This window comes from Nilaparvata lugens, chromosome 10, assembly GCF_014356525.2.
Source record: "Nilaparvata lugens isolate BPH chromosome 10, ASM1435652v1, whole genome shotgun sequence".
Taxonomy (NCBI): Eukaryota; Metazoa; Arthropoda; class Insecta; order Hemiptera; family Delphacidae; genus Nilaparvata; species Nilaparvata lugens.
The window spans coordinates 35,844,394-36,132,070 of NC_052513.1; the positions used below are offsets into that span (position 1 = coordinate 35,844,394).

At 34.0% G+C, this 287,677-nt stretch overlaps 10 protein-coding genes and 1 non-coding gene across 41 annotated transcripts in view; 3 read left to right on the forward strand and 8 right to left on the reverse strand.

The window, feature by feature from the left end:
* Positions 1–7,223: 7,223 nt before the first annotated feature.
* Positions 7,224–9,229, reverse strand: LOC120353194. The gene is made up of 2 exons (XM_039436003.1): positions 9,049–9,229; positions 7,224–8,315 (listed from the first exon to the last, which is right to left on the reverse strand). The coding sequence occupies exon 2, from the start codon at positions 8,313–8,315 to the stop codon at positions 7,224–7,226; it is 1,092 nt and encodes a 363-aa protein (XP_039291937.1). The 5' UTR covers positions 9,049–9,229.
* A 55,731-nt stretch (positions 9,230–64,960) lies between these two features.
* On the reverse strand, positions 64,961–76,865 carry LOC111044840. 4 transcript variants are annotated; one of them, XM_039436746.1, is made up of 6 exons: positions 75,755–76,865; positions 74,807–75,004; positions 72,686–73,061; positions 70,128–70,558; positions 69,186–69,264; positions 68,735–69,149 (listed from the first exon to the last, which is right to left on the reverse strand). In XM_039436746.1, the coding sequence occupies exons 1-6, from the start codon at positions 76,052–76,054 to the stop codon at positions 68,974–68,976; spliced, it is 1,560 nt and encodes a 519-aa protein (XP_039292680.1). In that variant the 5' UTR covers positions 76,055–76,865; the 3' UTR covers positions 68,735–68,973. The 4 variants fall into 4 exon arrangements, with proteins under 4 accessions (XP_039292679.1, XP_039292680.1, XP_039292681.1 ...); XM_039436747.1 differs by having other exon boundaries at positions 68,735–69,167; positions 69,204–69,264; positions 75,755–76,864; XM_039436749.1 differs by having other exon boundaries at positions 69,192–69,264; positions 75,755–76,864.
* A 1,513-nt stretch (positions 76,866–78,378) lies between these two features.
* LOC120353195 (protein TsetseEP-like) lies at positions 78,379–80,259 on the reverse strand. Its single transcript, XM_039436004.1, has 2 exons — positions 79,921–80,259; positions 78,379–78,588 (listed from the first exon to the last, which is right to left on the reverse strand). The coding sequence occupies exons 1-2, from the start codon at positions 80,257–80,259 to the stop codon at positions 78,379–78,381; spliced, it is 549 nt and encodes a 182-aa protein (XP_039291938.1).
* Positions 80,260–90,295: 10,036 nt separating this feature from the next.
* Positions 90,296–175,307, reverse strand: LOC111064421 (carboxypeptidase D). Of its 5 annotated transcripts, none has more exons than XM_039436740.1 (12): positions 174,972–175,307; positions 115,158–115,537; positions 111,485–111,618; positions 109,702–109,800; positions 108,538–108,763; positions 106,421–106,450; positions 103,090–103,266; positions 101,886–102,004; positions 100,715–100,891; positions 100,090–100,182; positions 95,113–95,583; positions 90,296–91,727 (listed from the first exon to the last, which is right to left on the reverse strand). In XM_039436740.1, exons 2-11 carry the CDS (start codon positions 115,516–115,518, stop codon positions 95,119–95,121), a joined length of 1,881 nt encoding a protein of 626 aa, XP_039292674.1. In that variant the 5' UTR covers positions 115,519–115,537; positions 174,972–175,307; the 3' UTR covers positions 90,296–91,727; positions 95,113–95,118. The 5 variants fall into 5 exon arrangements, with proteins under 5 accessions (XP_039292674.1, XP_039292675.1, XP_039292676.1 ...); XM_039436741.1 differs by lacking the exon at positions 174,972–175,307 and adding an exon at positions 166,369–166,498; XM_039436742.1 differs by lacking the exon at positions 106,421–106,450 and having other exon boundaries at positions 174,972–175,231.
* On the forward strand, positions 129,768–131,432 carry LOC120353196 (golgin subfamily A member 6-like protein 22). Its single transcript, XM_039436005.1, has one exon. The coding sequence runs from the start codon at positions 129,768–129,770 to the stop codon at positions 131,430–131,432; it is 1,665 nt and encodes a 554-aa protein (XP_039291939.1).
* Positions 175,308–177,504: 2,197 nt separating the features above from the next.
* LOC111064420 (BTB/POZ domain-containing protein 3-like) lies at positions 177,505–180,706 on the forward strand. The gene is made up of 2 exons (XM_022352146.2): positions 177,505–178,312; positions 180,696–180,706. The coding sequence occupies exons 1-2, from the start codon at positions 177,505–177,507 to the stop codon at positions 180,704–180,706; spliced, it is 819 nt and encodes a 272-aa protein (XP_022207838.2).
* A 5,886-nt stretch (positions 180,707–186,592) lies between these two features.
* Positions 186,593–204,712, reverse strand: LOC111064408 (uncharacterized protein C1683.06c). 16 transcript variants are annotated; one of them, XM_039436762.1, is made up of 7 exons: positions 204,571–204,712; positions 202,626–202,945; positions 200,189–200,462; positions 198,982–199,153; positions 196,962–197,078; positions 195,106–195,266; positions 186,951–187,694 (listed from the first exon to the last, which is right to left on the reverse strand). In XM_039436762.1, exons 2-7 carry the CDS (start codon positions 202,685–202,687, stop codon positions 187,377–187,379), a joined length of 1,104 nt encoding a protein of 367 aa, XP_039292696.1. In that variant the 5' UTR covers positions 202,688–202,945; positions 204,571–204,712; the 3' UTR covers positions 186,951–187,376. The 16 variants fall into 16 exon arrangements, with proteins under 16 accessions (XP_039292691.1, XP_039292696.1, XP_039292704.1 ...); XM_039436770.1 differs by having other exon boundaries at positions 202,626–202,811; positions 204,119–204,695; XM_039436767.1 differs by having other exon boundaries at positions 202,626–202,740; positions 204,539–204,677.
* An 8,305-nt stretch (positions 204,713–213,017) lies between these two features.
* LOC111064415 (pyrimidine-specific ribonucleoside hydrolase RihA) lies at positions 213,018–224,976 on the reverse strand. The gene is made up of 8 exons (XM_039436006.1): positions 224,532–224,976; positions 223,256–223,306; positions 221,838–222,113; positions 220,570–220,831; positions 219,165–219,378; positions 217,624–217,740; positions 216,053–216,213; positions 213,018–214,067 (listed from the first exon to the last, which is right to left on the reverse strand). Exons 1-8 carry the CDS (start codon positions 224,561–224,563, stop codon positions 213,735–213,737), a joined length of 1,446 nt encoding a protein of 481 aa, XP_039291940.1. The 5' UTR covers positions 224,564–224,976; the 3' UTR covers positions 213,018–213,734.
* A 4,941-nt stretch (positions 224,977–229,917) lies between these two features.
* Positions 229,918–287,677, reverse strand: part of LOC111064406 (septin-4) — a 102,177-nt gene continuing 44,417 nt past the window's right edge. The window contains exons 1-9 of one of the 7 annotated variants that reach the window (XM_039436752.1): positions 265,703–265,898; positions 246,182–246,358; positions 242,438–242,530; positions 240,160–240,325; positions 238,449–238,599; positions 236,307–236,472; positions 234,119–234,275; positions 231,927–232,014; positions 229,918–230,598 (exon numbers count right to left, since the gene is read on the reverse strand). In XM_039436752.1, the coding sequence (XP_039292686.1) occupies positions 230,488–230,598; positions 231,927–232,014; positions 234,119–234,275; positions 236,307–236,472; positions 238,449–238,599; positions 240,160–240,325; positions 242,438–242,530; positions 246,182–246,358; positions 265,703–265,709 (1,116 nt within the window). In that variant the 5' untranslated portion in view covers positions 265,710–265,898 and the 3' untranslated portion in view covers positions 229,918–230,487. Of the gene's footprint in view, positions 230,599–231,926; positions 232,015–234,118; positions 234,276–236,306; positions 236,473–238,448; positions 238,600–240,159; positions 240,326–242,437; positions 242,531–246,181; positions 246,363–247,470; positions 247,985–251,720; positions 251,955–265,702; positions 265,899–287,677 lie in introns of those variants that run through there. The other 6 variants (XM_039436754.1, XM_039436750.1, XM_039436751.1 and 3 more) reach the window with 6 other exon arrangements.
* Positions 280,938–284,377, reverse strand: LOC111044462. The gene is made up of 2 exons (XR_005572312.1): positions 283,819–284,377; positions 280,938–281,221 (listed from the first exon to the last, which is right to left on the reverse strand). It is a non-coding gene; the product is annotated as an uncharacterized LOC111044462 (transcript).
* The window catches only part of LOC120353363, a 39,862-nt gene continuing 37,202 nt past the window's right edge, over positions 285,018–287,677 (forward strand). For all 3 annotated transcript variants that reach the window (XR_005572311.1, XR_005572307.1, XM_039436778.1), the window contains exon 1: positions 285,018–285,167. The gene's annotated coding sequence lies outside the window, so the exon portion shown is untranslated. The remainder of the gene's footprint in view (positions 285,168–287,677) is intronic.

The window sequence follows — 287,677 nt, forward strand, 5'->3', positions numbered from 1 at the left end:
ATTACTGATGTTTGTGCTCCTATTTTTACAAGCACATCCATTGCTGTAAAGGATGATTTTTTCCTTGTCTGTAGGTAGGGAGAGAAGAGAAAGAACAAAATTCGATATGATCTTATATATTACTGGATTGGAATTAAATTATCTTATCTTAATAAATTATGATCAGGCCCAAAGTATTCAAACACTGTGCTTGCACTTTATGGCTGAAGTTCCAAATTCAAATCCTCTACTGGCTCGTCTTCATCGACTTCAGCAAACAGCGACAGTTGTTTCTTCTTTTCTCCATGTATGTGAACAATAATTAAAACAACTGAATTTCAATTTCATCTTCACTGTATAACTTCATGTTTTGCATACCGATTAGTTTCTAAAACTATACTTTAAAGAAATAAATTGTAGGCATCAATTTGACTTACAGTTTCTTTTTGGCAAATTCTGTTTGATATGGCTTTGAATAATCTATACTCTACCATTCATAATAAGGACCTCAAGTAACAAGTCCAAGTCCTGTCGTATGTAAGCATTCTGCACCAAGGGGAAGAGATCTGTATTTATGCCTTGTTCATCTGCCATTGCTTTGAGAATTCTCTTCTGGACAGATTGATGGGGGTAGGTATTGAGATCTTGTTGGTACGCTGCAAGCTTTTCAACAAGACCTGGCGAGAGACCTGGATCCAACAAGATGTATTCTCTCCCTTTTAACCCGCCTGCGAATCGCTGGTCCAGTTTAGCTATTTTTTCCTTCAATTGATCCTTCGTCACAATTATAACTTGTTTTGGCATGGTGGGGTTCGCTTCTTTCCTCATTACCATAGAACTGGGCCTGGATGTCTCTGCTGCTGTGCTGGTCGAGGCTGAGGCGGTTTCATTCTTCGCAGATCTACAATTTCGGAAATTATCCCTCGATCTCTTAGGTCCCTTCATCAACCTCTCAAGCACACTACTATTAGATGTTGATGCTTTTGTCTGCTTAACAGGCAAGATGGTCTCGATCATCGCTGGTACACTCCTCACCTGTTTTGGAACAGACGGTTTCTCATGGGCCGATTGAGGTGGAGTGATGTACGTTGAACTCTTAGAGGATAATGATTAATTTCCACCCTTTAAGTCAGTCTTTATACTGTTGATTTCCTGACTTAATTCTTCTCTCACATTGTCGATCTGTACTTGTAGTTTCCAAACTCTTTTGTCGAGCAATCCCATCTGCTCAGTTGGGTTGGCATTTGATCCTTTAGACAGGACAACTTCTATTATTCTCCTGATTCCTGGATACCCGGCATCTAAAACACCTAAAGTCTCCTCTACTGTGTTACAATCTACAGTGTCGGAAATACTCTCTGTCACAGATATTACTGTAGCCAGAGATATTCTTTTCTTCTCTACAACTATACTCTTTACAGTTTGAACCCATGAATCAATTTCAAACGCTATATAATCATCAAATTGTGCCTCATGTTGCTTTTGCTTGTCATCCACAACACAATTCGGCATCTCATTAATCAGTTCTTCTTCTGTTGGTGGTGCATCAACATAGGTTGTGACAGTAGAGGTGTCAGAGAGAATGTGCACTGTAGTATCAACTGTATTCATCTGATTATATTCTGATGAGACTACCAATGGAAAAGCGGATTCCTGACATTGCGGCATAAGAGTATCTCCTCTCAAATCTGACCTTGAAGTAGCTGTTGGGTTGAACTCTGAACTAACGGCTCCAAACTGAGATAGATCAATTTCAGGCAGGGTTTTATTCAGTATCGGATTAGCCTCAGGTTCTTCATGCACGGGTACTATCAATGATTGGTTATGCCCATGATCAGCAGCATGAACATCCTCCATCAAAAACGTTCAGGTTACTTGAGGGATCATTTGATCTTTGGCTGTTGAACCTTTCTTGGGACACTCTGTATCATTATTATAATAATATTATTGGTTAATTCATAAATAATAATTTCATGTTGTCTCCTATTACAATGAATGGTGAGATCTGATTTGGTTTTCCATGTTAGCAACTGATGAGTGTCTCTATTGCCAGAAACATTGTTGTTAACTACATCATAATTATTATCAATATTAGGCCCATCAGTTTTTTAAAATATCATTTCGTTAATCTTCACTTTCACTTGGAACTATGTATTCAGAATCGTCAGAGTCTGATGCATGGACTTATCTGGTTCTTTCCCTGAATAGGGAAGCAGCTACTGACCATCGCTGCACTTATTCAATGGGTTGAAGATTTCCAACTAAGTTCGATATAAAATGAACTGGATAGTTGTCCATCCATTTGAATACGATTTGACTGAAACTCCTTTCATTTCTGTAATAAAAACTGCCTCATCCTTGCTGTGTAAATTCTTTGTCATTTTTTAAAGTACAATGTCGAAGGCGATTCTTCCTAATTGTTCCAGTTCAAAGAAACCCATCATTTTTCAATTTTGAAAACAGTTGCAAAGATGTAAATCAATTGTCACAATATAATTTGTAATTATGGTCTTTTGTAATGTGCTTTGCCAGTCTCATAAAAATATCACCACTCACTCCCAATCTCGATTCATTAGCACAAGTTTTTTTGCCTACATAAATTTAAAAATCGTAAATAAAACCACTATCACCTGCTCGTGCATGCAAATACTTTTATTCCCCACTTATGAGGCTTACTTTTTATGTATTGTTTCATAGTTGTGTGGGCTTTCAAAGCAATCATGAATTCATGCTCCTCTCGTTCAATTTTCAAGAAATACAATAGCAAAGAATCTGAGGGGCCTAATTTTGAATACATTTTCAAGGAACGGTGTTTACATTGTCAATATCAATAATCAATATCATACAGTAAATGGATCATATGGATTGGTAACTTATAGCCTATCATGCATTGTATCATCCCTGGGTAGCATATCATTTTGTTGAAATGTACATTCCCTCTTAGCTTTTTGAATCTGTCTCTCCACATTACATCTGCAATTTGTGGATATCTAGTCTTCTCTGCCCAAAACAAAGAGTAGCTGGGCATCGAAACAATTGAGGAGTGAAAATAGAAAATCGTATAAGTGCCAAAATGGAAATTTCTCATCAGAGCTAAAAAACACTAAACATAAACAGAAACAGAATATTGGATATGTTAATATATGATAATATATTATATAATATATGATAATATAATAATATGATAATATGTTAATATATGATATTAACTGAATATTGGCATATGTTTCAAAATTTGGGATCGATATTTTGGGGCCAGCATCACGGCAGTTGTATTGATTCACATTCAAGTCTTTAGAAAACGCACGTAAACAGCAGCTGACAGACGTCTGCAGAGGTCCACAGAAATATGGAAAGAGACTTCCTCGCCAGGTGTTTGAATTTTGAAATTCACACAGACGTCCATGGTTAAAGATTGTGGGGAGCAAAAGATGTAAAGTTAATACCAGAAAAAGCCTTAATTAATGTGTTTAATGGAACCATCGTGAAGGACCTTTGAATTGAAAGGACCTTAAATCACAATGATTCTCAAAAAATGGTTTGATGTATAACAACCATCTAGGGTGATTCCATTGTTAAGATAGGTTCATGGCATACAGTGTCCCTGCTTAGTGCATAACCTAAGCAGGCTATGCACTAATTAGTTTTTTTAAACACTAACAGAATATATTTTTTCACTAACAGGTATTCTTTTATTAAATTATACACTCTTACTGACTTATATAACATATTTATTTTTTACAATACAACAGAATTAACCTTAAAAAATATTTTATGAAGCAAGTTTTGACAATAATACAATGTCATGTTCATTTTCGTTGAAAACAATATAAGTCCAACTTTTGTAATATGGAAATGAACGGTGTCTATTCACACAAATCCTTATAAAATGGGTGATATTTCTCCTCCATAAACTCCAACATTGAAAGTAAGTCTTTTTTCTTTTCGCCACTCACCCTATTTGTCATAGTCAACCTCGGTAGGCTGCTTAAACTTGCAACATGGGAATTACTCCCATCATCAAAAATAATTCTAATGAACTGGATGATTTCCTTATAACTAGCAGAAAAGTAAAGGGCACGCCACACCAAGCTCGCTACCGCGGCGGTAGCGAAGTTTTAAAAATCGCTAGCCATGTATTCAGGTTGATCGCGCCACACCGAGCTCGCTACCGCGGCGGTAGTACGGCGCACTACCACCTACGACCGCCTGCTAGGCGATTCAACAAAACTTCGCTGAGAGGTAGTACGGCGGACAAAGCGAGCTCAGTGTGGCGCGCTCAACCTGAATACATGGCAGGCGATTCGAAGAGGTAGCGCATGCGCACATAGTGATGACTCATTTGGCGTTCCTCCTTGCAGCACAACGCAACTAGTACGTCTCACTCCCACACTGTAGTTGGACTCCCTCCCCCCACTACTAGACTCATTACTCGGAGACTACCGCTAGCGGACGTTTTTCGGTGTGGCGTGCTCAGCCGAGAAAACTACCACCAGCGGTACTACCTCGGCGGTACTGGCGAGCTTGGTGTGGCGAGTCCTTAATGGCCTAGTAGGTTTGTAATTAGCCTATACATTCCCAAGCAACAAAATAATCAGTTGAAAGTACTTTCAAAAGTAATTTTAAATCACTTTCAAATGATTGAATAAGTTCTTCAGAATCATTTAGAATCATCGATTTATGTACTTTTTTAACACTTTAAAGCATTTCAATATAGATTTAAATCAATTTTAAATGAATTTACAATGCTTTAAGTGGGCAAAATTGTGATTTTTAAACTACTTTAAATTACTTTAGAAATGATTGAGTAAGTTCTTCAGAATCATTCAAAATCATTGACTTATTTACTTTTTAAAGCTTTTCAAAGTAGAATAAAATTACTTTCAAATTATTTTTAAATTCCTTTTCAATGATTTACAGTAGTTCTCTAAGTAGGCAAAATTTTGATTTTTCAACCACTTGAAAATAATTTTGAATCAATTAAAAATTATTGAAAACGTTCTCAAGAATCTTTCAAAATGTACCTTTAAATCACTCTAAAGCATTCCATGCTATAATAAAATCACATTCGAATTCATTTCTAATAAATTACAATGCTTTGAGTGGGCAAAATTTAAACTAAAAACCAGTTGAAAACCATTTGAAAAGCACTGTCAATTTAAAGCAATTCAAAACATTATAAAATAACTCCCATATCAGTCTGATTAAGATCAATCTGTATTAATGCAGGATAAACCAATTTTATGATCACCCAAGTCATCAAAAGCTATGACAATCCACTTCAATTTTATGATTATAATCTACTTCCTAGGATAAATAGAATATTCAGCTGAATGTGAAAAAATTACATAATTTTTATGTTTATTACATAACATTAATGAATAAATGCTTTACTTGCATACTGGTCGCTAAGATTGTTGCACAAAGGACACCATAAATTGAGTTGGTGTGCGGGATTATGCTGGGAATCCTTCACACATACAAAGATGCAAACCCAGCAAACATATGTGTGTTGAAGGAAGGTTCAGGCAGATTACTCACGGCCGCCAAACCCGACCAACATTCACATTCTCTGGAGGGATGGAAATTTCCCTCGACCACGACCAGCTTAGCCGAGTCCCACTCTCCCTTTCCTCGTTTCTTGTCCACGGCCTCTTCTAACCCTCTGAGCACAGAGATCTTCTGGTGGAGCGGCAAGTGGCACTTCTTCCACAAATGCAATGCCTTGCCCCATAAACTCCTCCCAGTTTACAATGTCATCTGTAATAACACTGTCAATACTAAATTCATTCGAAATTTTATAGTGAACAGTTTATGTCTGAGAAGATCCAAAAGCATGAGAGAGCATTGATTTACAGACGTTTCTTAATCTCTCATAATTTAAAAATAAATGTTACTTGCCCTTTTGAATGCAACCTTCTCTACTAATGTTGATATTTTTACTTGATTATGTTCATATGAAAATGATTGTGATCCGCAAAAAACTTGAGGAACAAATTCGAAGAGTACTTTCTCGAGTGCTCGGAAGTGTATAAAGAAGTCATTATCCTTGGTAATGTCGTAAATTGTGTCCTTAATGGCCAAGAATACTGCCCGGATAGTGACCTTGCTTTGTTTGTTGTCAAAACTGATTGAGGGGAATCTTATACGTTGACTTATCATTCATAAGATCTGTATTGACCAGACCAATATGGAAAAGTGGAGTTTCATCTTGATGAGATTTTATCAGCTGCTCCATAGGCCTACTGTACATAAAAAATTTGCATTCATCACATTCCAAAAGCTCCAAGCTCTAGAAAAATTTACAATTTGATACTTTTTGATATGTGTTTCTAAATCTACATTACGATATAACAGAAAAATTGATATCCATGCAAAAGTAAGAAATGATCAATTTATTTGTGGACAATTATATTTCATGACTAGATCCATGGATTATTGAAAATAATTGTTAATGAAAAAAAAATTAATTGATAATCTCTTTTCATTTAAAATTTAAAATCTATTTTTTATATAAGATAATATTCAAGATAAGATAATAATTATTATAAATTTATTTGAACAGTTAGTAGCAATAAAACAACAATTTATTACTATTGTATAATTATTCAATCACTTGAAAAGCCTATCAAATTAATGTTTATGAATATCTTTAATATCACTATACATGATAATCAGACACATGATGAAATTTTGAAATTTCAAAAGTATAAAACTCAGTTTGAATAAAAAATATTTGACCTGAAAATTGAGTATGTAATTGAATAAAACTGTATTATTCCGAATAAAACTTTTATTATTAATTTTGTGCTACATCTTTCAATGGCAGTAGCTGATACCACTTTATTAATACAATATTAACTCTTTATTCTCATTTAAAAAAATAAATTATATTTCATTAAGCAAGAAATTATAATTTTCAAAAATTATATGATGAATTTTAATAATAATTATGGAAATTCATTATGAAATAACTGAAAAATATAATTTCTTGCTTAATAAAATATAATAATAATAATAATATATATACCCTATATAAATATATATAAGTTATATTTTAATGATAGTAAATTATATTATTTTCATAATAATTATGGATATTCATTATAAAATTATTGAGAAATATAATTTCTGGCTTGATAAAATACAATTGTTTATTTTAAACTACAAAAAAGAGTTAATATTGCATCAATTAACTAAATTATTGAGATTTATTATCATCTTATTGTAGTATCCCTGATTACCTAGTAACATAATATTGATGTTGATTCAATAGCCAAAGGTTGAAGCCGGTGAGAGCAATGAGGAGGAAAAGTCACTAACACCATGCCATTTTCCTTAGCATATACCACAGCATCAATTGAACAGTGGCTCTCATGATTGTCCATGACCACAATGATTTTGTTATCTTTAGAGCAATGTGTATGCTTTTTTATGTGTTTTAGTACTTCCAAAAATAGGGGACCAATCATCCATCCACTTTTAGGACTGTTAACCAAACCTAAACTTCCAGGTGGTGCACCAAACAACATTGAGTCATGAAATTTAGCTCTTGGGAAAACAAAAGCTGGTGGGACTGTATTTCCTACAGCATTAATAATCATACACATGGTAATCATGGAACCACGCTCGCCAGAAACCGCCTGGCCCACTTGGCGAGCTCCTAGCTTAGCAACAACATTTGGAGCTTGGACAACTGTTGATACACCGGTTTCGTCAACATTGTAAATTTTGTCAGCCGTAAATTCTCCAGACTTAAGGGCTCGCTCATAGTTATCAAAAAACTCAGTGACATTTGCTTTGTTAAACGCTGTGGCTCTGGCCAAACTAGTATTTTCAGGTTTTCTTAATGTAAGAGTTGGTTGACGTTTCATAAAACTCTTCAACCAGTCAATTCCAGAAGTTTTGTTTTCCTCCCAACTATTTGGTATTTTTGAGCCCAGGCGTTTCGCGTATTCATATGCAAGCTGTCGAACTTGTCTGTAGGTCAACCCATAATTCAGTTCTGAACATTTAATTATGTATTTCGTAAGCATGGTTTCTTGGTCTGCAGTGAACACTTGTTGAGTCGTGTATTTAGAGCCGTAGCACTTCGATGTGTTGGCTGTAGGCCTATTGGATTCATCATTGTTAGGATTGTCTATGCCATCGTTGTTAGGATTGTCTCTGCCTACCTTACCTTTTTTTAGCCTATAAAATAGTGCAGAATAGTGCATCCCAAATAGATCTGCTGCTACTCTCAATGATATTCCATCCTGGACTGCTTTCATTGCTTTGGCGATGTCTTCTTCACTCACTTCTGGCTTATTTTGCTTCTTCTTGTATGTTCGCACCATCTGAGGAAAAAATATAAAAATTATGGCTAAGCATCATAGCATATTGTAAAATACTATAGTACTACAATAATATTAGTAATAGTATAGTATTAGTAGACTAATATATTAATACTACAGTAGTAATATGATTAGTAAATAAACAATGATCGTCCATGAATAGAAATAGATCAATTAAACCCTTTAGTTTCCAGTGCACCAGTAAGTGGTATGCTCCCTAGGACTTACCCAATCGTCTGTAATCATGTTCTTACAGCCATCTGATACTAATGTCACATGATGGGAAAGCTAATTTTGAATCATGTGTTTCCTACAGTGTTAGCATTAAAGGCCAGTGCTCTTTCTCTTATTCAATTTCTTCTTTAGTTTTCATCCTTAGCCTACATGTAGGCCTACTGTTGATTATTATGATAATGATACTTTTTAACTTGCATTAACTTTCTTTTATTCCTTCTTATTCTTTTCTTCCATATCTTCAATTATCCTTAAAATGCAAACAAATTTCGAAAAACCCTAGCCTACATAGCAGAAAATGTCCCTACATAATTTGAAATATTGGTAGGGGTACCTTTCAACACTGTTGAAATGTACCCCCAAATGTCTGTTGAAATCTGCCCCACGTGCCACCATTTACTTTAAATTACTATAAGTTATCTTAGAAAAAGAGTTATGCCTTATTTATAATGTGATTGCATGCACAATGAAATAAGCTATTACAAGAATAAATCATACATACCTTATTCAAGAACTTCTGTTGGAAAATTAGGATCAAAATCAAAATGAGCTTTTCACTTTTGAGGTTATAGAACGTGTTTCTATCAAGAACTCAGGAACTACTGAAAGAAATGGTGGGGAAGCATACGCCATCTGGTGTACATCATGAAAGGGTATTGGCTCACCTATTGGTCAATCTTTGAACGGTACAAGAGGCGGGAAATTCAAAATGTTGAAAGGTACCCCCCTCTCCCCTAGTTATTGGTGCCGATACTTTCACCCAAGTCTATTGACGTGTCCAACCATGTATTCGCTTCGGGGACTTCTGCGGCATCTCGGCGGAGGCGGTGGTGGTGTCTTCAAGTGGCCACGCACTCGGCGGAGGCGGCGGCGCTTCCAAGTGTTTGCGTGCCCTCTGGCATCTCGGCGGAGGCGGCGGCGGTGTCTTCAAGTGGCCGTGCTCTCGGCGGCATCTCGGCGGCGGCGGCGCTTCCGAGTGGCCGCGCCGCCTTTAGGATCTTGGCAGAGGCGGTGGCGCTTTCATGCATAAGCACAATGGTGTCGTTGCTCGTGGTGGCGGTATTCTGATACTGCCAAAGTGGTGACGGCGTCCTTCTCATCTTGCCAAAATAGCTACGGCAGGATTTCCATCCTGCCGAAATAATGTGGCAACTTCCATGTTACTAAAGCCATAGCGGCGGAATTCACATCCTGCCGAAATTGAGTAAAGGTCTTCTACCTTATTGCTCCTGATATTTCATTTTCATTTCATTTCATTTTTTCATCCCACTGACCACCTATGAAAGGGGTATAAGGATTTGTCAATTATAATCTAAGTTGTCAATCTTTGCATTCTATAATGCAAAAAGAATTCCTCACTGGAATAAGGACAAACCTGCAATAACTCCTCCCTCACCTCAACTCTGAACTTTTCACCTGTAAGAGCTTTTATGCGTGTTGGCAATGAATTATAAAGCCGAATTCCTGCACTCTTTACCCCCCTATCATACATACCAGTTCGATGAATGTCGTCTCTGAGGTTTTGTCTATATCTGGTATTGTATGAGTGAAACAACTCTCCTGTATTGAACCTATCTTTATTCCTATCAATAAAACAAAGAGCCTCTAAAATATATACACATGGTAGTGGGAGAATCTTTAACTCTTTGAAATAATCTCTACAACTTGCTCTAATAGATTCACCCACCATCACTCTAACTGCCCACTTTTGAATCCTAAATATATGTATTGCATGAGTTGAATTGCCCCAAAATATAACACCGTATGAAAGAAGAGAATGGAACACAGCAAAATAAACACTTCTAAGCGTTCCTGCATCCAGCAATTTCTTCACGGTTCTAAGAACAAATACTGCTGAGTTTAGTTTGCTTTTTAGCTGGTCTAAATGAGGTCGCCAGGAGAGTTAAGAGTCCAGCACTACTCCAAGTACCTTTGCCTCGTTTGATGAACCTATGTTTCCATCTCTCGTATCCAATACTGCTTCCCAAGCCGTCCTGAATGGAATCTGCATAGTCTTATTGTAATTTAGTACCAACATATTTGAGGCCAGCCATTCTTCTAGTTTCTGAAGAGCTCTTCTACTCTCAGATTCCATATCATGCTGACTGTTACTTTTCAATAAAATACTTACATCATCAGCATATAAAACACAGTGTGCTGGCTCAAGGTGTGGTGGCAAGTCGTTAATATATAGAAGGAAAAGCAAAGGACCAAGGACTGATCCCTGAGGGACCCCACTCCTCGCCTTAAAATCCATTACCTTCATACACAGGTAACTGGTTCAGCAAACATCTGTTTCTACTGATCTTCTGAATCCGCTTACAATTTGCACTGTAAAGATGTAAATTTGCAAAGATTTGCAGGATTTTACAAGTACACTACTACTCGTTAAAATTAATTAACTGCGTTAATTAATACAACCCTCCCTCTAACTTGTCCTATAGAAGAAGAGTTAAACACTACCAACACTTTGCCTCAAATAAATCACACTCACAATTTGATTGAAGGCAAAACTTCAAGTAATATTAGCAAAAATTTCACTCTACTAATTACCCAGTTAACTCACTCGATTCTCGTCACCGACTGCCCTGACCGGCTCTCCAAAAAACAACTCTTATCTCAGTTGCAGCGAATAGGGAGGGTCGCAGGAGGGGTTGGCTGCAACGGCCGGCGGCTGACCTTGGAGTAGATCGACTAGGCAGGGAAATGATAAGCTATCGGCCGGTAGTGTTATTAATCTCGGAGTAAAATTTACTTTGTGACAATTTACTGATGGCAACCAGGCCATCAGCAATTGTACAATGTTGAGGCACATTGGGATCATTTGAAGCATTTTCGGTTGGTAAGTGCGCCAGTACCATCACCATTCTAATAACTTGCATTACTAAACGGTCATCACGGCAAAGCTGGGCTAGACCAGAAAGCTGTGCTATCTGAGGCACCATTCTCTACATTGGCTGTGAAATAGAATGCCCTGTGTGTTAAATATTTATTTTATATCATTGCACTTCATTGAAAGTATCATGAGATCCTAAAACTATTGAACAATACTTTAGAACAACTCAAATTTGTCCAAAAAATTGTAATTGACTGATGAATGTCTATGTTTTGACTGGATTCATGTCTAAATGTGTTAAGGGCAGTCCGTAATCGTATGTTACTCCATGTTAACATTTGTACCTTTTTCTCAGGATCTATTATAGATAGAGACCTGCATTTTTTTTTGTTTTAAAGCTTACTACCATTCTAATATTTTGTGTGTATAAAATCAATATAGAGGAAAAACTAGATTTTAAAATACAAAAACTCTAAAATTTTGAATTTGAAAACATGGCTGATTTTTTTTCCAATGATAATATCAGCTATTACATAGAAACATACACACAAAATAAACTTATTGGTCAGTATAATATGCCATAAAAATTTCAGCATCCTATCTCTAACAGAAGCTGAGAAAAAGGTACATGAAGTTGAAAAAATCACATTTTGAGAAAAATGCGAAAGAAAGCAAATACAAGGTGAATTATCATTACTCATGTTTTTTAGTAGTTACCAGCACTGTAGGATGGGTTTTCAGGGTCTTCTTCCTCTTCAAAAACCATCTCCAGTCGTTTCTTAGCAAGGCTTTGCTTCTGACGAACCATTTTCTGGTAATCTGCAACAGCTTTATCACCCTTACGTATCCGCTCCCTGTCCAGATTTCTCAAGGCAATGAGGGTATTTCTCCTCCTGGATTCACATTCATCTCCTCCAAAAGGTATATTTTTGCCATATGTCCATCATTATACCTGCTCACAGCTTCATAAACACCAAAATGTAGGGTGGAAACCTCAACAAAAGTCCTTTTAGGTAGAATGGTCCAAATTACATTGTTGAGACTCTCATTTGGGTTCTGGGTTTTCCCCTTTGTGCATTTTTCTAATAGCTCAGGTTTGGCCAAATCGTGAAAAATGGAGTGTATTTCAGACATTACAATCTGAGGCAAGTGGAAATGTTTATTGTGATCATATGGCTCACCAGTCTTAGCTGCCAGATTGTACTTACACCATGTTGTGTCAGAGTCAGGACATAGTTGGTGCTGAGGATTATCATTATTTGAAGATATATGGAAATATGTAGCCCAAATTGCTCTTATTCTGTCTGTATTCCTTCTGATGGCTAAACCATAGAAAAGTTGGATTTTATGGATAGCCTCATCTGTCAGTCTTTTTTTTCCTCCTAAACTTTTACCATTGGACAATTTACTACCTTCAGCCTTCAGTTTCCTCAATCTTGTTCCCATTCTTTTCTCAATATGTCCAATGCATTCTAGTTTTGTTACTGGAACATCAGGACCATATGGTAGAGCATTACTCACTGCTTGGAAAGCTTTTGTGTCTCCATCTCCTAAATATTCAGTATACCTCACATTGTACAAAATTTCTGACCTTTGGAACATTTCAACTGCACCAGCTACTCCCATGCCACCACTTACACCCAAATAGTTGGCTTTACAATTGTCCAAGTGAGCATTCTTCAACCTATTAGGGCATCTACAATATTTCGACTTTATTGATACATCCAAAACTTTTCCAGTATCCACTGAAGTCAGAGAAACAATACCATTCAGAGAAGTATGTCCCCTTTTTTGCCAGGAACTGTCTACTGCAATACAAAGATCTCTATTTTCAGTTACAGAAACAACTTCTTGCACTGCATTTGACATAGATATTTCACACACTTTCTTACTAACAGTCCCAATGTACGTTTCATGGTCATTGTACCTATTTGGTGGTGGTGCCAAATTCATTAGTCCACAAAATAATTTAGCAGCAGTTTCTCCCTTACCTATAGCTCTGAAACCTAATACTAACCCAATATTCACATCATAAAAAACTTTGTCCACTGTATTTTCATCATTGATTACAATTTTCTCACAATTTATTGTTTCTGTTTTCGTTTCACAGTTTGTACAAGATATTTTTATCCTACATGCAAGTCCTATCAGATGTTTTTTTTCAAAAGTCAAATTTTGATGGCAAGTACTACAGCTAGCAGTTTCTCCTAGAGTTTCGAAAAACGTATCTAAATTGATGATAATATACTCAAACGTATTGTCCTCAATTCTATTATCATATTCAAGAATCTTATCAGAGAGTTTTTCATTTGATCTTGATACCTTGGCACTTGATGATGATGGAGTTGGAGCAGCTGGAGTCAATGTCAGTTGTTTTGACAACGGTTTCCTTTTGAAGCCTGCTTTCATTTTCTTGAAAACTCTTTGACTTCGACCCATTTTATCACTTCAAAAATGTAAACTTCACTAACTATCCAACAGAAAATAATTATCTCAAATTCTCAAAGCAAGTTGATCATAATTTCATAACCTATTCATGACTTTGCCTAGAATTATATTAGTAAACAAACCACAGCTGTCTAGATACTAACCTGAAACAGCTGAACAACTAATAGAGGCAGTCATTTTGCCAATATAATGGAATAAATAATAATAATCAACATTGATAAGGAATTAGAAGAATTATAAAAATGACTGAGGAATCCAAGAAATTGGAATTTTTAGCATGGACATTCAATTTTTAAACATGGAATAGATATATTTCTAGTTGTCCATTTCCCGTTGTGGAGTAGAAGTTTTCTTCGCTTTCATCTTTTTCCAAAGTTCAGTATGTCCCAGAGCTTCTGTTCATATCTCATTGGAAAGCGCGAGATTCAAATATTAATATTCACACAAGAACCAAAAATGGATTTTTTTTAAATTTTTGACTACGGACTCCGTTAATATAACCTCATGAGGTTTTCCAAATACTCACTGACAAATCTCCTAATATTTGGATGCGAACCAAGATTGGCTAGCAGTCTTGAGTGGAAACCCTCCAAGTCATTATTGGCCCTTCTAGCCACACCAAAGTTGAAGATACTAGCAGCACCTATACTCTTCATAACCAATATCTCCAAACATATCTGATTACCTCCTGCAATCAGATATCGATTTGTGACCCTTAGATATTGTTACTGATTGCAACCAGGCCATCAGCAATTGTACAATTTTGAGGCACATCTTTTGTATGTTGTTATGCACCGCATTTATGTCTAAATGTGTTAATTTATTCTCATGAGGTTTTCCAATAAATTACTGATGAATCTTCAAATATTTGTATGTGAACCAAGATTGGCTTGTTGCAATCTTGAGTGGAAACCCACCAAGTCAATATTGGCCCTTCTTGTCATGCTAAAGTTGGAGATACTAGCAGCACCTACTCTTCCTAACCAATATCTCCAAACATATCTGATGACCTCCTGCAATCAGATATCGATTTGTGACCCTTAGATATTGTTACTGATTGCAACCAGGCCATCAGCAATTGTACAATTTTGAGCAATCTTAAGTGGAAACCCTCCAAGTCAATATTGGCCCTTCTTGTCATGCTAAAGTTGGAGATACTAGCAGCACCTACTCTTCCTAACCAATATCTCCAAACATATCTGATGACCTCCTGCAATCAGATATCGATTTGTGCCTCTTAGATATTGTTACTGATTGCAACCAGGCCATCAGCGATTGTACAATTTTGAGAGGCACATTGAGATCATTTGAAGCATTTTTGGTTGGTAAGTGTGCCAGTACCATCACCATTCTAATAACTTGCATTACTAAATGGTCATCACAGCAAAGCTGGGCTAGACCTGCTATCTGAGGCACCATTCTATACATTGCCTGTAAAATAAAATGCCCTGTGTATTGAATATTCATGACTCATCTTTTGTTTGTTGTTATGCACCGCATTTATGTCTAAATGTGTTAATTTATTCTCATGAGGTTTTCCAATTACTGATAAATCTCCAAATATTTGTATGTGAACCAAGATTGGCTTGCAATCTTGAGTGGAAACCCTCCAAGTCAATATTGGCCCTTCTTGTCATGCTAAAGTTGGAGATACTAGCAGCATCTACTCTTCCTAACCAATATCTCCAAACATATCTGATGACCTCCTGCAATCAGATATCGATTTGTGCCTCTTAGATATTGTTACTGATTGCAACCAGGCCTCAGCGATTGCACAATTTTGAGAGGCACATTGAGATCATTTGAAGCATTTTCGGTTGGTAAGTGTGCCAGTACCATCACCATTCTAATAACTTGCATTACTAAATGGTCATCACGGCAAAGCTGGGCTAGACCAGAAAGCTGTGCTATCTGAGGCAACATTCTCTACATTGGCTCTGAAATAGAATGCCCTGTGTGACAATATTGATAGATATCGAGTTTTACAATACTATGAAGTAGAAACTATGTTTTGATAGAAGGTAGTATCTTACCTGTTACTCAGATCAGTACACTTTTTTCATGTGTCTGTACTTATTTATGTAGCCTACTGTGTTTCTTTCGTAAATTGATGATAATAAGATGAACCAAGATTCGAATAAAGAGAAATAATAGTCTTCATCAATGTTATAAAACTCCATAATGAATGAATTAAATCATAATAATCATATCAATTGATTTTTACGTTTTGGGTATCAGAACAAATACTTATTAAACCAATTTTTATTGGAACAAATCGTAAAATACTTGTAAATAACACAGTTAGTTGTAATTCATTACAGAACAATATTTGTAAATACCGAATACAGATAGTAAAATATTGATTTTAGACTGCTATTTTAGACCGAATACAGACTGTTAAATATTCATTTTATATTATTGCACTTCATTGAAAGTAATCATGAGATATCCTAAAACTATTGAACAATACTTTAGAACAACTCAAATTTGTCCGAAAAAATGTAATTGACTGATGAATGTAAGTGATGTCGATGTTTTGACTGGATTCATGTCTAAATGTGTTAATATATCCTCATGAGGTTTTCCAACTACTCACTGACAAATCTCCAAATATTATAGCACAGGCTGTTGTCTGTGCTATTTCATTTATTCATACACAAAATATAATTCAAATTCATTTATTTGCCAATGTTTTCATAAATCAATAGATATAGAATTATAATAATTTTACAATTCTCTACATATATAACCATTTTTAAAATTGATGTAAAACAAATGAGCTAAGCAATTTGTGGAATGTTATCATACGATTTGTATTTTCATTCAATTTGGTGGCATTTGAAAATGTTGATGGCCACACTTTAGCTTCACTGAATGATACAATAGCCATATGACACAACATTGTGTAATGTTCATCAGTAAATGGTATTTCACAATCTACAGAATGATGAATGAACGACAATATATGTTTTTCCACTTTGGAGGTCAAATTAACCACGGGTGCATGCTACTAGAACACACACCAATCATTTCATAACACTGTAGCACATAGTATCTATACAAGCAGTGATAGATTTCACCAAATGTGTTGCCATCAATCAATGGATCTTCACACTCAATATTACATCGATACCATTTGCCTGTACTCGAGCTCGAGGTTGGGTGACAAGATACTTTAAATAAGTACGGTATATTTCTATACACAATTCTTAGATACCAAAATGTAAGCTCCTCAGTTTCTGTTGGAGGCAATAGTTTATCTGTAAAAACATAATCTAAACGACAATTGTCAAATTCATTTAGCCTGTAAACTATAGACGCTTTTGCATTGAGTTTGTGTTTGTTCCAATTTAGCTTTTGTCCAACAAATTTAGTTCTAATTGAAATTGGTATATGGTCTTCTCTTGAATTTTCTACATTGTAATTGTACTGTAAAGTTATGGGAACTGAAATGGAATGATAGTTATTCTACTCATTGTCTGACAAATCACAACCAATTGTATTTTCATCGAAATACAATTGCTTGTTCATTTTATAATATTTTATAAAAAAATATTTCATAGAACTGCTTGCAGTTGTCTAGATACTAACCTGAAACAGCTGAACAACTAATAGAGGCAGTCATTTTGCCAATATAATGGAATAAATAATAATAATATTCAACATTGATAAGGAATTAGAAGAATTATAAAAATGACTGAGGAATCCAAGAAATTGGAATTTTTAGCATGGACATTCAATTTTTAAACATGGAATAGATATATTTCTAGTTGTCCATTTCCCGTTCCGGAGTAGAAGATTTCTTCGCTTTCATCTTTTTCCAAAGTTCAGTATGTCCCAGAGCTTCTGTTCATATCTCATTGGAAAGCGCGAGATTCAAATATTAATATTCACACAAGAACCAAAAATTGATTTTTTTTTAAATTTTTGACTACGGACTCCGTTAATATATCCTCATGAGGTTTTCCAAATACTGATAAATCTCCTAATATTTGGATGCGAACCAAGATTGGCTAGCAATCTTGAGTGGAAACCCTCCAAGTCATTATTGGCCCTTCTAGCCACACCAAAGTTGAAGATACTAGCAGCACCTATACTCTTCCTAACCAATATCTCCAAACATATCTGATTACCTCCTGCAATCAGATATCGATTTGTGACCCTTAGATATTGTTACTGATTGCAACCAGGCCATCAGCGATTGTACAATTTTGAGAGGCACATTGAGATCATTTGAAGCATTTTTGGTTGGTAAGTGTGCCAGTACCATCACCATTCTAATAACTTGCATTACTAAATGGTCATCACGGCAAAGCTGGGCTAGACCTGCTATCTGAGGCACCATTCTCTACATTGCCTGTAAAATAAAATGCCCTGTGTATTGAATATTTATGACTCATCTTTTGTTTGTTGTTATGCACCGCATTTATGTCTAAATGTGTTAATTTATTCTCATGAGGTTTTCCAATAAATTACTGATGAATCTTCATATATTTGTATGTGAACCAAGATTGGCTTGTTGCAATCTTGAGTGGAAACCCTCCAAGTCAATATTGGCCCTTCTTGTCATGCTAAAGTTGGAGATACTAGCAGCACCTACTCTTCCTAACCAATATCTCCAAACATATCTGATGACCTCCTGCAATCAGATATCGATTTGTGCCTCTTAGATATTGTTACTGATTGCAATCAGGCCATCAGCCATTGTACAACTTTGAGAGGCACATTGAGATCATTTGAAGCATTTTCGGTTGGTAAGTGTGCCAGTACCATCACCATTCTAATAACTTGCATTACTAAATGGTCATCACAGCAAAGCTGGGCTAGACCTGCTATCTGAGGCACCATTCTCTACATTGCCTGTAAAATAAAATGCCCTGTGTATTGAATATTTATGACTCATCTTTTGTTTATTGTTATGCACCGCATTTATGTCTAAATGTGTTAATTTATTCTCATGAGGTTTTCCAATTACTGATAAATCTCCAAATATTTGTATGCGAACCAAGATTGGCTTGCAATCTTGAGTGGAAACCCTCCAAGTCAATATTGGCCCTTCTTGTCATGCTAAAGATGGAGATACTAGCAGCACCTACGCTTCCTAACCAATATCTCCAAACATATCTGATTAGCTCCTGCACTCCATTTGTGCCTCATTGATGTAGTTACTGATGGCAACCATGCCATTTACAATTGTACAATTTTGAAGCACATTGGGATCATTCAGAACATTTTTGGCTGGTAAGTGTGCCAGTGCCATCACCATTCTAAGTACTTGCATTACTAAACGGTCATCACGGCAAAGCTGGGCTAGACTAGAAAGCTGTGCTATCTGAGGCACCATTCTCTACATTGGCTGTGAAATAGAATGCCCTGTGTGTTAACATGTTAACTGCCATGTCAGTCACCGGTGCCTGACAAACTCACTCTCTGTTCAGGCCATGTCAGCTACTGGTGACTGACAAAAACATACAAATAGCAAACGATCTCTGTGCGCCAGCAGGCACTTTTACAGTGTTGTTCTCTATTAGAGGTGACTGACAAGGCTCCAACCAAGATATATTCTAAATGGCCTGCTAATTTTTTGCCTGTGACAAAATTTATTGAATTTTTTTTATGTTATGGAATGAAACACAATAAAACCACAATATTATCTATAAATGATCTCACTGTTTATTGAATTAATCATTTTATGTAGCCAATAAAAGGTTAAAACAACATTATTGAATGAGTAAAAGGTATTGAAAATTATTATTTATGTTGAAAATTGAAACATTTTATACAGAAATTGTTCATTTGAACACTGAAAGTCACAAATAGCTATAAATTGTAACATTATAATATTGAAAGAGACAAATAAATGGAAAATTATCAATAATTATTATGAAACACTTCTAACAAAAATACGAGTACACAATAAAATAACACAATAAAACCACAATATTATTTATAAATGGTCTCACTGTTTCTTGAATTAATCATATTATGTAGCCAATAAAAGGTTGAAACAACATTATTGAATGAGTAAAAGGTGTTGAAAATTATTATTTATGTTGAAAATTGAAACATTTTATACAGAAATTGTTCATTTGAACACTGAAAGTCACAAATAGCTATAAATTGTAACATTATAATATTGAAAGAGAAAAATAAATTGAAAATTATCAATAATTATTATGAAACACTTCTGACAAAAATGACTGTTTTTATTTGTGCTCAAAATTGAAACACTCCAGACAAAAATGAGGTTTTTTGGGCACTGTGGACAGTAGGTGACAACTTGCTTGGTCTTCTTTCTTGCATACTCTCTGTCAACTTTCTCAACATTCATTTTATAGCATCGAGAGCAGTATTTTCGCGCCTTTCTTACAGTTCCTTCTTTCTTTTGTAATAAGTGCTTCTGCCTTCTATTTCGTATCGCTGGTTCGCATACCTGAATTGTAGGTGTAGTGAGGTATTTGCACAATTGCTTCCTAAAATCAACTATCCCCATCTTGGACTTAGTCGTTTCTCGGTAGATTATGTACGAATTGAGCAAAGATGTGTTCAATAACAACTCTACTGCCAGTTTTCTATGCCATTTCACAGACTTCCTTAGTGGGCTGGAGTAGGCATTCATTTGATCTGATAGGTCTACAGATCCTTTGGCTTTGTTATAATCAATCACTATTTTAGGTTTTATGATCTCTTTTCCTCTTTTGACAGTTCTTGAAAATCCAATTGAGTGTTTCGTTGACAGTAAACAAACGTCTCTCTTATCCTTCCATTTCATGCAAGTCATACCATCCTCATTCTCTTTAGCTCGAAATTCTCCCTTGTTTAGGCTTCCATTTACAACATCCTTGGGTAAATGTTTTCGGTTTTTTCGTAATGTTCCCACTAAATGAGTTTCTTCTTCCAAGAGCTTTCTTCCTAAATCTACACTGGTATACCAGTTGTCAACGTAGAGGGTATGACCTTTATTGAGGTAGTTGGCCATTAGAGACATAACAACATTGGTGGGTGTTGTAAACTCAGTTTCGTTTTTTTTACCAGTGTAAACTTGTATCTTTTGAGTGTACCCTGGATTGGAACACAATTTAAACACCTTGATTCCGTACTTGTGTCTCTTCAATTTGATATATTGGCGAAAGATAATACGTCCTCGAAATGGTACTAAAGACTCATCGATGCACAGATTTTCCCGGGGGTAGTAATGATTTGAAAAGTTCCGATTCAAAGCATCAACAAGATTACGAATTTTGAACAAACGGTCTCCAGCAGGTTGCTCTTCATTGTTAGAGAAGTGGACCAAACGCAGCAAAATTTCAAACCGATTTCGAGCCATCACTGTTCGTGGAAATTGTTGACAAATTAAAGGATCAGTCGACCAATAATCGGCTAGTTTTGGTAATTTCACAATTCCCATATACAATATCAGGCCGAAGAATCTTTTTATCTCATTGAGATTTGTTTCGACCCAGTCAAGCAATCGCGAGTGTTTTTTTATTTTTTTCTTAGAAGTAAGGTTTGTAATTGTTTGTTGAGCAAACCGATTAGTTTCTACAACAATATATTCAAAAAGAGAATCTGGGACTAACAAAGCATAAAATGATTCAGGTTTTGAATGAGCCATCAAACTCCTCAACCTGTAAGGTCGTAAACCAGGGCATTCTGTGAATGGAATAATTCTCGTTTGGTTACGTGATGGTGGGGACCACAAATCAGATTTATTTTCTTTTGGAGTTACCTGATTGTTTGGAGTTTCATCTTCGTCTTCACTATCAATTCTACAATATCTCTTCTTCCTGTTGGCACATAACTTCGGAGTTTCATCTTCTTCAACACTTACATCATCACTATCACTTCTTACATCTGGTAATGGAAAATTACTTGTCAATGTTTTTTCTAATTCATCAATTTCTTTCCAGTCGAATGAGGAAAAATCGTCTATCATTTCAAAGTCATCCATATTTGTCAAAAATATCACCAAGAATTCTAATTATTGAAAACTTTACAACTCATTTTTGAAAGCCTATATGAGTAGTAAAACATAACCTCTAATGCATACGCCTAAGTAAATGAAAACATCTGTTCAGATGGAACAAGGCAAAGACAACAGCTGTGAAACAGCTGAGAGAGATATAGGTTATGTGCCTGACAAAATGACTGTGAAACAGCTGAGAGAGATGTTGGTTATGTGCCTGACAAACAGCTGAGAGAGATGTAGGTTATGTGCCTGACAAAATGACTGACATGGCTCAATGACTATAAATTCAACCATTCAAGCCGTGTCAGGTACAGGAGACTGACAGTTTTTTTTGTGTGTAATTTTCTCAAAAAAATGAAAAATAAAACCTTTTTTGTATCTAACTAGTTCATTTCAATGCATTTTGAATCGATTTGGAGAAATTTAGATTTGGAGGATTCAGGAAAAGTGTGTTGGCAGTTAACGTGTATATTCATTTTATATTATTGCACTTGATTGAAAGTTATCATGAGATATCCTAAAACTATTGAACAATACTTTAGAACAACTCAAATTTGTCCAAAAAATTATAATTGACTGATGAATGTAAGTGATGTCTATGTTTTGACTGGATTCATGTCAAAATGTGTTAATTTATTCTCATGAGGTTTCCCAATATTACTCACTGACAAATCTCCAAATATTTGGATGTGATCCAAGATTGGCAAGCAATCTTGTGTGGAAATCCTCCAAGTCATTATTGGTCCTTCTTGCCACACCAATGTTGGAGATAGTAGCCGCACCTAATCTTCCTAACCAATCTCTCAGAACATATTTGATTACCTCCTGCTATTGAATATTAATTTGTGTCTCATTGATGTAGTTACTGATGGCAATCATATATTCACAAAAACCCCACATTGACTGATTCATAAGTTTTTCAAACTCACTCACCAATACATTGGTAACTCTGGCTACTTCAATCTTTTGTACATCTGTATCTTTCAATTGTGCCAGGTGCATCAGAACTAATGTAGTATTATAATAGAATAGAGTAGAGTCTGAATCGCACAGTCTACCACTGAGTGCACTGTCATCTGTACATGTGAAAGATGAAATTTTACAAGATGTAATGCTACCATCTACATTGGTAAACATAAAACATCCATGTTGTTCGGCGGTGGCTTTCATTAACCAACCGCCTGCCATTGTAACTACACCTATAGTCAATGCTATGGTTGTACCTTGTTTGAAATATTTATATAAATTACTCTCAATAATTGTTTTATTTTTCTTATCAGTATCTGAAATAGTGTCTGCAGCTTCGGCTGACACATTCAGTTTGGGAAATTTGCTCTTATTTATATTTACACTTATATCTAGTTTATCTATGCTCGTTCTGGTGTTGAACCGACAATAGTTGCAAATGCTTCTCGATCAGTAGACGTGATTGGTATGTCTGTATGACCCAATACTCCCAAAACTCTATCAAGATTTGCCGATTTGAGTGCATGACGAAAATCACCTACAGTTGTATTGCCAACCAAAATGACACCACTGTTTGTCTTTGTAACAGATGCCAGTCATATGGCATCGTCCAAAGACTTTATACCATTATCAAAGCTATGCACCAACTTGGTGACTTCTTCAAGTGATTGAGTATTGGCACTAGCAAATAATCTCAAATCATCTGTAAATGTTCTAACTTTGGATACACCTTTGATGGCATCATCTAGAGCCTTTACTAGAGCTCTTGACATCGTAGATAATTATGATAAAAAAATCAGAATAATGACAAATAGTATAACTAGTAAAGACACAATCATAACCAATATTATACTGATTTGCTATACACAGATTTTCCTGGTATTCAAACACAATTTTTTCCAATCAATACTATTGTATTGTATGAAATAATGAATGTAGACATGAATACTGCTAGGCTGTTGTCTGTGCTATTTCATTTATTCATACACAAAATATAAATCAATAGATATAGAATTATAATAATTTTACAATTCTCTACATATATAACCATTTTTAAAATTGATCTAAAACAAATGAGCTAAGCAATTTGTGGAATGTTATCATATGATTTGTATTTTCATTCAATTTGGTGGCATTTGAAAATGTTGATGACCACACTTTAGCTTCACTGAATGATACAATAGCCATATGACACAACATTGTGTAATGTTTATCAGTAAATGGTATTTCACAATCCACAGAATGATGAATGAATGACGATATATATTTTTCCACTTTGGATGGAGGTCAAATTAACCACGGGTGCTACAAGCAGTGATAGATTTCACCAAATGTGTTGCCATCAATCAATGGATCTTCACACTCAATATTAAATCAATACCATTTGCCTGTACTCGAGCTCGAGGTTGGGTGAAAAGATACTTTAAACAAGTATGGTATATTTCTATACACTATTCTTAGATACCAAAATGTAAGCTCCTCAGTTTCTGTTGGAGGCAATAGTTTATCTGTAAAAACATCATTTAAATGACAATTGTCAAATCCATTTAGCCTGTAAACTATAGACACTTTTGTATTGAGTTCGTGTTTGTTCCAATTTAGCTTTTGTCCAACAATTTCAGTTCTAATTGAAATTGGTTTATTGTCTTCTCTTGAATTTTTTTCATTGTAATCATACTGTAAAGTTATGGGAACTGAAATGGAATGATAGTTATTCTGCTCATTGTCTGACAAATCACAACCAATTGTATTTTTATCAAAATACAATTGCTTGTTTATTTTATAATATTTTCTATAGCATTTATAAATGAAGTTGATGTCTTTCGTTGGCCCTATTGTGCTGGCTAACTGTTGGCGTCTAGTGAGGTCATCATGCTTGCTCAATACAATACACTTTGGCAGTTTTATATCCTTTAACATAAACGATGCTGAATACTTGGTCTCGTTTAAAAATTGTGAAAATAATTGATAGTCTTTTGGTTTTAATGTGTGTAGAAAGTCAATTGGTTTTGGTAGATAATCTAGTCTCAAGTGTGATCTCTAGGAAGGCTGTTCAATAAGTGTAGTACTCGGTAAAATTAACTGATGAGATGGGGGACGGAGTAAAAAAGCATGCTGGCTCACAAACATAGGTCTTCATAGCTCTACTCACTCTCAATCGATGCGCTCTCTCACACGTCAGTCTTCTCTTTCTAGAGAAAGAATTTCATTACTTCAGTAGCACCACTATCACAATTGACACGTGCACTGATCTGCTTTTGAGTAGCCTGGCTATAGATGGTATTTTATTGTTTCAACAGTGTTTTCAAAGAACAATTCATTTGAGTTATTCTTCTAAATTGACATACACGTTCATTAATATATGAGTGCACTGTATTATAATGTAATATACAAAAATATTATAAATCTATATTATAGATACAGTAAGTGCTGAAGGCTGTTAATAAAATGAAATGGTTCATGCATAGACAAATAAAAATCATGATTCTTCACTCTTGAGATTTGAATATATTTATTTTGATTCTAGATAGGAATTAATTTTTCTAGTAATAATATTGTTTGGAGTACAGGATCAAATATTTCAATGTATTTATGTATATTATCAGGAAAAATCACAAACAAAAAATGATTCCAATAATATAATAAATCAAATCAAAATGGTTTTTATCATCCATGATAACATGAAACAGCTGTTATGTAAGGTTATAGCTCTAGTAGTGGCCACAGTTAAGGAATTTTTTGTAGTATATTAAGAATCTCTTCTGAAACTGTGTAAACATGTAGCCCAAATCTTCCCTAATTGTCTCATTCCCTAAAATAGCGATGGTTTCAATTTTTTTTAATATTAAATTTTTTGTGAAACTCAATTTTCATTTAGTAGTGGCCACTGAAAAATCATAAAATTTCAGTAGTGGCCAGGTATATGATTCAGTAGTGGTCATATGATGTTTTATGCTTCGTGGTCATCACAGCAAAGCTGGGCTAGACTAGAAAGCTGTGCTATCTGAGGCACCATTCTCTACATTGGCTGTGAAATAGAATGCCCTGTGTGTTAAATATTCATTTTATATTATTGCACTTAATTGAAAGTTATCATGAGATATCCTAAAACTATTGAACAATACTTTAGAACAACTCAAATTTGTCCAAAAAATTGTAATTGACTGATTAATGTAAGTGATGTCTATGTTTTGACTGGATTCATGTCTAAATGTGTTAATTTATTCTCATGAGGTTTCCCAATATTACTCACTGACAAATCTCCAAATATTTGGATGTGATCCATGATTGGCAAGCAATCTTGAGTGGAAATCCTCCAAGTCATTATTGGTCCTTCTTGCCACACCAATGTTGGAGATAGTAGCCGCACCTAATCTTCCTAACAAATCTCTCAGAACATATTTGATTACCTCCTGCAATTGAATATTAATTTGTGTCTCATTGATGTAGTTACTGATGGCAATCATATATTCACAAAAACCCCACATTGACTGATTCATAAGTTTTTCAAACTCACTCACCAATACATTGGCAACTCTGGCTACTTCAATCTTTTGTACATCTGTATCTTTCAATTGTGCCAGGTGCATCAGAACTAATGTAGTATTATAATAGAATAGAGTAGAGTCTGAATCACACAGTCTACCACTGAGTGCCCTGTCATCTGTACATGTGAAAGATGAAATTCTACAAGATGTAATGCTACCATCTACATTGGTAAACATAAAACATCCATGTTGTTCAGCGGTGGCTTTCATTAAGGGGGTTGGAACAGTCCTATCTTGCCCATGTTAAATTGGCCACTTTCATGTTCCTTTTTCTCAGAAATTGTTAGGACTTCAAAGCTGAAACTTTGCAGGAGTCTTCTAGCATATCTCCTTTTGGATTAGATGATATAATCAGACTGTTTTCTCATTTTCCACTTTTAAATTAAAAAAAATTTTTTTTTTCTAATATCATGTTTTTTTATGGAAATTTATAATTTATAATTTTTTTCTCTTGAACTGAACTATATTTTTGAAAAATCTCTCGTCTAAAGTTGTATTTTAACTCAAGGAATATACACAAAAAAATTCAGCCCTCTATCTCTAGTAGTTTCTGAGAAAAAGGTACATGAAGTTGAGAAAGCAAAGTTTTGCGTACATCGCATTCAAAGTTGAACTAACCAAAACTAGTAGGCTCCAGAGGCATAGGATGGTCCTGCTTCTTCATCTGCTTCCTGGATGTTCTCTTCCAGCTTTCTTTTGGCTGCCTGAACCTTCTTCTGGGCTTTCTTGGTGATCTCTTCAAGGCCTTTGTCAGCATTCCTGATCCTTTCAGCATCAATCGCCATCATTGTTGTGATACAGTTCTCTCCCACGTCAAGTCCAAGTGCTTTCAGAATCCGGCACTTGGTGATTGCTCCTTCATTGAATGAAGCAACAGCCTCAGCAAAACCAAATCTCAATGTTTGGAGCCTAACATACACTGTTTTAGGAATTCTTGTCCACTCATTCACTGACTCATTAGGGTTCTGCGTTTTTCCATGAAGACACTTTTCCAATAAATTTGGATTGCTCAAATCTCTGAAGATGGGTTTCAACTCCAGCATAATAGCTTCAGGGAGGTGAAAGTGTTTTTGATGGGAATATGTCTTATTTTCCTCTTCAGCTTCCCTGTATTTGCACCAGCTGTTAGGTCCAATGGGGCATAAGCCATGTGATGGCTTTTCATCAGATGAGCCAACATGAAAATACAATGCCCAAACTGCCTTGCACATATCTGCTACAGTTGACTTCTCATTACTGTTCCATTTTATGGCCAGGCCATAATAAGTTGTGAGTGACTTTATGGCACTGTCAGTCAATCTTCCTTTTCCAGAAATGGATTTCCCATCAGCAAGTTTTTTCCTAGAGGATTTGGATTTCAAATTTCTCAATCAGGTCCCCATCCGCTTCTGGACATGACCAATGCACTCTAGTTTTGAGATGGTACACTCATCTCCATAAACTTTCATTCCAGCTACATTCATGAAAGCCTTTGAGTCTCCATCCCCTAAATATTGAGTGTACCTCACATTGTACCTTTCTTGCGATCTCTTATAGATTTCTGATACACCTTGTACTTCCATGCCCCCACTCACACCAAAGTAATTAGCTGAACAAGTGTCTGTATGCTCATTATTAAACCTGTTGGGACACCTACAATATTTTGACATCACTTCATAGTCCACTACCTTCCCATTGTCTATACGAGGGTTTAGAGTCAAAGAATTGTATCTACAAAAGTGGCATTTTTCAGGAATCGAGAAAGTTTGGATCTGACTCACGAAAACAAGTTATTACACAACTCTAATCAGTCATATTAAGCAAACAACTGCAAATATCTCTTTAATTATTTGTTAGGAAATGTCTATTCCAAATTCATTGTTGAAGTATTCATTTTTGACCATATTTTCCCCTTTTTAAATAGATGATTATGACATACAACTCTTTGTCTCTAACATACTGTCACTTCTATTCAAGGAACACTGACATAAGCAAACTACACAATGAACAAAACTTCTCTATGCTTGTTTTGTAATCATATTTTATTGAAATTATTAAATTATTTATAATCTATAGTAATCATCAAATTCAGTTTCAATTATTATAAAAATGTACATTGTAGAAGATATTCATAAAAAACATAGAAATAATTTTAATTTAAAAATATTTACATACATATTAATTACAATAACATCTATTTCATTACTGAAGATTTATTCTCATTCATCATCGGCATTTACAACTGAATCCCCAACAAGTGATCCATAGAAGCTGTGGTACTGCTCTCTTATCACTCCACTGGAACAAAGTTTCATTAAGTCACTCAGTTTGTTGTTCTCGATCGGCAAAGTACCACAGTATGCTGGTTTGAGAATCAATTTATCAATTGAGAACTTCCTTCTTTCTCTTCTTGAAATAGCAAATGCCTCAAATTCCTCACTTTGGTCATACTTGAAAAATACTAACATAGGGTCTGTCTTCCTGTATTGCAACCAAGTTATGTCCAGCCATCTAACAACATTCCCTTTCATATCAATCTTCCTATTTTTTATGAGATCTTTTTGTAATTCTTGGAAGTCATATACTTCAGATTGATTGACCTCATTCACCTCATATTTTTTCCCCCTAGATGCCAGTCTCACTGTTGTGTACCAGCCTGAAGGATCAAAAATTTCAATATCTCTACTGGCTTTTTCTATTTGTGCGTGGACAGAATCGCACTCCATCTGTGAATGCCCTGGTTCAAAAAAAAGTTGATCGATTAGAGATATATTTAATTTTTGAACCGCATAGAGGAACATTGTTGTGACATTCACATTGCGATTCTGTCCACCACATGTATCTGACATGAACACCCAGTGTGTACTTTCCTCATTCGACTTTTCTTTCATGTGGTTGAACAAGCATGAAGCTACTTCTTTCGAACCTCTACCTGCAGTAGCTTCATGCCACATATAATTTGTTGCATATTTTGTGGCAACATTGTATACCGTAAGGTTGTACACAGCTAATCTTCTTTTGTAGAATATTGCTTTTGCCTTCAATGATGGACAATATCTCACAGCCTCAAAATCAAATTCAGCAAAATTACACTCACCATTCAAAGCTTTTTCTTTAAATTCATCTCGGAGGTTCCTTGCCTTTACTTTCCTAGCCAAGTGACTGTCATGAGTTTCTTTCATTTTCTCTTTTTCCTCCACATCCATTCTTTCATATTTGTAGCATTAATCACATACATCTTTTCTGGGGCAGTGAAAAGCAATATTAAAATTAGTATGGAAGATGTTTCGGTAGAATGATATTTTCTCAGGTGTTACACTGTCTTCTGAACATTTCACTACATATAAATCATACATTTTTTGAAGATTGAGGTCCTGCGGTAAATAATCTTTCTTTGTGTCCTTTCTGCAATAATGAGAAGGAATCCTAGGAAAACTATTTATGTGATTTATGATATACTCTCTACTGCTTTCTGGTTTCTTCACTCCAGGAATGTGACAACCTCGTCGATCTTTTTCAATAACACCACTTTCAGCTCTTTTTCTCAACATATTCTTAATAACAGTATCTGTGATACTAAGGGTTGCAAGGAAAAATCGCTGGCACACCTGAATTCGATCACCAGCCTTGTTAAAATAATAGTTTCGTGTTTTCTGTCTCCTAGACACATCTGCAGCCGTTCTTGTGACTTTTTTTTCTACTTCTGATACCAGAGAGTTCAGGAATAACCTTTGTTTATCAACATCACCCAAATTCCAATAGTCCTGATTAATTTCGTTTCGCTTACTCTCAGAAAAGTTCTCATTACATTTTCTCACACATCTTGAACAGTCTTGGAACTTCACTAGTTTAGCTGCAATAACCCTTCCACTAGCACTCTTATGCTCCTCTCCTGTGCGAATTTTCCTTTTCACTGCATTCCGTGAACGGAAAGTCTTCGGTCCTTTAACACATTTCTCTACTTGATCTCCTATTTCTGATGTAGGTGAAACTGGATCAGCAGGTGTTACATCTTCGCATTCGGTTGTTGAAGAACATTCTGTTGCAGCATTTGGAAACTGGGAACAGAAAAGAACATGCAGGTCTATCAATTCTACAAAATACAATCGTTTCATTGAGGGCATTAACACAACAATTGAAATGATTGTTGCCATTCTTTTGCTAATAAAATAATATTTCTATTGTTTTCCAATTCAATTGAGACTCCATTTGCTTGCAACAGACGCCCATTTCTAAATAAGCTCATATCAAAGCTTTACACATCATACAATGTCTAAGTTTTAAGTACATCATCATACGAATAGGCCTACTGCCATCATGTCACTGTTAAATAAAGCTTATAGAGACTGTAGTGAATTTTTTTTCTTGGTACTGCTGTTGAGAAGAGTGCTTCAAAAACATAGGTTTTCAATAACAATGTCAATTTTGTAAAATTATTTGAGTTACTGTATCTACAACAAATTGGTCCAACTACATAATATTGTTTTCTTCGAAAATTAAATATGGTTTCAACAGTCAAGCAAAACTATAGACTTACTGTATACACTTTCTGGCAATTGAAACCCATTTAAAACTGTAGGTTCAATTCATCAATCATCATCCACCTTATCATGTACACACTCATGTGGGCATTGCTCTCAGAAAAAAAGTAAGTAGCATTGAACATTAACAAAAGCATAAGCATTTATTAGCTTACCATGACTTCACTGGGCACTGAATCTTCTGGAATGTAGTCTGGGTCCTTGTCATCATCATCAAATATTTCATTCTGGAAATAAGAGATAAGTTTGGAGTTAGAAATAATCTAAAGAAATATAATTACCCACTCTTACAACCTTGAATTAAAAGTAAAATAATTTTAAAACAAAATAATTATTCAAGAATCTTGTCATTTCAAATAAAATTATTTATTGTCAATATAACTTACACATACAGTGTCAAAACAATGTCACCAGGTCACGTTTTCAGGTAAGATTCAACCATGTTTAAGCGAAAGTAAAATTATATAATCATGAACCAATAAAACAAAAAGGTAGGCTTATACAAGCTTTTTTCACTTCTTGGTGGTTTGGATAACACATGAAAGTGTAAGTCCAACTCATTGGTGGACAGGTCTTCTATAAACTTCATACGTAGTTCTATGGTGATAGCCCAAGTCATATTGAGTGAATAGCCTAGTCACTTTTATTCATTGAATTTAATCATATAAACAATATACAAATAGAAAAAAGAGTGAAAAGGTTTAAAAAAGACAAACTTACCTCCAAATCATCATTTTCTATTTCTTCAAGCAATTCCTGAAGTTCAGGATCCAACTCAGGGCAAGGACTTTCTGATGGTGGGCCTACTTCACAATAACTGTGATCTGAATCATCATTCAAATCATTATTAGCAGGCTTGCCATTATTGGTATTAATATGAATGTCTAATAAATCCAATAATTTATCTCCCCTGCATGTAAACATGGTTTAACATTTACTAAAATAACTTATAAGTCAAGCCAGCTAGAAGCCTCTGAAAACGTGGTATTGTTGTGTTAGAAGATAGAGGTTATGATGGGCAAAGCAATCCAATCCCAATGCCACCTAGAACAACGTAAGTCGAATGTGAGGCAGCTGGACTTGGAGTCAGATGACCGTAACTTGACATACGGTTTTCTGACAGTATGTTTCCGTCTATCACGTTTAGTGTCAGAGTATCTCATATTGAAATACGTTTATTTGACTCTTAACCAAACGAAAAAAAATGACATACAGATTTTGCTATCTTCAGAACCACATTGATTAGACATACAATCTTTTGACACTTAATGAAACTTGATTTGCGCTACAAAATGGCACTCTCAACTCAAAATCGGCAAATTTGTAGATACGGTTCTTTGACACTTAACCCTCGTATAGATGTTGCAGTTACCACCCCATTGAGTGAAGTATGGCCTCTGTGGTGCCAGGAACCATCTAGAGCAATGCACAGGTCTCTACTACCGTCATTCAGTTCCACAGCTTCTTCAACAGCCCCCTTCATTGAATCCAAACACACACTTGTTGCTGCATTGACAAGCAAATCTACACAGCACTTCAAATTTGGGAGAGTTTGGAAGATTCATCAACCCACAAAACATTCTAGCAGCACTATCACCCTTCCCCATCACTCAAATTGCATACATGAATCTTAGGTTGACATCAAAAAGATATTTATTAGTTTGATGTGGAACTCTCACTGATGAATACTGTCCAGGAAATACATGAAAACATTTGTCATAATTGAAAGAAAGTTTGGAAGCTAGACCTACATTTTTATCACAATTCACATTCAGTTTACCACTACAATTTTTACAAACAGCAACATCCAGTAACATTGAATTCAGTTGTTTCAAATCTATGAGTAAATATTGGCATTCACTTGTCACTAGATCACTATAAGAATTCAAATTGTCTTTCAGTTTCTTAGCAGAAGAACTTTCAACTTTATTTTGAGTGTTCACATGTGGCTCCCTAGCTGGTGTTTCTGGTAGAGGGAAAGGCTTATGAACTTTCCTTTTTTTTGAATATTCTGGATGACATCTGCATTGTTAATTAAATAACTTGCACTCCACTTGAAATAACAATCTGTTTTATAACAAATCAAGTAAATATACGACTGCTACAATAATACTTTTCACAATACAACTTCTCAACTTCTGTAACTTTTTGGTTATGACTAATTTTGTTTGCAGCTCTTGACAACATAGACATAGAGCAATATTAGTCTAGAGAGCTCAATATTCAGCCGTGATTCAAGTGAATTATCACAGTAGTACCAACATAAAATAAAAAATAGCACTGCAGTGAGAACGAATGAGCAAGGAAATCAAGCTAGGATTAGCTTTGTGGAGCAAACGCAAATTCCAGAAAAAATTAAATTTTAGGCGTGTAATATATTTTTAAAAAATGTTTGAAAACATCTTCCCTTGATAGAATATTTATGTATCATACATCAAATTTTACAGAAAATAATGAAGAATAAGAAAAAACAATAGAAAAATTGTTTGGAAAAAATTATTTTTCAGCTGTTCCAAGTCCCTTAACCAACCGCCTGCCATTGTAACTACACCCATAGTCAATGCTATGGTTGTACCTTGTTTGAAATATTTATATAAATTACTCTCAATAATTGTTTTATTTTTCTTACCAGTATCTGAAATAGTGTCTGCAGCTTCGGCTGACACATTCAGTTTGGGAAATTTTCTCTTATTTATATTTACACTTATATCTAGTTTATCTAATGCTCGTTCTGGTGTTGAACCGACAATAGTTGCAAATGCTTCTCGATCAGTAGACGTGATTGGTATGTCTGTACGACCCAATACTCCCAAAACTCTATCAAGATTTGCTAATTTGAGTGCATGACGAAAATCACCTACAGTTGTATTGCCAACCAAAATGACACCACTGTTTGTCTTTGTAACAGATGCCAGTCATATGGCATCGTCCAAAGATTTTATACCATTATCAAAGCTATGCTTTAATCTCAAATCATCTGTAAATGTTCTAACTTTGGATACACCTTTGATGGCATCATCTAGAGCCTTTACTAGAGCTCTTGACATCGTAGATAATTATGATATAAAATCAGAATTATGACAAATAGTATAACTAGTAAAGACACAATCATAACCAATATTATACTGATTTGCTATACACAGATTTTCCTGGTATTCAAACACAATTTTTTTCAATCAATACTATTGTATTGTATGAAATAATGAATGTAGACATGAATACTGCTAGGCTGTTGTCTGTGCTATTTCATTTATTCATACACAAAATATAAATCAATAGATATAGAATTATAATAATTTTACAATTCTCTACATATATAACCATTTTTAAAATTGATCTAAAACAAATGAGCTAAGCAATTTGTGGAATGTTATCATACGATTTGTATTTTCATTCAATTTGGTGGCATTTGAAAATGTTGATCACCACACTTTAGCTTCACTGAATGATACAATAGTCATATGACACAACATTGTGTAATGTTTATCAGTAAATGGTATTTCACAATCCACAGAATGATGAATGAATGACAATATATATTTTTCCACTTTGGAGGTCAAATTAACCACGGGTGCAATGCTACTAGAACACACACCAATCATTTCATAACACTGTAGCACATAGTATCTATACAAGCAGTGATAGATTTCACCAAATGTGTTGCCATCAATCAATGGATCTTCACACTCAATATTACATCAATACCATTTGCCTGTACTCAAGCTCGAGGTTGGGTGAAAAGACACTTTAAACAAGTATGGTATATTTCTATACACAATTCTTAGATACCAAAATGTAAGCTCCTCAGTTTCTGTTGGAGGCAATAGTTTATCTGTAAAAACATCATTTAAACGATAATTGTCACATCCATTTAGCCAGTAAACTATAGACGCTTTTGTATTGAGTTCGTGTTTGTTCCAATTTAGCTTTTGTCCAACAATTTCAGTTCTAATTGAAATTGGTTTATGGTCTTCTCTTGAATTTTTTTCATTGTAATTGTACTGTAAAGTTATGGGAACTGAAATGGAATGATAGTTATTCTGCTCATTGTCTGACAAATCACAACCAATTGTATTTTCATCAAAATACAATTGCTTGTTTATTTTTTAATATTTTCTAATATTAGCATTTATAAATGAAGTTGGTGTCTTTCGTTGGCCCTATTGTGCTGGCTAACTGTTGGCGTCTAGTGAGGTCATCATGCTTGCTTGATACAATACACTTTGGCAGTTTTATATCCTTTAACATAAACGATGCTGAATACTTGGTCTCGTTTAAAAATTGTGAAAATAATTCATAGTCTTTTGGTTTCAATGTGTGTAGAAAGTCAATTGGTTTTGGTAGATAATCTAGTCTTAAGTGCGATCTCTAGGAAGGCTGTTCAATAAGTGTAGTACTCGGTAAAATTAACTGATGAGATGGGGGACGGAGTAAAAAAGCATGCTGGCTCACAAACATCGGTCTTCATAGCTCTACTCACTCTCAATCGATGCGCTCTCTCACACATCAGTCTTCTCTTTCTAGAGAAAGAAGTTCATTACTTCAGTAGCACCACTATCAAGATTGACACATGCACTCACTCACCGCCGCTGTTCTAACATGACTGATCTGCTTTTGAGTAGCCTGGCTATAGATGGTATTTTATTGTTTCAACAGTGTTATCAAAGAACAATTCATTTGAGTAATTCTTCTAAATTGACATACACGTTCATTAATATATGAGTGCACTATATTATAATATAATATACAAAAATATTATAAATCTATATTATAGATACAGTAAGTGCTGAAGGCTGTTAATAAAATGAAATGGTTCATGCATAGACAAATAAAAATCCTGATTCTTCACTCTTGAGATTTAAATATATTTATTTTGATTCTAGATAGGAATTAATTTTTCTAGTAATAATATTGTTTGGAGTACAGGATCAAATATTTCAATGTATTTATGTATATTATCAGGAAAAATCACAAACAAAAAATGATTCCAATAATATAATAAATCAAATCAAAATGGCTTTTATCATCCATGATAACATGAAACAGCTGTTATGTAAGGTAATAGCTCTAGTAGTGGCCACAGTTAGGAATTTTTGTAGTATATTAAGAACTGTGGGTTCATTTTATCAACGATCTCTTCTGAAACTGTGTGAGCATGTAGCCCAAATCTTCCCTAATTGTCTCATTCCCTAAAATAGTGATAGTTTCAATTTTTTTTAAATATTAAATTTTTTGTGAAACTCAATTTTCATTCAGTAGTGGCCACTGAAAAATCATAAAATTTCAGTAGTGGCCATAATTATAATGTTTTATGCTTTCTTACTACTCTTTACTTATACTTATTGACAATATTCTTTCATATGTAGCTGATTGTTAATCAACTAAGTAAGCTTATCTTAGTTTGGAATGAAAATTAATACTATTAATGCAAAATTCTATTTAATTATACAATTTTCATATCAAAGAATAAGTCAGTACAAGAATAATCAATTTATTCTTTGTAGCCAAAAGAAAAAAAATTATATTTTTGATAGTGGCGTCCTAGAAAATTTAAATCAACTTGTTTCTTGATTATTTATTTGAATTTCAATTTCAATTTAAACTTAAATTTTAATTTGATTAATTGATTCATCTCTTAAATTAAAATTTCATACCTGGAAATTTTTCTCTCTAGATCACCAAGGCACATCAATGCATTGAGGGAAATGATAGTGTACATTTTCAGCACTGCCAAATTCCAGTGGTTTTGGTAATTTGTATAGGACGTCATTATCACATATAATTTTTTCTTCTTGTCCATCAGCTACAAAAACATTTTGCATTCGATTGCAGGGCTTTAACAAAGTCACTATCTTGTTAACCTTCAGATCACTCATCACACCTTTAACAAAGCAAACACATCTGACTCTACAGTTTTTTTTAGTGATTTTTGCAAGCACAAAGTCTCCTGCATGAATGTTTGTCACCCGTTATCAGTTGGTCTTCATCATTTGGAACCGTCGCTGGCTTATCACTTTTATGTTCCTCCACGTTTTCAATACTCCTTATTGGGGTAGAACTTGCCGACTCTATAAATCTTTTTAAATCACTGTCAGATAAAGTCTTGGTTGGTGATCTCATTCCAGTTGTGAGTTCTAATTGATTTTCTTTATTGAAGTCTGAATACTCAATCCCAAGGCCATTTGAATCTAAGTAGCTTATTTGTACTCCATCAAGAAAGACAAGTGAAGCCTCATTTTTGTCTTGGACGTCAGTAAATAATTGTAGTTGAATGTTTGAATTACAATCAGGTATCGAAGGTATCTCATTATCTGTCCAATCTTCTCTCAATTCCGTTGCTGTGAACTCATTCTGATTTTGGTGAGATGAAGTACTTGATTTAGTCTTTCTTGCTTCCCTACATATTCCACTTTTGTTGAGAGAATTGGACTCTTCATTTTTCAATTCTTTCTCTTTACTATTGTCTTCACAGTTTTCTTCAGTCTTCACTGATTTCTCGACTTCAAAAATATCTTTTTCAATATCAGAGTCCAATTCTAAGCTTGCATCATCAGATGAATTACCAGAGGGTCTCCATGAGTTTTCCTCATCTGAAGAAAATTCTTGTACAATCTTCATTTTCTTCTTTCTTTGTCTGGTTTTCTTTGGTACTTTTACTTTAAGCTTCTTCTCCTCTTCTTTCTTTCTCTTCAATTCTTCACGATCTTCTTCTTTCTTCCTTTTCAATTCTTCACGTTCTTCTTTTTTCTTCAGTCTTAGTATTTTACGTTCTTCCTTCATTTTAGCCATTTCCATCTTCCTGTTTATTTTATTCTGTTCATTTTCACGCCATTTCTCTGAGGTTAAAATAGAACAAAAACCAGTGGAAGATTTTTTCTTTGATGTCACTTTTTGATGCTTCACAGGCCACTTCAATGATCTTTTGAATGGACTAGGAATATTAGGACTGGGAATGGACTGTGAAATATTATTGGGAGGAGTAACCTGGATGTTTTTTGCATCGATCACAGGAGTTGAAATGTTGTTTGAGCAGCTTTGATTCTTTTGGGGTTCAGCCTTGCAGCTTGTACCATTCTGTATTTGTGGTTGCATAGTCAAATCATTTTCACATTTATCTATTTCACATTCTTCAACTATTGAAAACAAATCTGGTGACTCATCTTCCACAGATATTTGGAGGCTATCCACTAAACTATCTTCTTGTCCCTGATCTTGCACAGCTGGTGGACAATCTTTTTTTTTTCGAAACATCATTTTTAATTTGACTCCATTGAATAAGTTTTTGTCTTCCATAGCACCAGTCCACTGAGGGCCACTATTGAATGCTGCAATCCTTTCTTCCCCTATATAACCTTCAATAACATTCAATGCAATTTTAAGATCACTATTGCTCACTGAATTTTTCCTTGAATCTGAAGATTCAATCAGTTTCCTTTCCAAAGATTCCAGTGGGGCTGATGGATTCCATGGCACCAACCCACTTTTTCTGAATCCATTTTTAATGATCAATGGAGTTATATTATCTTCAAGGACTTCTTTAAGTAATTGACAAAAATCTTTCTTTTTCAATTTTGGTTTGTCTGAAGTAAGCCTCCAACTATGTACTTTCTCTCTCCAGTGTGTCTTCATTGATTTAAAAACAGATACATCCATTGGTTGTATAAGATGTGTTGCATTGGGATACAATGCCACTAGTACAATCCCTTTTTCATTACAAAATTGACTTGTCTGTAGAGTCAAGTGAGACTGGTGGCCATCTACAAACCGAATTATCGGCAGTGGGACATCATTGCTGATCAACCAAGGGTAGAAGACACTGGTTATGTATTGGTAGAAGATTTCCCCATTCATCCAACCACTGTCCGATTTCCCTAGCCCCCATGTTGAAGGAACACTTTCAATGTTGTCTTTTGGAACTCTTTATTTAAATACTACCAATGGAGGCCCTAGGTCACCTGCTGCATTGCCACAAATGAGAGCTGTAACACATTCTTTCTCATTGGAGCTTACCTGTTGATACCGTAAACCGGGGTGAATAGGGACGCAGGGGTGAATAGGGACAAAATCCAGGAAATTTTTTAATTTATCAATAACTTTTCATTCATTAAATATACATTGCTCAACTCAATTTATTCTAATAGAGGGAACTTTTCTGTACATATTAACATATATGAAACATGTTCAACTTGATTTTTTATACTGTTGGTAGGCCTTGTTTTTGTTAATTGTTGTAAGCGCCATAAACTTAACCTCAAAAAGTGTTGTCTGCAGCTCTGTGCAGGTTCAAGTGATCATCCTGGAATATTTTTTTCTGTATTCCTCTGATTCTGGTGAGTAATAATACATAAAATATTCAAGCCTTGACTAACATTTAAAGTATGCTAAAAATATTTTCATAAATTTTGACCATTTTGATGTTGAAATGGGGTTAATTGGGACACTGTCTAAAACCACGGTTTGCCTGTTTTTATAACAGTTTTCAGAATTACTTTGCTCAACTACCACATTACTTATTACTACAATGAATAATCATAAATTTATTCTAGTAAGTATAGCTGTATTTCAGTTGGTGCATACCTTCCTAACCTAATTTTTTTTTCAGGTGCACGTTAAAATGGTACGGACCTACAAGAGGGATCCTCGCACCAAACACCATCTCCAAGTGGATGAAGGAGAAATCAAAAAGGCTCTGGATGCTGTGAAGAGAGGGATGAGCCTACGAAAAGCCGAGGAAAAATTTGGAATCAGTAAATCGGCCTTACAACGGTATATGAAAAAATCTGAACTTCAAGGTGAACCTGAAATAGTGAAGATAGGTGGTCAAACATCACTCAGCAAAGACATTGAACATATTTTGGTGAAATCTTTAAAAAAATGTGGTGAATGGGGTTACCCATTAAGCACGTTCGACCTACGTTGCTTTGTGAAATATTTCCTTGACAGAGAAGGCAAAACAATTAAAAGATTCAAGGACAACATGCCGGGAGCTGATTGGGGGGTTTCATTTTTAAAGAGGCACAAGGATGAACTTTCTCAACGAATGTGTCAAAATATAAAAAAAAATAGGGCTGGTGTTTCGCATCAATCAATAAATGAATATTTCAATGAACTTGAGAAAAACCTGGATGCCATCACTCCAGAAGCAATAATCAACTACGACGAGACGGCTCTTTCGGATGACCCTGGTCGTCGTAAGCTAATATTCAAAAGGGGCTGTAAGTACCCTGAGAGGGTGATGAACCAAAGTAAATCGAATGTGTCTGTAATGTTTGCAGCTACAGCTGCAGGAAAACTATTGCCTCCATATGTAATTTACAAATCCAAACATTTGTATGATTTGTGGTGTGAAGGTGGTCCTGCTGAAGCCCTATACAACAGGACCAAGTCGGGATGGATTGATGGAAACACCTTTCTAGATTGGTTCCAGAGAGTTATTGTTCCCTACTGCCGTCGCATCGATGGAAAAAAAGTGATTATAGGAGATAACTTGAGTTCCCACCTGTCTCCTGAAGTGATCAGGTTATGTGAGCTGAACAACATTGGATTTATTTTTTTACCGGCAAACTCCACTCACTTAACGCAACCGCTGGACATTGCTTTATTTGCACCAATGAAAAAGTGTTGGCGTAAAGTAATGGAACAGGCCAAATTGAAATCAAAGTCCAATGTTTTTGATAAGAGATTCTTTCCAGCACATCTTAAAGATGCAATCCATTTGATGGTGGGTACTCTTGACAAAGACATCAAAGCAGGATTTGATAAAGCTGGAATACAGCCTGTAAACCGAAATAGGGTCCTAGAAATGCTACCATCTGAGGAGGATCAACTGGATGAAGTGGATAATGAAGCATTGATAAACGACAGCTTAACAGCGTTCCTGAAGGAAATGAGATATCCTGAGCAGATAGAACCAGCAAAGAAGCGGAAGAAGAAGCTGAACATCCCCCCTGGTCGTAGTGTAACATCAAAGGATTTTGAGACAAGTGAAGAAAATTCAAGTGAAGAGGAGGATGAACCAGAAGGAATGAACAATGATTCTTCTGACAACTCCATGCCAAGTTTAGGAGTTGTTGAACCAGAAGAACACAATGTGGAGAATGAGGATGTGGATGATGAGGATGTGGATGATGAGGATGTGGGTGATGAGGATGTGGATGTGGAGGATGAAAAGCGAATTGAAGAAGGGAATTGGGTGCAAGTGAATTTTCAATATGATACAGGAGTGAAAACATTCATTGGTAAGGTCATAGAAAAATTGTCCAGTGATAGGTTCATGGGATCTTTCCTTCGAGAAAAACCATCAACAAAAATGAAAAATGTTCATGTTTTTCCAGATGTTCCGGACATTACTGAATTTAAAAAAGAACAGGTATCAAAATTTCTAAAAGAGCCTACAAGTAAGAGAGGAAGGTATTTTTTCACTGAAATGTAAAACCTATTTTCTATTTACTTTAAATTTTTCCTATTTTTTGACGGGTATTTTTCTAATACCCATATTTTTCCATATAAAAGTTCTTTTTTAGTTTATTTTAAATAAATATGTGCCTAAAATATGTAATTTTATTTTTTAAAAGCTCCTATGTGTCCCTATTCACCCCGGTTTACGGTACACATTCTTGTCACCTTTCATAGCCAGCACACGATTCTTGGATGGATTCAGAAAAAATGCACTCTCATCTGCATTGTATACATGATTGGGTTCTTGCAAAATGCTTTCCAACTTCTCACTCACTAAATAGTCTTGTACTCCATTAAACCAGTTGGTTAAATTTTCTTTTTTCACTGATGCTCGACTCACTGTTAAATTCTGAGCAATCCTGGAAGTTACCTGTGGATTCCTTTTTAAAAAGGATAGGAACCAGGTGCGTCCAGGACGATCATCCACAAAATCATTCTCCCTTTTCAGGTCTTTTAAAAGTCTCTGAACACTATCGAGTAGGTCGTTGCGTTTTACTGGAAATCCGGATTTCGATGATGCTGCTATCCAATCAGCCAACACGCCCTCTTCTTCCTTGGTCAGCACTGGAGCAGGCCCCATTCTTTTCAAGAATGGGCGTTTTGAAGAAATGTACCTCCTGACTGTGGTTCGAGGAACCCCATGCTTCTTTAAAGCAGCAGCCACTGGCATTCCTTGTGATACATCAGCCACAGCTTCCTCCAGCTTCCTTCGTGTCATTTGACCAAAACTTTGAATTTGTGGGAGGCATTTTTCATCTGCAACAGAAATTGATATATCAGAGTAACATCAATTTCATATGATGTGTGAGGTAACTTTTTTTTAGGAGGACAAAGCCCACATAGGTGTGAGAGCTATGTGTAGGTAATGAGGTGAATGATGAAAATTAGTTGAATGAGTAAGATGGAATGAGTTGAATGATGGAAACTCATTGATGATGGAATAAGTTCATGAGTTGTTGGTTTCAAGCCACCAGAAAAGTTAAGTTAAACCATAACAAAGAGACTTAAAAAGACTTTTAGAGTTTTTAAAAAGACTTTATTCAGGCCGAGCCTGTACACTACAACTACATAATACAGAATATTGCTTAAGACTACTTTACATTGATTCTAATACCGTATTTATATGAAACAGTTACTTTGATAACATTGGGGGAAGCTAGATTAGAAATCACACAATAAACAATAACAACTGATTAAACCGATTTAGTAATGGATTGCAAATAAGATATCAGTAATGGATTGGACTAAGTACATAGAAAGATAATATTAGGGAAAGTTAGATTAGACATTACACAATAAACAATAACAACTGATTAGACCAATTTAGTAATGGATTGCAGATAAGATATCAGTAATGGATTGGACTAAGTACATACAAAGTTTTAATCTAACTGGGGATCCAAATAATTCCGTAAGCAAACAGTGAAGATAGAACTTCTTCAACTTCTCCTCCATCTTACTCTTCCAAAATTCGTCATCCCTGATAATTTCTTCTATTACTATGCCTAGGGGTCACAAAGCAAATAAACATTTTCTTCTCTTTGTTATATGAAGCTGCCCCTGACTTGGTAGAAAAAGTTATGATTACTGTTGATCGTAACTTAGTTTTCAACCAAGCTCAAGAAGGGAAACTTTTTTGCCCTGATTGCATCTTCAGGAGTTAATCCTTTACATGATTCTGGGAACTTCACTTCAATTGAAAAATCTTCACCAATAAGCCCATCTGGAGTTGCTCCGAGGTATGGTACCTCACTGTCAATGAACAGACCACATTTTCGTATTTCTTCACCGAGGACCTCTTCCATTTTTATAATCACATTCAACTCGTTCTCTTTACCCTACCGTGTAGCAGAGCAATCCAAGTTGGTGTAGAGCAGAGTTTTGACTAGGCTCCAACAATTCGTCATTTCACATCTTTTACAAACCGCTCTGAAGTTGGAAGCGGTCAGCAATTTTCGCCTTTCCTCCTTCCATAAACCACTATCACTTTGCAAAACCGTTCTTCTCTCGATTGAAGCGAGTTCTTTGCAATTTCGGCTCAATAGCCCTAGAAATTCCTCCTTTTTTCTTTCAACTTCTTCTTTGGGGAGATCTGGTTTTTGAGCATGCACCCCATAACTTCTTGAGCTCTCTTTCCTTTCTTTTTCACTCATTTCCACCCTAGTTCTAGTAGAATTTTCTCTTCACTGCTTCTCTTTGAAATTTCAAAAAGTCGAAAATTGTGTTCCAAACATTCCCTCCAAATTTCATTGTCAACTGATCTATTGTTGCTGAACAGAAAATTTCTCTCTCAACACTAAAACTGCTGCAACAGTTGTAGGGAAATGCATAAAATAGCGAAAATATACATGAAATTGAAGATAATTTGATGCTCTATCAGCTCATAATCAGCAAGGATCTTTTTCATTAATTGTTCAAAAATTATAAGGCCGAAAAGATGAAAAAATTGGAGGCAGAAGTGTTTTTTCAAAAAATGTCTCACCTTCTAGAGCGGATATCTCAGAAACTATGAGAGATATGAGAAAATGTAGAAGATAACCTTGTTGGTACCTAATTTTGTAAGCTTCAATTTTGCACAAAATACAAATGTTCATAAGATGCATAGTTTCCGAGATATATGTGAAACTTGAAAAAATGGTACTTTTAAACCACCCCCACCCCTTTAGCACAGGGGGTAGGGGTGAGGAATTTTGATATGTTTAATCCTCTTACTATCCTTAAAAGAGCTGTGAAGTTGAAAATTGTGTTCCAAACTTTTCACTCTATACCTTTATTTGAGCATTTGTTGCCTGGACTATATGTACAATGGCCTGTACAACAACTAATCAATGGACAGTTGCTAACTGTCTATTTTTCTATTTTATGTTATGAATGAAATAGAATCTACCGCGCAGGCGCCTAAACCCAAAACAAGTTTATGATTCATAAGCATAGTTTTATTCAGAAGCAAAGTACTTGTGACTGTATTAGCACGATTCAGAAAACATTCCAAACAGAAAGATTGTTACTCGTTACAATATTGACCCTATTGGAAACCCCCCTCACTACAATGACAAGGACACAGTCTATGCACCCCCCCCTCCCCCGTTACCACTCCTGGACATTTGACAATAACAATGTACAGTGTCATACTGTACATTAGTTTTTGCATTTCACCTTTCTTCCAATTGAATACTTGCACCCTATTACCACTTCAAAGAAAGTAAATGTAAATGAAAAAAACAGTGAACAGAGAATTGGCTTATCTTGGAAATCTTGCAGTATACAAAAAGTATTTTTTTATTGCAGAAATTTTCGTTGAAGCATGAACTATTATTTATTTATATTATCCAATAACTTACTTTTTATCGAAAATTTACGAATGATTGGTGGTTTTCTAATTACAGTATAAGAAAAAAACGTGTAAAACTTGATATCTCCAAAACTAAATTTTCCCCAGGTGTTATCATGTAAAGTTATTGGGTTGAATTTGAATTGCCATGCATGACCAAACGTGGATTATAAAGAATTCGATGAGAGAAGATGAACCATGTCTCCCAAATCGCTGTACAAATAGAATAATAGTACAGATTTCATGTGATATTGAAATAAAATGGGAATAAATAATAATATGAATGTCAAACTGTATAAGCATATAGAATAATAGAGGAGCATATATCGATGGTGGAAAGTCAAATTGTTGTAAGAGACAGAACTCGGTTTTTTCAGGAGAGCTAAAATACTTCTAGAATCATCATTTCAACAACAATTATCTTCTTGTATGTGTATATGTGCTTCATGTCAACTGTTTTCTATGAAAATATTATTCAAATTTCATTTTTTTCTATTTTTAACCAATTTATGGCACTTACAACATTTTGCCTTTACAAAATTTGAGCTTAATGTCAGTTACAACAATCTGACTCAACATATTCCCGTGTTATTTAGATTTTGTCTCTTGCAACATTCTGCCTTACACTGAAATTTACTGTATGGAGGTTACAATTTTAATTTTTCTCTAAAATTAATCTAATGATTGAGAAAAAAGAGATTTTATTAGAATAGAATCAATTTATTCATCATTTATAATCATAGGCATTGTATAACTTATCATAAAGTTTCCTATAACTTAGTTTTGTGTATCATGGTCTTACTCCCCACATCCACAGTTCCATTCAATGCTCAGTTATTAGAGAAAATTGAATCAATTATCTTGTATAATTAAAAATTCAGCAAGTAGAAATAATTAAGATTAATAGAAAATTTAACAAGTAGGCAAAAATAAGAAAATACAGGGTGCGGCAGCTATGATTAAGCATTTTTTAGGAGTAATAAAAAGTGACTCAGGATATATAATGGAAACATGTTTTTATTTTCTGAAGCGGTTCAATATACCATTTTATATTACTTAGTTTTTGAAAATTATGTCCTGAAGATGGCGACCGTTAGCATCAATACATTGTTGAAGGCGATCTCTGAAGTTTTCAGCAGCTCTTGCACACATATCGCGGGGAATGGCATCCACTTCGTCAATAATCCGCTGTTTCAACATTGCTAGAGTGTGAGGGCGGCCTTTGAAAACCCTTTCCTTCAGATATCCCCAAAGAAAAAAGTCGCAAATGCTCAGATCTGGTGACCGCGCAGGCCACCCAACATCACCTCTCAAAGAGACTAGGCGTCCCGGAAACATCTCTCTCAAAACGTCTAGTGAAATTCGAGCTGTGTGAGCAGTAGCTCCATCTTGTTGGAACCACAAATCCGCCAGCCCGTGTTCTTCAACCATCTCTTCTAATTTGGGTTGCAGAAAGTTTCTCAACATCGAAACATAACGTTGGGAATTCACTGTCACGGTCACTTCTTCCTCCTCAAAAAAGTAGGGGCCAACCACGCCAAATTGTGATATGGCACACCACACCGTCACTTTAGGAGAATGTTGAGGTCTTTCATGAATAATTCGAGGGTTTTCTTCAGCCCAGTAGCGAAAATTTTGCTTATTCACGCACCCACTAAGATGAAAATGTGCCTCGTCACTACTAAAAAAAGCTGCATGTGGAGGGATTTGAGCAAGCATTTGCTCACACAAATTTTGTCGGTTGGCGTAGTCTACTGGGCGTAATTCTTGAGCAATCATTATTTTAAAAGGATGAAACTTTAAATCGAAATGTAAAATCCTTCTTAAACTGCGGTCTGAAATCCCCAATGCAAGAGAATGTCGTCGAGCAGAGCGTTCCGGTGATTGTTCGAATGCTGTTCTTACCCTCTGCACATTTTCTGGCGTTCTAATGGACTTGCGACGACAATGTGTATTTGTTTTCAGTGTATTACCAGTTTCCTCCATCTGCCGAATCCATGACCGAATTGTGTTTGCATTCGGAACGGCGTTGTTGCGTGGAATGTTGAACTGTCGTCGAAAAGCTCGTTGTGTAGCGATCACAGATTTATTGTTCTCATAATAAGCGCGAACGGCAAAACCACGATGAGCACCGGTCCAAATCATGTTGGCTACTGAAATGGGGTTAACTAAGAAACAAAAACAGACCATGTGGAAATTTGTAACTTTATCACAGCTGATGTGACAATGGAAACAAACTGCTTAATCGTTCCTGCCGCACCTTGTAGTAAATAATTTAAATATTTATAAAGTAGTAAATAATGCACTGAATAATGAAATATTTTTGTCCATAGTAGTAAGTAGTAACTATCAAATCTATCAACTACAAGTCTATCCTAATACCGTATTCATTTCCTAATAAATCACTAATATTATTATTGATTTTTATCTGTAATCTAATAGTTATTCTGATACTCTAAACTTCTACAGAGTCTTCTTCATCTGTCTCTGGTAGAACATCAGCTGTCTTTTTGTTATGAGGGATCTGGAAGTATTCAGTATGGAATCTTTCAGTGATGATTCCATTTTTACACAAATCTGTCAAGTTTTTATATTTTCTCTCATTTATTGGAAGCTTATCATTGTACAGTTGGGTTTTTGATGTTACTTCAGTCTTGCTCCTTCTACAAAGCATTGATATTTTCCTTGTTTCTTCATCTTCATCATAGCTATTTCTTAAATAGACATTTTCATCTCCTTTTTTAAACTGGCAAATTCGCACACTTGAAATGTTTAATTTCTCTCCCTTCTTCTCCAAATTATACCGTGCGGATGATGACTTGTGATCCAGGAAGTCAGTGTGTTTTAGAACTTCCACATTGTAAGGCTTTGGCTTCAACCTCGAATTGGAAATGAGAGTTGGCCACTCACTTGGTGCCCAAATGTGTCGTTTTTTTGTAAAATTTTCTATTGTTGCATGTATAGAATCCACAGTCATGTAAGTATGACCTGGCAACAAATATGTTATTGTTACTTCCCTTATATTCTGGCAACTTTGAACAAATAGATACAAGCTATCATCTGCTTGTTCTTGTTTTGTCCTGGACAACTGTCACAGAACAATGCAACTTCTTTGATGATTTCTCTTTTATCAACTACTTCAAGATATTTAGTAATGATTGAGCAGATCTCATTGGCTCCACGATGACCATCAGCTTCACCCCATATATAGCAGTAGCCCTCTTTAGTTATACTCTCATACACACTGAGATTATATACTGCATATTTTCTCGAGTAATTATATAGCAGCATACTTTCTCCTTTTGGAGTGTTCAACAATTTCTGAAGATCAAAACTCACACATAAGTAAGATCTATCAGCTAAGGCTCTTTTATGGGCTTCATCAAACTTACTCTTAGCAGCCTCTTTCAATTTCACGTGTGTTTCTTTCTCTTGCACCTCTTCTTCAGAAAGATTTTCAACACTTTTCAATTTGAATTTTTCACAAAGTGAGCATTTATCTTTTTTAGGTACATGGAATCTTAAATTAAATTCTTTATTGAATATATTTCGAAATACTCTTTCATTCACTAGCAAATCATTGCCCACACTAGATTTGTATATTCTATATACATTTGATAGATTCTGTAGCTCAGAGTCATGATATTTCTTTTTCGAATCTCGTCGACAATAGTGTGATGGTACAGCTGGCTATCGTTTAATAAAGTTCCTCACAGCACCACTTTTCTCATCTGATGTCTTATTAGCTGGACAATGCCTTCCTCGTTGGTCTGATTTGCATGTGTTCGTTTTTGATGAGTTCTCTTTGGTGTAAGAGATAGCTCTATGAGAGATATCTAGTGTTTTCAATAGAAACTGCAGGCAAACTTGTGTCTTTCTACCATCAAGTATTAAAGTATAACAACACGTTTTAGAACGACGACTTTCTCCAATAGTTCTTCTCCTTTTCACCACACCATTTTCTACACAAGAAAGAATCCAGTTTCTTTTTTCTTCATAGGAGTTCATATTCCAATAGTTCTTAAAAATTTCATGCCGCTTATCCTCCTGGATGAGAAAGCAGCCCAATTTACGTTTCCCTTCAACACATGGATTAGGTAGGCTTCATCCTTTTATTCTTACCATGCATGGTTTCCTCTTTTTTTTGCCTTCTAACTGACTTTACTCTGTTCTTCTTTAATCCTTCATCTCCAACAAGACGTTCAACTTCATCAATTATTTCCACTTGTTCATCAATTGTCTCTGCAGTGTCCAATAGTATAAAATCATTAATGTTGTTTATGTCTAGAAGTTCTGATGGAATAGAAATGTTGACATCTGAGGAGTTGAGCTCTACTATCCTTTCAGCATCTTCTGGATCTTCATTTTGTTGTAAGGTTTCCATTCCAATGTCTCCAAAATGAATTTCTTCTTCATCTAGTTGTCGAACTGGAACTGTCAGTGGTTCAGTAGAATTAATCCTTTCTTCATCTCCTAATTCTTCATTTTGATGTAAGGTTTCCATTCCAACGTCTCCAAAATTAATTTTTTCTTTACACAGTTGTGGAACTGGAACTGTTGGTTGATCTGTTGTTATTTGTTCAGTAGAATTGATATCCATATCCATATTTTCCCTCATTAGCAACCTGTGAAAAAGAACATAGTTCTCATCAATATTATAAGCAAGAATGAATTATGAAGTGAGTACATGATATATAACTGTTATATGAATATTGCTGCTAACTGGTTTCATTGTTTGATTCGAAATAATTTATTATCCACATTTAATTATTCACAATTGGAGTGATCCGTGGTCTAGTGGATAGAGTGCTTGCGTAGCAGCATAGAGATCCCGGGTTCGAACCCCTCTCATTACCAAAAGTTTTTTAACCAGATCACTCCCGTGTTATCGGATGGGCACGTTAAACTGTCGGTCCCGGCTGAAGTATGACAGTCGTAAGGCCCATTGACGGCTTAAATTATATATTCAGGCGGTGGAACATTCCCGAAAGGGAACTCCCCACCAACAAAAGCCATACGAATTTATTTTTTTTTTATTCACAATTAATCCATGTATCCATCCTGTACCCACCATAAACAAGTAATGTCCTACCTCTGTGTATTATATCCTAAAAAATAGACTATCCTACAATGTATAGACCACATCATTGTATATTTCTATGTTTCCTGTTTTCATTATTTGCGCATAAATTGATTGAATCTCCAATGAAAAAATAACCTGCATCAAATTCAGAAGTAGCCTATGCTATTTGAAACTGATTACAATTGAGTTGGTGATGCAGACAACTGAGAAATATAAAGCTTCAAAATAATATTTAAATTTAGGAAGAAATTTTTATTTATATCATGGTGGTTCACTTCTGAACCATTGTTGGCCAACTACTTACTAACAACAGTCACAAAACCGTATTTTAGGTTTATCATTACAAGCACTATTTGAAAGTTATCAATTGTCAGTTTCTGTATAGTTGTCTAATGATGGCCAACACACCATAAGTGCATTTTCATGAACATTCACTACAAAAGTATGCATCTCCATGTTTAATGTTGACAGTGCAAACAAGATAGGTCGTTATTGCCATATTATGTCAATGAAAGTATCATTTCTCATTACTTTTACTGTACTAATAATCTATTATCTCTATTCACTTACATGTTGGAATACTTTGGTTGTAGGCCTATTACGGTAGGATCTGTAGTACTGGTATTAGATTTCTTAGCCAATTCAACCAACATAGCAGCTCTACTAGTCATTTTTTCCAACCTGTGAAAAAACATTTCATCAATATTATACAATAACAAATTAATAATGACTTATTGGAAATTGATAGAGGAGTTGAGTGAAATAATCAATTTCCAATTTGTTTTAATAATTCAACTTTCAAATAGAAAGTTGGTTGGAACTACTGTACTTGTATACTTCGGCTGCTATGTTGCCATTGTGTATGGGGCAGCATTCTCCAATTTCCAGTTAGTATTCAAGCACTCATGTTGAACATAGGGAGTTTTCCTCTCTGCAATCACAGTCTCAACTGACTCTATTCGACAAATTGACAACTACACTTTCACCTTTGACTCAATCCATCACTGCAATTTTTCTGATCTCCCTCCATTTCTCTGCGCCACAAATTCCTCCAAGTCTGAAGAAGATTCCACTAGGGATGAGTATTGCTACATTGATGTTTCAACATCAAACATCAATGTTTACTGTTCAATTTTTTTCACTTATCGATGTTGAGGGGAAAAACATTGATATTTTGTCTTTCAATACCCATCCCTAGTTCCCCCCCCCCCCCCACACACACACACACACACCACACACACACACACACACACACACACACACACACACACACACACACACACATAATATACTAAAAATCTGGAGAAAGTTGTTGGGTAAAAGTCATACAAGAAAGGTGTTTCATATTTTTTTGGTTTGCTTTATTTAAACATGACATGTATACTACAAACAAAATATATAGATATAAAAGATAACATGAAAATGAATAAATGGAAAAAATCATAAATATGAAAATAGATTATTTATTATATTATATAAGAATATATAGACATAAATTGGTCACATTGCATGATTAATTCAAGCTCTTTATTCCCTATGCAGATTAGGTAACTCTAACTCAGGGCCAAGCCCCTCTACATCAGCTGTACCCTGATCCATGTACTTGATCAATTGGGGGTTGGGCAGATGATCGATGTCCCACTTCCTGACTGACTCTGTGAGAACAGTATTGGCGCCTCCGTACGCCCTTACGATTTCCAGCGCTTGCGTAACTATAGGGAGGTCCGCTGCCTCAATCGCTGTTCTAATGTTGTCAGTGGTCTTTTGGCCCTGAGCCTTGGCGATGGCGGTTGCTACTGTCTGCAGGGCGCCAAGTTTATCCGCCTTAAACTTGGTCGTCTCTTCCTCAGCCAGAATGATTTTGAGGTAGGGGCCCAAGCCATTGGGCATACTACCGTAGTACTTCGTGGCAGCTGCAATGTATGCCAGAAGGTATTTACCCAGCTCATTCCACCCAAAGAGAATTGGGTGGAGGTTCACAATATAATAGGTAATATACATAAAGCCGGTCATGCCTACTCCTCTGAGTAGGATCATGGTGACTTCCAACGATTTGGCGATCTTTGTTTGGCCCTTTCCCATAATTATTCTGAACATATAAAAGAGGTTCCATCTTAATGAGGCCTTCGTCGAAATGATGTTGTAGATTCTTGAGCAAGTAGAGTGTGAAGCGAAGCAGCGGCAACAAAGGGTCTTCCTTTGAAACATCGCATTTTATACAATAAGCATTTACACACTTGTCATGCCATGGGGCATAGTTCCTATCGGAGAGAGCGTTTCCAATGAAGTTGGAAATTATGCCTGCCACCCAGCACCTGTGGTTGGCATTGAAGTCATCATATTGCTGAACAGTCTCGTTTCCGAACAAGTTTATACATTCTTGCTTGAAAGCTTCCATGGTTACAGCTCTCACTTCTATCTCGCATTCGTTCAACCAGGGTCTCATCTGTTGAAATATTGATGTGTTATAGATTTAAAAAAGTTAAGATACAATTCCAACACACACATGATTTCGCATTTGTCTAGATTATGCCCTACGCATGTGAGTAACGCCTGCACAATTGTTGGATCCTGTGGATCCTTATCATTGAAGATAATTTCACGGATAGAATCTTTTTCGCGTGCAGCAGGAGTCACATCCATGTTAGGATTGCGAGTATGGTGTTCATTGTAGGGAGTCATGCGACATGCGTCATCGCGCACTTGATTTAATACATTTTTCACTCTGTTCTGGTTCTGAGCCCAGATAGCCGGAAATGAGTTCGACATGTTTCTTACACAAAAAATAAGGTAGTAAAGAATCTATTTAGATATAGACTAAGTAAACAAATATACCGCTTGAAGAGCTAGTAACATCAAAAAACAAAAATTCAATTATATACTCTTATCCAACACTTAATTACATATATATTTTCACTTCAACCAATCTAATATTCTAGTTATGTTATATATTTATGATAATTTTTGTTTATATCTTACTGAGATAAGACCATTTTTCTTAGATGCTCTATCTCCCATATAATTTCATTTTTGGTCTTCGGAATAATACATATACTTTGATGAAATGGTAGAGTGATATATATATATATTGTAAAGTGGTTTTTTCACGCCTCACATATGTAGAGTGAATCTTGCACTGAATCACCAGTGTCGAGGTTATAAATTTTGTAACTGCGTGCGTGAACGCTAAGTGTACACCAGACTGATTGGTTCACTACAAGATTCAATACAATTGTCGGAATCGCAGGAGGCCTAAACACTCGCTCACCCTTGATTCTTTTTATGACAGATTGTATGGTGATGAAATTTTTATAAGTAGTGTAGCAGTCACTAAACACTGAATATTGAAGTCTTAAAACTATTACCTGTGATGAAGGAGCATACAAAATCATACAGGTCGAGCAAAAATCCTGATGTAGATAATTTACGGGACTGCGTCTCTAATAAGTTCCGAAGATTAAGATAGGGTGCAAGTACCAGATATCGTTCAGAATATATTTCGAGAACAGAGTCTTGTCGGGTTTTAAGCTCTATTGTAGGAAATTATATGATCTCCGGCTGCGACTGTAGTACAGTTGATGTATTCGCTCCTAAGTCGAAGTTGGTAACAGATAAAAGCTGATATATGAGCAGGTAAGGACAGAGAATAAATACCTCGATCTGACCCCACACAATACATCTACTTAGACCTGTTCCAATATCCAGCTTAATTCAATTATTTCAATGATCGTATTCGATCGGTTCTTGATAGTATAGAACGTATCAGACACAATAATTGACAGGCTTAAGAAATAATCGAACTCAGAAGACGAATTAACAAAATTGAAATATATTATAATAAAATATATGGTCACACAGTGCAGATTCAGAATTTGATTTACAGATTGATAATAATATAGCATTAACAAAAGAGTTAAAAATTTTCTTGTGCTTGCATGACACCATGCATGATTCGACAGAATTTTACAATTGATGAAATTTAACAGTTTGTGAAAAAATGGTGAAAATAAATTATAAAATATTTTAAAAAATTTGCTCGAGGTCGTGGTTCTGGCAGCGGAGGATAGTTAATCAACTACAAGTTCTTATAAATTCTATATTGAATAAATTCTAGGCTCTTAATGACTAATAAGTGCTTGACAGCGTGGCCAATAATTTAACGGAGAAAAATTTATATTTCTGCACTGTAATATTTTTCGAAGCATAGATTGGGGCCCCTTTAAATTTTAAAACTCATGTGAAACTCCTTGGCGGTCGTGGTTTTCTTCTTTAGATCAAATTTGTTTGATTGGCGGCGGGTCCAAGCTTCGGTCTCAGCACGTGGGGAATTTTTAATTTAATATCTCCTTCACCAAATTAATTAAGGGATAATTTAATTTTAAACTTTTGATTTATCGATTGATGAAAATAATTTTACAAATAACAATTAGAATAGCCGAAAATATTGGCTCACAAATAAAACATATAAAATCAAACAAAATTTTTATAAATAGGTCTTGGTAACTTTAACGAGGTCTGAACGGTGAGGATTTCAAAAGGGAAGTGAAGTCTTTTTCTCAGCTTCTTGGCTAGAACTTTCTTTCTGAGAATCTCGGTGTAATAAATTTGCATGAAAATTTGCCATTGGTAGAATGATTGTGACGTAGACGTGACATCAGTGGCAAGCAATAGAATATAATTCCTTTAATTACGATAATAATTCAATTTGTATAATTCTTAAAACTGCTTAATCTCCTAGACATAGTTCCTCTTATACAATGTACATGTGCTAGCATATATGATAAGGCAGGTTTGTTGTCTGATAACAGATTAACATATGTTGTTTTCAAACGATCACCTTTTTGGTGCTATTTTTATGCACTATGATTGGCTTAGACTTGCCAAAGAGATTCAATCACCATGTGGTTCATTTAGAACAATAATTAATAATTGAATATTCTTATACAATTTTTATTATGTTTGAGACTGTTATAATTAATTTCTGCTGTTTTTATCAATAATATAATGTTCATGCTATGACCTAGTTAGTTACAATAATACTTGACATTATAATATGATTTTTTAAGTAATAAATAATTTCAACGATAATACATACATTTTATTTTTTATTCGAAATTCTTGGTCCTTTATTGATAGTTTTTTACTTTTCAGAAATAAGATTATAGCTTGCATGAATTTGGCATGACATTTTACAATATGTTGAATCAGTCAGCTGTGTTTGAGCTGCTTCAAAAACATCTGATCAATAGTAAACAAAGTGTAACCTCAAAATTCAATGAGTAGTTCATAAATGGTTCGTGCTTAATTTGCAGAATAATTATAATTTTATTAAATAATTCTTTAGAAAATATGCAGTACAGAATGGTACTCTTATCTAATATACAGTTACTGATAAGGAAGCTTTATCGCTCGGTCGCTAACTATTCCTTTAGCAAATTCTTTCATTTTAAAAGGGTAATCACAATTTTTCTCTCTTCTCATGAGATTTATTTAAAAAATTCATCACAATATATATATATATATATATTTTTTTTTTATAAGAGCAGAGTAATATTTCATATACTTTAATGAAAAAGTAGATTGTTAAACATTATCGGTACATTAAAAGTAAATGTATAAATTCACATTTTGTATTCTGATATTATTTTTGCACCAGATGCTCACACTTTGGCTTTCTGACAACACTGGGTATCCGTTCTCGTTGTTGTTTTTTCTTGTTCCTTGTCTCTTCTACTGGCCAAATAAGAGATTTCTTGAATGGACTAGGAAGTAAGATTGCCATTGTAACTATCTCATTTTGGGGTTCATTGTATCCAACTGAATCATCTAGTCCACTGATGGAAACACTTTCATCTGCAGGTTTTGTTTTGGAAACTGTCGGAAAATCTGTATTGAAGTCTGGTTGAACTGAAGAATCATTATTTGGTTCACTGATAGTTGCAGTGCTGTCATGAATGGTTTCCTCTTGCTCCATTACAGGTGTTTCAATTCCAGTATGATTCTTGACTATTTCAGTTGTCATACTCCTCCAAAAATTGAAGAGTGATGTATCCTCCGTTGGTCCACTCCAATTCTCCTCCTTTTTGAAAGATAAAAGTTTTTCTGCCCCAATATGCTTTTCAAGAACTGAAAGTGCAATTTCAGTATCCCTTAAATTTATTTGATGTTTTGTTGTTGAGGGATCTTGAATTTTATTTTCAAAATAGGTTACTGCATCAATGTTCCAGGGTACAAGCCCACACTTCCTGAATCCATTGCTTACCATGAGCACAGTGATATTTTCGTCCAAAACACGTTTCAAGAGAGGAGAGAAATGTTCTTTTTTGATGGTGGGCTTTTCAATATTTTTCACTCTCCAGTCATGAGTTTGAACCTTCCATGCTTCTTTCAACCCACGAAATACTGCAACATCCATTGGCTGCATGAAATGTGTAGTATTTGGAGGAAGAGCAATAAGAATGATCCCATTTTGCTCACAGAATTCACTTAACTGTAGGGTCAAATGAGACATATGTCCATCCACAAATAATATCACTGGCAAAGTGATTTGTTCTTTGATGAGCCATTGGTGGAAGATATTTGTGATGTATTAGAAGAACGTTGCTCTTGTCATCCACCCACTCTCAGTTTTCCCCAAACCCCAACCAGAAGGCACACTTTCAACAATAATATTTGGGACAAGTTCATATTTAAACACCACCATGGGAGGAGCCAGCAAACCAGATGCACTCACTGTTATAAGAACGGTCAGACATTCTTTGTCATCTGAATTGACTGTGAGATAAACCGATTTTGCTCCTTTTGGGGCAAGGACTCGATTTCCTTTGGGATTAAGGAAAAATGCTGACTCATCTCCATTGAACACATGATTTCAGTCATTCAATATTTCAAAATAGGATTTTTCTTTCAAGAAACTTTCCACTTCGTTGAACCATTTTGTAATGTACTGCTTTGTAACAGATGCTCTGCTCATGGTGAGATTCTCAGAGATTCTGTTAGTGATTGTAGGATGTCTCTGCATAAATAGCTTCAACCACTTCCTACCAGGCTTACCTTCTTTAAAAGGATTTTCCCTACCCAACTTTTTAATCAAATGCTGAACACTCTCTAAGAGCTGTGCTGTGGTGACAGGAAATCCTCTTGCAGCCATTGTCTTTATCCATAGTACCAGCACTCCTTCTTCTTCTTCTTCGTTGAGTGTACATTTAGGCCCCATTCTTCGAGTTAAGGGAGTCTTACCCTTCACTTTGTAGTCGAGTGTCTGATGAGGGACATTATGACGTTTTGCAGCTATAGGCATTCCTCTTCGAACATCTTCAACTGCAGCCAGCAATGCTTCCTGAGTGTATGCCCACATTTTCCCCTTTACAGGAGGCATGGTGTTAGATCTGTAAATAATAGAAATAATTGTTCAGTTATTATTTAGATGAATGTATGAATCTGAGAAGAAATTAACAAGGCCTATATTTACATAACACATGGTGATTACTTTTGTATTATCTTCTCTTGGATAGAGTGGATAGTTCCTTTCCTAATCACAGTATTTGTATCAACTTGAATAAATAAATAAATGAATAGATAGCCTAATATAGCACAGTACATAAGCTAAGATACTGTGAAAAGTTCATGTTCCAGTAGTAGGCAACATCAAGATCCAGAAGTAGTCACCCCTGCCTATTATTGGAACTGCTTATTTTCTGAATAAAATTCGATAACCAGTCTATTCCAAATTAAAAACTGATGAAAAATATGTGTTTAATACAGTAGTATACATTTTTCCATTAGTAGGCACTTGTGCCTACTACTAGAATATCTTACAATTTGATGGCCCTGTAGTAGGCATACAATATACTTAGCAATTTCAATATTAAAATGTTATCTATCATTAAAATAGTATGTAAGATATGCTATCGAGTTAAAAAAGTACAGAAAAAGTAACAAACTTAGGTATAAAAAATAAATAATTGGACTCACCTTCTTAGCAAATCAGTTAGTGACCATGTGTTTCCAGACAGGATACAGCTACAATGAACATAACCTAAGAACTGCTTACAAGATCATGGTGAAAATTTCTCAACATATGCTGAATATATTAGGGTGTTGAATGGCAGTAAATTCAAATCAATCAGCTGTTTGAATTTCTTGTTTTATAGACTTATTACTGGAGTGCCTACTACTGGGCGAGTGCCTACTACTGGTGCAGTCACCCTACTATTATCAGCAATACAGGTAGCTTCTGGTATGACATTATCAATGAATACGTAATTCTCATCTTGATTGACAACTTCAACAGCCTGAACATTAGGTTGAACTCCTTGATCTTTGATATAAGTTCCAATATTTTCAGTAGATAATATATGAAGATCCTCACCAACTTCTAAGTCATGAAGGATGTCTTGAAGTTCAGGAGGTAATGATGGAGCATCTGAACTATCCGAATTATAAAAATCATTTGCATGATGATTGAACAATTTGTCTTCTGGGTCATCTGAATTATTTCCATCCAGATCAGAACTCCCATCTTCTGGTGGTAGTAGCACTTTCGAGAGTATAAAATCTCCTCGGGAAGCATATGACAATAATTGCTGATTCTTCTGTAACAGAAAATAGAAACAAAATAATTAGTTATTTTTCAATTTTAGGACAACAGTTTAATATAGAGTATCCATTTGTTTGTAATCTTGCATTGTAGACTACTTGGCAATGTAATGTAGGATATACACACATGTAGCAGAATAGCTTCTTGACTAGATGGCAATGTGTGCTATAGGATACATACAGTTTACATAAGCTATAACTTTCAAAATGATCAAAGTTATAACTCATTTTAGTATATTTTATGAAAGCCTGATATTTTTTCTAATTGATAGTAACAAAAAATTATCAAGAAATGCATATTTAGAGCAGATAATGAGTAAATGAACTTACCTTTGATCCACCAACCAAACAATGTCTGGCAGCCATCTTGAATAAACAAGATTTTAGTTCAAAATACTGTACTGTACTGTACTGCATGTAGAAAATTCATCGCCAGTTTGGCTAGATGATAGCACACAAGTTGTGATATAATCACCAGACTGTTGTGGAAATTTGTTGGCAATTTTGCTTGCCTCATCAATCCTTTGAGACACATTGCAAACTCCAATGTGCTCATTTTTACTGTAAGCTGCTTTTCATAGACTGTATAATCAGGAAAAGATTTGATTTGAAATAGCGACATGAAAAAGCTGGCAAGTGTCATTGTGTGTGCTGCCTGCCTGAATTTTATCAAGAGATCATGTTTATAGATCAGAACATTTACTGGATAGTTGTTTCGCAAGGAATAGGCTACAGTCAACATTGTAAAAATCTTGCCTGTTCCAGGTCTGGCTTGAATCAGTGGTTGAGTTCAAAGCCACTGATCAATTCCATCGGGTTTTTTTTACATTCAGTAAAAAACCTGATCACAGATTAGTGATCACAGATGAACCACAGATTGGAAAGTCGGCTAGTATCTTGACGCCATAATCCACCATCTTGAAAGAAAGTGTAGCATTGTCATACAGCAGTAGTTTTAATTTCTAACAAGATGATGCAGTCATGTGTCATGGTCTTGGTGCACTCAAATCTTGGTTAGATTGATACCTTCCATTTTGTGTGTATTCTGTGGCTGAACAGTTGCTCATGAGTCATGACTGACAGATGTTTCCCTTGTTGATCATATTTTGTAAACAAAACTAGAACTTAACCTATTTCATTGTAATCAATTAAAATGGAAAACCATCAGGTGATTGGAGTAGTTTTAAATGCTTTGTAAAACATTTTAAATGTTATTGAATTTATGTAATCATGCATTCCTCTGCTCCCAAATACATTATAATGGAGTCCATCATTTGTAAACAACCTCATATTCAGCTGTGTATGTTTACGTTCAGCTACTCTATTTACGTTCTTTTCCATCAGTGGAAAAGTACGATTAACTGATCAGTGAACGAACCGGATATGATGTATTTTTTTCTTATCAGTTAGACCAAAGACCTTGAAGAGTTATAAACGCACAATACCTATGCCTTCCCAATGCTCTTACTTGAAGTTGAAGGTTCCATTGAGGTATTTTAGTGCGAGATATTATATAATATATATTTTTTGTAATATTATAGATCACAAAAATCTTCAAGATCTCTAGTATGTAATAATCTTCCAGGCTGTCCCCTTAATGGCCGATTTCAATTCCAAATAATCTAGCGCTGCATGTGAGTCTATGCATCATTCAATGACAAAACAGTACATCGTTCAGAGCCACGTTCACTCACCGATCTCATCGTTCACTCACCGATTAGTGGCTTTGAACTCAACCACTGTGAAATTCTGCAAATTATTAATCACTTAGTTGTGAACCACCTTTTGTTATGGATTCAGGTTTTGTGGCGCATAAAGATCACACTGTTTGTCCAATTCCAAATTGTGATGGATAATATTGTGCAGTTTATTTTGGCGTTTCTTCACTGCCAGATGTGCTCCTTCACATGTCAATGTGTATGGTATGTCTGTGAGTTCAATATTGTGGAAATTGTAGTTTATAAAATTAATTCCAACGCCATTGAGGTATCATAGCCTATCTTGTACCAAAACCACTATCTGTGATTGCCCCCAACTTGAACAAGTCGAAGCAATCAAATACTTGGGGTTAGTACTAGATAATAAAGTCACATGGAAAAAGCATCTAAACTATTTGAAACAGGAACTCATGATATACATAAGAGTATTCTATCTCTTAAGATCAGTGTGTAGCTTCATTCTATTAAAGTCTGTATACTATGCTTTGATAAATTCTAAACTCGAATATGGTCTGGCATTGTGGGGAGGAGCATACACTGTAACCCTGAGGCCAATAGTTGTTTTACAGAAATCTTTCATTCGCATTATCTCCTTCAAGGCAAAGTTGGAACACACAGCACCACTCTTTAGAAAATTAGCTATACTTCCATTGAAAAATTTATATGTCTACAAAGTGCTCAGGAACTTCTTTGATAGCAGCATTAATGGCAATGCGGTTTTTAGTTTGAAAAACAATAATTTGAGAAATAAATACGAAGCTTGCATACCTAAACCAAATAAAAGTCACTTCATGAAATTGTTTCTTATTTGGCTCCAAAGTTCTACAACCTGCTGCCCTTGGAGATAAGGCAGTGCAAGATACCATGAAGGCTTTTGAGAGATGTCAAGAGATATGTAATGGAATGTGAGAATATAGATACTTTTTTGTAGAATTCTCATGTAAACTTGTATATCATAATTTTGTACAATATGTGATGCGATCTGAGAAACCATGCCTTAAGTCGGATTTTGAGATTTTCGTTTTTTTTTTGCCTTTTTTGATAGAGCTAGAAATTTTGAATCTTTCAATGCCAGGTTCATGTCTCTATCTTAAAAAATGAAATTTTCATGATTTTTTGAAATTTATCTCTCAAATAACTAACTTGTGGGAAATTCGCTTGAAAGTTTTTGCACTAGAAAAATTCATAACCCTCACATGCTTAAAGATAAGTGTATCATATAGGTACTCAAAATGTTCAGTACATCATGTAGAATAATATTATGGTAACCAAAAAATTTTCAAAAGAAAATTCTGCTATGTGTAAAATAGTGAAAACCTTAAAAATGGAAAGCGCTTAATTTCAATGCTGACATGAGGAGGTTTTTTCAAATGAAAGTCAGAGTTGCAATCATGATTTTTTTCCAATGAATTCAGGATATTATTAAAACACAAAATCGAACTACACAATCTAAACTTGAATGTAATAATAAAAAAATAATAGTGATAATGAATTAGTTAGCATAGAACATTGTACAATTTAAAAGATTAATTACTGATAGAGAATAGATATTATTTTATCTCAATCAAACTAAAACCATTTCTACAACTGACAATAAAACATAGAAAACCCTAACATAATAATTACTGTTACTGTGACTATAATAACTACAGGGAATAAAGAATAAAAATGTATTATCATGAAAAAATAATAAAAATTACTAACCTAGCCTCAACTTGAATAGTAATTAATTTCAAATATATGACATTGAATTACTAATCTATTACCATCATTTCATCATACTCCCTAACAGAATTACTACTAAATAAAGTTACAGATGAAGGGGAATATTTTTACAAGTCAGTCATCTTCTTTAATAAACTACTAATCTATTTTCTTGGGTCGGCCACGCTTTTTTTTCTGAGGTGGTTCAGATGGACCAGATATAGGTTCATCTTCATCACCATACTCAGTCACTGTTTGTGTTGGTGATGGGCAAATTAGATCTGCAGATTCTGGGGTGCAATATTCCCTGATTTTTTCAAATAAATACTTCTTCCTGGCCTCAGTCAACCCCTCTGGATATACCTGATTTGGGTGTTGATTCTCTGAGGGAAGCAGCCCAATTGAAACTTTTGTGCCTTCACTGTCAATATCATTCAAGCACTGAATCATCCCCAAATCATCATTTTTAAACATGAAATGCGAGTATGAACTGATTTGAGGAATTGTCTTCCACCCAAGACTTGTGAAGTAGCTTTGCCAGTCAAAGAAAGGCACTATCACCTCCCCTTTTTCATTGCCGGTTTTCACAGCTTTATTTATCTTGGAGATAGGAGTACTATCTTCCACTATTTTCACAATATCATCCAAAGATGATGCTGCTGTGACTCTAAACTTTTTCTTAAATAGGCCAAATGCCCAATCACACGAGAATTTCGTGTGCCCTACTGGTAGGAAAGAAATTTGAATTGTCTTATTAAGTTTCTTTTGTACCCTCCAATTTAGATAGGACATGAGAATGTTGTTTTTATTTTGTGCCACACAGTTGTCAGCATGCAATAGCATGTCAGTTTCACCATTTCCAAAGTTTTCGAAATAATGATGGAGCATGCTGACAACAGCATTTGCTCCTTTAGAAACTACAACTGCCTCAGGAATGAGGTAGTTTTGTTGCTGTGCTTTAGTCTCACACATTATACCAAATATTCCTATTTTGTATGGTGCCAAGAAATATATGGGTCCAGGTTGAAGGGGATTTGAGGGAATGAAAATCTGTTGGGCCATATCAAATGAATAATGGCAGGATCCCTCAAAAGAACATGGACCTTGAAGGGGTTGGGTGAAATCATGCTCCTGTTTTTTTGTTTTTTCTATAGAATCATGGTAGAATTTTCTTTCCTCCATGACCTTATTCAAGTGATTGGACATATCTTGAACTATTTTCATTTTTGCAATTTCTGAGACAAATCCTAATTGTTTCAAAGTTGTATAGTTGCTCTGACATTTTCTACACAAATTGGATTTGGGGCTCTGAATTATAATATCAGGGCAAAACTGAATCCACAACCTTCTAAATGACTGGAGTGACACTTCTTTTTCATGTTTCAAATTGCAAATTTCCTTATACAAAGAGTAAATAGCTACTTTTGTATCGCTTGTTGGGAGCAGCTTTACTGTATAATTGTATTGATTGGCCTGTCGGCCAGGAAGATAGAGGGCATTTTGCTCTGCATAATTTTTTATGAATTGGACCACATCTTTTACTATGTCAAATGTTAGAGAGTGTTTGGGATGGTTTCCTGTATTTCCATGCATTTTTTCAACAACACCTTACTCATTGAAAACCTTTCTCAATCTTTTCAATCGTTCTCTAGAGAACGAATGACAAAATAAGAATGTTTTTTCACAAACTTCTAATCCATTCATCATAAACCTGGTTCTTAATCTCTTACGAGTGTTTGAAGCTTTCTTCAACCCTACAGTCTTTTCTGTCGTACAGCACAGTACACGTAATCTGCCCAATACAATTAAATCTAACTTGTTAACATGCCCTTCATAATAATCTAAATTACGATTTTCATTTCGAATGTCCTTATAGTCCTCAACTGAAAAAAAATCACTGCATTGTTTTCCCTGTGTCTGTTTACAACCACAACCTTTAGTTTTAAAGTCACCAATAACTGTCTCTTCCTTATCAAGAGTCTGTTCTGTGGATGGATTGATTTCATTATTGGAATTAGATTCTTCTATCAAATTTCCAGCTGCATCTTCCTCATCAATTGTAATGTTGCCATGAAGAGATGATACAATTTCTGTCAGGGAGACATCAATCACCATACCATCCACGATTTCATCCTGAAATCAGGATCAACTTATTAGAGTTTTGAAGACATTAGGTACTTGAGCTGTAGGGTGATTTTGTGAACTGTGCTGTATGCAGACTGTTTTAAAAATAAAAGTTACATGGAAAGAATACATTATGCTATGACTGAGATTGAATGGATGAATGAATACCATAGGCTACGATAGTAATAATTGACAATTATTTGTATGTTTACTTACAGTGATTGGAATGTCAAGTGATTCAATCAACAGCTCCTTTGAATTATTTTCACTTTTTTCTTCATCAGAATCAGACGAAACGTCTGAATCTGAATCACATTGTCGATCAAAATAATCAGTAAACACTCCATGAAGTTCTTCACTCAAATCCGAACCTAATGTGCAGGTATTTAAATAATCTAGAATTGCATTTTCACGTGTATCGCCTTCCATTTCTAACATCAAACTAAAAAATCAAATTAATCAAGAAATATATTTTTCATAATTTGATTCAATATTTGCTTTCATAATTATTGATATTAGATTTTTATTTTTTTTACAAACCTGAAATAGCGGCTAATTTAAAAAGCTGTGATGCAACAATCTAAATTTGAAAACAACAGAAATTAAGTCATTTGGTGGGTATTCTATTCCAATTTCTTTTAAAAATACTTGAAAAATATATATCCTATTCAAAATAAGTAATTTTAATGAAAATAATTCTGAAATAACCTTTTAATACTATTTTATACCGGTACGAGTAGATTTAACGTGTAGGCTAAATGAAGAGTGGATCAAGCTTAGCATGGCTAGCCATTTCAGGTATTTTAATTTGTGTTTCTCATACGATAATGTCTAAAAATTATTTCATTTTATTAAAAACACATTTCAAATTAATTATACGACTTGTGTACCCGAGTATTTTGATAGAATGAAGAAAAAAAGCGGCTGATAAAATGTTTGTTTACTTTTGTACAGTCACTGTCAAAAGTAAAAATAAAATATTCTGGCAAACAGACAACATTGCAAAGCTGGAGAGAGATAATGCTATCTGTTTTGTTGTATGATAGAAAAGGACAGCAACAGTATTGTCAATCATACACTGTCATTATAACATGGAGCTCACTTTACAGGATTTTGTAGGTTATTTGTTATTTGAGCGGTTAAATTGATATCGGTTTAGAATTTTACTTTAGCGGTAATACTTTCTAACTGATGAGTCTAAACAAAGAAATATATTTGTAACTGTGTTGAAATCAGGATACTTTGTCTTAAATTCTATATTTGTATACACGTTGCTCTTTGTAATTGAGAAGTATTTTATAAAGTTGTACAGTTAGGTTATTTAGAAATCATTCAAAGTTTAGTTGAAAGTTTCAAAAGTTGAGTGTTGTGTAATCGTGAACAATAGTAATTTAATCTTTATCAACTACAGGAATTTGAATAAATAATTTATCATATACATGATTACTTTTCTCCCTTACGGTAGTTTATTAAACAAGATGTTGAAAGCTGAATGTCACAATAATGTTACTGATCGTACTACAGAAGAAGAAAAGGTAAGATTAATCTTGTAGGGCTTTATTTATATTTATTCATTTATTGTACAATATGTTTCAAATTCATTTGGTTAACCTTATAACTATAAGTAGCCTTATAACTATAACCTTATAAATAGTATAAGATTGTTTGCACAATTAAAAATTTAACTAAACAAGAACCTATTTATAATAAATTAAACAAAGTTGAGTTAATTATTCCTATTTATTCACACCTTTGAATTAATGAGTTACTGTTAATCTACATGGTTTTAATTTTTTTTTAATTATAGTTACCTATTACATAAGAACAATAAGAGAATTTGCAAGGCTGTTTGCACAAAAGAAGCTCAAACTAATTTTGAGAATAAATTTGATAAATATAATTGTCTAAATATGAACCTAATTGACATAATCAACCTATTTATAACAAACTAAACTTGATATGTATATTTTCTAATTGAGTTGGAAATGAAATTTCGTTAAAAAACTCACGCAGTGTGCAAACGACCCTCAAAAGGAATAACATGATTTATAGTTGAACTACCTTGTTTCAATATTTAATAATTATTGTCATTACTAGTAAAAATAAGAGAATTTACAATAATCAAAGTCTAGACAATCACTTATCTCTTCCAAGCCTTAGAACTGCATGACCATTCAAGTAAAATGTTATTCTAAAATAAATCATCTCCAAACCTCTTAAATGCATTACCAGTAAAGTAGAATCTATGTATAAAATATAAACATTAAATATTATTAACAATGAATGCATAAAATAAATCATGTAATTGGAAATGAGAATAATCACATTCAGAATATTTCATTGAAAGACTGAAATGGAACAATATTGTTGACGATCCAGAATCAACCTTTAACATATTTAATATTTTTTTTGTAGAATAGCTGGAGGTCTTAGAGATGAGATAATGTTAGATATTCCTTCTCAACCTCAAAATAATAACACAAACTCCGAAATTTTTATGAAAACTTTAACAAGCAATAGCATTTTTTTCCACCCAACATCAGTCCAAGAGATTAGAAATATAGTAAATTCAGTCAGCAATCGAAAAGCTCCTGGGTCCTGTTTTATAAAACCCTTGTAATACAGGGCCTGTATTATAGGACTTATAAATTAAAATTTACAATCCTGTAAAATTATGTCTCATAAAAATAATGCTACACTTGTAAAATCACCTGTAATATTCGCCTATATTACAATTGCTTTATTTTGAATTAATGATTTCATTGGCCAGCGAGCCTAATATAATATTTGAACAAAGTGCTACCTACTTAAAACGTTTTGGTGGAAAATCCACATTATCAAATTTCTGACGATGGACAGATTGCATTCATGCTGGAAAATAACTTTGTTAATGATAAATAGTTGAGAAATTATAATAACTATTTAACTCACATAACTTATTATAACAGTTAGGCCTATGTGAGAAGTAATGTTTCAAAAAAGTTAAATCAAATGTCAATAATTAAATTAACGACATTAATTAAATTTGTTTAATAAAAAAAACATAAAACATTATGGACGTACATTTTCTGAATATTTCCAATAACGCTTTATTGATAAAAGCTCAATCTAAACCGCTCATTATATTCATAAGTTTCCTGCATGATATTGTAAGAAATTCTGTCCTTGAAAATTCTTGACCCACGAATAATAACATAGTCATCTTTACTAGAACTACTACCTTCATCCATTTTAACACAACTATGATAAAGTCCTGTATCATTTACTTGTAATACAAGCAAATGTCTTGTAAATTGTTTTACATGGTAAATTGTTTATGAAACACAAACTTCTAAGTTTACCTGTATTACAGGATTTTATCCTGTATTAAAGATATTTCAGTATACCTATTTAACCTGTTTCGCAGTTCTGGTTTGTTTCCCGAGATATTGAAAAAAAAACTATAATAAAACCTTTGTACAAGAAGTCTGACAAGAATGACCCCACAAATTATCGCCCAATCGCCCTTTTGTCTCTGTTTTCAAAAATCCTAGAGAAGGTTGTCAAGGCCCGCTTAGTTCACTTTTTGTCAAAACACAATTTTTTTAGTAATAACCAGTATGGTTTCAGAGAGGGATTAAATACTGGAAAAGCTTTGCTCGACTTCATGACTAAAGTATATGGGACACTCAATGATGGAGACATGTGTGCTGGAATATTAGTCGACATTATGAAAGCGTATGATACTGTCGATCATTCTCTTCTTTTATCAAGAATGGAGGAAGCGGGAGTTAGGGGTGTTGCACTCAGCTGGTTCCGTTCATACTTGTCCGGAAGAACACAACAGACTAAAGTCAATCAAAGTCTCAGTAATGTAGGAACAGTCGAATTCGGTATTCCTAAGGGATCCGTCTTATCGGGGCCATTGTTTCTCATCTACGTAAATGAACTATGCAATGGGTCATTCAAGGGGGAACTTACTGCCTTTGCAGATGACACGGTTCTTTTCTATCGGGCCAAAACATTAGAGAAATTACACACCGACATGCAGCATGATTTAATAGGGCTGAGATGGTGGTTTACAAACAATTTTATGATAATGAGTCCCAAAACAAAATTCATGATCTTCAGTATTTCAAGATATATCCGTTTTTCAACGCCATTGAGGTATCATAGCCTATCTTGTACCAAAACCACTATCTGTGATTGCCCCCAACTTGAACAAGTCGAAGCAATCAAATACTTGGGGTTAGTACTAGATAATAAAGTCACATGGAAAAAGCATCTCAACTATTTGAAACAGGAACTCATGAAATACATAAGAGTATTCTATCTCTTAAGATCAGTGTGTAGCTCCATTCTATTAAAGTCTGTATACTATGCTTTGATAAATTCTAAACTCGAATATGGTCTGGCGTTGTGGGGAGGAGAAATCTTTCATTCGCATTATCTCCTTCAAGGCAAAGTTGGAACACACAGCACCTCTCTTTAGAAAATTAGCTAAACTTCCATTGAAAAATTATATGTCTACAAAGTGCTCAGGAACTTCTTTGATAGCAGCGTTAATGGCAATGCGGTTTTTAATTTGAAAAACAATAATTTGAGAAATAAATACGAAGCTTGCATACCTAAACCAAATAAAAGTCACTTCATGAAATTGTTTCTTATTTGGCTCCAAAGTTCTAAAACCTGCTGCCCTTGGAGATAAGGCAGTGCAAGATACGATGAAGGTTTTTGAGAGATGTCAAGAGATATGTAATGGAATGTGAGAATATATAGATACTTTTTTGTAGAATTCTCATGTAGACTTGTATATCATAATTTTGTACAATATACTTCAAAGCTAAAATTGATAAATCATCGATACTGTTATGTAATATGTGTCACTTCATATGCGACTGTCGGCCTCAGTAACTACATTTTAGCGCTATAGTTTTGTAATCAATTTTATATCACCATCTCAAACAGGTTTAGTACCTCGAGATGCAAATACTCAATTGGCATTGCATTTTATTTTGTAATAGTATTTTCTCATGTTGTAAAACTTGTATTGCTTCTATTACCGTATGTATATCTAAGATGTAATTTTATATTATTGCCAATAAAACATTTACAAGTAAATTTCAGTCAATATTATTGACATGATTAAAAAATTCTCACAATATTCGTCATTAATGCCCGGCAAAGGGGGCAACGCATTGGCTCTATACGCAGCCGTTCATCAGCTGCACATTGCGGACACAAACATTTGTGCCCGCATGGAATAGCAGCATGTGATGGTCGCCGCACTAAACAAATAGAGCAAGTTCTTATTCCTCGGCCTTGCCCTTGCCCTCGCCCTCGGCCTTGCCCTCGCCCTCGGCCTTGCCCTCGCCCTCTTCCCGGAGCTTGAGCCGGAGGATTAGGTGCTGGTTGAGGCTGTGGTTGTATTTGTGCCTGAATACAAGAATAGAAGATCGTTATTTGCCATAAATTAAAACAAGTTTACAATAGGCATCGTCAGTTTAAAAATATTTTCATTTTCAAAATAATTGAGTCAACTTGTCTCATATATACACGGTGTTTCAGAAATAGTGTAGAACATAATTATTAGGACATTGTTCCTGGATGACAGGAGACTAAAAATGTCGTATTTGATGTGTCCAAAACTCAGCGGTAATCCTTATAGCTGCCATTTTGTTTTTTTTTTTCACTTGGGAATTTTTTGTCAAGAACGAAATGTTGTATTATAAATGTTTAACACTCTGTATAAAATCCTTATACATCAGTTGATATTATTATACTATTGTTGAATTAAATCCTCTAACCCAAGCCATCCGGCAATAGTTCTATTGAAAATGTTCAACGCTTCTTATACATTTTACATTGTAGATAACTGTGGCTTTAGTGTTTTGCTTAGTCTAACATTCGATGTTACCAAGTCATATCTATGTCTCGTATGAAATGTATTAACAGTATCATTGGAAATTAACTGATTTAAATTTTCCTTGACATAAATCAAGTTTTGAAAAATGAAGGAAGATACATGCCAAAGTCATTATTTTTATACTTGAAAAATAAGTTCTACAGAATACATAGTTTTCTATATCACAAATTGTTCTGATAGCTCGTTTTTGCCAAATGAAAGTTTTTTTGCAGCACTGGAATTACCCCACAAACGTACACCATAACATAAATGAACATGGAAAAGACCAAAATATGTAGTGACTAATACCTCATTATTCACGCAGTTACTTAATTTCCTTAAGATAAAAGTTACTCTTGAAAGCTTTTTACAAAGATTATCAATATCTGCGTACCTGTTGAGGCTCGGGTAGATTTTGTGCCGGTTGAGGCTGGGCTACATAAAGTGCGTGATCGTTTAGAAGTGGCTCTGCCGGCTGAGGTTCATGCTGGATTGGTGGACCCATCTCCACAACGACCTCAGCCCCAAGTTCAAAATTGAACTGCTCCTGGGGAGCAGCCAATTCTTCTTCCTCATCAGCCATCTGCTCATCTGGTCGCCTTTGCAAAGGGTGCGCAAGTACTTGCATCAAAGCATCTGCTCGATGCGACACCCTCCGCAAAAAGTCAATCACAGATAGCTCTCTGTTGATGAGGAGCCTCAGAGCTGTTCGAATGGCCGTTGTGTTGTTGTTGGCCCTACCAATCCGCATTCGGCGAACTGCTATGCCCTCAGCCGACCGCCTCAGATTGCCGTAATATTCGGCTTCTACTTCTTGAAGATGCCCTGGAAAATTGAAATTAAGCTTATTAACAAATTACATAAATCCAACCAAATGTTATTGACAAAAAAGATGTTCACAATACAACACAAGCTACACTAAAATCTTTTTAGAGTTTTGCAGTAGTATTCAGTTCCTTGTTTTATTTTTAAATAATACGAATGTCAAGTAATGTGTTCCTAATAATAAACGTTCTGAGATCTATATAATTAATATCAACCAATAACTCTATTCTGATTGATATTAACTCCTTCCAAATCATTGGTCAAACCCAAAATTCATTAAGTTAACGGAACCAAAGGATTTTTGGAGTTTATTGTAGATTAAGTCAATGGATATGATAGAATGAGTATGATACATAAGCAGGAGTTGAGTGAATTATCAATGTTATTTGTTTTATAATATCTTGAAAAAGTATCAATTTCAGTACAAATGGAATTGATTTATTATCTTCTTTGGCAAAATACAATATACAGAATGTTTCAGAAGTAGTGTCGAACATTTTAGGGTATTGTTCCTGGATGATAGGATACTACAAATGTCGTATTTGAAGTGTCCAAAACTCAGCGGTTATCCTTATAGCTGCCATTTCGTTTTTTCATTTACGAATTTTTATCTCAAGAATGAAATGTTGTATTGATCTGAAATTTGGCATGAATATTTATGCTATAAATACTCAACTTTAAAAAATAAACAATTTTCAATGTATATTTCAAAATTGGAAAATAATTTCTTCAAAAATTCAAAAGATTTCAAAGATAGAATGTAAATAAATTTGGAATTCCTCTTTCAATGCTGAACACCTAAATTCAAACCATGAATATACAAGCATTGAACATAACATGTCAATATTCGAATTGGGACATGATAGTGAAAAATTAAATGTGAAGGAGGAATTCCAAATTTATATTCAATATTGGGGGACCGAGCTTCGCTCTGGAGTACAAAAGCATACAAATTTCATTACGAAAGAGTAAATTATAATATATTTATAGTTTATAGAATGATATTCTATGTTTGCTACAAGTTTTTTAATTTACTATTTACTATTCTACACTAATAGAATCTAGTTACTGTTTTTCAATTTTAAGAGGAAAAATTCAGCCCAACATTCACAACACTATATTATGATGAGGTTTTCACTTGATAATTACTTCTAATTGTGCTACCCAAAAAAGGATTGTTATTCTCACACTATCAACACAAATGGCAATTGCTAATACTATGTCTCATCACTTTATAAACAAAATACTACACATGCAAAGGCCAAACAACAGCTGTGTGCATTTGTTTAAAAAAGTTGAAGTGTTGAAGAATTAAAAGGAATTCAACTATTTGATGAATTTGGAAACATCACGAAAATATGTTTATATTTTTAATATGATTATTATTTTTGATTAATTGCAATTAGTTTCAACTTTCATACTCTCAAGGTTTCTTCATCGTTTAGGTTGTGTTTATATTTTTCGGTTTGGCTATACGTCAACTTGTGAATTTCGGGGATGAGATATTTTGATTTTCCACAGCCGCACTCGCTCACTCATTTTTCATATCCAAAAACGAAAATCTCAGCTGTTTTTCCAAGGATGAATTATCCTTTAATATATATAAATTGAAACAGGATACACACGACACAGATAGATTAAAAACTTACATGATAAAAGAAAATTTTCGAGAGCTGGGCTCCCTTTGTCAAACAAACAAGAAGACCACTTTCGATTTTTATTTATATAGATTTATTCTCATAAACTGACAATGGTGTGTCACCGAAACTATATAGTAGTTATAATTACCGTATTTTCACTTTCCTTGCCCTATTACCATAGTAGGGAAAGTATTGCTTTCAAAAAAATTAAGGTTCCCTAATTTCAAGTTTTCTATAAGTTTCAAGGTCCCCTGAGTCCAAAATCATGATTTTTGTTACAAAAGTCATCGGAAAAAGAGTTAAAAGTACTGTCTGCCTTGGAAAACATGCTTTTTCCATCATATTTTATGTCAAACCTAACACTTATAATGTTTTATACTGACAAATGTTATAATGTTTTGTACAGTATTTTCAAGTTGAATGCTAGTTAATAACAATTATCCGATTCACAAATGAAAAAGTTGCTACTGAAATTAATGCTACTCACTGATGAACTGCCACATATTTGGGTGAGGCCCGAAGAAGGACAACAATTTTGAATGAAAACCCTCTAAGGAGTTGTTGGTTCTCCGGGGCCTTGCAAATGTGGTCAGTTGTCCTGCTGGAATCCTCCTCATCCAGAATTGAGTGATGTATTCGAGCACCATATGTAGCCGATCATCAACCCCCCCCTCGTTGATGAACGTTCGGACCGCCTCGACTCCATCTGCCATTGAAAATGGTGGCGTATCATTGCTGTTGGGGGCGCCCCGTTGAGGTGGGAGGTGCGGAATGGACATAATCATTCTTACCACACTCATGTTTGCCTGATCAGCCAGGCACGCCGCCCTCAACCCGATAGCCACCACTCTCCTCCAGATGGCCTGAAAATGTCACATTTATCAAATTACAAATCTTGTACCAAATTTTGGTTCTAAAAGTCAATCCGCACACAACAGTGACAGTAAAAGTGCAGTATAATGAAAAAAAAAATTTTACAAGTTCAAGAGCAACAATTCCCACCCATCCGATGCAGTGCCGTCACAGTGGTATTAGCACTGCCATGCTGACAAACTGAGGAAAGTCCTCTTTCAATATCTTTGTGATGATTACTACCGTACTTTCTAGAAAAATAAGTTTAGATTTTCTGTTCGGACCTTCGAGTTGTGTTAGATCAAAATGTCCCTTTAATGAGTAGGGCTGAACAGTGGTACTACAACATTGTCATTTTTTGAAATAATTGTATCACCAATGAAATTATTTACCATTCCATGAAATTATTTACCATTCCATTCAATTTTTCATTTAATCTAAAATATCACACGCCTTAGACGTTTTCAAGAGAAAATTATAAGTAGGCAACTGAACACTGAAATAAACTGAATGTGAAGTCAGTTTTCCTTTAAATTATTGTTTTTAATGATTGAAAATATTATTTTCAGGGAAATTGATTGATAATAAAAAGTCATGAAGTGAAAAATCAACCTACGCATTTATTGTAAAGTACACTTTACTTACAATGAATTGCAAAAATAAATTAAAATTTAATTGTTTCAATTGTAATGTTTGATAGTGAGTAGGCCTATGCCCATTATTTGGATTAATTTTATGACAATGCTTGTAGTCATTGTTGAATGTATAAAAGAAAGTACAATTTGGTACATTTTTCTGCAGTCTACACTTATGGCCCGCCACACAGAAAGCGTTCTGCGATTAGAATGTAAGGGCTGTGCAAAGGCTAAAAAGATACTTTCTACTGGTGATATTTTTCAAAGTTCTTCTATTTGAATATCATCAAGCTATCAAAATGATACCATTATTACTTTTTGAGATATTAGCGCCTAAAGTTTAATTTTTTGAGACAGAACATTTCAAATCCGATACGAGATTAATCAATGAGATTCAGAGGATAAATAATTCATGGTATTGTTGATTGAATAAAACAAAAACATTTCGAAGATATTAGTTTTTGAGAAAGTTATTCAATTTACCAAATATGACCAAAAAATAACTCAACTAAAAGTTATTTTCGGTCATTTTTAGTAAATTGAATAACTTTCTCAAAAATTGATGTTTTCGATTTTTTTTCATTCAATCAACAATACCATGAAGAATTTATCCTCCGAATCGCATTTATTAATCTCTTACCGAATTTGAAATCGTCTGTCCCAAAAACTTAAACTTTAAGCTCTCATATCTCAAAAAGTAATGATCGTGAAAAACTGTTCTCCTGAGAAACCTTTTTCATTTTGATAGCTTAATGCCATACAAATCGAAAAACTTTGAAAAATATCACCAGTAGAAAGTTTATTTTCAGCCTTTGCACAGCCTTAAGAGGTTGTTATATAGATTCCGATGAGATCGCAGATCACTCTCTGGTCACTACCTCCGTAAACAAAGCCGTAGTGCATTCGTGTGACGTCAGCATAGGTAGGACTCCTACACCAATAAAAATTCGTTGATTTCAGCTGATCTATATCAGCTAGTGTTTTTATTGGTGTAGGAGCCCTACCAGTGCTGACGTCACACGAACGCACTACGGCTTTGTTTACGGGGGTAGTGCTCTGGTCGGGCAACAAGTAGTGTAAAAAGTGACACAAAACAAAACTTTACATTGTGGAAAGCTTACCTGGCAGTAATGGAACCAACAGCCATGTGCTTCGGTTTGAGGGAATGCGTTCCGCACACCTTGTATTAGAGCCCTCTCGTAATCTGTTGTTACGTGTGCCACAGCCCATGTTACCACATTCAACTTCAAAAAATTTAAAATTGCCCTGTAGGTTTCGGCTGTGGCATTCGTGAGGAGAAAAAAGGCTACCGGGTACATCTGTAAAAGCAATTCTTGTTAATGACGGATTCTGGGCAATAAATACGTGAGGAGAATGAAGTTTTAAATAATTGGATTCAAAACTGCATTGATCACTAATTAAGTTGTCACTAGTTAAGTTATTTAAAATTTTCAAATACTGTAATATGTTATACGACTGGATTAGTGACAAAACAAAGAACATAGTTTCAAATTAATCAACGTTCCAAAAGCCGTAGTAAGAATTAATTCTATTTATTTTTTTTAGTTTCTTGCAGAATAATGACTTTTTCAATTACAGCACATTTAGATGAGTCGTGACTTAGGTACCTACCAAAAAAGTTTATTTTTCTGTTAAAATAGCCTACACTAACAATTAGCTTGAAAATCAGTTTTTAATTACATCTTGTTCAGGTTTGAGTAAAATTGGCGATGAAGGAATGGTTAGAAAAAGCATCACATCGATTTTTGAGTCAACATAGCCCATACAGTCAACTCTGCAATGGATTTTTTACCACTAACCTTGTGGTTTATGATATGATTACTATTGTTGATTTGTATGATAAAAGGTAGGCTACATAATAAAGTTTATTGTTTTTGGGTAACATTGCTTTCTTCAAAATCGCTTGAGTTGTCTTAACTTGTGATATTTTCAATTGTGTTTAATACCCTTATGGCGATGATTTATTTCAAATATCGATTGAGAAGGCTTCATTGTAATTTCGAGATTGCATAGATTTTTATTGTATCTTATAAAGTGTTTGTACTTACCACACTCATGAAAATAATATGTACTGACAATAATTGTCTTAATCCTCTTGGATTCCTCGGCACAATTTTGAATGTCCCATCGATAAACATGTCTTGTGCTTGAGCTGGATGTTGCGATAGAAACTCTGCTGTCCGGCGACTTACAAATGCTATGCTGCCTTCAGCTACCTCATCCACATAGAATTGATGAGCCCCATCCCTTGTTCTCTGGAGGCGTGGGTCGGCCCTTAAGACCTCCCTCACATCCTCCAAAGTGTGAGGGGTGGGTGGCAAATGTTGATGCCTTGCCCGCTGCATCATTCTCAATGCGTTCAATTTCGATACAACATATGATACCTCTGGAGATCTGAAAATTGAATATTACTCACTTAATATACAGTCCATGCAATGAATGAATGCTCAAAAAGGGCATAGAGGGCAAAGTTTGGGGGACTTCTAGACACCACAACACTATTTTGGTTAGAAATGAGGTAAACATATATCCTCTGTGCTGAAGGGGTGGGGCCGGTGTAAATGTACCATTTTTCTGTTATTGTTATTATTTTCGAAAACTAAACATCTTACGAACATGACTATTCGATACAAAATTGAAGCTCACAAGATTTTCAACCACATTCATCTGTCACATTTTTCAATATATTTTATAGTGGTCGAGATAAGTGCTCAAGATTTCAAGAAAAAAAAATTCTTTTTATTTTAACTTTACAACTTTTTAACGATTGATAAAAAAGTTATGCTGAGATCAACAGCTTATAACGCATTGTGTTGCTGCAACAGTCGTTGCGATTTGCGTATGATGTTGAAATTGTAAATCAATTTGAATAAAATAAAATGTTGTACGATTTCCAAGTACCTATGTATCTTCAATGGCTGTTGAGACAATGGGACGAATATGACAGAAAACTATATTTTCCAATTTTAATCCTTTTTGAATTAGGATAGTGATTGCTTAATGGATCTTTAGAAAGTGAAATTTAATTCTGAATAAAAAATGTTCAGTTACTCTTGTAATATGTTTAATTTTTTTAATTAAACTTGTCCGATATAAATCTTAAATTAGGGGCCTGTTTCATAAAACCCTTGTAATACAGGGCCTGTATTACAGGACTTATAAATTAAAATTTACAATCTTGTGCAATCTACTTACATTATAAGAATTATAAAACAAGTGCATGATAATGTTACCGAAATTTTTACATAGACAAACATAATAATTTTTCACAATATTTACAAATTTTTCACAACGTTAATAAATTTCGTTTGTTGAAATACTCATTATATAATAGACTATTATTTTTATAGTATTTATTAATAGTACACTTCATAGGTAAATAACTAATATATTGAATTGTTCTATGTAAAACAAATAATACGGTAAGGTGTCAGTGGAGTTGGCACGTTCTTCAGTCTGAAAAAGAAAATTGAAGATTTATAGTGAATAAAGCAATGAATAGATGATTATAGTTCTTAATTTAAAGTGAATAAACGCAAAAATAAATAATTTTTATTTATTCTTTAGGTTACCCAACGTACAAGTAGTAAATGTTTTTCGTTAATTGGTTTCCTTTGCTATTTATAGTTTTCAAAATGCCATTTATAGGTATATATTTAAGTATAATCAATTTTTCATTCAAAATGTTATACAGATTTAAAAATATGTTTCCAATCTGTAAAAAAGTGACAAGTTCGAAATTTCCAATGTAATAAGACAGAATTATTAGGTTTTTTGGAATGTTAATGACGAATTTATATCACTTGATGAAACTACCCAATTAAAAGCATAACAGTGAATGAACAAACTGTGTTGTTTAATAGCCTATATTGTTAAAACGAGCAATTTATGTTTATATGTTTATACAAGCAAGGCACCTGTGCTTCACTACGGAAATTAAAATACGATTATTTTTGTGAAATATTTATCATCTAAATCAATTCTTCTTGATAAATTAATGCATTTTAATTAGCTCTTCAATTTGGTGCTAATCTAATGAAGTGACACAACTCGAATCTTGTTCAGAAATCATCCTCAACTCAATGCCAACCTAACAAAATTATCAATTTAGTTGCCAAATTTAACCATAGGCCTAACAACTGTTTTGAAGAGGTACTCACAAGGTATCACAAGGTTGGTGTGTGACTGACACACAACCAACCTGCTTTAAAGTGAGACACTGTCAGCATTAGTTGAAGGTGATACATTGATGCTATTCACTAGCAATACTGACTGTTGAAAGTGAACTACCCCTTAGAGTACCTGGTCAGTCAGCATTGACTGAATGGGAAGCATCGATGTTATTAATAAGAAATGCTGACAGTTGAAAGTGAATCTTTTCACAGTAAGTGGCTAGCCTCTTCAAGACGTTTCACCAAGGCTACAAACATTTTCAGACCTCCAACAATAAATTAGTTATGGAAGCCTGCAACTCTCCTTCTCTCCCTCTGCGCTTTAAATACACGTTAGTTCATGTAGTTTCATAATAAATAAACTTATAGTGTATAAAAACGTAAATACGTGTTAGTTCATGTAGTTTCATAATATATAAACTTTATAGTGTATAAAAACGCATAGTAATAGATTTATTTACAAAAATCTATGTGTGTAAAAAAGTGTGTGTTTATACGGTTTATTCTTTGTGTTTTAAATCCTTGAAGCAAGTGGGATGGATACCACAGTCGCATCCAGGGCACCAATAAACACTCCGTGATCTTTTTGTTGAAGTAGAACAAACCGTACACACTCCCTGTTTTTTAGCTGGAAGACGTTCAAGTTCATGTCTGATCTCAGCATCTGGCATGGGTGGTGGTGGTGGTAGTTGTTGTTCATTCTGTGAATCCTGTACCAGTTTTTCACAACAATCGTTTCCATGAACTCATCACGCATAATCGGTTTATCTGTGTTTAGCCTATACAAAATATATGAATTGAAAATTGCCATGTCCAATAAATCTTCTTCCAGTATCTTCTGGTGGCCCTGCTGCATGTCACGTGATAAATTGATTTGTCCTTATTATCGACCCCACCCATATTGAAGTTGTATTTATTTATCAGTAGTGGTTTCATATTTACTCTTCCACTTCTACTGGTGATTCTTGAATCTTCCACATGGCATCCTGTTGTAATAAGATAGACCGGTTTTCTCGTTTTTTTTTCTTTGTAACCTACCATCAATATTTCATTTTTGCGAAAATACAATGAGCTTTGGGGAGAAATTTGGGTTGTTAAAATTGTTTTTGGAAGATCTTTTGATCTTTTGTTTACTGTTCCTGTGATGTAAGTTTTATGAGCTAAAAGTTGATTTGCTAGTGCGATTTTGGTGTAAAAGTTGTCCGTAAAAATATGATAATGTTTATTGAGTAAATTACAAGATCTGAGGAGAAACATTACAACAGTTTGGGTAAACGGGTCAGCACTGTCCTCTAAAAACTGTTTCCCACTATAAAGCTCTGTATGCAAGATGTAGCTGTGTTTATTTTCAACTACTTCAAATTTTTTAATCCCAAATCTTGAATGTCTTTTATTGGGCATGTAGACAATATGGGCGAAGCGATTTTTCATACCTATCATGGACTCATCGATTGATATGTTTTGATTAGGAATGAAATATTTTTTGAAGGACTGATTCATTAGGTCAAGAAAAGTTCTTATCTTATACCAAGGGTCGTGACCTGGCTGACCACGAGGTACATGCTCCTGCGAACTGGAATGGAATACAGAGCTGATCATTTGAAACCTTCTGAGAGACATGGTCTGAGGAAAAAATGGAGTTGATTGCGACTTTTTAGTGCTCCAGAATTTTTCTACATTGTTTTTCGGAATAAGGCCCATGTTTATGATAAGAGCGATGTATTTTTTATCTCTGAAACGGTCACATCCACCCAACCTTGTATTCTCGAGTGACGTTTCATGTTGCCTGCATCTCTCTTTTTCTGAATAAACTTTTCTGTATATTTATTTGTGTTTTGAACAAGTAAGTTCCAGACAGTTTGGGAGAAAAACAAGTAAAAATACATGAGGGGAGCACTATTTCGTGGTGGGCAGTTCCTGGGTCCTACATGTCTGTCATTGAACTCTTGTTCAATATCAATTTCTCCTTCGGGGGGGTAAACCCTGACCCAATTAGGGGCTGGTGGAGCAGGACCTATCACATTATTATCCCCATCACCTACCTCTGGTTCTTGTTCTTGCTCTGGTTCGTCAATGTCAATGTTTTCTTTTGTTGGTTCTGGTTCGTTCACTGGTTCTTGTTTGTTCACTGGTTCTGGTTCATACATTGGTTCTGGTTCGTCAATGTCAATGTTTTCGTTCATTGGTTCCGGTTTGTCAATGTCAATGTTTTCATTCGTTGGTTCTGGTTCATTCACTGGTTCTGGTTTGTCAATGTTAATCTCACTGTCACTAGAAAATCCATCATCATCATCATCCAATATAAAGTCACTATCCTCATCATCATTGTCAATATCAAATAAGCAATCACGAATGTCACTGCTGTTTGACAATTCACTCATTTTGGATAACACAGATAAAAAAACAATACAATACAATAGTTCAAATATTTTTTTCCAAATGAACAGCTTACACAGATAAAAAAAGGATGAAAACTTATAGTTCAATAGCCTACAATAATTCAAAGAATTTGTTCTAAAATGTTCTAATTTGTTACACAGATAAAAAGAAAACAGATCAAAAAAAAACAGATAAAAAATCACAGTTAAATACAATAGCCTACAAAGAATTTGTTCTGAACAAACAGCTTACAGTAGCTACCAAACCACCAAGTTATCTACCAAGTGTGGGTTACCACAAACAATCACCGCAAACAATCTCTGTTGAATTCTTAGATTAGTTCCAAACAATATAATTCATACAATATAATATGAAACAATTCACTATTTTGCATAAAGACTTCAACTGATAAACAAACAGCCAACCGTACCGCAAGCAATAATAGCGAACTGAATGCTTCGTTTCGTTCCAACTTCCACGTGACAAGCACAGTGGAAGTATCATAGAAGAAGCAAGAGAGATACTAGAGAGCTGTTATTTGTCCACTTTTACAGAGCAAGGCCTTCTGAATCGACTGGTATAGTTTACAAACGGCTAGGACATTGAACAGCTATGTTATAAGCAGATGAAATGAGGAGCCTATATATAGGCCGTGCCAGCTGACAAACTGCCGGCAGGCCTATATATAGGCCCGCTGCCAAATAAGAATCAGTATCCTGCCAGCTTTAGGGTTGAACGCGGCTTTTGATGGAACTGGTAAAATACCAATAATTTTATCAGACTTTTTTTTGAATCCTTGTATGATTCAAATAATTCTTGATTACTGAATGATTCATACAGTTCACAGCTTTATGTTTATTTATTTGTTTCTATTTCAATTATCTTTGTTTTTCTGTATTGAATATCCATTATTTTTTTACTTGTTGAATGTTAACACAAATGTTAACTTTGAAGTATAAATAGGTACCGTATTTTTAAAACTCATCTATATGGCTGAGTTCAATTCCCCCACCACAACCCTCAAATTTTGAGAGTCTACTGTTTGAACATAATTTAGTTTGATGATGCAGCACACAACGAAACGGTCGTCACTAACATGAGTTTTAAAAATATTTCTACTTTTAAGTTTACATGTGTGATAAATACTAATAAAATGTATTTGAATTGAAATTTCGATATATTATTGGATGAGGTTGCCCTAGTATTTACTGTACATCGTAAGCCTTATCTACACCAAGTGCGCAATGCAAAATTTTACTGTGAAAAGACATTATAAACAATCAAGTACAGCAGTACCTACGAAGGCTACTGTAGTCAATATGCAAGGTTTATTGCGATAGACTCTACATACCTTGGTCAATAAGAGTAATAGGGTTTTTGAAACTCAATTATTATTCTGAGTTTCTATTCAAATCCTCAGTAAATTCTATACATGAAGATAATATTAAAAGTTATTGAATGTCAAAATTTGAGGTTTGATTTTTATTTATATAGATTATGGGTAACTGTAAATAAAACAGCTCAGTTATTGAATAACTAAAATTTATTGCAAATGCTCTCTATAATAACATCAATAAACTTAATTTATATTCATTTAGAAATGAAACTCACTTTATCAATGATTACATTAGTAAGTATATCTTGTTTATTCAAAACCAAATATAAAAGCTCATTTTATTAAATGACATTATAACCCTTTCTTTGAAAAGTTTTTAACATAAAATAGGTACAAGATTAAAAACACAAACTACAACTACTAGTATCAATGTTTCACATAATCTTCATAAAGACATTCTTATATCGTTTACATATCTTTACTAATATAATACTGTAACATTCTGTTTTAGAGGGTTAATATTATCAACTATTTTAGATCTCTCGAGTTCATTAATGTATAAATTTGCAAAATATCCTGAAAGTGGTAATCCCATTGCCAAACCTACAATGGAAATGCAAGATAGAAAGGTAGATTTTTTTCGAATTCAATTTTGAAAGTTATTTGAGTAGATGTTTGTTTTTTGGAATTGAGAGTGCTAGACAATTGAGTTTAAAAATAAAATAGATTAAAATAATGTAAATGAAGTGTGATGTATGTATGTGTTTACATTTTTTTATATATATATATATATGTATATATATATATATATATATGTGTGTGTGTGTGTATGTGTATATATATTATATATGATGTGTTATTAGACTACTGTAAGTTTGAACTGACGTTGTTATGACACATTCATGTTTTTGACAAATAAATTATTTATTTATTTATGAATAATCATTAATCAGGCTTACCAGCTTAGTTAGATTTTCACTCCTGTAATTGAATTTGATATGGAACATGATATTTTCTAAGCAATCTTACTGAATTGAATTAATGAATTACTGCTCAGATAAAAAAAACTAGTATATCATAAAACATGTATTTTCTATTCAAATCCCATTCCACTTACCGTATGCATTGCAATAATGGAAACAACATTGTATGAGGTTTTGTCTCTCTGTATTAAAATCCACATAACAGTCTTGAAAGCTCTCTGATCCTATTAATTATTATTGGTTAACCATTTCCATCTTTATTAGAAAAGGGTAATGGATGTGATGAAGGTAGAGCTATTCAAATGTCAAATGCAAAGTTATTTTTATTCCTAAACCTTGACAAACGTCATTCCGAGGTGTAAAGGTAAATGATTCATTCATTTATTTATAGACAATAGATACAATACAGGTAAAAACAACAGACATTCGCCCAAAGCTGCTTTAAACCTTAATTTGGTTTAGAGGTTATGTAAATGATAACTCAATTCACACTCTATTTTGAGTCCTGTATGTATCACAATAATTTTGAATTTATCAGATTAATTAATTTCAAAATACAAATCCAAACAAAAAACTTACTTCACAATCACAAAAAATTTCACTCAAATCCACAAATTATACTCATGTCAAAATTCTAAACGTCATGATTATTTAAAAACAAATCATAATCATTTTCTGGGTGAACTGCTATTATTTTTCATTGTACATCTTCTATTTGATATATTTCCTAGAAGCTATTGTATTCCAAAGTAAATTTTTGTAATTATTAATACAGATCTATTGATGTAATTGGAAATTGTTTCATTGCCTTATGAATTTATTGATTGCTTGTATGGCGTTTATTGTATGCTGTTCGAGTAGCTCACATCCTAATAATTATACCTACATTCATTGTTTAGTCATTGAATACATTATACTTTTCTCAGAGTATATAAAATTCAATTATAGAAAATTATCAATATTTTCTGTGGACATTATGTATTCATATTTGTTTTTTTATTGTGAATCTAACTCTTATATGAGTATATCTAGGTGTTATTGTATTCCAATGTACATGGAATGTAATTAACTTATTTAAAGACTTTATTTTAAGCTTGAACATTACACACTCACTCACCATGGTCGTATCAATATTGTTTAGCATAATGATTCTTCTTTAATTTTATTTCATACCATTTGGTTTGGTGATATCACAATCTATCACATATTCTCCCAAAGATTCTGTAGTACAGTCTCCAGTGTCAGGAAAAATATACTATGTCCAAAATTTCTGTCTTAATTGATAACAAAATCATGTTTCAGCCGTTTGCAATGTCTAAACTCAACGTTTTTGATAAAGAGATTGATTTGGTGTTTATTTGAATCACTGAAGACTCATCTAACAAAAGGTATACTAGAAAAAAGTTTTTTTTCAATATCTGTTTTGAATTATTTTTAAACGTTGAACGTTGGTTCAACCAACTAATTAGACTAAACCAACTAAAACAATTAGACTAGGTACTAACAATAATGATCTAACAATTAATTTTCTACAATTTTGTAGTTCTGTGTCATTCATATTTATGTTCATGTAGTATTTCAGTTATTGATTCATGCATTAAGGGCCGTTTGCACAGTATAGATTGCTAAACTGGATTAAGTGAATCAGAAAGTTTAAACTGGTATCGGTTTTCTCAGTGCATTTACTAATCCAGTTTAAGTTAAACTAGTTTAGCATTAAGTTGGTAATAGAATGTCATCATTTATGATATCAGAAAGGCTGATTTTTACATGAAATTTGTTATTTGTTTACAAACCATTAGTAAATTGAGGTTATGTAGCTACTATTTCCTTGTTCAAAATCCACAGAGCTGTAAGCTGTACGGTAATAAAAGTGAAAAGCGATCAAGAAATTCTTCAATGATGAAATGCTATATTACTATTAGATACAAACTTATATTAAAGTGGGCACCAAAAAATATATTTTCAAATGTTTTTAAAAAAGCGATTTTGTTATGCTTAAATCTTCCTCGCTTATTAGAAATCTCTCTAAAGCAAAATATCCCAGTTATGTGTTATTGAAAATATGTTTACTAATCAAAGACCACTGTTAAAATTGTCTTATTTTCTATCAAGTGGTTTATTTAATCAAATACTGGATTGGCAGTTGCTTTACTCAAGAAAAAGCGTTAAGAAAATTCTCTATCATCCCAGAAATTTAGATCAATCGTTTTTGCCCAATTTTTCAGTTTTAAAATTTCTTCGCAGTCATCTTTATCAATTGCACTAAAAACTTCTATCAATTCCTCCATTATAATTATTTTTACATTCAAATAATGATTTACTAAGTAGTATAACTTAAATATTATTATCGTATACAGAAGCATTAAAAACAACCGTCGAAAAATAATTTACTATCAGCTGTTTCCCTATAAAATCTTTACAGATGTCAAGTTAATCCAAATTATTTGGTTAGTAGGTTTAAACTTTCCCAGAGTTTAAACTGATACTGTGCAAACGGAATTTCAGTTTGAACCAAAAAAATCCAGATTTGGTTTAAGTTTTAGCTTAAACTTACACTGTGCAAACGGCCCTAAGTAATTGATAATAGTTTACCAATTTGACCATGTATTACAGTAAATAATAATATCCCCATCTCAGTAAATCGGTATTTTTATCATTCTTTCATAATGTCATTAGATTTAAAAGCTTCAATCTTTTACTTGCAGTGATGTAATAAGAACATTGACCATATAAATTATTGGACATGAGAAGTTCTGGTATAGATGATTTTTACTAATATTTAATTTCTTCTATTTCTTGAACATAACAAACTATCGCACATCAGAAGTATAGTTGATTTTTATCAATATTTTCTTTCTTTTGGATGAATTGAAGTTTGTTATTGAAGCTCAGAAGCAATTGTTATTGTCATATTGATGCATAATAATTTATTGTTTAAAGTCAGCCTATCAGAGGCAGGTTGTACCCCCACCTCTCGAGATATAACTACGGCAATTGAAAGAAAAATACTTGATCAAAAAAGTTGGTGGAAAATATTTAAATCATTTCTGTTTCCTATACCTCATGCTCTGATGATCCTAATAAGGGTAGGCACACACCAGTTAGTCAAGACAAAACTAGTCACGATTAGTCACAATACTTCACATAGTTGCTTATGAAGCAACACACACCGATTAGTCATTGCAATTAGACATGTCTTCATAAGCAACTATGTGAAGTATTGTGACTGAACGTGTCTTGTCTAATCGTTATCTTGACTAACTGGTGTGTGCCTAGCCTAATTATTCACTATTGCCGATTAGTCCAATCGAACACTGCAAACAATCCATATTTATTGATTCACTGAAATGGGGTCCTTTATAATGGTACTTGGTATTGATGTGTATTTAGTTCCTCATTAATTATTATAGGCCTACAGTAATGTACTCAGGGAAAGTAGAATACATTGTCAAAAATTATAAAATATATTGTGTAATTTTTGTCAATTCATTCTGTTTTGTAGAAATGGTTTCATCTTTCTTTTGAATTTGTACTTATTATTGTAATATTTTTATGTATTGTTGTAAATATTGGAAAGACTGAATTTGTGATCCAATAGAATTTAATTCGGTTGATGACTTTACCTATTGTGAACCGACATTCCCAAATGAGTCTTGTGATATTTTATGTAGAGAATTATTTTTCATTGTCATTGTTTGATATTGTAGTGGTTTGTAAAAGTTTGATACAATATTATTGTACTGTAGAAATTCTATTTTTTGTAATAAATGTTTCATTTCAAATTTTGGTTATTCTTTATTTTCATTTAGCCTAATTTGGTTTTTGGTAGAGTTATACTAGAAATATGGTATTAGGTTTGAACGTACAGTCCTCAATACACCATCTTCGAGAAGAATTGAATTATCAGTTCATCAACAAAAATGCGCTACAGTATATTTCTTAATTTATACTTGTGGATTAATTCATTTATTCATAGACAATTTACACAATCCAGGTGAAAACTACAGGCATTCCCCCAAAACTGCTTCTAACCTCAATTTAAAATGAATAGTCCAGAGTTTATGAAGAGGTCATGATTTGATTTACAAACAATTTCAAGTCCAAAAAATTAATCATCTGGAAATTTGAATTTAGTTCCAAAATTATTCGATTTCATGAAAAATGTCAGATTCTAATATGATTCATGGACATTTTCAAGGCCCATAATGTAGGAAAAAATCTTTCTTACACTAATCCTGTGATACTTTCATATGTCCAGTGTTCGAGAGCCCTTTTTCTGTATTACAGAGTTGGGCAGGGAGCCCAAACGAAGCTAAACGAAGCTAAAAAATTATTTTTTTAGTGTGTACCTTTGATGTTGTCATTATAGAAATTGAAGAGGAAAAAATTAAAACATTGGTTATGTACGAAAAATAACATGTGTTGAATGCTGTCCGTGTTTTGTCCATACACTCCTGTAGACGTTGTGAGAAGTTGTCCATACTCTGGAGCATTGCACGTGGTATCGCTCGAATTTTCTGTGTTATTGTTCGACTCAGGACTTCAAGGATTTGATAATCTATACGCGTGCTTTCAGGTAGCCCCATAAAAAATAGTCACAAGGTGACAGGACCGGTGACCGAGGAGCCACTCCACATCTCCACGCAACGAAATGAGGCTTCCAGGGAAGTCTACCTTAGAAATGCCATAGCTGCTCTCGATGTATGGCATGTCGCCCCATCTTGTTGAAACCATACATTATTGACGTTGCTTTGTCGTCTTCTCAATTGTGGCAGAAAAATTCACGCAGCATAGTTAGGTAACGATCCGTTTTGACAGTGACGGTTCGACCGTTTTATCGTAAAAGTAAGGGCCAATAATTAGTTTTATGGGGCTACCTAAAATCACGTATATACAATCGCTAACCGCTGAAAGGAAACATGTCCAACATTTTCAAAAAACGTTTTTTCTTTTCAATAAATCAACTATTTAATGTAAGGTACATAGTTTACTGTAGAAAGGAAACATGTCCAACAGAAAGCATTGTAATGGCGACGTTTTGAATATATCGTTTACTGCAGGTTTAGGTTTGATCAAGTTTTTTGTCTCTCCTGTAAAATTATGAAAACTGGACATGTTGCCTTTCTGCGGTTAGCGATCATAAACAAACCACAAATCCTTGAATCCCTGAGTGGAACAATAACACTGAAAATTCGAGCGGTACCACATGCAATGCTTCAGAGGAGTATGGATAACTTCTCACAACGTCTACAGGAGTGTATGGACAAAAACGGACAGCATTTAACACATGTTATTTTTCATACATAATCAATGTTTTAATTTTCTTCCTCTTCAATGTTTATAATGGCAACATCAAAGGTACACATTGAAAAAATAAATTTTTAGTCTCGTTTAAAGATGCTGAGTGTGTAACTGTTATTTCAAATAACCCATACCTCCCTGCCCAACCCTGTACATAACTTTCAAGTTTTTGTGGAAGAACACCCCCTGGCATTCTTTATGAAACATGCATAAACACCTAGAAATAATAAGAAATAAATCTTCATTACCTGAAAGGCTCCAGACGCAAGCCTGACTTGAAATAGAAATAGAAATTCCATTTCTCTATTCTCATAGTAATAATAGTTGAAGGTATAGAGGACTTGTCAGTAAGTTGAAGTAGGTTTTTTTTAATCCAATTCAAGGTGGGTAGAGGTTGAAATTATTGTTTTAAAATATGTTTTGATATATTTGCAACTCACATTCTACCTAAAGCCCTGCCTTCCAATGAAGTTATGCCTTTGTGAGCTGAAAGAGAGTACCATTGATAGTTATGGGAGAGTTCACACATTTGAAGACTGAAAACTTGTGAACCAATAGTAAGAACTATATTACCCAATTACTGTAGTGAGAAATAATGGTACTGCCATAAGAACTAATTACTCTATAAAACTAATGGTACTTTGTCTGTAGCTGCTCACACTGAACCATAGAAAAAACAATCTATATGAATAAACAGAATGTTTACATATCTCATGTCAGATGTAGCAGTTGCCTCGCAGGATGGAGAAGCAACTACCAATGAAATACGATAGTATATAGTGAGGTCCACGTTATAATGGCAGTGGAGAAAGATAGAAGAATAACGTTGCCGATCTTCTGTCTTGTCTATTCCTTCTATAGACGGTAGCTGATACAGGTTTATTGATTTAATATTAACTGTTCATTGACGTTTAAAATAATCAATTATATTTTAAAATTATAAAAAAATTATATTTTTCAATAGGTTCATAACTAAGATGGAATATTTTTTTAAAGTACTCAGCTACTTTTTACCAGCAAAATGCATGCAAATTCATGAGAAATTCATTGATAAAGCTGGATGAACTTTTGAAGAAGAAAAAGTTGGAAAAGAATTGCTGCCCTTAGGAGTATGGTAAGTAGCAATATTTGATACTACCAAGTATTTTATAAATCAATCAAGACGTTTCTAGAATTATTTTTACTTTCCTAGTAAGGAAAGGTAAGGTAAGGAAAGTATTGCTTTCCGAAAAAAATTAAGGTACCCCAATTTCTAAATTTATATACGTTTCAAGGTCCCCTGAGTCCAAAAAAGTGGTTTTTGGGTATTGGTCTGTATGTGTGTGTGTATGAGTGTATGTGTCTGTGTAAACGATATGTTATCTCCCAATTAACGGAATGACTTGAAATTTGGAACTTAAGGTTCTTAAAATATAAGGATCCGACACGAACTATTTCGATCAAATGCAATTCAAAATGGCGAAAATGATGTCAAAAACAGGGTTTTTCGCGATTTTCTCGAAAACGGCTCCAAGGATTTTGATCAAATTTATACCTTAAATAATCATTGGAAAGTACTATCAACTGCCACAAGTCCCATATCTGTAAAAATTTCAGGAGCTCCGCCCCATCTATGCAAAGTTTAATTTTAGATTCCCAATTATCAGGCTTCAGATACAATTTAAACAAAAAATTCCAAGTGGAAAAGATTGAGCATGAGAATTTCTGCAATTAATGTTCAGTAACATTTTCACCTTAGATTTGAAATAAGCTCGCAATTCGAGAAAATGTGATTATTCAATCGCAAACTGTTGGCAACTGTAAATTCTATCAAATCATTCACTATGAAGAGATAGCAGACATCGTGTGTCTCCAGCGTTATTGTCCTGTCACCAGCTGGCTCAGATCTTTGAATAGTAGACTTGAGATGCGCGTGAACACTAGCGTCAGGTGATCAATTTTCATAACGGCAAGGAAAGTTGTGTGAGTGCGCCACACCAGATTTTTTTAATTGCTATGTAGCACCAACCAAGATCGACGGTCATACTGGAATTGGATATGATCTGTAGGATAATTAAAATTGATCCTACTTTTGATGACAGTTTGAAGTGAATCTCACTACTAATATTATTACAGATTATTATTTTCTTTCTGTAATCTTGGACTCATTATCCACATATTCGCGGAAAAGGTGTCATTTTTTTCTGTCAGAGTAAATGTTGTACGATAATACTTTTGTATCACAGAAATTTGTACGTGTATAAAACTTGACCACTGTGAAATCATATCATTGCATTGCTCATTGTTCTACCGACTTTGCTTGAGTTACATAATTTTACAGTGGTTTAAATCTTTAATGTGATTGACTTATGAACTAACTACTTAACTACCTCCTGTCAAGTGGAGTGTGTTGTGAAAAATAATACGAAACCGTAGTTGTACTTTCATAGTATTTATTTATAAAATAAAAACAAACTTAAATAAATTAAATTAGGTGCTCAATTAAACGATTGAGTAGCGCTGTAGTTTAAGAGACCAGAACATAAGGATTACAACACTAAAAGAGTGCTGTAGTAAAAAATACATTGATTTTGTGTATATATAAAAAGTTGAATGGATTGCATTTACAAAACAAAACGCAATTACACATATAATATGAAAGTTGAAACTATTTTAACTAATAATAATTTAATAAATTTATTTACAAGTAGCACAACTGAATTAAATCAGTTTAGGTGGTATAAATGGTGCTATTTACACATAGAATACTTTGTTAGTGTTTTGCACTGAATCCAGCTTTGAAGTTTCGCCAACGTTTACTCATTCTTTTCTCACTAAATAACACACTGGTATATTATAAAACTGTATTTTTTGGTTCCTAATCTATACTGTAGAAGTTTCATTCAACTTTTGAAACTAAGAACTAGTAATAATTATGATTTATTAGGTACTTGATGGTACCTATAGATATGTGATGTGTCAGTCCTCCCGTTAATTCATTATTTATTGATGGAACACTCAAATAAATAGGTACTTACATAAAGATTGTAATGGAGCTTAGAGAAGAGTCAATTACCAACAAATACGATTATATTTCTTTAGTATTTTGAGAAATGAGCACTATTTTTGACAGGAAATATCTCTATCTAGAGCACTCACTTGAGGCGCATATTTAGACTTAATATCAAACTGGATAAAATCAATTTGATTGCCCTACAGAAACATTATTTTTTTCCAGTTTTGGACTTCTAGTAAACATTTCTCTCTGTATTTTCGGCTATCAACTATCTATCCATTTTGGGCCATTTTCCCATCAATGTTTCTCTATTTATTTATGTTTTAGTTCAAGTGAGTTCTTAATGGACTTAATATTGACTTAATTCACATTCACGGGCTCTCTACTGACTCACCTCTCAATTTTCATCACAACTACCAATTCCTCTTCTCTACCAACTAAATATGCGCTAAAAATACCATCTCCTCTTTTTAGCGGCAACTCTCCAAAGGGGACCTTTCTGCTTTCCCGTTAGTCTAGTGTGACGTTTCTGGCATCTATCCGAAAATGTTGCCGACCAGATTGCTGAATCCGTATGTGCGCCAACTCTTTAAAGGTCCTTTCTGATTTCCCGTTAGTCGAGTGTGATGTTTCTGGAATCTATCCGAAAATGTTGCTGACCAGGTTGTTGAATCCGTTTGTGATGGAGGAGAGAATACCAGACTCCTGGTTGCTGGGTTTGAGGAGGGGCGGCGGTCCAGGTGAGAGAAGGTGGTGGGGGTGGTGGTAGAAATGCTGTGGGTTGCCGCCTCCGTTGTGGGGCAGCTGCTGTTGGGGGCGGTAGAAGGAGGCCGAAGTTCCAGGTTCTTGTCGCTGTACGGGGGCAGAGAATTAGGGGTTGCGGTTAGAATTTTTTTGAAATATTCGTGAAACAGGTTTACAATATTAATGTTAAACAAGTATTCAACACTTATAGAAAACTACTACCATCCTTTTCTATATTTTTCATAGGGCACTATAATTAATTAGTAGTAGGGTCCACATTATTTTATTTATCCAATCATATTATTTTATTTATACAACTACTACAAAAGTACCTCAGTCTAAAGCCCAAAACGGCTCCAATTCTAATTCATATTAAATGAAAAATACTAAGAAATTGTCAAAAATCCACAGATTTATTGATACTTAGAAAGACCGGTTTCGGTTATTACACCATTGTCAACTCCACTCTAGTTTATCAGAGATTGACAATTGTGTAATAACCAAAACCGGTCTTTCTAAGTATCAATAAATCTGTGGTTTTTTACAATTTCTTAGTCTTTTTCATTTAATATGAGTAATTAACACAAAATCAACTTCTCAACTACACAAAAAGTGAATTCTAATTCATACTACAATCTGAATGTTCAAGATTATATTTTACTTTGCTCCACATTTACTAATTACACTCTAATTTACAATCCAAGACAAACAAAAAACATATATTTCAAATCTTAAAATACTTCCAAATTGAATTTAATCAATTAAAAAAGCAAATAATTGAAGTAAATGATGGCAGTGGAGAAAGATAGAACAGCGTTGCTGATTCTCTGCCTTGCCACTGTCTTTCATAGAGGATACCCGATACCGGTATATTTATCTACTATTCATCGTTGTTTAAAATAATCAATCATATTTTATTCGTCAAGGAAATATATTTTTGATGATTGAATAATACATTATCATAATTGAGATTAAATTATATTTTGTCTATTGATCATATTTCTACATTCTTGCAATCTTATGAACATCATATTCTTTCCAATCATAGTAAACTATTATTGATTTCCTATGCCAGATTTTATATCACAAAACTAAATTTCCAAGAGAATTTGAATTTCGTGAGGAATTATTGGAGTAAACAAAGCAAAGAAATAGGTAGTGACAGAATAGATTTTCATTTACAAATTTGAAGTTATTTCCAACACCATTCAGAAAATATCAACAATAATAATTATTCCAATTAGATTTCATATTTACATTATAAAGAGAAGACTGTACAAAGTTTACTTCTATCACAAAGAAGTGAGAAGTGGCCACATATTTGATTATTCCAAATCATATATAAATTGTTGAAGATTTGTACAGATTTATAAATAGCAGTACCTATGACAAACTTTCAATAATCATAATTCAGAAAGTTATTCTGCTGGAATAAAAACATGTTATTATATAAATATTTAAAACATCATGTCATTTCGTCATTTCCATGTATTCTCCTTTCCATACGTGTGTATGAATAGGAAAACTTCTGATGGACCAGTAGAAATAGATTACTATAATTTATTGATCATTTCAATGATTCTGATCAATGGCAATCAATTATTACTTCCACAAACTTATTGCATTCTTACTTTTCATTTCATTTCAAATATTTTGCTAATCATTCTTTTAAGAAATACATCCATACATTAATGCAATATCACTATATAGCCAATTACATTATTAATAGGCTATGAAAATATACTCATGCAATATTTCTATAATATTCATGCCTATCCAAAAAATTGATACTGATACTTATCATTTCAATTTTATCTTTCTTCAATGAAAAATACCAAGCTTATACAAGCTTATATAATTCACTTTCATTTCAAATCAATAATACGCATGCTCTTAATTCATGCATGCTGTATAATTATGTGTGCGCATTACACACACACACACACACACACACACACACACACACACACACCACACACACACACACACACACACATACACACAAAGTGTTATCAACTTATTTCAAAGTTGATGAAGGCTGATGAAGCTCCTCTTTAGGAGTGAAATGCATTCCTCAATACTCCAACAAGAGTGAGTGTTTTTTTTTCAAATATTTACAAGTAACACAGTGTCTGAACTATAACAAAATTATTATTTATAGTGTTTCGTCATGGAAAGCAACATCAAAAGTATTTTTTTGAGTTTAGATTTTCAACTCAAAATGCTTTTCTGTAATTCATTCTAAACATCCTGAGCTTCAAGAATATTCAGCTCTCCAAGAAAATTCTTAGTACAGTCAATCACATTTAAAAAATGTCAATTATTATGAAGTGTAGACTAGTATGGAATGCAGTTCTTTGTATAAATATAATTAGAATTAGAAAAAAATAATTCTAAATGATAGCAGAAGCGGAATGATATGATTCCTCATGATGGTATTTTCAAATTGTCGGAATTAACAATCACAAATAAATCAGTTATTTGGTTTTATTATCGTTTATGTAGTTGGGAATCCAGCTACTTTCTAGCCTCCATCGTGCTTCCCATATCTCAATAGAAACAGGGTCCTGTTGAGTAGAAATTCAGAAGCTTTAAATTGATAAAAAAGAAAAACAACTATTCGAAAAAACAACTTGAAATTGTCACTTACATAAGAATTAATGGTAGTGACAAAGTCTACTACTATAGAGAAACAATAATTGTTCCTATAATTATTATAGGAGCAATAAGTCTCTTACACGTTAGACACATGAAATTGTTACATAGCTCGATGAACTATCCATGTCTAGTGTAACTTTAGAAGAGTAGGTCTACTCTGTAATATGGGAAAAATACTCCCACATACTTAAGTGATTCATAAGTCTCATGTGTATATAGTAGCCAGCCCTCTTCCCATCAATAAATTATTACAAGAGTCCTGAATTTTAATGAAATATTTTTTCTATATTCATATCATATGGCTAAACACAGATATGGAACACTGTTCCGGTACTTCTCCACATTAATAACTAATAATGATGAGATTTAGGGATGATTTGCATGTTCTGACCAGGTTTTATCATAAACGAGTTATATTTGTGGGTCTATCGTTATCTATTCACTGTTGAGTATGGACACGTTAAGCCGTCGGTCCCGGCTGCCTAAAAAGCAGTCGTTAGGTCATGTCAGAGGCCCTGGAATTGATCAGTTGCGACCTGAAAACTCTGACACCAGACCTGAGCCAGCCAGGTCACTCGATATTATTATTATATTACTGTTGAGTAACGTTTTCTCGGAATCTAAGATGCTTCTATGGGTATCTTTTCTCTATAGTTTCATGGGTTGGTCGTGGGTTGGCTCAGTGAGTACCCTAACCTATTATTTCTATGTCTTAATCTCAAACCTGATGGTGTTTCGGACTCCACCTAACCCGGATGATGATGATGATGATGATGATTGTGCAAAAGCAGATGAAACGATGGAGTAGCAATACATCACCTCAGACCTCACTTACTTGTTGCTAGTTGGTCGGGAAAATGATTGCATCCGAATACGGCTGGTGTAAACTTTTATGCACCCCGGATTGTGGCGTCAGAGGCTGCTCTAGCGAAAGTGGCGTCTGTTGCAGTGTCGGATAGTACAGTAGAACGCCACCAGGCTGCGCTAGAGTCGGACTCAAGAAATCTGAGGATTGTGAAGTCCCTTGAGGATTGAAATCCTGCAGATTTCCCTGTGGTTCCAAGGCTTGAGGAACATTCTGAGATGAACCTTGAGGTGGAACCCCACCAAGTTCACCTTGAGTTGCTGGGTCACTTGGTTTCCTGCTTTGATTGATGACTTTAGTTCCTTTTTGATTATTTTTTGTGTTAGGTACAATTATTGGTTTAAGGTTGTTACATGCTCTTTTGCTGTCTTCTGTTTGTTTGCAACTTGTTGTTGTGTCGTTGTTGCTGTTATCATCTTTTGGTCCACTGGTTGCCTGGTGCTGTACAGAATATACTCACAGATATTGCAAAATTATTAGAATTACATTCACTCGTTCTTCGTTCTTCCATTCATTCTCCAGACATTCATTTGATCTCATGCATTCATTTTGAAGTTGGTTTAGGTTAAGTAACCCTATACATTGTACTACCCCAACTTCATAATTCATGAATATATCTTCTTGACTTCGAATCTTATGATAATTTTATCTTAACATGTATTCTCAATATCCAACTTTCAATACAGAATGTGATTCCAATAAATTGTTTCTAAATTTCTACATTGTACTCAAGAAATATAAAAAATAATAGTTTTTGAATAGTAATTCAAAAGAGAGATATTTTCACGTGAAGTCCTATGGCAAGTGTCTTCTTTATAGATAACAGGGAAATATCAACAAAGTATGTACCGGTATTGTATTTATTAGACAAAAATTAGTTTGGGTTTTAATTATTTAAAAAAGGTCAAATTATCTAGTGATCTAAAATGAGTTACTGTTGAGTTTGGGTTTTAATTATTAAGAAAGAGAATGACAAATTATCCAGTAAACTGAAATGAGTTACTGTTGAGATTTGTGAACAAATATTTTATGTAGAAAACAGGAAAGCAAATAAAATTTAGAATTCAAGGTTGTCAGAATAATTGAATTAACTCATCCAGCTTTTGAATTAACTCACAATTAGCATTTTTGTTACAGTACCAGTTCCCTTTCAAATCAAAACGCAAAAGACTTTCAAATCATTTATTGTCATACACATCAATCATTTTTATTCCATTTCCATTTTATTTTCAAATTGCATTCCACGATACAAAACAGCAATAGAAAAACATTTAATCACATACTCTTTCAAAATATATTTGAATTTACATACAAGCTTTAATCCTTTTACATATTTAACATTGTCTTCATAACATCCATTTTAACGTTTTAGAGTATGTCTTTAATAATTATAATTTATTCTGAACTTTTTCAATGATATTTATGTGTTTGATTAACGGGGCTTATATTTTATCCGTTCAAGTTTAATAATTATATTTTGATCTAGATTTCTACTGCAAGATTCTTAAAATATTAACTTTACTTGTTGCTATGTGATTTGATATAGTCTATTATTCAAGAAAGAATTTTTGCGTATAAATTTCAACTAACTATGGATTATTAGATGAATAATCACAGTACTACTAATAATACTGAGTTTTTAAGTTTCATGTGATATCATCTCTTATAATTAAAGCTAATGGCAAGAAGATAATACTTTTCTTTTCTTTACAAATTTTTATTTACATTTTTCAAGCACTAGAGTGGCTTATCTTTTGTGAAGTACATTAGATAATGGTAACTTATGACTCTGATAAATATTCTAGTTTCATACTTAATTCCCTTGTAAATATATGGGACCCCAATGGCCTACTAATAAAATATGATTACAACTCATTTATTATATTCATCTAACTTATTTTGTTCGATAATTGGCCAAGCCATTTGAGAATCATTGTAGGTTCTCAAAAAATATGATAAATTCAATTATTTTATTATGGACCATTTCATGTAGGACTGTAAAGGGGTCCTACTCTACATTGCATTTTTGGGAACACTAGATTAATTAAAAAATAATATAAAATATGTATTTAATTTATTCATGAATCAAATAAATGCAGAGATTTTCAGTGATTGTATTGATTTAATGAGATGACGAGAGCTGCTTATTTTCAAAAAATTAATGCCACTTCACAGTTTTTAATTTGTTGGAAATTTTTCCTTTTAAAAATTCTAAACAATTTAGTTTTCAACCATCTCAATTTAAATAAAATCGTGAAGAACTATTGCAAAACCAAGTATTTTATCAAGAATGCCTATATGTGTTTCGAACTGTTGCAAAATAGTTTTAAAGAATAGTTTATTATTTTTCAAATTTAAAAGTTGGTGCAACTAAAGGAGAATTTAGTTTGTGAAAAATTAATATTATTATCAACAAAATTTTTCATTTTTACTGATTCAGTAATTCGAATTTAGTTTCAATCTTAACTTCACTCTCGGCATGAATTGTTCTAATAGATTCAAAATGATCTCTAATCTTTCAACATTACACACATACTATCAACTCATTCCACACATACAATAATCTATATTTGATCATAAATAATATGTAAATCTCATATAAATATTTCCAATCTTTCATAAATATTGGCTTCAAGGATACAATATTATTGCTCGGAAGTGATAAGTTGAAAAATACAGGTAGTGCAGTAGGTATGTTACTTGTATATGTTGCTGGTTAATATAATATTAAGAAACTAACTTATCCTATTTGTTAGTATCTACTTTTTACCTAAAACTAATTTTATGACGTATTACATGGACATCCACCAGCATAGCCAACATGATAGTTGAAATGATGCTATTTAAAGGCAGAGCTCATCAAAAATCTCTTCTGTATTTTAAAAAATAACATCAATTTATCTAATGAACAGGCACTTTCACAATAAAAAATTGTACTATATGATATAGGGCCTATATTATATGCTAGCCGCTAGCTAATCAATATTATATAGGTTTTGTTTAGGGTTGAACTTGGGGAATGGTAACTGATTATTTAACTAAACTGAGAGTGAATTTAGATCGAGACTGGTATATTAACAACTGATCTATAAAAATTATATTTAATATTCTGAGGGTATTGCTTGTCAGTTTAGAATAAATAATACTGTTTGGTTTAGTTTCATGCTCTTGCAAGTCTTTCAGGTGGATTCATTAAAATGTTGTTTTGTTCATGTTCTCGTTCATTTTTGATGAGCTACTAATAATGATTCCATGCAGCTTGAGACCGATATGAAATAAAATTCCCATACAATATAGAACAGAATTGATGAAGGTCTGATACAAATTCCATCACCTTAGAAATATACCTCTCAAAATTTTCTATCAGCTTCATAGACTTCACAAGTTTTTAACATTAGGGTAATTTACCATTTCCATACATTTGAAACCGTTAGTATAGTTCTCATTTCGATAGTATTTTGTTTGAAAATATTCACTAATATGGAGAGCAATTTGTTGTCAAACAATATAGGCTTCGACATGAATTATTATGTAAACAGGGATATGTTTTTGAATAGGCTGTAACATAAATGATGTAAACAGGAGTTTGGCTTGAAAGAATACGGTTCTGGTACCGTACACGTTTTAACAGAATTCCATCATTATTACCATGCACAAGCCTATAGTTCATGAGAGCATCATGCTTGGCAAAAAAAATCACTCGTGACTCATTACCTGTTCACATAGAACAAAAAAACGATTCAAAATAGGTACTTTATTCTATAGTGAGGTCCAGGTTATAATGGCAGTGTAGGAAGATAGGAGAAAAGGGTTGCCAGATCTCAGCATTGCCACCCAAACAGCTGATACTGGTATATCTGATCAATTTAACTGTTCATTATTGCTGAAAATAGATAATTATACTTTATTTGCCAAGAAAATATATTTTTCAAATAATGTAATAATAAATTTCATGATTGAGATTAAATATTTTGTCAATTATTTGAATTTCTACATTGTTGATAAACGATGTGGCAACATCGCAAAGCGTGAGAGAAATAGCGCAATCTGCTTTGTTGAATGATAAACAAGGATAGCAACACCATTACAAATCACACACTGCCATTATAACGTGGACCTCACTATAGTGTATTTTTAATATTGTTATTTCTTTTTCAAAATAAAATCCAATTCAATTTGATTCAACATATTTTTTGACTATTTCTATCAAAATTTGTGAACTAAATAGTTTGTCTTTAGGTATGTTGTTTCTTTTCCAATAATTCATATTGAGTTAAAAATGATATTGTATCTGTGAATGTATGAATAAATAAATAGGATAAACAGGCTAATAACCTCAGAGCTTACAACCCCTGTTTACAAAGTGCAGTATTCTAATTTTGCTTTTGAAATACGGTAACAATTTCTATCAAAATTTGGGAAATAAATAGTTCTGAGCTTTTAGCCGCCTGTTGTTTATTTTCCAAAAATGTATATTGAGTTGAGAATGATATTGTATTTGTGAATGTATGAATAAATAGGATAAACAGACTAATAACCTCAGAACTTGAAACCCCTGTTTACAAAGTGCAGTGCTCTAAGTTTGTTTTTGAAATTCGGTAACAATTAATTTAATCAATTGAAATGTATATAAATAGCCTGTAACCCTGTTTACATAACATGTCATAATCTCCACAGCCAGCCGGCACCAAGCCCCACCACCACAACACTATTACACCGCAAAAGGCTATCAGCGGCACTATAGCTATAGTTGTAATTGGCCGGCATATAGGCATAGGGCCGATCCCCCCTCTCGCCCCCGCTCAGTCCACCTTCACCATCACCTCCCCCTCCAACACCTCCCCTGACGCCCGGGTCGGCCAGCCAGGGCGGCTGCCAGGGGCGTCGGTTGCTGGGGGGCGTCGCGACGGCCGACTTGTTGGTTCCGCCACCAGAGAGAGTGCCTACCTTGGGCGGGTGAAGAGTCACGTTGAGTAGTGTCGGGTGGTCTTCGATCACCATGAAATCGACCTCGCGAGGCATGTAACCGTCGGCGAATACTGCACTGGTTAAAAGCAATCCATAAGATCCATTTTCAACGGCTAATCCAACAAGAGCTGGAACACACGAGGCGTTTTTTAGACGAGTCAGCACAGCAAGACTGGACAGGAAGGTCTCGGATTGGGTTGACGTATCGAGAATTAGCCAATCGGAGAGCTTCCTGTCCTGTCTTTTAGATGTGTCTGTAACACATTTTAGTGTGGACGCTCGACAGGACAAAAAGTTGTTCTCTAGACTGTCATGTTTTTAGACCGCTTCATAGACGATCTAGGGTCTATGATCTGTAGGCACAACAAGGTCTTATAGTTTGTACTAGGCTCTATGAAAGATGAATTCAGTTTCACGACCTACACTTTCAGTTTTCATTGAACCTTAACTCGAGAATGTATAAATAAATATAATTCAATTGCCATTCAACTGATCATAGTTACAGACAATGTCATATTCTAATATTGTTGTATATACCAGGCTCTATGGAAGATGAATATAGTTTCAAGAGCTACACTTTCAATTTTTTTTCGAAAATTCTCACCTCGAGAATGTATACTCCGGGCATGAGTATCCTCCAGAACTCTCCGTACTTGGTGGTCTGGAAACCAACGTTGCGGTTCTTGACCTTGAGCGAGGCCTTCTCGACCGGATTACCGTGCTCGTCCATCACGAATCCATGCACTCCACGGTGTGCCTCCGCCAGGAATTTCACTAGTGGCTGTCAACAATATTCAAAAACTGCATTATTCCTTGTACACATTACAAAACTGTTAGGCAATTCTGAAAGTTAAAACAAATAGGTAGGCTATTCAAAAAATTATTTCAATTGTTTTTCTGGCTCTAAATTTTTTTAAATCACGCAAACATTTTTCAATTAATGGTAATTTTAGTGTAATTTTTGTGGTTTTATCCAGTTTTTCAACCGTAAAAATTCAAGATTTTCAGTTTTTGTTATTTTCGAGTAAAAATGAACTAAATTTTAGAAGAGTGGAATCATAACCCTATATCGGACTTTAAAAAATGTTATGTAAATTTGGGAGAGGAATAGTACAAGGAGTATCCTTAGTTTTTTCTCCCGGTCAGTCATCTCTTGTAAAAATGATAAATAAATTCATTATGAACATTAATTCCAAACTCCAATCTCTGTTCACATGAACTCCTTATTTACTATACTTTGATGTATGTACCTGATCATAGGCGTCGACTAATGGGGGCTGGCTTGGCTTCAGCACCCCTCCCCCCATAGTTGTCGAAGCATAGGGGGGTCAGTCACCCCAATCTTCATTTTTACTGAATCATATTCAACTAAGATACTCAATTTCTCTCAAAAAAATAATACAAAAGGACAAAAAAGGAAGCTTACATAGAATTTAACATTGAATTCTAAGGAAATTATGTAATTAAAAAGCTAATTTGAGAACATATTTCCATTTTTTAACATGTCTGCGTGTTTCATTATAAGCAGGGAATCTATCTATCAAAAGTTGAACATGAAGTTGATTGGTTTACTGTTGATAACACTTTTTATGTTGTTATAAAAACAATAGTTTCTGTTGTTTCTGAGTGAAAAGGGACTAAATTTTAGAAAAGCGGAATCATAACCTCATTTCGGACTTCTAAAATATTATCTAAATTTGGGAAAGAAATAGTACAAGGAGTATCCTTAGTTTTTCTCTCTCACTCAGTGCTTTCTTGAGAAAATAAACACTCACCAATCTATTTTCCTCCCAGAATTTGGGCAGCTCTGATGAGTGTGGGAACTTGCAGCAGGACAATTCCAATGTGACTTCCATGCATCCGTACCAAACGTAGTTGAAGTCCTGCATTCCTCCTGTCAAATAAATTCAAAGTCAATGAATAAAATGATAAATTAAGTAATAATTATGATCATATAGAACAGTTTGTCTGAGGCTTCAAAGTGGTTCAGAGCCAATTGTTTTTCACTCAATGAGAATAAAACTCAGAAAATATTTTTAGCTTGAAGAGTTTACCTATGGAGAGCCGTTTGGGTAGTGTCAAGTTTTTAGGTATTTTCATTGACAGCAAACTTTCATGGGAGCCACACATCAAATATATTACTTCTAAATTATTCAGAGTGGTATACTTGCTGAGAAATTTGATAGGCTGTGTCCCCACGTCTTATGTGAGATCAGCTTACCTTGTTAATTTCTATTTCTACTGGTTCTAGGGATATTCGTAGTCTAACTCTGAGGCCCGGTCGCCCCAAAGCCTGTTGAATTTTAATCATTATTAAGTTCCACGAAAACCAATCAGGGAAGTTTTTTTGAAAATAAGGCTTCTCTGATTGGTTCTTGTGCCATTTAATCACGGTTAAAGTTAACAGGCTTTTCTGCAACCGGGTCTCAGTTGTTCTTTTGAACAAGAATGTTGAGTCGATTGCTAGGAACGTTTTTGTTCCAAAATACAAAAGTGAATGGTGAATGAGATAAAGCTGTTCAGGAATAATTGATTTTTTTTCAGAATATACAATAAATAAGTTCGTCAATGTCGAGTCAATTGCTATAGGAACGTTCTTGTTTTAAAGGGCAAAAATAGATGGTGAATGAGATATAGCTGTTCAGAAATAATTGAAGCTTATTTCAGAATTTTTTTTTTTTAATCTTTTTCATTCAATTATTTCAGAATAGTCAGTCTCAAAGGAAGTAGAGCGGCTGCATGACATGCATTGTGAAATAATTTTTTACTAATGACGACGTCACACCTTTGCCCGAATTTTTCCAAAATAGTCAGGTCTCAATGTCACTTATCCATCAGAATCTACTTCTTCAATTCACTTCTCTATTATTACAATTACTTCTATATGTACAGGTGGTACTTATCCATTAGAATCCACTTGTTCAACTCACTCTTCTATTGCTACAATGACTTCTATCTGGTGTTGGTGGTGGTACTTGCCTGTGAGAGGATACCATGCAGCTCCGTTTGTGATGCCTTGGTTGAACGAAGGCGTTCCCGACTTGCATGGTTTCCCCTGATGCATTGTGGGGTGATTTCGGGAGTATGTCAGCGCCAAATGTTTGAAAACGTCGTCATCGGGAGTCAAAGATGGCGTCGATGCGTAGCTCTGGAACACTGCACAACAGAAGATAAAGAATAGTGAAGAAGTGAAAAGTAAGAAATAAGGAACCTATTTAATCAACAGATAGAAGATGAAAATCCAATTGAACAGTTTACACTATGAACAATAGTACTTTGAATAGCCTAATGGCATCAAGTTAATGTTATATTTTGTATTATTTAAGTGAATAAACGAATACTTAACAACCCGAAACATTGTGGAATTTCTCCATATTATGGTAAAATAAAAACGATTTTGTCAGTTCCATATAATTTATTATGATGCCTTAGTACATTGAAACTTAAGTTTGGCTCAAATAAATTATGTGGAACTGACAATATCGTTTTTTATTTCATCTTAATTGAACAGTATTCAAATACAAGAAGTACACCATAATTATACACACATATTATGGTGCACTGCTGAAGATAGATGACGTTAAAAAAGAGAAATAGTTGTAAAACTGTTGCAATTTAGACACTTTGTTTCAAGTCAATATTTTTTATAAAAATACCTCAATTCTTGACAAAACGTAAGTGTTTTTCAAATATTTACTTGGAAATACAGCGTCTAAACTACAACAGAGATAAATTTTTGTTCTATTTATTCCTAATCTTCCAAATACGCTGGTACTTACTAGTTAATAATTCATTTTTGACGACACCACAGTCTAATTTTTTGAATAATAGTTATTTAAAACTAGTACTCACGTGTGAAGCGCTTTCGGATTTTTGAATCCATTTTAAATACATCAGTGAAAATGGGTGTTGAGAATAGTTTCAAAATGCGAAAGCGCTACACACGTATATTAGCATAGCCACCTCTAGTACAGGTGGTATTAGAGTTGGCTATGATATTAGTTTTTGATAACTGTTATTCAACAAATTTGACTGTAGTGTCGTCAAAAATAGTTCAAAAACGAATTATTAACTAGCAGTTTGTCATGGAAAGTGAGATAGATGAGTTGTATGAAATTCAGAATGAATAAAATACCAGCGTATTTGGAAAATTAGGAAAAAATACCACAAAAATGTATCTTTGTTTTAGTTTAGACACTGAGTTTCCAAGTTAATATTTGAAAAATACTCACACTGTATTTTGTCTAGAATTGAGGTATTTTTAAAAATATTTACTTAGAAACAAGTTGTCTAAATTACAAAAGAGTTAAAAAAGGGTTTTGTCACAGAAAACTTAATCAAAACTTTATCACCAGAAATATACTAATTTCAAATGCTTTCATTCCATTTCACCATTTACATCAGCGTTTGAATATATTGGGGAAAATTGGAAATTTCGATAAACTCGAATCTAGTTCACGAAATTGCTTATAATAGAGACAGACTCAGAAGATTTTAATCAGCCACACCATTTTATTCTCCTATTGGATCAGTGACTTTGAAAAAAATGCCTTGTATTTAAATTCCTCTATTTACAAAATTTCAATGTTTCTTGAATGTTCTATTACATTCATTACCATAGTTTTCATTCCATATGATGAACTCTTATCAATCAACCACTATACAATACAAACAATATCTATTATTATATTTTTCAAAAACCTTGCCTTTCAATATCCATCTATTTACAAATTTCCAATATTTCATAAACTTTTCATTCCAGTATACAAATTCATTCCACTGTGATAAACGAGGTTTGAGACGATTAAGGAATTTCCAAGCAATGAGATGATAAATGGATGAATTTCACAAAACGTTCCTGCTTTACTTACAATAGTTATCAATTTTTCATTCCTACAAAATCCAGTAATATCCGCCGTATCTCATTGAAACGAATATTCTGACACCCTTTTGTCTGCTAGTTTATCTGCTAATTTATGTTGTGTTGTCGCTTAATAAAGTTGTAATGAAACTTGAAAAAAATCAATTTTTTAAGGAGACAGTTCAAGTCAATGCTGGAGACAATCGAACTATGTTTTCTGGATCTATTGTATAAAAGTTTAGTCTTCTTTTTAATCAAAAATTATTTCAAAGAGTACTATCCCATCTAAGGTATGACACTTTAATCAACCAATTTCACTTTCGTCCAAAAAAAACCCATGCACAAATTTCGATATTGTGAGTATAGTGTGATTGTTTCAATGATTGTTTTCAGATTGTGTATTTTTGTTGATTTGGAACCCCTGGAAAGATGTGTGATTGTGTGAATCATTAATTTTGTAGTGGACAGAAATTTATAGATGTTTTTTGAACTCTGACGGACCGATCTCCCAAACACCCTTTCAATCATCCAAAACACCTTTCCTTCATTTTGTTTATCTCACCATCTCCCATTTTCTTGTTTCCGATAACTTTGCTGATGTGTGTTCCGACTGTGCCTCCTATTCGTTTTATCGAACCTATTACTGTAAATGAGAAAAGCGTGGAAAAAGTAGAATAATTGATGTTTAATTGATTACTAATAATGTGATGTTATATGAAAAATCACAAAATGATACAGAATAAATTCAAGGTAGTGTAGGTAGGCTGCATATGTTGAATCAAACTTTCGCGAAACAATATCCGAAAGCCAAATCAACTTCAACTGAGAGTGAAAGGTTCAAGCTGAATTCGCACATAAAAGCGACAGTGAGCTGTGAAGATATAATTCCTACGAGTTTTGATTGAACTATTTCCACTCAGCCCGGCTGAGTGATTATGAATAATAAATTTGAACATATATGTGATTTTTTCTAACCACATAGTTAGAACTTTTCTATTTACATGGTTAGAACAAAAGTTAGAAATTTTATATTTTCACTGTTTACTGTCACTCTTGTGTGCGAATCCAGATTGAATGATAGAATATTAGAAAATCACGGTCATAACTGGGTGTGTTGGTTCAAGTAATTGCTTATTTAAAAGATTAAAATAAGTTTTGGACTGTAGTCTGTTTCTTTGTCTTTAAGTTGATTGTAAATGATGAATAAATAAATATTCATATTATTTATAAATATTTATTGAAAATTGATAGATACAAATTGTGAGTTCTACGCTAAAATGGAACGTTTCGAGTCTTATCTATATGAGAATATAAAATCATTTTTTATGATTTTATAGTATAGTTTATAATTATTCATGGTAAGTTTGATAGTTTAGTATTTACTGTGAAAGGTTGAAGCCCAATACTGTCTTGTAATATTTATTGTGGGGTTGAAATTCTTAGGCTTACCTGCGCATAACGGTGAAGACCTGCATATTCCTTCCAGACCAGCAATTTTAAACATAGATTTATTATAAGTATGGCTCATCACGTATTTCATAATAGTATATAATATGAGTCAACGTATGAGATTTCTAATCTCAAGGAATTGTTCAAGTGGAAGTAGAAGCTGACACTAAAAATTGATACATTTATGGATGGATATGGTTGGGATTTGTAGGGCTAAGCATTCAAATGGGTTATAATTCCTTGAAATCTTTCGTACCCTACAAAATACTTCTACGTTCTTCCAAGGATGATGATGTTGATCATTTCTATATTAATTTGGAGTTTTAGCTGCCAACCAGAAACCATATAACAGGATATTATTTTTTCGTATATTAATTATTTATGTATTCATAGACATATGGATTAACATTATATTATTGTTTTTTCACAGATGTGAGAGATCGTTTCCCGTACATGAACATATTCTATTTATCATTGAGGAAGTGAGCCAGTAGTCTGGAGACCCTGCTTACATACAACTATATAGTCAAGCAATGGAATGTTGAGGAAGGTAAGATCACACATTTCTTCTGATATACACTTTGGTATTCTATTTCATACATTTTTGAAGCTCCGGAGACTGTGTCACACCGTACTCAGGTCCGCTTGCATATATATTTCTTCATAGTAAACAAACGATTTGGCAACATCACGGAGCTAGAAAAAATAAAAAAGATAGAACTATGGGCGTTGTCTAATGACAGACGATGATAGCAAACCAATGTTAATCAGGTGCTGATTTCATTACGGTACTGACTAAGTCAGTCTTTATACCGTGAATATTACAAGAGTAGCAGATACATTTAGTAGTACAATAGCTATGAACTAATCTTCACCACTACAAATAAAGTTGATCTCAAACTTAGTGCCGGTTGCACTAAAGCCGGTTAAATTTTTATCGTGGTTAATTTCACGAGAACCAATTAGAGAAGGCTTTTTTGAAAAGAAGGCTTCTCCATAGAGTTAAGATACTGTTTAACTTGTTTCAGTTGTCTCTGGCTTCTGTGATTGGTTCTCATGAAATTAACACGATTAAAATTTAACCGGTTTTTGTGCAACCGACACTAAGTTTGAGTTAAACTTGATTTGTAGTTGTGGAGATTAGTCCATAGCTATTGTAGTGCCAAATGTATTTGTTACTCTTGTAAGATTCAATTAATAAAGACTGACTTAAGCTATGCGCACACCAGCTAGTCAAGACAAGACAAGACATGATCAGACAAGTTTAGTCACAATACTTCACATTGTTGCTTATGACGCAACTCACACTGTTTAAGGCTAGTCACATACCGATTAGTCAGGAAAAGACTAGTCACGTTTAGTACAATACTTCACATAGTTGCTTATGGAGTCATGTCTAATTGCAATGACTAATCAGTGTGTGTTGCGTCATAAGCAGCAATGTGAAGTATTGTGACTAAAGGTGACTAGTCTTGTCTTGACTAATCGGTGTACGCCCAACCTAATTCTGCGCCGTTATAAAGCCAGCACCTGATTAACATAGGTTTGCTATCCTCGTTTGTCACTAGACTACGCACATATAGTGAGGTCCACGTTATAATGGCAGTGTGTGATTTGCAATGGTGCTGCTATCCTTGTCTATCGTTCAACAAAGCAGATGGCGCTATCTCTTTCACGCATTGCAATGTTGCCACATCGTTTATCAACAATGTAGAAATTCAATCAATTGACAAAATATTTTATCTGAATCATGAAAATTTATTATTCATCTTTAAAAAATATATTTTCTTGACAAATAAAATATGATTAACTATTTTCAACAATAATGAACAGTTGAATTCATCAGATAAACCAGTATCAGCTGTTTGGGTGGCAAGGCTGAGATCTGGCAACTCTTTTCTCCTATCTTCCTACACTGCCATTATAGCGTGGACCTCACTATAGCTCTATTTTTTTTATTTTTTCTAGATCCGTAATGTTGCCCGTTTGTTTACTATGAAGAAATATATTCAGGATAGCTATATAATGAGGAAATATAATTATTTTATTTCTTGTATTATTATTGAATATCATTATTGTTGGATGAGTTGGAAAAATCAATAGAAATAAGTACTGACGAGAGTTGGGTGTGTTGTCGAAGGGGTAGCTGGCGACGAGTGCACCCCCATGGAGGCCCCCCGACAGCACGAACTGTATCTTGCTGGTCCACTCCTTGACGGCGTCGGTCTCCGGCTGACCGCGTTTGTTGTTGTGCTTGAAGTAGTCCGGGAAGTTGCGGTTCAAGTCGAAGCCGCGCGCGTTGTAGCGACCCACGCCGCCGTCACACTGTCCTTCGCGCGCCACCTGATAAATAAATAAATAAATAAAAAATAAATAGATAAATAAATAAATATTCAATAAGAAGATGATCAATTACATCTTCAATACAACGAAATGATAGAAACCAAAAATGTCCAAGCTGCCCCCATAGAGTAAAGAATGCAGTGTTACATTTTGTCTATACTCTCTGTTTGCCGCGAAATTTGGCAGAGTTGAGCAGTTTCAAGACTGCCTCAAGCTGTCGAACATTATCACAAGCTGTTGATCATTATCACAACTTGTTCGTCAATTCAATTGAATTCAATTTGATGATATCCTCGACACATATTATATGTGAGGTATCATTTTAAAAAAAAAACTTTGAATAATGTTATATTATTGAAAATGTATAAAAATATCATGTGATGCTCTTGAATTAATAACATAAAAATAAATATGATTTTACTGCCGTTGAATTCTTAGAGCAATAGGCAAAGTCGAATATTGAATACAGTACGACAAAAGATAAAATCAAGTCTCAAAATTAATACAGTAAGTAAACTTTGAGTCAATTAGATTTTTCAAATACAGCAATACAATTTATTTATATTCATGAATAAACTCCTCTGGATGTGTTGTCCAACATCCAAAGATATTATTAATTATTTGGTCCTCCACACGACATTTTTCCTGATAATCGCACCAACTACGTGTCATTGAAATGATTGTTGAAGATTTATTAGAGCACAAAAGAGTTGTGTCATTTGCGTATATAAGACTGATTTATTTAGAACTGATTTAGGATGGTCATTAATGTGAAAAATAAATAGAAAGGGACCCAGGACAGAGCCCTGGGGAACCCCTTGTAAACAACTAGCTCTCATTTTACCAGCTTTAACTCCATGAAAAATGTGGAGACTACTTGAGAATTGAAGAAAAGTTCTTAAAATGTATGGTATTCACTTGAAATGTTTTCGTTTTACCTCGAAGCCGTCGGGATTCATAGAAGGCAGGATATGGATACGAGTATTGTCCAGTAGCCATTTTATGTAGGGGTCTGTTGTATAGCTGGTCACCAAGTACTGAAAATTTAAAAAATACGACTTACAAAATGTATCAAGATTAAATGCAAATAGTTTTCATTGAATCATGGAAATGACAATATTGCCTCCTGAAGAATACCTGTATTCACAAATTCAAAACTATAGTATTCTATTCATAGTTGTTTATTTAGTCTATGCTGTGTTATACAAAGAAGAGTTTTTTAAAGCATGTCTATACTTCAAGACGGTCTCTATGAATTGTATTGTATTTTAATGGAACAAAATTGCATAATCATCTGAACAATAATTGTTTCAACCTTGGGATTTTGTTTTGTAAAGTTGAAGAATTCTGCTCATTCATCTTAGATGAATACTATTATTTTAATTGGTTGATTCTAGCATTCCCATCGGCTGTACAGAAGTCAGACAAGCTTTTAATGCTTTTTCCATTGTGAGATTTGAAAGAACTTTTGCAATTATTAGGTTTTCCTGTTGAATGCATTTACTTTTCAAGCTGCTGTCTTCGATAATGTTCTCCTCCAATTTTCAATAATTATTTCCATCATTAAAGTATTGACTGATATAATAATCTGACATTCAAATAATACAGGCTATCATTACTAGGGAATTCCAATGGCTAGTTTCATCATTTCGTTCACATTCAAAATTTTCAGTAAAGTTTGATAATTAAGTTTGTAAAGTTGTTACTTTATCATATTTTTCTCAAATATACAATGAAAGCTATATAAATATAGAATCAAGGGCTTCTGCTACCGCTACTACCACTTAGTTTTATCTATATAGCTTTTTCATTGAATATTTTAGTAATTCTTCCAAACTAATAATATCCCAGCAGTTGTTAAACTGCAAAATCTATAAAATCTTCATCTTTGTAAATTTGAATGAATCTACTAGGTTTTACCAAGGTATCTAGAATACATTGAATGTAGTCTAGGTACATTGGGTTCTACTAAACGACAATAATCTCATATGAATAAGAAGACTAGATTCTGTCAAACCACAGATTAATTAAAAATCGAGATACTGGTTTTGGTTTTTACACCATTATTCATATTAATCTCTGGTAAACTAAAACTGAAGTAAAGAGCAGCTGTATTTATACTAACAGCCGAGCACTGTTATTGGTACATGCCTTGACCTATCAAAATAAACGTCTGCCATATTGGCCTAGACAAGACCCTCCCCAATTATCGGTTCATACAAACGTTTTAAAATAGTGATTCAAACAGCAGACACAGCAATGAAATATGGATAAATGGTTAACTCACATGTCACGAGATAAAATATAAGAAGTCAATAGAGAAATGTTACAAAAACATGGAAACACAATGGAATAAGAGAATACTGTAATAAATTACTAACAAATTCATGATAAAACTGCTTGACAAATTCTTAATATAATCCTTCCACTGGTTCTTCTGACCATATCCAACTATCTATGATATGAATGAATATTACTCTTATGAACTATAGCTATTACAAATAAATACTATGTTACTATGATATGAATTAATATTACTCTTGTGAATTACAGCTATTATAAATAAATACAAATCCTTTAAAAAAATACTTTATGGCATTACAAAGATTAGAACAATAGTAGATGGTTTTTATACTATTTTTGATGCAGATCTGATGGGTTAGAATGACTGTACTGTAGTCCATGTTTTATTTTGTAAAAAGCATACCGTAAATTTCTTACTTGTATGAGATGCAGCATCAACTCTCGTCCGACAGCTTCATTTCCATGCATGTTGGCAACATATTTCACGTCAGGTTTTCCAATCATGTGCTCATATGGTGAGGATGATACCACCATCACCCAGAGGTCTCTTCCTGTAAGAATTGGAAAAAAACTTCAAAATCAAATCAATTTAATTTATGGATTAAAATCAATTTAATCCATACATGTTCATCCTGTAAAATTATTGTGAGAAGACGTTTTGAACTCAAATCAATTCAATTATCAGTGAAATCATTGTAATAATAAGATGAACTTGAACATAATTACTTGGTCAATTGAGATTCGATCATAGAAACTGGAGCATAGGATAGCTATATAATTATCAATAATTTATCGTAGCTTGCGTGAGTTCTTTAGAGAGATTCACCTTAAACTTCTACCTGTCAGAATTCCTCATAAATAACGTTGATGCTTCCCATTCAAAATAATACTGACAGTTTGAATTGAATCTGGCTACAGTTGAAATGCTTCAGGATATTCTTGCGGCATCCCTTACCTCATATAATTTCACAATTACGAGTTTATATCACATGTGCTAGTAAATTATTCTACTTTAAATGTCCCACTGCTCACTCTTCGGAGATTTTTTGAAATTAACTTTACTTGAATCGTGAGATCAAGTTTTGAGCCTTGCAGGGAAGATCGACTATGATGATATTATGTACTGGTTTGGGCAAACAATCTTTAGAAGTATAGAAGTTTGCTCTGGTTTGAGTTGAAGCTGGTAGCATAATTATCATAACTAGACATGAAGTTTGATAACTGCTCCACTCCTGAGGGCTTTAACGGTTCTGAAGTAGAGTTGGAAACTATATAATCTTTAAAACTGGAACTTTATAAGGTACTATGCCTTTTTCTTCTGTTCTATTTTTCCAATTCAAGAATGAATTATGTTCTATTGAATTATACAATGTAAATATATTGATGATAACACATTCATTATATAAGTGCAATATTTCTCATTGCTTTTAATTAATTATTTTTCTCATTTAATTATTTATAATTAATTATCAATAAATTAATTTCTCATTGCTCATTAATTTTTTTTAATTAAGATTTTAATTTATTGTGATACATTCTGTAATCCATTTAGAGTATTACATAAACCTTCGAAATTCATAATTTTCAAGTCATTATTCTTGGACCGAAAATCAAGTGACGAAGCAATGTGTGATTACATAACCTAAACTTTTGGACAACATTAACATTTTATCAAAGTTTTTGGAGAGGAATAGTTCAGGCTCAGCCTATTTTTTCCTCCAATGTCATAATTGTATTATGATTATAGTGTTTTATACAATAAATGGATAACATAAATGAATATGAGTGGTTAAAAATAGTTTAGTTGCTGTAGGCTACTGGTTTATGGGTTTGATTCATTCTACTGTGACTTTTGGAAAAACAAATTCCGTGAACATTAAAAAATGGTTGAGTTTTGAGAAATACACATATTATATATTGTATCGTATGTATAGCCTATGTTAATCCTTATGTTTTAACAATTGCTTTCTTTCATGTATTTTTTACGATTTTCAAACTCTGTGTGATTCTATACAATGTTACGTTCTAAACTCTCTGGTCTCAAATGAACGGATTCCAAACCAATTATACGTTGAGTTTGACAATTATTTTCGCGCATTTCCTGCAACATTTTTCGTGAACTTTTACAATTCAACACACGCCGTGAAAGCAAACTGGATTTGACTTGAAGCTTACAGTACTCTTGAGGTCATTGCTACAAATGTAATTGTAGTTTGGTATCGTCATAACAGTTTTTTGTTTCCTGTGAGCATGTAGAGTTCGTTGACCCCGATATTTGTTAGTTGTTAATCTGGTAGAACCATTAGTTGACGTTACGTTTGATTGCTTATTTAGGTACTTACTCATTCTTGAAGGCAAAATAAGGGGACTTTAAGACGTGTCTTCTTCACGAATACAGCTAACTATTGAATTCAGTTCTTTAAGGAATAAAAAGATTATTAGAACAGTCCATCAATACTTTATAGATCCAGTTCATTACTTTACAGTACATTACCACCTAGCAGTACTGTCTTCAAATCACAATCTATGATTATTTCATTTATTTATTATTATTATATAAGAGTATAGTGTATAGGCCTACAGTACTATGATTGACTAATCATAGATGGAGGTACAGTATTCATACCCAAAGAAAATACATCACTTACCATACTGTAATAATACTATACTGGAATTTATATGAGTTTCTGCTTCTCCTGAATCCATAATAAATTCGTATACTGTATCTTCATTGACTGCGTAATATGGATGAACTGGAAACTTAATCAGTTTCTAAAATGTATTTCAGAAGTATACTGTATCTTCATTGACTGCGTAATATGGATGAACTGGAAACTTAATCAGTTTCTAAAATGTATTTCAGAAGTATACTGTATCTTCATTGACTGCGTAATATGGATGAACTGGAAACTTTATCAGTTTCTAAAATGCATTTCAGAAGTATACTGTATCTTCATTGACTGCGTAATATGGATGAACTGGAAACTCTATCAGTTTCTTAGTATCTTTCTCTTCAATTATCCAGAATTCAGTTTTCTAGTTGATACTATTTCTTAATTATTGTTCTTCGCCCACAAAATATTATTTCTTAAAAGGTTAAAATCTATTCTCTCCGTCATTCACATGTATCAAAAAAGTGGGAATATTTATCATCAGTTGACGTATTTTCGTATTAGAAAAACTTAACGAGAAACCTATTAGAAGCTATCATGTTATCATATATTGGTTTTATTTATAGATTATCATCATGTTTATTATGTCTGGATACGTCTTTCCTTATTTTGAAGCTGCAATTTATTATTGGAACTGGTTTCCACATCAGGGAAACCCCGCGATTTATTACTGGCTATTCATAATAAATTGGATACAGATGAAGTTGGCAACTCTAAGAATTAGTAGAGCGAGTACTTGATTCCTATCCTCGAGCCATCTCTCTCCTTCATTTGTTGAGATATTCTACAAAATTTCATGGATTTGTATCCTCTTAAATGTTTTAAGACATTGACATTGTCTCGAAACTGATCGGAAAACTTGAAACACTGTTGGTTCCCACCAACTCGAATCCACATTCACAGTAATAATAAGGAGTCATTATTTCTACTTGAAATTTTACCCTCGAACCAATGTCTGCAGCGCTCTTGAGTCCCTTGACATATAATTTTTCAACAACTCTGGCTAGTTAACAAAAAAATTATATAATAATATAGCTTCATTTACATTCTTAAAAGAACAGAAGCCTCTCTTATGAGGCATATATGGTTGGCTAGGAATACAATATTTCACATTAATTTTCACAAAAAAATTATCAGTGCCGAAAAGTTTCGGAAATAGTTATTTAATTTTCATAATTCAATAATTATTGGGAAATGAATATTCCAACAACAGAATCAATCCAAAACTCCCGTTGCTCCAATTCTCCCAAATTTAAATAGTAGAGGAGCCAGTTTAAATTATAATAATAGTTTGTATTATTTTTTAGGGGAAGTGGTTGATCCAATAGTTAGGCCTTCGACCTTTATTGGATCTCTGCCAATAAAATTCATAAGCATCAAAATTACTAAAATACAAAACAAATTCTTTGACAACTGACCTTGAACAGACTTTCCGATCGAGTAGAGTGCTGACAGGTGTGGGTACCTGGATGACGTCATCCTAAGGAACTTGGTCATCTGGTCGAAGTTGTGGTAGTTAAAGTTGAGAGGGTAGTCGTCGCTAGAGAGGGGTGCGCCCTCGGGGGCGGAGACCTCCAGACCCCTCACGTACTGCTCCAGGCTGTCAGCGGCCCCCGGGGGTGGTTGGGCCGTGTGTACGACAGCGGAAGATGCCATCTGCTGTTGGTCTCCCGCCTCCAGGGAGGAGTCATCGGGGGCTAGGCGGGCTGCCTCCGATAGTGAGGCGGAGGCGGCTAAAAGGAGGTATGCCGCCCCCAGCAGTGTTGGTGGGAACGTCATTGTGGACTTTGGCTATTATCTGCAACGAAATAAAGAGGTTCACGTTAGACTAAGTTGAATCTTTAAAAATAACCTTTTAACTATTATTTATAGAAAACTGTAGACTATTATTTATAGATATCTATAAAACTGTTAATATCCATAGAAAACGATATTATCTATAAAACTGTAGATATCTATAGAAAACTGTATTATTTATAGATATCTATTTGGAAAAAGATATTATATAAAGAGGGTAATAGCAATTTTCTATAATGATAGAACATTCAAGTAGCCCTTTTAAATTATTCCATTCAATATATTATATTTATTTTACTAATTAATCTATTATCTTTTATCAATGGATAAACTCCCTACACACAGGGACAATAGTGGCATCCACTTGCAAAGTTAGTTCACAGAAACACAAACTTATCGTTCGATTCTAAACTATAGATCAAACCTAAACCATAAATCGTGTTTGAGGAGAAATATTGTATTGTTTTTGATTTCTTATAATTCGACTTCTGAGTTTCTCATACTTCCAATAATAATTGGCTGGTTCCAGCAAACATTAATATAAAATAAATCGTACTCAATAATCTCCAAAAATTTCTCTTAACTTTTTTCAAGTAGGCCTACACCAACGGCATCCTATCTCATATTTATGCCCGGTGGCACAAAAGCCTGTTAAATTCTAATCATGATTAAATATCACAAGAACCAATTAGAAAAGGCTTTTTCGTAAGAAGGCTTCCCTGATTGGTTCAGGTAGAATCTAATCACTATGAAAACTCAACAGCCCCTTGTACAACTGGGCCAAAATGTTTGAATCACAACATTTGTAAGCTCAAACCTATCATGAATTTCACACTATTTTATCACAAACCTTCACATACAACGTTCTCATTGGAGGAGGATACAGCAGTTAGGCCACTATTCAAGGGAGGCGCAAGTGGTCCAATAAATTTCAAAGTGAAGCTCGTTGTTTCATGGTAATAGGTCGAGCATAAAGTGCCCCTGGGGGGCAATTTGGGCCAAGTGGGGTGGAGGGAGAGGGTTTGCCAAAGGTCTCCTCAACCATGGCAATTCAAAAGCGAGGCCCTTTGCTAACCTACTTGGCAAAGCCTTTTGAATTTCCTTACTCTAGTTTCCTCCCTTCGGCCTGTTTTCTTCCACAATCAAGTGTGGGGTCAAGCATAGTTTTGGCTCACACACAACAAGGCTCTGTTTTCCATTTTATTTAATTTTCATAACAGGTTTGACCCAATAATATAAAAAGAAGACGTTTGAAATAAGTCGAGCCAGATCTCTAATTTTATTGGAGAAGATTAAAACTGTTATGTATAGGAAGAACCCAATAATTCAAGTTTTCGATTCATCAACAAATGATTAGTTTTCAAGATGAATCATTATTAAAGAGGTCTTCAGGATAGTATGGCTTTTATTTGTGGGGAGTTCCTGACGGAAGTTCCACCTCGCCTGAATATATCATTTAAGTCGTCAATGAGCCTTACGACTGTTATACTTCAGCCGGGACCGCCAATTTAACGTGCACTTCCGATAACACTATGTTTTTAGGATGAGACATTTTTAAAGGCTTGACGGCTCGTTATCAGGATAAGATATTGTTTAAAGACTTGAAGCCATTTCCGTAATATGCCGTACAGCAAAAGATAATATAGTTGATCGGGCGCTGGTTATATAATAGCGTCCGAAACACGCTAGAACGAAGTGCCTGTTTCAGCACTTTTTCCGAATTATAACATTGCTCTTCTATTAAATTCAACAACTTCATCGTACTTTTATTAAATTCAACAACTTCATCGTACTTCCATTAAATTCAACTACCATAACATGATGTCATATTACTAAAGCATTCCTACGAGAATTAATGATCAAATCTGACAACAACACAAAGACGTCAGTGGTAAAATTAATTAAAGACAAAAAAGTGCAATATGAGAAGTTTCAAAGTAAAAGCAGATGAAAACTCAATAGTGTGTAGCCTCCTGTGACTCCTGTTCCAAAACCTTCATTTCTCAATGATATCATAGTTTTGAACAGCATTGAATCCTGAAGTTATTCGATGAAAGCATTAAGACAACTAAGACAATAGAAATTGTCTAGTTGAAAACTAGTGTTGATTTACTTCAAACATTAAAATAGGTTGTATGAGGAGTGTTAGTGATAAAAAATGCTGACATTATAAAGTGTATTTCTCCAGTATTATTCGTATTCAGTTGTCTCTGAAAATTAACAGCAACCAGCAATAGGCTACTCAAACTTTCATCACATGTTAACTGCTCTGTAAACTTTGTCCTTTAATCCTTACTACTAGTGAAACCCAGTCTAAACCTAGTTTTCTAATTCTTACTACTACTGATAGTTTCACTGGTCATATTAGCAGTTTTCTAATCCCTATCACATGAAGGGCAAAACTCAGTACCACACAAAAAAGAGCATGACTCACCGTTTTCTGTCGAGTAACGTTTCTCTTTCTGTTGTTGTTGTTTCTTATTTGGGTTACGAAGATGGTGGAGAGAGAGAAAGAGAGAGAGTGTGTGATTGTGAGAGGGGGGAGGGACAAGGATATGCTTTTAGCGGCACCTTGAAAGAGAAAAATAGATCGGATTTTCACTTTTCTTTTCTGATAACGAATCGATGTGGTGTACTATACAGTGGGTGAATCATTGCTCTTGTAACTGAGGTCATTACTTTACATTTACACTACACCCAGTTCACATTCTCTTGACGTTGTTCTTCTTGTTTTCTCTTCTTTTTCTTTCTTTATTTCCTCCTTGTTCTTCTAGTACTTTACTGACTAGCAAGCTCTACTTTTACCCTTTCTTTCATCCGACATCTAAATTCAATCTTCCTACGTATTCTTGATTAGTTCTTCATTTTTTCCTTATTCACACATTCACAGAACACTTATTCACATTCCTTCTTTCAGTTCTTCTTTTTTTATGAAATTTTCCCATCCTATATCGCAATTCATAGAATTTCTTCAGACTCGACATTTTCTTGTCCGTCTTCCATCTGTTTCTCTATTACCTCTCTTCCCTTCCACCACATTTCCACTCATTCATAGATTCATCTTGTTCTTCATCTTCTTGTCTCTGTTTTACTACACATTACAAATTCTTGCAGATCTCTATCAGTCTATATATTTTTTCATCTCTTAATTTTCTTCTTTTTTCAATGTTTAGTCCTTCTGTTTTTATTCCTCAATTTCAGCTTCCACCAAACATATTTTACTTTTATTTTTATACTCTCATTGATATTTTCTCCTACTGTGGTTCTTAGTTATCATTAACTTTAAATTATTGATACTCTTCCATCATCCCTATTTCTCACGTATCATTATTCCCTGTACTTTATAAGAATTGCTTAATCTATACTTATCTTCTTCACATTCTTGTAATGTTTTCTCTTCTCATTTTCTCTATTCCCTCTATGGTTCCTTCCATTCATATCAATCCTTCCCTTATTTGCACTCAATTTCTCTCATTTTCCAAATTCTTCTTCACATTCTCTTCTTTATATTATAATTTTTCCAATTCTTCTCTCCTTTGTCTTGGCTTCTTCTTCCGTGTTATCACTTGAATGTGACAAGCGAGACTAGAACCGAACTAGGTTAGATAAAAACCAGAGTAAGCGAACAAATCGTGAAGGCATTTGAAAAGCAATTACAACTCACAAGTTCATTCTACATTGTACATCATAGGTTAATAGTGTGTGGATATGTACCATGAATGAAAGGACAGACGTTATGCGTGAGTGGACAACTTTCTCCTGAGTAATAAAACTTTTTAATAGTTGAAATCTTTCCATAGAAGGTTTTCATTGAAGTTCAGTGACCTGGAGATATGAAAATCATTTCTTAAACCATCTTCTTCTCCTTCTTTTTTCCCTTCTTCTTCTTCTTCTTCTTCTTCTTCTTCTTAAGTAATAAAGAAAGATACTCAATGAAAGTTTTAATGATACAATAACGATAGTATGGGCCCATGTGTACAATGTTAGCACAATAATGGCGAACGAATTATAACGATGAAAGTATACAAAGTATTACAGTACATAATGTAGTGTATAAGATGTAACAAAACTAACAGATGGATATTGAACTTTCAAGTGTTAGGATTGCACGTTGGTTTGGAGTTTGAGCTAATATTAGTGAAAATGAATTCGATAATAGTCCCTCTCGAAAATCACTTCATAGTGCGCTTTTCAACTGATTTGATAAGTGAGAGTATAGTATTTGAATACGATCATATCTGTAATTATTTGTTTTATGGGGTATGGACTTGTTCAGAAGGGTGTTCATTTGTAATATTCTTGAATAACAATATCAAAAGTAAAGCAGCATGAATTACATCAAAATGTAGCACTGAATGAAACAGACTAAGAAATTGTCAAAAACCACAGATTTATTGATTCTGAAAACTCAGAGTTTATCAGAGATTGACAATAGTGTAATAACCAAAACCGGTCTTTCTAAGTATCAACAAATCTGTGGTTTTTGTCTGTTTCATTCAATATGAATAATTACCTCAATATCAACCACACAAAAAGTGAAAATGTAGCACCATTATATAAGATGATAACTGTTTACTGTTTTCCGAATAATATAAAAAACAAACTCTGCCCTTAATTAATATAGAATTAGCAGAGTAGCTAGTTGCAAAAGTGTCAAAAAATTACCATATCTCGACAAAATTGCCGTACATTTCCCGCCCAAATAAAATTCACGAACAATTCCCGGTTTTCCCGCCCCGTAGACACCCTGTTAAACAATTATTTGAAGAAATCTAAGTTCAATCGTAATGAAAACAACTTCCTTCAAAAAAATAATTTATTATAATACGTTTCGAGGGAAAAATTGAGAACAAAAAATTGGAAGAATCGGGTCGATCCGAGAAACATTTGCACCAAAGTCCAGTGTTATAAAGAGTGTTATAAACCACGGCTTCGCTCCAATATGAATGTCTTGTAACAACGTTATAACCTCCTTATAAACAAATACATTTTACAACAATGTAGGCCAGGGCTCCCAACCTACGGCCCGCGGGCCACATCCGGCCCGCGAATGGATTTATTCCGGCCCGCCGAGAGTTATTGCAACAGATTTTTCAAAATATATTTTTGACAACAACTGTGAGCTCAGTACTCATCCCTTACTAGCCACTCCATTTCTTAATAAGTGTAAAATTAGCTGTAAAGAAGCAGCGATCAACTATTGTGAGATATTAGCAAATGGTCTGCACGGACTGTACATGTCCCTGTTTGAACGCTACAAAGAAGGTAACCTACTTCCATTTTAATGTTCTCTCCCAGAAAAAGACTTAAAAAATATAAAAAACCATGCTCGAGCTATGTTTTCTCTTTTTGGATCTACCTACAAGTATGAACAGACATTTTCAAAAATGAAGTTTGTTGAATCCAAATACTTCCTTGTCAGATGAGCATTTGAAATCAATTTTAATGATCGGAACCACAAAGTTTGATCCTAAATGGGCGGACAATTCAAGTGGAAAACAAATTCTCACTAAAAATGAGTATTCTCTTTTAGCATGGTAACTTTTTATAAATTCATGCATTGTCAAGTTTTCTTATGAGATTTTTACACTAAATAAATTGGAATTTGTATTAAAATGAAATTAATTGGTTTGTTTCTTCCTAATTAAACATTACTTAAAACCTCTCATATTATATAATAATTGTACACCCCCCAAATCCCCCGTCGTGTGTGTCCCCACAAGTCAAATTCCACGTACATCCTTGTTATTGGCCCTCTAAGCCTCCCAAGAATTAACAATGTGGCCCTTGGATGAAAAAGGTTGGAGACCCCTGATGTAGGCTATGCTGTATAAAATTACATGTCCCATGTATGAAATTTGAACATTAATTCTGAAAAATCTAGAAGGAAAACTGAGATTCGGGCTTCGAGGTGCACGAGATTGATATTTTTAAAATCTAGTATGTCCAAAATTGGGAGATCTCAATCATTCCCGTTTTTCCGGTATGCAATCCACAAATTGACATGTGTTGATGCGAAAAAATGAACAAACACAACCCTACTCTCTCTTATTATATTGATTATTGATATTAGATGCGATGATTATATTTATTTTGTACAACTATGTAATAGATTCTGAAGAATGCAATGGATGCTTATTCTTCTCCTTATCCTTCTTCTTCCTTATCATCTATTTCATGTTCTTTTTGTACTTTTGCTCCCTCACATATTTCCTCCTTTTCAAAAATAGACTCAAGTGAGAAGCTCTATGCTCCTCACTGTATCCTCTTATAAGTAACGAGGCCATTTATTTACAACAGTGTACTGTATTTGAAAAAAGACGAAGAGCACACTCGAAAGATTTAGAGACTATAGTGAGCCGCCGGGCTGGAAAGTCAACTGGCAAGGGAAAAATAAACTGAACGAGGGAGAGGAACAGGGATAAAAGAGAGAAAACAGTGAAAGAGAAAGAGGGAATGATCAGGGAGGAGGCGAATAATAAAGGAGTGCTCTCAAAGGAATGACGTCAAACCGGAGACAATAAAGAATACTGGATTGCTCCCTATTCCCTTTCCACGCCTTGTTTCATTCCCTCTTCACCATTTCCTGACTCGTTCCACTTTTCTCTTGTCTTTCCTGTATTCTTTATAATCAGTTCCTTGTCTATTCTAATTCGTTGCCATTTTGCTTTGATATTTTTGTTTATGTTAGTTAGTATAGAACTTCTTTATAATTAATAGCTATTGTCATTTTATTTGTGTGCGTTTGATTTTGATCATTGGATCAATTTCAATTGAATTCATCATTTGATTTGGTGGAATATCTCAGGTTCTTGACATCGTTCCTCGTACTAATGATGATAGAATAGAGTTTGACTAATTATTGTATTCGATTAATAGATTAATGATAAAATACTCTCATCTACTACATTTCCATAGCATCAGAATTTATTATCACTAAGTTAACTATGGCATAGAAGAAGGAAACACCATAGTTCAAGGTCAAAGAAACAATATTTCTCTCACTTCACTCCGTGATTATGGTAAAGCAACAGAAACTATTCTCTCGATTTCCCAATAAATAATTGAAATATAATTCTCCATTCATATTTTTTCTGCTGCTCTATATTTTGAAAGTAAATTTACTCTATATTTCAGATTTCTGTTTATAAGAGGTTGCTAACGATGTAAGAACCAAATCAAGTTTTCAGATTTTTCCAGTATATAAATCGTTTCAAAATGTTTATCCAAGTTCTTATTTTACAATCTTGCAATAAGCTGAAGTCAATCCCAAGTAGTACGGTATTCCAAATAACAGTGACCCACAGGGAATCTGAATGAATATTCTTGTCCTGCAAATCTCATTCCACCGCCTTCTGAATCGCATCTTCCTGCTTTCGACTCCCTTAAATACTTGATAACATGTCCTTCGTCGCCAAATTGCGCAAGATCGGAATAATGTAGCGGCTCACCTCCTTTAACTATTGAAAGGATGTCGTTCCCTTGAATTGAATTTCACCTTGGAGAGTTGGGAAGTTTTGAATCTTGCATTCTCAATCGGAAGATACTCCCTTGACATGTTTGAGTCGGTAGACGGGGCTTGATCTTGCTATCATTATCAGTATCCTCATAAGATGCTTACGAGTGTGAATGTTGAATGTCCGGTGTGTGCTTGTCCTTTAAATTTCTATTATTTTTGCTTTGCAGTTTTCTTCCTTGTCTATAAAAAATTTTATTTTGCAAAACGTATTGCATTGCAATTCTGTATCTATTTCAATTCTCAAAAATATGTATTGCTTAGGTAAGTACATCTTATCCTCTTTCTTTTCAAAATTTTTCCTATTTAAAATCTTCTTATTTGCTATCTGAGTTTCCCCACTTTTCTTTATTCTCTTTCACACGTATTGAATAATGTTAGGCCTACACAGGTTCTTTTTCCTCATATCCATATCCACTATACATAAAATGAACAAATTCATCTTTGATTCCAATTCTTACTGTATTAATTCTCTTCAGTAGCTTGTCTATTATTTCGTTTTAATTTATTTTTGCTTTTTCTTTCAGCAGTGAAGTGATTGAGTTTATTGAAAAACACGTATTTTTTAAAGACTTTCATTATTCAATATTGATCTCTCATATTTATTACATTTCATTGTCAATTCTTGCTTCAATTGTTTTTGTTTTCTCTGCATATTTTGTATTGCTAACGACGTGGTTAAGTGGTAGATTGGACATTATTGTCCAAACTTCGCCACATCAACATAAATAAAAAGTCATTCTATTCTATCATTAATAGAAAGGATCTCTCTTAGGAAGAAACCCCCTCGAAAAGATACTTTTGATATTCAGAACTGTTATGGAATAGATGAAGATGTTCCTTAAGTTGGAATTAGTACCAACAGTTATAGAAACAGTATTTCTCAATATCCAGTTGAAGAGTATGATATCATTGTTAATGAATAGATGTATCTTCATTTCAGCATTTTTTTCTTCAACAGCACTTCATTAAAAATGTCATAAGAGTGTCTGAAAATTGAATCACTGTATCAACAACACATTGTACATTTGAACGATTTGTCCATCTTCCAAATTTCATGAATTTGTACATCTTCCTGTCTTCTTCAGTATAAAAGTACTGCAGAGATCAAATCACAAGAAGAATTAACTCATCCTTAAGACTTTGCTTTCAAATCCTAGAGATAATTTTCTCTCATCTTGAATAATTTATCCACTGATAAAATTATTTCGTTCTCCAATCTCTAGAATCTAGAAAGCACAGCACTTGAAGCTGAAATGAAAACTAAATCTTTCTAGATGCCTTTCCAAATGGTGCCTTTCTAGACTAGATTAATTTGATACAATCCACTGTTCCAATAGAACGGCTAAAGAAACTGAGGATTGATAACAATGGATACAGGCCAGCCGTAATGAGCCCCCATTTTCTGAAGCACTGAACCTATAAATCCAACTGATTATCTTGTTCCTAAACACTGAAAAATTGTTGGAGCAATTTATTTCGAACTTGAATTTATTTGTTTAAACAACGATCATTCAACGTGAGAGCCAAATGCAATTTGAAGGCATGTTTTGGTTCACAGTCTGAAGCTTCAAGTGAGCCATTTGTTTCATTTTCTGTTTTCTCAAAGATCTGAAACTGTCAAAAGTGGACTTTCCGATGTGTTAAACAACTGTAGTTGAAGAAGATTAGTATGGATTCTAGAGTAGAGACTTCTGGCATTCCTTCAAAATAAGATTGTATAGTATCACCAATTCTTAATTCAAAATATTATCTCCAATGTGTCTTGCTTTTCATTCCAATCCTATAAATTCCTTGAATTTGAGAATTCAAATTGCATTTGTTTGTCGTATTTTACATTTGAAATTGATATTTTTTCTCATGCGCTTGCAATTTTTCTAATGTTTTTATTAGTTATTTTTCGTTTCAATCTTTGCTGTTGTTTTTAATGACTCATGGCATGCTGTAAATTCTCCACCTACTGTGGGCGTGTCTTGTCTCAGCCAATGACAGCTTTCCACCTTGATTGGTCAACAGCATTCACGAATCTGTCAATGAAATAGCTCCATTCTGCATTTCAGTGTCTCCTATTTTAATTTACTAGGGATTAGCTACTAGCCACTCATATTCATTTATGATGGATAATTCTATAGTCTGATTTTTACTCTATGTTGGAGCCAGCTCTAGTTTTCATTTTTCGTTTTTGAATTGGACGCGCGCTCCTCGTTCAGTTCGTATTTCTTTCACTTGAGTGCATCGCGCTCACTAGCTGGTAGGCTGTTTCTTTCAGTTCAGTCTCACTTTGTAATAGCTTGCCTCGAGTCGGGAATTGATATTATTTGTCGATCATTCCCAGAAGAAAATCGTTCTTCAAATTATTATTTTTTCGTTAATGTTAAATCGTACACCATAAACCTACGTTTGGAAGAGTGTTTGCCAAACTCCCGTTAGTTGAAAGTTTTAAACTATTATTTTTCGATTGGAAAGTTCACCGATCTATAGTCTTTAAAGACATTGTAAATATCTCGTCAGAAATATATGTGCACCGTTATATGATGGAAGCCGAATTTACCAACAGTAGATGACAATTAAGCTTGCCTTTTCACCATCCTTGATTCATCTCCTACCTCGGGGACACCTGAATACCTTACCTGGGAGTTGTAAGCTCAATAATATAAATATTACATTAGGTACTCTGCAGATTTTCGGTGAGTTGTTCTTTTATATATTCATTGCATGTACTTGTTTCTGTAGAGATATCACTTGTTTCTTTTCTATTCAATACAGTCCACTTTACATCAAATTATGATTACCAATTTAAAATCAATATAAATTTCGTAAAGTTGAACCTTAGAGTTACATTGGTCATCCAGGCCGAATTTTATTGGCTAATTTTTATTCAAATATTTGGCAAGCACTTATCCAATTTTATTGTAAATCGTTTGTGCATGCTAGGGTTCAAACCTGTTTGTACATTATGAATTGAGCCGATCAAGTTGGTTCACTCTTATCTCTATTGTCCGATCGGAACCGTTACTTTGCAATGCTGATAACGTTATCACTTAGCTTGCTTCGTCTATTGAGCTTTCTCTGTTCAATTTGTACTAACATTATCATTTTGCTTGCTTGAATCATCAATGAAAATCGTTCATTGTTGCATTCGTAATTTTATTCGAAAATTAGTAAATGAAAATCATTAAGACCTTTCCAATATCCAATCATGAGTGAAAAGAAGTTAAAGCTCAAACGAGCTAAACTTGAGCAATATTTCTATCGTATTCAACATACTTTCGATTTGTCGAAAAAGGCTTTAAAAGAAGAAGCTAGTGCTAAACAATTTCTAATTCTCTATAGTTCCACTCTTAAAACTGTTCAGGATTATGAAGCTGTTGAAATGGAAATACAGGAGCTTGAAATGGAAAAAGACCCGGAATTTGTACCCAAATTTAGTAGTTCACATATGGAAATGTTCGAACATATGGAAGCAATTGCTAGTGAATTGAAAAAACGCAGTCAGGTTGTACCTAGTGTTTCTACCCCGGCTCAACCTGTATCTTCCAATAAGGATTCGTCTAATATTTTACCGAAAATTGAAATTCCTGTGTTCGATGGAGATCAATCAAAATGGGCGGTATTCTACGAAATGTTTAAATGCATGATTCATGACAACAAATCGATTCCAAATCAACAAAAGGTCCAATATCTGGTGTCCAAACTATCTGGAGAAGCGGCTAATATTTCACGTCATCTACCACCTATTGCTAATAATTATGAAATTATTTGGGATGCATTAATTAAGCGGTTCAATGACCCCCACTCACTCTCAAATGTGTACTTGAAACAAATTTTCGAATTCAATTGTCTAAAATCTGAGTCTCGTGCAGGTTTAGTTTCTAAAGTCGATCAGTTCTGTGGTTCAATTACTGCTTTAAAACGCCTACGAGGTGAAGATGTATCTGATGCAATATTTCTGTTCCAAGCGTTGAAAATTTTAGATCCTGTTTCTCGAAAGGCATTTGAAGCTTCAGTACATACTAAGGATGATCCCACATATACTGATTTTGTTTCATTCATCGAAAGGCAGATTAAATCGTTACCGCATGACGAATCGTCTAAACAATGCAAGCCAGTAGTGAAACCAATACCAAAATCCAAAGTGTTGGTTGTTCAATCGAATTCGCAAGTGACCAAATCACCGGTAAAAATATCAGAATGTCTGAAATGTTCGATGACAAATCATAAATTGATCAATTGTCGTCTTTTTCGTCAGTTATCACCTTGGGACCGTTTTCGTTTTGTTAAGGAGAAGGGTTTGAGCCACATATGGCAACCACGTGCTCTCCTAAAATTTAAAAATTGTAGATTTCTGTTATTTGTTGCAACACGTGCTCTGAACATATTGTATTTAAGAATATGAATGCTCGAAGAGCTAGAATAATAAAAATATTAATATTATTGAAGCAATTATTTGATGATCAATTATTTGAATGGTGATCACATAAAATGATAAACATGATATATGAGTAGATGTATTTATAAATTAGGTCATGAAGTAGATTAGGCTATATGTATAAAGTATTCAACAAATATAATGTTATATAATAAATTATAATTTAATAATTATTATAAGCTAATTAAGTTAGATGGATCCGGATTCATAGGCTAAGGACAAATTTGTAAATAGAATAAATTGGGTATATTTGATTGAAACAGGTTGACAATGAGTATAAGAAACCTGCTTAATTAATTAAGTAGTAATTGATTGGTATCTTATTAATTTGATTTATTCAACTCGATTGTAATGATTACTGTATGACATTGTATTTTGTTCATTTCATGTATTTATTATTGAAGTATTTGCTATATTAGATTTATAAGATTGATTAGCCTACTGTATTAATCAAATCAATGCATTCAATTGTCAGTATCCAAACTTCAGAGTTTAAATATTGATAAAATATATGATATCATTTGTTTTAATAATGAAGGGGAGCCATATTTTAAAATGATTTAACATAATAAACATTATAGTGAATTCAAATTGATATGTGAATCCAATTTTAAGCAGAATATTAGCTGAAGAGTTTGAGTGTAGGCGGAGCTAGAGGGCGAAGGGTGATGAGGGGTGGAAAATCGTGGTGCTAGTATATATGCAGGCAGACCATGCCTTGCAAGTTAGTGGCATTTGAGTGGCAGTTAGTGGTAGTTGAGTTGCAGTGAGTTGCTGTTAGTTGTAGGAGTGAGTTTTTGGTTTCAGACTTCAATTATCCTATAGGGAATTGACTGAGCCAGGTAAAGATTGTATTTAGAATTTTCAATTTTTCTCATTTAAAATCCACACCACCCCACCCTAAAAAGCCCAAATAAGTATATAAAATTTCATAGCATCATAGTAAAGAGCAAACTTAATTATTACTTCTCTTTAAATTCATATCTATAGATACAGTTCTAATTAACTTCTTGAAGCTTACAGTTGAAATTTTCTTCTAAGCACAAATAATAATTTTTTTTAAAGCAAGGCTCCCCTAATCATATTCATTCATTAAAATTTATCAATTCTCTTATTTTTGACTATAATCATATTTTTAACTAGAGTTGTTCAATATTTTGATTTAATTTCTTATTGTTCAAGTAACCTGATAAAAGTAATAAGAACTGTTTGTTAAATTTTGTTGTTTAAAATTAAACTTGAGCTGTTGTACTTTCAAAAACTTAATCATCTTGTATTTATATCTAATCATTACTATATTTTTGATCAATTTTTTATAAATTCATATAAATTTAAAGTTCAATAATAAATTCATAATTAACCTTTGTTTTGCCTTTCACTTTATACATTCCCTTACACACGACCCTGATCTATCTATCTTTATCTTTTTCTTCAATACTATTATTAGTTCAGTGAGTGAAATTATAGTAAAATAATTATTTTATCAATCCAAAGTGATTGATTGGCGCCGGGCAAAATACCGTATAGAGTGAGGGAGTTCGAAACCCACTCTAAACAAAGACCGAAGTGGGGAAGAGTTCAAAATGTCGCCGCAACTAGGGGCCAGATTCTGAGTTAATCTGCTGAAGTGTATCAAGTGAAAGTGCATAATAGTGAATTGGTATACATAATCATCTTCATTTGTGTGAAATTCTTATTGAGTGTGCTACAGAAGTGTGATAATTATTATTATTAGTATTGCCAGGTGGGAAAGTTATCCGTTTAAATTCTCCAAATTTTCAGTGTTCAACCTATTCACTTAATTACTTTTTCTATCAATTTTTGAGTTCGTATTTGGTGCACTCAACCATATGTAGATTTCTATATAGGTTATAAGAAAGTTGATATTATTTATTCTCATTCAATATTACTTTAGGGGTAGGTTTATTTTAAAAGTCTGTTATTTGGGTTTAATCAATCATTCAGTATGTTATTTTGGTGAATATAGTTTTGGGCTATATTAGTAGAATTGGATATAGAAGTAGAGAATTGGAAGCCCTGAGTATAGTATCATTTATATCTCTTTTATATTATTTTATCCAGTCAAGCACCATAGAAAGTTAAATTTTAATTATTTATTTGTGGGTGTAGTTCATTAAACAGTATTTCATTTTTGTGTGTGAACATTATTTGGGTCATGTATGAGCTTCGTGATAAGTAGGATTAGTAATAGGTTCGTAGTATAGGTTACCTATGTCAGGATATTTTCTTAGAAATAGGGTTGTAAACACACTTCAATCAGACACAATGGCAACAAATGAGAGCAGCACAACAAATTTCGAAAGCAGTGAGGGAAGCATAGACAACACCATCGAGACCAGTGAGAGTCAGGAGCAATATTCACCGGAGATGTTACCGAATTCTGACATGGTAAATCAACCTGGTGACTCTCATGACGACCAAGAGCAAAATCCGAGTGGAAAAAGGAGTGAAGCAGGACTATCAGGAAACGAAATGGACAAGATTTTCAACTTATTAACAAGTATGAGGGAAGATATGGGTGCCAGCTTCGAAGAAAACAGTAAGAAATTGGAAGAGAATAAGAAAGAAATGAACGAAAAGTTAGAAAAGTTAAGTAGCAATGTAGAACAGCTGGAGAGAAGATTTGAGAAGAAAATGGAGGAAAAAACTAAAGAGATTTGTGGTGAGATAGCAATAAAAATAACAGCAGTTGAGAAAAACGTCGAGAGAATAGATAAGAGACTTTCAACAGAGATCGCATCGGTGAGAAAGGAGCTATCAGAGAAATCAGGTGGAATGGATAATGCAGCCTTTAAAAGATTTGAGGAGCAGCTCGCGGAATTTTACAGAGAGAAGGAAAGGATGAGAACGGAATTCGAGAAGGCCAGGACACAACCGATTATCGTCAACACCAGCTGTAGGGGATCGGATGAAGTGCCAAAATTTGAGAAATATCTGGAGAATCCTATGCAATTTTTGATTAAGTTGAAAGAATATTTGCGGCGTAGTGGAAAAATTAACTGGAGTGAGCAATCAAGCATCATTGAAAAGTCATTCGATAGTCAACACTCAGCATGGTGGATGATTATTCAGGCTAGCATTGACTCTCTTGAACAATTTGAGGAGCGTTTCACTAATAAATTCTGGAGCCAACTCACTCAAGATTCAGTGCGAGAGAGATTGAGAACCGGAAAATTTATTAGAGGGAGGAAATTAAACGCAAGTGAGTACTTCATAAAGCAGATGCTCATAGCAAGGAATTTGACACCGGCACTCTCGGATGAAGAAATCATAATAAAACTAGTAAAACATTATGGAACTGGACTAGAAACAGCTAGATTCAATAGGAATGTTAAGACAGTGCCCGAGATGGAAAAACTATTGGAAGAATGGAGCTTGCAAAATATCGATGTTGAGAAGAATGAATTAAGGGAGAAGCGAGAACAAAAAGAGAAGAATGTATGGGTACAAAGAGAAGAGAGAAAGAGTCCGCAAATGAAAAGAAGAGAGCAGGAGATTGGTAACGGACAGCAGCGTCGGGACAACAATCTGACTTTCAACGGCCATAAGGAAAGAGAAGGATTCATTCGAGATGGAAAATGGAATAGCGACCAGAATGCTAATTGGCAGAACACCAATTCGTCACCAAATGTGAATTGGAGGAGGAGAGACGCGAATCAGCCACGCAGTCAGCAGAGTCCAGCAGGAGAGAAAGAAGAAAAACAATGCCAACGATTTGAAGAAAGGAATCCGCAAATAAAGAGAACAGGATATGGAGATGATAATTTCGGATCAAGGGGAGCAATCAATCATGATAACTACTCGCAGAGAAGTAATGCTGATGACAATGGAAACACCTTTCAACGGAATAAAAACTGGAAAAGAGGACAGAATGACTACCGAGAAAGAGGGTCGTTTTCAGATGATAACTGGAGAAGAGGTGAACAATGAGATGGAAAATATGGAACGTGACAATCCCCAGAACTGATTATAAAATGGAGCAATTTTCTAGTTGAGAAAGTATGTAAATAATATTATATAATAAGTCCATTAGTGTGAATAGATAGTATTAAAGAAATCATAATAATGAGGAAATGGACAGTAGCTTGTGAACAATTAATAAACAATGAAGGGAGGACAACAAATGACTCACAAGAAGGACAGAATGAAAGTGTAAGGGCTGGAGTAGAAAGAGAAAGTGGTAACACCTGCGAGATGAGCGAGAGACATGAGAAGGAGTGAGATGGAGAATGTATTGTTCACGGAGTAAACAAGCCAGTAAGCATTGTGCGGAATTCACACAAGGGGTGGATTGAGTAGCCTTATTGTGTGAAGGATGCACTATGCTGAAAAACTTAACTGTACTTAAAACTTAACTTAACTTCACACAAGGGGTGGATTGAGTAGCCTTATTGTGTGAAGGATGCACTATGCTGAAAAACTTAACTGTAAATGTGTAGCTGGTAGTATTAATTATTGTACAGTACAGTATGATGAGGAAAGATAGAAACGAAAGAAAAAAAATGGAGCAGCGGACGTGGTGGACATCATCAGCTTACGAGTCACTAGGGTAACGGCCAGTCAGAATTCAAAGTAACATGCAGCATCCAATGATCTGGTTGTACCGCGATGGAGAACTACAGTGATCTTCAAACTTCTAGACCGTCCATATGAACTCATGTTGTGGTGTCTGAAGTGTGAGAACATTAATTTCATCACGTAGTTTAATCTTAATAACCATCCTTTTAGTGTTAATATCGCAAAGACTAAACTCATGTTTCATTTAGTATTTGCTCTTGAGAGGGGGGTTTTGAGCCACATATGGCGACCACGTGCTCTCCTAAAATTTAAAAATTGTAGATTTCTGTTATTTGTTGCAACACGTGCTCTGAACATATTGTATTTAAGAATATGAACGCTCGAAGAGCTAGAATAATAAAAAGAACCGTTTCTCGAAACTATTGAGAATGCATTTGAATAGCTTACCTAGACAGACGCTGGGGCATTATTCTTTTGAAAATAGTTTGAGACAAAATCATTCTTTCCTAGAAATTTGCTAACAGCATTCCTAACGTCAGTCACAGACACGTTTACAATAGAAACCACATGGCCCACTGTGCTTTGTGTCAACCCTTGTATATATCTATAGCATAAGTTGATGGCAGGTGAATGAAAATTGTGAATAGCGATATAGATATATAGTTAGGAGAGAAGTAAATATAGATATGTGAGTTAGTTCACAATGTAACCACGTGGTTAGCATATGCTACAATTTTACCACGTGGTTAGCATATGATATTATTGAAGCAATTATTTGATGATCAATTATTTGAATGGTGATCACATAAAACGATAAACATGATATATGAGTAGATGTATTTATAAATTAGGTCATGAAGTAGATTAGGCTATATGTATAAAGTATTCAACAAATATAATGTTATATAATAAATTATAATTTAATAATTATTATAAGCTAATTAAGTTAGTTGAATCCGAATTCATAGGCTAAGGACAAATTTGTAAATAGAATAAATTGGGTATATTTGATTGAAACAGGTTGACAATGAGTATAAGAAACCTGCTTAATTAATTAAGTAGTAATTGATTGGTATCTTATTAATTTGATTTATTCAACTCGATTGTAATGATTACTGTATGACATTGTATTTTGTTCATTTCATGTATTTATTATTGAAGTATTTGCTATATTAGATTTATAAGATTGATTAGCCTACTGTATTAATCAAATCAATGCATTCAATTGTCAGTATCCAAACTTCAGAGTTTAAATATTGATAAAATATATGATATCATTTGTTTTAATAATGAAGGGGAGCCATATTTTAAAATGATTTAACATAATAAACATTATAGTGAATTCAAATTGATATGTGAATCCAATTTTAAGCAGAATATTAGCTGAAGAGTTTGAGTGTAGGCGGAGCTAGAGGGCGAAGGGTGATGAGGGGTGGAAAATCGTGGTGCTAGTATATATGCAGGCAGACCATGCCTTGCAAGTTAGTGGCATTTGAGTGGCAGTTAGTGGTAGTTGAGTTGCAGTGAGTTGCTGTTAGTTGTAGGAGTGAGTTTTTGGTTTCAGACTTCAATTATCCTATAGGGAATTGACTGAGCCAGGTAAAGATTGTATTTAGAATTTTCAATTTTTCTCATTTAAAATCCACACCACCCCACCCTAAAAAGCCCAAATAAGTATATAAAATTTCATAGCATCATAGTAAAGAGCAAACTTAATTATTACTTCTCTTTAAATTCATATCTATAGATACAGTTCTAATTAACTTCTTGAAGCTTACAGTTGAAATTTTCTTCTAAGCACAAATAATAATTTTTTTAAAGCAAGGCTCCCCTAATCATATTCATTCATTAAAATTTATCAATTCTCTTATTTTTGACTATAATCATATTTTTAACTAGAGTTGTTCAATATTTTGATTTAATTTCTTATTGTTCAAGTAACCTGATAAAAGTAATAAGAACTGTTTGTTAAATTTTGTTGTTTAAAATTAAACTTGAACTGTTGTACTTTCAAAACTTAATCATCTTGTATTTATATCTAATCATTACTATATTTTTGATCAATTTTTTATAAATTCATATAAATTTAAAGTTCAATAATAAATTCATAATTAACCTTTGTTTTGCCTTTCACTTTATACATTCCCTTACACACGACCCTGATCTATCTATCTTTATCTTTTTCTTCAATACTATTATTAGTTCAGTGAGTGAAATTATAGTAAAATAATTATTTTATCAATCCAAAGTGATTGATTGGCGCCGGGCAAAATACCGTATAGAGTGAGGGAGTTCGAAACCCACTCTAAACAAAGACCGAAGTGGGGAAGAGTTCAGGTTGCTGTTTGAAATGTTTCTCGCCAGCCCATCGTAGTAAAGATTGTACTTCTTCCAACTGCGAGGAATGTAGTCAGAAGCATAATTCGCTTTTACATTTCGGAAATGCTTCAAATTCGTCATCAAATTCGGATGCGAAAAAGGTAGAAAATAATACTATTACCTGTTGTTCTATCGATTCGAAGTCGGCACCGTATAGTGTTCTACTATCAACTGCTCAAGTTGAGGTACCTGATAAGAGAGGTAGATTGCACAAAATAAGAGTTTTAGTTGATTCAGCTAGTCAAAGTCATTTCATTACTCGTAAACTTTGTCGTAAATTGCAACTATCGATTTCTCCTTTCCAATTAATTGTGAATGGTTTTGGCGGAAATTCGCAATCAGTTTTTGGTCGTACTTTTGTCACGCTTCAATCTCGACTCGATTCTAGTGTTAAATTTTCCATTGAACCATTAGTTGTCGAAAAAATCATGGAACAGCTTCCCACTAGTAAAATTGATAATTCTAAATTATCAAATTTGTTTGGTCTTCGACTTGCTGATGAAAGTTATCACATTCCCAGCGAAATTGACGCTATTATAGGAGCTGAATTAGTGCCCCATATTTTCCGAAATGGTCGTGTGGAAATTGATTCGAATTATTTGATGGCCTTGGAAAGTGTTTTCGGTTATATTTTGATGGGTAGAGCCCCTATTTTAACTCAATCTTCAGAAAATTCAACGTGTTTGATGACTTGTCTAACATCACCGTTGGATAAGTTAGTTCGAAAATTTTGGGAAGTGGAAAGCGTTCCAGATGTAGGAAAACAACTCACTGCTGATGAGTTGGAATGCGAGAAGAATTTTGCATCGTCCGTTCGTCGTAAAAATTCGGGTAGATTCGTTGTCTCATTATCGTTTTCAAAATCCCCTGATTGTCTTGGTGATTCTTATGCTATGTCAGAACGTCGACTCATCAGTTTGGAGAAACGACTGGCACGTGATCCAAACATGCGTTTAGTGTATCACGATGTCCTCTTGGATTATCTCAAACAAGGACACATGGAATTGATAAAAAATCAGAGTGATAAAAGTGGTTATTTTATACCTCATCATGCTGTAATCAAAACTCAGAGTCAATCAACGCCTTTGCGTATTGTCTTTGACGCAGGCGCGAAAACTACTACTGGAGTATCATTGAATGATATACTTCATATCGGCCCCAAGTTGCAAACGGATATTTTCGTTCTGTTAGTCAATTTTCGGTTATTTTCTATCGCTGTAACTGCTGATATAAAGCAGATGTATAGACAGATTCTTGTCGATGAATCGTGTCGCAAATTTCAGCGTTTGTTATGGAGATTTTCGTCCAATGATCCCATACAAATTTTTGAATTAAAAACTGTCGTATTTGGTCTGAGTGAGTCACCGTTTCTAGCTCTCAGAACTGTCCATCAACTTGTTCAAGAAGAAGGTGAAAATTTCCCTGATGCTAAAGCTCGTATTCCGAGTGACATGTTTATGGATGATTTGGTGACAAGTGTGTCTTCTTTAGGTGAAGCAAATCGTCTTTGTAGTCAGGCTAAAGAATTGTTCGAGAGAGGCGGATTCGAACTTACTAATGGAGTTCCAATTCACCTGAATTGATGAATGATTTCTCGGAAGATGAAAAATCGGCCTTGTCTAAAGATTTCGAGATGGGAAATTTGTTGGCTGTCCTAGGTTTGAAATGGCAACCTGGTAGTGATTCGTTTTGTTTTTCAGTGAATCCTAATCAGTCTGTTCCTACCAAACGTCACATTTTATCGGTAGTAGCACGCATTTTCGATCCTTTGGGACTCTTGTCACCCCTAACTTTGTTTCTTAAATGTTTAATTAAACAATTATGGAATGCTGGTCTTGATTGGGACGATTCAGTACCTCCCTCTATTGCGCTTCAATGGGAGACATGTCAGAAGGAGTTCCCTTTATTGTCCAATCTCTTCATACCACGTCATTTAGGAGTGATGAATGATTCGAAAATTACTGTCATTGGTTTCTGTGATGCATCGACTTTAGGTTATGGTGGTGTGATCTACATAAAATCTCAATGGATATGCAACCTGCAACTATCACATTGTTGTGCGCTAAATCAAAAGTCGCGCCATCTAAGACTTTATCCATACCTAGGCTTGAATTATGCGCGGCGCTCTTGCTCGCTGAATTAATACAGGTTGTTGTCTCTGTTTTGAGCCTTCGTTGTCACGTGACTCGCGTTGTTGCATTATCGGATTCAACTGTTGTCTTACATTGGATCAGGGGCTGTCCATCTAGATGGCAATCTTTCGTCGCTAATCGAGTTACGAAAATTCAAGACTGTCCTATCAACGACTGGTTACACGTGGCAGGAAATTCAACCCAGCTGATCCCATTTCGAGAGGTTTATCCCCTTCTGAAATAATTAATCATGATTTGTGGTGGTCTGGCCCCTCTTGGCTAATGTTAGAAGAGAGTGATTGGCCCGTCAAGGTCGATCTGGAATCTATAGAGTGTCTACCTGAGGTCAAGGTTCACTCAATTGTCACTGTAGTACAGTCGGAAAATTCATCTATTAATTCGATTCATCTTTTAATTGCTCGTTGTTCCAACTACCAACGTCTATTGCGTATCATGGTGTTAATATTGAAAGTACTTCGTCTATTGCCTAAACCTCATGAATTAGATTTCGATTTGGCGGAAAAACATTTGTGTAAAGTCGTACAAAAATTCATTTTTCGAAAGAATTACTGGAATTGAAAGCTGGGAAGAATGTACTTCTCATCTTCAACAACTGTCACCCTTTCTTGATCATGATATTATTCGTGTGGGTAGACGTTTACAAAATTCTGAGTTGAATTATGACAGCTGTCATCCGATTATATTACCGAAAAATGATCCATTGGTCACGCTTTTGATTGATTATTTTCATGAAAAGCACTGTCACGCTGGACCTCATTTATTGGCGTCTATTTTGAGACAAAAATATCGGATTTTATCAGCCCGTGTCCTTATAAGGAGTCATGTACGAAAATGTAACAAGTGTTTTCACTATCGTCCCACTCTTACACCGCCGAAAATGGGCAATCTGCCAGCCTGTAGAACCTTGTCGGCTAAACCATTCGTCCAATGTGGAGTTGATTATGGTGGACCCATTCGAATCACCATGGCCAGGCGTCGGAATCCTTTCATATTTAAATCGTACATTTGTCTTTTTGTCTGTATGGCAACTAAAGCCGTTCACATTGAATTAGTTTCGGACTTATCGACCCAAATGTTCTTATCAGCTTTTCGCCGTTTCCTTGCTCGACGAGGTCCTTGTAAGGTCATGTATTCCGATAATGGTACCAACTTCGTCGGCGCCTATGATGAGCTAATAAAATTGTCACGGATGCTGAACTCCAAGGAATATCAAAACCTGCTCCAGAATGAACTTGCTGATCATAGCATTGAGTGGAATTTCATCCCGCCAGGTTCACCTCACTTCGGCGGTCTTTGGGAGGCGAATATAAAATCAGTAAAGTCACACCTGTTTCGAGTTATTGGTAACCAGTTGTTGACTTACGAAGAATTGAACACTGTCTTAGTTCAAATTGAGGCTGTACTTAACTCACGCCCGTTATGTCAAATGAGCGCGGATCCGAGTGAACCCCTCGCCCTCACACCGGCTCATTTTCTCACTTTGACACCTCTTAAGTACCTTCCTATGTTAAATGTGGAAGATCGTCCAATGAATCGATTGGATCGGTTTGAATTAGTCAATCAAATGGTTCAGTCTTTCTGGAGTCGTTGGCGCAAAGAATACTTACATGAATTACAAACCCGTGTGAAATGGTGTAAGGATTCCACCCCTCTCACGGTTGGTACAATCGTCCTAGTGGATCAACCAAATGTCGCACCGTTGAAATGGCCTCTGGGGGTGATTGAGGAAGTATTTCCCGGTGCTGACGGTGTCGTTCGAGTGGCTATGGTGCAGTGCGCCAATGGTCGCTTCAAAAGGCCGGCTACAAAGTTGTATCCGTTGCCTACTCAATAATTTTCCTTTTGCATTTTTTGTTTTATTCTCGTTTTGTTTTATTTTTATTTCTTTCGTCGTTTATTCATTGTTTTTTCGTTTCTTTGTTCTCTAGCCTTGTCTGAAAATAGCTTTTCAGCTGGGGGGGGGATGTTGGAGCCAGCTCTAGTTTTCATTTTTCGTTTTTGAATTGGACGCGCGCTCCTTGTTCAGTTCGTATTTCTTTCACTTGAGTGTGTCGCGCTCACTAGCCGGTAGGCTGTTTCTTTCAGTTCAGTCTTGCTTTGTAATAGCTTGCCTCGAGTCGGGAATTGATATTATTCGTCGATCATTCCCGGAAGAAAATCGTTCTTCAAATTATTATTTTTTCGTTAATGTTAAATCGTACACCATAACCTACGTTTGGAAGAGTGTTTGCCAAACTCCCGTTAGTTGAAAGTTTTAAACTATTATTTTTCGATTGGAAAGTTCACCGATCTATAGTCTTTAAAGACATTGTAAATATCTCGTCAGAAATATATGTGCAACGTTATATGATGGAAGCCGAATTTACCAACAGTAGATGACAATTAAGCTTGCCTTTTCACCATCCTTGATTCATCTCCTACCTCGGGGACACCTGAATACCTTACCTGGGAGTTGTAAGCTCAATAATATAAATATTACATTAGGTACTCTGCAGATTTTCGGTGAGTTGTTCTTTTATATATTCATTGCATGTACTTGTTTCTGTAGAGATATCACTTGTTTCTTTTCTATTCAATACAGTCCACTTTACATCAAAATTATTGATTACCAATTTAAAATCAATATAAATTTCGTAAAGTTGAACCTTAGAGTTTACACTCTAATATTGGCGTATGAAGGAGGCTCCTTTTTCCTTTTATATTATCCTTGAAATGCAAAATTTCAAAAAAAAAACTTGTATATACGTCGACGCGCAATTTAAAAAGGAACATACCTGTCAAATTTCATGAAAATATATTACCGCGTTTCGCCGTAAATGTATATACATATAAACATATAAACATTAAGAGACATGCCAAACCGTCGACTTGAATCTTAGACCTCACTTCGCTCGGTCAACTACAAAACTACTACTACCTACTACTACAAAACATGGGTTTAAAAGAAACTTGATCATCAAAATTTAGATTATGAATTGTTCAACTAGTAATTGTATAAATTTAGAAGTGGCTTTGACAACTTCAAGTCGTTGTATTAATTAACTCTTAATTATTCAATAAAATAATTGTTGAGGAGATTGAAGTGTTGATCAGCACATCATTGACATTTTATGAGTTTTTACATGGTGAAAGAACTTAATTCAAATACTTTAAATTCTCCATGCTTTCACATTAATGTAAGCAACCAATACCAGGAAATGGAACATGACCGTAATACAAACATTATAGAGAAGTAAATAACTGAAATGGTCGATTGGGCTAATAAGAACGAACGTGATTGTATATAGTTTGGATCTTTGGATGTGAAGAACATAATAGGTCAAAAAATATCAATGTTTAGAGGTAAGAACATAATAAGGCTTATTTTCAAGGCCCATTAAATACTGTGTCATAAATTTCTTGTTTTTTAAGGTAGACTCTAATTCTGTCCTATAAACTATCCTGAGCAATCAACAAAAAATCATCATGTTCCGACTTAAAATTGTTAACGATCGTTGAATATCACCGTCAATTTGGTTTTTATCGAGCTAAATTTCTTCCATTTCCAAACAGGTTCAGTTGACCGTTACTTTTGAGACGACCGCGTTTTTCGGGAATTTTGAACGGATAATTTACAATTTGAACTCACCGTTTGCTGCTCGGTTCATTAGAAGGAAATGAACGGTCAACTTTTGAAAATGTTCACAAAAAATTGTAAATTGGTGATTTTCGAAGAAGGTTTATGGTTGAGAGCTTTGAACTAGGAGGTAAATTTGTTATAATGAAGAGACTTCCGGAGGATGGAGCTGAGATGTTTAAGAGCAATTACAATTCATTAGAGGTTGAATAACTTGATTTTCACTTTTTCCATCGTATACTATTTTTGGTCCTATTTGGTTGCTATTTCCTATCCTCACAATTTCTGTAGACAGTAATCTGACAATTTCTATTCAATGTTATCTCGCTAGTTTAGTTCTCTTACAATTTAGTGAAATTAACAACATGCTCTTTATCCATTTTCATAAGTTTCCTTTCTCTCTCTCTCTTATTGGCCATCTCTTTTTTCTCTCCTTCTCCTTCTATCAGTTCTGATCAGTTAATATTTTTTATTTTGATCTGGTTGTTTTTCTGATTCCACCCACATTTCACAACTACTTCTTTCTTAAAAGCTTCGACTAATTATCTCATCTTCATATTTTCAATTCCTTATTCATTTTCTACTACTTGTTACACATTTTCTTTTTATTACTGTTCATCCTTTCTTCTTCTTCGTTTTCTTCCTCTTCTTCTTCTTCTTCTTCTTCTTCTCTTTTCCTTCTTCCGCTTCATCCTCATCCTTTTCTTCTTCTTCTTCTTCTTCTTCTTCTTCTTCTTCTCCTTCTTCTCCTTCTTCTTCTTCTTGTTCTCCTGTCTTCTTCTTGTTCTCCTGTCTTCTTCTTCTTCTACTACTTCTCCTGTCTTCTTCTCCTCCTTCTTCTCCACCTTCTTCTCCTCCTTCTTTTCCTCCTTCTTTTCCTCCGTGTACTACTTCTCACACTCATAGTAATATTTTATTTTTTACAGAGAAGCTTAGTAATCTATTCCTATGCTCTTACTTCTCCATCTTTCACTTCTCACTCCTCTTCTCCTGCCTTCATCTTCTACTCCCTTTTTCCTCCTTCCTTCATTTTTTCTTCCTCTTCTCCTGTCTTCATCTTCTTCTTCCTCTCCTGTTTTCTCCCTCCTCTCGTATTCCTTCAATCTACCTTTCCTTTCTGTCTTCTTCTACCTCTCATCCCACCTCTCCTTTTATCTTCTGATCAGACGACTCACTGACCAATTGCAGCTATACTATACAGTAATACTATCCACCGTATAGGCTACTATTTACAACTGCTACTGTACATCCATACTATACTGCTATTCTATTACAACTATTACTGTACATCATCTACTAGACTGTCACTGACACACATTCGAGTCAGGCGTATCGACGACATTGCCCTTGTCTTGTCATCTGTTACAATAACCGCATTCTCCGACAATAACTGTGTTCAAAAGTAGCAGTTCCACGCCGAGAAGTAACCGCGACACGTACAGCCGATTTGTGAAATTGATGCACGAGCGTTTGTGGAATCTTGCTTTCGATTATAAAAGTGTTTGAAGGTTTGAATAGTTTTTGAAGGTTTAGAGAATTAATCATTATTATTAAACGTAAATCCAAATTAAATGCTGTAAATCATTAGAATTTGAATAATTACAATATATCAGTAATTCCCATCTGTTTAGAGAATTATTGTTTATGGTGTTTTGAACATTAAGAGAATTGTGGGATTGATTATTTATGGTGTCTTGATAAATATTGAGTGGTTTGTCTGGAAAGAGTCCAGAGCAAGGCTTGTAAACACTCAAAAAACTGTTGGATTTGTCTAATTGTTTATGGTGTCTAAATTTATATTGAGTGGTCTGTCTGGAAAACGTCTCTAGAAAAATTCTTATGAGCTTGTAAGTTCGAGAGATTACTCCATTCATCCAACACGAGACAAATTCACACTATGATCTATGATTTTTTTTTGTTTATTAGCACACAAAATATTTGTTGAACGGACGTTAGCGAATTCTCACTTTTGACTCAAGGCCAAAATCGTTGTCCGCCTCAACGCTTTTATGTTCTACAATAACTTTCAAACTCTTTGATCAAGCAGCTACAACTTTTGAGCACATTCTTCGAAACTTTTTACATATCAGGTTCGTTGTACAAAAAAAATTATGGATTCCTTCGTGATTTTTCAGACAAAAAAGGATAGGCTCTCAATATACGAGAGCTCTCATAATTATTACGAGAAATTGTTTATGCTATAGATGGACTGAATAATCACGAGGAGGAAAGAATCATACAAAACTCATATGGAATATTAGTCCGTGTGCAAATGTACTTCTTGGTCATTTTTGGGTGACAATCGTGTAAGATGTCATCTTACAGTTAGAGTTATCTGCCCACACGGAGTGAACTATTAAGTTATATTGATTCACATGTCAAAAACAAAACCAATCACAAATTGCAGTACAAATTATATTAGTACAATGGTTTTTCATGAGCGAGTTCTTCAGCCCAGGAGGTTCAATAGTTTAATCACGGTCAAATAGCAATCGGAATTAAGATTCAGAGATGTTATGAGGTGAACAGGTACAACGCAGTAAGTGGTGCAACCTACATGCAGAATTGAGAACTACACCAGTAGGCGTTCCAATCCACCAATCAGAAGAGAGGATGGGGAGCTGGTAGGCGTGGCTTGCTGCCATTGGTCCGTTATTCTTACGATTACGATTCGCTATCATTCCTGCTCTCTTCTATTTCTTAACGCACTCTCTCTCACTCGCTCTCTCTCTCTCGCTTTTGGTAAAGGGTTAGTGGGAAGAATACTTCGAATATTCTTTCCAAAGAATGGACATTGATATGTCCAAAGCTCCGCCAATTTATGTAGATGCATAACAATATTATCTATTTTATCTACAGTTATTACAAATTCTTTTTTTCATATTATATACAGCTCAATAATTATTTTCTTAATTTATATTTTGTAAATTCATCCATAATTTTGCTGTATTGTAAGCTATTGTATATAAGTGTATAAGCCAGTATATATTGTAATCTACATAAATAAAGTACTCAATCGATCAATCTCTAAATTTCATTATCATCGACTTTTTTCATAGGCATAGTTTTGAATATCCATTCAAAATTCATTTTTGTAAAAATTCATTTTGTATTAGTTATCAATTTGAAGTTTAGATTTTCTGTTCATTTTTCTAAGTTATTATAATCTTGAATTTGTTATTATAGTATTCATTTGTATGAAATGTAAAGAGTTGTGTGGCAGAGAGGACCAGGAGTCCTAACTCCGCCCTAATAAAGGCAATCAATCAATCACTCTCTCTCTCTTCCATCAAAACATTTTATGATGTTGCAATAAATAAAAGAATACTTGATAAATATTCTATTGTGCTCCATCACCGTAGTTACTCAATGGAATAACTTTTTGTTCCGCAATTAACTCTTCAATTTCAATTCTATCTGATTCACATCCTTCCATTGAGATTTTGCAATGTTAACGTGTTTGTCGACAAAATAATCACAGTGTTCATCGAATCTAGAACCTTCACGAATAGGAAGAACTTTCACTAGTGAATGGGGATTTCAGACCACGATCAAAGTCACTAACATCATTGGTAAGATTCACTTTGAACTGTCAGCATTCCTCTAAGATAACACCATCGTTTCCTGTTCAACTAATACTGACAGTTCAACTTCACTTTTTTACTTCACTTAATAGTTTTACCTTACTTTCAACAGTCAGAATTCCTGGAAGATAACACCAAAGCTATCAATCTAAACAATGCTGAAAGTTTCAAGTGAATCTCATTATAGGTAACTGATAATTATACTGTAATCCGTCACGACTCATTTGTAGTAACTGGTGACGCAATAGACTTGATTCTTACTGAATTCATTTGAGTCGAATCCGTTTTACATTAGGAAAACATTGGTAGTCTGTGGACTCTAGTAGTGAGCGAGTCAAGTATGGAAGAGGCTTGAATCCCAGCCCTCACTAACTTTAGTGATATTCACTTTAGACTGTTAGTATTCCTGAGATATTCCATTGATGCTTCCCATTCAATCATGTTTTACAATTTGAAAGGAAGACAAGCAAAGTTCCCAGATCAAACAGTGACTGATTTTAATCGAAAAGTGACTCTAACTGAATTCACTGGAGTCGACTCAGTTTTACTATAGAATAAACAACAGTCTAGCTATTCTGTATCTAAATAAACTGTATATATGGAGCAATTCTGTATCTGAATAATCTGTAACAGCATTCTCTGGTATCAAAGTAATTATCTGGTAAATAGTTATTTGTATATCTAGAGTGAAAAGTGCTGTTTTTTCTCCCTGAGGGAAAAGTTTGAAGCCCGAGGCGATGCCGAGGGCAACAATTTTCCTGAGGGAGAAAAAACATTTTTCACTCGTGATATACACAACATTTTTCCTCCACCTACATTTTTATAAAAACTGCTAATAAAATAATTTTTAAAAACGTATGTGACCAAACAATGTGTTACAACATAATCTAAAAAAGTAAACAGAAACATCTGGCTTGTAATCACAGTTCTCCTCCGACAGCTCTATCTGTGGGCTAAAGTTGTAACAACAATGACAGCCAAAACTACAGCTATGATGAAGTTCTCGTTTCAAATTTGATTAGTTAATAAGTAATATTCGTTGGCTGATATTTTGAATAACATGGAATAAAAGAAAAAAATGTATACATTTTTTTTAGTATAGTGATATGAAGTTTGTAATAATAATTTCAGCATACAAACATAAATTTTATATATCGATCAAATGTCTGGTTGAGGTATTGAATTTAGTTGGTTTAATGACTACTCTATATGCTTCCTCATCTGGGCTTAGACCTTCTGACCTATTCCAAATGTACGTTTTTAAAATAGGGATGCTTCCCATGTTATTTAAATGGAGTCACTTTTACTCCCTAGGGAGTTTTTCTGTTTTTTAGTACCGAGAGCGAAAAAGTGACACTTTAGTATCATGTTTCAGGGAGTAAAGTAAGTACTTTTGACAGTAGGTGGAGGAAAATTGTATTTATTTTTTTGTGGAAATAAAAATTGATTTGAATGTATCGTCTTTGGACTCCAGTCACGTCTGTTAGATACTCGAGTCAACTTTCTGACTCTAGTTAGCAATCACAGTTGGCAGATTGAACGCACTTAATTCAGTGTTCTCCTTTCCAAGGCTATTATTGAAAAACGTAACCAGTTCAGTTGGCTTGTTGAAAGGTTCTCGGTTGCTTCGCTGAGCTGTTTTTAAACGTTCAAGTAACCTGGAGATGTTTCTCAACTTGGAGATTACATATGAATTAATGTAATCTAGTGCAGAGGTTTATTCAGTTGTTCTTAGGAGCTCTTAATAGTCAATGAGTAATATACTTGTAAAAGTACAAAAATATCTCGAGATCTCTGTTTCGGATGCATTGTTTTGAAGCTGTGTGAAGAGTTGTTATGTAGTCTATATTCTCAATAAATTAAGGACCTAGTAGGCTACAGATATTAATTCTCCGGGAACAATTTTACGTCTAAATTTATTTGGATAAAGTAAAAATGTCTTAATAATAGTTCCTGTTACAAATTGATGGAGCCTGAACTAATTTTAAAAAACTTGAAAATTACATTTGGTGCTTGAATCACTGTAACTTGTACCGGAACTTATTGTTTCTGGTTCTCCAGAAACAGAAAAGGTATTTGATACCATGGAAATAGAAAGACAATCCACCTTGTATTCGGTCGTTCATTCTAACAAAACAATTGAAGTCTTAACTTCAAAATGACTAAGTTACTGAGTTTTTGATAAGGAAACCAGACGTAAAATATTAAAAGGGGACTTAAAACTACAGTACTTGAGTTGAATTAAATGGTTTTCGAATCATCAGTTAACGAACAGGATTTTAATCTCTTATCTATGATCATTCCTTTGATATGTCACGTATAACGGAATAAAAAAACTCAGTTCTTTATTAGAATGGCTGTTTGTGAGATTTTATTGGTGTCCAATTTTTTTTATTACAATCATTGAAAATTGATTGATTGACAACTGGCTGTTAGACTTGAAAATCCAAATTCACTACTGATCAGAAATTGAACCGTGATCGGAGCTCAAACTCTAATCAGAGACTAAACTATGATCGAAGATTGAAGTCTGAACGTTAAACTCTAATCGGTAATGTACAATGATTGATTCTTAATAGTGTCCAAATATCTTTCAATTTCCATAATTAAAAATTTGTGACACTTTAACGGTGCCTGAAGATTTTCAATTTCTACCGAAAGAATATTGGACTTTCATAGTGTTTCATGATCTTTCTTAATGACTTTTATCGATGGAAAGTTGATGGACATCTATGAGCTGCCATTGGGATCAATAAAACACAAAGGCGTGTGGCAGTAAATCAGTTTGCCTGACATTTGCAGGCACTTGGCTACGATCTAATTATAAACTTTGCTATAATGAGATTCACTAGAAACTGTCAGTATCGCTCATAAATGACTTCAAGCCTTCTAATTTAACAAATGCTGACACTAAGAAGTGAATTTCGATATAGCTTCATGGTACACGGAACTTGCCTTGCTCAAGTTGAATGGTTACTTCGAAAAGTCAAGAAAAAAGAAAATGATTTGAAAAATAAGGATGAGGAGGAGGAGGAGGAAGAAGAGAAGAAGGGGAAGAAGAAGAAGAAGAAAAAGAAGAAGAGGGAGAAGAGGAAAGGAGAAGGCGAAGAAGAAGATTGAATGGAATAGAATAGAATGACTGCCTTTATTTTATACCTGGGAGGGCGAGGAGGAGAGGAGGAGGAGAAAAAAAAAGAAGAAGGAGGAGGAGGATTAGGATGAGGAGGAGGAGGAGGAGGAGAAGAAGGAGAAGAAGGAGAAGAAGGAGAAGAAGGAGAAGAAGGAGAAGAAGGAGAAGAAGGAGAAGAAGGAGAAGAAGCAGAAGAAGGAGAAGAAGAAGTAGCAAAGGTCAAGTAACAGTTTGTAAATTGTCAACACAGCTTGTATGTTTTTTTCCAGATTATTTATTATTTGAAGTTTGTGTGATATTAATTGAGAAGTCTTGTACTTCGAGAATAGCTGACAGTAGAATTTTCACATATTAATCAACTTAGTTGAATATGTAATAAATAATGTTAATAAAATAGGGTAAAATACGTAAATGTTAATAAATAGGGTTTGTCTTGTGTTTATATTATTTTGCTATTGTACAGTGCGCTGTCTCTGTTTTATATGACTTCTTAAATCTTATGAAACTTTATGATTGTTGATCTTGTTCAAGTTTAAGTGGAGGTAATTGAACCCAAAAGCTACGAAATCCATTTTCATAATGAACACATTACAACACGTCATTGGATACGCACAAGTCAGGCGGAATGTAAGCAGCAGCATCATGTAAAATAACATCCACTCACCAAGGTTATTTGAATTGAAATCCCAACGACTGGATTGAAATTTACCTGTAACAGAGGAAATTAAATTCTAATTAAGCACACAAGAAATCAAGCTATTATGATAGTGATAATGAAATACCCGCTTGATACTCCCATTGGAAGGGTGATTGCTTGAAACCAGCTCCACTAACTTGTTTCTTCTTTCTCTCTTAAAAAAACTGATTCAATAGAGTTGTCTCTTATCTATCTCTTATCAAACTCTTATCTAATTGGATATTCAAATTATATCCATATCTCTTATTGATATTCAATTAATTATTAAATTGGTGATGGAAGAGTTATTGACTGTTGTGACTATCCTGTACATTCACTAAGTCTTCGTACATTGGCCTATTATACATATTATAGTATTATATTATTATTATCGTACATTATATTATTACAGATTGTTGAGGCTATCTTCATACAGCAATACAACGCAAAATTGAGTTGCTCTCTCATAGCTTACTAAGTTGAATGTGTGGAGTAACGTGTCAACAACTACAGTTGCTCCAGTTACTGTTGCGTTGCTATCACCAGTTTCTCTCTGTATGTAAGCAGCCAAAAATACTACAAAATTCGTCATACGTTTCATTTTCACCGACATGATTCATAAACCCTGACACAATTTAGAGCAATATTTTCCAGGAATTCCGTTTCTAATTACATAGGAGAAAGTGAAATCATTCATAATTCACATTCATCTCACTTGCATAATCAGAGGGATATTGATGTAAATTTCGTCGCGTTATTTTGATGGCAAATTCAAACAATTTCCGTTCAGGAAACCGGAACTAACGCCATAAAAAGTGTGTCATCGTTCTCTAAATTCAGCGGAACATTGTTCCAGAGCGATAACATTATTAGGCCCAGTTTTTTTATTATTCATCAGCTGATTGTCGGATCCTCTGCACCTTCCGGCAACTGGCCAATCGGAGGACAGCTCTTCCGGATGCTGGCCAATCACAGAGCAGGATTCAAACACGCGCTACTAATCAAGGCGCGTCAATAGGTTATTATTGGCATGTACTACACATATATACTTCTATGTATAGTGTTGGGCTATATTGTCATACAACCACAACTATATCAATAAAGTACTACACATAGTTCTATAGTCATATTGTTGCTGAGTCTGTGAACCGTGGATAAAGTCATCGCTCTTGCATGTGTGATTATGTTCACTCTACAATGAGAAATCAGATTCATTTTAAACTGTCAGCACTCTATGGATGGGAAGCATTAATGCTATTTATAAATATTGCTGACAGCATGCAGTTAACTCACAACATTATAACACACACGCACACATACTAACCTGTTAGCAAACACGTCAAATAACTGTTCATTTGCTACAAACAATGAACAAGTTTCAGCTTTGACTACAATTTTACTGTTTTCTATTGTAGGATGACTCGCGAATATTGTGACTGTCAATGTACCGTAGTAATTATTCGTGAATTATGCATGAGTTTAGGGAATTTTTGGGTGGGTCGATGTAGTTTTTTGTTCATATGATGTACGGTGTAAAATTATTTGGGTTACAAATAAATTATTGATGAAATGACATCATATAGATTTAAAAAACGGGGAGGTATAATCACTAACATAATAATTATCATCATTATGTCATCAAGAAATCTTATAGCTTCTCTCATAAAGGAGCGTTGATGAGTTTGGTTGAACCATAGAGAGATGATAGCTTAAGTAGATATCCCATGGTATAGGGCGTTTATGTCGCAACTTTTACTGTTATCCCAAGCCGATAGTTCACGTAGTTCTTTCCTATGCAGCTGTGTGACGCTGGTAGTCTCTCAAATTGTGCCGTTCATACACTCTCACCCCAACAAAACAGTAAAAATCGACAGTAATCGGCTTGAGATAACAGTAAAAGTTGCGACATAAATTCCCAATACCATGGGATATCTACTTACGCTATTGTTTCACTATGGTTGAACTCTGTCTCAGTTAGCTCTAATTGGCTGTCGTCATTACTTCATTTTCATTGGTTAGCTTGTGATTGGTCGAGTTCTCTATTAGTCAACTCCCATTGGTCGGCTGTCGCCATTACGAGAAACTTCCTACTCTCTCATTTCTATTGTGATTGCTTGAAATTTATCAAGTTTAGCTCTCTTTTACTCAACTTTCGTTGACGGTTGGATGACAAGAGAATCTCTGCTCTCTCATTGGCTGAATTCTTTCTCTCAGTCAAGTTGACAAGTCTACGAAATTCATTTTCTCTCATTAGCTATCCTAGGGATATTCAAAATGTTTTTGATCAAATACTCAACTCCCATTTGTATGACGAGAAAAATATTATCTATCGTTGGTTGATGTCGTTTTTCAGGTACCTCTCTGTTGATGACTCTTAGACCATGAAATACTTACAAGCACAGAATCAAATCCTTGATTGGGAGAGATACAAACAGAAATGTTTCTCTTCCGAATTTCAATAGTTAATTAATAGGCCTTTAGTCTACAGTAGATGAGGCTATGATAGCCTATATAGACCCGGTTGCACAAAAGTCTGTTATCTTCCAATCCCGATTAATGTCACAAGAACCAATCAGAGAAGCCTTCTTCTCAGGAAAATCCCTCCCTGATTGGTTCTTGTGGAATTTAATCATGATTGAAATTTAACAGGCTTTAGTATAATTCTCACAAACATTTACAGTCCAAATAATATGAACACCGAAAATCAGACATCAAACTTGATCGACGTTGGTAGAACTTAAATAGAGTTCAACGTCCTCGATTATTCTTTACTCTATAAAAACCCTCTACAATCTATAGTTGAAATTCAATCACAAGTTAATGCATTGTCTTTTAATCGGAGATTAAACTCAATCAATCATCAAACTTAACGAATTCATCTCTCACATAAAATCAATCGAGAGTTACCTTCAATCTTTTGTTAATACATGGTCTGTTAACCGGAGATCAAACTGTGATCGAGGACTCCGGACTCTGAATATTCCCGTTCAGCGTTGATTCTCGATCACATTGTACCACTTTCGGTGAGGAATAAGTCGGTCAGCCAACCGTCGATCAGTTGATTGCTGGGATTTGATCCAGCTGTCATTGTGATACTTTGTGTGGTGTGGTCATTGTTATAGGCCAGCTCTAGTTCTGTGATATACTGTACTAGCAACTGGCCTATACACTTCTGATACACTCAATAGAAGATGTTGGTCCGCTATTGAAGAGTGAGTGAAACTTGATTTTACCGTACACAGAGATCAACTAGCATCATCATCTTCTTCGTCTTCTCCGTCTTCTTCTTCTACTTCTACTACTTCTTCATTTTCTGCTACACATCCTTTTCATCCATTTACTCTTCTCCTCTTCCCTTTAATTTGTTCCTCTCATCTTGTTTTTCCTTCTGGTATATAGATTTAATCATCGTAGCTCAATCTATCTCCACTACACAATAGAACAATAAAATATTCCAAAAAAGGAAATTTACTTCAAATATTATGATAACCCTCAAATATAATAATTCCTTCAGGCTGAAGAATTCGCCATCATCTAATTTTGGAATATTGATGTCTTATTTGAAGCTTAGTCAATCCTAAGAGAAGATAAATTGAAATGAAATGAAATGAAAAAATTCTTTATTAGGCGGAGTTGGGACTTTTAAGTCCTCTCTACCACTCAACCTCAACATAACAAAAGCAATTGAATAAATAATACAGTGTAACTAAATACTTAATAAATAATTATAATTAACAAATACCAAAGATGTTTTGAATACAAGTTCTACTTCAATATACTCAATATACTTTTTCCACTTCTGATATCAGGAATACAAAAAACTGCTGATAGTGTATCTTACTAGCAAGATTAATTTTTAACATGTCAATCAATGTATCTATTCCTCATTCCTTGGAACATGTGATTTGTCATTTTAGGCTTATTTGAATGCTTCGGATTTCTATCAGTACTAAATGTTTTCATGAACTTTCAATGTTATTCAGATGTATTCTCAGAAATGACGAATGAGGCGTCAATTTCGTTGGCAACAATCTTGATTTGAAGTTGAAAATTTGTGAACAATCTATGTCAAAAATCGATTGTCGATTGTTCAAAATCAATATCAATGGTCGACTGGTCAAAGTCTTTGTCAGTGAGAGTAAAACCATAGAGAAACAATAGCATAAGTAGATATCCCATGGTATAGGGCGTTTATGTCGCAACTTTTACTGTTATCTCAAGCCGAAAGTTCATGTAATTCTTTCCCATGAAGCTGTGTGACACTGGTAGTCTCTCATAGTGTACCGTTCATACACTCTTACCCCAACAAAACAGTAAAATTCGACAATAATCAACAGTAATCGGCTTGAGATAACAGTGAAAGTTGCGACATAAACGCCCTATACCATGGGATATCTACTTACGCTATTGTTTCTCTATGGTAAAACATACGACGAGGAATTACCTCTAAACTAGAACTCACTTCGTTCATTCAATTAATCCCCTAATTATTGTTAGATCTAGAACTATCGTTCACAATTATGATCACCTTTTCATTGACGAACTATCACTCAAATGAACTAAAGTGAAGAAACTATCACTCAATGTCCATCACTCAAGGACGAGTGATTTGCATATTTTTTCTCTTGTAGGCCATCTGAGTCTTTCTGGTATTTTTTGCTCAAGGACGTTGATGCTCAATCTTGGTTTCGCTAGATTTCCTGCTGATAAGATTCGTAACAAGGTAACCTTTGAAGGTATTAGCAAACTCCGAGCAGCTTTGTTATTCAATGCGGATGGATTAGTGTAATACATGATTTGCTCACATGAATCATCCTAGATCTGTATATCTGATGCACGTCCACAAACCATCATGTATTTCAATTATGTATAATTTATTGTGATTTTCGAACTATTCACTGCAATGAGATTAAATTGTCTTGTAAGTTAATTTAGACGATCTTCGAAATTTTTGTATCTAAATTAAATCCCAATTTTATTGCTTAGAGACTTGGGGCCAATCTATACGAAGAGTTTTTTCGGTCGTTTTTAGAGTCGTCGGGGCAGAAGGCTCTCCAATTGGCTGATCATCAACTGATAGAGTTGGCGTTCAGGAATCAGCCGATAATCAGCCAATCGGAGATCTTCCTGAGCTGTCGACTCTAAAAACGTCGTTTGAAAATGACTAAGAAAATGATTCTTATGGCTCGGTCCCTGAGTATCAATGCATATATATATCAATACAATACCATTCAACTTATTCACAACACAAAAAATGTAATGTGAAAAACAATATACAATGAAACAATAATTACAACAGTTCCACTGAATTCAACACAATAAACCAGGACAAATTTGCTAAAAAGATGTGGTGTGCTGAAAAATGAAGGATAAATTTATTGATCTAAATTCATAGCCTACATAAAATTCACGAATTTTCAGGCGAAACTTTCAGGAATAACTAAAAACTGTTTTAATATCCAATTAACATTAATTAACATTTTTTTGTGTTGTGAATAAGTTGAATGGATTGATATATATGCATTAAATGGATAGTCCAGGGTTATCTTGATTCAATGATTTGATTCTCACACAATTTTCTAGTCCACAAAAATTATTAAGTGAAATTTTGAGCTAATCAGATCAATAAACTTTCAAACGTGAAAACCATTTATTTAAAGCATCGTCCCATTGTCTATATATGTTCTTCACTAGTATGGAAGAATATCCCACCTACTTCTCAATACCTCAATTATTATTTAATTGATCAAAATATTGATAATCAACTACTTCAATATCCAATTAGCTCAACTTGAAATGATGTAAGCCCCATATGTTTGGCGACCATTCCGAACTTGAAAAGTCCGCCTGAACTTGGTACATTGTCAAGGAAATCAAGTTCGAATATTGTTTACAACGACGACAATATAAGTCAGAGTTGGCTTGATTTGCATATCAGACGGAGGAATGCTGTTCTGGGTAGAAATGTGTGATGACGTCACTCTTCTCAAAACTTCCTAGAATCAATGTGCTCTGATTTGTGTTGGCCACGCCTGAATAGACTTTTTTCAGATTATTAGTTTCCAACATTTCAGATTTGAAACTCAATAATACTTTTTTAGGTTACATCAAATGGTTTATCCTGATTGGTGCAAAACACCATTAAATGTAAATAATTTTTCAATTATTATTCATCAAATTCTAATTTTCGGTAATCACTATAATTAGTGCTGGTGTATACATTCCAGCTGGATTGTGTAGTATGCAATTTATAACAGAAGAAATTAATGGATAAATAAAATTGAACCTGAAACTTCTCTATGCATTGAAAAATGTTTTAATGGGATTTGATCTTGAAATTTAGACATTTTAGCATTGTCCAAAAATTTTGGCAATTCGGTATGAAATTACTGACGACCTTCACCTGTCATTGTATGACATTGACCTACTGTCATCAAGGTCAACCATTGACCTGTTAAATATACAAGTAACTTACTTCTAAAACCTCTTTAATAAAAGTCATGTATTTTCACGGAACAAGGTGAATCGCTCATGATTATGCGGGATGCTACTGACTTCAATCGTATTATTGTCGTCAATATCATGTTTCCAAATCAATGATTTACAAATATTTGATCTGCAATTAACTGTTCATTGAGTAATATTCATTACGATGTAATCACAATGTAATATGTTACTTACACATTAATCACTTTCATTGGTTTAACAGTGGTGTGAAATTTGCAGAAAATAGAGATGTCTATTTCTGATACATTTCACGTCTAATTACACAATATTATTTATATATTATTTTTGACGTGATATCTTAAGGTGCGTACAGATATACGCGCCGCGAACATGATCAATTCACTTTTAATCAGCTGACTATATCTGTATTTTTACAGAAACGGTAAGATACAGATATAAAAAGTTTGGCATCAGCTGATTAAAAGTGAATTGCTCATGTTCAGATTGCGGTGCGTACAGATTTACGCGCCGCGAACATGAGCAATTCACTTTTAATCAGCTGATGCCAAGCTTTTTATATCTGATCTTACCGTTTCTGTAAAAATACAGATATAGTCAGCTGATTAAAAGTGAATTGCTCATGTTCGCGGCGCGTAAATCTGTACGCACCTTTAGATGTTTGTCTAGTTTCTCCAATCCTAATTCATTTCCCATGAACTTTTTGATAATATCACAATAATTATCAACATTATTGGATTGTTGAAATAATTTTGACAAGTTCAAATAAGAATAAGAAAGGGAAAACGCTGTTTTCCTTATTTCCCAAGCTTTTTGGTAGAGTATTGATAGAAATAGTGGGATATCTTTCTATAATGAACAATCATTCGTTCAAACTTTGCTGTTTCTTGTAGATTAACACAATAAAATTATATCATAATACTGCGATTGAAATTGCATTTCATCTCCATATCGTTCAACAGTTCAATGCATACATTGTAGAATTCATTGGTTAGCTGATCCACCATTTTGATCCTCCATTTTTGATCCACCTCTGATCCACTGGTCCTCTGATCCACTGGTCCTCTGATTCGCTGATCCACCATTGATGAAAATCCTCCATTTCTGATCCACTTCTTACGCTCACAATTATTAGTTGAATGGGAAAATTTATCCTACTTCAAAATAGTTACCTTATATTGTCAGATATCATAAACTAGTATCTACATAAGAAACTGAATCTGATCCACCTCTTACGCTCACAATTAGTGGTTGAATGGAAAAATTTCTCCTAATTCAAAATACACTAGACATGTGTATGAATGACATGGGAAGATTATCATTTTCTGCCTTCATTCTTCTAATTTTCATGTTAGACACTAATTTCCTTCGTCCTTTCCCTTTTCTTTCACTTTCTTTCATTTCCTCCAGTGGAGTAATCCAGCCAGGAACAGGTCACATGTTATGAACAATGGATATGGAAAACAATGGAAACTACTAGAGAACTACAGTAAGATTCAAATTTAACTGTCAGTTTTTCCCATAAATAACATCAACGCTTCCCATTCAACCAACGCTGACAGTCTAAAGTTAATCTCACTGTAGAAAACTATAAAAAATTCAAATTATAGTCAGGTTTTGAAAGACGTGTGTTATTGCTTGTGAGAAGATGATATACGATTTTTCTCTATTTCTCAACAATTAGTTCGCAGTGAGAGAAGCGGACTTTATTCACTCACTTTCTTGAAAGTACCTGTCTAGCAGGATTTGTTAACAATTACCAGGAAATAAGTTCCATTAAGTACATTCATTCCAGCTCTTCTTCTTCTTCTTCTTCTTCTTCTTCTCTTCTTCTTCTTCTTCTTCTTCTTCTTCTTCTTCTTCTTCTTCTTCTTCTTCTTCTTCTTCTTCTCTTCTTCTTCTTCTTCTTCTTCTTCTTCTTCTTCTTCTCCTTCTTCTTCTTCTTCTTCTTCTTCTTCTTCTGCTTCTTGCCTTCCAGGATTAGGCATTGCAGGTTGAAAACCCTATTCTACTTCTCTGCTAAGAGGCTGTTTCTTACTTTCCTTTAGGATTTGACACATTCTCAGAGTTCAGCGTTAATGTCTTTTGAGTTTTGTTCCCGCCTATGGAGAAACCAATCATCATTAACCACAAGTTCAAGGTCAAAGAGTGTTTGTTTTTCACATGTCAATGACAAGGGCCGACGATTGTACATATTGGAGGCTTTGCTTGGAACTAGGGCTGTAAAAACTTAACCTATGGATTAATAATCAGGTTTATTTCAGATAGTACTGTACTTCACTTTAAATTCGCATTTATTTCAGAATTGTAATCTTCTTTTTCGTTATTTTATAATGCTATCTGTAATTACTAACCAACTTTTGAACTTCACTCTCATTGATGCACATTTCTCATCTGTCTTTCATTCTTACTTTTGGAATTAAATCTTGGAGGCTGTATCAATTTGTAATTGATAATTATCAAATTTATATTGGATTCTATTCTCCAGTTATTCTCGTTGATAACTGAATAATGTTTTCAGTCTTAGTTAGTAATTACAAATTAGTTAGTAATTACAAATTACATTATAAAATAACGAAAAAGTAGATTACAATTCTGAAACAGACGCGAATTTAAAGTGAAGTACAGTACTATCTGTAATTAACCTGATTATTAATCCATAGGTACAGTTTTTACTGCCCTAGCTCCCAGCAAAGCCTCCAATATGTACAATCGATTATGTCTCATGACTGTAGGCTGTTTGCTCCGCCCACTGTTTGCATGACTAGTCCCAGCCAATGGCAGGCTTCAACCTTGATAGATCAACTAGCAACCAATGGAGTCATAATCATTAACACTGAAAATTTACTGCTGTTCAATTTATTGGATATTGAAGTAATACCAAATTGTTTAGCAGCGGAATCTTAATATAATATTCCATAAATGAATATCATTTTAATGAATAAATGGTTGTGTCAGTTTGATGTCATTCTATTGGGACTGCAATCTTTCATTGTTATTTTTATCTTGTCACAATGGTTGGAATGTGGACTTATCCAAATCCTGTGCATAATCATGCAGGTTATTAGTATCACTTCTTAATCAACCAACCTTCTCATCATTCCTCCTTCATTAACACATGTTTCTAAGCCTGTAGGAAAATGGCGAATGAAGAATAATATATATGCATTTATTCTTTCATGAACATAGAAGAACTATTGACGAAGAAACGTTTTCGTCTATATATATACTAGGCTAGCCTAGTTATTTATATTCATATTATAATTTATTTACACTGTTCTAATGTATTTTTTTCTTACATCTGATGAATTAAGTATTTTTCTATTCTATTCTAACATAATAATCAATGGGCATACAAGAAAAATCCACTAAGTCTATAAAAGTAAATTGTCTAGGATATTGATTTCTAATCTCTATAATCAATCATACTGTCATACTGTCATAATAGTGATTTTACACAGAATAATTTCATACTGCAAGAAATTAAATACTCTTCATTTGTTTGACAATTAATTATTCAACATTCATAGTTTATACTTCATAGAATTAATTAAAAACTAATAAATAATCAAAGTTTGGAAAAAATGGACTTGATGCATTTTCCTTGTACGCCCTTATATTTTATTCTGAGTGTCCCTCAAGGAGTTCTGGCAAGCCTTACCTTTTTCCTACATCTCTGACGTCTTTCTTGTAAGAGTACTCCAATTTGCTTCTTCTTTTATCCAACAATATCACTCTACTTATTTTTCCTCATTTCTGTTCCAACTTTCCTTTTTCTCAAGTTCCATTTGTAAGCTTTCAATGATCGAGATTCAAGCAATCCTTTCAGCATTCCTCATGAAATAAAATCAATAAATCGTATTCAAATAATTCTGACAGATTGTAGTGAATCTCACTATAGAAGCCTTGAGTCTGATAACACGTAACTTGACACTTGAAGATTACACATTACACATTAGCTTGTAAGAAGCGGAGTGTTGTCAAAATCGTGTATCATTTCTTGGGCTTCCCCTACGATATTCTTCTTCGTCTTCTTCTTCTTCTTCTTCTTCTTCTTCTTCTTCTTCTTCTTCTTCTTCTTCTTCTTCTTCTTCTTCTTTCTTCTTCTTCTTCTTCTTCTTCTTATTCTACTCCTTCATCTTTTTATTTTTCTTCTTCTTCTTATTCTCCTTCTTCTACTACTTTATCTTCTTCCACTTTTCCTCCCTCTTTTTCTCCTACTTCTTTTGTTAATCTTCAATACACAGTGTTTTCCCCCTCATTATATCATGGCTTTTCTAATTCTGAGAGTAGGAGCATCTTTAGTGTTATTCGAGACTGTTACAGAATATTTTATTTCTGTTTGTGGGAAATAGCTCTGTTTTCATTCCAAGCTAATTCATGAACTATGTAAGCTATGTCATTATTAGATATGTCATTATTTAAATATTATTTAAAATATTTTGATATCGCATCTCAAGAGTATGATCTAGGCTTATGCGTGCTTAATGATAAGTGAATGAGATTACAGATGAATGCTGATACATTATTCTAGGTGGGTTTCGATTTGGCAGCATTATCTTATGAGTAGTGGGTTGTTTCCAATCTCTATATTATGATTACCATTACCATAATCATTACAATCAACTAATCAATTATTATCCGTCCTATCAGCAAACAAAATAATAAAGTGTAAATCATTCTTTCTATCAGCAAACACATACTCTTAAGATCACCAACTTGACTTAGACTTCATAATGTATGTGTTTTAAACTTTTGAAGTGATCTTATGCATCTATAGATGTTCATGGATCAAGAAAGATATCTATCCATCTATATATAATGGAAAATAGAGTATTTATTTATTTATTGTATAAAATACTATAATCATAATACAATTATGACATTGGAGGAAAAACTAGGCTGAGCCTGTACTATTTCTCTCCAAAAATTTTGATGAAATGTTGATGTTGTCCAAAAGATAAGGTTATATAGTCACACACTGCTTCGTCACTTGATTTTCGGTCCAGAAATGATAATTTAAAATTTTGAATTTTGAAGGTTAATTTTATACTCTAAATGATCACAGAATGTATCACAATAAATTAAAAACTTGAGAAATATTGCACTTTTTAAAAAAAATTGAATACAAAATCAAAAACAACTCACTATTTGTTATTCACAGCTGAAAATTGATATATATATATATATATATATATATATAGAAAATAAAATTGATATATATATATATATATTATATATATATATATAATATATATATATATATATATATATATAGAGAGAGAGAGAGAGAGAGAGAGAGAGAGAGATAGCTGAACGTAGTTACTAAATTTTAACGTCTAAATTCATTATTTAATTAACCGTCCTATCAGCGAACAGATACTCTTAACATCAGTAGACTTGAACTCTATTATGTATGTGTTATCAACTTTTGAAATTATCTCATGCATCCATAGATGTTCATGGATAAAAAACGATTTCTATCCATGTATATAATAGAATAGAGTATAGAGTATAATAGAAATAGCTGACCCTAGTTACTTTTGTTGAATTTGAACGTCTAAATTCAGTACTTCATTATTTTATTATGTTTTTCAAGCCACGATTTTATTTGATTCTATTTCCAATCCAATGCACATTTCATAGAACTAAACATTACATCAGTATACACATTATACAAGTGGTACACTCGTCGATATGTATATTCAACTTCCAGTCAACAACTTCAAGTTAAAATTGAATCAATGTGCCAGAAAAAGTGCCTTAATGAATTGGGTCAACTGACGTTTCCCCCTTCAAATTGTCACCATTAGTTAAATGGGTAACATTGAAGTAATCTATGAGGATTAATGACAGTCTGGAACGAATCCCATTACACCATTTTCTACTTCAAGTTGTCAGTGTTACTTGAATGGGAAGCTTGGATGTTACCTATGAGGGGTGATGACAGTTTGAAGTGAATATTACTGAAGATTCAGAATTTGGGTCAGTGTTATTGCCGACAATCACACTCAGACGAAACTTGTAGATAGTTGTCACAAAATTGTGTATAGTTGATATTCAGCTCAAGTACAAGTACACTATCATTAACTTAGCCATGAAAATTTGCCAAGTTTGCTTCAAGTAATAAGCTGACATCATTGCTTTGGCTAGACAATTTTTTGTAACTTAAAATTTGTTCCTATTTACTGGATAAATCAACTACTTCTCTTGTCTCGTTTATTACTTGTCTGTCTGTATTATTTCCTTCTCCGTCTTTTTTCTCTTAAAGTTTTTAATCTCTTCTCTTCTTCTCATCTAATTTGACCCATCTTTTTAGCTCTGTTCTATTGCATTTTGTATCTCTTGCATCTTGATTGTTCCACTTATGATCTTGATGGAAACCACTTGAGAAAAGTACTTCATGGAAACTATCATTCGTGTGGTTAGGGTGTTTGGATGTTTGAAGATCTATAGTTAGGTTCATGTTATAATGGCAGTGAAGAAAGATAGCAGAACAACGTTGCCGATCCTCTGTCTTGTCAATGCCTTCTATAGATTGTAGCTGATACAGGTTTATTGATGAAATATTAACAGTTCATTCTCGTTCAAAATAAACAATTATATTTTATTAAGCAAGAAATTTTATTTTTCATTCATTTCATAATGAATTTTCATGATTAAGAATAAATATTTTGTTAATTCATTGATAATTCTACATTGTTAAAAGACGATCTGGCAACAGAGCGAAGCGAGAAAGAGCTGTCCGCTTTGTTGAATGATAGACAAGGATAGCAATACCATTGCTAATTAAACACTGACATAACGTGGACCTAACTATAGAAGTACAGGAAGGGTTTTTTAAAATTAACGTCTGTAATAGTACAGTTCTTCAACAGTATAAGCACAGTACAGTTTTTAAGAAGCTTGCTTTTTCAGTGCTCAGTGAGCAACTAATTCTCATGGTTCATTTCATATGATAAACAGTATTAAATAATAGAATGATAAATGAGCACCCTTTATTTAATTATTTCATAAAAACAGTATACAAAGCAGGTCATTTTAGACATTTTCACCCCATAACAAAAATGGGGGAGTACTGGGAGGAGTAGGGGGTATTACTCCCCTGGGGGAATACTTCACTTTATATAATACTAGCCGTCAGGCTCGCTTCGCTCGCCATATACGTCTAGCCAGGGGGCTCCGCCCCCTGGACCCCCGACTGGATCGTCCGAGAATGAGATCAGCATTTTTCATTTGAGCATTTTTATCATATGTTAGGACAATCCAGTCAGGGGTTCAGACTAAACGGATATGGCGAGCGAAGCGAGCCTGACGGCTAGTAATATAATATTCCCAGGATTGAAGTAGCAGTGCCCAATCAATTATTTTTCCGCGATAAATGCATTTAAATCTTCAACTTGGTGCCAACCTAACAAAGTCAACTCAACTTAATGCCAACCTGACAAAATTATTAATTTAGTTGCCAGTTAACAACTGTTTCGAAGAGGTACTCTATCTAGATTATAGTTCTATAGTAACATATGATATGGAAATTTCAATTATAATTAAGAGATTGGGAGAAGAAGAATATACATGCTAAAAGACGAACTTTAAACCCTTAAAAACAAACCTTATAGTTGAAATATTGCCAAAAGATTTCTTAGTGCGCCTCTAAAGGGCCAACTGAACATACCTACCAAATTTGAACGTTTTTGGTCCGGTAGATTTTTAGTTATGCGAGTGAGTGAGTGAGTGAGTGAGTGAGTGAGTGAGTGAGTCAGTCAGTCAGTGAGTGAGTGCCATTTTGCTTTTATATATATAGATTAACCAAGTATAGTAGAGTGGACATTACTGAACAATATTTGGTAACCTCATTACCCAATAAAAAATAATTCAATTTATATCTTCTATATCTATATCTAATTCTATATCTTGTAATAGATTCTATTCTTTGTGAGAATCAATAGCTCACTAAATAATAGGAGAGTTACGTCATTTTGGTTGAGAGAATATGAGAACAACGTTTTTCGTGAAATGATAAGAGACTGTTGAAAACCTGATTGAGAGATTCTGTATCCTGTGTTTATTCACAAGTCTTTTTGATGAATATTCGAACACAAACCGACAATTTCTGACATTTGGATGAAGGTCATGGAGCTTAAAATAGAAGCTGAATCCGCCAACCAGGTTCAATGCACACACACATTTTAAGTGCCGCTTGTTTGGATCTTGAAAGTCATAAATTGGTCAAACAAATAAGTCATGATCATGATATAACAATTATTTTTATTTTTTCATCCCTTCCTTGTCCCCATGATTCATCATCATCATCATATTTTTCTGTTGTACAAAATACAATCATGATATAATTATGACATCGAAGGAAAAACTAGACTGAGCCTAGCACATCATCATCATCATCATTTTTTTCTATTTCTTCTTCTTCTTCTTCTTCTTCTTCTTCTTCTCTTCTTCTTCTTCTTCTTCTTCTTCTGCTCCTTTTGCTTCTTATTTTTCGTCTTCATCATCTTCCTAATCTTTTCCAGAATTTCATCTGTATTTGACTCTTTGCATTCTTTATTTTCTCCTTTCCCATTTTTAATCTGCTCTGCCTCTTTCCTATTTTTTGCATCTTCTCATTTTTATCAGAAACATAATCATTGTTCTCAGTTTCTTCTACAGTCATCAATAAATACCATTGAAACCATTGAAACCATTGATCTTTCAAAAACCAGATTTTGAAAGATCAAGGCTACCATGAATCACTCAACTTGAATAATTCTATAAGAGACTTAGTATTTTTTTTCATCCTGTTTCAGATGGAGACAGTAGAGTTACTCATAGAAGATGACTTCTCAGTTTTGAGACAATAATGACCAAATTTTCAACACTCCGAACAAGTAGAAATATATTCTACGTCGGAATATTTCAATGATTGTAAATAAATGTAGTTACTCGAACATGGACTCTGAGAACAGAGATGAAAATTACTGAGAGATATTGCAATTATTCAAATGCTTATGAATTAATAATTATTATTATTAAACGAAATTCCAAATTAAATGCTGTAATTCACCCCGAAGACTTCTACTACTGCAAATATTGACAACAGGGTAAACAGCTAGATGTAAATTACAGCATTTAATTTGGATTTTCGTTTAATAATAATTATTGACTCTAAGAACAATCAGGTATCACATCCTCCAATGTTGTTGAAGCTTTCACAGTGATATTCACTTCAAACTGTAAGCAATAATCGTATGGGAAGCATTGCTGGTGTTATTTATAAAGAATGTGTGCAGATTGAAGTGGATCCCACTACAGATGGTACAACTTCATTGATTGGTCTCTGTGACAACTTGACAGAATCTGTACCCAATAATATGACGTGGAACATGTACCAAAATAGCGATTCCATAGCTTTTTGTTCTTGTGTACCCGAGGGGGGGTCTGCTCACTAACACGAAAAATGCAGCAAAAACGGTGGAAGAAAGGAGACGGGGTCGCGCTACCTGTACACTGGGATATTGTTCCAAAAAGGTTCATCCTCTAACTCTCGACTTGTAGCATACTTTATTGTCCTCTGATATCGCTTCATTACCCTCATTAGTGGCCCCATGTGGTTTCCCCGTGTGGCCTAACGCGATTTCCATAACAGAACAAAAATTCGATTTCCATAACATTCGCGATTTCTATAACAGAATTCTAGCTTTTTTTGTTGAAGACCAAAACTGTCGCAAACAGATCGACCAACCGACCTAATCGACCAACAGATCGTTTTTGACACACTACCGTCTCTGTGACCAAATCGTCTGACTAGGGTAAAAATCGATTACACGAGCAAGGACGGAGACAGTAGACAGATGTGCTTTAACAACACTCAAATCTATTCTTCCTCTTCCTTCTGATGGCTTTTTGTGGTCGAAAAATGTTGGAAGTGTTCAAGAGATCTAGACAAAAAATGTTGGAAGGTTTATAGAAATGGAGACATGATTGACCGGGCTGGAGAATGACGGTTTTTTTTCGTGGAAGTCTGCAAACGAAAGATTGTGGGTTTCGCAGTCAATCTTGATTTTTTTGTAGTGTCTGTTGAAAAAAGGGACTTGAATTTATCAAATACTTCATTGCCAGAACATCTCTAGTGTCTCAATCATCAATTATTGTAGATTTTGGAGATCAATTCAATTTCTCCGGTTGACTTGATAGTTTGACACTGTGATTCGATTTCGAATGTAAAAAATTGGGGAAAACATGAATATTACTACAGGAGGATCTTTACTGTAGGACAATGAATGATTTCTATAGTGATAAATAATTTTCGGCTGTATCTGAAGTATTGGAACTGTATCACTAACTTATTATATATAGTAACAGTAATAAATGCAATAAAAGTAGCAGATATACTGATAACAGATGGAATCGCATAATTTATTGTTAGCTTTAATATTAATAGCTGCTATGTTAGCTGTTCTACAATCAATTCTTCAACCGAGTATGAGCATAATCTATGACAAAAGGTCACAAACAGATCATACCAGAATAGGTACTGAATGATTCAATCGTGAAAAGTAGGGAAAACCACGGACACAGAGAAATTATTATTATTATTATTATTATTATTATTATTATTATTATTATTATTATTATTATTATTATTATTATTATTATTATTATTATTAGTATTGGGGTATGGCTTTCAATGGTGGGAAGAAATTTAAATATATTCGGGTGAAAAAAAGTGGGTGAACCCTGAGCAACTTTTGGAATTGGTTGATTAAGTTGATAAACAAGGGGAACATTGGGAAATACCGTGATATTATTAGGAATATTTTCACAGTTCAATGATTCAATACTAATAACATGCGCACTGGAGTTCATTGTTCTTTCATAATATGATATGATAGCTTTTGATTTAAAAATTTTGTAATTGTTAAGGAAGCAATAAACGGATTATTTATTTATTTAGATATCAATGATGTGGATTTATTCACTACTACTACTTTTATTAGAGTTAATATTCATAGTTATGGCAACTTGGTAATTGGGGAAAGAAAACAAGGGGGGAAGTGTTACTTCTGGCAGTAGCATTATCTTATCTTAGCTCAACCTTAAAACAAAGAGCTTTCATGAATAATTGATTATTTTCAGCACTGAAATCGTGTCATGTTAGGCATGTTCCAGTTGATAGAGGAGTACAGGTATATATTATGTGGTCCCCAAATTCTCCGATGTATGGTGTTGCCCATATGAAACCTAGGTTTGCATGTGAGTAATGGAAAGGATGATGGGAGATAAGACTGATGAGATGAGATTTGTTGAGATCGACTCATTTTTGATGAACATTGATTGTGAAATGAATGAGGTGAACACTGATGAAAATCAAAAATCAAAACCTTCGTATGAAATGATGATTTGATGAAATGAACTCATTTAGATTGATGGTGGAATGGATAATTTGAAGACTAATATACTGATAAGAAATCAAATGATAACATTAGTACAGAGCACACTGTTGCATGATTTCCAGAGCACCACAATATACAGTACCACCGCACCACTTGTTATATATCCAACTTTATAGAGAGAGAGAAAAAAACGAGATTAATAGTCATGAATTCAAACCCTCAAGTGAAAAACGAAAATTGGGCTAAATAGTACACTATTGCATGGTTTTCAGAAATCAGAATATGCAGTATTACCGTACCAATATTGTTAACACTATCCAATTCCATTGAGAAAAAACGAGATGAATATCCATCATCCAAAACGCATGAGAGAAAAACGAAAATTGGGCTCAATAGCGCACTATTGCATGGTTTTCGGAACATCAGAATATGCAGTACTAACGTATATTGATATCCATCCAACTCCAATGAGAGAAAAAACGAGATGAATATCTATGATCCCAAACAATTTGAGAGAAAAACTAAAATTGGGTTCACATTTGTAAGTGTTAAATAGACTTCAAGTTAATAGATTATGAATGAGTTGAATAATAATCGTTACTCAACACAATATTGCATTGTTCTTCGGAACCAGAATATGGGTTATCGCTTGTTATCAAACAAATTCAATGAGTGGTGGGACGGAAAATAATATCAGGCTTGTACCTTTTAAGGAATGTGAAAAACTTCACCTACTCGTGTGCCCGAATTGAGACGATTCATCTGAGGAAAAACATACATGCTTAGAACAGAATATTGTTTTTCTAAACTCTAAATAGAACGAAATCAGTAAAGATTTACGAACCCGTTTAAAAAAACTGTGACAATGTGTTGTAGGCGAGATAGGTGTCGATAAATCCTGAAACGATTCATTAGTGGATAAAAATATATAACAACAATAAAAACGAACTCTACAAACCTGTGCACCAGAGCTGTGACAATTTATTATAGATGTTGTGGTCTCAAGAAGCCTCGAAACAATTCATTAGTTGGAATGATACGAAACAAACGATAAATACGAACTCTACAAACCTGCGCACCAGAACTGTGACAATTTATCGTGGATGTTGTGATGTCAGAAATCTTCACACAAACTTGACCGAAGCGCGCCGAATATTTTTAAATGGGACACCGCGACGCATGTGTGTGTGTGTGTTGGTATCAAACAGTCCGAATTACCGTTAAAAGTATCTGGGCGCTATTTTTCCGGAGCGCACCTACGCACAGTCGCGCGCGCGCGCAAAGCTAACGGATAACCGCGCGTCCGAACGTTCCGGTTTGGAATGTGGACGCTCTCAAGTATATATGTATCTTTGATAATATATAGTACGTATCATGTATATAGGGTATCTTGAGACACAGATATGAATACTGAGAACAGTGGATAAACACCTGGAGATGCATATAAAGTACCATGGAACATGTAGCTTCTACTCCCAAGTAATATATAGCTGGATATATATGGTACATGAAGTACACCATGATACATGCATATGAGGCTTCAAGCGTATATCTAACTAGAAATGTATAGGAACACCTGAAGATAAGGTATTGTAGCTAGAGATGAAGTTTCTGAGAAGATTATAGATAAGTATAGTCTTTCAAGGTTTGGGTAGGCTACCAAGAAGAATTCGTGTCGAGTAATTTATCAATTCCTCTTTCAACTTTTTACTTTACTCTTGCTTTGTTTTCTTGATGAAAATGTCGAATCTATTAAATTTATCGAAAAATTGTAAGATATTCCTTCGACCTTCTGCCGAGATGGAGTTACTGATATGAACCAATTTATTTTTTTTAAGATGTGTAAGATTCCACAAATTCAAGATAGTTCACGTATGGTTCCTCAAACTGTGTAATTGTATTTCATAATCAAATTGTGCCTGAGAAATGGATTCACTATACATGGAGGATACATAATTTCCACGATTTATAAAAAAATGATTAACTATACATGGAGGATACATCATTTCCACCGATGATGAAATTTAGAAGATAGGATTGATTCTTTTACTTATAAACATTATGATCTGATTAATACAGAAATCCATAATAATTGACAATATATTCAATTATTTATAGCCTACTGTAACGCTGGGCTCTCCCCAATCTTAGGCCAAGGATCATAGGTGACTATCGAAAGTATAGATTATCTTGTATAATGTCACATTGACGTTATAATGTTGATATTAACGTAACATTTTTACGAGAGTATACCGTTCGTGAAACACCAGGTTAGGGCGACCTGATAGGCTCTGTATGCTGTTACATACACTAATTCATAATAACTGATAATATAGCTAACTATTAGAGCTCACAAGATACGCGTAGGCTATATTGTCTTGAACGCTTAGTAATATTAACTGACAATATAGCTAGTGGATAATTTCGATAAAAATGTCAATGTAAGGAATGAAGGACTATTGAACAATATGAGGATGAAATGCAATTTGAATTACCATAGTATGTACATAAATCAGACAAGTTTCAACCGATAACCATCAATGCTTTTAAAAGGATATTGGAAATACAGTTTCGTCATCATAGCTAATGCAAGTCGAGTAGGAGGTGATCCGACCAATCACGACTAGCCAATGAGAGAGTAGCATGGCGACAGCCAACGGGAGTTGAGTATGAGGGAATTCGACCAATCTCTTGCTGACCAATGAGAGAGTAGCAACTTCGTGGCGATAGTCAATAGGAGTTGAGTGGGAGAGAATTCAACCAATCACAAGCTGTTCAATTTTATTATTATTAGCGTATGGCTCTGAATGGTGGGGAGACCCAAGGGTAGTTGCACCTCGCCGTATATAGTCCAAAGTTCCCTAATGGGAAACCGGACACTAAGGTTATAGTGAGCACAATATTTTAAATTTACACTTTTCACAAGCTGTTCAATGATAGAGTAGCAATCTCGGTTTTATAATGACTGTCGAATTAAAATATTTCACTTAGTAGTACTGTAATAGCCGTCACTACTATCTAATTGATAGGAATACCAAATATGATAAGGGTACTACTACTACCATATATCACACCATACTAATCTACTGTATATCAATGGTATTATTAATACTTATAAAATTTTGTGACCTGGCTGGCTCTAGTCTGGTATCTGGTCTCTGCATGTAGATGAATATTCATTTATTTGTTTATCAATTGAAAATAATTACAATAACGTAATAAAAAAACAGGGTCCACCCCAAAACATCTTCTTTTCCTAATTTTAGTCCAATTAAAGTAATGTGGTTGAACTTTCCTTTTCCTCAGAGTAGTGATCCATTTTATCAGTATTTTCCTTCGCCTTTATTCACAACATCATTAATTAAAATATGCACATTATTCTGCTCTACCTCTTCCGCCTTTGTAGTCCACTCTATAGTGAGGAATGGGGGTTTCCCCATTCTGTGAAGGGAATACCTAATTATTGACAATCCGCACTCCTGGGATTCCCGGGTCTACTTCTGTAGAAGAGAATTCCCATGATTCTATGAGTCTATATTCGGGATTGGGATGGGGTGAACTTGTGACAACCCATTAAAACTATGTACTCTTGATGAAACAAATGTCAGCTATTTTTGGACCAACAACAATCATTCAATTTAATATACTAGTTCAAAATACTATAGTTAGCCATTATTTGTAATTAGTGTATTCTAATAAATTTGAGTTACTTTGATTGATATTTGGGATATTCCATTCACTCAATATTATATACAGTCATACAATATCACTCATTACTAGGATTGTCTATAAAAAGCGAAAGATAAAGATAATCTAAAGATTTGAGGTAATAATCTATCTATTTCTAATACAATATTCTGGAATCTCTTTGATTCAATGAATGAGTGGTTGTCACAGCTTTTATTCATTTTCTTCCATTGAATACGAATCTATTTATTTGAATCTATTCCTTGATTCTATTTGTATTATTTTGTGGATTTATAAGTATTTATATTACGGCAATTCACATGATACATTATTGATTGATATAAGCACTTTTCAATTCCGTAAATAATAATAATAATAATAATAATAATAATAATAATATCGTGTGACCAGCTGGCTGAGGTCTGGTGTCACAGCTTTCAGGTCGCAACTAATCAATTTCAGAGCCTCTGACATGACCTAACGACTGCTTTTTAATTCCGTAAATGATTAGCTGAGATAAAGTTGAATATTTTCTATTCTGATTATTATTTCCAATCATTTGAATCATGGAGTCACAAATTGGTAGCTTAAAAATCTCTCTTTAATGCAAATATTGATTGCTTGTGACAACTTCAAGTGTCTTGTATTTAATACGAATATAATAAGATTAATTACTATTCCATATGAATCTTATGAAATGAATGAAACTATTGGCTACTCTTTGATCCTAGATATTTGATTTTACGACCCTCCCTCGTGAATCAGGTGTGTCACATTGTATTGTTCATGCTGCACCCTTCAAATTCCATTCATCATTATCTTGAGTCTCAAAAAACAACGGCAACACACTTTCAAATAAATCAATGTCTCACATGAAACCATAGGTACCATAGGTGTATCGATATAGTTCTATGGTGATACATACCAGTTTAGAAGAGTAATTAACAGTATCTTTACTAGACTCATAACAGTTATCTTGAGAACAACAGAGGTTGTCCATCAAACAATAATTATCAACTAAAAAAGAACTAAATGACGCCATTTGTTTTGTTTCAAAAAGCCGGAAGAATTTGGTTGACTACCAGAGTTTAGAATGATTGGGTGATTAGTGTTATCGAGAGAATTTAAGGGTGCTTCTAATGGATGTATTCATATTTTGAACTCCACATTCAGTTTATTTTTGAGTTTCGGTCGAATTCAGTTTTCCGTTCCACATTGTCGAACAGGAAACTACATTGTGGTTTGGCATTGTAGAACGGAAAACTACGATGAAAACTCCAATGTCGTAAGGATCAAGATAAATACATAATTTTATTGAGATTCGAGAGCTTGATGACATTCTCACTGAAAATTTAGAAAAAGTAGAAGAAGAAGTAGAAGAAGAAGAAGAAAAGAAGAAGAAGAAGAAGAAATTTGAAGAAGTAGTAGTAGAAGAAGAAAAGAAGAAGTAGTAGTAAAAGAAAAAAAGAAGAAAACCAGGAGGAGAAGAAGAAGTAGAAGAAGAAAACCAGGAGGAGATGAACGGTAGAGAATAAGTGACTAGATAAGACGTTGAGAATATAAGCAAAGATAAGACTGTGAGATACCATCCATCATGCTCTATCTTTGATACAGAGACGGGAGCATTTACTCGACAAAAAGCTTTCATTGAACTCGTGTCTGGTGAATGGTGTGCTGCCTGCAACGAATTTGTATGGCAGGGTGAAAAGCTCATAAAAGTCATGTATGGCCTGAAAATGTTGAATTGAAAAGGAAGAGGTGTGTAGTATTTTGTAGATACTGTAGTTCAATGCCAAGATAAAACTAATCAAACTTATTAAGCCAGTTATAACAAAATAATGATTGAACTGATAATTATATAGTAAGTTCACCAGAACCCTTTTAAGTATGAGAAACTTGACTCATGATAGTCGTGTATGAACTAGAAATGTTGACACCTATTTTCTATATTTTGCCAAGATTAGTATTCTGTAGAAATTATTTTGTAGAAAAATTAATCAAAAAGGTGGTATAACTGTTATACCGCCATGCTTTAAAGAGCTGCAGATTGTAGGGTATTTCGAAGTACTTCCTTGAGAATGTAATAGTCCCTTTATCTGTGATTTGATCAATACTGAAGTTGAACATAATATTTTAACTAAATCCAGACGTGACAATTGATATACATACATATTTGTATAATCGATAAACATACTTGACCAATCGATAAACGTACTTGATCATTTGATAAGCATACATTTTTACGTCATATAGCCTATATGAATTAGTTTTTGTTTTATTTCTGCTTCAAAATTTTTCTTAATAACCCAATATTTTCAAGTTTTGAGATTCTATTGAATGCAATCATTCTATTATATTCAGTTTTTAATCAAATCAAATTCAAAATTTATAGTTTATTTATTTCTGGACTGAAAAGTGGACTCAAATCAATTCAAGTGGATAGCATAACCTATCATTTTTATTCATATAAAAATATATAATATATGATATATTCATAAATAAAAATATCATAACTCTGCCTTTATTGTATTATCATTCATCCCATCATCATCACCTAGGCTTAAAATACTTCTAGTAAGTCGCCTTTGTAAAATAATAAATAAATGAATTACTAATTTATCAAGTACATCAGTTCAGTTAGTTCAGTATCTTTTGATAATACTTTCGGTTTTAAGCTGCGTTTACATCAAAGTTATTAACAAAATGTTTATTTTTCCGTCCTTGTAGATTCAATTAGATTGAACGGAACTTGACAAACACATATGTTCATCATGTGTATGATAAGTTATGTTCAATCTAAAGCAATCTATGAGGACGGAGGAATAAACATTTTGTTAATAACTTTGCTGTAAACGCTGCTGTCTCCTGAAAACGTATGGTAGCTTTCATAATTCATGGTATAGTTAAGATGAAAAGGAAGCAACTACAAATTATGCTGCATTAAATGAATTAGAGGTTATGAGAGGAAGTGATCTTGAACTTTTCCTAGGAAGTTGTTGATGATTTCTGACTCGAATCATTTTTACTGAACTTTCCTGATGCATTGAGCAGCTTCCGTTGCACGTATTATGCTACGCACACCTCAGGCGTAATGATTGATAACACTACTTGGTAATTGATTTCTCTCTATAGTGAGATTCACTCTAAACGGTCAGCATTCCTTATGAATAACATCAAGGCTTCCCATCAACCAATGCTGACAGTTTGGATCTCACTCTAGTATCAACCACATTATCATCCAGGAAAATGTCAAGCCCTACCCGAAGAAAGTGAAATGATTCTATTTTTTCTCATCGGACAACTTTCAATGAAAGTTATCATTATTACTTTATAATAGAAATTTATCAGGATGGAAGGTTGTGAAAATTTGAGAAACTTGGAAGTGATCGAGATAATGTATTCATTCAAACCCTCCTCATGAGGTAAAGTTTTGGGAGAATTCATAATACGCTATAATCATAGAGTAATAATAGAATAAGCTGGGCACCCTGATCTGATCGGGAATAATTAGATGGAATATAATGTTTTGAGAGATTTGATAGAGACTTCTCAATCTTTTCTCTTACTATGTTACAATTCAGTAACTTCTATGTTACTATTCAGTAACTTTATCCATGTTACAATTCAGTCTTGAGGAATTGAACTTTATTTTCGAGTTGATATGACAGTTCTATGTATGGCGTGCGGTGATTGGATATTTGGATCAGAAGGATACATGCTTCCATCCTCCATTTTTGTTTGTAAATGGATTATGAATGTGAAGAAGAAGGATGAGGAATAGTCGGCTTACACATGCTTTTGAAGCTGTGAAATGTGAACAAAGAAAATATTCAACTGAAGATATCTCATTCTGTAGTTAGTATGATTATTGTAAAATTTAGACGATTTGAAGTAGTCACGAACACTGATCTGATGTAGTATTTGAAATACAAGATAGGCGTACTATAGTTTTGGTTGTTAGGCCATTATCAATCTGTGCATACAAGTAATTGAAGATTAGCGTTAAACATAGATAAAATTAGACAGTCTAATATTGATGTTGATAAACATCAATGAGTAAAAAATTAAATACCTGAAACTAACAGAAAAAGTATAAATCCATTTATTCATTTTATTCATTTATGTACAATAAGTACATTATCAAAATGATAGTGAGAGGAAAAATAAGGTAACCTTGTGCTATTCCTCTCCCAAATCTAGATAACACATAGTCCGAAATAGGTTAAGTCTTGTAGTTCTTCAGGTCACAAAATTTTCAGTCCTCAAGTATTTTCACAAAGTAGATTTCCATATTTAGATGCTTCAAAGCTAAACATAGAAGAAATATTTCACATTATTTTCACTAAAATAGGAAATATTCACATATTACAAACTTTTCTATCAAGTAACTTCTAAAGTGAAGTTTGTATAACCTTTCTAGTTACTGTGCAACTAAGAATAATCACAGCTCCCAAGGGGACACATCAATTTCAATGGATTTCTTTTAATTTTATAGCGTTCGAATACAAACTCGCATTCAATTAGCGTTAAAACTTCCTCCTCATCTAGTCATACTCTATTACTTTTCTAATAACATACATATTCGACCGCTCAACTCAACCATTTTCCCACTTCATCAAAAAAGTCTATCAACTCAACTCTATTTTCATGAAAGGACTTCAAAATTGTTATTTGACAAGCGGTTATGCGTCTTTCACTCTACCTTTCACTGAGAATGTTTACTTTCTAGCTGAGAGCAAAAAGGTTTTATACAAAAAGTAATCACTGGTTTTTGTGATGTTTTAACAGAAGACATTCGGTGACCAGTCTTCGTTGAAAAGAAGACCTTAATCAGAAATTTTACAGTGAAAAGTGACCTTTAGACTTATTTGTATGAGAGTACTTATTAAGTCGCGAATTTTTACCGGCTGTTCAAATGTTGTGTTCTTGGAGTATTTTTGAGCTTTCGAAAATTATTAAAATGGGAATGAATACGGATCTTTTAAGTTTGAAGTCCCTGTAACATGGGATCAGCCAAGATGGTCACACATTGGAACTGCTTCAAGTTCTAAGTTATAATATACACAGTAGGTTTTACCAATTACCATAGAGAAACAATAGCGTAAGGTTAGGTGCTATTGTTATATGCTATTGTTTCTCTATGGTAATTGGTAAAACTTACTGTGTATATTATAACTTAGAACTTGAAGCAGTTCCAATGTGTGACCATCTTGGCTGATCCCATGTTACAGGGACTTCAAACTTAAAAGATCTGTATTCATTCCAATTTTAATAATTTTCGAAAGCTCAAAAATACTCCAAGAACATAACATTTGGACCCATACATTTGTAACCATAGAGAAACAATAGCACCTAACCTTACGCTATTGTTTCTCTATGGTTATACACAGTAGAACTGCTCTAATTTATAACATGGGGGAACTATTCAGTTCCAACTATGTTGTTGTAGAAAATGTAAAGTTCCTCTGTATGCTTTTCTGTATGCTTAATTTTGTTATACTATTATAGTGGCTGGAGTACTTATATCTCAATGATAATCCTATACTATCGTACGTCTGAATCTCAATGGAAAATTCAAAAGATGTTGTGTGTTGATATCTCAATGGGAGCTTTTCCTGTACTGCCGCACTTCTGAAATTCTTTGAAAAACTTTCAACTTGCAACCCTCTTTTCTAAGTTATCTATACTCGAAGAATTTCATGCAGTATTCACATATTGGCAGACTGGATAAGTGTGAACATTCATATGAAAGCTAATGGTATTTTTTCTGCTAAGCAGAGAACAAATTCATTGAAAAGCAGGACATATAAATACATTCAATGTAACTTATAACACATAAACATGCAAATTGAGGTGCTGATGAAATTATCTTACCTTGAATTATTCGACCTTGAATTTTCCGTTGACCTTGAGTTATCAGCAGCTGTTCTTGACACCTGATTGTCCTTTGCACTTTCATTAACTCATCACATAGTTTTTTGTCGAAGAATTGTCTGTTACTGTACATATTCCTTCACAATGAATTAACTCGGCAAAATGTTTTCTGTCGAAGAATTGTTTGTCATTAGCCTATACATACTCCACACATCACTTGAAGATCAACAGGTTAATTATCACTGTTATGTGATCCATGTTGGTGCAATCGAGTTCAACAGTCTATTGTGTTCGATCTCAATTTTATTACATTTTTGGAATCATGTTTAGTCCGGTAGACCTCAACAACCTATAGCGTTATTATTCCAAGTTTTATTCTATATAGGATTAGCAGGTAACCCGTGCTTTGCACTGGGGAAGATTTTGTGTTGTGATATGCAATCTCCTTATGTCGACGAAACATACAAAATATCTACAATAATTATAAAAAATAATTAATTGATAATTATTATTGAAAAATTCAAATACAGAAAGTAGTGCGTACTGCATACTTCAGAGCTTTGAAATTTCTAGTGAAAATATTAAGGTTACCAACTTTATTTTTGACAATATTAATCTATCAAAATTCGGTAGAAGAACAGTTTTGGGTTGAGCCTGATGTTCCCCCTCCCCCGTTCACTGAATATACTATAATTTTTGTAGCCTATTCATGAGATGAATGAACTGAAGAACTGTGAAAAAATGAATGAATGAATTGATTAAATGAAAGGAGAGTGCAAACTAATATCAAAAATGTACATTTCAGACTTAAAGATGAAAGACTGAGATTTAAAGATTTATTTGTTTATTTATTAGAACAGTCACAAACACGATATTTGGAAAGAGAAACAGGCAATTGCCCAAAACTTCTTCAATTCCTTGATTTTGGCACATAAATAGTCCAAAGTGAGGTTAAGTTTAAAATTTCTGTTTTCACCAAAGATTAACACTCAGAGAATACGTATTCGAGATATGACTGATGAATTTTGAATTTCGAAGGGTTGATAAGAGCCGGAAATAACACTAAACAATCCGAAAGTTTCAATAATATTGAAATAAACTTGAAAATTTTGAGCAGAAAAATTAAAACTACTATCACTGCAACTATCAGCTGAATGTGATAAAAACATTACAAAATTTACAATTGATAAAAACGTTGCAAAATATAATAAAAATTGAACCAGACAAGATCTTAGAGATTGAATTTCTATCGGGAATTGTACATTATTATATTGAGAATAATTGTATATTATATTGAATTGTATATTATTATATATTATATTGTACATTATATTAAGATGGAAGATTTGAAATAATTATTATACTGTAGTAATTGAGATTTTAACTCACAATGTATCAAATAATTAAAAAAGTGTTGGCCACCCGACGAAGAATATTAGTTAAGAATAATTATTCATTTATCAACATTTTGGAGAATCTACTTTTTAAACAAATGTGGGAAGAGTGAATTCATTATTTTCAGAGTCCTATAATCATTCAATGAAAATATCAATAGAAAAGCTGAAAATCAGTCCCTTATTAATTATCGCCCTGACATATTTTGTATTTATAACAAATATGATTGTATTGTTTTTGTATTCTGGTTTCTGTTGTTTGTTATTGTCTTGAATTGTATGAATTGCACTGAATATTTTTCTTTTTTGCTGAGGGTGATTGCCACCAGAGATGAGATATATTCCCTTTTTAGAGAAAAAGAGTTCTTCTCATCTCTCTTTTTCCACATAAGCTCTATAGTGAGGTCCACGTTATAATGTCAGTGGATAAAGATAGAAGAATAGCGATGCCGATTCTCTGCATTAATTAATCATATTTCTACACTGTCAAAAACATAACTGGCACCGTTGTGGACCTAGAAAAGGATAGTACCACCGGCTTTGTCGAATGATAGACAAGGATAGCAAAACCAAAGTTGATCAAATACTGTCATTATAACGTGGACCTCACTATAGGCTTGTGCGTGGGTGATGAGGCGGATGATAATGGTCACTATAGCATGAGCATCATTTCTGAAAGAGAACAACTATAAAGTCAACTAAAGTTTAATCTTATCTTTTATTCGTTGAAACTGTCCGATTAGGCTGAGGCTTCCAAAAGCAACTGTTTATCGATATCCTTTTCAATATATCTATATTACAACTCTTATAACTGTAATTTTAGTTAGAACGCTTCATTATCTCCTGGTTGCTTTCTACACTTTTCAAATACTAGCATTCAGTATTCGGCTTCAGCTTGTGTAGTTCAGTCAGTTACGACTAGAGTATCATTGTTATGTTAGATTGTTGAATTGTGTTCATTCTTACATTAGTTTGTTTACAAACTTCAACTTGTGTAGTTCAGTAGTTACGACTAGATTTATTATTGTGACGTTGCAGTGTTGAATTGTGATCGTCCTTACATTAGTTTGTAAGTGCCCCAAAGAAACCAACTTACTCTCAAATTACTGTTGATTTGATTACGGAATTGATTTTTGACAATGTGTCGCTCAGCTGACGAATTCAAAAACCGCTTCCTTCAAGCATCAGATTACGGTATCGGCTACGATTGCAAATTCATAGTCGGTCCTGAAAACAATGTCGTCGAAGGACACAAATTCTTGTTTTCGGTGGCGAGTGAAGTGTTCCAAGCCATGTTCTACGGTGATCTGAAGGAGGAAAGCACGGTCAAAATCGAGGATCTGGACGCCGAAGGATTCAAAGCCATGAAGCATTATATCTACACTGGTGAGGTGAATTTCACATCCGCTATCCATGCTCTCTCAGCTTACATTGCGGCTCGCAAATATCTCATCTCCCAACTAATGCGGGAGTGCATCAGCTACTGTCAAAAGCAGCTCAACCCCTCACAGGTACTGCAGTTCTACGAAACTTGTGTAACTCACAATATAACAGAATTCGATGAGCTGTGTTTGAACATCATCGAAGAAAAAACCGACCAAATAATTGAAAGTGACTATTTTCCGTTTGCCCAAGCTGAAACAATCCAATTAATTCTGAAGTCTCGTAGTCTCAGTTTGCAATCAGAAATCGAGGTGTTTGATTTGTTTGAAAAATGGGCTCTGGCTGAAGCAGATCGTACACGACTACGCGATGGTGATTTGGCATCTAGTTTTAATCATCTGAAAAAGTATGTACGATTTCTTACAATCAGTTCGGAAGAGTTCACCGAACGCATTGAGCAGTCTTTGCTGCTTACACCAACTGAGAAAAATGCTATAGAGAGCAATCTGTCACAATTTAATCCGAAACCCATGCCCTTAGATCTCTCGATGATTCGACAGCAACGTAACTTTCTGACCAAGTCTATCGCTTTGGAAAAATTTGATTTCTCCCAAACCTTTATTTTTCCACTAGAAAGGTATTGTGACAAGTGTAATAATCCTTCTAGCGACATAATGTTTAAAAACAATGATCATTCGTTTGAATTCTCGTTAACTAAGCACCGTGAACACATTTGTTGCTTCATCAAACCGAATAAGTATGGTAAATGTAGCTATAATAAAATTTTTATAATGCGAACAAAAGTTTCAGTATTAGCGGTTGCAGATGGATGTGATGACCTAATCTTCAGAGATCACTGTAAAGTATTTTTCAACCAAGATATTGAATCAAATGCTGAACAACCAAAGGTGTTATTGGCTGAGATTCCTATTGATAAAATAAGTGACAAATTTTACTTGTATAAAATAAGTGAAATTAATGCAGTAGGACCAAGAGATCTTGTAAAAGTTCTCGTGCAATGCCATGTTGAGAATATATTTGATAGATGTGTTTATATAGCTCAAGTCCTTAATTCCGTAAATGTTATTCTGTTTTGATTCCCTAACATCACAAATCGAACTTGCATAATAGACCATTTAAGTATGATAAAATGCATGATACAAGCTAAAGAGTAGCAAAATATGTTTTGTTTGCACGAGATTTCCAATGATTTCATTATTAATAATTGATGAGCAATCTATCAAAATTCTCATTAGAGCTACCCTATTATTATCTAAAATTTAATAACGGTTGAAATAAAAGATAAACTCATTGTTACTCAAAAAATGTCGTGGAACTTATTCAATCAATAATAGTAGATATATTTCAAAAACAAACAGAACATGAATTAACAAAGCAAATAAATAAAAAAGGGGTTACAAAAATTAACAATCAACATAAATGAGCATGATTAGAGTAAAAAAAAAACCAGCTGGTGTCGGAAATAAGCACACAGATTGATAATAGATTGTGTACTTTTATATTTATACTTAACTTATACTTAACTTATACTTAACTTATACTTAACTTATACTCAACTTATACTTAACTTATACTTAACTTTATATTATATTTAACTGTTATTTTTTCGTCATATTTCATTGAATGTCAAGTCAGTTGCTTTGAAGTAGTTATCTTTTTTTCTAATAAGTATTGTTTCTCAGATATAAGTTAACAGTTATAGTTAGATGAAAGTTTTCGGAGTTCATTCTACTATTCTCGTAGAAATCTGTTAGGAGGTCATTTTTTTTAATAACAAATACAGTATATTAGAGGAAAAGGTTGATGGGAATATAGTACCAAATAAAGGCCTACTTAGTTACAGAGATTAACTTTCATAAATACTGAAAAATTGGCGGAAGTTTGATTTTTTTTCCATATTGATAATATTATAACTTTGAGAAGCTTAATGATGACTGAAGTTATCATTTTCTATAATTATTTGCTGATGAACATTTTCTATGTAAGATTTGATGAGGAATCCAATAGGAACCAATTATAATTATGTATCTTCTTGGATCTATAATAATTGTTTATTGAAATATTTAGGAAAATATGATGTGAATGTGATTTTTCAAATCGAATAAAGCTACTTGAAATTCTAGCAACTACTTATTTATTGAAACATCTTCGAGAAATTAGTTTAAGCTGTTGTAGTTACTCCTTCATAAACATCTTATCACCATAGTAAACATTTACATGCATAGTGAGGTCCACGTTATCATGGCAGTAAATAAAGATAGAAGAGCAGCGTTGCCTGTTCTCTGCCTCAATTAATTATATTTCCACACTGTCAAAAACATATTTGGCATCGTTATGCAGCTAAAAAAGGATAGTACCACCTATTTTGTGGAATGATAGACAAGGATAGCAATATCAAAGTTAATCAAATACTGCCATTATAACGTGGACCGCACTATAGTCTATGACCCGACAAAGCAAATAGCGCTATCTTTTCTCTACCTCTGCAACATTTCTAGATCGTTTTTTAACAAAGTAGAAATGTAATTGATATGTAACAAAATAGTTAACCTCAGTTATGAAAATGTGCTATTCAATCATTGAAAAATGTATTTTCTTGACGAAAGAAACAATATAATTAATTATTTTAAACTGGGATAAACAGTTGATATTACATGAGGTAATCAGTTATCCTAGAGATCCATAGAGTAAAGATACTGTTTACTTATAGTTAAAGATAAGTGATACTTGTATCAGTTGTCTCTGATAGAACGTAGTGGCAAGGCAGATAATCGACATCTTTCTCCACTGCCATTATAACATGGACCTCATTATTAAAAGCTCAGTTCATATCCTGCACATCACCTTCGCAAGATGATGTTTAACTTCAAAGATATAACTATAATATTCAAATGATGATTGATTAATTGATATCTTTTATCCATAGAACTTCTGTAAAGGTCCAAGAATTACTAAAGCGCTGTATTAACTGCTATATTTGACATATATAGACTACAATGATATAGTTTTTCTTTCGATCTGTGCTTCATTGTAAAAAAGAATAACTAATATATAGAGTAATATAATATAACCGTTAATACAGTCATTGCTTATTAGGAATTGGATCTTTAGATTAAGATCTTCAGATAAAATATTTTCAATCATATCACTATCACTTCAACTTCGGAAATCAAGATTATATTTTAAATCATATCGTTCTCTGGAACTTCAACCTCAGAAATCAAGATTAGAATAAGTAAAAATATAGCAAATAGAAACAAAAGATGGCACATATGATAATCAATGTGTTTTAATCAATGAAATACCAGTAGCTGGAAAATTCCATATTAAGCTTTTAAATTCAAAATTGAAAATGAATGTAGTGTTTTGTTTCAATGTGGAAACTAGTGTAGAATTGAAAAGTCTCACATAACCTTTATTTGGACAATTTATTTTATGAAATTGGGATAAAAAAGTTTTGAACTGTAGTATGTTTCTCTGTCCTTGAGTTGATTGTGACTGATGATGAAGAATAAATAACTGAGCTTTCTAGTTTCCACGAGTTTATTGATAATGTCTCAATAATTTATGATATCAGTGAAATCTTACATCGCCGACAACACTGAATCCTTGCTTTGCATTGCTGAACAGCGAGCGAATTTCATTGAATCCTATGGGACTTTCACAATATTGCAGTGTGCCAATGTGTGAACACTCCCATAAGAAGCAATGGTATTCTCTTCCTTCTCAGCAAAGTGGGGATACAATGGGAAGCAAGGCTTTATTGAATCACAATGTAAAATAATAATATCGTGTGACCTGGCTGGCTCAGGTCTGGTGTCAGAGTTTTCAGGTCGCAACTGATCAATTTCAGGGCCTCTGACATGACCTAACGACTGCTTTTTAGGCAGCCGGGGCCGACGGCTTATCCGAAACATTATATTTAATGTAAAAAGATATCGTGTTTGAGGTAACTTACTTCCATTCTTCCGTTACTTCCATTCCAATCAAACTTACTTTACTGAATTGCATTGTATAATTATCGTATTTGAGCTATCTTACTTCCATACTTTCATTACTTCCATACCATTCAAACTTACTTTTATATTTTACTTCACTGAATCACATTGTATAATTATCGGTAAATTGCAATCCAGATTGAGCTTGGTAATCAATGTGAATGATGTGAGGGTGGGGTACTGTATCACAGCAACTAGCTCTGATTAATGGTTGTATTCATGACCATTTTGTGATCTATGATTAATGGTTGCAGCAGCTACGCTGTATGTGAGATACAATCAATGTACAAGATGAGTTATGTGGTATTATTGGGGCATTGCTGTAGTCACTGTCTCTACTCCTGTGATATTTACACACAACTCAAAGTTACAAGTTGTGTGTGGCATCTCTCAAAAAATCTAGACTGAATTCCATCGGAATCTCCATTCAGCGCTGTAATTTGTGTGTAGATTCTTGTGTAAAATTAGAAATTCTCCATAGATTTCGACTTGATACAGCTTAAAGCCGGATTTACATATATCAGTATCAGAGTAGGTGTCATCTACAGTATAGAATAATATTTTTCCTATGAGTTCTAATGGGTCCCACTCAGATCAAACGAGCGATTATGAATAATCCCCATTAGAACTCTCAAATAATATTTCTACTGTATTAGGCACCTACATTAATACTAATATATGTGTGAATCCAGCTTAAAACGTTCACACAAAATTCAAAAATAAGTGAGGAATCTCATGTGGAAATGGATGATAATACAAATTCCAGACTTGATTATGTTTTAATACTCTATGGCCCGGTTGCACAAAAGCTGGTTAAATTTAAACCGTGATTAACTTCACGAGAACCATTCAGAGAAGGCGTTTTTGAAAGATGGGTTTACTTTTAGTAGGGTCTTAGTTTTGACTAGAGGCTCAATAAATTTCTCTATGTTTGTGGGTGATTTGGGTATTTTGACTTTTTTGAAAAGACGGCTTCTCTGATTGGTTCTCGTGGAATTAAGCACGTTTAAAATTTAACCGGCTTTTGCGCGACCAGCACGATGAATTACTTATAGCTCCTCTAGAGTTATCTATCTCTACCCTTATCATGTTCACTCTATTGATAATGGCTACTTGTATTTACATGAATATCAAAAATCAAAGTACTTTTTTAACACAGTTTTTATGTTTCACAGATCATGATTCGACTTTCAAAGGTGAATTCAAATGAATGAATAAAATAAACAATGTTGGATGGATACTACCCTTCTCAATCTAATTCGAATCACTTGATAACTTATTCAACAATATTTCACATAGTAGCTTCACTAATTTCAGACAGACTATGTAATGTCCCCTGAAATAAATATTCTCTTGCAAATCTCAACCCCACATGAGTGAAAGTGACTCACATGATGTGTGGACATGATCTACAATGTTTCAAAGCCTTTTTAAGCATATTTTGGCTGAATTTCATGATATAGAGTTGATCTTAATTGGAGTTAACTGAAATTGGGTATAGATTGTAACAGATTATTACTCAGATAAATTGGGTAACTGAACACTATTTCTCATAATAGTTATTATTGTTTAATCCCCAGACCAAGTATAATATTGTAGGCTACAGAAATCGACGTTTTTACAAAACGCTTGGATATTTTTCTGAATTTCCTGATAGGACATTAATTTACTCTCATGACAATAATTTACGTGTGTATTCTTTCTCACAACTGTGCTATAATCATGATTTAATTATAACAAGTGGTGCGTATAATCATAGAGAAACAATAGCGTAAGTAGATATCCCATGATATAGGGAATTTATGTTGCAACTTCTACTGTTATCTCAAGCCGATTACTGTCGATTATTGTCAATTTTTACTGTTTTGTTGGGGTGATAGTGTATGAACGGCACAATTTGAGAGACTACCAGCATCACACAGCTGCATAGGAAAGAACTATGTGAACTATCAGCTTGGGATAACAGTAAAAGTTGCGACATAAACGCCCTATACCATGGGATATCTATGCTATCGTTTCTCTATGGTATAATATAGTATGAAACTCTATGGTTTAACTGGATATTGAATGGAATCTAGTGAAATTAGGCATATTCACACCCCCTATTATATTATTGTCCGTTGACAATTTTTTTCACAACATCATTACATTTGACGTTTATCAACTCCAGTTACTGGTAAGTACTGTGTATTGTTCACGATTTTTGAGTAGATTACGAATGAATCCAGTATGATTTATGTTACCAACCCAACATGATAGGCTAAGGGCCGTTTGCACAGTGACAGTTTAAACTTAATTTCATTTTAAACTGGATTAAATCCGTATCAAGTCTCGTTTGTTATTATTTGTTCCATTTTGAGTTTATGCCATTAGCTGATAAAATTTAGTTTAAGATTTGACTGTGCAAACAGCCCTAAGATAGATAACAAACCTCTTATCATGCATACAAGATTATATTATAACTGACCAGCATTAATCCAGTAGGTACTGTGTACTGAGTACTGTGTATAATAACTTTATTATTCCATGATTCTTGAAATGATTCTGACTGGAATCAGTAATATTTCAGTTAACTATCACACATTGTAACATAAATAACCAGTGATTATCTGACAAGATAACTGCTTAGTATCAACTCAAGTATCTCAAGAGTACTGTCTATTCCACGATGATATCTGACGGGATTCTGTCACAGTATTGTTAGCACCTGGACATTGCATCACGAATGACCAGTTTTTAGTGCACGACACACGACACAATCACTGTTATCGCACGTGTACACGAATGTGATCACTTATGGCACGGATGTGATGAGATGAAACATGCCGACAAAGCATCGCTGGAGATTTTGAGGGTTACGGCGCATGCGCAGTGCCGTCTTATTGTATTTTAGGCTCCGGGGTTCGGTGAGCGGCGAAATGTGGAACTATTGTCAGATTCACTTAAAACTGTCAGCAGAGGTTAAATGGAAAGCATTGCTGTAATATGCTGACAGATTCGGGAGCGAATCTCGTTGTAGGAGGAGGTTGAATGGGAGGGGGTCGGAAAAGCGAGGCGGGAAACCCTGGGAAAGCGCCGGCGACGCGAGAGGGGTTTTTCACATCTCGTGGAAAACTGAGCGCGTCATTGACCGAGCTGTGACGTCATCATTGATGGTAATGAGGAGGTCAACTGTTGCTATGGCGGAATTCACTACAAGCTGTCAGTGTTGAATGAATGTAAAGCATTGATTTTATTCGCGTGACGGATGCTAATGGTGTGGTGTGAATTTTATTTCAGTTGATGAGTAGGAGTTGTGGGTGGTGGTGGAGGAAGAGGAGGAGGAGGAGGAGGAGGAGGAGGAGGAGGAGAGGAGGAGGAGGAGGAGGGGAGGAGGAGGAGGAGTAGGAGGAGGAGGAGGAAGAGTAGGAGGTGGTGGAGGATGAGGTGGATGTCGTGGGGAAGGACAATGAGGAGGAGGAGGAGGAGAAGAAGATTCATTTGGGATGCAGTTTTGGTGGGAGAAAAGGCTTAGGAATGAGGGAATCAATTATTGTCTTGGGAGATTTGAGTTTCTAGAATTTTTGTATTAATTATTTTTTTTTTTTATTATAAATTCAGACATAGTTGAGAGTAACTAAAATTTGCATACACTGGACTAGTGAAGCACGTAATACAAGTAGATCTAGCAAGGTTTTGAAAAGGAAAAAAACCGTTTTAAATTGGAGATGCCAAAATTACGAGTATAATCGACTCTCAGTTGGACTTGAACACTCCAAATGAAATTATCAATGAAACAAGCCCCAGTTTTCAATTACCAAGCTTAATTCCCCTCCATTCACTTAATCCATTCCATAATTTACGTATCTTTCTTTATTTTACACTATGTTATTTCCAATCTCTTGAATTCTTAACATAAAATTGTGCAAACCATTCCAATTCCAATTCTGAATGATTAATGTGTGTCAAAATTATTTTCCCATACTTGCTTATTATTTATCTTCTTAGTTCACTTAGGCCCAGTTGCACAGAAGTCGGTTGAATTTTAATCGTTATTAATTCCACGAGAACCAATCAGAGAAGATCTTTTCGATAAGACGGCTTCTCTGATTGGTTCTCGTGGAATTAATCACGGTTAAAATTCAACTGGCCTTCGTGCAACCGGCACTCACCCATTAACATTTTCATTAGTTAATCTTTAATATCCTATATCCTATTTTTCAACCATTCATTCATATTTTTCTTTCTGCTTATTATTATCAAATTGTACTACAATTTCATTTTTATTGGCTTGTTGAACCCAATGCACCCTATTCATTTTCATTTTATTCCTCGAATGAGAATAAACGAATAAATTATTGAATGGCATAAGTCGAATTAAAATAATTGAGCTACTCAGAATATGTGAACTCAAGCTCTGATATTGCTTATCAAAATAATTATTGCTTAACGAAGGTGTAGGTAATGACATCTAGCGGTAAATTTTGAAGCTATTTCAAGTCCGCTTTTCACCGCTAGATCGCATCTGGAGTGTAATCTGGTCTCAAGGATAGTATATAGCTATATATACTATTCTTGATCTATTCTATATACTATTCTTGATCTGCACTTGTAACAGCATTTATAATTGATTAATATTGTTGTACACTATTGTTGAATGAAATGTCGTCAGCTATTTCTATTCGAAACTCTGTATTTTTGAACAGAGTAGTTCCAGATTAGACTACTGTTGAAAACGGTTATATCAATATTACTGGAATGAGAAATGCATATTTGAGCAAACAAGAATGCATTCTAAGAAATATCCTCTTAATAAAGCTCTAATGGTTTTCAATGAAACTCCAAATTTGTAATGAATACTAAAACGTTTATTCACATCATAAATGTAATCACTTGTATGCAGATGAAAAATTATAATATGTTTCAAGAATACATACCACAGAGATACTAAAATACAGATATACAAAGGTAAAAATACCATCAAATACAAAGATACCTTACATGAAATACATCATAGTCTAATCATAGTCACATAACTTATCACATAACACATCATAGTCTTAACTTATCATAAATAGACTTGTAGTTGCATCAAACAATAGTTGTTGATTTGACTGAATTTAAATTACTATCTTAGTTACACACTGGCCACTTCATATAATGGTCAGTTGCTTTCCAAAATGTTTGTGATATATTGGTTTTTGTGTTAGAAATAAAATTCATCACCCATTTGTAATAGAACACAAATCCAATGATTCAGATGTATGCTGCAGTTATAAGCTGATTCCAGAGCAAGCACGTTCATAGAGTTGCCAATTTATGGTATATGGCATTTATTAAAAGTGGCTGTGATTTTAGTCTGTGTTGATAGGATATAATTTTTGGGATTATGCATTCTCCATCAACCTTTAATAACAAGAAACAACTTCTAGAATTCCAATATAACACCATTATTAAACTATCAAATAATTCATAATTCGAAATATCGACACAAGTCGAAAAATGTTGTGAGAAATAGAATAAAGTTAGAAAAGGTATACTTTGATTTTATCAAGTCTTACTTATTCAACATATATTTTTACACATAGTTTTACATAATAAATTGTCTTCTCTTTGCTTGAAAACGGTGATCAATGGTGAAGATTGTTCATCAGTATTTTCTTGACGCTGTCGCGGTGCAAACCTGTGACCAACCTCACGTTAGCCGGCTGACCTCCGACGCCGTATTCATCGACGACTACCCGACCGCGGGTGAGCTGTCCCTGCACCTCCACAGCGACGTGCACCTCCCGGTAGCCGGCGACGGTATCTGGTGCCCGCATAAGCACGGCGGCGGTGTAAAGGTCGAAGGTCGTCCAGAGGTCATCGACCAGGTAAACGGCCTCGATGCGGTTCAGGAAGTCGACGAACGAGCTGCCTAGGGTGCCTAGCACGCTTTTCCGCCAGCTCTGTTCACAAAACGTTGGTAGATTACTAGTAATAGTTTTAGAAGGTTTGAAGTTTAGATGGTTTGAAGTATGGAAGGTTTGAGGTTTGGAAGGTTTGAGGTTTGGAAGGTTTGTAGTTAGGAAGGTTTGGAGTTTGGAAGGTTTGAAGATAAGAAGGTTGAAGTTTAAGAAACTTTAAAGATTAGAACTCCCGTCATAAAAGTTTGTTTTATGAAGCAGAAAAATTATCTATACTCCCATGAATAGAAATAGAAATATTTATAAATCTGATTACCCTTTTTAACATTATTCAACATAACATGTTTCGGCTATAAATAATGCCATTATCAAGTGATTGGAAAATAAATAATAATATAATATTCTCAGGAATAGCTCTGATTGAAGTAGCAGTGCCCAATCAATTTTTCCGCGATAAATGCATTTTAATCTTCAACTTGGTGCCAACCTAATGAAATAACCTCAACTTAATGCAAACCTGACAAAATTATTAATTGGTCGCCAGTTATCAACTGTTTCGAATAGGTATTCTCTCTAGATTATGGTTCCATAGTAACATGTGATATGGACATTTCAATTATAATTTATTAAGAGATTGGGAGAAGAAGAATATACATGCTAAAAGACGAACTTTAAACCCTTAAAAACCACCCTTAGAGTTGAAATATCGCCAAAAGATTTCTTAGTGAGCACCTAGGACGTATAAGGAAGCTATATTCTAAGTTTTGTTGCAATCCATCCAGTAGTTTTCCAGAAATCGTGATCAGTGAGTCAGTGAGATAAGAATTTTATAAGTATAGATAAGAGTTAAAGCCGCTCCGCCAGCAATGGAGAGGTACCGGGTACGATTCCTGATCTGGGCACAGTTTTTGGACAATTTCATTTTCACATTTCATTCTACTATTCGATTCATTTCTCAATATTTTCAGTAGCAGAAGTCCTTAGTTCTATTTATAAAGTTTTTATTGGATATTTGAAATAATTATTATACAGTAATAAGTTCAAAAGGTTTGAAGTTTGTTATGTTTGGAAGGTTTGTAGTTTGGAAGGTTTGAAGATAAGAAGGTTTGAAGTTTAAGAAAGTTTAGAAGGTTTGAGGGTTTGGAAGGTTTGAGATTTGGAAGGTTTGAAGTTTAGAAGGTTTGAAGTTTGGAAGGTTTGAAGTTTAGAAGGTTTTGAGTTTAGAAAGTTTAAAGCTTAGAAGATTTGAAGTGTAAGAGGTTCGAAGTTTGGGAGATGGATGATTTTTAGAAATAGCAGTTAACAAACTGCTGAGATATTATCACTGTACTAGCAGGGTACCCGTGCTTCGCTACGGGAATTTAATGATCAGATTATTTAGTAAAATATTTATAACCTGAATTCTACCAAAGCCGTTATAATCGTTTTTGAGATCCATCATACAAACAAAAATATTGCTTGCTGAATATAACTTGAATAATAAATTAATATAGTCTCGTCACTGTCATTGAATTTTGTAAAGGCGCAAATAGATCCACTATCTGAAAATAAATCTTTCTCTAAACGCAGAGTAGTTATTGGCAAAATGTTGATAGCTTAATCCTTATGGATTCTTTCAGATTGAACGGAACTTGACTAACACATATGTTCATCAAATGTTCACATTTGTTAATAACTTTGGTGTAAACGCAGCTTTACTCTTCGTTTCACTTATCCAATCCACTGATTCTTTTTCCATGGAAGTCCATTTATATATAAGAGTCCATTCATAATAATTAGTCTAACATTTAATGTGGCTGATTTCTCATGTCCTAAACTTTACTACCATAAATATTAAAGTGGGAATTTTTAAGTGGTCATTTTAATGTTAATTTGAATAATTCTGAATAGAGTTTACTCAATCACTTTGATTATTGACTATACCATTATATGATTTCTTTCTTCAATCTTAGCTTGAAACCAAAAGCTTAGGGGTGAAAATTTGAATGTAAATTAACATGTAACTTAATTTAATTTATATCTAAATTAAGAACTTTAGTATTCACTTGTGATTCATTGATATGAATATCAATAGGTCTGTCTTGTGTCATGTAATGACATCAATATCGGGGACCGAGCTTAGCTCTGGAGTACAAAAGCATAAAAAATTTATTACGAAAGAAGAAATTATAATATCATTCATAGTTCATATAGAAAAAATGCTCTATCTAATCACAGTAAATTGAGATTAATTATTCCCAGAGGAATGCAAAAATTTCCCTCACAAAGGCCCGGTTGCACAAAAGCCGGTTGAATTTTAATCCTGATTAATTTCACGTGAACCAAATCAGAGAAGACCATTTCAAAAAGATGGATCTACTGGAATTTATCAGGATTGAAAATAATCCGGCTTTTTTGCAACCGGCACTAAGTACCTGATTGAATGATTACAAAAGTTTAACAGCTGAGTCATAATTTTGACACAGTCCCACACACATTAACTCGCTCACTCACTTCCATCATCAATAGACGACGAAATAATTATTATTAGCTGTTTTTCCAAGGATGAATAGTAATTATCCTTTCAATGTCCTTCAGCGAATTTTCCCAGGGATGAGACCTAGTGCAATCGAATTTTTATTTTATAATCCTACTATGCTCTGAATTTCGTGAGAATCGTTAGAGCCGTTTTCTGGATCCGGTGAAATACAAACATATAACATCAAAATATCTAAACATCCAAACATCTGAACATCTAAACATATAAACAGAAATTGCTCGTTTAATAGTATAGGATGAAAGGAAATAGGACCAGCTGATGGAATATTATGTTTTTTTTTCGATATAGTTTTTAGCTGATTTTGAAACATGAAAATATCAGGTCCAGTAGCTCAAAAGCCTGTTCAATTTCAATCATGATTAAATTCCATCAGAAATAATGAGAGCAGGGTTTTTTTTATAGAAGGCTTCTCTGATTGGTTCTCGTGGTATTTAGTCAGGGTTAGGAATCAGACAGGACAACTGGCTCTCTCAAGGCCATGGCTGCGTACAAACATGGAGCAACAGAGGAACCATACAACAGAAGCTGAAGAAATTAGTCGCATTTCTATCACCTCACAATAAACATCAATTCAACTACCATATGTTTGGAGAGATCGATTTTAAATTTATTTTGCTATCATCTGGTTACTTTCTGTACCTATTCTTCCAGATATTCCATGAATACTGCAATGTTTTAAAATAAGATCGCTAAATTTGGTAACTCAACTACAGCTATTATAAGCTATAATCTTTTTCACTTGCTCACACTTTCTTTCTCACGTTTTCAACAGAGTATGGAAACTTTTTTAATCAACTGCTACTTGAGGGACAAATAATCATTCCTGAAAGAGCTTCAGCGATTTTTCCCAGAGTTGAGACCTGTTCCAAAATAATTTTTTTATCGCAAACGTACTCTATTCCTGATTTAATAAAAAAATGTTAGAGGCGTTTTCGAGATCCGTCAGACATACATACTACATATCCGCAAACACACATATTTAAACAGAAATAGTTCGCTTAGTATAATGGACTTCTATGATTATGATTTCATTTAATGGGAGCTTATTTCACATAATAATAACAACGGGTATAAAAAGCGAAAATGTCAAACATAATTGAAATCGAAACCAATAACAGCTGGCATAAAAATCAAACATGGCAATCATAATTTTGAAATCGAAAGAGTAGCTATCATCTTATCTCCATCTGATCTAATGTAAACAAATTATAGTAAGATTCTCATCAATGTGTCAGCATTATTTGAATAGGGAGCATTGATGCTATTAATGAGGTATACTGACAGTTTCAAGTGAATATCAACGAACTGTTATGCATATTGTCCAATATTTTTATCGAAAGCAATCTTCTATTTTCTTTGGTAACACAACTAATATTTGGGAATAATTGATTCATGGGAAAAGCGCCTTACTTCTATGGAAGATATTTTTACATTAGGAAAAGCAACAACAGCTATTTGGCCGTTTTAATAAATAGCCCCTTTCTTTCGTCAAGTTAAATTCTGGCCGAATATCCTCATTCTTTGCACACAGATTCCACAACGGACACTTCTGAAGTTTTAAAAATACTCTCCATTCATCATACTGAATAATTAAAATTGCATGGAAACTGTTTAAGCTGTTCACGCGATCTGTCAGATATACAAACAAAATTAGTCTTGATAGAATAGGATCAATTGATAGAACTCCCGTCATAAAAGTTTGTTTTATGAAACATAAAAATTATCTATGCTCCCAGGAATAGAAATAAAAATATTTATTCTTATATTTATAAATCTGATTACCCTTTTTAAAATTATTCAACATAACATGTTTCGGCTATAAATAATGCCATTATCAAGTGATTGGAAAATAAATAATAATATAATATTCTCAGGAATAGCTCTGATTGAAGTAGCAGTGCCCAATCAATTTTTCCGCGATAAATGCATTTTAATCTTCAACTTGGTGCCAACCTAATGAAATAACCTCAACTTAATGCAAACCTGACAAAATTATTAATTGGTCGCCAGCTATCAACTGTTTCGAATAGGTATTCTCTCTAGATTATAGTTCTATAGTAACATGTGATATGAACATTTCAATTATCATTTATTAAGAGATTGGGAGAAGAAGAATATACATGCTAAAAGACGAACTTTAAACCCTTAAAAACCACCCTTAGAGTTGAAATATCGCCAAAAGATTTCTTAGTGAGCAACTAGGATGTATAAGGAAGCTATATACTAAGTTTTGTTGCAATCCATCCAGTAGTTTTCCAGAAATCGTGATCAGTGAATCAGTGAGTCAGTGATATAAGAATTTTATAAGTATAGATAAGGGTTAAAGCCGCTCCGCCAGCAACGGAGAGGTACCGGGTACGATTCCTGATCTGGGCACAGTTTTTGGACAGTTTCATTTTCACATTTCATTCTACTATTTGATTCATTTTTCAATATTTTCAGTAGCAGAAGTCCTTAGTTCTATTTATAAAGTTTTTATTGGATATTTGAAGTAATTATTATACAGTAATAAGTTCAAAAGGTTTGAAGTTTGTTATGTTTGGAAGGTTTGAAGTTTATAAGGTTGACTAGTTACTTAGCGAATTAGTTCCAAAATTCAAGTTCATTACAGTAATTTTCAAGATTCAAGAGGATTATAGTAAGTTTCAAGAATTATAATAGTTTACATCCTTGTTAAGGTAGGCGCACACAGATCTTTATCGGACGGACGGCACGCATCGGATGGATCGGATGATTAGATTTGATGCATTTTTTTCAATTGGAGTGCGCATACCTATCCGCATCGTATAGGTCCGTCCGATGCGTGCCGTCCGTCCGATGACGATCTGTGTGTGCTGCCTACCTTTAGACTCATAGAATGAGGTTTGAATAGAACTCATTCAGGTTGTCACCTTAGTTCGTAGCTGTTGTAACCTGTAGGATAGTTTGGGATCCTCAAACTCATCAGTGAATTAGTTGAACTAAAACTCGAATTTGAGAATTCTTGTATGAGAATTTTATTATTGTTTTTCGTTTTCCACATTCTTGATTTTTTTAAATTCCAATTCAAATATGTTAGTAAAATAGAATGTTCCCCATGAAATTCGAATTTCTTGGAAGATTCAGGAGTAATTTTATTTTGCGGGATGTGCATATTGCGGCTGTTACACTGACTGTACTTGTATTTTTATATGTCCTCCTTAACACTCATAACTTCAAATTCAATTGATATTAAAATTACCATCAATACTCCTGAAACTTTGACTCAAATTGATAAAATAATAGTGAAGGTACATCTACGTTTTAGTTCTTTATGATTTATTTATTCTTTATTATTGATTCATACAATAAGTACATCATCAAAATGATAGGGAGAGAAAAAAATAAAGTAACCTTGTGCTATTCCTCTCCGAAATTCAGACAAGGTTGCACATAGTCCGAAATAGGTTCAGTCTTGTAGTTGCTCACTTCAAAAAATTCTCAGTCCTTAATTATTTTCACAAAACTATTATTCTTCTTCAATGTTGTTTTCCATCACGAACTGCTTATTATTAAATCACTTTTTGCTTTTGGAAAAAACGACTAGCAGTCAAATAATTTACAATAAATGAATAAATCACTCACTGGGCAATGAGATCTTTCGGCAGTTCCGCCATCTTCTTGCACTATTATTCTATCAAAATTTGGGAAAGAAACAGCTTTAAACTGATGAGCCTACTGTGCCTACCTCAATCAATCATCTTTTATTGTTGTATATTCAACGTTTAAATAGACTTGAAATAGATAGACTTGATAGACTTAAATATATAGACTTGAGGCTCACCATCTCGAGAAATTGTCAACTATAGGCTCAGCTGGCAGCATTGTGAAGATTTGATGCATTTTTTTTCAATTGGAGTGCGCATACCTATCCGCATCGTATAGGTCCGTCCGATGCGTGCCGTCCGTCCGATGACGATCTGTGTGTGCTGCCTACCTTTAGACTCATAGAATGAGGTTTGAATAGAACTCATTCAGGTTGTCACCTTAGTTCGTAGCTGTTGTAACCTGTAGGATAGTTTGAGATCCTCAAACTCATCAGTGAATTAGTTGAACTAAAACTCGAATTTGAGAATTCTTGTATGAGAATTTTATTATTGTTTTTCGTTTTCCACATTCTTGATTTTTTAAATTCCAATTCAAATATGTTAGTAAAATAGAATGTTCCCCATGAAATTCGAATTTCTTGGAAGATTCAGGAGTAATTTTATTTTGCGGGATGTGCATATTGCGGCTGTTACACTGACTGTACTTGTATTTTTATATGTCCTCCTTAACACTCATAACTTCAAATTCAATTGATATTAAAATTACCATCAATACTCCTGAAACTTTGACTCAAATTGATAAAATAATAGTGAAGGTACATCTACGTTTTAGTTCTTTATGATTTATTTATTCTTTATTATTGATTCATACAATAAGTACATCATCAAAATGATAGGGAGAGAAAAAAATAAAGTAACCTTGTGCTATTCCTCTCCGAAATTCAGACAAGGTTGCACATAGTCCGAAATAGGTTTAGTCTTGTAGTTGTTCACTTCAAAAAATTCTCAGTCCTTAATTATTTTCACAAAACTATTATTCTTCTTCAATGTTGTTTTCCATCACGAACTGCTTATTATTAAATCACTTTTTGCTTTTGGAAAAAACGACTAGCAGTCAAATAATTTACAATAAATGAATAAATCACTCACTGGGCAATGAGATCTTTCGGCAGTTCCGCCATCTTCTTGCACTATTATTCTATCAAAATTTGGGAAAGAAACAGCTTTAAACTGATGAGCCTACTGTGCCTACATCAATCAATCATCTTTTATTGTTGTATATTCAACGTTTAAATAGACTTGAAATAGATAGACCTGATAGACTTAAATATATAGACTTGAGGCTCACCATTTCGAGAAAATTGTCAACTATAGGCTCAGCTGGCAGCATTGTGAAGAACTGAGGCTTTTTGTTGGCTTTTGACACTTCTTGCAAAACCACAGATGCGGCTTCCACGTCTTTGTAGATGTTGAACTCAACAGCTGGCTTCAGATCATATTTGGTTCCTCCTAAAACCAGTAAGAAAACATCAAAATTGGAAGGTATTGTCATAGACTAAGTAAACAGAGGTCTTTGATTAGATCTGTGATGTTATCAACTCAAAATGGAAAAATTTGCTATTCTCTATTCAACTTGAAAAACATATAAATACAAGATGCAGTGGTTATATCAATAATAGATCATTATTTCAAGTGTTTGTGTTTTATTTCAATGTGGAAATTATTAGTGAAGAATTGGAAAGTCGCACATAACCTTTATTTGGACAATTTATTTTATGAAAATGAGATGAAAAGAAGTTTTGGACTGTAGTCTGTTTCTTTGTCCTTAAGTTGATTGTAAATGATAAATAAATAAATTATCATAGGAATATAAATTTATTCATTTACAAAAACACATAACTAAGTCAATGATTCAGATTATCTTATTAATGTGCTCACAAACAAAATTCAACTCATGTTAGATAGCATTAAAAATAATTATTACCAGTAATACTAAAATATCATGATGACGACAGACTGAACAGTTTTACAATACTATTGAGCAAAGAAATCATTTCGTGAAATGAAAGGTAGTTCGTGAAAGAAAATGTTAATTTACCTCATGAAATTCAATTTTCTCGGAACATTCAGCAGTCAATTTCTATAGAAGAAATATGTTGAAATATACGAAAAGCTCTTTCATTTTTCTACGTATCTTATGATGATGCTCACATAAGCCATAGACTTATGATGACACTCACATAAACCACAGACTTGTGAGCTAAGTCAAGTTGGTATTAGATGATTTGATTAGATGGGAATGAAGTTCAATGGATTCCAGTCCTCTGGAAAGAGATTAGTGGTAATACCATACAATTGAAAATTAATTGTTTCAAGTGTTTGTGTTTTGTTTCAATGTGGAAGTTAGTGAAGAATTGAAAAGTTGCACATAACCTTTATTTGGACAATTTATTCTATGAAATTGGGATGAAAAGATTTTTTGGACTGTAGTCTGTTTCTTTGTCCTTAAGTTGATTGTAAATGATGAATAAATAAATAAATAAATTGGCATCAAAGAGTCAAGGAGGAACCCTTCCAACTGAAGAACCGGGAACACGGCACTTATCTAATCTCATTTGAATCACTTACTCGCACTTATTCAATGACACTAATCACTGGTCAAACCATTTTTCTCAATTTAGTTTCGTATTCAATTAGTAGTATTTGATTGTAACCGATAATGATGCAATGGTCAAATAATTATGCTGAGATAATCTCCTCAAGTTCATCTTTTTACGATGATAACTAATAATGGTTTAAGTAAACGACTTGAATTCGTCACAAACTTTTTTATTTTTAAAAATTGAGGAATTAAAAATCTCTAGTAGTTTACACGTGCGTATATCGCATTTGCATATTTATCGCATTTTGCATTTATATATTTCAAATACTATTAGAATAATTTGAATGATAATAATGATTAGTTCGTTGTTGGTTATCCATCTTGTTTTCACTATTATTATAACTATTAAATTTTGTAAAACTTTTAAGTGAAAAAACACTCGGCTTGAAAATGTGCAATACCAGCACGAAACGAACGTCGCCACATCAAAGAATGTGAGTGTTTTTCACTTGAAAGTTTTACAAAATTTAATAGTAATAATGATTAGTTTTTTTTAATGAGAAACAAAATTAATTATTTGCGAAATTTTCATAATTACTAACCTGCGATTGCTCCTGCTAGTGACACTATGCGCCCTATTTGAGTCATAAATTTTGGATTCAGTCTTACTGCCAAAGCAACATTTGTCATCGGTCCCATCATGAGAAGAGTTATAGAACCTAAAACAAATTTGGAAATATCATTACTTCACATCAATCTTCCTACATTAGCGATAAACACAACATTAATCAAATTTGGATTCACTACAAATTTTAATTTGCTTCAAATACTAAACTATAGGTATAGTTCCAACTATTAATCTATTACTTGTTTCTTTCTGAGTTGTAGTTTAGGTGATGTGATATACTTTTTATAATATATTTATTGAATGAACTGCATTGAAACTTTCAAAAACATCCCATTACATTTCAGAGAACCTAGTTTCAGTTGTTACACAATCACCGATCTGTGACAAACTTGGAGCAGAAAAATGTTGTGTAGTGTAGATGGTGCCATATGATTGGTAATTGGTGGATCTATCAAGGTGAACGGCTGTCATTGGTCGATACAAGACACGCCCACAGTGGGAGGAGCATCTGAACTACAGCTTTGTAATGCAATCAGAAGAAAGCGTAGATTGCAACACTCACTACAAACATGTAAATTGATGAAAGGATAATAACAACAAACGAGATAAAGTGCATGAGAAAGAATTTTATGTCAAGTATACAACAACCAAGTATGAAATAAGGAAAAACCCAGATAACAATAGCAATAATATCACAATTGAAATGAAAAGTTCATGAAGAAGTTTTGAATGTAAAATACAGAAACTACGATAAAACTCTAAAACTATTCACGAAAACTGCTGGAAATAACGCATCATTGGAAAATTAGTCTAAGAAATTTCACAGCGGGCGCAAAGAAAGTGAATTTTATAGTAGGCCTACTATAATAGCACTTCTTGAAGTTCCATGTTCATGCCAAGATCACTGCTTGATACTATTAGCATACGCGCATAAAAGTATGTTTAAAGATGTAGTAATTTAATTATACAGCATAATTATACAGCTGTGCTTCTAGAATTAAGTTTGTTTATTCGGTTATTTTCCAAAATTATTTCTTTAATATACGAATCTTCTCTATTCAAGTAATAATAATGTGAAATATCTGTTCTATTTTTTGTTTTGAAGCATCTAAATTTGAAAATTTACTTTGTGAACATATTAGTGGTCTGAAAATTTTGTGAAGTGAAGAGCTACAAGACTTAACCTATTTCGGACTATGTGTAACCATATCTAAATTGGGGAGAGGAATAGCACAAGGTTACCTTATGTTTCCTCTCCCTATCATTTATATGATGTATACTTATTATATCAATCAATAATGAATAAAGAATTAATTAATGTAGAAATTGTAGTAGTAGGCCTACTATAAAATTAACTTTCTTCACATTTTCAAACATTCTGTTATGCGCGTATGCTAATAGTGTCAAGCAGTGATCTTGGCATGAACATGGAACTTCAAGAGGTGCTATGTTTAGCTTCGAAAGATTATTAAACAACGTGAGAAATCATCCAACGCAAAATTTAATCTTTATAGAACTCCATAGAATCTAGTCAATTTTTAAATATACCATGAATGAAAGTGGATGAATCAAATTATTACACTGAGAATCAAATTATACAAGTACAATAATTATAATTGTTATTTGTGTTATTCATATTGAATGAAACACATTCTAGTATTGAAAATCGTCTAGATCCTATTGAGGTCTACAAAGATTAAATCTGGACGATTGCACACGTTGTTTTATAATCTTAGAGGCCAAACACTTACTTTGAGATTTAGACAACCACTTGAGCCTATCAAAACCTTTTTTTAGAATTGCTTAATGATCAAGCAAAGTTCCAAATTACATGTAAACCACCCCGAAAAATTCTAAAAATATTGCAATTACCCATTTATTACCGTCTGTTTTCCAGAGTTAAGTAATTCTTGACTTAGTTCACTTGAGTAGTTTGAAATATGGTATGTGGTTGAATGAGCTTGGAAATCTCATGGATGTTCCTATAGTCTAACCTGGGTTCTGTTTAACTGCATTAGCCAGGAACACCGCTGCATGCTCTTGTTGAAGTAAAGAGTCGGAGGGAGGTTCAGGGTAATTGACATCCCCCATACCGTCTTCACCGAAGAAGTTCGAAGTATTAGTTTCATGAACTAGTCCCTGCGATGCGCCACGGTATACTGGGATCTGTAAGATTTAATAATTAATTTCGAACCTTTGTAAATATGCCATAATTTTCTTAGAGCATTGATACAACTGTAAGAGGCTAACATACTGTAAGAGATTGAACAACTGTAAGAGAGAGATATATACTGTAAGGGATTATAACATTGTTTGAGAAGATGTGGGGAGAAAAGAGGTGAGGGTTTGAAGGAGCAATACAAGTGGAGAACTATGGAGAAGAGAAATGAGAATGGAAAGTTAAGGTGAGGCTGGTGGAGATAAAAACAGAAAAGGGGTAAGTTGATATAGATCAAGAAGAAGGAGAAGAAAGAATAAATAGATTAAACAATAAGAGAAAGGGAAACAGGAGGAGGAGGAAGAGGAGGTTGAAGAGAAGAAGGTGTACTTAAGATTGATGAGGGGGAGGAGGAGGAAGTGGAGGAGGAGGAGATGGAGGAGGAGGAGCAGAGGGAGGTTGTGGAGGAGCAGGGGCAGTGAAGGAGGAGGAGGAGTTATGATGAAGTAGGAGAAGGTTGTGGAGAATAATAGTAGAAAAACAAATAAGATAAAAGATAAAACGCATAAGAAGATAAAAACGATAAATAGGAGAAAGAGTTCTATTCCTTTAAATATAAGGATCCCATTTTCCTGAGACTCTAAACGTGAGTGATAATGTTTAGTTCTATAGAACAGAATAATTGTTTACGATTAGACAAAATTATTATCTATCTGTGAGATAAATTTCCATTTTTTGTTTCTTTGATTCGTGAATAGATACATTTATATGAATTCATAAAATTATAGTACTGCATTGTTCTACACTATTTTTCTTCAAGTGATATCGCTATAGTGACTTGGTAGAATATTTCAGGTTTTTCGAATTTTTATCTCTGTCAAAATTTATTGTTAATCTCTTTTAGAGCCCACTTTCTTTCAATCTTCAGTCTTATTTCAAGTGATTACTTGATCGTTTTTGACTCAAAATATTGCTCGAGACTAACTGAAAGATATCTATATTATATTGATTTTCTGTCAGTATCGTAATCATAATTATCTCACCTCAAGTCGATCAGCAATCTTTAAAACTTTGAGAACATTTGTGGATACATTTTCAACCGCCGTGTTACCAGTGACACAAGTGATGGCTGTCACTTTTCGACTCCATTCTGAATCACCCAAAACTGTCAAAATGGCGACTGCATCATCAATGCCAGCGTCGGTGTCGATTATTAGAAGCTCGTCTCTGAATGGCTGATGGTGTTTTGAGCTTTCTTCCATTGGTGGGATGTTGGAGCCTTCAACGAATTGCAGTAGAAGCCAAATTGTTAGGGACCTGTTAGGAAATAGAATTCATTAATGAAATACGCTGGAGGGAGAATAAGGCTTAGTTTATGAATCTAACATGTCATTGATATAAAGTTAGATACCGGACAAGTTGGCAGGGCAGAGAGCTCTCCGATTGGTTGTTCCCGAACGCCAACCCAATCAGCTGATCAGCAGCCGACTCGTCCGCCACCAGTGCAAAAACGCCTGAAAAACGCTTCATGAACTATTCATGTGGCTTGGTCTAAATCATACTGGTACTGTTTACAAATACATAAATTCATGCTCAGCTGGTCGATAATTTTTGGTGTTTTCTAAAGATCTTCCCCAGGTTCGAGAATATTCAAACAGTCAATATCAAAGACCTTAAAGACATCTTTAAGGTCTTTGGTCAATATTTATCCATGACTATTTTAACAGATGAGGTTAATGTTCAAAGTTTATTCACACTTCAATTTTCCTATTGTTGTAGCACAAAAGAAAAATTTCAAATGTTGGAATGAAAAATATTGATATTGCTCACGAAAATGAACTTCAAATCTATTATACTGGAGTAAATATACTGTACAAACAAATAAATGATACGTCAATCATTTCCTTTAGCAGTAGCTATAGTGAGGTCCTCGTTATAATGGCAGTATTTGATGTTGCTATCCTTGTCTATCATTCGACAAAGCAGGTAGTACTATCCTTTTCTAGGTCTGCAACGATGCCAAATCTGTTTTTGACAATGTAGAAATATAATTAATTAAGGCAGAAAACAGGTAACGTTGTTCTTCTATCTTTATTCACTGCCATTATAACGTGGACCTCACTATAGGGTAGTGAGGCTATCTCGTGCAAGGTAGAAGGAATGAATGCATTCCATAGAAGTAAAAAGCACTCAATACATCGAATTCAATAATCATATCTATTAATTGTTTATGATCTCAGGATCGATGTTAATCATTAATTTGATTGACAAATGATTGCAATGAGAGTATACTTACAAAATCAAAGTTGGATTATCAATTTGACTGATGAATTGTGATGATTTTCTAATTACAAATTCGAATAAATTGGAAAAAATCTGGTGTGGTGCACTCACACAACTTTCCTTGCCGTTATGAAAATTGATCAACTGACGCTAGTGTTCCCGCGCATCTCATGTCTACTTTTCTAAGATCTGAGCCAGCTGGTGACAGGACAATAGCGCTGCAGACACACGGAGTCTGCTATCTCTTCATAGTGAATAATTTAATAGAATCAACAGTTGCCAACAGTTTGCAATTGAATAATCTTATTTTTTCTAATTTCGAGGTTATTTTCAATTTTAGGTGAAAATGCTACTGAAAATCAATTATTGTAGAGATTTTTATGCTCAATCTTTTCCACTTGAAATTTTTTGTTTAAATTGTATCTGAAGCCTGATAATTGGGAATCTAAAATCAAACTTTGCATAGATGGTGCAGTGCTCCTGAAATTTTTACAGATATGAGACTTAAGGCAGTTGATAGAGCTTATCAATGACTTTTCTAGGTATGAGTTTGATCAAAATCGTTGGAGCCGTTCTCGAGAAAATCACGAAAAACCTGTTTTTGACAACATTTTCGCCATTTCAGCCGCCATCTTGGATTTCATTTGATCGATATTGTTCGTGTCGGATCCTTATAGTGTAGGGGCCTTAAGTTCCAAATTTCAAGTCATTCCGTTAATTGGGAGATGAGATATCTTGTACACAGACGCACATACACTCATACACACACACACACACACACACACACACACACACACACACACACACACACACACACACACACACACACACACACACACACACACACACACACACACACATACAGACCAATACCCAACAACCACTTTTTTGGACTCAGGGGACCATGAAACGTATAGAAATTTAGAAATTGTGGTACCTTAATTTTTTTCGGAAAGCAATACTTTCCTTACCTATGGTAATAGGGCAAGGAAAGTAAAAACATTACTGAAACTTGCCGAACTGAAGCATGCATTGGGCAAGCATTGAAAAATATATGCTATATTATTATGAGAATCACAGTAAGTGAACTACAACAGTTAATACTGTACTATAAAACAGCTAATATTTCACATGTGATAAAACTGAAGTCTATTAAATAAATAATTTCTTATCATACAAAATGTTATCTCAACTTACATAATTGTGCCGGCCATGACGAAATACATTGAAAGACGTAATCGATTAGAGCCAGATGGCATATTCGCTAAAAGACAATTTATTATTGCACTTGAAAATATTTTTTAGAGTAGGCCTACCAAGAAATCATAACCACAATGTTTCGATGAAATCGTCCTATCATGGTCCTTCAATAAAATCGTAGGCCTATTATCATAAAGCTAGTTTCACACTTTTTCGGTTCGTTTCGTTTTCGATTCGTTTTCGGCAAATTCCGATAAGTGAGAAACGGTAATTCGGTACCCAATAGAAACCACATAGAACCGAACGCCCACTTGACTCTAATAAATTTCATCAGGTTTCAATTTGTTGCTAGCGAGACTCTCCTTTCACACACTTTCGGTTCGGTTCGTTTCGTTTCGGTTTCGGCAAATTCCGATAAGTGTGAAACGATGATTCGGTTTGAATTCGGTACCGTATAGCAACCGCATAGCACCGAACGCCCCCTCGACACGAATAGGTTTCATTATATTCGAAAAAACAAAGCCTTTTACACACGCTAGCTTTTTTGTTTTTATTTAAACCTGATATATCGTGATTATCTGTTTCAAAATTTTCCAAGTTAAAATCATATGGTCAATTCGTTTCTGTTAGTTCACAGAAACATTTTTTCTCAATGAATAGTTTGCTATAAAAATATGAAAGATATAAATTAAAACTTGATGAGAATTTTTATTTTTTTATATTTTTCCACGATTATTACATGATTTCATCAATGGAGAGAGGAGATAAAGTTTTTTATACCATGTGTCAAAACAAGGAACAAATTTTCAATTGAAAAAATAATCTCTCTGAACTTCCAAAATTAACATAATCAAAAAGAAACTATTTAAATAATTCACATTTTTAATTAACTTTAAAATTTTGTTGTTCAAGAAATAACATCTTACAATTTGACACCAACTGTTATATTTAAATATACCAGCATGAACTGTGAAAATCCAAACACAGCTGTGTTTGAGAAGAAAATACCTAATTAGAACCGTACGAATTAAAACCTGACATGTATGAAAGCCTCATTCGTTTTCGGTAACGAGCCGAACCGAACCGAATGAAACCGAAAGCGTGTGAAGCTAGCCTAACTATCATAGAATCGTATATTATCCCACTTTTAGAAAGAACATCGTCGACTTAGGGGGGCTGTTCTTACTATACTCGAGCCTTTTTCTTTCTCATTCGAAGATATCGCTGATTTATTCAACAGATTAGTTAATGTTTTCATTTTTTCTTTCAAATCAGTCAACTCATTTTTTAACTTATGAACATTCTCTTTCAATTCGGAAACCTCATCTTTCATTCCAGTTCTCTGTTTATCTAACGTACTGAATTGCGCATCAAGTTTTTTAAACTCTTTTGTTTGCTGTAGCTCGAGGTCATAAACCGCTCTTAACATTTTCCTGGTTTCTTAATCCACCTTTGTTCTAATGAGAATACGTTTCAGAAAGTATACATACTATTGATTTGATTAATTAATCTATGTGAGACTTTTCAGGTACTTGAGAACTTGTTTATAACAAGAATATTATGTTGACTTGAAAACTTGTTCACTTATTTTATAAATCCACAGTAATTGAATAACACTCAGCACTAGAACTTCAGATATGACTTGTAACTAGTTCGCAGAACTAAAATGATAATTTCTGGTTTTATCTCAATTTCGATAACACTTCTTTCATATCCTGAGTACCTCTTTAATAATTCATTCACTTTTTCACCTTTCACAGAACATTATCACCTTATCACCGTTATAGTGAATTAATTCAAAATTAATTATTCATCACAAAATTAATTAATTTTCCAAGTATGTCGAATAATGATTCGTTGACATGAACACTGAGAAAAAATTCACTTATAGAGAAAAGACTTGAACTGACCAACTGACTGACTAACTATCTAACTGACTCACTATCTGACTGACTAACTGATTTGAATAATATTATTTCAGCTTATTGAATAGTTTTATCGACTAAGCGGCTGTACAACGTAGTTGAAACAAACGAGCTGCAACTGACTGAACTCTTTGAAAGAGAATTTTATCTGTTGAGTGAGAGAGTCTGAGTGAGGGAGAGCGAGATACAGTGAGTAAGAGAGTGGGAGGATGAGTGAGAGAGACTCAGTAAGGAAAAATAAGTACAAGTAAGAGAGGGGATGAGTAGAAGAGAGTGGAAGAAAAGAATGTGTGTGTGTGTGTGTCAGTGTACAACAAGTAAGAGAGGGGAAGAGTAGAAGAGAGTGGAAGAAAGAAAAGAAGGTGTGTGTGTGTGTGTGTGTGTGTGTGTGTGTGTGTGTGAGCTTGCATGAGTCTGCTAACTTGAGAACTTCAGAACTTGGAAGCTTTACCTGATTCAGTAACTTGATTTTAAAGTACGAAGCGTCAAAGCTTGAACTGGAGCAGTTCTACTATTAGAAAGAGAGGGGAAATGAACTGTATTCTTGTCTCTGAAAATTGGATTGTTTATATTCATTGGTAAAACAGTATTGATTGGCCGTGAAGTCTGGAAGTGGAAGTTCGGTGATAGAGTTCCAAATAGTAATTTATAGTTGAGTTATTATAAAAAGAATATAGTAAAGTGAGGAACCGATATCCGAAAATGATGAAGCTTATCGTGATCATGAAGAGATAGAATGAAAAGAAGAGGAGAGGAGAGTGAAGGAAGGATAAACACACAAAAAGAAAGAGAGAGAAAGATTGGAGTTCTTTATTCATGTATATTACAATATATACTGGCTAATACACTTAAATACAATAGCTTACAATACAGAAAAATTATAAATGAATTTACATAATATAGACTATGATACATAATATGATATACTAAGATACATAAATTGAGAAAATAATTATTGAACTGTATATGATATGAAAAAAGGAATTTGGAATAACTAAAGATAATATAGTTATGCATCTGCATAAATTGGTGGAGCTTTGGACATATCAATGTCCATTCTTCGGAAAGAATATTCAAAATATCCTTCCCAATAACTCTCTCCAGAGAGAGATATTGTGAGGAGAATAGAATATGATACAGGTGAATATGAGAAGTGAAGGGGAAGATAATATAGAAAAGGAAATATCGGAGAATGATAGGAAGCGGGAGAGAAGAAGAAGAAGAAGAAAAAGAAGAAGAAGAAGAAGAAGAAGAAGAGGAAGAAAAACAAGAAGAAGCAGAAGAAGAGGAAAAAAGAAGATGAAGAGGATGGAGAAGAGAGAGACAGATAGGTGAATGAGGAAAACGTTATGTATGGAATATAAATGAGCATGAGAAAGAAAAGAAGGACATAAGCCACTGGCAAAAGGCGGTAGGAGGAAGAAGAGAGATAATGAATCACAAATAAAACAGGAAGTCAGTTAGATGGAAGAATATCAGTGGAAATACTCATAATAATGTTTAGCCTTGAAACTCAAAAAAACATAATTGAATAGACTTAAAACGTTGTCAGAAATCCACTTTAATTAAATAAAAATTAAAAATTAATATTTTACAGGAGCATGCTTTCGTGTGTGCTCACACATCATCACATTCACGCTACAAACTTAATTACTCAAAAAACATTCCATGTCAATTCATGACTAGCATCCAAAACAGTAGAAAAACTGATAACTCTGACTTACTTCCAAGAACAGACTACAGTCAAAGATATAGGAGCATAAGGAACAATATTATATACGAGAGTTTGATAAAATCGGTTGTGTTTTGCAAACTAGTAAATTCAGAGTCGCTGTACATGAGAAGCTATCAAGTAAAACTGATGGTGAAATAAGTGTCTAAGAATAACGATCTAAAATCAAATCCAACACAATAATTGTCAAACAGGCAAGGCTCGTAGTTCAGCCAACCGATCAATGACAAAGCAATTGTAACCAAGAGAAATCTGTTTGAATCATTGAAAAAGACATAATTCAAACTCAAATCAAGATAAAACGTATATATATAATTATATATTAATGAAAAAAATATACATAGATGTATATATTATTATTACGATGAGCACTACCATATGCTGTGTCAGATGAGTGTGGTGTCTTTCAACGAAAGCCAAACTGTGAGCATCCGGTGCAAAAATAATATCAGAATACAAAATGTGAATTTATACATTCACTTTCAATGAACCGATAATGTTTAACAATCTACTCTTTCATTGAAGCATATAATAATATTACTCTGCTCTTATCAAAATATATACATATATATAATATCACTCTACTATTTCATCAAAGTATATGTATTATTCCATTTATTCATTTTCATGTTATTTTTTATATCTATATATTTTGTTTATAGTATACATGTCATGTTTAAATAAAGCAAACCAAAAAAATACGAAACGCCTTTCTTGTATGACTTTTACCCAACATCTTTCTCCAGAGTTTTAGTATATTATGTGTGTGTGTGTGGAACTAGGGATGGGTATCGAAAGACAAAATATCAATGTTTTTCCCCTCAACATCGATAAGTGAAAAAATTGAACAGTAAACATCGATGTTTGATGTTGAAACATCGATGTAGCGATACCCATCCATAGTGGAATCTTCTTCAGACTTGGAGGAATTTGCGGCGCAGAGAAATGGAGGGAGATCAGCCAATTGCAGTGATGGATCGAGTCAAAGGTGAAAGCGTAGTTGTCAATTTGTCGAATAGAGTCAGTAGAGACTGTGATCGCAGAGAGGAAACTTCCTAAGTTCAACATGAGTGCTTGAATACTAACTGGAAATTAACCTAGCTCCGCAGTGCAGGCTGGTTGCTTGGCTGAATCGGACTAGGCGCTGAGACAGCAAATAATAGCAGCGTTGGTGGGAATGCGAGCGGCCGCAGTAACACCTCCCACCCAGCAATGGTCGGCGTAGTTACGCCTAGCGGACAGACGAAAGAACAAACCAGTCGGTTATTTCATCCCTCCAGCCAGGCTCAGCCAAGCAGCCGAGACAATAGAACAATGGAGTGACGGTCTTATTCGCGTTCATCAGCAGTTTTCTTTCTCACGACTATTTTTATTTTTGTGTGTCAATAATAACTCCAGTCACCAGTAAAAAGTTTCCAGAAACGTGGTGTACTACCATATTAATGACTTTTCATGATGATTTTTAATTATTTAAAAACATTGTTGACATTCTGAGCCTTTAGGCTAAACTTGGGGTCGCTGAGAACGAATCTGCAATCAGAATTTCTCTATCACCAAAAATAACGAAAAAAATCCAGCTCTTGATCTTCCGGCAACCGTTAACAGTCATCCTGCAATGCGGCCGAAACACTTCCAAGCCAGACACCCATCTCGAATGACAACAACGCCAAGCTGTAAGAAACCATCCTGCACTGCGGCGCTAGGTTTAGAGAACGCTGGCCGATACACAACGGCAACATAGCAGCCGTTGTATCCCTGCCACTGTGTGCCTTCTCTACTGCGCATGTCCATTCCAAGTTGGAAGTTAATTTGAGCAAAGTATACAAGTACAGTAGTTCCAACCAACTTTGGTCAGTTGACGTTGAATAGAATAGCAAGATGTTTCGTTTTGACCGAGTAAAAGATCGACCGACTGTAGTGACTGATCTGATCAGTAGTGTTGCTCATTCAAAGTTGAACAATACGTTTAACCAAATGTACAGTAAAAGTGTCTTGATGTGTCGCATATACGATGATATTGTGTATCGCTTATGCAATGAAGCGACTAACCTACATCTTTATGATATTGTAGGCTCTGATGAACGGTTGACAGAGGTTATGCATCGGATTAGGTGTGCTTCGATTAGACCAAACTTGAGTGAGTGTTCAACATTAAGACTAGATTATCTACCAAAACCAATTGACTTTCTACACATATTGAAACCAAAAGACTATCAATTATTTTCACAATTTTTAAACGAGACCAAGTATTCAGCATCGTTTATGTTAAAGGATATAAAACTGCCAAAGTGTATTGTATCGAGCAAGCATGATGACCTCACTAGACGCCAACGGTTGGCCAGCACAATAGAGCCAACGAAAGACGTCAACTTCATTTATAAATGCTATAGAAAATATTATAAAATAAACAAGCAATTGTATTTTGATGAAAATACAATTGGTTGTGATTTGTCAGACAATGAGCAGAATAACTATCATTCCATTTCAGTTCCCATAACTTTACAGTACGATTACAATGAATAAATGAAATAGCACAGACAACAGCCTAGCAGTATTTTTATTCATGTCTACATTCATTATTTCATACAATACAATAGTAATGATTGGAAAAAATAGTGTTTGAAACCAGGAAAATCTGTGTATAGCGAATCAGTATAATATTGGTTATGATTCTGTCTTTACTAGTTATACTATTTGTCATTATTCTGATTTTTTATCATATCTACGATGTCAAGAGCTTTAGTAAAGGCTCTAGATGATGCCATCAGAGGTGTATCCAAAGTTAGAACAAGTAGGTATAAAAGGAGGATTCTGGGCCCACCAGCAATGAGCAGCCCAATTTAACCTAACCTAACCTAACCTAACCTCCCCCAAACCTAGTCTCAGTCATTTTGTCTGGCCCCACCAGTGATGAGCAACCTAACCTAACCTAACCTAACCTAACCTCCCCCAAACCTAGTCTCAGTCATTTTGTCTCTCACCATGACTCCTTCCCCAACCAATAGGAGAGCAGGAAGCCTCCCACCATGATTTTCTCCCCAAAAACAGGTGATGACAGGTGTTCTAAGAACAGGTGCAGCTGCTCTTACCAAAACCATAAAAAAATTTCCTATTTAAAATTCCCCTATTAAAAATTTTTTTATTCCCCATACTAAATTCTGGTATTTGATATTCTTAAGGTTCATATAGGTAAGAAATCACCTTGCTATGCTTTCGGCGATGCAATTTCAGCGACCCCCACTCCTCCTCCCCCTATCACGTGACCTTGGTTCCACCCATCACTGCTCTTATCCTGGATGATGTCACATTGGATTACAACCTTCTCTGCTCACATTTTCCACTATTTACAATAGCTTAAATTAAATACAAAATACAACTCTTTCCTTATGTCTACTGGGGTTATACTTTAGAACATCTAGCTTAATTCTAATTTTATAATTCAAATCAATGTTAGAGCTCTCAAATTCCTCCTCCAACCAATAGTTTGACACATACAATTCTTCCAGATTTTCAAACTGTAAAATATACCGAGTATTGTTTCTATTGTACACTTCTTTTATTGCAATAATGACTAATCCTGTCCCTAAATGACTGTGTGGCTTCAAAAAACTCAATTTTCCTTCGTTGACATTGACCTCTTCCCCCATCTCCGCATTCCTCTCTCATTTTTTTCTTTCCTGCTTAATGAGTGGAGGAGGAGGAGGAGAGGAGGAGGAGGAGGAGGAGGAGGAGGAGGGGAGGGTTTGGGGGGTAGGGGGAGGAGGAGGAGTTAGGTTAGGTTAGGTTAGGTTAGGTTAGGTTAAATTGGGCTGCTCATCGCTGTGTCAGCATTGACATATATATATTTTTTTTTCAAATATATATAATTTTATATATATTTTTATTTTAAAAATTTGAATAATATTTAAAAAAATTTACAAATAGGAATAATTCTAAATTAAAAAAATATATATATATATGTCAATGCTGACACAGCGATGAGCAGCCCAATTTAACCTAACCTAACCTAACCTAACCTAACCTAACTCCTCCTCCTCCCCCTACCCCCCAAACCCTCCCCTCCTCCTCCTCCTCCTCTCCTCCTCCTCCTCTCCTCCTCCTCCACTCATTAAGCAGGAAAGAAAAAAATGAGAGAGGAATGCGGAGATGGGGGAAGAGGTCAATGTCAACGAAGGAAAATTGAGTTTTTTGAAGCCACACAGTCATTTAGGGACAGGATTAGTCATTATTGCAATAAAAGAAGTGTACAATAGAAACAATACTCGGTATATTTTACAGTTTGAAAATCTGGAAGAATTGTATGTGTCAAACTATTGGTTGGAGGAGGAATTTGAGAGCTCTAGCATTGATTTGAATTATAAAATTAGAATTAAGCTAGATGTTCTAAAGTATAACCCCAGTAGACATAAGGAAAGAGTTGTATTTTGTATTTAATTTAAGCTATTGTAAATAGTGGAAAATGTGAGCAGAGAAGGTTGTAATCCAATGTGACATCATCCAGGATAAGAGCAGTGATGGGTGGAACCAAGGTCACGTGATAGGGGGAGGAGGAGTGGGGGTCGCTGAAATTGCATCGCCGAAAGCATAGCAAGGTGATTTCTTACCTATATGAACCTTAAGAATATCAAATACCAGAATTTAGTAAGGGGAATAAAAAAATTTTTAATAGGGGAATTTTAAATAGGAAATTTTTTTATGGTTTTGGTAAGAGCAGCTGCACCTGTTCTTAGCACACCTGTCATCGCCTGTTTTTGGGGAGAAAATCATGGTGGGAGGCTTCCTGCTCTCCTATTGGTTGGGGAAGGAGTCATGGTGAGAGACAAAATGACTGAGACTAGGTTTGGGGGAGGTTAGGTTAGGTTAGGTTAGGTTAGGTTGCTCATCACTGGTGGGGCCAGACAAAATGACTGAGACTAGGTTTGGGGGAGGTTAGGTTAGGTTAGGTTAGGTTAAATTGGGCTGCTCATTGCTGGTGGGCCCAGAATCCTCCTTTTATACCTACTTCCAACTATATTGGATACAATTACAGCTTGAAGCATACAGTTTTTCGGCGAGCTCTACAATGGCTATTAGCATAGCCACCTCTAATACAGGTGGTATTAGAGGTGGCTATGCTATTAGCAATACAGAGAATGACAGCTCATAGGTACCCCGCAATAATGTTTTCTATTCTTCAAGAAAAGTTCCTCCTTGGTGTACCAAATAGAAACAATAATAATTGGGTTTCACAATTAAGAAATATGTGTCCGGAAATATGGGAAGACTATAATAGAGAGTTTCAGAATATTGATGGAGCAGAGATAAAAATCCTTTCAAATTTATTCAGTGATAGACTTAGGCTTGCGGATATAAATAGATCCCTGGAATCTGAATCTCATTCTTTTTACAAAATTATAAACCCCAATTTTTCATTAGGAGATGAGTTGAGTATGAGAATCGGTATAGAAAAAATAAGATGTGTAGCACAGCTTAGGTTAACATCGAAAAGAATGATTAGTTTTTTTCTGCAAGGAAAGAGTTATTCAGTTAACTGTACCGAACGTTGTCCTAGTTGCAATACAAACGCAATAGAAGATCTTGAGCATATTTTGTTATCTTGCCCGGTTTATGAGAGTTCTAAACGTCGACTCATTATTAAATATATACAAAATGTAGTTCAGAATGAAGATAAAATAATGATATTGTTGTCAAATTTCTCAGTAGAAAAGATTCATAATGTTTATATTTATGTGAAAAATGTTATATTTATTAGATCCATGATAATGGACTTATAACTCGTATCAAGATCAAATACAGATTTTTTGAAAAATATAATCTTGAATATAGATACGATAATGGTGAAAATCTCCAATGAAATTGGTATGTTTTGTCTGAATGAGTTCTCTGCCACTATATTTCATAATTATAAATTAATTTATTTTTCATGAACGTGTGCGTTGTAGAGTTAGGTTGCTGGTCAGAATAAATCATCATTAGCCAAAGTTTAATTTTTCTAGTCATGCATAATTCTCCTAGTCATTCCTTACTGGTTTTCTGATTAATTATTTACTATATTGTTTCGGTTGATTGTTGTTATTAAGTTTCCAACATTGTATCTTGTTGAGTGATATTGTCATATATATATATATATATATATGTATTATATTATTTGAATGTTATATTGTTTCCTAATGCTGATACATGGATAGCAACTCTATTTGTATGAAATATGTTCGATAACACCAATTTTGATTGATTGATACAATTACTGATGTTATTTTGTCTACTGGCAAAAATATACTAACCAACATAAAGGGTACAATGTCTGGTTCTTTGAAACCAATCGGAATAATAGCTACAATCGTTTTGGTATTGATTGTTATTCTTGCGGTCATTGTTCGTGTTCTGTCCAAACGTACACCGGACAACGATATGTAGTACCGGTGAATATTCAGCCCACAGTGTATACTAGGTAAAAATATAGAAATATATATATACTGTTTATAGTTTAAACAGTTTTATGAGTAGGAAAAAGCGAAACGCGAAAGTTTGTTCGTTTTATATTAAAAGCATTTCAAAACATATATACTCTACGACATACATACACTATACACTATAATAATATATATAATATATATATATATATATATATATATAATATATATATATATATAATATATATATATATATATATATATATATATATATATATATATATATATATATATATGTGTGTGTGTGTGTCATGTGGAAAGCAAATAGGGACCAGTTGTCTCAAAAATCAAATTTGAGATATCATATTTCCTCAATAAAGGAGACTATAAAGAACAATTTAAAAAAAATCAGATTGATAGCTTGAAAAATGACTGAGTTATCCCTATTCAAACATAAAAACAGGATGTTATAACTCCATTAACCTTTCTGCAACATTACATGTGTTCATATAATCAACAAAAAAGTCGACTTTCAAATCGATTCTGATCAACAAAGGAAATGTGACTGCATGATAATTGATTGAAAGCTCGAAATCGATATTTTTGACTCTAGTCTCTATTATTGTCTGAACATTTTACTCTTCTCTCTTCCGACAACTCAAATCAAATTTTTATTGCCTTAACAAAAAATATTCACAAATGAATACAGATTACAAAAAGTAATATTTTAGAATAAGAAGTATAATTTTTTAACATAATAATATACTAATTCGGCGAAACCAGCAAAACCACAATTTTAGTGCCGGTGACGAGTACCAAAACAGAAAACGATACTATTACTTCCAATAGAAAAACTTTGATTCAACAAGGTAAGCTTAACTATAATATTATAAGTATACAATTCAATCAATGTGAATTCATACAATATAATTCTCAACTATGAATGATTGGGAAAGGAACAACAGGCTTAAAGCCCAAAACTTTTCCTTTCCCAAATTTATATAGAAATTGTCCAAAAATAGGTTATGTTTACACTTTATTGATTTTTGTCCAATTTTGAAAAAGATTCGACTACCAAAGACTCAATCGCAGTTCTATCAATTTCAAACACAATATCGGCGTTGGCTTTCCTCCCCGTAACATTGTAGTAGTCGGTCACCATTACACCTCGAGTCAGTTTGCCCGTTACTTCAACGTCCACAAAGTACTGGTCACTTTTCAGTGTAACTGATTTGTTCGATTGCAGAAGTATGGATGCGGCATACAGAGCATGTATGTCCCAGTGGTCTCCCTGTGTGAGGCTAGCTGTGGTGAGGATGAAGTTCACTATAGGGTCTGAGGTGGAGTTGAGGTGTGAGGCTAGCCACGCCTGAAAAATACAATTTTGAAATTCTTCAATTTTGAATTTCTGTACACTGTATTTCAATGCCAGTTCCGCAGGGCATCATGATCTCTATGGTCAGACGAGTCAGCAGGACAAGGAGCTCTCCGATTGGCTGATTATCAAACGCCAACCCAATCAACCAATCGAAGAGCTTCCTGCCCTGCCGATTCGCCTGAAAACGTTGGAAAAACGCTTGTGTAGGCTCACCCTATAAGTCGTTATTGAAGTTTATAGTGTTGATAAGAGGATGAACTGAATTCTCAGCTTATCAACCAGTTTTCTTTTGCTTTCTAATAGAATAGATTTAGTTGGCTGATACTGATAGATTATAATTGAATGTGAGATGGATAATTCTAGTAATTTGTCCACATTTATTGTTACAATCAGGCAGGCTTATTGTTCAACAACAAAAAATGTTATAGCAAAACAAAATCTCGGGAGGAAGGGGTTGTTTTCCATGAATAGTTCACAAGCGTTCAACTTCTGATAAGCTGGAGAACTGGATCCGAATTTGTGGTTGTGGTGAGGGGTTGTGTTATTGGGTTTTACTTGGAGGGTGAGGGATTGGCACCACTGGCAGTTCGTTATGAATGGAAAGACATTCAGTTTAGTAAATTTAATATTGGAGTTGAACTTTTTGTATGAATTAGTATTGAATTGAACAAGACGAGAGTGCAATAAAGTAGTCCATTTATTCATTTATACAATAGGCCTAAGTACATCATCAAAATGATAGGGAGAGGAAAAATAAGGCAACCTTGTACTATTCCTCTCCCAAATTCAGATAACACATAGTCCGAAATAGGTTAAGTCTTGTAGTTCTTCAATTCACAAAATTTTCAGTTCTCAAGTATTTTTACAAAGTAGATTTTCAAATTTAGATGCAGACAATATACATACTTAGAACATTTCAATAAGATTCACACAACACAACTTGAAAAAATAATTCAATATAACATAAACGCACACAAACACACTATGCAAAGCAACAAAATACACTCAAACTCTCAAAGCACAGAAAAATAATACAGATATGATGTTGTATTGTTGTGTAGCTTTTATTTCAATGCTCAGTAGCCCTAAATAGTTATTTGTATATCTAGAGTGAAAAGTGCTGTTTTTTCTCCCTGAGGGAAAAGTTTGAAGCCCGAGGCGAAGCCGAGGGCAACAATTTTCCTGATGGAGAAAAAACATTTTCCACTTGTGATATACACAACATTTTTCCTCCACCTACATTTTTATAAAAACTGAAAATAAAATAATTTTCAAAAACGTAGTATGTGACCAAACAATGTGTTACAACATAATCTAAAAAGTAAACAGAAACAGCTGACTTGTAATCACAGTTCTCCTCCGACAGCACTATCTGTCAGCTAAAGTTGTAACAACAATGACAGCCAAAACTACAGCTATGATGAAGTTCCCGTTTCAAATTTGATTAGTTAATGAGTAATATTCGTTGGCTAATATTTTGAATAACATGGAATAAAAGAAAAAAATATATACATTTTTTAGTATAGTGATATGAAGTTTGTAATAATAATTTCAGCATACATAAATTTTATATATCGATCAAATGTCTGGTTGAGGTATTGAATTTAGTTGGTTTAATGACTACTCTATATGCTTCCTCATCTGAGCTTAGACCTTCTGACCTATTCCAAATGTACGTTTTTAAAATAGAGATGCTTCCCATGTTATTTAAATGGAGTCACTTTTACTCCCTAAGGGGGTTTTTTTGTTTTTTAGTACCGAGAGCGAAAAAGTGACACTTGAGTAAAGTAAGTACTTTTGACAGTAGGTGGAGGAAAAAATAGTTAATAGGTCAGTTTGTTGTGCTGATTTACTGTACCCAATTGTCTACTTGAAGTCGAGTTGAGATTAGTTAATATTTATTTATTTATGTTGCTCGTTCATGTGCAACTTTACATATAGGATTAAATGGAATTAGCAGAATTGAAGTAGGCTACCTTGCTGATAAAGTTGTTTGTGATAGTGTCGATTGGGAGTATTGTTATTTTGAAATTGTGCACATGAGCACCTCTCAACACAAACGCTGCGGAATCCGGATCAGCTCCTATACTGTCAATTGATTCGATTTTGTTGTAGTGATAACATCCCTGACCCGGTCCTGTCAACAAAAAATGGATTATTTATAATGAATATTATTAATATATTTTCCTCAGTTTGGAATACTTATTTTATTAATTGGTATTATTTTATGGCAAATAAAAAATATAGTTATCACATATCGTCAACTGAATGCGATTCATCAACTGATGCGTATCATCAACTGAATGTGAGCGACTTTGAAAGAGATTGGAAGGTAACATAGATTGAAAAAAAAATTTATTATAACACTCATAACCTATACAAATCTCTATTGTCAAGTCATTTCTTTTATTTACATGACTGTTATGAAAGGAGTCTTCTTAGATTAATAATTCCTAAATTTTAAATCTTTGGAGCAGTGCTATTTTAAGTTTAATCACCTCACATCCCTTACATAAATTCTGTTCTGATCTTTGAATCACAATGGAGATATATTCATTCATTCATAAAATTTCTAGATAAGTAACTACTCATTTGAATGAAATAAATGTTGGAGATTCTGAATGAGGATGGAATTATTTTTCAGTCGTTTCGGACCATTATTTTCATTTATATTCATCCATTCATTTATAAAATCTCTAGATACGTTCTTACTCATTTGAATGAAATAAAATTAATGTTGGAGATTCTGAATGAGGATGGATTTATTTTTCAGTCTTTTTAGAATAACATTTTCACTGTTTTGAGTTCATACTAAGCTGGGTACAGACTTGAGAGCTGACGTGCAGGCACCCGTCTTTTATGTTCAGAGCTGTAGTGAGAAATGCAGTATCCAGCTTCTGGATATATGAGTGCCACAAACACGCACATTTCACTTTTTATCAGCTGATTATATCTGCATTTGTACAGAAACAGTAAAGCTGGGTTTTCGTTTGTGCGTAAATGCCGATGTCGACCACGACAGGGTGAGAATCTCAGATTGGGTGGTCATTTGTCTAAATTATTTGTCATTATTTGTCTAAAAGATTATGTTAAATTATTTTTTAATGGGTGAGGTTGAGTTTATACTTTTTTATACTTTCGAATGGCAATATGTTGATATTATTAGAATTTATTTGGTTCTTGAATAATAAACACAAAAATGATAAGTTATTTGATCAGCTGTTTTAGCACACTTGAAATTTGGACAATATGAATGTCAACAATGCTTGTCGTCGTCGACTGCGGGAGTTTACGCTCAAACGAAAATGCTCCTTTTGGTACAGATTACAGATTACAGCTTAGCATCAGCTGATGATAAATTAAATGCACGTGTTCGTGGCACTCATTTTCTGTACTGAGCTCTACAGTGCGCAATGAAGTGTTGAGTGCAAAGTCCATGAGTGATGTTAAATTTTGCTTAAATTATCACACAACTGTAATCAATTAATTCATATACTTTCTACATTATTGTGAAATATTTATCTATAATGTGTCTCTTACTATTAACCTTTGATGTATCCTCCCAACGTTATTAATCTCTTGACCTGTGACATGAAATCTGGATTCAAACGCATAGCCAAAGCTACGTTTGTCATCGGCCCCAGAACCAACAGGGACACCATTCCTGAAAAGTATGAAAAGTTCTCAAAAATCACCTCAAAATTAAAAAAAAAAATGATTTCCATCAATATTTATCTACAGATGAGTAGAATTCTTAAATTAAAATTACGATACTTACCAATAGATGAGTACAATAATTTTGTATACACTCTAAAAATATAACAAGTTCAACATATATTCGACAAGTCACTATTTAACTTACAATATAAACCAAACAATACAATACTTTAGAATGGAGAATTCATTCCCATAATGGAGAGTCCATTGGAGAAATTATTGTCCCTTGGAATTTGAAATGTTTGTTTGTTTTTAAAGCTTCCCAGAAACTCTAATCAGAGTATAAGAATTGTGAAAAATTTACAGGAGTACAAAAAAAGAAGAAAAAAATCACAAAAAAGGAACCCTCTCTACACACAAACTCTTCTGTGGTATAGAATACTCCAAGCATCAAAAAACGTTTTAAAATGAGTAACGGCTTGATATACGGTGAGGGTCTATGAATTAGATAGACAATATATCAACCTTTGGGTTTTATAATTATTATTGTTGTAGTGGTGGTGTAGTTTCATATATTAAATTTGGCAGTAGTCGAGGAGATTCGTCACATGTCACACCCTACTCTTCACAAACCATTTCAATATTAATTACAATATGAACGTTCAAAGGCATTGCAATTTTCTAATCTCTAACTGTGAACCAGTGAAAGAGGTAACATTGCTTTAGAATTTGGAGCAATGCTAAATTCTTTGGCATTTGAAATATAAATATTCCAATGATGAATGGTATTCTACGGATTAATGCCAGTCATTTCAGATCTATCTTCATGATTCTTGATTTAAATGCTTCTATTGTACAGTTTTCATTAAAATACGATAAATTGAATATTGGTGACGTCAATCATTATGCATTTGTCTGAGATCCGATGTAACCTTTCAACCTTTGATCGATGATCAACCTTTAACAAGAAACTATTTATTTTTATTTTCTTTCATAAAATTTTTATTGAGATATCAATCTGTGATACACACAGAATTTTATTGGGTCAGATTCTGATAACGCGGTCAATGTCAAGAATCTTTGAACCGGGAGCGTTCAACTGTTCATCAGTTATCAAGAGGGCGATGCTCCTTTTGATACAACTGTATCGTTAAAGGAATGTTCTGTATCAATTTCAACCACAATCTGTTGCTGATGCTATGATAAGATATTCATTCCTTGAAGATGATTTTTTTTGCTTGTATTACCCCTTCAAGTTTACTGTTTTCTTCCTTAATCGGTTCTTAAAGCGGTCATACTTTTTTTCTCTCGTCGGCTACAGATGACATCATTACATCATATGGTGTTGGTTTGACGTTTTACCATGATTCAATAATGAATTGAAATGAAATAATTAATTTTTCAATATTAGAAAAATTACTAATACTGTACCTGAATTTTGTTGGACTAAATTGGATAGGTAAACCGCAGCATGCTCTTTTTGAGCCAAGCTCAGATTTGTGTCAAGTTTTAGAAGATTGCTCAGTGAAAGCCAATTTTTTGGATTGGTTTTGGTCATACTCTGGTCTTTTGAGTTCAATTTGTTGGAATCATCAACTTCATTCATCTGCAGTGCGTCTACTGGAGATCCTATGTAAACAGGAATCTGAAAATAATTTTCGAGAGAATAAAATCTTATCCATAGATGAAGGTACAGTAATAGAAATACAGATTCAGTAATAGATATATGGATACAATAATAATCGTTAGATGGCATTTGATGCTCTATTTCGACTGAAGCCTTATAAAGAACGTTCCATTGCAGAACATAAAATCAACCCATATTCTCAAAATACAAAATAATAATAGAAAGAGAGAAAAATAGAACCAAATATATTTCTCTATTCCTTGAAAAATTATCTTTTCATACTAAGTCATTGTTTTATGTTTTGTCCATAATTTTATCAATTGATGTATCAGAATCCTCAAATATAAATTAGTTTCTTCATTTAAAATAGTTACTTAACAACATATTTTCAGTAAGAATAGAATAAAGTATGGATTTGAATGAATGGGAATTCAACATAATGCTGACCAATGAGAGAATAGCTATTTTGTCATTTTAACAACAGCCAATGGGAATTGAGTAATGGGTACCTGAAGCAGCTACTATGATATAGCAGCAACTTCTTAGTCTTGACAACAGCCAATGAGAGTCGAGTAAAAGAGAATCGAACCAATCACAAGTTAGCCAATGAGAAAGGAGCGATTTCAATCCAATCACTCCTCTGTTAAAATAATTATTTCCCACTCTCAATTAATACAAATTTTGATACAATTTTGATTGACTTATACAGAGCAATTGCCGGCCAGGATAGCCGCGTTGCACCTTTCAGTCTGCTAGTGCTACCTAGTCGTGGGCTCCAATCCCACCGAATCCCATCGAAAAGGCATGGACATCTCATAAATCACCCTACTTCCCATTACCCATGCACAAGCAAAAAAGCTCATAATGTGGGCATCATCCGCAATAAAGAACATTATTCTAAATGACTAAAAACCCAAGATTTCACATCATAGGTGTGTTAGTCTTGTAGCATCGAATAAACAATCTACGAAGCTGTCTTACTAAGACTTGAGAAGACTTAGTACTAGGTACGAGTACTAAGTAACAAAAGAGTTTCAAATTCACACATATCAGTATCAGGATCAGTAGAATTATATAATTCCGGTTCAGTAGAATTATATAATTCCCATGAGTTCCAATGGGACTATTTTTTATAAAAATACATATTATATATTAATTCATCTTTTTATTCATTTATTCTTATTAATCTATCCACCCCATCTTTCTTACCTCACTCCTGCCAGCCATCCTCAACACGGCCACCAATCCTCTTGCCAGCACTTCCGCACTCGCATTGCCACGCACACACGTGAGGGCGTTGACCCGGGTTCCCCACACGGGGTGGGCCAGCACTGCCAGGATGGCCACTGCAGCATCGAGGCTGCCGTCACTGTCGATCACCAGGAGTTCGTGGTGGGTCAGCGAGTCAGCCTGCGTGACATCCGAACCGAGGTCGTCGGCAAGGGTGTAAAGGATTACTAGCACAGGGGTGCTGCACAGTTTGAAAATATAACTGAATCGAGGTGAATTCACAAGCAGGAAATGTATGACATGTTATGGAACTTGACAGTACAAAGGTTGATATTATGTCATCTTCTCAATTGTGACAGAAAAAATCACGAAGCATTGTTGAGATAACAATCTTAAGATGTTAGAAACTTACAATCCGTATTGAGGTTGATATTTCATCTTCTCAATTATAGCAGAAAATAATCACGAAGCATTGTTGAGATAACAATCTTGAGATGTTAGTACCATCTTTATTGAGTTTGATTGTCATCTTCTCAATTATTGTGGCAGAAAATAATCACGAAGCATTGTTGAGATAGCAGCAACTTCTTAGTCTTGACAACAGCCAATGAGAGTCGAGTAAAAGAGAATCGAACCAATCACAAGTTAACCAATGAGAAAGGAGCGATTTCAATCCAATCACTCCTCTGTTAAAATAATTATTTCCCACTCGAAATTACTCTCAATTAATACAAATTTTGATACAATTTTGATTGACTTATACAGAGCAATTGCCGGTCAGGATAGCCGCGTTGCACCCTTCAGTCTGCTAGTGCTACCTAGTCGCGGGCTCCAATCCCACAGAATCCCATCGAAAAGGCATGGACATCTCATAAATCACCCTACTTCCCATTACCCATGCACAAGCAAAAAAGCTCATAATGTGGGCATCATCGGCAATAAAGAACATTACCGTATTCGAAATGACTAAAAACCCAATCATAGGTGTGTTAGTCTAGTAACATCGAATAAACAATCTACGAAGCTGTCTTACTAAGACTTGAGAAGACTTAGTACTAGGTACGAGTACTAAGTAACAAAAGAGTTTCAAATTCACACTTATCAGTATCAGGATCAGTAGAATTATATAATTCCGGTTCAGTAGAATTATATAATTCCCATGAGTTCCAATGGGACTATTTTTTATAAAAATACATATTATATATTAATTCATCTTTTTATTCATTTATTCTTATTAATCTATCCACCCCATCTTTCTTACCTCACTCCTGCCAGCCATCCTCAACACGGCCACCAATCCTCTTGCCAGCACTTCCGCACTCGCATTGCCACGCACACACGTGAGGGCGTTGACCCGGGTTCCCCACACGGGGTGGGCCAGCACTGCCAGGATGGCCACTGCAGCATCGAGGCTGCCGTCACTGTCGATCACCAGGAGTTCGTGGTGGGTCAGCGAGTCAGCCTGCGTGACATCCGAACCGAGGTCGTCGGCAAGGGTGTAAAGGATTACTAGCACAGGGGTGCTGCAGAGTTTGAAGAGATAATTGAATCTAGGTGAATTAATTTACAAGCAGGAAATGTATGACATGTTATGGAACTTGACAGTTCAAAGGTTGATATTATGTCACCTTCTCTATTGTGGCAGAAAAAATCACGAAGCATTGTGTAGATAACAATCTTAAGATGTAAGAACCATCTGTATTGAGTTTGATATGTCATCTTCTCAATTGCGGCAGAAAATAATCACGAAGCATTGTTAAGATAACGATCTAAGTTTACAGTGAAGTGTTCTCGAAGAAGTGAGAACCGATAATGAAAATCTGACTACTGCCCTACCGAATAATCAATTATTCACCATTGCTACAGGAACATCAATTATTACAAACAGAAAACCCCAATCTTTAAGGTTCCCTCCTTGGCAGATACGACAAGGGTATCTCTTGCACGGCTCTCTCTCATCTACTTTTCACACCGTCTACATGAGTGTATTGACAAAAACAGACACAACTTTACAGATGCTGCTTTCCGTACATGATTAATTCTACTACAAATTTTTTTCTCAAAAAAACGCATATTTTTCTATTAAAATGGCATTAATTCAGGTGCACACTAGATAAAAAATTCTGTTTCGTTCAAAAATGAGTATGTAAAAGCTATCCTGAATCCTCCATAATTAATTGCCCAACCCTATACATTTCAGTGGTTTTTTTTTTGCAAATGAAAAATGCAGGCGAACGAAGTGAGCCTATTGGTTTTATTCATGGCTGAATCCGCTAGGGATCCATACAGATAAGGCAAAGCGATGCTAGGCTACAAGCTTGTTAGTTGAATATTTTTGAACACTCTTTCCTAATGTTCTCATGTTGAATGCATTCAGCAAATACAATTTCTTTTATGGTTTGTGAATTGATTAGAGAAACTCAATTGAACGATTCAACAATTATCAAATTTTACATAATTGAACAAGTTAATTTACAACACTTTTTCAATTCAGGATTGTTGGAAGTGAGCTCCATAAAACACATTATGAATATACAACTTCAATAATACCTGAATACTGAATACCAATATCCAATTATCGTGTCTTCTCTCAATAAAAAATCGGAAGAATTCCAATACAGAGTAGTACAGAAGTGAATTGAGATGAAATGTTTTTCAAACTTACCAGACAACTACAAGACAGCATAGGAAACTGCTCAACTGCACTCCATTCACTCTGCAAAATCAACCAATGATTGATTATTAATTGTGATAGATCTTTGATATTGAAGTCCTACGAGATTGCATTTTTGAACAAAAGTGAACAAGGAAATTACTGAATTTATGAATAGAGAAATAATAATATTACTGAATACCATATTGCATTTATCGGGTATGGAGGGAGATTTTCGCCTAAAAAACGTGAGTTTCAAATTTTGTAGATGGGAATGTTCAACCTACTCGCTTGTGTTTGGTCGAATAGGTTTGACGCATAAAATGATGTTTAAATGACTGCTGCTTCGAATCGAGCAATCAGATTGCAGATTGGAGACTATACAAGGCTAATAGGAGGTGATAGCTTGTTTGTGATTGGCCGGAGTAGGTTTGACTCACAAAATGGAGTCTAAATTTAAGCGGTTCTAAAACTGAATTGACCAATGATACGGTTGATACAGTGATCAACCTATAAGGTAGCAGAAGTAGCTTGCTTGTGATTGGTGAATCACAAACCTTGACATTAGAGTAAGTTTCTACAGTCTGATGACGACCCACACCAGGTCGAAACGATCGTCACTACCAATGTAAGTGCATTTTCACTTTATAAGTGTTTTTAAAATTCAAGGTTTATTTCATTATAGTGATTAAGTATGCAACAAAGAAAAATGATTGTTTACTGAATCATAACAGAAACTCATTGCCAATATTCTTTTATCGTTCCTCATTATTATCATTATCTTCTAGTGGAATTTATTATTTAATTCAATGCGATTCCTTATCGAAATTTAACTCTGATGTTAGAATGGAAATATGAATGTATTGAACATTTCGAATCTATTCCACCATCGAATGAAACAAAAGCAAAAGCTGATGTTTCTTGATCCATTCCGAGCTGCGATGTATTAACACACTTTTTTCTATGTATTTGAACACGACATGCTGTCAAATATTCAAGTAAATAATTAAAAACTTTTACTGACTGACTGAAGTACTTTCGACCGTCTAGCGATCATTTTCAACAGAAACTTTCACTGATGAAAATGATTGCTAGATGGTCGAAAGTACTTCAGTCAATAAGTAAAAGTTTTTAATTATTTACTTGAATATTTGACTGCATGTCGTGTTTAAATACATAGAAAAAGTGTGTTAAAAGCAAAAGCTTTTAGACATGACAAGAGGTTCGGTCAGATTTAATTACCGTATTGCATTAAAAATTCAATCAGATTATTTACAAAATAGCTTACCTTGAGCACAACGTGGGAGGGACAGCTTCCATATTGTACCATGATCCAAGAAAACGTTAATCAAGAACTAGGACATATTCTCATTTTCCTCACTCACGAAATTTAACTTCAAATTCTTATCACACACTACACATGAATACAAATGTAGTGTTCCCATATCCCTATAGTGTCCCATAATTCCTTATTCAAGAAGCAAAAATATTTATGTCAGGTTTTGGTTTCTGTTTGATAAATTTCGAATATGGAGTGATCCGTGGTCTAGTAGTGGATATAGTGCTTGCATAACAGCCTAGAAATTCCCGGTTCAAACCCGCTCATTATCAAAAGTTTTTGAACAGATTATCGGATGGGCACGTTAAATTGTGGGTCCCGGCTGAAGTAAGACAGTCCTAAGTCTAATTGACGGCACAAATGATATATTCAGGCGAGGTGGAACTTCCGTCACAGAATCCCCACCAATAAAAGACATACAAATAATACTATTAATTACAAACTGTATAATATAGGCTCATTGTCTTCAGAGAGCCTGGATAATGGTTTGAAACGTTTTTGAACATTGATTTTGAGGTGAACGAATCAAAATCAAACACTAGACATGAACAGAATCTCTCAAAAATACTAAATTCTATCACAATGAACCAATCTTCTCAAATCCCATCATATATTAAGCAAGCCTTTTATTATCACATACACTGGTTGGACATGAACAGAACCTTCAAAAATACTAAATTCTATCACAATAAGCCAAGCCAAACTTCTTAATTCTCATCATATATTAAACCAGCCTTTTATCACAAAGGAAAGAACGAATTGTTCCTTCTTTTTTCTGTGCTTAGAATCTACTAAAAGAATCTGTGCTACTGTTTCCTGACTCTACATAACTTCACTATACTTTGCTGTTTTCATAAGTGAACCCGACTTGTAACCTATAGAAAGGGTTGCGACCCTACTAACAGCATTTCTAGCTGAACTACATCTAAGTAAACGCTTGTGAGAGGCACTTTTACGTTAAGAAGTTGTGATAAAACCATGTTTATTGACCAAACCTGGTAACAGACGTTATGTGTGATGTGATAAAATGGCATGTTTTATTATGAAATTGCTGTATTGTTCTCTATTACATAGACTATATAAGAGGGAGGAAGAATTCGGAACGGTTAGTATAGTGTCGTCGCGTGTTGTAGAAAATTGGAAATAAGAGAGAAAAGAGATGGTTTTGGGGAGGATGAGGAGGAGGTGGGGAAGAGAGGTGGAGAAGAAGAAGAAGAGAAGAAGAAGAAGAAGAAGAAGAAGAAGAAGAAGAAGAAGAAGAAGAAGAAGAAGAAGAAGAAGAAGAAGAGGAAGAAGAAGAGGAATAGGAGGAAATTGAGTTCCGTGATAGAGTATGATGGAATTGAAGGAGGGTAAAAGAAATAAAAAATATGAAGAAGTAGAAGGGAAACCAAGAAAGAAAATGTACGGAGATTCCTTGAGCGGATAATGAGGTTTATGAAAGATATTGCATCAAGCAAACTTGTGGAAATAAGGATATATGAGAAGGGGAGGAACTATTATTATCATACCATTTTATCTCATGAATAAAGGGTTGAATATAGAAGAAGAAGAAGAAGAAGAAGAAGGAGAAGATGAAGAAGAAGAAGAATTCGGAAACATAATTTTACACAGGTTAAAAGATTAAAAATATTGAACACTAAATCACGAATGATAAGACACAAGTTCTTAGCTGAAAATGTCTTTCAAATTTGACTGCCGTTAAATAATGTCATGTAACAGAAGAAATATCAGGAGAAACAATGAATGGATTAAACGACAATTCGGAAACATAATTTTACGGCAATTAAATCTCGTATTATAGTTGACCTACGTAAAGGGTGTAAATAAAGGTAAAGGGTTTATTTGTACTACAGTAACTTTTTGTTTATAGAAAAAATTATAGTACCCTTTTTTGAAAGTAATAAAATAATATATAAAAAAACAAATTGTACAAATTCTTTAAATTGTGCAGATTGTATTTTTAATCTATTATTTTATTAATTTCAAAAAAGGTACTATAATTCTATTTTAACTGAAAATGAAAATAATAAGCCCTATTAATGCATTTTCAAGTGTAATAATCATTTGTTTCATTTTTCTGACCAACCCAGATACGAAATTCTTAGTATAATGTATATTTGGACTGTCAATTTTTGTGATAAACACTTATAAATGTGATTTCATAACCTCATATGGACTACTTTAATCAAAATTACGGAGAAAAACAGTTTTTGGTTTATCCTGTTTAACCTCTACCAATCATTAATTTGATATTGTGATGTAGAATGTAATAAATAAATAGATTCATTATATTAAAAAAAACTACAGTAACTATATAACCATATACCTGTTTATACCAAACAGGCATAAATTTCAAAAAAAGGATTTCAAAAGAATGATCACATGTATATGTTTTCAATAAATCTATTTAATCCCTGAATACTGACATTGTTACAAGTTTCTTCTTAAAAAACACAATAACAAATTTGTAAGACAGTTCAAACCAACGACATCAAGTATGTACAAAATTACGTAGAATCAATTGCACTAATTGTAAAGTAGTAGAAGTATTAACAATATAGTAAATATTCTAAGTGATCAACTTGTAAAGCATAAATATCATAGAGTTATGAATGAGATTTAAAATTTTACTCCAAAATGTTATTTTGGAGCATTTGTATTGCGGATGAAATCCTTGAAAGATTTAATTTTCAGAATTATATTAGAATCAATAATATATACAACATAGAACTTATTATATGATTAACTTAGTTGAATCTTATCCCAATATAATATTATGATGATGAATTGATGATAATGATGATTTATGAGATAAAGCTATGATTATTATATTATTAGGTTTTAAATTTTTATGAAAAATGGTTAATGAATACCTAATGCAATGACATTGATGAATGTTGTTGTACTTTTTATCGTTAGTCAATATTAATCTTATGATTATGCTAATAGTTTATATTGTGATGTAGTATTGGTGTTTTTGACTCACTCTTCCATTATTTTTGTTACAATTCGATGGATTTAATATGATTTCAACTCAAAGTTTCAGTACAGTACTAGAACTAATAGGTCTTTAACCATTTTCTTAGTTCTTTTTTAACATGAGCTGGAAATCTTTGAGATGCAATCCATGGTATAGCACGTTTTCAGAACTATAGTTTATGATTTCCAGATTAGAGAAAATCTAAAGACTCTACTGAATTCTTTTTAGACAAAGAGTGCAAAATTCCAACTTGAGTGATTTCATTACTCAATAAATGAAAAAAAATCTTTGCATATAGTAGGGTACTGAAAAGGGTTTTCAATAATAATTGGATTAGAAATAGAATATTATTGAAGATATCAAATAACATTAATAAGAAAACAAAGATATTGTCAATTTCACTAAAATATTTATTAAAAACTTTTAAACAGTACCATGGTTTCACATTTACCAATGCATCATCAGCTGTACTGAGGAATGAGGATACAGATGTTAAGAATGTCTCTGAACTTTGTAAAAATCCGAGGAATAACTATTCTTAACCTCTGTATCCTCATTCCTCAGTGCAGCTGATGATGCATTGGTAAATGTGAAACCATGGTACTGTTTAAAAGTTTTTAATAGATATTTTAGTGAAATTCGACAATATCTTTGTTTTCTTATTATGGAGAGATTTCACAACATCGCCATCAATTCTACTAATTTTATCAAATAAAATTATTTTTACTGACAATAATAATCTTTCTGGAATATGGTGATGGTCTCTGTAATAAAATGACTCTTTAAATAGATCTTCAATTATATAATTTAATTTGTAATTACAGATTCTAACGTACTCGAGATGGTCAATGTACTCAGCATAATTACTTTGATGACTTCAGTGACTATTGAGTGGAGCTACATCACAGTTTGGTAAGTCTGACTACATTTAATCTCAGTTTTCATCATGTGAACTAGATTGGGAAAAGGCAAAATATTTAATTGATGTAGTGAATGTTCAGCCCAAATAATATCTGAATTCTAAAACCTCAATCTCTCGTATATTTTGGTCCGTAATATTAGCATTAGGCAAATACTAGAGCGAGGGATTAATTACTTGAGTTGATATTACCTCCTCCACTATTCTGTAAACTATATTACTGGTTTTGCTGAGCTCTTATCTATTCATCAAATACTTCTATAGAATCCACAAAATCATTATCTGTTCTGGAGGAAAAAATGATACTCGCTGATTCATGGTACCGGTACCTAGACTACCCATTCTTGTTGTTTCTTCTTTAAAAAAAAGCTTGATTTTTCGTAAATTTCATTAAATAATCATCGTAATGAAATGAAAACACACATGGTCACGAAACCATGTTCCTGTACCAAATAAAACTGTAGAATTTGACAACATATTATGTGTGTTTTTATTTCATTATGGAATGGTTCTACAACATCGACAGTGACTCAGTCGAATTTTTAAGCAATTATCATTCATGTTTAAATTTCGTTATAAAAAGCTATAGCTACTTTGAAGTGATATAGGCAATATTATAGTTGTCAGGAGATTTTAGAGTAGATGTTTTGATATATGACTCCAGTTTTTCTAACATTATATCATTATTTTTATGGGAAAATAACGTTCTATGGAATTACATAATGTAATGCTGGCTTAAGCAGGATACAGGCTACATAAGAACTTAGAATCCCGGTACATACATGGATACACATATCAAACCCTCTACTCCTGCAGAAATCATTCACATTTATCTTACTACAGGTTTTATTTGAAAATCCACTATTTACTATAGAAATGCTGCAAATTGATAAGAGCTCCATCAAGTTATATAGTTCCATTATAAGAAAACAGTACCTATTCAATTTTTTTTGTAGGATTAATTTTAGACCTAAAGAGTTATCAAACATTTAGTATATCTTCAAGGCTATGCGATGCTATACAGTTCCATCATATATATGAACAGATGAACACATTATCTGTTCTGGAGGAAAAAATGATACTCGCTGATTCATGGTACCGGTACCTAGACTACCCATTCTTGATGTTTCTTCTTTAAAAAAAAGCTTGATTTTTCGTAAATTTCATTAAATAATCATCGTAATGAAATGAAAACACACATGGTCACGAAACCATGTTCCTGTACCAAATAAAACTGTAGAATTTGACAACATTTTATTTCATTATGGAATGGTTCTACAACATCGACAGTGACTCAGTCGAATTTTTAAGCAATTATCATTTATGTTTAAATTTCGTTATAAAAAGCTATAGCTACTTTGAAGTGATATAGGCAATATTATAGTTGTCGGGAGATTTTAGAGTAGATGTTTTGATATATGACTCCAGTTTTTCTAACATTATATCATTATTTTTATGGGAAAATAACGTTCTATGGAATTACATAATGTAATGCTGGCTTAAGCAGGATACAGGCTACATAAGAACTTAGAATCCCGGTACATACATGGATACACATATCAAACCCTCTACTCCTGCAGAAATCATTCACATTTATCTTACTACAGGTTTTATTTGAAAATCCACTATTTACTATAGAAATGCTGCAAATTGATAAGAGCTCCATCAAGTTATATAGTTCCATTATAAGAAAACAGTACCTATTCAATTTTTTTTGTAGGATTAATTTTAGACCTAAAGAGTTATCAAACATTTAGTATATCTTCAAGGCTATGCGATGCTATACAGTTCCATCATATATATGAACAGATGAACACAGTACCTATTTGAGTTTGAAACATTGAATTGTTGTACATTTCATATAGTTTGACGTTTATGTGATGTTAAATAGTTTCATTACATGAACACAGATTCGAGTTAGGTTAAATTGATGAATATTTTATAGATAAATATTTGACAGATTAGAACATAGAAATAAGGTACTCTAGTAGTTTTTGTTGGCATTAAACGTTGACTATGTCGCGTTTCTTCAGATCGGTGGAGTCGAGCCCGTTTCGACTGGTTGCTTTCAGTTTTTCCTGCATTTGTGCTAGCATGTCTTGCATTCTTCTTATCTGTTGAAAAAGAAGCAATATTTGAGTTTTCAATGAATAAATATTCACTCTTTATAAATCAAATAAGATAATAATAACATCAATAGCAGATATGAAGATTTTTTAAATTCTATAAATCTTTCAAAATTCTACTAACTATTGTTGTAGCATACTTATTCCATGGGAGGAATTCTAAAATTGTGGAAGTTCATTGGATCAAAGTGGGCTAATAATGAATATCAGTAGATGATCAAAATGTTTTATATTATTGAATCTTCTAAGACGTTATTACTGTTGTACCGTATTCTATAAGATGATTTTTCACTTCAAAAAGTCTGATATGAATAAAAATTGAATATGAAGTATATTGTACATAATAAATTATAAAAAACAATATAAAACTTGTAGTATCCTTTTATTAAAACATTTTAAAAACTTTAAAAAATTTTAACGACTCGTTTTGACCGACTTTGGCGATTTTCAAGTTAAAATGTAAAAACAAGTTGATACTAGATAAAAATATTTTGCGCTTATTTTCATAATTATGATTTATTGATTTCTTATTCAAAGAAATTGTCGTTAGAATGAGTCGTTAAAATGTTTTAAAGTTGGTTTTTAAAAGGTTTTAATAAAAGGATTCTACAAGTTTTATATTGTTTTTATAATTTATTATGTACAATTTGGAAATTTTTATGTTAAAATGTAAAAAATAAACTAGTTTATACTAGATAATATATGTTAAAAATATGCTTATTTTCACATGATTTAGTTATTTCTTATTCATTATTTTTGGTTGAAGTTATTTAATTTTAATCATATTTACTTAGTAATAGTAACAATAAAAGTAAATATGATTAAAATTAAATAACTTCAACCAAAAATAATGAATAATGAATAAGGAATAACTAAATCATATGAAAATAAGCATTTTTTAACATATATAATCCAGTATAGACTTGTTTATTTTTACATTTAAACATAAAAATGGCCAAAGTAGGTCGAAACTAGTCGTTAAAATGTTTCAATTTTTTCAAATAAAAGAGTACTACAAGTTTTATATTGTTTTTATTAATTTGAATAAAGTAGCCCATATAAGTGAAGTGATTTCATAATAAATATTATAATTATCATTTTTACTGTGATGCCCACATGAGCTCCAGACTTGAATCCATTTTCAATCTCAATTAAATTATCAAATTCGGTACGGTATTAAAATTTTCAAATTCAGTACTTAATTTACATTTTCAAATTCGGCAATAATTTGAACTTTCAAATTAGGAAATAATTTGAATTTTTGAATTCGGTGATGATTTCTCAGCTCAAATTATCCTTGAATAATTTTGAATTACCTCTTCGTCTTTTTGTATTAGAAGTCGGTCGGTCTCAGAGATAGTGCCCACACATTCTAGTTGTGAATTCGAATCTCGTTTCAGTTTCCTGCAATAAAAACCATAAATCAATCAAATTGAATAATTCAATGATTGAAAAAGAATCGAATTATGTTTTTCAATATTGATTGGAAAAATCTAATTATTGACATATTAAAATCAGCGAGTATAATCAATACCTCCATAAACAAAGCCATAGTGCATTCTGGCAATACCTACTATTACTATTATTAAGTAATAGTAGGTATTGATTCTGGTGACTTCTCAGCACAGGTAGAGATATTCAACACCTCATTCACCAATAAAAACACTAACTCACATTTCTTGATTTCAGCTGATCTATATCAGCTAGTGTTTTTATTGGTGCAGGAGGTGGTGAGTAGCCTTGTTTACGGAGGTAGAAGTATAATTCACAAATTGAACACAAAAATGTATAAAAGAAGGGCTGAAAAATTGATTGTTTGATTTTGAATTAGTTTCAAAATTCTTTATCCAAGATTTGAACTCCCAATGTAGGCTATATCTTGTAGGCACAACAATAAATTTGAGTGAATGAATTTTTAGTGGCTAAATCTTACATCATTCATCAATCTTCAATCATAGAATCAATAATAAGTTATAAATCCCAATGATATAATATTTTGTAGGCTACCAATAAATTCTTCACCAGGTGAATAAATTTTTAGTGACATCATTTTTAGTAAATCATTCATCAATCTTCATAGAATCAAATATAAGTTATTATTCTCTTTCCAAGATCTAATAAGCTTCCAATGTTTTAAGACAGTAGTTTCAGTAGTACAGTGATGTAAAATGAAGGTAGTTCTGTATAATGTAGGCTATAATTTATCCTACATTAAATATTATTAATTCGATCGTTCATCATAAATTATTGATATTTTGATATTCTCTTGTTCATCATGTTTTAGTGTTTGCCATAGGTCTTATCAGACCTGGCAACGTAAGATGTTTTCTAATAAATATCAAATATCATAACTGATAAGTTCCAATTGAACTCAATAGTAAGAGTATGAAATACTCATTATCTTGAGTGTAAAATGGAGGCTGATGAATCTTCATAGAAGTAAACATTTTTTTTTCTATATTGCAAATGAATTCCACACAAAATAGTGCATTGATGTGGAATACTCTCCATTATTTCTCTTTTATGAAAGTTTCTCTCCCATATTCATAAATATATGAATCCAATTATATTGGTTTAATCAATAATCGTTACAATGAAAGTATAATAGTTATAACAATAAGTTGCTGGTTGTTTTTACCTGCATTGTATCTATTGTCTATGAATAAATAAATAAATAAATATGTTTATATTGAACTCAGTGCTTTCAAGTCTATTGAAGTTTTAATTTCAAAACGGAGTGATCCGTGGTCTAGTGGATAGAGTGCTTGCGTAGCAGCATAGAGATCCCGGGTTCGAACCCCTCTCATTACCAAAAGTTTTTTAACCAGATCACTCCCGTGTTATCGGATGGGCACGTTAAACTGTCGGTCCCGGCTGAAGTATGACAGTCGTAAGGCCCATTGACGGCTTAAATTATATATTCAGGCGGTGGAACCTTCCCGAAAGGGACTCCCCACCAACAAAAGCCATACGAATTTACTTTTTTTTTAATTTCAAAGAGAAGATAATGATAATTGTGGTTAAGTGATTGATTGGAATAGAATCTTCAAATTTTATAGACATGTTTATAATATTACAGTTGTGTTGTGTGTGATGTTGTGGTACTTTTCCATAATGAAAACACAAATTGAAATTGTCAACCACTTTTATTATTACATAATACTATAATACAAACAGAACCTGGTTTTGTGGCTTTACCAGCCACATTTTCAGCTGTTTGTTTATTACTTTTTTATAAACAAACCTTGTAAACAAACAGCTGAGGATGTGGCTGGTAAAGTCACGAAACCAGGCTCTGTTCATATTATAGTATTATGTAATAATAGAGGTGGATGACAATTTCAATTTGTGTTTTCGTGTTTATAATAATTAATTGATCTTTAAGGATAAAGATCAAAGTTTCAAAAAACCTCGCACGTCAACCGAAGCTTATTGTGTGTCAAATATCCAATTGATCTCAAATACTAGTAGTCTATGTGTTCCCATACAGTTAAGTGTAGGTACCTACCCTCGTTCTCTGATAGCCTGCTGAGATATCTGTGAGATGCACTGCGCCCTGAAATTCTCGTAATGCACGTCTTCAGTCACATCCTTCAAGTCTTGCATGTGTGTCGTTATCAACATGTTGCGCAATTTGCTGAAGTCGCTGTGTTTCGGGTTCTCAACTGAAATTCATCAATAAATTCGTTTTCAATTTCTAGTATCATTTTACACCAAGAATATAGATTTAGGGGTTCTCAACAGAGATTTATGTCATACTAGTCGCTGTGTTTCGGGTTCTCAATTGGAATTCATGGTATATGAATTAGTTTTCAATTTCTAGTATAATTTTACACCAAGAATATAGATTTAGGGGTTCTCAACAGAGATTTATGTCATACTAGTCGTTGTGTTTCGGGTTCTCAATTGGAATTCATGGTATATGAATTAGTTTTCAATTTCTAGTACCGATTTACTTCAAGAATTTATGGTATAAGAATTAGTTTTCATAATTATTATCAAACAAAAATCCAAATTAAATGCTGTAAATCTCCCCGAAGACTTCTGCTACTGCAAGTATTGACAACAGGGTAAACAGCTAGATGGAAATTCGACGAGATCTACTATTCAAAATTTCCATCCAGCTTTTACCATGTTGTCAATATTTGCAGTAGCAGAAGTCTTCGGGGAGATTTACAGCATTTAATTTGGATTTTCGTTTAATAATAAATTATTAATTCATTAGCATTTGAATAATCGCAAAATCTCAGTAATTCCCATCTGTTTCAATTTCCAGTACCGTTTTACACCAAAAATTTATGAAATAGTTTTGAATTTCTAGTACCTACCGTTTCACACCAAGAATATAGATTTAGGGGTTCTCAACAAAGATTAATGGCATAGATACAATCTTTTCAAACTGCTATAACACAATTCACGAGGTAATATATTATAATCTTCCAATACAAGAAAAATTTTCTGATAGTTCCAAATTTGCACCCTTATCAAATCAAACATCACAATCTATTTTTCAAATCACTAATAAATAATTTCCAATACAATTCAGAATGAAACCCTCTTTTGAAATTTGACTTCATAGTGTCAGAAATGCTCTTAAATAACTTGAACGCTTCCCATTTAACTTATGCTGACAGAACAAAGTGAATCTCACTGTAGAGCCTCTGCTCCTGTGATGATCAGATTTGGTTTTTTGAAGAGACTATCAAATCTTTGACAAAACCTTTTGGATATGGGTGCTAGATAGAGTGTTGAAGAAAGGCGGATTCTCACATCAGTGTCAAAACCAGTGTCCAGTAGATTGATAATTAACTTGAAAATATTAAGTTTGTTTTTTTGTCCTGCAAAATTATTTCTTTAATATATGAATATTTCTCATTTTAGTGACAATAATGTGAAATATTTCTTCTATGTTTGGTTTTGGAGAATCTAAATTTTAAAATTTACGTTGTGAAAATGATTAAGGACTGAAAGTTTTGTGAACAACTACAAGACTTAACCCATTTCGGACTATGTGTAATCTTATCTAAATTTGGGAGAAGAATAGCACAAGGTTACCTTATGTTGTTGTAGGAGCCCTACGTATGCTGACGTCACCAGAATGCACTATGGCTTTGTTTACGGAGGTAGTGTTAGAACTCATGGGAATAAAATTCTCACTGTACCAGAAACCAAAGACCTTGAAGATGCATAGACTCACATGCAGCGCTAGTGTCGTACGTGGGATTGAAATCGGCCATTGAGGGGGCAACCTTTAAGATTATTACATACCAATGCCTTTGTAATCTATAATATTACAAATATATAGATATAATATCTCTTGCTAAAATACCCCAATGGCGGCTTTCAATTTCAAGTAAGAGCTATCATTGGGAAGGTATAGGCATTGTGGGTCTTTATCTCTTTAAGGTCTTTGCCAGAAACTGGTTTTGGTACTGATCATGTGTGAATCTGCCTTGAAATGGCGAAAAATTTGAACACATCAAGTGCCGTTTCGGATAATAATTATTAAACGAAACCCCTAATTAAATGCTGTAAATCACCCTGATAACGTTTTGGATTTAGACTAAATCTAGCGCACAATGAGATGGTCCCTGACTGCCATTTAAACAATGAGAGCCAGGGTCCATCTCGTCGTTCGATAACTATTGTAATAGTAGGTATTAGTTGTTTTAATATTGTAATAGTTTGTGTGATACCTTCGACGACCCCCCAAGGGTACTGGCGACCCCTGACTCGTGTTCCCCCCACCTCGATGACAGTATTGCTCCCCACCACTGCGAAGGGGACACAGGCTTTCAGCTCTCTGTCCTGCTGCTTGAATTCTTCATCTTCGTCGCTGTCACAGTCCGGGAACTGGTAGATCTGCTCAAGAAGAAGATAGAGAATTGATGAAAAATGGAATGTAACTAAGGAAAAGATTGGACAAATAATTTGTAAAATAATTCTCGATAAAAAATATAGTTGACAAATAGAATGAAATAAAATAAGAATAAACAAATGAAATAAACATTGGACAAATAATTTATTTAATAATTCACGATGATACCGTTGAAAATAGAATGAAATAGGAAGAGTATTGAACAAATAATTTGTTCAATAATAATTCACGATGGAAAGAACAGTTAAAACTAAAATGTTAGGTACTACATTAGCGAATAATTGAAAAATTTATTCGATAATTTACGAATCATGTCTCATGTGACTATGTTGGAATCAAAACTTTGATCAATAATATTCACGTTATAAAATACAGTTGAAACTAGAATGAAACTACGGTCGTAAATGATTGGAGAGTTAACTCATTTGATAATTTACGAATATGTCGGAGAGAAACAACGCACTACACACAAATCCAAAACTGTTTGTTCCACAAATGAAACTAGGGAAAACATTTAACAAATAATTGTTCAATAATTTACGATTAAAAATATGGTTGAAAATTGAATGAAACTATCTAAATGATTGAACAACCAATCAATAACTTATTCGATAATTTACGTATCAAGTGATTATGTGAGAGAGAAACAAAAAACTATACTCAAACACAAAACTGTTTGCTCCACAGATAGTGATTCATTCATTTATTTATTCAATGATTCACTAATCGGATCAATGATTGTGAGAGAAACAAGGTGGGTAAATCCAACTTTTGGTTCTCACAACTCCTCTATAGCTTTATTCAATTCTAGATCTTTTCTATGAGATCATTCTGTGAATAGTGAGGTGTCTATAATCATGCCAATTATTATGATTTGCATATTTAATAACATGCGAGACGTGGACTGGTTTGCCAAACAGCTAACACCCAAATTATATACTGAAACCTGTAATAAACTTGATTGCTGCGTTGTCTACAACTTGCAGCATTCATAATTTGATTTGTAAATTAGATATATCTTTTGAGAGGAGTGCTGTGGATTAAAAGGTTAGAGTTTTCTTTCTGAATGTTCAAACGAGATATTTTTAATGGAAGAAGGATGGTCTCTTTTTTTCTCAAAATAGTTCAAATTTCTACTAGAGGTGCAGTCTCAAATCGTATAATAAAGCTCAATATGAGGATGTATGATAAAAAATATGTCTCTATATTACAATAATTCAATCACCATTAATTGATTTCTAATAATAAATTGATCTAAACATTTTCAAGCCAAACTTATGCCAAAGGAAACATTACACCTACTCGTATACAACAATAATTTTAATTATTATATAAATCACTATTACTTCTTCATAAATAAAAACAACAACTGGTTTCGAGCACTCATTCTATTTTCAAGTGTCAACATTTTTTTACAGTAATATTAATTTCTTGTTGTAATTTCTATCATAATTAAGCAATTCAAGGAGCCCTATTGAAATACTTTATCAACAATATTTTTTTTCAAAGTAATTTGAACGGAATTGACAGACAAAGCATTGACGTCATTTTACGGTTGTTAAATTCAATTTTATGCTTGTTCAACTGACCCTATGACAACTGACTCCGACAAAAATCGGAGCAATGGCAAGCGAAGGCCAGTGAAGGCGAGCGCTGGCAAAGAATTGTCAAATAGAACAAGAAACAAGAACAAGTAACAAGAACAAAAAAAGAAGAAACAAGAACAATAAAAAAGAACAAGAAACAAGAACAATAAAAAAGAACAAGAAACAGGAACAAGAAACCAGAACAAGAAACAGGAACAAGAAATAGAACTATGATATTCATCCACACTCTCGCGCTCGTCGTCATTCGTATGAACTTGGCGAGAGTAGAGAAGCACGTGTCATTTTCTAATGACGAATCATCAAAGATATTGCAACAGATGAATGTATAGGTACCAATATATTGCAATGATTACCTGTATATTATTCTCCTCGATGTCGTTTAGAATTCGTTGTTTGAGTTTTCGTATCTCTGCAGCGGTGAGCGTGTCTGCCTTGGCAACGACTGGTACTATGTTCACTTTCTGGTGAAGACGACGCATCAGCTCCAAGTCGATTTGTCTCAAACTGAAAAAAAGACCATATTATTCATCGATCGTTGAAGATAGATTCTAGTAGTAGCTATAAATAGTAGTTTTAGGTGGGTTCCGAACTACCGGGAAGCGATTTTACAACTCTTGAATCATATTCAGAGGAATTGGCTCTAGCGGTTACCCTTCCGGTATACGCACCAGGCGCATGATTCTTAACTTATCTAAGCGATACCTTTACTTTACATTACTTTACTTTTCTTGTTCGTCACAATTATTAAACTGCATTAAGGGAGCAACGATCCCGCAGTATATGACACGTCAAAGTTTAATCTAATATCTAACATTACTCATATTTCAGCACAACAGATCCCACATAACATACATCAATCAAACATTATTCAACAAGGAAGTCTGCTAACCTGTACGGACCCAATACAATAAGGAATTCCCTGAGTGTTTTTTTTGAACTCCTTCAAGCCATCAATTTCTCTTATGTGAGATAGGATTGAATTAAATATTTGCATTCCCATATAAAACGGGCCACTCTCCAGCAGTCTATGATGTGGGTAAACAAAGCCTCTAAATCTTGTATTATGGGGATGACTCACCTGGTTCTCCTCATACATTCGTCTATTTTTAAAAACGAAGATTGCTAAATCTAATATATAAATAGCAGGAGCCGTCAGCAATCTCTTTTCTTTAAAATAAGGTCTGCAAGAACGCATTGTATTAATCTTACAAATTATCCTAATGGTTTTCTTCTGCGGTATGAATATTCCATTATTCTCTACACTTTTCCCCCAAAAAATCACTCCATATCTCATAACTGACAGAAAATAAGTGTGATATACCAAAAGAACAGTTTTTTCACTCCCTACTCTAGCCATTACTCTTAATGCAAACAAGGCTCTATTCAATTTACTAGTGACATGAGAAATATGTAGCTTCCATTTCGAATCACTCGCTCCACCATCAGACCCAAAAATGTCGTGGAATCAGAAGTTTCAACTCTACTCTGAGTATTCAAGTTCATTCCAAAACTTTTATACTCTCTACTAAAGGGAATTACTTTAGTTTTTTGTAGTTCAAACTAAGACTATTCTGAACAAACCACGAATCTAATTCAACAAGACACCTCTCAGCCTCTCTTATCATTTGGTAGAGAGTTAGTGGGGAGGATATTTTTAATATTCTTCCCAAAGAATGGACATTGATATGTCCAAAGCTCCGCCAATTTATGTAGATGCATAACAATATGATTATTATCTATAGTTATTATATTACAAATTGCTTTTTCATATCATATACAGTTCAATAATTATTTTCTTAGTCTATATTATGTAAATTCATCTATAATTTTGCTGTATTGTAAGCTATTGTATATAAGTGTATAAGCCAGTATATATTGTAATCTACATAAATAAAGTACTCACTCAATCAATCAATCAATCAATCAGCTTATCAGCGCAACCACCGAGTCAAACCGCTCCATTATTATTGAATAAAAATCCTAAATATGATCATGATTATTATCATGAGATTCAATATTATGATAGAGTGCTGAATGGTAACTGCAATTAATTAATTTACTCACCCATGACCATAGGGTGGTATGAAGTAAAGGCAGCAATGCACTCGGTTATCGACGATATTCTTTCGATTGAGGCCACTCTCGTCGTTGAAGTACTGACGAAATTGTTCATCGATGTAGTTACAGCAGGCTCGCCAGCTTTCATCGCAGTTCAACGCGTCTCCAAATCCTGGGAACACCCAAAAATTGATAATGTAAGCTTATAAAAAATATTTCTACGAGTGAGTCGAATTTAAAATGATATCTAGAATCAATTTTGAAATGAATTTAGAATTAATATTCATAATCTAATTCAGAATAGAGAGAAGATAAAATGAAAAGATGCTGTCAGTTCCACTAGTCAACATCTTTTTCGTTTCACGATTCCACCTGAAATTAAGAGATTCCAAATTTCCGTGTCTATAGTGTAAATTTCATAGATAAAACATAATATGATATAGCCTACTTACTATGTTACTGAATTAGAAAAAAATAATTGATAGGTACATATTGTAGGCCTACTAAAAGTTATAGCAGAAAAATGAAACTTGAGGAGGAATTGAAGACGAATTCAAAGCCATTCAAACCTTGAGAGTTCGAGTAATGGTGTATTCATACTGCTGTAAATATAAATTTACGACGTGCAAATTCACGTATCTAGGATACAACTCAGCTGCTTGATCAAATTTCATTGCTATGCATGGTAGCGTCTTGATGCTGTGGAAGGGATAAATTTATAAATCTGAAGGGGTAAATTTAATCAAAATCGATGGAGCCTTTTTCGAGGAAATCGCGAAAACCCCTGTTTTTTGACAACACTTTCTCCATTTTAGCCGCCATCTTGAATTGCATTTGATCGAATTGTTCGTTTCGGATCCTTATAGTGTAAGGACCTTAAGTTCAAAATTTCAAGTCATTCCGTTAATTGGGAGATGAGATATCGTGTACACACACACACACATACAGACCAATACCCAAAAACCACTTTTTTGGACTCAGGGACCTTGAAACGTATAGAAATTTAGAAATTGGGGTACCTTAATTTTTTCAGAAAGCATACTTTCCTTACCTATGGTATAGGGCAAGGAAAGTAAAAATGAAACTTGAGGATGAATTGAAATCCATTCAAACCTTGAGAGTTCGAGTAATGGTGTATTTATACTGTTGTATTCATTAATATAATTTACGACGTGCAAATTCACTAGTTGACTAAAATAGGTGGATACAACTCAGCTGTTTGATCAAATGTTATTGCTATGCATAGTAGCGTCTTGATGCTGTGGAAGGGGTAAATTTATAAATCTGAAGGGGTAAATTTGACCAGGAATCAACTTGTGAGACCGTGACTGTATCTGTCATTCATGTCTTTGAATGTTTGTCATTCAACAAATGCTGATAGTTTGAAGTGAATCTTACTGTAGAAATAATAATATTATTCGACCCTGTAGCTGGCGCAACCTATCGGACAAAGCCAACAACTGAATGATGGCGTGTGATAGGTCGCTGAAACTTCAACTCCTTCCAGTGGGCGGAGCCATTATTCTGAGCGATTTGTTGACTGTTAACTCAAATAGAATAAAATAACTCAACTAAAAGTTATTTTGGTTATTATTAGTAAATTGAATATTTATCTCAAAAATTGTTATTTTCAGAAAATTTTGTTTTACTATAGTTCAACAATACCATGAAGAATCTATCCTCTGAATCTCATGGATTTATATCTCACCGAATTTGAAATGTTCTGTCCCAAAAATTCAAACTTTAGGTGCTCATATCTCAAAATGTGATTATCAGAAAAAATATGTTTTCCTGAGAAAACTTTTTCATCTTGATAGCTTGATGATATACAAATCGAAAAACTTGGAAAAATATCACGAGTAGAAAGTTTATTTTTAGCCTTTGCACAGCCTTAAACTGTCGGTTCCATTCATAGCAACAATGCTTCATAATAACTAAAAACTAAAGCCAACTATATGCAAATTAAATAACATATCAAAATGATTCTCATGATATGGATATAAGCGAATAATAATAGTTTTGATATATTATCATTATCATATTGAAATTATTATTATTAGAGAAGCGGATAACTTGAACAAATTCACTTTACGTATTAGCTATTCTCATGAATGATGATGCATCTGCCTCATGTGAGAAGGTATGAGTGAGCCTCATCCTATGAGGGCCTTGAGGGGTGTGTATAGTGTGCGATCGGACACTTGGTGTCTCACTGGTCGCCGAGCCTGATGACTAAATTCAATCCGAGCCATCTAATTCAAAAAGTAGATAATTTTATTCTTACCAGGTGTGTCAACCACAGTCAGCCTTAGCTTTACTCCTCTCTCTTCTATATCCATACTCTTCTTCTCTATACTGGTTGTCTTCTGTACTCGTTCTGAAAACACAAATTTCAAAATCAATTAAATTAAATTTTCTACTACACAGTTCTCAACCAAACACCCTCGACCTATTTCCAATTTCAAATTATTTCAAATTTTGTTTATTTGCCATAGAATAATGATAGCCGTGATCTATCAGAGGAATAAATGGCATGTTCTATCCTGTCCCTTCATAATCAATGACTATCAATCATGGCTATCAATTTTCATTTTTATAAAAAAGAATATTACATTGGCATTGTCATACGATTCATCTATTACTGTAGTTCTTGTAGCATTTATTTCGTTTAAATTATGTCATTGAATCACGGTTGAAATTGAAAGATTTTAGTGTAAGTGAATGCTTGTGTAATAGCATAGGGCATACTATGCTTGTATTAAGTTATTCAAATCTCGAATGCTGTCAAGAGCAACAAAATTATTGCAACTATACAACGCATTGGTGAAGCCTGTGGTGTGTTAAGATTCGGAAACATGGGTGCTTACTGATGGAGATATGCAAAGAGCGTTTTTGAAAGAAAGGTGGTGAGAAGAATCTTGGGTCCTGTTTTTGAGAATGGTCTCTGGAGAGGAAGAAAAAAATTTGATATAGAGGAATTCTTAACAATGAAGACATTGTGCGGTCGATAAAAGCTGGCAGAATAAGATGGATGGGGCATATGTTGAGAATGGGAGATGGAAGAGTGGTGAAATGTATATGGAAGGAGAAAATATATAACAGAAGAAGAAAAGGTCGACCAAGAAATAGATGGAAGGATGATGTGGAACGCGATCTAAGGACGCTTGGAGTTCGTAACTGGAGGAGGCAGGCCGAGGATCGAGACAGATGGAGAGGCTATGTGAGGGAGGCCAAGGGTTGTAAAGACCTGTAGAGCTGAGGAGTAAGTAAGTAAGTAAGAATGCTTGTAGTCTAGTACTTACAAATTACTACAAACTCGCAGTTTTCAAATGAGTAGAGAATACAAACTTGCAGTACCTTACTATACTACTTGTGTTTTCCATAAAGAACTGTAGTATGCATTCACGCACAGATCTGAGCCTAGCAAGCTAAGCCCATCTCGTGTGGAACTCTATTCCTGAGTTGATAGCCCAACCTCCTAAATACCAATTTATCCAATTAGCCAAAATTAGCGTTTTCTCAGCTTTTCTGCGTTTCCTCACCTTTTTCAATAAATAATTGATGGAAATATATTTAAAAAAATTCAGTACACAGGTTTAGCTGAGGTGGAAGAATTTTGTTCGCCAAAGATACGCCGATATAGTAACAGGTGTTTTTCGAGATCAAAATGACATGATACGTTCAAATTCGGTACAGAGGGTCCGCTGAGGTCTACATGCAGGCGAGCGAAGCGAGCCCGCTGATCTCATTTTTGGACAATCCAATCGGGGGTCCAGAATTCGGTACAGAGGTTCCGCTGAGGTCTACATGCAGGCGAGCGAAGCGAGCCCGCTGTTCTCATTTTTGGACCATCCAGTCGGGGGTCCAGGGGGCGGAGCCCCCTTGCTAAAAGGATATGGCGAGCGAAGCGAGCCTGACGGCTAGTAGTATCTATATACAGATTCATATTTCTTTCTCCACGTTGTGGGCTGATTGTTTGTCTGGAGAGATAGCCTCCAGATATTATTAGATATTCAAAAGTGAGCGATGAGATGTGCTTGTTAACACTATCTGAATCAATTCTTTGGGTTCAGAGACCTTTGAATGAGGTCCACTTGAAAAAGTGTTGATTGAGTGAACGGGATGCACTGTGTCTGCTGCTGTCATATATAACAGCTGCTTCCTCATAATTGAGAGCTACCTACGTGAAAACGTTCCAACTCAATCTGCCAGCAACTGAATTAAGTTGTCTAGTTTTTCTTCAAGATTCCAATTTAGATGGACACAGCTCAGATGTATATTGTGTAAAAAGGTAGATGATTGTGTAAAGCTAGTATGTAGATAGTTCAGGGTGTAGTAGAGCATTGATTTTCAAAATCACCTGGAACTTGGAATTAGAATGAATAAAACATGTAACAAGAAATTGGTTTTTTCACTCTATCACTAGATTTCAATCTGGATGGACACTGACTTGATTGTCAATTCGACAGGTCTTGAAGTTCGAGACCGAGAAGTTCGTTAAGTTAGTTTTTAGTTTGTTTTATTACTTTTTCATGTATGTTTTGAAAGGAATAAATAAATGAAATGAAATGAAAGGATTTTGAAATTTGGTTCAAAAGAATATTCTAGGTTGCAGAATTAAATTGAATCTAGATAGGATTCTGTCAAACACGATTTAACCGTACACAGATTTAATCTTTTCGATCCCAAATATTCCAGAATTAGAATCAAGAGAACATTAATTGAAAAACTGAATTGAAATCGGCTAGGATTTTTTGCCTTTTAGTGAACAATTTCTTGCGCTTCATATAATAACTTATATAATGGAAGTATAATATACTCGTATACAGCGCTAGAACCGAATTCATTCAATTTTTTTAGATAATTTTATCACCAGAGAAAAAGAATCATGTTTATATCTTGGTAACTACCTTATGTAATTCTATGTAGCCAATGTTGGTAAGTTTGTTGTAGACCTAAAAATGTGGAAAATATGTTTTAAATAAATGTAACAAATCACTAATGGATTCATCATCCATGTCTATGTTTATGTTTTTGAAGGGATGGATTCAAAGATCCAAAGGTTCAAATATCCATGTCTATAGGATATTATGAGCTTTTCCGTACCGGTAGCTATAGATATAGCTAGACAGAGAATAACTAAACCCACAGAACAATAAACAGCACTCAACAGTATTAATTCGCACATTCCACTGTCTCCGGTGAATCAGATAAAAATATATGTGGTCTTAATAGCAATACTTTGACTAATAAATGAATGAAAGAATGAATGAATCTATGGAACATTGATAACTAGTGAATTAATGATGAATGAATGAATGTACTATTTCAATAATTTGTTCTGAAAGAATTTGGAATCAATAATTCATGAATTTTCAGTTCAATGAATGAACGAATGCAAGAATGAATGAGTCTCAGGCTCAACTCACACTTCTGTTCTCAAATGGTGACGTCGCGGAGACTAGAATCGACTGGTCTAAGTGTCACCATTTGGAAACACATGCTCTCGACTAGAGTCGAATCTGTTCTCGACCTGAGTCGCGTAAGTGTGAGTTGAGCCTAAAGGTTTACGCGCCGCGAACATGAGCAATTCACTTTTAATCAGCTGATGCCAAGCTTTTTATATCTGTATCTTACAGTTTCTGTAAAACTACAGATATAATCAGCTGATTAAAAGTGAATTGCTCATGTTCGCGGCGCGTATATCTGTACGCACCTTTATGAACTCTATTAGATTAAACAGATGATGTTTCTCAAGTTCCTTTTAATCTGATAGAATTCATAAGGACGGTAAAAAAATTGAACGTCCAAAAATCGAAGCATGTGTATCTATCTGGCTTTAGTAGTATACTTCGTGAAGTAGTGTGCTCTTGTTGATGTGCTCTTGCAGGTAAGCTGTTACAGAAGACACTTCTGTACGCACCTTAAGATTTACATCGAAAATAATGAATAAACAAATGAATGGATGAAACGAATTCTATGATCTTGTATAGAATGAATGAATAAATGAATGAATGAACCAACATACCGCTGACATCTCCAACTTTGCGGTCCTTGTAGAGGTCTGAGAGGAAGAGGCTGTTGACGAGGGTGGACTTGCCCAGACCCGACTCTCCGACCACCATCAGCGTGAAGTCGAAACCCCGTTTCACCGACTTGCGATGCACCTGCTCGGGTAGCGTCGCAAACCCTATGTAGTCCCTGTCTCCCTTCAACAACCAGAAAACACACTACTAACACTCTTGTCTCAACATTATAGCAATCAAAGTACAATAGACAATATACTTGACACACTAAGGGTCGTTTGCACAGTGACAGTTTAAACTAAATTTCATTATAAACTATAGATTGAATCCGTATCAAGTCTCGTTCGTTTTAATGTATTTAATTTTGAGTTTAAGCCACCAGCTGATTAAATTCAGTTTAAGCTTCGATTGTGCAAACAGCCCTAAATTTCAATTTGGTAAAATAAAATACCAACGCTCACAATATAAACGGAGGTAAATCAGCTGATCGTTTAAGCAGTTAACACATTAGAATGGATGTGACCCTATCAACTAATCACTGTTCAGCGTTGTTCAGTAATCATTATTCTTAGATGGCGCATGTGGTTCAAAATGATTAGAATAAAGTAGAGCTGAGAAGTAGGAGAAAAGAAGGAAGAAAGGATGAATCAGAAGAAGCTGTAAAGCCCTGCAAATACACATCAATTTTTGTTCGTACGATATTTTGCCGTCTTTATGAATTCTATCAGATTAAACGGAACTTGACAAACATCATCTGTTTGTAATCATGTGTTTGATCTGACAGAATTTATAAGGACGGCAAAATATCGTACGAAAAAAATATCGATGTGTGTGTAGTAGCCTAACAGGAATGAAAACAAGCTATTCGAACGAACTAGAAGAGGATGGATAAACCTACAGAGAGATGAAGATGATTGAGAATAAATTGAAAAAGGGAAATATTTATTGAAATTCTTATAGATTCAATAAAGTTTAGGTCACTGGTGAATCTAGCTAGTTGAATTGGATAAAATAACAATTGATCATATCATTAGGCCAATAAACCGGCCCCTATTGGAAATAATAATTGTAGTCCTATGATTTCTCTAATTGATGTTGTTTTGCATGACGAAACACTCAACTAATAACTTAACTTTGTTGAAGTTGAGTCAACTGTTTCAAATTCTTTAATATCAACTGATCAAACGGTAACCAATTTCATCACAAATAATTGGAGCTTGACAATACAATAATTCTACCAGCTATATTCGAATTTCAGCCTACATTACCGTAGACTTTCAGCCTATCTTACCTGCATACTCTTCACCACATATAATGTATCACTCAAATGATGGTAAACTTTACTACAAGCCATTAAACCATAACAGAATTATGACCACTCATAGCACAGAACACATCAATTCAGATATAGAATTCTCACAAAACTATAACAAACTATTCAACACTTCAATACACCTTGCACAGCTTCGTTGAACTTGGAAGAACTTTTTGAACGGTTCGTTTAATCGATAATTAGTTCGAAGTTTGAGAAGTTTAGAGGATCTGAACTCACAAGTTTAAACTTCGCTAATGTTTTGTTGAACATGAGAATGTTCAATCGTTTGTTATACTCCAGAGCTCGTTCGAAGTAAGCGAATTTTATAAAATCAGTAATTACAAGTTTCAGTTTGAAATCACTTCAAATGGGAGGCTACATAGTTTGTTGTATTACTAGAAGAGTTACCAAAGTTACTAGTGTTTCTGGAGTTACTAGATTAATCTACAAGTTACTAACTAGAGAAGTTCGTTCGACGAATGCCACTCATGACCTGAATAGACTCGTGTGAGCTCCAGTCCCGAAATTGAGCATTGCCTACATGATAGGAATACATTATGAACAGGAATAGAATCCACAATTGGGTAATAACTGGGGATTAGATTTCTTACGAGAGTTTCTGAAATAAAGATGGGATCATATCCTGTGAGTTACGTCTTGGGTTGTGTGAGAGATTTGAATTAACAATGATGTAAGAATTAAATAGGTTCATGACGTAGTGTAAGATTTCCCATATCATGACAAGTTCAGTTTGAAGCATACAATAAGCGATATGGTTTCGTGGTCACGCTGATGAGCTATAGATAAGAAAAGCTGTATACGCCTTCTAATCCCATTGTAAGGGTGACCACTTCAAGAGCCGAACTCTTTTGAAGATAATTTCCTAGTTTGGAAATTTTCACCCGGTTGTTCAAAACCCACATAAAGCTGTAGGTTCACTCATCTCTCATCATCATCCGTCTAATTACCCACGCACAAGCCTAGAGCTCATATGGACATCATCTTCAGAAACAAATTTGAGGGATATAAATTCTTCAAATATAGAAGGATATCTTCTGAAAAGGGATCCTTCTGTGAAGCCTATTGAATTCTTATAAGCCTACTAGCTAGTAGGCTAGCTAATTCTTATTTATAGCTAGCTAATTCTAATTCTTATAGAGCCTATACTAGCTAGAGGAATAGACAATCCTGTCCTGAGTATATCAGAGATTTAAAATTGTGTAGCGAACAAAGCTGGTATCTCATTTTTTGAATGAAATTATGGTTGTGATCATTTCATGTCTCTTCAAAATCTAATATCACCAATTTTAATTAACTGATTTGTTTATAAACAATTGTGATAAATTGCCTATCAACGGCAAGGTTTACTCTCAACTTTTCCTTTGGATTTGTAATTTGTTAGCGAGCAAAAAATAGTGAAAGTAGCTATCTTTCCATGTTAAATTAGAAACAGCGGTGAATCAAGTGGATAATGACGATGTGGAGACAATACTTGGGTGAAAGTCTTTGAAACGGCGGTGCTTTTTTATTGGAATTGATGACAACGAAAACCACTTGTTATCGACAGCACAGGCAAGAGTAGCACTCCATCATTATCAATGACTGCATTCTCATTTGTCAATCAGAACAGAACGCTTGCTACTAACAGCACAGAAAAGAGTAGGTTCTTGGGTTCTCGATTGAAATCAAAGTAATATTTCATTCTTCTATAGCATATTCAATAATAATTGGAAAACGGCTAGTTATAGGGACAGTTTATGGGAACGAGTTGTGTTTACTGATTGTTAACAAAGCTTTTTAATTGACTTAGAAGGCACTTGATATTGGCAATATGGGATAGATAGTGTTCATGATATTTTGTATCGATGAAAGCTATTTAGTAAGTGATAAGTCTCTTTGATTGAAAAGCTTTACTCGCCTTTAGTTACTCAACATCAGAAGTTGATGCTATTATAATATGTTGACAATAAAATATTAAATGGATGATGAGATTACTACAGTCTGCTGGCTCAGATTTCATGCTATTTATTGACCGAGCGAAGTGAGGTCTAAGATTCAAGTCGACGGTTTGGCATTTCTCTTAATGTTTACGGCGAAACGCGGTAATAGATTTTCATGAAATTTGACAGGTATGTTCCTTTTTTAATTGCGCGTCGACGTATATACAAGGTTTTTGGAAATATTGCATTTCAAGGATAATATAAAAGGAAAAGGAGCCTCCTTCATACGCCAATATTAGAGTTAAAATCAGACTTTAGAATTATTCATCATAAATCAGCTGACAAGTGATTACACAGATGTGTGGAGAAGCCAGTCTATTGCTGTATTTCCTTAAGGTCTATTATAGTTTCAATCAGGTACTTGTGGATGAGAATACTGCGTGAGGTCTACTGTTCACAGAACTACTAGTAATTAATAGGCATAATTGATAATGATAAAAATTACTAATTATTATACTTATTATCAATTGAATACTCAATATTTGTTTCTTACTCGGAAACACATAACGTAACAATATCAACCAATAATGAGTTTAATTAAATATGATTATTTCATCAATTTTTTGGAGATGAGTTGGAGTTGACAGCTAATTTTGGTGGAAATGAATGTTTCAGAAATTACTAGAAATAAACTATTTGACCCAGTAGGTGGCGCAACCTAGCGAACAAAGTCAACAACTCAATGGAAGCGTGTGATTGGTCGCTGAGACTACAACTCCTCCTAGTGGGCGGGGCTAAAATACTAGAGCATATTGGCGATATAGTTTACTGCTTCATGGTGATGTAATTCCTGTTCCTTTCAAGTTTTCTGCAATTTCCTCCAAATCCAGTTGTCGGCAGAGAAACATGATTTTCAACATTTTCAGCAAATAAGATTCTGAATGGAATGAGCTCAAATCGAACACTATTTTCAATGAACCATAAATAACTAACTATTCTTTAAAAACGTTTCAATAGTCTTGGGCTATGCATGTTGTTCTTTCCTTAACATATTCATAATATGATTTGTAACTGTGTCAACAAATAAATAAAACGAGTCAATATTTCGAGAAACCAGGAAACTTAAAGAATTTCTGTTTATTTACATTTCAACTTTCGCCACTTGAATGTGAATGTATGATTCAAAATCCCTCTGAAGTTACTATACGTCCCATCGTCCACAGTCGGACTTTCCAACTGGACCTTTCTCCCCTACATAAATTTTAGGAACACTTGATAACAAATTTCATCTGTCCCACATTTCGAAAAATCATATTTTCTCCACTACAGTCCTTAGGTCAGCCTATTCAACGTTACGTTTTGCTGGACTTGTTCTAAAGGTGTGCAGCACTCTATCATACTATTCAATCATAATAATATTAATCATGGTCATAAGGCAATCATAATAATCACCACAATACAAGCATAATAAACAATATATCATAACACTCATAGCACATGAACAGAGCACACCACTTCTCGAAGTATAGACCTACTGCTAGTTACACTCACATCGATTTTTGGGCGTACGATTTTTGCTGTCGTTATGAACTCTATTAGATTGAGCAGATGATGTTTGTCAAGCTCCGTTTAATCTGATAGAATTCATAAGGACGGCAAAAAATCGATGTGTGTGTAATTGGCAGTAGGTCTATACTTCGAGAAGTGGTGTGCTCTTGTTCATGTGCTCTTGCAGGTAAGCTGTTACAGGAGACACTTTGCCTGTCAATCTAGATTTCTAGAATGTCCGGCAAATGATGGCGTTAGTGACTGGCCTCAGGTTTGTAGCAAATTGAAACTCGAAACAACGTCACATGACGTGACGTGAGTCTGCTAGATGAGTCAATATCATATGACTATAATATAATAATGTTCACATTGAGACGAAGCTAGCACGTGTGAAAACTCATCTCATCTAACAAACTCACTCACTCAAACTCAAACAGGCCCGGTTGCACTAACGCCGGTTAAATTTTAACTGTGTTCAACTTTACGAGAACCAATCAGAGAAGGTGTTTTTGAAAAGACGGCTCCTCTGATTGGTTCTCGTGGAATTAACCACAGTTAAAATATAGCCGGCTTTTGTGCAACCGGCACTTTCGGGTCAAGTCATGTCACGTTGCGTCACGTCTCAATTTGCGACATGGCTCATATTGAGATTTCCCAAAGGTACTCGAGTCCCTTGAATCAAGTTTCCAAAATTTTGACTAGTTTTTTGTAAAATTGCAATTTGTTAACCGCGCTTACGGGTTTGGCAAGATGAGGTTTGACGGTCAGCACGTCCATGAATCCCAGGTGGTTCGGAGGACACGACAGACAGAAGGTGTTGTCAGAGACGAGCTTGCGACGTCGGTTGATGTCGTCATGATGTTGAAATGATGACGTCACTGCTGATGCAGACACCGGACTGGGATGACGTAGGTCGCCTGATGCGGAGGGTGTTGATCGGAAATAGACTGGTAGCATATCGATTCTGGATCTCAACCTCGAGTTTTATCTTGATCTTGAATACAATCCTACTGTACACTCTTTCAAGATTTCAGTTTGAAGTTGATCTTGAACTAGAAGTTTCACTTGAAATACAAACTCTGAACCCTCCTACTGTATTAAACCACCTAAGGAATGAATTCAAGATTACCTTGAATTCGAAATTGATCATGAAATTTCCTACTATATTGACCTTGGATTTGACAAATTATAAAACTCTATTTCTAACTAAACTCCACTAAACTCATGTCAGCCTATTCAGTTCAACGTTACGTTTTGCTGGACTTTTTCGAAAGGTGTGCAGCACTCTATCATACTATTCAATCATAATAATATTAATCATGGTCATAAGGCAATCATAATAATCACCACAATACAAGCATAATAAACAATATATCATAACACTCATAGCACATGAACAGAGCACACCACTTCTCGAAGTATAGACCTACTGCTAGTTACACTCACATCGATTTTTGGGCGTACGATTTTTGCTGTCGTTATGAACTCTATTAGATTGAACAGATGATGTTTGTCAAGTTCCGTTCAATCTGATAGAATTCATAAGGACGGCAAAAAATCGTATGTCCAAAATCGATGTGTGTGTAACTGACTAAAGTAGGCTATACTTCGTAAAGTAGTGTGCTCTTGAAGGTAAGCTGTCACAGAAGACAGTTTGCCTGTTAATCTAGAATGTCCGGCAAATCATGGCGTTTGTGACTGGCCTCAGATTTGTAGCAAATTGAGACGCAAAGCGACGTCGCATGACGTGACGTGAGTCTGCTAGATGAGCCAATAGCATATGACTATAATATACTAATGTTCACATTGAGACGAAGCAAGCACGTGTGAACATTATAATAACATGATCATAAATTATATCAACTCATCTGATAAACTCACTCACTCTAACTCCAACCTTAAAATTGCAGATTCGGGTCAAGTCATGTCACGTCGCCTCTCGTCTCAATTTGCGACATGCTATATATTGAGATTTCCCAAAGGTATACGAGCTCCTTGAATCAAGTTTCCAAAATTTTGACTAGTTTTTTGTAAAATTGCAATTTGTTAACCGCGCTTACGGGTTTGGCAAGATGAGGTTTGACGGTCAGCACGTCCATGAATCCCAGGTGGTTCGGAGGACACGACAGACAGAAGGTATTGTCGGAGACGAGCTTGCGACGTCGGTTGATGTCGTCATGATGCTGGAATGATGACGTCACAGCTGATGCAGACACTGGACTGGGATGACGTAGGTCGCCTGATGCGGAGGGTGTTGATCGGAAATAGACTGGTAGCATATCGATTCTGGATCTCAACCTCAAGTTTGATCTTGATCTTGAATACAGTCCTACTGTATACGCTTTCAAGATTTCAGTTTGAAGTTAATCTTGAACTGGAAGTTTCACTTGAAATACAAACTCTGAACCCTCCTACTGTATTAACCCACCTAAGGAATGAATTCAAGATTACCTTGAATTCGAAATTGATCATGAAATTCCCTACTATATTTATTGACCTTGGATTTGAGAAACTATGAAACTCTATTTCTAACTCAACTCCACTGAATTTCTTTTAAGGTATTGACATCGATTTTCTAGAACCAGATGAGAAATCCAGAACTGCCGTTTTCAATCCTATTATTTGACTGTGAATCTAGAACCTGATCATTGTTTAATAAAAATCATGAAGTGTAAACATAACCTTTTTTTGGAAAATGACTATCTAAATTTGGGAAAGGAACAGTTTGGGCTTTAAGCCTGTTGTTCCTTTCCCAATCATTCATAGTTGAGAATGATATTGTATGTATCAATGTATAAATAAATGAATAAAATTGCTTTACTTTGAGAAATGTCACACTTTATGTAACAAGTATAAGGTGTCCAGTATAGGAGAGCCTTTCTTTCTCTACATTACAGGAGATCTAAACTTTTTCGAACAGGCTCCTGGCCGTAGATTGAATCATACCTGATGGTGAATTGTATTTCAGATTGCTTTATCAGAAACATGGATATCTCCATATTTGTTCTCAGTGGTGGATGTATTGGGGTTAATATATAGAACGACGTACATCTACATTATTGAATGAAGAAGATTAGGAATAACTCATATTTTCCCATTAAATATTGTTTGAATACCATGAACTTGCAAGACATCACTCTTGATTGTGTTTCAGATAGCAATGCTGACTATATGTGATCCGCTAACAAGATGTTATTCTCCTTGATGTATCTGAATTTTTATATGTGAAATTCAAATATTTCAGAGTCTAGAAATTTCCGAGCCTTTGAATGTATTTGGAAATATTGAATTGTATCAGTCTTTTTCCGAAAACTCGTCTTTCAATTTGTTTGAAAGTTTCTTTTATCAGTGTTTTCCTGAATATTTGTATTTGAATGTTTGAAGCTAGTGAATTTATCGTGGATTTTATTGATTCGAGCCCTAGAAGGATATTATAATAAGAAACGTAGGCCTACCCACTGTATTCAAATAGAATAATATTCATGAAATCAATTCATTACCCCATCAACATCATGTTCGTTATCATATCTTTGTTGATCAAGCTACTTGTTCCTCATTTCTTATTAATTATTCTTCGTTGATTGATCTTTGTTCCATGTACCTTATTCCATGAGTACAAAGCAAAACCTCTCACAATGATGAGAAAATATTTCCAGTTCAGTGCTCAGTTCCAAATGGATAAAAGATGAGTGTAGACCGATTTCTATAGTGTGTTGTCCCCCTACATTACAACGCAGAGAATCAGCGGAACGTGGTTCCTCCCTGCCATTCAGTTTGGTTCATCATCATCATCATCATCACTTCATCACTATAGATCATCATCATAATCTCCATCATCATCATCATCATCACTATAGATCATCATAGACTTTCTTCCTACATTCCATACATTCATCATCATCATCATCATTTTCATCATCCAACTATTCATTCTTCATCATCATCATCATCATCAGCATCATCATTGTCGTGGATCATCATTGTTGGTCTATTGTAACTCAGTTCGTGACTTATCAAACACAGTGTTGCAGTTCGTCGTGCATTTCCTGTCTAAATTCTACGTGATCGAAGTTGTTTCTGTGTTGTCACGATGATTACTAGTAAATACAGATATATAGAGAGTGTGTGAGTTTGTATTTTTGTACGTGCAACACTATTAGAAGTGATGAGGCACTGTCACAATGTTGTCTTTAACAACTGCTTCTCGATGGATTTCTAAATGAAGAACTCAATATATAACCTTCAAACTTGAGTGTGAATATGAATTGACATTGGGTAATACTGCGAGGAAGAAATTTATAAAATATCTCTCTGCCGATAAAAACCATATAAATGAATGATGGATTTCTGTTTTGATTAGGGTGCTGGGGAGTGAGAGAATACTTTTGGTTCTTTTAGTAGTGTTCACACATTGGCCAATTGAAATTTTGAAGTGTCTCATAAGAATCGATGGTATTTCCTTCGACTCAACAGAGCAGAAATTCATTGAAAATTAGAATTGAGTAGATAATAACATTATTATCGTTGGGTGGTTCAATTATTGTCGAAGCTCTTCAGGTCACACCCTCATAATTGTCTCTGATGTGGTACATAAATGTACCATCATAATGTAATAATGAGACATGAATGTCTCACCCAAAAACGTCTCTGATGTGGTAGGAGTAAACTTTCAATATCAATTTCAAGAATAAATTTGTTAAGAACGCTCTTGTTGTTACGAAATGTTTTCTACAAAGTATAAAGGCATGGATTACATTTTCAGTACTTTGTCATATTGGCATATTTTATTAGAAGACTGGAACAATTTCGAAGATTCTCCGAGAAATGAGAGCTGCGGAATAGTGATTATTACAATCTACTACTCTGAAGAAATCCAATAAGGAATATTTGCAGTTTCCAGATAAATAATTCAGAATTCAAGTTCCAACTCTTCAACAGCTATCAACTTTTCAAGTTCAAGGTGTTCAAATCAAGTAAAAATACCACAGTAAAATACTTCGCGATGTAAAACCTGTTCCAAGGAACAAGTCTATGGTTAGTAGTTTTTCACAAATAATCAATTCGCATTTGAGTTTCTTCAACTGAAAACTAACACCCCACTCATTCATACAGAATCTACTGAATTCATGGTATTCTAGTTATTCTTCGTTAGTGATACAACCTTTTATATTCTATCCTACTATTGGAAATTAATACAACCCTCATAGTCTAATAAGTGACTGAAAACCTGATTGGAATAATTACTGAGAAAAACGGTCAATGCATTAGCTAATACAGCAATTTAAAACTAAATTAGGAAATTGAAGAAATTTTAGGCAATAGCCTGTTTTTTCTTTTCCCATTCTTGTATTTTTTTCTAACCTTATAAATAAATAAATAAATAAATCGTAAACGTAAATATAACAAAATTCTTATACTGTGAGTCCCACAATCTGACAAAACACAAACTGTTGGAAATATCACGAGACAAAACCGGTACACGATGTTAACATCTCACAAACACGAGAATTTTTATAGAAACTGATCTAACAACCAGGACCTGAAACACTAGGAAATAAGCTCCACAATCCTACCGATGACTTGACTGGAAAACTATTTCAAATGACTACTGAAAAACGAGATTTTCCATGAAAAAAGATCAGCTTTCCGGCACGGAAGCAAGACACGACACAACTGATGATTTTCCACAGGATTCCGCTCCATTTAAGTGAAAAATGACCGCAGGATGTCTGACATTTCGGTTGACATTTCAGATTGCGCATAGGCTGAGTAGATGCCAACTTTATTATGGACGAGGCTACCTTTTTCAACGTATTTTCGGGTAATAAAATTACAATACTGCTGCTATAAATTAGATTTTATTCCCTGTTGTAAGGTGCACGGGAAAGGTTAAAGAATGCTAATTGTATGGAAACTTTCGATACACATAAAAAAATGTTCCATTTTGAATAACTTTTAAACTTTTTGGATGTAGTACGTGTAGTATACTACTGTACTGATATAAATGCCTTTAATCTAGTATCTACTAAATTGACTGTACTACTATTCAGTAACTAATTAATTAAGAGTTTGAATTGAAAGGTATTCATTACACCCCTTTAGTTTTAGTCATCACTGTGAATTTGAAACTACAGGAAACACATTACGCTACAAATATGAAGTTGGTTCTATAAACAAATACGTGATAGGCTTTTTAGAAATTGAGTCTAGTCCACTTGAATCATTATTGAGAATAAAATAGGAATTGAGTACATAATAACATTATTATCGTTAAACGTGGGTGGTTCAGGTATTGTCGGAGCTCTTCAGGTCACACCCTCATAATTGTCTCTGATGTGGTACATAAATGTACCATAATTTCATAATGGAACATGAATGTCTCACCCAAAAACGTCTCTGATGTGGTAGGAGTAAACTTTCAATATCAATTTCAAGAATAAATTTGTAGAGAACGCTCTTCGTGTAACGAAATCTACAAAATATAGAGGCAAGAATTACAATTTTAGTACTTTTCCATATTGTTATATTCTATTAGATGACTTGAACAATTCCTAAATATTCCCGGGAAATGAGAACTACGGAAAAGTAATTAGTTATTTGTGCAACTAGTGCGCAAAGTGACAGTTTGCTGCACCGAAAGAAACGTTTACGCCGAGCCGTAGGCGAGTTTGTTGAGTGCAGCAGACGAACTTTGCGCACGTATTACACATTAAATTTCTCCTACAGTTACCATTGAATATGAAAAGTGGGTAATTATGGGTAAAATTCCCTGAAATCCATCGAATGTTTTTCTGTGTAATTTTATTATTAATAAATAAAATTGAATAATAATGAAGTAAATGAATGAAGGCGGCACTCATGTGGTGGCTGTCCTCGTTGTCCTTAATATTATTATAACTTGCACCACAGTCACTGTTACCAACTTCATTTTGATTTTGCTGCACTGGTGCTCCATATATCCTACTAACTATTTTGCGTTGCCATGTTGCAAATCTGGAGTGCATAAAAAATTTTTCCCGCACTAGAGCGGAAAAGTGATTCTTTGCGTTCTGTAATCAGTGCAGGAATGGCCACTTTTCAAGGTAACTGTAGGAAGAATAAATTACAGTATTGTTAGTATTACAATCTACTACTCTGAAGAATTCCAATAAGGGATATTTGCATTTTCTAGAGAAATAATTTAGAATTCCAGTTCCAACTCTTCAACAGCTATCAACTTTTCAAGTTCAAGGTGTTCAAATCAAGTAAAAATACTACAGTAAAATACTTCGCGATGTAAAACCTGTTCTAAGGAACTAGTCTCAGGTTGATAGTTTTTCACTAATAATCCATTCGCATTTGAGTATCTACAACAAAAAACTAACACCCCACTCATTCATACAGAATTTACTGAATTCATGGTATTCTAGTTATTCTCCGTGAGTGAATCAACCTTTTATATTCTATCCTATTATTGGAAATTAATGCAACCCTCATAGTGTAATAGATGTCTGGAAACCTAATTGGAATAATTACTGAGAAAAACGGTCAATGCATTAGCTAATACAGCAATCGTAAACGTAAATATAACAAAATTCTTATACTGTGAATCCCACATTCTGACAAAACACAAACTGTTGGAAATACCAAGAGACAAAACCGGTAAACTACGTAAACATCTCCCAAACAACGAAATTTTTATAGAAACTGATCTAACAACCAGGACCTGAAACACTAGGAAATAAGCTCCACAATCCTACCGATAACTTGACTGGAAAACTATTTCAAATCACTTCTGAAAAACGAGATTTTCCATTAAAAAAAGATCAGCTTTCCGGCACGGAAGCAAGACACGACACAACTGATGATTTTCCACAGGATTCCGCTCCATTTAAGTGAAAAATGACCGCAGGATGTCTGACATTTCGGTTGACATTTCAGATTGCGCATAGGCTGAGTAGATGCCAACTTTATTATGGACGAGGCTACCTTTTTCAACGTATTTTCGGGTAATAAAATTACAATACTGCTGCTATAAATTAGATTTTATTCCCTGTTGTAAGGTGCACGGGAAAGGTTAAAGAATGCTAATTTGTATGGAAACTTTCAATACACATAAAAAAATGCTCCATTTTGAATAACTTTTAAACTTTTTGGATGTAGTACGTGTAGTATACTACTGTACTGATATAAATGCCTTTAATCTAGTATCTACTAAATTGACTGTACTACTATTCAGTAACTAATTAATTAAGAGTTTGAATTGAAAGGTATTCATTACACCCCTTTAGTTTTAGTCATCACTGTGAATTTGAAACTACAGGAAACACATTATGCTACATTAATATGAAGTTGGTTCTATAAACAAATACGTGATAGGCTTTTTAGAAATTGAGTCTAGTCCACTTGAATCATTATTGAGAATAAAATAAAAATTGACTCTTAATGATTTATGAGTTTTTGTTGAATCGTCAACTTGAATTGTTATATTCAATAGTTATACATAACTTTTACATATTACTTTCAATTACTTATGCTTTCCTCATCTTTTTCTTATGTATTTGTAAATTGCATGTACTGTATCTCTTATTTTTTTAGTAACTTGCTTAATACGATTGTAAATTGTAGTGAAAACTGTTTTGGGCTGAATGCCTGTAGTCTTCTTTGTTCTGTAATAAATAAATAAATAAATAATTATATTATCCTGTTGAATATATGATGAGTTTATACAAGGAAAATCAAATATTCAATCAACAATTTAAATACGAAAAAGGAGTGAATCTGTTAAACAGAAAGAGTGGATTGAAAACGGAAATAAAAAGTTTGCAAATAGGAGATAAAGATTTGGTTTGTTTCATTCAGACCCAGACTACAAGCAATAGAAGAAACGTGGATAATATATTCTCCGTCTTATATGATAAGACAGGAATTTTAAGAGATTACTGAGTTCGACTGAAATCCATACAGATTCACGCTTCTGTTGCTATAAGTATCACAAGTCAAGGTCACAAGAAATGTTGATTCAATAATAATCTTGATTGTATTTTAACTACCTAAGTTACAGGTGGTCTACTGTTGTGTAGGCGTAGCTGCTTCTTGGCTTGCCTCATAGAGAAAATAGGATTTTTTCTCTGCGCTTAAAACCATTACGCTTGTTGTACCTGAGGGCGAAAATTGTTGTGAATAATTCAAATTTGTTGTTAAGATGATTTAGAAATTATAAAAACAAGCTTCTCATTTATAGCTTGGGAATTAACTTGAAATATGAGCATTATAATTATTAAAAACGATTGATGTGTCGTAACGACAAAACGAATGTCTCGTATTTATGCGATTGCTGCAATATGAACTTCAACAATACACGTAGAGTATAGCAATATGGGGTATGGCAATGTAATAATATGAAAGTAAGCAGGGGAATCTGAAGGGAAAGCTCTTTGTTTTTATAACACTCTGAATAACGTGTTACCATTTCTATGTTTATAAAATCCGTTTTTAAAATGTTTGAAAAATATAAAACTAGATTTTAACATTAAATTCAAAGATATCGACTATTATCCATTAAGATGCATTCTTTTTGTTAATCTGTATCAGACTTGTATGTGTGTGTGTGAAATAAATTGAATAGAATTGAATTGAAGATATGATCATCAGTTATGGAGTTGGACGTCTCCCATTGCCATTGTTATTGGAATCAGATCATAAATTTATATACAGTAATTTGAACTGTCTTTTTGTTACAATTCAATTGAACTCAACTAATAACGTAGGCTAATAATTAACGAGACATGTATGGAAATGTTTGAATGTTTAAATTCAAGTCTTATCATCACACTCTATTGAAAGTAACAACGATAGTAATAAATTTGCGGTCTGAAAAACTGGAAAAAACCATAGAGAAACAATAGCATAAGCTGTTGTTTATTGCTATTGTTTCTCTATGATAAAACTCAATAAATAATATTAACATATAATTCAAGTAACTAGCTATCAATAGTACTAAATAGTCAACAACTGAAGAATGCACAATATCTTTTCAATTTTCAATGTGACTGACTATCAACCAACTGTGAAAGATCACGACCTTACATTACTATTTTCGATCCTCTATCTCCAATAGATAATTGTTTTATTGCTTCCAATGAATCATTGAAATGTCATGTTCCAATTAACCATGAAGATTTTTCCTAATTTGGTTCACTTTTTACGAGCTGCTTGTTGTTTGTTCTGGTGAATTATTTGACATTTTTCCAAAAAATGTTCGTATCGGATCTGCAGAATTCTGTCCAAGTAATCAATATGGTATTTACTTGGAATTCTCTCTACCATACTATAACGAGGACCACGTTCTGGTATTGCAGTGGGGAAAGGTTGGAGAACAGCGATGCTGATTCTCCGCCTTGCAACTGCCTTTTATACTTGATACCGGTATAGAATAGTCTAGCAAAGCTTCTTTATAGCTGGTACCAGTATATTGATGTGAAATTATTGTTCATTCTTCTAAAAAACAATCAATTATATTTTAATCGCCAAGAAAAAATATTTTTTAAAGATTTGAGTTTGAATATTTTGTTAATAAATTGTATTCCTACATCGTTGGAAGACGATCTGGCAACGTTGCGGAGCTAGAAAAGGATAACGCTTTCTGCTTTGTCAAATGATAGAAAAGGATTGCAACACCATTGTTAGTCAAATGCTGTCATTATAACCAAGACCTCACTATATACCATACTATGTAAAATCTCCTATTACATTTTCCAAAAAGCAGGAATGAAGGCAGAAGAACCTAATTAAAACAATTCGTTCATAAAATAACATCATAGTACTCTTTTTTGAAATTTTATAAATAAACATAAGGAGCCCTGAATACAATATACACTTTAGTAAAATAATTCGATTCAGTTGCTAGAGGCTAGAGTGCGTGATTGTAAAGTATTTGATCTAAAATATTCGTATCTTTTAATTTTTACAATGGATTAACATTCTTCAAGATTTTTTGTTTTTTATAAAAGTATTTGATGTGGAATTCATACTTGGCAAACCTTATATCTTTGTACATCGGGAGGAACATCACGATCTGACAACACTTAAAAAAATGAACACGCGTCGTACTCAAAACATAGGAACCTTGAAACTTATTTGAATTACTTTTGTAGGCATAACGCCTAATTGAAACATGCTGTGAATAAAATATACAACGTCAAATCAGCTTCTCGTATTCTGGTCATGATTTGGGTGATGATACCATGAAGTTTTAGGTGAGCATTCCATCATTGAGGCATGACTGAAGGCAAGGGATAGAGTCTTTAGTAGTATCATTGATTAGTAAATAATAGAATATCATGAATTATCCTTGTCAGGCCGCACTCCTTATTACATTACAATGTGATTTATTCTCATTTTTATGATCAATAAAAATGGATGATGAGATCAATGGTTGATGAGATCAATGGTTGATCAATGATGGAAATGAGTGAATGGATTGTGCTGTAAAATAATGAATATCAAATATAAATGGTTAGGGTAATAGTTAACATGATAAAAGCCCTTCTTCATTTTTTATGCTTGTGTAAAACCACACCGAAGAAGAATACAAGGGGAGAAGAGGAAGAAGAAGAAGAAGAAGAAGAAAAATAAAAAGATGAACATTCACTGTTCCACAATACTTTTCCATGTTATGTCAGTTTTCCATGGATTGTCATCATCTGTCAGTCATTGCATTGGTCAAGAAATTCCTAGTCGTCCATTTCAAATCGTTTCCATCCGGTTATTTAGAAGTTGCATATCTTACAAGATCAGCCAACAGACTACAGGAAATAGAAACGAATTCCTGTATTTTCTATGTATTGGTCTAGACGAAAAATAAGGAAACTGTAAAATTTCAGTGAAAATATGGAAAGTAAAAGTGAACATGTCTGATAACGATGCATTATATTAAATTGATGAAAGTTATGGACAGTAGCGACTGAAAAGAAAGTCCAAATAACACTTGCACAAAACCGGTCGCTAATACTAACTACGAAAAGTCGAAAACGCAGAAGAAGAAGTAGAAGAAGAAGAAGAAGAAGAAGAAGAAGAAGAAGAAGAAGAGAAAGAAGAAGAACCAAATACGAACGCTTGTTTTCTGAACACACACAGAAGGAGTTGATTTAATTCATAACCATTTTCAGATCGATCAAGTCGGTTATCTCGTTCTGGTGATCCAGTAATCTGAATTCGGAACTAGTTTGGTCTGAATTTGCAATTGGAAACTGCGGGTTGGAATGTATTTCAAGTGCTCTAAAGCTGAAGCGTGGAGGAAAGATCAACGGATTGAAAAATCCACAGAGAAAGGGCTCTCGCTTGTGAAGAAGTTCTATAGATATCATAGACTCTCAAGGACTCTTATAGATGAATAAATCTTTTAGCTACTGTTTAATAGCTCAATAGCTGAAGACGCGGCACACTTACAGGATAATAATTCTTATAGACGAATGAGTATTTTTATAGATGAATGAGTTTGACATGTGGAAAAACGCAAGAAAATTAAAATAATTGAAAATATTGAGCCTATTTGACATGAAGTCTAATAAAATAGATTAGATAGAATAAATTGAAATAAAATATAGGAGTTGAGAAATAGTTTGGAAGGGACTCTACATAGTTTATTATGAAGTCAGAAACAAGGTGTATTGGAATACCAAGTTTTCTAGCTGCCTTGATCTCAATTGATCAGATTAGAGTTCTTTATTCTTGTGTTACAATAATTATATACATGAATGACAGAGATGACCAGAGAATTCAGGTAGGTGAGTAGAAGGGTAGACGTAATCATAACTGATAAGAGACTACAGCTTAAAATATAATATTGGAATATGAGGGAAGAACAATTATTTACCATTTGGACTATATTAATTACTAGATTGATCTACGACAGTGCTCTATTGTCAAGAGTATTGTCTATTGTCTCCGTTGATATTGGGTTCTAGAAATAATAGAGAAAATTCTGAAACAACTCGCAAAAATATATTAGATCTATTTATGAAATTGTAACTGTTAATAAAGAACTTGTAACTGTTGAAGAAGACATTGAAACTGTTGGAAAAGAAATCGTAACTTTTGAAGAATCATAGCTACAAGTAACATGAATTACGTAAATTAAATGCAATGAATGTCTGAATTAAACAAAATCGGTCCATTGCAATAAATGTGTGCGTTTGCACGAGTGTTGGAGAGAGAGGGGAGACAAACATAGTAGTAGCTCAGCTGTTCTTATCAAACAGGGAGGGACCGAGCATTATCGATTATGAACTTGCCGGCACCCTGTTTCTACTCTAGCAGGCCTTTTGTTACACAATTCTCACTAATAATGCATGTTAGACATCATTAACTCGTTGAAATCATACAATTTTTGTTCAGTAGGGAACAGAAAATCAATGAGTTCGACACGGTTTTGAAATGAATTATTTCAATCCATGTATCATTCAGTTTCATTAATCATTCCATCAAGTTCTTCTTAACCCAGTACAATTCTAATGAATAATATAATACAATATATATAATGATGATTATAAGTACGAGTCTTATGAATGAATTAGTTGATAACACTTATCATAAAAACATACAACAATATAAAGCCATTTTGATTACATTTATTATGTTGAAATAAATTTAGTTAGTGAAAGGCCTATCAAAACTTCACAACTGGATAATTTCAAACTCATCGTAATTCGCAACACTAATTTGTCATTCATTGATTAAAACTACTACTACTACTTGGGTTCACTGGAAAAGAGATTTAATCTACTTTTGAGTAAGAAAGCTAAATTCAAAGCTAAAACCAATGAGTAGGCTATATTGCACAAACAATATTGTAGTTATGTATATAAGTAGAGCAAGTAGAGTAGAGTAGTGAATTAGAAGAGCAAGGGACTTCAATTGAATGAATTTTCTTAAATCTGTTAATTATCCAATTGACTTTGATCAATAACATTGATAATATTGTTCATGGATTATCGTACTTCTCGTTTCCTAGAACGAAAATGTTATTCTATTACTATGAAATGATATGAATTTATGTTGAAATTGAGCTTTATTCAATTAAAAATACACGTGTTAAAAGCAGAAGACGAATAGCACAATAAGATAATTATTGAAAATTCACATATAAATAATGTGTTTCACTGGTAATTTCCCAGAATATCACGTGAGAAAATCATTCGATTATAATGTGAAATAAGGATAACTGTGAGAGAAATATAATGTGAAAATCAATCAACAATATTGACACGTAACTGCTGTGAATCCCCGGGCCTTCCAAAGTTGATTCATGAATTTCCCTCTTTACATTCCAATTTGTAGAATGATTAAAATCGCATTATACCATGTACCTCATAAAGAAGATTTGAGGAAAGTATTGAAGAGAAACAGTAATAATTATTGATCCTTCAAAATTCTAGACCATTAAACAAAGCTTCACTATGTGGAAATCATCGTAACAGCTTTGATTCCCTGGGGTTTCCGCGCTTTATTGATAGTTTCCTTCCTATTTAATCCTGTCACGTACTCCAATATAGAGGGAAATTCAAGGTTTAGCACATCAGTACAATAATAATATACAATCTATTACGAAGAACGTTAATCGCTCTGAAAGCTGTGCAAGGTGTTAACGTTTGTTTACATTGTGTTCCCTGTACTATACACAGGAAAATCTCAAGATTTATTGACAGATAAGAATTGAAAATCTGAGTTAAATCACCCACCTGACATAATAAAATTGGTACCCGTTGTAGAGATTTGTAAAACACTCAAACTGTTGTTGATCACTGGAAACTATTGATTGTTTTTCTTCGAGTGAGGTTTAACTTGTTCCTCGTTGCATTTATCACTGACAATAAGACGTGAACTTGCGCGCTATCAGAGAGAGAACCGCCATTGTACTGAGCGCCTCTTGGCGGCTGCAGGGCTGTCAACTTGGCGCTCAGAAATTCCCCTCGGTCGGGAAAATTTCCCTCCGGGTGGGAATTGGCGGTGAAGCTGGGTTTGAGCCTGGAGAGTTGACTTATTAGAGAGTTGCAGTGGATTTTTATCAAGGGAATTTATGAAAAACAATTCAACAATCCTCAGATTTTCAAAATTGTGTGGTAGATGAACGTTGATGATTTATTACAAAGTTACAATGATTTTTATTGGAATGATATCTATTGAAAGCACTGAAGACAACACTTAGGTGGTGTATAGTATATTATGACTTATTGAACCATTCCATACTTCATAACAATTGGTTCAATACACATCTTGAAAAGCAGGTCTGAATGGAAGAGATAAGACGTGATAAGGAAAGAGATAGGGTCGAGGAAGTAAGGCTGATAAAGAGGAAAGTAAGAAGAAAAAGGAGATAGATAGCGAACGACGAAACCGGAAGTGGGAAGGCAATTTTTGATAAAAGCAATAGAAGTTAATACAAATTTATCTTACTTCGTTTCATGAGTTTACAGCAATTCTGTACTGAGATAACTGAGATTACCGTAGACCACTAAAAATCAAATCATAGATAACCAATCACAGTTATAAAAATATCACAGTTACTTACTGTAGTTGTTTCCACAATAACGATTGCTGACCATACTGATACGGTACAGCATTATCTCATCTAATTGAAGACAAATTTATCAAAATATTTGGAACGTAAACTTATTGATAAGATGATATCTATTTTCCTAGAAGATATCTAGTTATCTAGTTATATATCCTATATAACACTATGTACTATATATATACTATATATATACTATATATATATATATATATATATATATATAATATATATATATATATATATATATATATATATATATATATATATATAGTTACTCCGTACGGGATAGGAAAATTATGTTTAACGCATCATCACGTCTGAACTACTGGACTGATTAATTTGAAATTTTGCTTATAGATTCTTAATTAACTGAGGATAGTTATAGGCCTATTTTCAATTCTTCAAGATTTCAGTACGTCAAGTTTTTAATTAGACCCTTGTGGACCACGGTCTAACATAATTGAAGACAAATTTTACCAAAAGATTACATAGGAGTATATAGTGGTAATACTGCTATAGTGGAAACACTGCTAAAGAAAAAGGTGAAATGGGATTCAATAATAATGATTTTCAATTAGTAGAATATTGTTAATCTACACCATAATAAAGGAAAGAACTGGCTTATACACGTACGGGATAGGAAAATTATGTTTAACGCATCATCACGTCTGAACTACTGGACTGATTAATTTGAAATTTTGCTTATAGATTCTTAATTAACTGAGGATAGTTATAGGCCTATTTTCAATTCTTCAAGATTTCAGTACGTCAAGTTTTTAATTAGACCCTTGTGGACCACGGTCTAACATAATTGAAGACAATTTTACCAAAAGATTACATAGGAGTATATAGTGGTAATACTGCTATAGTGGAAACACTGCTAAAGAAAAAGGTGAAATGGGATTCAATAATAATGATTTTCAATTAGTAGAATATTGTTAATCTACACCATAATAAAGGAAAGAACTGGCTTATACACGTACGGGATAGGAAAATTATGTTTGACGCATCATCACGTCTGAACTACTGGACTGATTAACTTGAAATTTTACATTTAGATTCTTAATTAACTGAGGATTGGTACAGGCCTATTTTGAATTCTTCAAGATTTCAGTACGTCAAGTTTTCAATTAGACCCTTACAGAGCACCGGTTACCTGCTAGTCTAACATAATTGAAGACAAATTTCATCAAAAGATTTAGAACGTAAACTTATAGATAAGATGCTGTGACAAGAACAATACTTATATCTATTTTAGATATTATTCTACTTAGCTGTATATCCTATACATTTAGAATTAACTTTCCAAGCGAAATAGAAATTATAGAAAGGGGACAGTGCCAATGAAAATAGTAGAGTAGAATTATTCAATAATAATCAATTTTCAATTTTTGGAATAATAAATAATTAATCTTAATGAGTGCTTCCTATGGATTATTAGATTCCTATAGACTTGATAGATTATTATCAGTCATCTTTTCAACAGGTTGTCTAATAGTAGATGCACTACAAACTGTCAGCGCAATGCATGAATAGCATGAATGCTCCCCATTGACACGATGTTGACAGATTGAAGTGGATCCCAGTGGAGAGGTTCCACTGCTCCGGAAGTTCAAGGTCAAATATGGTTGAAGTTCAAGGTCGTATTGCAGGCGTGTGTAGGGAGGGTTGCCTACTTATCCCCTGAATTCCCCATTGTTATTACGCCTATCTTATTTTCCGCCGACAATGCGAATTTGGGTTTGCTTTCTACTCATTATTTTTGAACTTCCTCTGACACTATATTATATACTGATATTATCATGTGATACCATATTATTATTCCTCTGATTAATCATATTGTTATATCAGCATAATTAGTCTAGCATAGTCAGCATATCAGCTTAATTAGACTATAGTGAGGTCCACATTATAATGGCAGTGGAGAAGATAGGAGAAAAACGTTGCCGATCCTCGATCTTGTCAATGCCTTCTATAGACGGTAGCTGATAAAGGTTTATTGATGTAATATTAACGGTTTTAAGCTAACAATAAAAGACAAAAAAATCCTACACCTGCAAAAATACAATATAAGTTATAAAATATAAAAAAAAGAAAAATAATTGAAAAAAAAATTTATTTGTGGAAATTGAAACTGTTTGTCTTTCAAAACACTTTGCATTTTTAAATTCAATAATGTAAAATGAATTAATTATTCCGTGGTTTGGAACCCACCTAAAACTGTAGGTCCAACTCATCACTCATCATCATCCAGTCATCCACCCCATTGCCCACGCACAAGTCACAAGACTCATGTGGGCTTCATCCAGACAAAAAAGTTACAGGGATTTTCAAAATACAAAAAAATCAAAAATTAGGTTATAATGTTCTCAAATTTTTATAACTAATTGCATAAAAATGTTCTATTAATAGTTTATAAAAAATAATAAAAAAATCATAAAGCTTAAAAATACAGAATAAGTCATAATACAAAATACACTACCAAAAATCCAAAACTTGTAAAATATATCAAAAATTAGGTTATAATGTTCTCAAATTTTTATAACCAATTGCACAAAAATGTTCTATTTATGAAAATCGTATATACTCCTCAAAGTGGTATATACTCCTACACTTCGGAGTAACTTTTCAAGCGAAATAAGAAATTATTGAAATGAAACACTGCCAATGAAAATGGTGAAAGGGGATTCAATAATAATGATTTTCAATTAGTAGAATATTTAGTCTATACTATAATAAAGGAAAGAACTGGCTTATACATGTACGGGATGGGAAAATTATGTTTGACGCATCATCACGTCTGATCTACTGGACTGATCAACTTGAAATTTTGCATATAGATTCTTAATTAACTGAGGATGGGTGTAGGCCTGTTTTGAATTCTTCAAGATTTCAGTACGTCAAGTTTTTAATTAGACCCTTGCGGAGCACGGGTCACCTGCTAGTCTAACATAATTGAAGACAAATTTCATCAAAAGATTTAGAACGTAAACTTATAGATAAGATGCTGTGACAAGAACAATACTTATATCTATTTTAGATATTATTCTACTTAGCTGTATATCCTATACATTTAGAATTAACTTTCCAAGCGAAATAAAAATTATAGAAAGGAAACAGTGCCAATGAAAATAGTAGAGTAGAATATTATTCAATAATAATCAATTTTCAATTTTTGGAATAATAAATAATTAATCTGAATGAGTGCTTCCTATGGATTATTAGATTCCTATAGGCCTAGATTTGATAGATTATTATCAGTCATCTTTTCAACAGGTTGTCTAATAGTGAGATTCCCTACAATCTGTCAGCGCAATGCATGAATAGCATGAATGCTCCCCATTGACACGATGTTGACAGATTGAAGTGGATCCCAGTAGAGAGGTTCCACTGCTCCGGAAGTTCAAGGTCAAATATGGTTGAAGTTCAAGGTCGTATTGCAGGCGTGTGTAGGGAGGGTTGCCTACTTATCCCCTGAATTCCCCACTCTTATTATGTCAATCTTATTTCCGCCTACAATGCGAATTTGGGTTTGCTTTCTACTCATTATTTTTGAACTTCCTCTGACACTATATTATATACTGATATCATTTGATACCATATTATTATTCCTCTGATTAATCATATTGTTATATCAGCATATTAGTCTAGCATAGTCAGCATATCAGCTTAATTAGACTATAGTGAGGTCCACATTATAATGGCAGTGGAGAAAGATAGGAGAAAAACGTTGCCGATCCTCGGTCTTGTCAATGCCTTCTATAGACGGTAGCTGATACAGGTTTATTGATGTAATATTAACGGTTCATTCTCGTTCAAAATAATCGATTATATTTTAATAGGGAAGTAATTATATTTTTTAATAATTTCATAATCAATTTTCATAATTAAGATGGAATATTTTGTTAATTAATTATTAAATATACATTGTTAAAAGACGATATGGCAACAGAGCAAAGCGAGAAAGAGATAGCGCTATCCGCTTTGTTGAATGATAGACAAGGATAGCAATACCATTACTAATCAAACACTGCCATTATAACGTGGACCTCACTATAGTCCATACTGTCAGTACTGTTATTCACAGTAATCTTGTCTACAGTGAAATTCCATTCAACCCTTCAGCAGAGAAAACTAACTTATACATTGTTGATTTAGTAAAAATTGTATACATTGAATAAACAAGATTGTTTATTTTATGCCCTTCAGCATTGCTTGGAAGTCAGCATTTATGTTATTCTTTTACTATGTTGATAGTTTGTATTTAATCTCTCCATAGTTGCAATAATTGATGACAATCAGCACAACAAATGGAATTAACAGTTCTGGATAAAATTATAAATGAAAGGATTAAAATATTACATGACTAATAAAAACACTCGACTGATAAAGAATATTATAATACTTATAGAAACTTACTTACTAGATACTTATAGATAGCCTACTTGAAGAATATAACGAATAATTGATTGGCTTTAGAAATAGTCTATTTGGATGTGGAAATTAAATTATTAAAGATTCATCAAGAAAGAATATAATAGAATAGAAATAAAACGTTGATGTTGTTATCAATACCACATAACCTAAAATTGAATTTCCTGTTCCTTCAACAATAACAAACAACATCAGTTCAGCTGAAGATGTGGTAAGTGTTACCATGAAACCTGGTTTCTAAAGTTGACAACATCAACGTCTTTCAATTATGGAGAAATATCACAACATCTCATACCATACAATAGAATCATAAACTATTAGCACACACAACACATTTTTCAAATGCAGTATCTTCAGCCCCAAATAATGTATTTGTTAAATTATAAAAAATAGAAACTAATAAATAATAGCAGGTCACTCAAATGTATGTAAGTTGTTTATTGAAAGCTTAAAGATTTTATCAATAAAATTTGATGAGTGAATAATGATTGTACCAATACTATAGTGAGGTCCACGTTGTAATGGCAGTGGAGAAAGATGGACCAGCTTACCAGCGTACACCTTCTCCCAATGACTCGATTATGTGTTTTTGTGGAGTGAATGAATTTCTATTCAAATAGATGACAGTATATTAAGTACAGTATTTCATAGCAAGATAATAGATGTACAAATTAATATTGCAAGTGAATTATTGAGAGGGAGCTAAAAGCTTCATTTTTTAAAGGAAAAGGGATAGCCTACCATTAACTGGAACCATCAGCAGATAAACAATATCAGTAATGCATTAGAATGAGACAGAAACACAAACAAACACCGACGGGTGATGAGTGATTGTGGAAGAATGGAAGGGAGAGAGAGAGAGTAAAAAAGAGTGAAAGTTGTATATTATATGAGTAAAGCCACAGAAGAAGAAAAAATAAAAAGAAGAAAGAGAAAGAGGAGGAGGAGGAGAATATGAAGAAAGTGAAGAAAAAGAATAAGGTGGAGGAGGAGGAGGAGGAGGAGAAGGAGGTGGAGGAGTAGGATGAGGAAGAGGAGGAGGAGAGAATACATTAAAGAAAGATGAAAGTTTGTCTGACATTTCATTGTTTTGCTTGGCTGTATTGCATTGTATACATTGGACTGACCGTGCAACCAAATAACTAGCTTTCAGACTTTCATTCATAACAGCTAATCGTACTCACTACTGTTTACTGGCAAGCCGAAATATTTCGAGATATAAACAGAATAAAAATGCCCCTGGAATTCTTTTTAGGTCCAGCTAATCATTTCACGGTTTACCAAAGAGGTTCACCGGTTTTTTTATTTGTTATTTATATTTTGATTACAATATTTATTAAACCCATTTTTTCTAGTAATAAAGCTAAGCCGGCTCAGTGGTAACTGCACAGGTTTGCATGTCTGTACAGGTCACTGGAGAAGAATTTAATTCAAATATTCTATAGAGAGGTCCACGTTATAATGACAGTATTTGATCACCATTGGTGTTGCTATCCTTGTCTATCATTCGACGATGCATATAGCGCTATCCTTTTGTAGCTCCGCAACGTTGAAAGATCGTTTTTTAACAATGTAGAAATGGAATTGATTTACAAAAAAAGTCAAGTCTCGATCATGAAAATCTTTCTCAACTCCACTGCCATTATAACGTGGATCTCACTTTACCTGTAACGATGATTTGAAAATTTTATATGGGTTTCACCTGGCTGTGAAAGACTCTTCTAATTAAAATCAAATAAATTACAGCTGTTAGCTGTCTTATTCAGTAAAATAGAATGAGTAAGAAAGAATGAGTATAACACGACTAAAGTAAGAAATTTTGTCAAATGCAAGCCAATTTACGTAATTCAGTCAATTTTTTTTCGCCCAAACTGTACGTTTTGGTTACTATGACAGTATAAAAACACTGCCATTCATTTCATGACTTGTCACTCATCATCAACGTCATCAAAACTCTATAAATCAACAATCATCATCATCATCAATCAAAATTTATTGTCGACTTCAGCACATCATGATAATCTATGTAAACAGCATCATTTTCAACTCCTCGTAATTTTCCATTTATTAATTTTCCGACCACAAAAATAATTCATGCTGTATAAAAGGTGTGATTGATAACCTCATTCCCCAGCAATTTGGCTAATTCCATAATTTTCCATTCATAATTTTTCGTTCCACAAAAATCACCACCTGCTTGTCTTTTTTAGGGCTACTGTTGAAAAGAAATAAGAATTCAAGTACCTACCCATTTGTAAAATTGTTTACTCAGAACATGTTTCGGCTATGATACTATTAATCTATTATTAATAATTCTTGATAATGTGTGAGTAAACAATTTTACAGAAGGGTACTGAGATTTTATTTTTATTTCTCATACCTGCTGTATAACACGTGTAATAATTTCATTTCATCATTACATTTCAATATTCGTTCATTAATTTTTCGTTCCACAAAATTCATCAAATGCTGTATAGTGAGTAGTGTGATAACCTCATTTACGAGAGTAACAATTTATTATTCATTCAACTTTCATTCACACCAAGTTGGAGTAATAAAGGAGGCAGAAATGCAGTGGAATTCACTTCAAATTGTCCGCATTCCTTGTACAAATCATGCTTACCTCCTGATCGACCGCTGCTGACAGATTGAAGTAAATCTCACTTCATCTCACAAGTCATAGATGTTATGAAAACACTGGGTTGTTGTCAAAATATAACTTATTTATGAAGTGATAATAACTTATAAATAAGTGATATTTTGACAACAACCCAGTGTTTTCATTATGGATAGGTATCACAATATCTCATCATCAACAGTACCATAGATATTCTTTTATCCATTTTCATTTGATGCCATAAATAGGTAGTGGAAGAAAAACAGGCATAGCTTTATTATTCCTAAATGTGCATTCAGATTTGAGCACCAAGATTACACGCATTTCAATTTTTCATCAGCTCATGCTAAGATTAATCGGCATCCTACCGATTCTGTACAAATAACAAATACATATATAATCAGCTGATGAAAAGCAAAATGCGCGTGCTCGTGGGGCATAAGTATGTACGCAGCTTGATACAATTTTGAAAACTATAGTCCAAATTTAATGATATTACGAGTGTAATAGAAAAAAATAGAATTGAAATAAATTCATACATATAAATTTAATTTAATGATGAACAATATTGTCACCAGACTGTCTTCGACAAATAGATACTGTCAGGCTCGGTTTTTTTCTCAGCACTGCTCATGTAATGCTTCCCATTCAACCAATGCTGACAGTTTAAAGTGAATCGTATAATTGGGAAATGGGAATAAATGTCCCTCTCTGACAACACTGGCTGGGGTGGCGTGCTTTTATCGATTGCTAATGTGGGGAAGGGTGTCTCCCTACCGCCCTAGGGCTCTGGGTCCCTTTTTTCGAGGGTTGGAGAAGGTAGAGAAGGAAAGGAGGAGGAAGAGGAGGAGGAGGAGGAGGAGGAGCAGGAGGGTGTCTTCCTCTGCTCTAGCTCCATGAGAAGGAGAAGGACGAGAATGAAGAGGAAGGGAAAAAGGAGAAGGAGGAGTAGTAGTAGGAGGAAGAGAAAAAGGAGGAGAATGAGGACGAGGAGGAGAAAGAGTTGAAGGAGGTTGATGATGAGGAGAAGTATTGGGGGGAGGAGGAGGAGTAGGAGGAGGAGTAGGAGGAGATGGAGAAGGAGGAGGAAAAGATGGATGAGGAGATGGATGAGGAGGTGGAGGAGTAGGAGATGAAGGAGAAGGAGGAGGAAGAGGGGTGGGAGGAGGATGAGGAATTGGAAATGCAGGAGAAGGAGGAAGGAGAGGGGGATGGGGGAGTTGGAGAAGTAGGAGGAGGAGGTGGTGGAGTAGGAGTGATTGGAGGATGAGGAGGAGTAGGTAGAGGAGGAGGAGGAAGAAGAAGAAGAAGAAGAAGAAGAAGAAGAAGAGAAGAAGGAATTGATTGAGTACTCTATTATTTATGTAGATTACAATAATATACTGGCTTATATACTTATATACAATAGCTTACAATACAGCAAACTTATAGATGAATTTACATAGTATAGACTAAGAAAATAATTATTGAACTGTATATGATATGAAAAAGCCATTCGTAATATAATAACTATATTGTTATGCATCTACATAAATTGGCGGAGCTTTGGACATATCAATGTCCATTCTTCGGAAAGAATATTAAAATATCCTCCCCACTAACTCTCTACCAAAAGGAAGAGGGAGAAGAAGAGGTGGAGGATCAGGAGGAGGGGGTGGAGGATGAGGAGGAGCAGGGAGGAGGTGGTGATGGAGAAGGAGGAGAAGGGGTGGAAGAGGAGGACTAGGAGTAGAAGGAGGAGGTAGCGAAGGAGGAGGAGGAGAATGTTGACGAGGGAGGAAGAAGAGGAAAAAGGAGTAGAAGGAAGAGAAGGAGGAGGGTTGATGCAGTGGAGAAGTAGCATGAGTAGGAGAAGTTGTATGAGGAGAGGAGGAGGAGGAGGAGGAGAAGGAGGAGGAGGAGGAGGATGATGGAGAAAAAGAGAAAGGCCCCACAGCCCACAGTAGCTACGTTGCACGGTGGTGAACTAGCAATAAGTTATGGGAGGGGAATGACCCTTATGTGGTGAGACTCACTTGAAAATGTCATAATTGTTTGAATGGGAAGTCTCGATGCAATATTGTAAGGAATGCTGACACTGTATCTAACCGGGGCTTTTCTGTTGTGATTTTTGTAGAGCATTGGGTTGAAGCAAAGCCACTCTAGTTCATGTAGATGTAAAGTGGCCTTGGTTGAAGGGGATGATGAGATTCACTTCTTTCTGTCAGCTTTGGTTCAATGGGAACCACTCATGTTATTCACATAAAGAATGAAAACAGTTTCAACTATAGAGCATCTATAATATAATAAAAAAAATGTTTGTCATAGTCATTCAATCTCAGCTGTTTTCCATGCATGAAATCAAGCCGGTAAACAGCTGTTTGCAGAACAAATGAACATAAATGATTCTCATTACAGCATACTCTACTGTAATGAAACCATATGTTTTCTTTACAGTTGAGTATGTTTCCTAGTTCTGAAATAGGAACAGCAAAACTGCTACAAAAACACCTTCAGCGCTCCAGGTGGAAGTTTTGTCAACTTCCACAAAATTCCTGATTCGGAATTTGTAAACTAGGTTATGTTTATAGAATGCATGTAGTAACTTCAGCACAAGCAGGTAATGTTTTCTACTTCTCAATTATGCTTCTTAAGATTATTATGACAAAAAATAGTGTACGTTACTTGGACGTGAATGTCTTCTCAGCTAACACCTCGACTAGAATCATCATTCTCGCCTGCAAAAGCCCCCTTCCCGTCCATGTGACGTAAGATACTATTTAAGTAGTGGACTGAATTTAATTAGGATACTGTATAGACAATGTTCTGTATAGTCTTCTCTACCAATATAATGTAGGATACATATTGTATTCTAGGTACCTTGGTCTATTATTATAATACACCTGCCTTAACTACTACACTGCTCTAGTACATGGGTTCCATAGTTGAGTAGGTTAATTTCCAAAAAATTAATTTTCTCTACATTTTTAGTGATTTTATTAATGTATTTTAAAATATTATGTATCTTTTATTAATTAGATTGCGTGTTTGTATTTCATGGAAATGAAATTTATTAATTATTATTTGGTTTCAGAGTGTAGCTGTTCCTCTTCACGTCGCAGAAGAGTAGCCTAAATCTGCTGCAGCAGGGAACAAGGAGTCGACTCCAGGATTTAACAGCGATTTCAGAGGTAATAGCTGGAAAACTGGACTCGGTAAATAATTATAAAAAATAATAATATCAGTAAGGCTGGTCACACACCGATTAGTCAAGACTAAAGACTAGTCACATTTAGTCATAATACTTCACATTGCTGTATGCCGCAACACACACTGATCAGTCATTGCAATTAGACATGACTCCATAAGCAACTAGGCTATATGAAGTATTGTGACTAAACGTGACTAGTCTTGTCTTGACTAATCGGTGTGTGACCAGCCTAACCTGGCTGACTCAGGTCTGGTGTCAGAATTTTCAGGTCGCAACTGATCAATTTCAAGGCTATGACCTAACGACTGCTTTCAGGCAGCCAGGACGGCTTAACGTTTCCATCCAAGACACGGGATTGACCACAGAAAAATAAGTCCATATTATTTAAACCATATAAAAATATGAAGTACCCTTTTATTTAAAACATTTCAAACAACTAGTTTCGGCCTTTGGCCATTTTCAAGTTTAAATGCAAGAATGAAGAAATTGATATTAGATGATATTATATGTTCATATGATTATGTTTATATCATTTGTTATTTCTTATTCATTATTTTTTGGGTTGGAATAATTTGATTTTATTATATTTTAATTTTAATTTTATCAAAAATAGGCGTGTTTGACCAATTTAAAATTTCGATGCTTTCAAAAAAGGTTCCAAGAACATATTCAGGCATTAAAATTAAAAAAAAAAATACTTCTCAAAAATCGGCTTTTGCTGAACATTTAATTGAAGCAAATCATAATTATGTCGATATGAATTCTAATATGAAAATATTAAGCTTTGGAAACAAAATTAATGAATTGAATGTAAAAGAAGAATTTCATATCTATAAAACTGCAAAATTAAATAGGAATAATATTTATTGAATATAATTCAATTACACTTGAATAATCATATTTTTGATAAAATTGAAATTAAAATATGATTGAAATTATATTATTCCAACCAAAAAAATTAATGAATAAGAAATAAACAAATCATATGAACATTTATTATCTAATATTTATTTATAAATTGATCCATACAATATCATTCTCAACTATGAATGATTGGGAAAGGAACAACAGGCTTAAAGGCCAAAACTGTTCCTTTCCCAAATTTAGATAGAAATTGTCCAAAAATAGGTTATGTTTACACTTCATGATTTTGTCCAATTTTTAGTCCAAAATAAATAAACTAGAAATTTAGAATATAGAAAAGTTTATTCAAATTGTTTATTCTTGCATTTAAACTTCAAAATAATTAAAAGCCAAAACTAGTTGTTTGAAATTTTTCAAATAAAAGTTTACTTCTTGTTTTACTCTGTTGCATATCCATACTTTTTCACTGTTAAAATTAAACTTGAATTAAAAAAAAAACACTTTTGGAGTGAAATGCACTTACTTCGTACTTGCACTTTACTTTGCACTTGTTTTTGCACAATTGAAGTGATTTTATTGTCCATTATATGTTTTTGCTATAGTACTAAGTGCTTTTTGAGTAGCCGACTGTTTTCGAACAATCAGGTCCATCCTCTTCGACTGCAGTGGCTCACAAAGCGCTCAGAATGAACACCATCAGTTGAAACACGTCCGCTTCTCAAGTGCAAGCACTGAACACCAATAAACGGCATGAGTAATATTTTTATTAATCCTAGATATCTAACAGCATAGAAAAAACAATGCTTTATCTATTACTGTAGTAATAATTAATCTGTGGTATAGGCCTAAGCTGCGTTTACACCAACGTTATTAACAAAATGTTTATTTCTCCGTCCTTATAAATTCTATTAGATTGAACATAACTTATCATACACTTGATAAAAATATGTGTTTTTCAAGTTCCGTTTAATCTAAAAATAGAATCTATAAGGTCGGAATAATAAACATTTTGTTAATAACTTTGGTGTAAACGCAGCTTTACAGTTTCCTATTTTCTGAATACTTTACTGTAGAATACAGCAAATTTATTAACAAACGTTTACACCAAATTTATTAACAAAATGTTTATTTTCCGTCATTATAGATTCTATTTGATTGAACGGAACTTGACAAACACATATGCACATCATGTGTATAAGTTTGTTCAATCTAATAGAATCTATAAGGAGGGAGAAATAAACATCTATATAAATAAAAATCAAGCCACAAATTTTGACATCCAATAACATTTTTATGTGTGCACCGAATTTGATAATTTTTATTAGTTGTGTTTGTTATGTTCAGGAGCAGGTTTATGGCCTATCAAATTCATGATCAGACTTTAGGACTCTTTCCTACGGTCCTTCAAAGTATAAATTTTTAATCCTTATGGGAGGAGATTTGTGAGCTGGCCACACACAGAAATAAAAATAAGCTGTTATAATAATTGCGTCATCCAACAGCCGTAGGTAGATCTGTTTTTCTATTTTCTTTCTACTGGTTCACAAAATTTTATTCTAATAATAATGCCACGGTACGAACGACGTCCAAACTTGGATCTTAGAACTCGAAATGCTGTAAATTAGAATATGCACGGGAAAATCAGCAGCATGGAGATATACCATTCATTTTCCAGCAAGCTGCATTCAACTATATCTAAAAATACAAACTGCTGTACAACTAACTAAGCACATTACATTATTGAGATATAAATGTAATACTGATTGTTGGATAATTTTCATAAAAATATAGTGCATCAGATTAAGCTAAGGCTAAGCACACCTGAGGTGACGCGGCTTGGTGATACAAAGTGTTGATCTTGAGGTGCGTACAGATATACGCGCCGCGAACATGAGCAATTCACTTTTAATCAGCTGACTATATCTGTATTTTTACAGAAACGGTAAGATACAGATATAGAAAGCTTGGCATCAGCTGATTAAAAGTGAATTGCTCATGTTCGCGGCGCGTAAATCTGTACGCACCTTTATGAAGATTGCCTTATCACACCGTTCCACGCAATGTACGATTCAGTGTGTGTGAGTTCTTCCATTCAAATCAATAAGCAAGAAGCACCTGGTTGCAAAATACCGCATCGCGCCTCCTCAGATGTGCATCCAGCTAAAGTTTGACATGAGATGCATTAACTATTTGGCGGTACGAAGTTCGCCGGGCCAGCTAGTTTTGTTAATAACTTTGGTGTAAACGCAGCTTACGGAATATGGATACTCATGGATTACCTAAAATCGATAAATTTATATGGTTTGCTCTTGTCAAGTTTGTTTTTGATCTATAAATTTGTATAGCAAACTACTTCACCGTACGGACAGTATCTGATGAATCAATAGAAAGTTAATTGATAATTTATAATATGATTTAATATAATAGGATACCGAGAAGTAGTTAATATACAATTCATTGATCAAATAAATTGATCAATTATTTGATTACAAGAGTTGCCGAGATTCACAGAGTAAAGCTGCGTTTACACCAAAATTAATTAACTAAATGTTATAATATACTCTTGTAAATGAGAGTAAATTCCTACAGTCTGATGATGACCAACAACAGGTCGAAACGATCGTCACTACCTATAGTAAGTGCATTTTCACTCCATAAGTGTTTTTTTGAAATTCAAGTTTAATTTTAATAGTGAAAAAGCATGGATATGCAACAGAGTAAATGTTAATAACTTCATCCTTATAGATTCTATTAGATTGAACATAACTTATCATACACATGATGAATATATATGTGTTTGTCAAGTTCCGTTCAATCTTATAGAATACATAAAGATTGAAGTTATTAACATTTTGTTAATAACTTTGGTGTAAACGCAGCTTTTAAGTAAAAGATTACACATCTCGTATAAATGAATAAAGATCTCCAAGCAACGAGCCTGTAGTAAAATTCGCTTTAAACTGGTAACATTCATAATAACTGGTGTTATTCATAAGGAATGCTGACCGTTCAAAGTGAATATCACTTACAATCTCAAACGAAGACACAAGATTAATAATGATATTTGAATGACATTTTTATCTCTGTTCTATTGCAGTGTTATCTGAGAAGAAGTACTATTTTAGATTTCGGTTTCTAAAAATATTTATTGTGATAGTCTATGTAGGTTGAGAGAAAATTATTGTAACAAAACAATGTCCCCAGATCCAACAATAAAAACTTGTTAACAAACAAGAAATATCTGTCCTAACTGGAGTATGGTTGGACTGGGGAGTAGTAAAAAAAGTCAACACATAAAATTTCAATAATATATTGATAAGTACAGAGGCAAGGTATGAATTATGTGTATCATACAAGATTAAAACTAGTATAATATACATAAAAAGATTAAAGCTAAAATCTATACCGGTAATAAATTTAAGTTTTCAGAAACAGTCCAAAAAAAAAACAGTGACCCAACAAAACGTTGTGCATAGAATACCTCTGTTTGGAGTCGATTTTCGGTTTTTAGACCAGCTTCTTTATTTTGTACAGTTTTCCTTTCAAGAACAATTTCCTTGTACACAAGCCTCTCAGATCTGAAAAAAATTAAATTGAGTTAAGAGAATCTTACACAAGAGGCCTACATTCTAGCAAATATGTTCCTTTACTAAAATGAGATTTTCCTTCCATTCATTAGTGTTCGGATGAACAGAAAATGCATTTTTTTGAAAATAATATGATTGGGAGGACTGAGAAATACACTTATGTAATTTGCCTCATAATCATGAATAATGGTATTTATGGTATTATATAAATTTATGGTATTTAATGGTGGTAGGAATCCACCTATAAACAATAGGAATAACATATTCACCTAAAATTGATGGAAGAGGCAGAATTAAACTAATATTAAAGGTTTCACCAATATAAGTTACACCACAGAAAAAAGAAGTAAGAAGGAGAGCGTTGTTCTTTCGTCAGTGGTTACAATAAACGTATAAATATTCATTTATTTGAAATACATATGAGAGCACAAGGATAATATCCCATAATTGCTCTCTTAACACATAATACAAATAAAACAATTGAAAAATGCAATATAATATACAAATATAGAATATTCTGTTGAGTGTCGTACAGTTGGACCCGGGGCAATCAGACGAACCCTGGACAAACTCGATCCAAACTTTTTGAGTGCGATTCACATTATAAAGTCAGTGCAAAAGATGGGAGGGCATTTTTGCCACATTCCTTTTTCAAACACCTTTTACAGTAAGATAGCTGTGATTCAAATTATCCAGGTGAATCTGAACTGATATTATCAATCGTTGATTATTGTTAATAGTGATCAATCCTCCTATCTCGAATATATTTAATTCTACAACTTGAATCACAACTATCTACTATAGAAGACGAAGGAAAAGGAATATACTATAGAGGGCGGTAGAAAAGGAGAAGTAGCAGCAATGCCGTCCTATCATTTCTACTGACTTTTCAACATGAAAAGCTATTTCAAGTTGGTAGATCTTTATAGAGAAAATTTGTTTTGTTATTCATCAAACTTAACATGTTTATGCAAGGCTTGAAGGCGCCTGGACAGAGTCCACAATTTGAAACAGGTCACCACACATGGTGATAAAAATTACGGGCCTGTCTCAGGTACTTTTAAATTCCAGTAAGGCTCAACTCACACTTACGCGACTCTAGTCTCTTCTCGACGCAGCATGTGTTTTCAAATGGTGACGTCCCGGAGACTAGAATCGACTGGTCTGAGTGTTACCATTTGGAAACACATAGTCTCGACTGGAGTCGAGTCTTTCTCGACCTGTGTGAGTTGAACATGTTTAATACCTTCACATCAAGCAGTCAATTACCTATTTATTTTGAATTGTCTGTTCATGCTGTATATCTTCTATTTTCTGTTGTAACTACGAGTCTTGCTCAAATCTGTCGTTGAATGATTCTAAAACCTCCAGCACACAGAGACAATAGTGGCATCCACTTTATCTGATCACTAGTAGCGGCAACTAAAATTTCGTCTATTGTTCCTGTGAGAAGGGATTCAGATGCTGCTAGCGCCTAAAGCATTCTATACACAGGGACAATAGATAAGCAATAAATAGTTAATAAGATTCCAATCAACACATAGAATCTTAAACTAAAACTAACTCGTTTTCAATCTAACAATGCCAGCAAAACCTAGGTTTGTGCACTGGCTTAGGTACTTAGTACTACACTGATAGAGTTTGTGGTGTAAACTAGACCTGACCATTAGTAGTCGGCTTCATGTGAAAAAGGATTTGGAGGATGTAATGTATTCATGTGATAGCGTTTGGTCACTAATGGCGGCTAATATAGTCAACCGAACGAAAATAGTCTTCTGTACGAAATAGATTAAAATTGGTACCGTACAGCATACTTACTTACTTCATACTTCATACTTCTGTCCTTCGTCATTGACCAGCTTCCTGGATGGACGGCGTCATTTTATATTCAGACCTAATTTGGTCGTCGTTGATTGTAAAAATTTTTACAAAACTTGTCAAACATTAACGTTTTTAAAAATTAAAAATAGATCGAGATGGTCGATTGGATTCTAAGTCACTTGAATCAAATTAAAGACTTGTCGGCCTCAAAGTATTCAGCCACAGAGTAGAATGGCATCCCACGCAGCCAGGCTCAATTCTAAGCTAAGTTCCAATACCTACTTACCCTTCCCCCCACACCAATAGACCTTACCAATCCCTCAGGTATATTATAAAAATAACTCTATTAATTCTCATTTATTATCAGCTGTAGACAACGTTGATAAAATTTTATTGGAATAGTATATTTTTGTGAGGTTGACTATAAAAGACGTCACTTTTGTCCCTGTGTAGAATATGTGCTTTTGTGGCTACTAGTGGACTCAACTATTGTCACTGTGTGCAAACCGGAATGTTGATTTAACTCTAAGTAATATGGAAATAGCTTCATCAAATTTTTCGTGAAAAAAGGCTGTAAAGCCATTGCAACTGTGCGATAGAACTGGGTACGATAAGTCAACATTTCAACTTTTCTCCATAATTGATATTTTAGAATCTTGTGAATTTTAAAGTAAAGCCATTGATTGATTGTTTTATTTTTGAAAACTACTGATTCTACAGCTAGTATTTACAAGTTTACAATAGATAGAATTCTATATCGTACTTACAAGTTTTTTCCTCTTCACTGCATTCAACAAATGAGATTATTTCCACAGAGCACCAATAATTATTTCAATTATTAAACTATTGAATGAATTTTGAAAACTTTTAGGCTACTATAAAACTGTAATATAAGAGGATTGAAAGGTAAAAACTTGGTAACATTTGAAATATTTGGGTTATGATTTGCGGTACTATAATTCAATCGTCATCATCGTCGTCATCTGAAGGAACGAAAAGATCGTTTTCTTCCAAAAAATTGGCAATGTTTTACTTATAGCAGCCCCAATCAATAAACTGGCACTACTGCACAACAACCCCCACTAGCCCAAAAGGGGTACGTTTTGGTTCTGAAAGAATAGCACCAGTAGCTGAAGTAGTTTTCATTCTATTAACTACACATACTCCACAACTATTCAAACTTTTTAGATTTCTAAACACTCTAGTTAAACGAATAACTGACATCGTGGAGAAATACATTTATAGGTATTCCGAACCCAACTTCCAAGGCAAGAGGCAAGCAGGAAAGTTGACGTCAGTGCAGACTGCAGATAAAATTAAACAGCTGATCTGAACATCTGATTTGCCTACCCTTCAGTCAGCTGATTACACTGCACCATGGTAGTATTGGCGGGATATTCAAATCTTTTGCAAACAGGAGCGTTTATGGAAAGAAGTTTGTTTAGGAGTCGTATTATTGATTTCAAATTTTTTTTTCATTTTTAGATATTACCGTATGAGAAACACAAATTATACTTGAAATGTATCTTTAGTTTAGAATCAAATTATAAAAAAATATTTTATTGATGAATTTTATTAATTTGACATGAAATCGATAATTTAATTAAAGGAATTAAAATTCATATTAGATAAATATAATGGGATGAATTAAATAAAAGCTGTGTACACTCAGTGGCGAAATGGAGTCTATTTGGCAACGTTGTTTTCGTATCTTCCATTTCTCCCATTATAACGTGGACCTTACTATATTATAACAAAGAATACCAAAGAAAGACCGCATGTTCTTTGATTTCTCAATCTAATTTCCTCGTGAGAGAAAGTCGTTTTGGCCTCGACTAGTGCTGCTACCATGTGATCAGTATTGAAAGTAGACGCTCTGCTGCCTGGATCTTCAAACTAACTTCCTAGATTTCTTCGTTCTTCAGTTCATTGAGTTTTCCGTTGTAACTGTTGTAAGTTGAGTTCCAGTTACTACTTGTTAGCTTGCTGAGTTGATTTTCTTGTGATATATTAATATTTCAATCAATAATAAACTTGTTAATTATTAATTGACATATTAATTACAAAATTTGGAGCTAAACCTACCATCATTTTGGCAGCTAATTATTGAAGCACCGTAAGTGATAGAAATAATTTAAGTTTCGTCTAAGATAACCTAAATTTTTAATATTTTGCCATTTCAACATAAAATAAATTCAATCGGATTTATTTTATCTCTATCATTCAGTTATTTAGACTTGGCAAACAAAGTTGTCACCTATTTATATTAAATTTTATGTTACACTTTGGCAGATAATCCATGCTCTGCATGGGTTCTACTGAAATCTTAAAGAATTTAAATATACCTATAACCATTCTTGGTTGATTGAGAATCTTTATGCAACATTTCAAACATCAAAAAGTAAAGAAAAATCATGAAATAAAAAATACATGTATGTGTGTACTCATAAGTATGTGTAACAAAATTCATCATACCAAAAAGTCTGTTTTCAATGGCCCAGCCTTACAGAGAGTATCTATATGAAAGATATAGAATAGTAATTTTGAGTCGATCATATCAAATGGGGTTCTCGTCTCATGGTTGTAATTCAAGGTAGATGTAAATTTACATGTTGATCAGAGCTCATTGGCCTTTGTTTTCATTCATTAGTTGTGAAGAAGTGAGATGGGCGGTTTCAAAATGTCTGACTTATTTCTGGAATGACATGGACTAATTAGCCCACTCAGGTTAATTCATAGCTCCTTATATATTAATTTTCAATGGAATATTGGACTTGAACTTTAAACAGTAGAAAAAACTTGGCTGATCTTTTTGGACTTGTTTTTCATCATCAAAATTTGGGAATAGAATACTTTTGCACCTGGTCTGTCGTTCTTTTTCAATTATATTCATTATATTCATACATATTATGCAAGCTTTCAAAACTCTGTTATCTGTTTCAACAAACAAGACTGATGACTGTTGATGTGTTGATGAATCTATTTTAGGTTAACTATAGAACCCTTCATTTCTTTTGTGATAAATTTGTTTCATCCCACATGTACACAGTCTCGCTAATAACGATCGATATTGTGAATTCGATATATTTACAATTCCACTACTTCCAATTCCCCCAGCTGACATATTTTGAGTTCCGCCGGTCTGCACGATATTCGGAGTTCCGCCTGTCAACATATACGGAGTTCCATATATTTCCAATTCCGGCCAGCTGCAAGATATTTTGAGTTCCAGATATTCCCAATTCATGCGACCCCTTGGATTTCTCGGGGCCGCGGAATTGGGAATATCTGGAACTCAAAATATCAATGTTAAATGTCCTATGCTTGAAAACTGTTGCTGGGTGGAACTCCGAATATTTGTCAGACGGACGGAATGGAAATATCCGGAACTCGAAATATGTTGCTAGGCGGAATTGGGAGTATCTGGAACTCAAATTACTTGTTTGGCAGATGGCGGAATTGGAAATATCTGGAACTCAAAATATCGGTGCCAAAGTGGGAATACTTAATGTGGTTGTCATTGAGAAATGGTTCAAGTCTGACTTAGTTTCTAAAATGATATGGACTTTTGGACCTGGTTGTCGTTCTTTTTCAATTTATAGACTATTCATATGATTTGCGATGTACCAAAAATAAGTAGAAGTAATTAAATATTTTCCAGATAATATAATATTTTATAATAAATGATAAACGTATATATTTTTTTTTAGAAAATTTTAATAGTCTTCATATAATAGCATCAGTTTATAGGTTATGTTATGCATAAATAATAATAATTAAGGTTTGTGTAACGTACATTTGCATTTTGCAACAGAACAGTTCTTATAGAGTATGTTTTACAGGCTAATCTTTTTATGTAATGTATTCAAATGTAATTATAATTAGGATTGGGATAATACAAAATATACTTTTTGCTTAGTGATATCTATTACATTGTGACAGAATTTGGTTTCTCAATAATTCTCATCCTGAGGTAAGTTAATTTGGACTAAGTTACTAAGATTGAAAATATTATTTAAAATAGCAATTTAATTTATTAATAATAGGCTAGCAACTTTTATTATTTCTTTGTTCTATCATAGAATACTTGAATAATATTAGAAGTGGGGGTACTGAATAGGCTAAATATATTTAGACCTAATTCCCTATGTTTAGATATTTATGAATTTCATCTTCTTTTAAATACTGTAGTTAGGTTACTGCATCATTTATTCAATAAATTAAATAAAAAAGGATTTGCTAACATAAGTGATTTACATGTAGGCCTACTGCAGTCAGGCTACTTGTTGGAAAATCCATTTAGAGAAATGATTCAAGATTAAGCTAGAGTGGTTTAGCCAAATGTGGATTGTTTTATAAAATAAAGTTTTCAGTATTTTATAAAAAGTTTTCCATTAACAAAATTATAAACTGAATGAAATTACCAGACTCACTGAAGCCCTAGAGCTGATTGGATTGGTTGTTTGAAGATAATTTATATACGGTACAGACTACTGTAATTTGTAGCATCATAGAGAAACAATAGCATAAAAAAACATCTCATGGTGTTTAATTTAATGGTTTAGTATAGGCTTTATGTTGTAAATTTCACTGTTAACTCAAGCCGCAGGTATTTTTGCTTTATGG

Bases quoted from the DNA above. Each gene is read 5' to 3' on its own strand.
- LOC120353194 (XM_039436003.1), bottom strand. From the start codon at position 8,315: ATGGTGCGAACATACAAGAAGAAGCAAAATAAGCCAGAAGTGAGTGAA.
- LOC111044840 (XM_039436745.1), bottom strand. From the start codon at position 76,054: ATGATGCAGCGGGCAAGGCATCAACATTTGCCACCCACCCCTCACACT. The intron at 70,559-72,685 runs GTGAGTAGCATT...TCAATTTTCCAG, and splicing joins AAATATGTGGCAGTTCATCA to GGCATCTTCAAGAAGTAGAA. The intron at 69,265-70,127 runs GTACGCAGATAT...TCTTGTATTCAG, and splicing joins ATCTACCCGAGCCTCAACAG to GCACAAATACAACCACAGCC.
- LOC120353195 (XM_039436004.1), bottom strand. From the start codon at position 80,259: ATGAGTGAATTGTCAAACAGCAGTGACATTCGTGATTGCTTATTTGAT. The intron at 78,589-79,920 runs GTAGGTGATGGG...AAACTGGTACAG, and splicing joins AGCAAGAACAAGAACCAGAG to GATTCACAGAATGAACAACA.
- LOC111064421 (XM_039436740.1), bottom strand. From the start codon at position 115,518: ATGACGTTCCCACCAACACTGCTGGGGGCGGCATACCTCCTTTTAGCC. The intron at 103,267-106,420 runs GTAAGCCTAAGA...TCTGTTGTGCAG, and splicing joins GTCTTCACCGTTATGCGCAG to TGTTCCAGAGCTACGCATCG. The intron at 95,584-100,089 runs GTAGGCACTCTC...TATTCTGTACAG, and splicing joins TGACTCTTCACCCGCCCAAG to CACCAGGCAACCAGTGGACC.
- LOC120353196 (XM_039436005.1), top strand. From the start codon at position 129,768: ATGGCAACAAATGAGAGCAGCACAACAAATTTCGAAAGCAGTGAGGGA.
- LOC111064420 (XM_022352146.2), top strand. From the start codon at position 177,505: ATGTGTCGCTCAGCTGACGAATTCAAAAACCGCTTCCTTCAAGCATCA.
- LOC111064408 (XM_039436757.1), bottom strand. From the start codon at position 200,675: ATGAAGCGTTTTTCAGGCGTTTTTGCACTGGTGGCGGACGAGTCGGCT. The intron at 200,463-200,556 runs GTATCTAACTTT...ATTTCCTAACAG, and splicing joins CTGCCCTGCCAACTTGTCCG to GTCCCTAACAATTTGGCTTC. The intron at 199,154-200,188 runs GTGAGATAATTA...TAAATCTTACAG, and splicing joins AGATTGCTGATCGACTTGAG to ATCCCAGTATACCGTGGCGC.
- LOC111064415 (XM_039436006.1), bottom strand. From the start codon at position 224,563: ATGGAAGCTGTCCCTCCCACGTTGTGCTCAAG. The intron at 220,832-221,837 runs GTGGATAGATTA...CAAACTGTGCAG, and splicing joins AGTGAGGTAAGAAAGATGGG to CACCCCTGTGCTAGTAATCC. The intron at 216,214-217,623 runs GTTAATAGTAAG...TTTTGTTGACAG, and splicing joins GTTGGGAGGATACATCAAAG to GACCGGGTCAGGGATGTTAT.